The sequence below is a fragment of the Podarcis bocagei genome, assembly GCF_964188305.1.
Source record: "Podarcis bocagei genome assembly, chromosome: 5".
NCBI lineage: Eukaryota > Metazoa > Chordata > Lepidosauria > Squamata > Lacertidae > Podarcis > Podarcis bocagei.
The window spans coordinates 45641272-45881951 of record NC_138129.1 but is presented as its reverse complement, the minus strand read 5'-3'; the positions used below and the strand labels follow the sequence as shown (position 1 = coordinate 45881951).

The 240680-nt window shown below is 43.6% G+C and overlaps 8 protein-coding genes and 1 long non-coding RNA gene across 17 annotated transcripts; 2 read left to right on the top strand and 7 right to left on the bottom strand.

The window, feature by feature from the left end:
- Positions 1-14924: 14924 nt before the first annotated feature.
- Positions 14925-85031, bottom strand: TFEB (transcription factor EB). Of its 3 annotated transcripts, XM_081195849.1 has the most exons (12): positions 84743-85031; positions 44621-44739; positions 27859-28104; positions 26774-27022; positions 26191-26271; positions 25339-25459; positions 25072-25128; positions 23299-23374; positions 22763-22910; positions 20489-22424; positions 16766-20457; positions 14925-16610 (listed from the first exon to the last, which is right to left on the bottom strand). In XM_081195849.1, exons 3-10 carry the CDS (start codon positions 28054-28056, stop codon positions 21969-21971), a joined length of 1386 nt encoding a protein of 461 aa, XP_081051975.1. In that variant the 5' UTR covers positions 28057-28104; positions 44621-44739; positions 84743-85031; the 3' UTR covers positions 14925-16610; positions 16766-20457; positions 20489-21968. The 3 variants fall into 3 exon arrangements, with proteins under 3 accessions (XP_081051975.1, XP_081051974.1, XP_081051976.1); XM_081195848.1 differs by having other exon boundaries at positions 16766-22424; XM_081195850.1 differs by lacking the exon at positions 84743-85031 and adding an exon at positions 50887-51035 and having other exon boundaries at positions 16766-22424.
- A 5939-nt stretch (positions 85032-90970) lies between these two features.
- LOC308587208 (gastricsin-like) lies at positions 90971-97792 on the bottom strand. The gene is made up of 9 exons (XM_081194587.1): positions 97639-97792; positions 97016-97166; positions 96078-96195; positions 95342-95460; positions 94395-94594; positions 93519-93641; positions 91892-92039; positions 91584-91682; positions 90971-91376 (listed from the first exon to the last, which is right to left on the bottom strand). The coding sequence occupies exons 1-9, from the start codon at positions 97692-97694 to the stop codon at positions 91224-91226; spliced, it is 1167 nt and encodes a 388-aa protein (XP_081050713.1). The 5' UTR covers positions 97695-97792; the 3' UTR covers positions 90971-91223.
- Positions 97793-104472: 6680 nt separating this feature from the next.
- Positions 104473-111128, bottom strand: LOC308587891 (pepsin B-like). The gene is made up of 9 exons (XM_081195788.1): positions 111017-111128; positions 110545-110698; positions 109688-109805; positions 108406-108524; positions 107822-108018; positions 107258-107380; positions 105948-106092; positions 105631-105729; positions 104473-104814 (listed from the first exon to the last, which is right to left on the bottom strand). Exons 1-9 carry the CDS (start codon positions 111070-111072, stop codon positions 104662-104664), a joined length of 1164 nt encoding a protein of 387 aa, XP_081051914.1. The 5' UTR covers positions 111073-111128; the 3' UTR covers positions 104473-104661.
- A 4767-nt stretch (positions 111129-115895) lies between these two features.
- Positions 115896-124812, bottom strand: LOC308587914 (pepsin B-like). The gene is made up of 9 exons (XM_081195864.1): positions 124689-124812; positions 123900-124053; positions 122420-122537; positions 121873-121991; positions 120676-120875; positions 119763-119885; positions 117424-117568; positions 116797-116895; positions 115896-116133 (listed from the first exon to the last, which is right to left on the bottom strand). The coding sequence occupies exons 1-9, from the start codon at positions 124742-124744 to the stop codon at positions 115981-115983; spliced, it is 1167 nt and encodes a 388-aa protein (XP_081051990.1). The 5' UTR covers positions 124745-124812; the 3' UTR covers positions 115896-115980.
- A 5080-nt stretch (positions 124813-129892) lies between these two features.
- On the bottom strand, positions 129893-146722 carry LOC308587913 (gastricsin-like). Its single transcript, XM_081195863.1, has 9 exons — positions 146575-146722; positions 136991-137141; positions 136459-136576; positions 135817-135935; positions 134477-134676; positions 132887-133006; positions 132121-132268; positions 131280-131378; positions 129893-130279 (listed from the first exon to the last, which is right to left on the bottom strand). The coding sequence occupies exons 1-9, from the start codon at positions 146631-146633 to the stop codon at positions 130124-130126; spliced, it is 1170 nt and encodes a 389-aa protein (XP_081051989.1). The 5' UTR covers positions 146634-146722; the 3' UTR covers positions 129893-130123.
- Positions 146723-151226: 4504 nt separating this feature from the next.
- FRS3 (fibroblast growth factor receptor substrate 3) lies at positions 151227-174712 on the bottom strand. Of its 2 annotated transcripts, XM_081195846.1 has the most exons (8): positions 174530-174712; positions 170036-170129; positions 167268-167404; positions 166797-166885; positions 165441-165627; positions 161402-161563; positions 160020-160177; positions 151227-158228 (listed from the first exon to the last, which is right to left on the bottom strand). In XM_081195846.1, exons 4-8 carry the CDS (start codon positions 166860-166862, stop codon positions 157287-157289), a joined length of 1515 nt encoding a protein of 504 aa, XP_081051972.1. In that variant the 5' UTR covers positions 166863-166885; positions 167268-167404; positions 170036-170129; positions 174530-174712; the 3' UTR covers positions 151227-157286. The 2 variants fall into 2 exon arrangements, with proteins under 2 accessions (XP_081051972.1, XP_081051973.1); XM_081195847.1 differs by lacking the exon at positions 170036-170129.
- An 8684-nt stretch (positions 174713-183396) lies between these two features.
- On the top strand, positions 183397-208850 carry PRICKLE4 (prickle planar cell polarity protein 4; the record flags this gene model as incomplete). The annotated part of the gene is made up of 9 exons (XM_081195522.1): positions 183397-183458; positions 197951-198119; positions 199330-199437; positions 200830-200967; positions 201609-201812; positions 204187-204373; positions 205538-205861; positions 206982-207467; positions 208690-208850. Exons 1-9 carry the CDS (start codon positions 183442-183444, stop codon positions 208848-208850), a joined length of 1794 nt encoding a protein of 597 aa, XP_081051648.1. The 5' UTR covers positions 183397-183441.
- Positions 208177-237861, bottom strand: LOC308587900 (uncharacterized protein). 5 transcript variants are annotated; one of them, XM_081195824.1, is made up of 20 exons: positions 237185-237861; positions 232854-232926; positions 231592-231674; positions 230935-231068; positions 229242-229294; positions 228678-228791; positions 227635-227760; positions 226455-226580; positions 223940-224083; positions 222439-222561; positions 221885-221983; positions 219973-220113; positions 217732-217830; positions 216588-216943; positions 215618-215742; positions 213771-213826; positions 212500-212586; positions 211212-211310; positions 209837-209977; positions 208177-209048 (listed from the first exon to the last, which is right to left on the bottom strand). In XM_081195824.1, the coding sequence occupies exons 2-20, from the start codon at positions 232914-232916 to the stop codon at positions 208869-208871; spliced, it is 2349 nt and encodes a 782-aa protein (XP_081051950.1). In that variant the 5' UTR covers positions 232917-232926; positions 237185-237861; the 3' UTR covers positions 208177-208868. The 5 variants fall into 5 exon arrangements, with proteins under 5 accessions (XP_081051950.1, XP_081051951.1, XP_081051953.1 ...); XM_081195825.1 differs by lacking the exon at positions 237185-237861 and adding an exon at positions 236823-237027; XM_081195827.1 differs by lacking the exon at positions 237185-237861 and adding an exon at positions 236880-237027.
- On the top strand, positions 213364-217960 carry LOC308587942. 2 transcript variants are annotated; one of them, XR_014008567.1, is made up of 3 exons: positions 213364-213745; positions 216909-216972; positions 217790-217960. It is a non-coding gene; the product is annotated as an uncharacterized lncRNA (long non-coding RNA). The 2 variants fall into 2 exon arrangements; XR_014008568.1 differs by lacking the exons at positions 216909-216972; positions 217790-217960 and adding an exon at positions 213947-214087.
- Positions 237862-240680: the final 2819 nt, after the last annotated feature.

Genomic DNA, 240680 nt, shown 5'->3' with positions numbered 1-240680 from the left:
GAATTCCATGTCCAGGCCAGGATTTTGTACCTACTGTTTAGGAAGCTTTGTGAGGAGGAACTAAATGGGAGATTGAGATGACCCTTTCATCACCAATACAATGCAATTCAGCTGGGGTGAGTGGCCACACACTGTGGATTAGCCATTGGCAAAGGGGTGAAGGATATAAACTGGGAACACCGTCTATTGATTCAAATAATCCAGCCCATCGCAACAGCAAGGAGCACCACTGCCTTCACAGCCATGCTGCAGATACCAACCAAGACAGAAAGTGGCTACTGGTAAAAAATGCATCTACACTTTGACAGCTCCTTGGATTGGGCCTGCAGGGTTGGCTCAGGATCCAGATCTGTCGCCTCCTCCTTTATGATGGCTATCGCCAATAGTGATACATACTGCCAGTGGCCGCTTGTTGCTGACCATGCATTGGGCAGGTGCATCAAGGCTCTCCTCAGTCTTAGAGCACCCCCAGTGGTGGAGGCCAACAGAGCTAAGGAGGGTACCCTGGTTCATCCAAACCCCCTTCAACATAGCAGACTGGGGGGCTGGATTCCTCTGCCAAGTGTATGTTAGCACTGTGGATAGCAGTCATGTTGTCTTTGTGCTCCTGCAGTGACATGCATCCCAAACAAGCATTATATTGCAGCATTTCCTCAGCACTGCATCCCTTCTCCTTGGAATCTGAGATCTGAGCCAGCCAAGTCTTTCCCCAACCACACAATAGATATGTCTGATGAGTCACAACTTTTGATGTCTCCTGTTCTGATGCTCTTTAATGACTTGTGGCATTGGTCTCTGCTTGGAATCTCTCTCTTTCCAGTTGCAATTAAACTGTCTGAAAGGACCCCATCAGCAAATGCCTTTAAAAGCCAGTGATGGAAAATCAGCATGCCAAATGCAGACTTGGCCTTGCTCCCCCAAAGCCAAAGGTTTGTCACCTGAGAGAATCCAGCCCTTTTCCTCTTTGGACACAGCTCTGGTTTGGAGAGACATCAGATATTTATGGGTTCTTCACATTTCTCTCTCTTTTATTACTCAATGAGATTTACATGAAAATACCTTTTTTTTCCGTCTTAAAAGCTGATCTGGCCTTACTGCATATCCCCACCTCAAGCTGCAGTCTCCATTGTGTGATTTCAGCTGTTTCCACAACAGTTTTGCAGATGAAACTAACAGAGAATTAGGCATTTCAGGTAGGGCAGGAGGAGGTGGAATAAATAGCACAAGGACTTTTCCTTACCCAGAAAGAAAAGGAACAACCTAGTAATCTGGAAAAGCACTTTTCACAAGATGTTTGAGCATTTTATAGAGCTGAATCATAGGGACCAGAACAGGGAATGGGGGGGGGGAACATGGGGTACCACCTATCCTTTTTGCTCTGCCATCGCCCCCTCTCCCACTTCCATGCCAAAGGCACTGACAGAATCTGAAAAAACTAGAGGGGAAACAGAGAGCAAACTCCATCTCCCACCCCCCACCCCCACCCCAGCAATCCTCCACCCACAATCTGTTCTTCGACTGCACCATGACATGAAAGAAGAAACTCTCCACCAATTATTATGAAGCACAAGAAGAATTCTTTAAAATAAGATGAAATCCCCCTCCCCCAATCCTTTCACCCTTTCCAGCACCTCCCCATCCCACTCACTTTACAAGCCTTCTTTCTCACTTTTGAGTAAATGAGGATTGGCTTCAAATCCAAAACATTAGAATTAACACATAACTTTTATTTAGCCACATTTGCTCACCAAACTGCAAGATCAATGTTGCACTGGAAACTTTTTTGAAATATTCCTCATGCAATTTATCTATCTGTCCACTGAAGCAGAAGCCTTTTCTAGCCTTCTTTGCAGGAACCTTGTGCAACAGTTGCTGATTTGCAGTGGGAAATAAAGGGGTTTCATCTAACCTACTCTCTTAGAGGCATAAGTATCTAGAACACTCCTGCTGCCATTACCTTCCTTGAGTAAAACAGGGTTCTTTATCCTACCACACAATTACTGGACATATGTGCATTTCATCAGCATCCCCCAATTCTCTTTCCCTCAAAACAGCTTGTTTCAGGGATGATCCAATGCATTGTACTATGTGCAGTGGGGGTGGGGCATGCCAAAGGCCCACACTAACTTGGAACCCTGATCCATTTAATCCCAGTACAGTGGTACCTCTGGTTACAAACTTAATTCATTCTGGAGGTACTGTACATTCTTAACCTGAAAACCATTCTTAACCTGAGATACCACTTTAGCTAATGGGGCCTCCCGCTGCCACCGCACAATTTCTGTTCTAATCCTGGGACAAAGTTCTTAACCTGAGGTACTACTTCCGGGTTGGCGGAGTCTGTAACCCGAAGTGTTTGTAACCTGAGGTGTTTGTAACCCGAGGTACCACTGTACTATATTGTATATTCTGGCCAGTACTGTATATTTTTCTATAATAGTGCAAGCCAGTACTTCAGCTATCCTTTCCCCATTAGATGAACCATGGACTGAGCTTAGAACACAGGGGCTAGGAAACCAAAACAACAACAACAACCCAAAACAATATGAATCATCTTGCGGCACTATAGCATTAAAGTATTCCTAAAAGAAAAGCGGGTAAGGTGGAAAACTCCACAACAGTTGCATCAATCAGCTCTTTGGAACTGAAGCTGCTTTCTTTTATCTCCAGGGTCAAAACCCACCCAGAAATTCTCCTGTGGAAGCATTCATTCCAGAGGTGTGGGCTTCCAGTAGCCTTTGACCCACATCACTAAATAAGTGAAGGCAACATTCCCAATTGTTTCGTTCTGACCAGCTTTTGAAAATTATTAGCCGTTCACATTTTGCAATTGAAATTCATATAATTAGGAGTTTCGTGTCCAGATTGTCACTAATGCAAATCCACTAAATCTGTCAGATACAAATGTCTCAACAACCATTCAGTTCAGCTCTAATAGCAGTGGCATAGTTAAAAATCAATCAAGGCACTATGAGTCCTCAGTGAATTATTTCCAGTAACTATCTGGCTCTCTCTTGTGGTCATGTATGTTCCATACAAGCTTTCTCCTTAACACCTGCCTTCCTTGCAAGATGCAAGGAGGAGGATTATTCTCCCAAGAGGAAACAGTCTCGACATCTGTCCCTATCAATTTCCGTATCCTGTTGGAAGTGGTCCTGCCAAAAAGGAGCAATCCTGTTTGGGGCTGTGATGGCAGAGAGGCAACTGGAATTGTTTTCTGTGTTCGCTTATGAGAATAACCATTTCTTCCCTACTTGCAATTTCTGTGGGAAACAATCTGAGCTAAAGTGTCACTCCATACTCAACAAACTTTGCCTGAGCCAAGCTGATTAGATATTTTATCTTGTTACACTTTGGAACTTACATCACAGGGATTCTACAAATGTAAACAGGTAAATGTGCCACAAGGACCAAACTAGACATCAAATACAAATACGTATAAGAATAGTCCAACAGGGGTTTTTTTAATCAAAAAAGACATGTTAGGAGGATGTGTTAGAAGGTGGGGAAAGAGCAAGAGGAAAGGAAGCAGTTCATTATCTGCTGCTTCCTGTTCCATATACCCCACAGTCGCTCACCCCCTCCATGGCATTTCAGATGTTTTTGTGTGTTATTTTCTTTCTTTTTTGATTGAGCTGATATTTCTGTATTGGTATGCATGTGAGCAACTGAGGACAATTTTCTCATTCAGAAGTAGCATACAAAGTCAATACCAATCGAACCTAATTCTAATTTGGAACACCATAAGGAGAAAAGTTGCTGGACAGGGGAACTGGAGTTGAGAAATGATTGGAGAAAAGAGAGCTAAATGCCCTCCTGGCAGCCACCCACATTCGTCTATTCCTAACTGCCCCCTTTCAAGGCAGCATTTCTGCCATTTTAAAAGGGCCTTTGGGCTACTCTTATACATGGTTGCATGCAGTTAATTTGGCACTCCTGCTTCTTTAAAGTGATGGAATACATATCAAGCAAAACAAAAACTGTTAGTTCCATGAAAGAGGACATGGAACAGGTAAGGGTACCAAAGCATGGAATCTGTCAAAGCAAGGATCCTCCCCCAAAGCCTACATTTTGAAGCCACAAGTATATTAACAAATGAACTTTCAGTCCATGTTACAAGAAGACATTCAGCATTATAAAGATTTGGCTTTGTCCATATACAGACTTAGATACCAGATATTGTGTAAAATGGGAGATTCGGAGCAAGGTATGGATAGAGGAACCCAACATTGCTTGTGATTGCATATCTAATTCACTAAACTATTAAAATCCATCTGTGTAGACTTGAGAGCACAAGCATACAGTATGGTTAGCAGGTGGTATTTGACATCTTGTGAGTTCACCTTGTCTTAAGGCAAGGCTCAGATAAGTGCTGAGAAGAGTGAGAACAGAAGGACATTTATTCCCATCCATAGTGGATGCCATAAACTGCAGAAGTACTGGAGATCTATTTTGGCAAACATCAGGTCCCCAAAGTTTCTTCCTGAATAATTTTGATGATTCACATGTCTTAAGATGCTCCGGAGAGGATATCATCCGCTTATAGTTGGCAGTTATCTATGTGAGTAATGGTTCATTTAACTACTGCACCTCAAGTTCCAAAGACCAGCTAAAATATAGGACCGGATCTTTACAGAAAGACACATTGACAAAATAGGAAATAGGGCCTTAAAACTTAGAAAAGCCCATCAAGCATATGTGGCAAAGGCTGTTTTTTCAAGAGGAAGGAGGGAGGGAGGGGAAACACATGCAGTATGTTGGAGAGAGAGGTTTGGGAGAGAGATTCCTACTCTCCAGTTAAGCACAATGGCAATTGCTCCAAGCACATTAAAACTTAGTTAGATTTTACATCTGCCCTCAACCACCTTTAAACAAATGTTTCCACAAAAAATACTTAGGCAAGAATAAATCACAGACACTTAGCTTTGCAAATATGTGAATACTTTACTCATAGAGTTTCTAGAAGTTACAGCAAACAAATCTCCATCCACTGGCAGTGAAGTGAAGATGAAAACAGGTTCCAAACAACTTAAAAAGGGATCATGTAATCTTTGGATTGGCAAAGATGCAGGCTTAAAAATCTCCTTTTAGAAAGATTCAATTCACTTGCAGGGAGCCATGACCTCCTGGCTTCTTACTTGTTCAAGGAAGCACAAAGCAAAAGTAAAAGAGAATGAGAATGAGGAAACAAAAGGCTACAGTGGTACCCCGCAAGACAAATGCCTCGCAAGACGGAAAACCCGCAAGACGAAAGGGTTTTCTGTTTTGGAGGCGCTTCGCAAGACGAATTTCCCTATGGGCTTGCATCGCAAGACGAAAGCCCATAGGGAAATGCTGGCGGTCGGGAGCAAAGACTTTCGCCCACAGCCGGCCTTCAGAAGAGGACCTCTTCTGAAGGCCGGCGGGGGGCAAAAGTCTTTGCTCCCCCCCCGCCTGCCTCCCCCCCCCCCCGCCTGCCCCGGGCGATCTTAAAATGCTGGCGGGCGGGAGCAAAGCGTTCGCTGCCGACCCCCAGCATTTTAAAATCTCCAAGGGACAGCAGAGAAGTCTCTGTCCCGGGGAGATTTTAAAATGCTGGGGGTCAGGAGCGTTCGCTGCCGACCCCCAGCATTTTAAAACGCTGTTCCGAAGCGGGGGCGGGAACAGCTGCCCCATCCGCCCCGCTTCGGAACGATGTTCCGAAGGGGGGAGGTGGGGCGGGAACAGCTGCCCCATCCGCCCCGCTTCGGAACGATGTTCCGAAGGGGGGAGGTGGGGCGGGAACAGCTGCCCCATCCGCCCCGCTTCGGAACGATGTTCCGAAGGGGGGAGGTGGGGCGGGAACAGCTGCCCCATCCGCCCCGCTTCGGAAAGATGTTCCGAAGGGGGGAGGTGGGGCGGGAACAGCTGCCCCATCCGCCCCGCTTCGGAACGATGTTCCGAAGGGGGGAGGTGGGGCGGGAACAGCTGCCCCAGCCGCCCCGCTTCGGAACGATGTTACGAAGGGGGGAGGTGGGGCGGGAACAGCTGCCCCATCCGCCCCGCTTCGGAACGATGTTCCGAAGGGGGGAGGTGGGGCGGGAACAGCTGCCCCATCCGCCCCGCTTCGGAACGATGTTCCGAAGGGGGGAGGTGGGGCGGGAACAGCTGCCCCATCCGCCCCGCTTCGGAACGATGTTCCGAAGGGGGGAGGTGGGGCGGGAACAGCTGCCCCATCCGCCCCGCTTCGGAACGATGTTCCGAAGGGGGGAGGGGGGCGGGAACAGCTGCCCCAGCTGCCGGGCTTCGTAGCGCTGCTGCGAAGCCGGGCGGGGTGGTGGGAACACCTTCTGAAGGCGGGCAGGGGGCGAAAGTCTTTGCTCCCCCCTGCCTGCCTTCCCAGGGGCTTTTAAATCGCCCCGGACAGCGGAGAAGTCCTCCGCTGTCCGGGGCGATTTTAAAATGCCGCCCGCCAGCATTTTAAGATCGCCCGGACAGCGGAGAAGTCCTCCGCTGTCCCAGGGTTTTTTAAAATGCTGGGGGTGGGAAGAAAAGCCCTTGTCCCCCCCCCAGCCTTCAGAAGAGGTCCGGGGACAGACTGTCCCCGGACCTGGCCTGAAGGTGGTTTCCCTAGGAACGCATTAATTGATTTTCAATGCATTCCTATGGGAAACCGTGCATCGCAAGACGAAAAACCCGCAAGATGAAGAGAATTGCGGAACGAATTAATTTCGTCTTGCGAGGCACCACTGTATAGGGAACCTACTAGGTTCCACCTGCACTGCCAACCTGAGCTAAGGTTAACCCTTTCATGTGCATCAGTAACTGTATATTACAGCAAAGTGAACCCACTAAGCCTGCATATTACTATGCTACAGAAACACAAAAGTTGCGGCTTTGCATATGTAATATGCAAACACAAAAGTTGCGGCTTTGCATATGTAATATAGGGGAATTTCATGGAAGCCTATATAGAAAAAGATGCTTTTGCTTCATGAGTGTAGCACAGTGTATGCACAGTCATCTATTGCTTGCTCCATTTTGCTGCTTTGATGGGTCTTTGGATTGGGTCCAGTCGCCCTGGTACAGTGTAGGGTAGCATGTGCAGCAGTAGATTTTCACACTCTAGTTAGAGGAGGAAGCACAAGCTGGAATACTGCCATCGTCACCTATTAGTCTGGGCTATGCACCATTCCTATTACTGTACTGGGAACCATATGGCTGGAACCACCAACTTTGATAGCACTGGTCATCTTTTGAAGGGAATCATATTGGCAGTACCACAGTTGATATCACTGGCCACCTGACTCAAGGAGATACAGAGCAGTGCATGGGCGCTTCAAAGCTATGTACACATATCTCAGAGTCATCTCAGAGAAACTATTAGCAATAACAAATTATTTCATTATCTGTGTTATTTAACAGGGGGAAACATTATTGTTAATAAATAGCTCAGACACCACACACACGACAACATTTAATTGAATAATCAATCAATGATGGAACTACTGAGATAGTTAATAGGTTCCAAATATTCAATAGATTGAAAAATAGTTAATAAATGGTTAAAATGAACTGAGTTCCAGTTATAAAGGTCCACTGGAATAAGTTTAACATGATGGCTAGAATCCCTACCCCTTTGCATGTAGGAATTTCAGGGATGGCAGGTAAAGTGTTTGTCTAACATTCATGCTTCAGAAACCAATGTGGAAACTGAAAACACAACTATCCTTCAAAGATCCCCACTTGTCTGAGTTTTGTGGTTGTTTTTCAAACCCAAAATGTATACAAAAATGTAAGGGAAGGTTTACACAAAAACACTTCTATTAAGTGAAAATAATGTACAAAAATGCATTGTCTTAAAGGAAAGTGCTTACAAAAATGTGTATTATCAAGCTAAATTGCTTACAAAAATGTATTGATCTTTCTGTATAGTGCACTGTCAACAGTCATATATGGCAACATATAAACTGCTGCATATCAAATACTGAATCAAGTAAGATTGTTGGCAGAAATAGATATACTGTAAAATAGTAATTAAATATTTCAAAAATATTTGAGCACAGAGAATTAACTGGGAGACTGCCCCTACATTCTCATTTGCAAAGGAGATTCTGAGATTTTTCTATTTTTATTTTTTTTAAGGAATCACAGTTTTAGCTCTAACACAAAACCATCCTCAACAAAGGATGTGTCGTGGCTTTAAACAAAATAACTAATTCTTCTCAGCATGTGAGTTTTCACAAAACCTAAAAAAAAAAACCCATATATGGCTCAAAGGTAATTATTTTAATAGCACGAACAAGGCTTTTCACAAAGCAACAGTGTAAAGAGGAGGAAACTCGTGGAAGGAAATCTACGTCGCATCCAAGCTAAATTCTTTTTAAAATGGGGAAACAACCTTATTTTCAGTTTGGCCACTACCTAGCGTAACGTGGCAGAGAGTTTCAGAACATTCTATAAAAAGTAAGTAATAATGATCTAAATGTTAACTTCACTGTTCTCTCTCTGGGGGATAAGGACACTGTGTTGGGGATCTTAATGTGCCGTATATGTGTGACAGACTCTGCAGGGAAGTTATTAAGAATTTCAACCCCAAGCAACCCCTTTTTGGCTTTTTATATCCCACTTAGGGCCTTGACACAAATTTCCTCCCTTCGGGTGGCTTGTATTCTGTAATCAACAGCCCTTTCCAAGCCCTGCCTTTTGTGGCAGCTGTTTAACGGAAGGAAACCCCTTTCGTTCTCTTTTTCTCCCTTCTGATCGCAAAGGGAAGTCTGCGCTGTTAGATTGGTCTTTTGCATTTCTGAGTTGGTTCTATTAATTGGAAGGAGGGTTAAGAATTTGCAAGGTCGTTTCAATCTACATCTGACCTTCAGAGTAATCCTCTATACCAACACCAGAGCATGTCATTAAAATGAGGCCCTCTACCATCTCCCAGCATTCTTTTATTCTCTCCTTGTGCACATTAATTGCTCATAAGTTGATTTGATCTCCCTATTCTGCAAGAAGTAAATTGGCCTCTTATTTCACCATTTTCATCCTGTTTTCTTAATTAGGCCCTTAAAAATCTCTAGGGCCTCAGCCAGGCCGCAGGCCTCATCCTGGGAATAAATTTTGATCTCCGCCTGATAAAGAGTGAGCAAACCCTGAGATTGAACAATGTCATTCTTCCCCTCCTCCTCTCCTTGCTATTCTCCTGACATGAAAAGGCTATCAGTTTTTCCTCTGTGTTAATATAGGAAATAATTCACACTTCAGGCGTTGTTCTCTATTTAGTGTTCACACTCCCCAGATAAATCAGGATGAGGGGGTTTTTTTCCTTAAGTGTCTGAACTCTCTCTTTTCACTCTCCTTTTCTTTTTAATAAAGTTTCCAAGATTAGTCTTGGTAATTTTTTACCCACATCCTGATGAGTCTATTTTAGGGGCTTTGTTGCAGCTGAACAATCTGAGATGTAACTGCATCTTTTCATAGGAAACTGACACAGTTCCCTGGACATGGGTTCGCCTCAGCACATGTGTGAAAGGGGCATTTCTAGAAACGAATGCCATCACTTTAAGCTTTAGAACTGTGCTGAGTATGGCGGAGCATGCAGATCAGCACACTGCTGGCATTACAATAGTGTTTAAACAACCCAAACCACCTTTTGAATAAAACAAAAATGCACACGGAAATAAAGAAGTTTTAATATGTTCCACAAATCCCAACAGATCTTCAGTGTGTTGCCATGAAACCAGAAAGATGGAAAATGTTCTTCCATTTCTGATATTTAACCTGGTCCTCACTAATTTAGTATAGCACATATATGAAGTTTGTCAGGGAATCCTTTGCAGAGCAGAGAATCTAACTCAGCTGTTTCCAAATTCCATGGGAGGCCAACTAGCCAATAACAGAACAGAATTCCAGGGACAGTCCCGGAATTACAAAAGCTATCCCGGCTTCTGATTTGAGCCAAGAATGTCCCTATTTCCCTTGCCAGTGCCTCTGCTGCTGAGCTTGGGCAGGAGGAGCCAGTGCTTATTCTCAATGACGACAGTGGCGGCTGTGAAGGAGCATCCCGTTGCCTCTCCACAGCCACCCCTGCTTTACTCAAACTTTTGCCAAGGTTTAAAACAGCCACCTTTCCCCTTCCAGTGCCTTTCTCGTCTCACTGTCCTGAAATTTCTCCCTCTTTATTTATCTCATGTAAAAGAGATAAAGAATGAGGAGCTCTCAAATATCGCATAGCACCTTCACACAATTCCAGAGTGGCTTAACAACCAAGGCCTCTTCTCAGGGAATGCTGGGAACTGTAAGCTCTGTACTGGCAGGGACGCGGACTTATAAAAAATATTGGGGGGGGGGGGCCGGGAAAGCTCATGAATAATAAATAAGCTCATGAATATGCAAATAAAGTGGCGCCGCCTCCTCGTGAGCGAATAGGGGAGAGCGTGCTGCACCTATTAATCAGGAAATTGGGTGGAGCTTTTGCTCGGGAGGGAGGGCAGGAGGCATGCAGCCCGACCCTGTGCATTTTGGGCTGGGGGAGGGGCGGCGATGGCGCTCTGCTGGAGGGGCGCCGGAGATTATTGGGGGGGCGGAGCCCCCCCAAACGAATTTTTGAGGGGGCTCGGGCCCCCTCAAGCCCCATGGAGTCGGCGCCTATGTGTACTGGGAATAGATGTTTCCTAACAACTCTCGGCAACCTTAACAAACCACAGTTCCCAGGATTCTTTGTCAGAAACCATGGACGTTTGAAGTGGTACAATGCTACTTTAAACATCTACTGCAGATGGGGGCCCAAAGCAATGACTTACGTACTTTACTTTTAAACTTCCCATGTCCTCAGTTCACCGTCCCCATTTGTGCCCTTCCAACATGATGCTATGAGTCAGAGGACTTGTGAGTGAGCCTAGGTAGCCTGTAACCATGACGACACCTTTTCAGCTGCAGACCTCTGATTAGCTGCCTGGCTCAGTAATTAAACCCTCAGGGAAGGTGGTAGGTACATTTCTGACACAAACAATTCAGATAGGAAACTAGCTGAGGAGCCATGCATGTGTCACGTACCCTTCAGAGTGTGTGGGTCTTTGCTGAGGAGAGGGATGAAGAGAAGGAGAAGATCAGTTTTGTTCAACAGTATGATGGCTGTACTTTTCTAGCAAAAATAGCTGCTGGTACTCACCGTGAAGTTGTTAGAGTAAGTGCCACACTTTTTAACAACAACAGAAAAGAGGTGCAGGAACTGTGTACTCCCTATAAGAAGAAGAAGGAAAGCACTGGCTGTGCTCTTACACCCCTTGGAATAACAGCCATTCTATAAAGATATTAAAATAAACGGTTGAGCCCACTTTTTACATAATTTTGCAGCAGAACGGAGGTAGGTAACTTGTGGGCCTCCAGTTGTTGCTAGACTCCATCCCAGCATGGGAAGTTGTTGTGGGGGACAATACCCCATTGCAACCTCTCCACATTGCTTCTACCACAGACTACCCTCCACTGCAACTTCACCCCACCATTCCGCACACACACACATTGCAAACCTACACAAAGCGGCAGGAAGATTTCTCTAGCAATACAGTAAGGAATGAACTTTCATAAGGCAATAAAGGGCAACGTGGGGTGTCTGCTGTTCTCATCCTCCGCAAATTGAGACTGAAAGGGAAAGTGTACAGTGGTACCTCAGGTTAAGTTCTAGAGGTCCGTTCTTAACCTGAAACTGTTCTTAACCTGAAGCACCACTTTAGCTAATGGGGCCTCCTGCTGCCGCCGCGCCGCCAGAGCACGATTTCTGTTCTCATCCTGAAGCAAAGTTCTTAACCTGAAGCACTATTTCTGGGTTAGCGGAGTGTGTAATCTGAAGCGTATGTAACCTGAAGCGTATGTAACCTGAGGTACCACTGTAACCACATGGAGGGTCTTCTGTAAGCAAGCCTTTGTGACATTACACAACATCACTATTATTTGCAGGTCACAATTGTTGCAATTAAGACATTAGTGCCAGAATCAAGACTCTTGCTGTCATATTCCAGAACTAAATGAAAAGCCAATGCATATAGCATCCACTAGGTGGCTCCCTCTGCAAACACCGAAATCCTGGTAAAAGTTCGCTTCAAAATTTAAAATACATGCATATTTACATACAACATTTTTTTCCAATTATTCCAGCTTTCCACCTCAGGTGTGGGGCAGGTAAAGCTGTGACTGCAAAGGAGCAATCAGGAGTCTTAAAGTGCACTCTTACTTGTTCCTTGGCAAGTGGGGGCTTAAATTTGGCACCTTTTAATTCTGGTGCCAATCGCAAGACTTGTGTGGATTGGTTAGGAAAACAGGCAATAGTGGTTAAAACTTCTAAAGTAGCTGCTGCCAAGACCCCACCCTGCACAGCCAAATCAATTACAAAGAGGATAATGAAGGAGTCTTTAGCCAGATCAGCCCTGCACTGAGAAGGGTCCTCAGTCAACTCTTTACTCAACAGCCACTTGAGCTGCCATCTCTGAGGCACGTGGAGTGATGTGATTAGCTTATGTTCTGACAAGACTGGCGATGAGACAGAGCACATCACATTAAGGGCAGTAGTAGCAAATGCCATGTGAGCAGAAGGCACCTTATGAGGGGCCTCAGAAGAACTGCAGTGGAAGAGTCTGACGTTAAATCAACATGTCTTTGGGACCTCATATGTTAAACTCAAGCTGGAAACACTGAGGATGTAGTTCTATGCTCCACTTACTGAACCTTGTGACCATTTTCTTTTGCCAGGTTTGCACTTAGGGGGTGGGAGAGTAGTCATGAATTGCGCTTGTGAGTTTGCATCAACAGTTTGGCTGAGGGCTTTTTTAAACCAAGATTTTCCTGCCCTCCTATCTGAAGGAACCCCACCCCACTCCCTGCTTTGCTATGTTGGCTCCCTGCATATCAGCATAGAGGACCCCTACTTTACTAATAGGGGGAGTTACAGAGATATTCATTCCGTCGCAGCAGAAATCTGTTTGATTTAAATAGCTTTCTACCCTTTTATACTAAAGGGAATACCCAGAGATGCCATTTAGAGAGTGGAAGGCTTCTCTTGCACTTCAAGCTAAGTGAGATTATTCCCCAGGGGAGCTATAGCTCTGATCATTAGAAGGGGGCAATTAATGCTCTTAAAACACACTTGGGTTGTTTGTTTACTTGCAATTTAATTGTCGGTATATCCTTAAGTGCACACAGAATGTTTCATCTCTCTCACTCACGCTGAAACCTTCCCCCCCCCCAAGGAAAACCTGATGAAAATGATGCCCTCTAGAATATCCCTCACCCAAAACACATAGGAAATATAGTTGGCCAACTGCAATATTATGAGCTTGTGAGCTGGAAGGATGTACTAGGTTAGGGGAATGATGTCAAAAAAGAGACCTTCTGGTAAGTGAATGAGAAACGTCAACATTTATGTATTGTGGGCTTTGGTAGGAGTGGCACCTCAAACTCTACCCCCTCCATGCCCCACAGATGCAGGAGAAAATCATGTATTGATCTCCAGTGCCCAGTATTGCTGTTTCCTTACCCCACAGGGAAAGAGAGAAAATATATAGATTTCTTCTGTACCTCAATGATCAGGGTTTTTCCAAGCGTTACTAGTTCCATAACCACTGAATGAACTGCCATTTCAACCACATTAAACAGGTGGCTCCAGTCTTTTGTTCCACTGTTTGGGGATGTATGTTGGGCTTCCCATTAGCCCCAGCAGAGCATGGTCAATGGCAATGGGTGATCAGAATTGTAGTTCAGCAACTTCTGGAGGGCCAAAGGTTCCCTGCACCTGCACTTTATCATCACTGATGACAAGTGAATCCACTACTACTTCTGCAGGTCCCATGGGGTATGGTGTAATGGAAGCAGCCAATTGAGCCTTAGGACAGCCTGGATAAGTAGCTACCCATGCAGAGATATGGAGAAAAGCCACAAGGTCACCGGCAGAAGCAAGCAGAAGAATTTCATAGCAGAGGTCCGAGATGAGATTCAGACTGGGACTTCCTGATCATAGCTCAGTCTCTTCACTATACTAGTTTTATGTCACCCTCCCCGTCTCCCTTTAGACAGTAAAGCTGCAGATAGCATGATTTTATTAAAGTCCAGAACATTTAGGTGCCTTACATCACAATCTTACATCAAATTTAAGTGCCTTACATCACAATCTTTAGAAATGAAAGTCAGGAAGCCAACTGGTACTGCCAGATCTCAAACAGCGAGGTATTAACAAATATTGTCTGTTTCTTCCCCATTCTGACCCTTAAAACTACACATATTTAATGGGATTTGGGCTCAAATATTAAAATTGAATGGGGGGTGGGAAGCAATAGGAAATGTAGCACATAACCAGTTGGACTAACTGTACACAAAACAAATTTAAATCCCTCTTTCCACACTGCTTGCTATTCATGGGCGTGCATAGATAACTTGTCAGTTTCACAGGCCATAAAGAAAGTATGACAAAGTTATGTTCATTTGTGCATGAAAGGTAAGCCAGAGATTTGTGCCAGACGGGAGTTTTAAAGCTCTGGGACAGCCATGCCAACAGCACCACCTTGTGCTCTTAATCCTCAAGCACAATTTGTTTAAAGAGCATAAATCCATGTAAGTTTCCAGATTTGCAAGGGAAATGGTTTACCTGTAGCATCAAAGGTAGCACCACCATGGAAATTGCTGTACATTGCAATTTTGTCCCACTCTGCCCTGAAAAGGCTTGAAGTTTTCCTCTCTGAAAGCTACATCTGGTGAAGTGGATGGAAAGTAGATCCCCGCGTCCCCAGTTTTTGTAATTAGTTTGTCTTTCCCGTTGTTTCTTCTGCGCTATTTTGAAGACAGTCTTTCTCAAAAGTCTTCACCCTCCCTAAACTACTGTACATTGAATGTGTCACTTCTATAATCACTATAGCATGGCTGTTCCTTTTGAAGTGCTTTAGTGTTCTCCCTTGTATCCCAAAAGAATCAGATGTCTCAATCAATTGTAAATAAATAAATTTTAATGATTTTTTTCCTCTGTTCCAGTCCATTATTTTATACATTTATTTATAAAACAGTAGTAACATTTCAGAATCAGAGCGAGGTGCATTTTTCTTTTTCTTTGTTTTATTAAAAACAACATTCTTTTAAAAATTTGTGACTACTTCTCAAAAAAGGCCAGCCCCTCACTTCTCACACTGGAAGAGATTTTGGTAAAGTACCTTTTATCTGTTCCAGTGGGGAGCCATATATAATATATACTTCATAGTTTATAATTAATCCTTGCTGTGTATACAATATACACAACTTCACCATATAAGTCAACAAAGCATGCTGTGCTATGGCATATACTAGCATGTAGAAACAAAGGTAAAGAGAACATATAAAAATCTTTGCCCCCAAAGTTTAAAGAAATGTGACCACTGATTTCAAGTACCTAGCATGAGACATCTCAATAGTGTAATATTTGAAAGAAAGGAACTTATGAGTACAATACTTTGTGAAAATCAGGTCCCTTTCAGTTGCTTGAGACTGATCTTATTTGCAAGCTGAGGCATCAAAAAAACTGCTAGATTTTTTTTTTTGGGGGGGGAAGAAAACATTCTGACTTTTATCTCCAAATTCACATGTTTTTCAAAGCCTACTGGATCATGTTGAGTTGAAGATTACAAACAGATCAGACATTAAAGCTACAATCCTGTGCACACATACCTAGAAGCAAGCCTCAATGAGCACAGTGGGATTTATCAATAAACAGCCATAGGGTTGCACTGTTAGATTGTGCAAGCCTATGCATACTTACTTGGAAGTATGTCCCATTGGACTTAAGGGGACTTACATCTGAGTAAACGGGCTCAGGGTTGTGCTGTTAGACTGGGTTTGGGGGGTTTTTAAGCTCTAGTTTTGCAGATAACATGATTTTTCTGTCCCAGATAAGGAAGAAATACAAATATGCCATAGTTTAAAATCCTGAGAAGAAAAGAGGCTGAAAACCACAGGCTTTTTGAACAAATATTACATTCACATCCTATACCTATATCTTGTAAATCAAGCACACTGCATAATGCATGTAATAACCGCATTCTGTCTCTGCAGAAGCACTTCATGAACATGAGAGTTCTAACATGTAATATAATGAATTGAGAAAGAACCTTCCAATAAGTCATTTTCTCTATTCCTCCCCCACTCAGTCTTTTCCAGGTATCTGCACTATAACTGCTGCAGATCCTTCCAATATAGTCTTTGTACAAACGGAAGCTTTTTCTTAATACATATTATTACATGCTTAATACATTTACAATTGATTGTAAAGCACCAACCCAACCTTATGCTCTCCTTTTGCCTCCAGGGTTTCTAATATCACCTGCATTTTCAAAATTCCCCCTCAAACTCACAACATGCACTGAACGCTTGCATTCAAGTTGCCATACATTTTACTGCTGATAACACAGCTTGCATACCCATTGGCCTTTGGCAGGAGTTCACAATACTTCCTAGTCCAACAGTGTACAAACTGTGTCTCAAAGGGCCTATGTCTAATGCCCACTATCCTTCCACAGACAGTTGAAATAAACCAAGAGTTATGGAACCACTGTACATATGTTAGCAAAGAATGGAAAGGGGGGGGGGTTCTTCATGAAAGTCTTCCCTAACCTGGTGTTTTGGACTACAACTCCCAGCAGCCCCAACTAGCACAGCCGGTGGCGTAGCGTGGGGGGTGCAGGGGGGGCCGGCCGCACCGGGCGCAACATCTGGGGGTTAGGGTTAGGGGGCGCAAATCCATGTGTTAGGGGGCGCAAATTACTTGGCTTGCCCCGGGTGCTGACAACCCACGCTACGCCACTGAGCACAGCCATGCTGGCTGGCTGGGAACTGGGATCCAAAACATCTGGAGAGCACCAGGTTAATGAAGGCTGCCCTGGGTTGTCATCCAGACCATCCTTGGTTCTACCAAATTCCTCTTTAGGAAATCTGCCGAATATATATTTTATGATAAAAATATTCCAACTTTGCAAAATGCACTATGGTGCAAAATCAAGTCCGATTGGTTTTGGTCTCACATGGCTGCAATTCTAGGTATGTTCTTCTGGATGACTAAATCAGTACTTGCTACGTTAATTACCAAAGCAGCACAAGCCCTAGTCCAGCACCACTAGGCATTATCATCCATATCCCCCCTTTATGGGCAAAGCAGGAGAAGTTGCCTTACTGTGGGGAATGATGTTTTTTAAAAAAATAGTGGGGTGGGGGTAGGGAAATGTGCTTGTTCCACTGCTAGACCTTTGAAGAAAAATACATTTAAACGGAGGAAAATAAAATAGCATTGCATTTGTAGGAAGAAGACAGAATTGTGTTGGTTGCAATTATGTCACAAAGCATCTTCCAAGATGTGTACCATGATACTAATGTAACCTCGTAAGGCTGTGGTTGCTGTGGGCAGAGGAAAGTGCATCTCCTACATCAGTGGTTGCCAATTGGTGGTCCACAGACCCCAGGGAGTCCACATAACCCATGCAGGGGTCTGTAGCACCATCCACATAACAAAAACTACCACAGAGATATTAAAAATTTCAAAGTAGGGGATCCATAGTATTTGGGTAATTGGGAACCACTGTCCTACATGATCTGTTGATGAAAATCTGCTCAGTTCTGATTCACTTTTTTCTTGCCCAGATGTTCACATAGCCTTAAATCTTCTGTTCTTCTGACTGAGAAGCAACAGAAGTGAATTGGAAAACAATCAGATCAGTTTTAAATGGGTTACTGTGGCACAAAACTGTGACACTGCATGCGTTTACAGAAGGTGCTTTGTCACAAAAGGATTGCAACGTTTTCAGAATACAGATACCTCAGTGATACAAATGCTCATTGCTGTGGCACTGAAAACACTAAAACAAGCCCTGGGTGAACTTAGAGCTGAGTTGTCTAAGTGGTTTTACCAAATTCCTCATTTTGGAAATATTCCAGTCTGCTGGAGGCAGAGTCACATACTCCCCACCTGAATTTTGCTGCAGATAAAATTCAGCAGGTAGCTTGGAGAAAGAAGTACCACCTTCCCTCAACAGCGCATCTGCTGATTATGTGACTGCTGCATGGAATTTGCTTGCAAGCATGTCACATGCTTCTACTGAATAAGTAATGACTGACTAGTGATTTACTCTCCCTCCAAGCAGATACCAATTTGTGAATTTTTGGGTTGTTTATTATTTTCACTCTTTGAAGGCTGTACAATCCCTTGCTGTACAGCTCCAGCAATTGAGTAGTCATCTAGCCATTTTTTTAAAAAGTAGCAAATCCCAGAAAGGCTACACACCATTATTTTGTTTAGCTGAGTTTTTAAAAAAATAATCTTTGGATGTTGTGTCCTTTCCCTATCCTACATACGTCTACCTCCCTCATTTCTAGAGTGTGCAGATGGAACATTGTAAGAAGGTGAGTGGGGAGGACTTGCAAGAGCATCATAAATAGCTAATGATACAGCTAGGACTTTGTTTGACCGATTGTGCAGAAAGACCCTACAAAACTACAGAAGCACAGGAGACTGAAGGCACTGCTTTTCTGAAAGGAATCTGCTGATGGCTCTTTGGCAGATGGCTCATGGTTATGGAATTGAAATCTCTACCAAAAAAAAAATGTTTCAGAGAAAAAGGAAGCTGTTACCTGAAATACTAAAGTTAGTTCCCTTTCGTTCGGGTTTTTCCTCAGTTGTTTAATAGAGGAAGTTGTCATATAACCAGGTCAGATACTTGGGTCCATCTAGCTCAAGTCTTGTCTGCTCTGACTAGCAGGAGGCTCTTCAAATTCTCAAGCAGAGGTCTCTTGCATCACCTCCTACTTGACCCTTTTGGGATCTTTTGCATGTAGAGCACAAGCTCTTCCACTCAACCATGGGCTCTCTAAATATGTCAATAAGCATTCTGAGAAGTCAGAGCTTCCTTTCTCCATACATCCAAAATGAGAAGCAGATTCTAGATACCGTTAAGGCATGCACACTGCAAGTCCAAAAAGACTAGACCAGACTTAAGAAGCTAAATGTAATAATCCGAACAGTATCACTTGACACTTCTCCAGGCTCACAAACACAACATGTCCCTGTCCCCATGTGACTAGATTTTTCCACTTGCTTCTCCAAAATATCTCTATCACACACAGAGCAACTTAACCAAGGAACTGAAATTCAGTTGGAGCCAAAGTCTCCTAACTTCACAGGCTTGGTGACACTAGAGGCTCATCCATGACTCCTTTTGCCCTGCCACTTTCCCCCAGAGAAAACCCACGATTTAGCACAGAATCAGAACAAACAGCAACCAGGACTTCCACAGATTGCTATTTGTTCCAATTTAGTGTTAAAGAGTGGGTTTTCCGAGGGAAAGGGATGAAGGCAAAAGTGCTCAGACCCATGCTTACAAGCCCTGTGGCAGCAATCTACCCTAAGGCCACTGAACATTGATCCATCTGTGATTACTTACATTCAAGCACCAGCAAACATATTGCTCTTGCCAAAAACACCAGGCCAAGTCTCTGTGCAACGTACACGTGAAGCAGCTCGCAGTGCAATAGAGGATTTTCATGTGATGCAACATACAAGGTGCCAAGCAGTCAGAAAGGAGGTCCTTGCTTCTTTTGAACTTCCTGAGTTACCAGTGGGGCTGAAGAAATGTAGAGCAGACAATTCAGCCACAGCTACCAGGGTCAAGGACTGGTCAAGGACAGGTAATGTCAGGCACTAATGGGCTGGACCTGCAAAGCACCACAATTCCTAAGTGACTGGAAGGATTATTGAGCCCTGACCAAAATGCCCTGAGACATTGAAGCACTGATGGTAGGCATAAAATGTAGTTACTCTGAGACCTGCCCAAGACTGCCTGGAAGAGTGAGGTGCAGAGAACTTAGGCTGCAAAAAGAAACAGCTGGTGATCTTATCAGTTCTAGGAGATAGCAGTTGCCAAAAACTCAAATAAAGCTGTGAAGTAAACCAAGGCACACACCTTCAGAACTGATAGAATTTCTCATTCATACATTGTTTGACAATGGGGGGGGGGGAGAAGATTCCTTGCTGCAATGTCTCCATCTTAATTTGAATTGTATAAGAGGGTGTCCAGGATAGGAAATGCAAGGTCAGGAGAGTTGTGTATGCTTGGGGTGTTCCCCACCACAAATATAAGTCCATGTGCAAACTACCAACTTGTGTTAACCACTTAAAAGTAGCAGGCCACAAATAATAGAAGCTTTTCATGGCATTTTGATTTGCAGTTGTTACTGGAAATAGGCGCACCAAACATTTGCACATGTAGTGGGAGAGTGACACATTCCAAAATAAAGAGGCATAAGTGAATGTATGTATGTATTGTTATTATTATGATTAATTTGATTTCTTACTTGCCCTTTGCCATAAGGTCCCAGGGCAGGTTACAGCAATTTAAAAATACAATATTAAAATCAGTTTAAAACAAATGTGCTCAGAACCACACTAGAGTTTGCACTAGCTTAGCTGAAGAAGCTTAATCAAACTGGTGCAAAGGAAGATTCTTTGAGCTCCTTTCAGGGACAAGGAGGGCTTAGGGACCCTGGTTGGAATTTGAAAGGTTCTAAAAAAATGTATTCATTTGTAGCAAAGTTACTGATGTATGGCATCCAGCACGAAGGGGCCACAGATTGAGCTGCTGCCAGTTGATTGATGGGCTGTGGCCTCAGTCCTCAACTACCATACACATGGGTGGTGGTGGGAAAGCAAACATGCAGCTGGAGATACTTTGCAAGATTTTTTTGCTGCAGCTAGCAGTGGTTTTAAATGGAAAGACAGCTTACCCATTTTGCTAGGTGAATGATGGAAATAGTTTGAAATATATTGAGGTGCACACATGCACTCCATGTGGCTACCCAGGATGACAGTCAAAAGATTAAAATGGAGGATGGACACAAGCCAAAATTAGCCATCAACAGGCCGAGCTTTGGACAACTCAGACTAAAGGTCTAATCGAAATCTAATGGAGTGTGCATTTTGAAAGCCGTCAAAAAGTTAATTAAGGCTGCCATTATCCCACTTGGGCTTCTGACTTTAGCAAAAGCTCTGCAAGAGCAATCACATTATCCTTCCATCTCTCCAAAGAATTGATACAAAATCACCACCCATCACACCACACTGCTAAGTGGTAGCACCTCACTATCTTGCAGGGTCTACTGGATATCCCTGCCCTGTACAGTGGTACCTCTGGTTACGAACGGAATCCGTTCTGGAGGTCCGTTCACAACCGGAAACAGTTTTCAACCTGAGGCGTGCTTTCACTAATGGCGCCCCGACACGCTATTTCAGCTCGCATCCTGGGGCAAAGTTAGCAACCAGGAGCGGCTACTTCTGGGTTAGCGGACCTCATAACCAGAAGCGTTCGTGACCAGAGGTACCACTGTATAAGGAAAGGAGCCCCAATATGGGAGTCAGCATGACGACAGGAGTTTTATTTATTTAGCGAACTTATATCCCGCCTTTAAGAAAAAACAGTTTCTCATAAGGCGGTGGTTAAAAAGGAACGGGGGGCACAGTGAGGCTTAAGGGATGTGCTAGTCCTCAAGAAGAAAAAGAGATTAGCACCAAGCCTTGGTTAAAGCTGCTTCTCAAACAGGACAAGCTGCCACCCAGCCGTCAACACTAAAATCACATTGTTGCATAAATGCTCAAACTGGATCTGCAGGACATGTAGTATTAAAGGCACAGGGCCCTGAGATACACCTGCAGGGATCTGAAAGGCCATAAAGGGGTCATAAGAAAACCATGATCATCCTGTGGTCACGGCAGAGGAGGCAAGGCTGCTTGGGGGTGGGGGGGTGTTTGGCAAATCAAGGCAGAAGAGAAACTTGGGGGTAACATTCCAAGAGCTGGGGTGAGCTTTGTGCGGAGCATTTCCTACCCCATGCGCGCACACAAACAGAATCTCTGTTCAGTCTCATATGCCCTTTGAGTAAGCCTGCAGGGATAAGGCAGAGGGACGAATCTTCAGAAAACAAACAATATTTTGACTCCAAGTCTTTTCTGCCTTAGAAGCTTCTCATCACAGCATATCTGTGTCCTCCATGCTGAAGCTGCTTCTGCGACTGCTAGCCTTTGAAGCCTCCGGGGACACGGCAGAGAACAAGGGGTCAGACGCCATGGGCAGCATGGTATCCTCCATCAGCATCAAGTCCAGCTCCTTCTTGGACAGGGAAGGGAAGGAGACGTTTTGGCTGGGGTCCAGAGGGTCGTGGAAGCCTCTCGAGTTGTCGTCAAAGCTCAGGCCGTGAGTGAAGTCCAGCTGGTGATAAGGGGACTGAGGAGGAGCAAAGTGAGGCTGGTGCTGCTGAGTCTCCTGCTCAGGATGGAGTGGCGGCTGTGGTGGCGGCTGGATCTCTGTTGTGTCCTCTTCTCCAGGGGTTTCTTGCTTCACAACTTGCTGAGCGAGTTCAGCCATGTTCAAGCCAGAAGGTGAAGCAGTTGGAAGGCCATGGACTCGGGCCTGCATCTCCAGCTCCTTTAGGACAAGGCACACAAACATGACAACAGTCCAACAGGTGAGCAAGCAACATGATCTCCAGCCACCCACCCAAAGTTCTAATAGGCATTACTAATGGCAGTAATGCTTTCACGTGGGTGAAGGCCACAGTAAGAATCAGCTTTGCGGCCAAGGTTGAGAAGCTCTTTCATCTATTCCCTGAGCACAAGATTATGAGACCAGGCTACCAACTGGAACGGGGGTAGGGATGAGGAAAATGGTGGTTGCAGGAATGAATGGGTAAAAGGAAGGCAGTTGCTATATGCACGTAAGAGATTTAGGAGGTGTGAGCACAAGACAAAAAGATGGGGACTCACCTGTATGCGGAGCCAGAGCTGCTTGTTTGCCATTTCCAGGTGCCGAGAATGATTCTCAAGATCTCGTGACCTTTGCAAGTCTTTCTGCATCCTCCTGATGTAATCAACAGAGGCTTTCAGGATTGTCCCTTTGTTCCAGCGCACATCCCTGGAAAAAGACATAGGAGCAGAATGTTAAGAGAATAAAAGGATGACTTCAGATTCAGGAAAGTTCTGGAGGCAATTATGCTCAGAGCATAATTAGTGTTGAAACACAAATGAAGGGGGGAAAGCTCAAACATTTGTGCCATTATACTAAGTTTTATCTGCCTTTAACAAATCTTTTCTTTAAGGAGGCTTAAAGAAGTTTGGAATTTTAGCTGAGACAAAAGGTGTGTTGTGAATATTTGGGAGGCAGAAGTGAAAGTAGTGTTTTCAATGAATATGGAAAAATGATTTCCTAGAAGGCTTTATTCCCGTTGCCTGTTTCAGAGCATAAGGTCCTTCGTGGCTCTTCAGGAGGCATTAGGATAATTGAACATTTGAGCACAACTTACAGATCTCCAGCTTTGGGGATCAGCATTCCTAGTTCCTTAATGCGATCATTGATGTTGAACCTTCGTCTTCTTTCAACTAAGAGAAAAAGAAAAATAGTGGGAAAATGGAATATTTATTAAAGTATACAATAAAAAATGAACACAAAGGTGCCAAAATAAATGAATAAATATCATCTGATGAAAGAAATTATGAATCAATTAAGAACTGTATCTAATGTTGCCGTTCTACTCACTCAAGGGAGTTCAACTTATGCAGCAGAACTTCCCCTCCTCTCAATTGTAGCACCCCCACACCCTCAGAATCTTTTTAACAAGTTTGGGGGACCCTCTGGAGTAGTTTTGGGAGGTATGTGGGGGAGAGGAGAAGGAAGTCTCATTGTGCAAGTGTAACACTGCCTGTGCAGCCTTGGATACAATCCTAAAGCTGCATATATTTGCATCCAAAAACACACACACTGTGACTGTGTGCATACACATTTGCAAGTATATGCAGTGTGCATAACAAAAAAGCAGTTTTGGTGTAGCTGAAAGAAGGACATAATTAGAGACAGAGTTAGCCAATAGGATAGAAATAACTTGCAGTTTAGAATGCCTTTTTCTGGCTGGCTGTTTTAGCTAATGGATCCTCTGTCTGTTTGGAGTTAATATGCTAATTGTTTTCATTTATACTCTGCTTGCATATTTTTAAATAAACCAGTACAAATATTATACTACATATGTCCAGCAATTTCTCCTCCAAAAAAATCCAGGTAACACCGTGACTAAAATGGTTATTCCCCAGATTGACTACATGACTACATAGGTACAGCACCGAACTGATTATCTTCCATTCTTATAGCTAATTATATTAAAACAGGTGTCTGCTTTTGAAATGAAATGTAAGAAGAAATGCAAAGTTGCAGTTGCTGATTTCTTCTTCAAGGCAGCACAATTACATGAATCCATGCTTTAGCAGTGTTGGAAATAGCTGCCCACCTCCAAACCCCATGCCTTCTATGAACCACCCAGGTGATAAAAAAGGCTTGCTGGATACATGAACACGCTTTTGTTCCAAGTTGAATGGCTGACGGTGGAAGACTAAAACACAAAAAGTCCACATGAAGACAGACCCAGCTCTGTACATTTGCAACAGGTACAGAGTGTTCCTAACACCTCTACGTTCTGGAGTCCTTCTCTGCACCAAGACAGTCAGATACTTGCATTAACAAAGAAGTGAAATTTAAAGACTCCTGCAAGACAGTATTGCTTCTGAAAGAAGCAAGTACACACTGGGTTGCCACACTGCCCATGAAAGAGAGAGATTTATCATATCTTCTCTAGAAGGAATAAGGAGGAACAGAACAGGGATCACTGAAGACAATTTGGGAAGACGTTCAGACCACATGGTTTTGCTGGATACATGAACGCGCTTTTGTTCCAAGTTGAATGGCTGACGGTGGAAGACTAAAACACAAAAAGTCCACATGAAGACAGACCCAGCTCTGTACATTTGCAACAGGTACAGAGTGTTCCTAACACCTCTACGTTCTGGAGTCCTTCTCTGCACCAAGACAGTCAGATACTTGCATTAACAAAGAAGTGAAATTTAAAGACTCCTGCAAGACAGTATTGCTTCTGAAAGAAGCCAGTACACACTGGGTTGCCACACTGCCCATGAAAGAGAGAGATTTATCATATCTTCTCTAGAAGGAATAAGGAGGAACAGAACAGGGATCACTGAAGACAATTTGGGAAGACGTTCAGACCACATGGTTTTAACCAAGCACCACTCACTCAGATTGTGATTGTCCTTCTTCTGGCGTTCCTTAGCCAATGCACGGTTCTCTGCATCTAGAGACAAAAGACCAAGCTGTCAAGCAAAGCAGTGGGTCAAGAGAAACAAGAGTGCTGTTGCACATGTGCATGTGCATATATGCTCACGTGCGCACATGAAAAAAGACTTCCCAGTGACCTACACCCTGAGTCAAAGCTGGGGCTGGATATGGCCCCAACAAATCAATTCAGGCATGGATCCACAGATCATAAGCCCTGCCAAGTTACCCGTGAGCTCTCTCTTCTGCGTCAGATCTGCCGGGCAGGAGCTGCTGGTCATGCCCACCACAGAGGGTGTCATCTGAAGATCGCTGCTATACACATTCATGTGGCTGCTGGACAATGGCAGCTGGAAAACAAAGGAAAGGAACAAAACACTTTTTAAAAAATTGCATAGGAATAACATACAACAGAATGGAAGGAGCAAAGAAATAGGATTCCAGCCAGATGCAAAGTATCATAGTAAAGTCACAGTATTGTAGAGTTGGGAAAAACCATGAGGGTCATCTAGTCCAACCCCCTGCAGTGGAGGAATAATTTGCCCAACGTGGGGCTCAAACCCATGACCTTGAGATCAAGAGTTTCATGCTCTACTGACTGAGCTCCTGGTTACAAAGTGGGGGGTACCCTCCAGATGTTGTCAGACCACAGCTCCATGACCACTTTGGGATTTCTTGAAATATAAAGTGGTATACAGGTTAAATAAATAAATAAATTGGCCACGCTGGCTGGGACATGGGAGTCCAACAACTTCTAGAGGGCATTGTTCTGGCGCCTTCTGATTTAGAGACAGCCAGTTTCATCCCAGTGATGTGAATCCAAGAAAACTATATTGACTGCCAGGGTTTAAAAAATATTTGAGACTCCACAGCCGCTAATGTTGTAGCAGGGTATGTTGCTGTCCAAACTAGCATCCCAATAGGCCCACAGCATGGACATAGTGCAGCTTATTTCCCCCCATTAGGATAGTTTTCATAGTTTGACCACCATTCATCCAGGAGATGATGATCTTGTAGCTTTCCTTCCTCCATCATTCCCTCCCTTTCTGACAACAAGAAGCAAAAAACCAGAGATACTCACAGTATTTGGCATATGAATTTCTGGATTAATGCACCCCACAGTAGTTGTCAGCTGCATTATGTCTTCAATGACGTCATCTATCTGGAAGGAAAAGTAGCCTTTGAGATATAAGAACCATTTCCTCTATCCTGTCAATACTGACTTTTTCACTAAAAATCCATGTACACAGACATGAGAAACACAACTGCAGATTTAATTGAGTCTTATAAAGGTTTGCTTCTTTCATGTGTTCCTACAGCATCTCCTACCAAAAAAGAATGGAGATGAAAGTTCCCCCACAGTCAACATATTCCTTTATTACAGTTCCTACAGTGATATAAAAACCTGACTTCCGTTTTGTCCCTTTTCTAAAACTTGAAGCTAGGAGAATCATGTGGTGCAACTATATAGTGGAACCTTCTCAATTCAGTTTGCAGAAAGGGGAGGTGGTTGCAGGCTTGAATTCTCCCCCACAACAAATGCTTCTACTTCCTATAATACTTCCTACTGTACAGTCCCAGGAAAAGTGCAACTGGATTCAGAATTATCTCCCAACCCTCCCCAAAGATCCGCCGTTCCCCAGGAATAGAAGCCACTCACTCACCTCCCTTTCTGGGTTGGAGCTAATGTTGAGCATTGCCATTGGGCTGTTGGGGGTGCTGTTGCCGGCAGAGGAGGACATGACATGGCTTGGCCTCACGCCGGGCGAGACAGAAGGAGGAGGTTTAGGAGACGGAGCGCTGAGCAGTGGAGCAAACTTGTTCCCATAGGTTTCAGACAGGAATTCTTGGACCTTCTTGTCTCGTGACCGTTGCAGGTGGTATGTGGTAGGGTTCTCCAGGAAGGACTGAACCTGAAAGCGTCCAGGAAAAAGGAGAGGAAAGAGGCAGAAGCAGAGGGCTGTCATATAAAAAATAGCAGGAGATTTCAACTGAGCAGCTCTTCAGGAACAAAAATGCTTTATTTTCTTATATAGTATTGACTCCACATGACTATGGCTTGCCTGAACCCCTCCGCCCTCATTTTGAATCGTAACCATACTCAAAACTGTGTAAAATTGCAATTGTTCACATTTTCCTCTACCTCTGTCTATCCTTTTTGGAACCCCTCACAATCTCTTTCTCTTTTTTTAACCACACTGAACAATTTGGCATCGTCTGCAAACTTTACTTCACTGAAGAGCCCTAACTCTCTAGATCATCAGTGAACAAGTTCAACAGCACAGGTCCCAAAATACTGATTCTTCTGGGACTCGCTTTCTACAACCCTCCATTGGGAGATGTATTTCCACAGGCTGTGGCTCAACCAGGAGGAGCTCATCCTAAGATTTAAGCAGACAGGCTGGTCTGCACAGATTCAGGTCTTCTCGAGTTGTTCAGGGCTTTATACGCCAACAAAAGAATCTTAAAACTGGCCCAGTAGCAAATGGGCAGCCAGTGTCAATCTTTCAGCAGAGGTTTTGCAGGACTGCAATAGGCTGCTCCCATTAGCAGCCTAACAACCGCATTTTCTACAAGCTGCCCAACATAGAGCACACTACAAGAGCCCAGTTATCTGCACGTGGATCACTATGGCCGAGCTATCCCTGTCCATTACTTGTTGATTTGCAAACACAAGACATCCATCTATGCAATTTCCATAGCATAAATAGTGGCTTCCCCGCTAGGCATTTATTTACTTGAGCTGTACCTTTAAGACTTCTCCTGGCACAGACGGTGGTGACTGGAAATGAACTGGTGTGTTGATGGCAGGAGTTGGAGCCATTGGCATCTGCTGCTGTTGCTGCATGTAATGCATCATTGCCTGCTGCTGCATGCGCTCCCGCTGCTCCTCTTGCTGGACTTGCTCTCGCATGAGCTGCATCCGCAAGCCAATTCGCGACGCCATGGCGGGTATTTTGGATCTATCAGAGTTTCCCACAGAACACTTAAAATCCTGAGAAGGAAAGTGGAAGGATTTAGGCACAAGCATTCAGCATCAAAAGAAGGCTATAAAATGTGGCCTTTGCCCTTATAGCAGAAATATGGCCATGGAATGCGAAATATGCATCTGAATTTTACCAAGACTGAAAGTTGCTTAGCATAAGTGATTCTAATAGGTACAGCAGCAGCAAAATTCTTGGCTTGACTGTGTTAATGGACTTGAGCTTAGTGTGGGCACTCTATGACCCCACGGTTGCTTTATGTATCTTTTCTAACATCTTTTGTCATCTATGCGAAGCTGACCAGAGCCAAATACGTAATTCTTTTTTCACTGAACTTTCCCAAATATCAAGTATAATGGCAATTAAAAGCTAGGCAAGATAAGTGTTGCATGAGCTGAACTGCTATGTCAATTCAGAGTTTCTTGCAGGAGCTCAGATCATTCCATTCTTTGGAGGTCTTTAAGCAGAGGCTTGACAACCATATGTCAGGAGTGCTCTGATGGTGTTTCCTGCTTGGCAGGGGGTTGGACTCGATGGCCCTTGTGGTCTCTTCCAACTCTATGATTCTATGATTCTATAAGATGTTTTTCTAGATCCTAGTTGCACATGAACTACAATCAGAAACTACAAAACGAGAGCAGAACAATAACATATTTTAAGTATAACAACATGAAGCACATTACTGTGTTTTGGGGGGTTTTTTTGTTTTGCTTTTTACATGCACATTTGAATGAATGCTTGTATTCTATAAGTATTCTAATTTTATGGATTTTAGATGTTCGGGATGGGGGGTGGGGAATACAGCCCTTGGCTGACATTCATGTGACTCTTGGTCTAATTTCACAAGGGTAGGACAAGCACATATGGACAGAAAGACACATTTAGGCTCTATATCAGACATAATTGCAAACAGTGACTATAATGTTTTTGCTCCATTAGATGAAGTGAACTTGCAAAGAGGAGCAGGTGGTCATGTTTCTTTGGCTGTACTGGTCTCTCTCCTCCCCTCAATTTATATGATTCTTGGTGCCCCCCCAAAAAAAAAACACACCCCACAAATATTTCTTATTTTCACAATAGTTCCTTTTGTTACATTTTTATGGATCTTCTCAGTAGGCACCCACTGCATGTCTACTCAGAAGGCTTGTCCACACTTCCACTTGCCCTAACCCCTTCCTCCTGGGGAAATCCACTCTTTACTGCTGCATCAGAGCAAGCTGTGGGGCAAACAGAAAACTGCTTGGACCTGTGCTTTCCAGGCATGGGACAAGCGAAGTGTGTCGTGCCCAGAATTAAGTCCAGCTGATTTCAATGGGAACTTCGCCTACCAAAAAGAATACAGGTTTGCAGTGCCGGTTCAATAACAGCCACACAATTGCTCTTTCAAGATGTGTGTTAACAACCTAAACAAGAAATTACAGGCACTCCTGAAGTCAGGAACAAACTTTCCAGATCACCAGTGCTTTTCAAAGACTGGACTTGGTTCTTTGATGGCAAGTTAAATGGTTTAGTTTAATTTCTTTTCTTCTTCTCCTTAAATTTATATAGCCATCTATCAATAAATAGCTTACAAGCAAAACAATGCTAAAAACAAAACACCATATCATAATTAAAATCAACAACAAGAAAAACAGCAGCTTCCCCACCAAAAAACTTTCATTAAAGCAGAGACAACATAACACAGCCCTCATTTAAAATGTCTGAATGAGCTATAGCTAACTTTCATGAATTCTTGCTCTCCTTTCACAAAACACAACCACAAAAACTGCTAACAAAATGGTGTTCCCAGTGTTGGCCTCCTCATTCACTCACTTAAAAAATAATAAGTTTAACATCAAAGTGAGTTAATGATCCCCTTTCCTTCTACATTAATCTTTGCCCTGTAATGACCCGGAAAATGGAAACCCACTGCCCTCATTCAGATTTCTTATCATCTCCGGTCAGGTGACAAGAAGTGTATATTAAACTTTGCTGAATGAAGGCAGAGGTGGTTCCCCGAGTCCCTGGACTCCAAACATGAGAGACAGATGGAATTCAAGAGAGATAAGGGCCCTGTTTGCTTTGGCATGAGGATGAAATATGGTTCGGAGTATCACTACTTAGAGAACTGCAGTCCTGCCACTTCTTCCCATGTTAGGGATAATAGCGCCCAGCCTATGCCAGGATCACGAAAAGATGCTCAGGCTGCAAATAAAGAAAAACACCAAAGATAAAACTGTACTGATTAGATGCAACCAGTTTGCTGGAATATTTTGCTAGAGAAGTAAGGGATTAAGCACATTTTGATCAGCTAATAAGAATAATAATACAAGCACTTAGGAGAGGGCAAATACTTGTTTGCTACTACCCAGGAGTGAGGACTAGATCTAAGGGGCTTAAGTTTATTGAGGATAGAGTTCAGTTGAGCAGTAAGGAAATTTCAACAATGGAACCAATTACCTAGAGGGGTGGTGGCCTCTCTGTTGTCCACTGCCCCCCACCTGCCAAAAATTCCATCAATCTCCCATCCAGCAAACTTGTCTCTCATATTCCAGTGGTCTCCAATAGATGTAGTAATTTTGACTGTCAAACCAGGACCATTTCAGGGGCAAATCAATTCTATCGAACAAAGCCCAGTGCGATGAAGTCCATAGTACAGGTAGGAAGCAGAGGCGGGAAATCCGTGGCTTGGCCAAGGTCCACAGCAAATTGATGACTGGGTTGACATTTGAATATCCTTCTTAAATTGTGGCATCTAGAACTGGACACTATATTCCAGGTGTGGCCTGACCAATGCTACACTGAAAAAAATTGTATCTGAGATTATTTCCTGGAATAAGCAGCTGGTGTATCAGGCATGCAGGGCGCTTTTGATGGTTAAAAAATAAATAAATTCATTTAGGTTTAACCCATCCTATGCCTTACTTAGGCTTAGGGAAGCTAGCAACCATATGTAAGCTCTTATAGCGAATATGCTTTCAGAGCAATTTTGCATGGCCTCCTCAGCACTTCAGAGGAAGAATCCAGCTGCTTTTTCAGATTCCTAAATATGTAAGCAGGAGTTTACACCCTGCTGGTTAAGCTTTTGTCCTCAAAGCGCCTCAGCTCTTTTACTAGCTGCCTTCTTCAGTCAGGGAGTGTGAAGAGCTTACAGGCCCTATCTGGGCATAGGTAAAGTGATCATATTCCTTCTTGCTGTCATAACACAGGCAGTACATAACAACTGGCACACGATGGTTAGCTTATTCATAGACTACAGGCACTCTGGCTCAGAAATCAGCTTAACCTCAAACAAACTGAAACAAGAACATTCCTTACACCATAGGAATATATGTTCCAACTTGTGTGATAAGTCTCCCAAATTCATACCTGGGAAACTCTCCCAGGATCCTCCTTATGACCTCTCTAGCTTTTTCATTCTCTTCAGTATAGCACCCAGTATCTCTCGAAATATAGTGGGCGCTCGGGTTGCGAACATGATCCGTGTGGGGTGCATGTTCGCAACCCGCGTCTGCGCACGCACGGGTTGTGATTCTGTGCATGCCAAAAGCCGGAAGTAACCCGTTCTGGTACTTCCGGGTTTCGGCAGTCCGCAACCCAAAAAAACGCAACCTGAAGAAGCTGTAACCCGAGGTATGACTGTAATTGGGACAGACAAATGAGCCAAACACCATCTGAAAGAGAACATCTCAACACATCTCAGCCTTAAAATTAATACAGAATGCACTGATTCACTTAGGTTGAACCTATCCAATGTTCTAGGCTTGGGGAAGGTAACAACCATTTGCGTGTGTAAGATCTCAAGGTAAATATGCTTTCATTGCCAGCTTCAAGTCAATGCACAATGCATACAATTTTCTATGGTGCCACTTTTATGCATAAAACATGTAGATGACACATTATGCACATTCTGGAGCATAATCCCTGATCCCTCATACCCCTGCTTGACCACCAAGGCCATTGGGAGAGTCACTGTTTGTGGTCCTCCATGGCTTGGCTCATATCCACAAGCAGCTGTGTGTTCAGTATTGTGGGCACAATGTTGTGCAACTCCTTTCCAGTTGAAGTAAGAGAAGCACTTAAAGGTAAAGGGACCCCTGACCATTAGGTCCAGTCGTGACCGACTCTGGGGTTGCGGCGCTCATCTTGCTTTATTGGCCGAGGGAGCCGGTGTACATCTTCCGGGTCATGTGGCCAGCATGACTAAGCCGCTTCTGGTGAACCAGAGCAGCGCACGGAAATGCCGTTTACCTTCCTGCAGGAGCGGTACCTATTTATCTACTTGCACTTTGACGTGCTTTTGAACTGCTAGGTTGGCAGGAGCAGGGACCGAGCAACGGGAGCTCACCCCATCGTGGGGATTCGAACCCCCGACTTTCTGATCAGCAAGTCCTAGACTCTGTGGTTTAACCCACAGTGCCACTGAAGACTTAAAATAAAATTTAAAAACCCTGCAAACTTTTTAATGGAATCCTGACATTACTGCATGGGTGGACTAGATTATCCTTGGGGTCCCTTCCAACTCTTTCATTTACAGGTTTAACTCATTTTTAATCCTATACACTTTTAATCCTATACATTTTTAATCTCCTGTACACTGAATAGAGACAGCTATGATGAAGCAGTATACAATGGGTAAAATGAATTGCTTTCAATAAATTAATAAACGCAAAACAAAGTGTTGTTTCTCCTTGGAACTCCATCAGCGGATTCTAAGCACACAGGACCTGCGGTCAGAGAAAGGCAACCCCGTTCCACACTCCCTGTCAGAGTTATGTGAGGTTGGTGTGTTGTGATAGGATGCTGAGATTATGATATAGATTGCTGTACTTCATGCGCTCTCCTGGTGAAGTGGCCTGAGAGATTATTGCTACAGGGGGAGGTGCCAGGTACTGGCAGGTCTTCAAGGAGTGTGTGGCAAAGGCAGGGCAGTGATGATACAGGCAAAGGGGGCAGTGATTTATGGGGTTCTGTGCCACCCATGAGGCAGCAGCCAGGGCTGGAGGAAGGGAGAGAGTTTTAGTAGTTGGAGACGGGGGAGGAGGTGCAGGAAGTGTCAGAAGAAGAGGAAGAGACTGATCTTGAGAGGGGCAGGCTGGTAGAATCCCCTCTATCCCCTTCATTGCTGTCTCTAAGGTCCAGGAGAAAAACCCCTTTCTAACACTCAAGGCCTACCCAGAAAATAAAAGATAAGCATGGCTCTTGCTTCAAAATAATTGCTTTCATCCAAATGCAAATCAACCAAAAGTCATATGACTGGTTGACTAAGATTTCTTCAAGCAGGTGACACGGGGCATTCTTTTGTTTTGAATATGATGCATCAGAACCGGCACTATCTTATAAGTGAAATTCCCTTTTGTGTAGGAAGTGAATGAAGAATGAATTCCTGTTCTCAGTTGCTATTGCCTATGGTCATTTTAAGTGCTCATATAAAAAGTAAATATTCCTTTTTTAAAATCGTTGCCCGTTGAATTGGGGGAAGCTTTTTAAATGCATCAAAAGATTATTAAAACTGGTAAGTTTAATGGTTCATTAAATGTTAGAGCCCTAAGTGTTTCTTTCAGTTTCGAAATTCTTAACAATGTACAGCCTTCTAATGTGTGTGTGTGTGTGTGTGTGTGTGTGTGTGTGTGTGTGTGTGCGTTTTAAGGAGTGTATTTTTATTTGTTTCAAGAAGTTCTAACCTGATTTTCCTTATACTGTAAAGCACTTTCAAAGCAACTTGCAAAAAAGGACATGTGTGCATCACATTTTACGTACACTGCATGCAATTTCTATACAGGGCTAGTGCTCTATGCAGGTGCATCAATACAGATCTATTAGTGGTGGATTTATTCTGCTTTAGATCCTTCTGCAAAGATTCCTCCATGCCACCACATTACTGTATTCCTATCTGGATGGGCTGTACAGTGGTGCCCCGCAAGACAAATGCCTCGCAAGACGAAAAACTCGCTAGACGAAAGGGTTTTGCGGTTTTTGAGCTGCTTCGCAAGACAAATTTCCCTATGGGCTTGCTTCACAAGACGAAAACGTCTTGCGTTTTTTGCAAGTTTGTTTCCTTTTTCTTAACACCGTTAATACAGTTGTGACTTGACTTCGAGGAGCAACTCATAGAACGTGGTGTGGTAGCCTTTCTTGAGGTTTTTGGGGATTTTTGAAGCTTTTCCAAAACTTTTCTGACACCGTGCTTCGCAAGACGAAAAATTCGCTAGACGAAAAAACTCGCGGAACGAATTAATTTCGTCTTGCGAGGCACCACTGTAGTACAATGAAAATGGGACAAGAAAGGCCCAGAACACGGGATGTCAGCAGAAAGCTATGGGATATGAAGCATCTCGTCCTCTGTCGTCCCCTTCTCCTTGTCCCCCTCCTCCTTGTGCCTACTTTTTCAATAAATATTATTGAAAGCGGGATCACATGTGAAGGCTCCAGTAGCATCATGGCCACAAATCATCATGTGTGTAATAAGAAGGACTGATGGACTTTGATGGACTTATTAACATTTAGTTTGCCAATTAATCTAAAATTGCATACTTTGTAATCCTGCTTTTCTGACTTGTTTGTAAGAGAGAGATGGGGGGGAGCAGGCTTACCTGGCAATGGCAGCAGGAATGATAATTTGAGCACTGCTGAGCAGCTTAGTCTGCCCACCATTTTAATTTCTCACAGCGTCCTGGAGAAATGCCCAGCCTAGCACTGCTCAGAGTACCAGGTTTTTTTTTTACTGTTTTGTTAAACAGGTGTCAGCAACCTTTTTCAGCCGTGGGCCAGTCCACCGTCCCTCAGACCATGTGGTGGGCCGGACTATATTTTGAAGGGAAAAAATGAACGAATTCCTATGCCCCACAAATAACCCAGAGATGCATTTTAAATAGAAGCACACATTCTACTCATGTAAAAACATGCTGATTCCCGTACTGTCCGCAGCCTGGATTGAGAAGGCGACTGGGCCACAATGGACCCCTGGGCCTTAAGTTGCCTACCCCTGTGTTAAAGAGTGGCCCGCACCAAGTGTCAGTGGGTTCTGCTGGAGTACTGAGCCCCTAGCAGTTGCCCAAAGGTGCTGTAGGACACAGCCTGAAAGGCTTCCAGAATTTGAACCCATTCTTTACTCTGGTGTAGCTATACTGTGCATTCCAAACAAAACAACGACTGTATGGAGAAAGGGTTACAAAATAGTAGACAGACATAGTTACAAACCTCTATATGCAACTATGACATGTACTAGTAATATACCACTATGCAGATCCAATTCTTAAATCTGCCCTCAATAATAATCCCTTGACCAGCAAACACCTCAAAGACATGGAGTATGAATCAATCTGTTGCCTAGGTAAACTTTTCCCTTTACCCAGGATGCATACTAAGTCAGACCACTGCTCCATATACATCAATATAGTCTACGCTAACTACATTGCAGCTGTCCAGGTTTTTAAGTGTTTCCCAGCCCTACGCATCCAGCTGGGCTTGAGTGCAGATGGAAGGAAGCTTTAACCGTGTCCATCACTTTGCTTAGGGCATTGGTGGCCATACTTGGCCCTCCAGCTGTTTTGGGACTACAATTCCCATCACCCCTGGCCACTGGCCCTGTTAGCTAGGGATGATTGGAGTTGTAGTCCAAAAACAGCTGGAAGGCCAAGTTTGGCCACCACTGGCTTAGGGAAATACCTTAATTTGCTTTATTTTTGAGGTAGCACATAAGGTTTCATGTACTACAGCTCAATTCATTAGGCACAAGAAGTATTATTCTCACCTGGGGGATTATATATCTGGGAGGAGGAGAAATGCATGCGCACACAAAGTTTAGAGGGGGGGGAATGCAAACAGAGCAGCCAAAAGGCCATGGAATGCAGAGGTACAGTCTGAGATTTCTATGCAAAACAACAGTGTATACAAGATAAGGGCAGGATATCTTGTGTACATTTCAGTTTTGCATGGAGATGTGAGAAACTGTCTTTTGACATCTCAGTCTTTTGACCTCAACCTCTCTCTCAGTGTGTGTGTGTGTGTGTGTGTGTGTGTGTCAACTCAGTATAACATTTCATGTACTGGATGATAAAGTGGACTCTAGCTGGCCCATGGAAGTTTATGGCACAATCTTTCAAGCCACCACAAGCCCTTTTGTGCATACGACTTGTATGTTTATTCTTCTGGAATTAAATTATTGTTTTATTCTCATGGACCACCTGAAAGCATATCAGAAATTACACATGTAATAACCAGGTACAAGTAGAAAGGCAAGTCCCATGAGCATTGCCTCCCTCAAATCCCTAAATCCAGAGATCAGCTGAAGCCCTGTTACCTCCTCCAAATTTGGATGAATTAGCAATTTAGAAGATATTCTTGGCTTCTTCAACCTTTCACTGGTTCTCAGCAATTTCTCTGCTTCCACTACTATGGGTCTCTTCCCCACTCTTTTTATCATAAAAGAAGACTCACCAAGGTCACAAAGCAGAGAATTCTATGCAGGTTTTCCCCCAAGGAAATTCCAGCACTCATCACCTCAGAATGAGAACTTCATCTAGAGCAATAGGGCAAGGCAAGCCTAAGCCCTGCATAAAAGACAGGGAGAATTGGAAACCCATCGAGTTTTAAAATAGCCCTGCTGGCTCTGCTTGGCTTCACCCTATGTAACGTTCATCAGCTTCTGCTTTCACTCTGACTCATTCACAGGATGGGCGGGGAAAGAGAACAGGACGTCTGAAGGAAGGAGAATGTAAACCAGCAGTGAAGCCACATGGAACACTAACAGAAACACCTTATGCATGTCTGCTTGGAAGAAAGTCTCACTCAGACTTCAATGCTAGTAGGCATGTTTAGACTTTTAGCCTAAGTCTGCAGTCTTATGCTCTTAATGAATTGAGGAGGGTTTACTTTCTGTACTGCACAAGAATTGGGGATCACAGTGCACAACAGTTCACAGGGTTAGCCACTAGCCAAAGGGACATTTTGTAATGTATTCCACTTATAGAAGCAGGGCACAAGATTCTCAGAAATACCACTGGAGGAAATGTGCAGCCAGAATTATCCTACCCTTGAATTTAGATGGGCACAGAAGGGCAATCTTTCATTTAAGAAATTAAATAACAAAATGATTTTCCCCCCTCTGCCGTCTTTAGATTGGGGGGGGGGCAATTTCATACCATCAAAACAAATTTACACAGTCCACCTAGAGTTACCTGCAGATCATACAGAAACTTAGAGGGAAGGACAGTTACAGTGGTACCTCCGGTTACAAACTTAATTTGTTCTGAAGGTCCGTTCTTAAGCCGAAACCGTTCTTAACATGAGGTGCACTTTCGCTAATGGTGCCTCCTGCTGCTGCTGCGCTCCAGTGCATGACTTCTGCTTGCATCCCGGGGCAAAGTTTGCAACCAGGAGCATCTACTTCCGGGATAGCGGAGCTCGTTACCAGAAGCATTCGTAAGGAGGACAGTACGTAACACGAGGTTCCACTGTATTGTCAAAGCATTACTTCAATAATTGTATGTATTTGTGCAACATTTCTACAATGAAAATAGGGACATCCTACCATACCCTCCAACATTTCTCCATTGAAAGTAGGGACATCCTAAGCAAAACCAGGACATTCCAGGATCAAATCAGAAACCAGGACGGCTTCTCTAAATCAGGGACGTCCCTGGAAAATAGGGAAATTGGAGTGTCTGCAGTGGATTTTCCCAGAGAAAACAGTGGAACAAAAGAAAAACCTATCAGACCCATGCCTGAAAACCAAGAGACAAACAGAAGTGAGGATGAGCCCTCAGAGTTTGCTCTCCAAACCACATCTGGGCCTTGTGATTACTCACACAATTTACCAGGCCACAACAGTGTGCCATGAAAGAGCCTAAAGTGTGCCTTGAAAAATTAAGCTGCACAAAAAGAAAGGAATGGGTTAAAGTGACACCTGAACATACACCCACACACAAGGGAAGAAGGAGTGGGCATTCGCTAACAGAATGACAAACCTTCACATCCTGATGTGAATCACCACAGAAACAGTTAGTGAAATGCCAGAGTACCAAGTCATAAGTACAAGGCCAGGGCTATGAGGCCTGTGGCCCTGCGCCCGCAGTCTCGGGGGACCCACTAGCATTATAGACCAACTTCCAAAATGTCGTGTCCATGGCTGTTCTTACAGCATAGTATTTGTTTCTGCTGTACAGTGGTACCTCAGGTTAAGAACTTAATTCATTCTGGAGGCCCGTTCTTAACCTGAAACTGTTCTTAACTGGGGCCTCCCGCTGCCGCCGCACGATTTCTGTTCTCATCCTGAAGCAAAGTTCTTAACCTGAGGTACTATTTCTGGGGTTAGTGGAGTCTGTAACCTGAAGCGTCTGTAAGGTACCACTGTACCTTAACACATGCTCTCCTTTCTCATCACTGAGTGTCCAAATGCACAAAACGTTTGAGAGAGAGAAAATTTCAGCATTTTCCACTCAGAGCCCACTGAGTAGCTGAGCAGCATTCAAGACTCTTTTAAATAAATTATTTTATATTTAGTTTATAAAATATTTTGGGTTATGCACACACACACATGTAGGCCTCCCCTATGCAGATGTCCCAAGTATGGACACCTGAGGGACCAGTTAATTGTGTGACAATGGGTGGGCCAGCAGTGTGACTCCATAGCCTCTTGTACTATCCTGGTGAGACCCCTCCATGTAATAAACAGGTGAAGGGGGATTAAGAGTAATTTGCTTCAAGTGCAGAATATGATGATCCACTAATACTTGTAGTATTTCCCCACGTTTGTGTATAACATAATTTGCTTTACTGTGCATATGTGCACATATCATGTGTTTTTGAGTTCAGAATAGGCCCAGCTTTCACGTTACGGTAATCCATGGTAAGCAATAAACCATGGCTTACTGTGAACAAGCAGCATGTTAGTGCATAGTGCTCAATTGCTCTTTTTTGAACGACCCTGCCTGGGCCTGGAACTAGAAGAAACAAACCATGAGGTTTGGGCTTATTGTTACTTGCATGTGAACCAATGCTAGTGATCTGTTTGTTCCAAGCAAAATACGAGCAGTAAGGCAACAGCAAACCTTAGCTTCTCACTCATGGTTTGTTGGGGAAGCAGCAAACCACAAGCACTGATTTGCGTGTAATGCCAAGCTTCATAGTTTGTTTCTTCCAGCTCCAGGAACAGTGGAGCAAAGTGGGAGCGATTGGGCAGCATGCACTAGTAAGTACTGCAGCTCATCATGGTAAGATACAAACCATGGTTTCCTCTATAATGAAAACTAAGCCAAATGCTAAATGTATTTTTTCGCTCTATGAGACGCACTTTTTCCCTCCTAAAAAGTAAGGGGAAATGTGTGTGCATCTTATAAAGCGAATGCAGGCTGCGCCGGTATCGCTGAAGTCAGAACAGCAAGAGGGAGAGCTGCGCAGCAATCCCTCTTGCTGTTCTGGCTTCAGGGATAGCCGTGCAAAGGCTCTTCCACAACATTTGATTTAGAATATATTTTTTCTTGTTTTCCTCCTCTAAAAACTAGTTGCATCTTATGGTTGGGTGAGTCTTATAGAGCGAAAAATACGGTAACTAGTGTGTTGTTGAAATTGATCTTGTACTACTACTTACATCTCAGGAAGTGGAGCAGACTGACGATGCAAGTTCAAAACAAATAAATACTGTTTTTAGATTATCATTGATTTAAATTGCTTTTTGAATGTTTTAAATAGCAGTTTTGATTGCAAATTTTATCCGTGTATTCTTTTGTAAACTACTTTGTAGTTTGTTTGTTACAAATAAGTGGTACATAAATTTTATGAAATGAAATCAAAGGTTTGCATTCAAAAGAGGATGTGAAGTTTGCAAACTCCGATATTCTTCAGTAGACTCTAGCTTTTCCAGTTGGTGAGAGCCTCTTTAGTATCATGCAGAATTCAGTGCCTCAGCGCAATGCCTTGGAAAGTTTCAAAACAATTAGAAATGCCTGATGGGATGCCAGTCAACTATCCTGTTTAACATACCATTATTCATGAGCACACAAAAATCAATACAACACCACAGAAGGTACTTTGATGAAGCAGCATAATAATCCTTAAATCGCTCACTGGCTTCCTTAGAATACTTATACAGGCATAACAGAAGTATGTGACTTAACTAACTGTGACATTTAATTGACTATTTATTTAGTGATTTGCATTCGAATATGAAGCTTTAAGCAATTACGACATTTTACTAGCAACTGCTCCCTCTTTTCCCCCTCATATATATCAAAAAACTAAACTGCTGGTAGTGGACTTGCCAGGATATTAAAAGGGTTTTACAGCCTATATTCCCATGCTTTCCCTGCTGGTTGCTTTTGTGACTTTTAAATTCTGCTGGGGGGATCTCTCTTGCTGGAGAGTGTGTTTAGCCCTGAACTTTGGATCTAGGGATCCAGCCAATTATTTTGTTAATTTTGTTTATTTTTGCTAATTTCCTCCCACAAGTGATCTACAGTTGTACCTTGGAAGTCAAACGGAATCCATTCCGAAAGTCTGTTTGACTTCCAAAACATTCAGAAACCAAAGTGCGGCTTCTGATTGGTTGCAGGAAGCTCTTGCAGCCAATCGGAAGCCATGGAAGCTCTGTTGGACGTTCTGCTTCCAAAGAATGTTTGCAAACCAGAACACTCACGTCCAGGCTTGCGGCATTCGGGAGCCAAAACGTCGAAGTACCAAGGTGTTCAGGATCCAAGGTACGACCATATATCTTTATCTATATCATCTATATAGATATAGATATATAGATATTTTCTCCCTGCAACTGCATGGATGGATGCACCATTCTATGACTACTGGAGCTGGAAGAACCTATGCAGCACTAATCTCCGCCTCCATTACTGTGCCAATATCTGGTCACTGGCATCATATAGGGAGGCAGTAAGGATGTTCTGTCCTGGGTCCTGTGCAAGTCTGGGAAATACACATCATCTGAATGGCCTGAACTTCCCCACTGATAGCCACTTCAAAGTCCAGTTCCATCAACAACAACAGAATTGGCACTGACTGGGATAACCACACTAATCATGGGTAAAGCTCTACTCATTGCCTAGATCTAACTAAGTTTGTGAATAGGTTGCCTGAACCTCATTGCAATCTGTGTTGGGGTCACAGAGGACCAGACAACAGCATCTAATACTACTGTCCTTGCCCATTCAGTCTCAGAATGCTGAGCAGAAAACGACAGAAGGAGACTTTTACCCACACTGAACACACTAGAAGCCTCTGCAGAATCAGCAGTCCTGGCAGAAGCCACCTTCAGACCTCCCTTTGCTCAACACAAGAAGGTCTGGAACACAGAAAGCAGTGCTGAGGTAGATGGGGACATTTGGCATGCACAGCCCTGTGTCCCCAACAGAGGTGGATATTTCCTGTTCGGATGTTCGGACATAACACCTGAGCAGTGGTGCACAAAACATTCAGCTTGTGGCAAATGAAACAGAGCAGCCAAGTAGATATCAGTAAATGTAAAGATACCCAACCAATAGCTGGGCTATTCACCAGAGGTGAATTTGCCCCAGGGACTTCAAGGTGAGAGAAACATGCCTTGCTTGTTCTGAACCCTTTGGCTCCAAACTGCCTCATGGGATCCACATGCCTCATAGAATATTTACCATATTTAAAATACCAGTAGCAAAGGGGACAAAATGATTGCTGTCTGTTTTACTATAGGCACAAGTCACCTCACAAAAGGATGCTAACAATTTGCCAAAGGCAACATCAGAAAGACATAGAGAATACCATGGATGGTGGAGGAGGAACTGTCCTATTGACCAACCTTCCTTCTTCCAGAGCTGCTGCTCTTTTTGTATGCTTTTCATGTGCCTGATGCTTCCCCACTAAGATAGCATTGCACTGTAATGGGCTCAGCTGAGAAACTTAATGATTCAGGCTCCAGTCTTTTTCAGCAAAAACTACCGAGAAGGAAGAAAAAAAGGAGGAGGTATGATATACTTGGGATGCTGTCCTTGGAGTCTGACTCAGAAGTTGGAAATTCAAATGTTGAATGGAGGCCCAAATACTTTTCTGGGTGAAAATCCTCCTATCTATAAAGTGGTCAGTATGCAACCATGCAGCAGGAGCAGAATGCTACCCTCTTCCACTTTCTCATATTTCTTACTGAGCAGGAAGGAAACTTCTACTCACAATCACAGCTAGCAATTACCCACTCCCTACATGTCCACTGTTATAAGTTACTGCTTGACAAATGGTCACCAAATATTCACCCAGTATGTCTTGACTTCATAACCCCTTTCTTGCCATTCTGTAATACAGGCTAATATCTCCTCCCCCCACACACCTCCCATCCCAAATAGAAAGGTATGGTTTATTGAATGATGATCACAGAAAGACTTGTAGCAAAAGCAGAGGCTAAAGCACAGCTGCCCCAAATGCCAACCCACTACCCAAATCACTCTCTCATCTTTCCTTCCTTCCTGAGAACCTCATGCCCCAGAGCTATAGAAACTTTTCCAAACTCTTCTTGCTGTGGCTTAGACAGCACACCTGCTTTGGAGGAAACTGAGGCTGGGCCTCAACCCTCCTCCTAGCAAGAAAGGCTGTGTTTACAATCAGGGCTTTATGACACCATGACCTCCAATGTTTGCCAGGCAAAAACTGGGTACACTTTATTTTACGCTGGCTAAAAAAGTGGCTCATTTTAAAAAAAAATCTATCTACACCAGAACCCTCTTCTGTTGTAATTAAAGTCTTTAAAAGTAATAATAATAAAAACTTAGTTTTTATTTGTCCCCCATGCTGCCCAATCAAGTCAGAAAAGAAGATAGCAGGAAGTTGGTACCATTGGCACTCCTTGAGGACGGCACAGAATACAAAACACAGATCTGCCCTTGATGAGTTGCTGAGCATCCTAGCCTTAGTAACTGGAGCTTCTGGCTAACAAAGAACTAGTGTGTGCCACACTGAGCTGCATACAAAAGGCAGCTTTGCAGAACTAGGCAAGGGTTAAGGCCAGGAATTTTGACAGCAGGGAAACCATTGCCCCTCCTCAGCTTTTAGCCAGTGTCAGCTATGCCAGAATGGGGATAAGCCAATTTGCATTGCCTTGGCCACTCGGACTAGTGTTGCAGTACAAGCCTCTGGCTTATTAGGCTTGTTTCGTACCAAATGCCAAACTAGTCAAGAGTTACAATCCAGGCTCTCTTCTTTCCTAAATGCTGAGGATTTGGATCAGTTACATCAAATGCAGGAAAACCCACACACATTTCCATTCTCCTTTTGAGCACCTGTTACCAACCTTCAGACATTCATTTTCCACACACATCCTTCCACAGGAATCATTCCGAAAGTATTTCTGTGGAGGCAGACAGTATACGAAAACCAGCCCTAAAGTTATGGACACCTGATACTTTGCTTTTGATCCTCCATAGGCCGGAGAAATGATACTAAAAAGGGACTCGCCCACCCTGCTTTGTGTTTTCTGAAGGAACTATACCTCTGGCTGCCTAGTCTGGTTTTTTGAGGAGCTTTTGATTGCAAACACTTCTAGTGCTAGTGAATTGGTCTTTATGTAGTGCCAAATGGCTACTATGCAAATCCTGTCAGTTTCAGCTCTACGATGTAAAAAGTTTCATCTGCCAACTTTCTCTCCTTTACACAAGAGAGCCAGTGTAGCGTAGTAGTATCAAATCCCCACTCCACCCATGAAGCTCACTAGGTGACCTTTGGCCAGTCACTGGCTCTGAGTCTGACCTACCTCACAGGGTTGTTGTGTAGATAAAATAGGCAGGAACCATGTGTGCTGTTTTGAGATGCCTGGGGGAAAGGTGGGGTGGGAAACCCAGCCAGATGGGCGGGGTATGAGTAAAATAAAGTAAAGTAAAGTAAAATAAAATAATGTTGTTTATTATTTATTGTGTTTATGTGCCATCTTTCTTCTTAAAAGTACAAGCAGATAAATAGGCACCGCTCCGGCGGGAAGGTAAATGGTGTTTCCGTGCGCTGCTCTGGCTTGCCAGAAGTGGCTGAGTCATGCTGGCCACATGACCTGGAAGTTGTACGCCGGCTCCCTTGGCCAGTAAAGTGAGATGAGCGCCGCAACCCCAGAGTCGGTCACGACTGGACCTAATGGTCAGGGGTCCCTTTACCTTTACCTTCTTAAAGGAGCCCAAGACAGTACACAATGTATTGAAAATATTACAACAATAAGAAAACATATAAAAAGATTCAAAACAGAAACAATACAAACATAGCAGCACAAACCTAGCACTGCTATATTGGAATTATTGAATTTATAGGCTTTGGACAAAATATGATGCCACAGTTAATCAAAAACAGAAGCAAACCCTTCTCAATGCCTCATGGCTGTGTCGATGGAAGAGAGGGGAGCACATGAGCCTGGGGAGATGCTGGTTTCATTTTAAGCACACTAAACCATGACCTATCATGACATCTGAATATAAACAGCATTGGTCTAAAAAAAAAAAGGCTTTCGATAAAAGGACGTTCTTGTCCCTTGCCTCAAAGAACCTGGAAGACAAAACGCACTCATTGGGAATGCCACAAAATATAAAGCTGGTTGTTACTCACCCAACTGTTAGATGGACGGGGCACCCACAATAGGGCCTCTTCCAATGACCTCAAGGATTGGGAAGGCACATATGGGATGGGAGGAAGCGTTTGTTCAGATGTCCCTTTGGTATGACTTTCTAGAATTCAAAAAATGGAGAAAAGCATGGGAAAAACCAAGATCAGTAACTGGCAGGAAATTGTACCATGTCTTCTTCTTTTTTTAAAAAAAAGCATCTATCCCAGTCATGAAAGCCTAGGTAATGTAGAAGAGAAGCTATAGCATTGCAAATTCATCCCAGCACATTCATTCCTAATTCCACCTATTATCCAAACCATTGTAATTTTTCAGGATTCATATCACTGGTCTTAGATACAAGGTTTTAAAAAGTCGAGATCAATTGTTATAATATAATGCCAGGCAAAAAGCTGCTGGTCCCCATATGGCACTTAGCTTTGCAACCATCACTGAGAATGAATTTGTTGGATAGGTAGTAAACACAAGCATGGTACGCTAGAGGAGATTTTGTGGTTAGGGGAAATCCAGCAAGAGCAAGCCATGTATTAAAAACCCACAAATGCCGCCATAATAGTCTGCAATTCAAGAAGTCATGAGTTTGTGACACCTGACTTGAAAGTTCACTTCCCACACCGTCACCAGAGGGACTGGCTTCAGATGGCCAAATAAGGGAGCTGGCCTTTGATAAAACTGTCAAAAACATAGGAATTTGAGGTACATCAAGTCAGACCATTGGGTCCATCTGGCTCAGATCTGTCCATGCTAACTGGCAGCAAATCTCCAGGGTTCTAGGAACGAGTCTTTCCCAGCCCTAGCTAGAGACACCAGGGACATTCTGAACGTAAAGAAAATGCTCTGCCCCTGACCTATTGCCCCTTCCCCTATCAGCTGTTTACCCATCTGCAGTTTCTCCTGTCTCTAAATTTCAGATGAGGGCATTTTAAAGCTGAACAAAAAGCTGCAATCATAGCCCAAGGATTGTTTCACAGTGCCACTCACAAGGAGGCTGAAACACCCAAACAGTTTTGCACACTGAAGAGTCCTTCACAGCTGTTCAAAGAGGGCACAAAGCGCAGGCGGGTGAACATCACTGTAGGTGTAAGCAGAGAATTCATGCTGGGCAGCATGTTGCACCAGAGCAGATGACACCGCCAGTTGCAAAGTGAGGAAGATTCAACCTGGCAGTCCTGGCAGTGCCTTAGATATGAGGAGTCGTTTTCATTCACAGTTCATAAATCTAGCAGCAGACTGTACCTTCCATTACTTTAGCTCAGTTGTACGCTCAAGTTAACGGTTGTGCTTGCTCAGGGCAGTTAATGATTAATGCAGTCAAGAGCCATCCCTCAATATTTAGTAAAAAGAAAAGGTGGGGTCCTTTAGTCATTTATACAGGATAACAAGTACACATGTTCCTTTTTCCTATAGAGCATGGACTGCTAATTCCATCAGTTACTCCTATTTTGAACCTTTGGTGGGGGTGGGGGAAGGGGTGTCTGATGGCTGCAAAAAATATATTTACTAAGAGGGATAAAAACAAACTTCCAAGAGGCCAGCTACTATATATAGCACAGGCAAAACATCCAGGGGTAGGTTGGGTTACAGATCCCTCACCCTACTCAAGACGGAGGTGTTGCCAGTCTCCGTGTGTGTGTGTGTGTGTGTGTGTGTGTGTGTGTGTGTGTGTAACACAACATAACATCTACCTAAAATAAGAATTTGTACTTTAACTCTTCAAGAGGCCTCAAAGAAATCCCCTCACCTCACATTATATACATTATGCCTATAAACACGCATAGAGAGACATCTTCAGGCCCAGCACTTTTTTTGTTATGACACAGGGCACCATAATATCTCGGATTATGCCGCCCATGACACCCATTTTATGCTGGTGCCGGCAACACTTTTAACACAATGCGAGTGTCAGCACCTCCTCATGTTTTTTTAAAAAAACGAAAACCCACCACTGCTCAGGACTGGTGTGCAGACACTGTGGGGCCCTGCAAGGCGGAGAAGTTCTCTGTGCATATTATAGCCCTAACCCTGCAGAACGTAGTGCAGGCCAGGTAAGAACGTAGACCCTGCAGAATGACCTTCACCGCTCACAAAACTCTACAAGCCATGGCCCTGAGCACGTGGCAGGCCTGCACTTCCCACCAGCTGCTGGGGGTGTTAGTAGTATGGGGCAACAGGCAAAGTTAACTTAAGACTGTCAATCTCTTCCGCAACCGCAAGGTCCTACCAGCTGAGCCAAGTAAAGGGGAATGCAGCTGTGCATTCTGCCCTACCTTCAAGCTGGCAACACTGCTTGGCTCAGAGTCGGGGCTTAGCTCAGTGCTCAGCCAAGCTCCAAGTCAATCTGCAGAAGACAAACCCGCCTAGGATGCCATTGGGGGGCTGCCACAGCGCCCCAAACAAGTGCTGTCCATATAAGCTGCACTCCATTGGGACCAATGGATGCTACCTGGTCACCATTGACCCATGACAGGACCTTCCCAGTGGCCGTTCCCCCATTGCTTGAATGCCCTCCCTGGTGAGGTACACCTGTCTTCCTCATTAACAATATCCAGGAGGAAGTGAAAAACGTCATTCACCCAGGCATATGATGGCTGAAAAATACTTTTCCAGAAAACCATGAAATTAAATGTGGTGGTATGTGTATGTTTTTAATTTCCTGTAAGATCCTCTTAATTGCTTTCCATTTTTTTAATAGGTTTTTGTTTCTAACTGTATCGCTTTACTACTGTGTATTGCTTTACTGCTTTCTTTGGGAAGAAGGGCAGGACAGAAATTTAATAAATAAGAATAAGCAGCAGCAGCAGCAACTGCAGGAAAACAAATCTCTGGGAAGGATTGCCCCAGGATGAGATACTAACCTGCCCCGAGTTCTCTTGTTTGCTAGTTCCATGGGGGCACCAGGAAAAGGGAAATAGTACAGTGGGATATGCAGTGTGAGCAGAGATCCCATGTGTGTGGTTCCCTCTACCAGCCTCTTTCTGCCCTTACATTTCTAGGCAAAATAAATTGTCATCTACTGAGCTTCCAGACAGGGACAGGTCAATTCCCAGGAAGGAAGGAGCATTACTAGCCTTATTAATCCAGTTAAGCGTTTCACAATGGGCAAAATGAGGGCTTGTGGTTTTTTTCAGCAGTGCAATAGACATTTTGATTTAAAAAAATTGATAAAGTAATTTAAGGCCTTGAGCAAGAGTGATAAAAGAAGTTTAGCGCAAAACCTCTGTATTAACTTAAAACAACTCCATGATGTACATGCTGTGATTTCTGTCCTGGGATACACTCAGCATTTACTGTGTGGATATCTTGAGAGAATGGGTGCTCCCGTTGGTCAGAAAGAGCCAAGAGCCACCCCCTCAAAACTGAGGTGCTATTGTCCCCTTCCACCACCACCACGGGATCCATACCCATCTCCCAGACCACTGGGAAGCTGACCATCCCCAGCGCCTGCTCCCAGGTAGACTGCTTTGGTTTTCACCCTGTTGGAGGTCTAGGATCAAAGTTGGTCAAGGTCAGGAATTTGCTATATTGGGGGGAGGGGCAGCAGATTGCAAGGGGTTGGCTGGGGTGCAAGGAACACTGACTGGTCTGGGATCCCCAAGTCTAACAGTTAATTGGACACCCCAGTTTCCCCCTTTTCTGAGGCTGTAAGTGACCTAGAAAAAGAGGGTGGTGGCAGGAACTACCAGATAGGAAAGCAGTGCTGTGGGGCCAGCTGTATGGCCAGGAAAGGGACAAGAGAGACTTTCTTGAGCATTCCAGCTTTTCTGTACCCATCTCCTCCAAAGTCTGCAGCAATAAATGGAAATAGGTTTCTTTCCTTTGGGCAAGTTGTGCCCAGGTGAGGAGCAAATGGAAGTAGAGGTGTGGCAATAAGAAGCCATGCACTGAAATATAACAACATGCATGACAGACCACACACACACAATGTGGCTACAGATGCATAATAGGTTTTGTTTTTTTACTTATCAGATTTTAGGTGGTATGGAAAAATACAGATTAAATGTAAAAAATAAAAAAGGGAGTGAATTCTGAGGACATTGTGTGGAAAAACAGCAACTTGTGGCCATGAGCAGCATTAACTCTGCAATGAACTCCTGTCTGGAAGAACCCGTGGGTCAATAAGAAACAGTCAAACTTTTGCGCCTCCACCCAAGCCCAAAAACAAAAGAAACTCTGCAGAGCAATTGCTTCATCTCAGAGCCTAGTCCCTGCTCCCTCCAGTTCCTGTGCTTAACATTTGACAGTGATGTTTTATGAATGGAAAAATCAATTTCACCGCCGAGTCCATTTCAAAAAGAAAAAGAAAAAAATTGCCAGCGCAAATGTCCCAGGAGGGGCCCAGTAATCATTGAATGCTCCAGGAGAAGGGAGGTAGAGGGGAAAGTTTCACCTTTGCCCTTCGTTTTGTGAAACATCTTCAACACATACACAAGTCTTCAGAAAAGGAAATAGAGGACAAAGAAGTATAAACAACGGAGTGTAGCTCCCCCCGCAGCCCTCTCAACAAGTCTTTCTTCTTGGGTTTTCTTTTCTAAGTGCCACTAAGAAGCAAGTGAAGAGCACTGCATCCTGGAGGGCAGCGTTCCCAAACTTCTGCCAAGACCAACACACACACAGAGAGAGAGGCTAGCTGTGGTACTTTCAAAGGCAGCCTGCGCAAGCCCCACCAATCCTGCTGCACAGACTCAATCAAAAAGTGTAAATACTCCAGCTTTCCAAAGCAAGAAGGATGCCCAGGCAGAGGCTTGTGTGAAAAAAATACTAGGCATGCCAGCCAGGTTCACAAGTGCCTTTGGCAAAAGGATGGGCTTTTTTTCTTCTCAGGGCTTCCTCTGAGGTTGGCTTGGGATGCAGAAGTATATATAACTGGGAAAGTTTGCACTTTCTTGCAATAATGGCTTCCAGGCAATGAGGTATATGCACTCGGTTGTAGGATTACTTGTGCAGTACAAAAGTTTATATTTTGCGTAAAAAGAGGCAGGTGTTATTTTTTTTAAAAAATGGAACAGTTCTCTTTTCTTTTACATGTGAAACTGTGGGCAGTCAAATGTTCAACTGTGACCTTGACTAAACTCAGTTGGGCTGCCAAAGAACACCCTAATACTTGATATGCTGTGGACTTTATGGGTTACAGTTAAGAGTGAGGGAAACGCTGATGCAGTTGGGAGAACTGTGAGGCAAGGTCTTTTGACCAATCCCTCTCACTTTTATAACACCAGCCATTAACATCTGTTTAATAGTTTATGCTCAGCAGGTTCTTAGTCATTCTGAGGCATGTAGCTGGCAAACAGGAGTAAGTAGAGAGGATATTTTAGCAGTGGATTTTTAATATTTTTTGTTTTTATGACACAGTAAAAATAAACCCTGAAGCTTCGTAACAGTGCACAGCATAAAGTTTAAGTGACAACAATACTGCTTGATGAATGGTTATTCCATTCTCTAGCAGCAGTACTTCAGGGTAAAATGGAGCTATAAACACCATGGGAAACACAGCTATCATATAAGCCAAGTCTGTGCCTCTCACATCTGGCCTGGCCAGGATACAGTTCCAAATCAATGGCTTTCCCAACTGTTGACTATCACAATCCAAGGCTCTTCTTACAGTTGCAAGTTTGAAGTACTCTTTTTCTTATTTGCACAAACACTCATGGGCATTTGAATTCAGCACTGGGCAATTCATGTGTAGAAGCTCATTGGACAACTCTAATGTGGCAGTTTGTGGAAACAAAGAGCTTGCTTTGATCAGTTTGAAGAGCCAGACAAAACTACTCAAGCTTGCAAACTTGAATTTAAGAATTTATTGAATTAAAATTAACACTCAAAATTTGAAATATAGCTTAGGTAAGGCATGCCTATCGTATTGGCAAGCATGCCTGAAGTGGAGCAATCTTTGCACTTGATTGACTTGTTTTCTCACATCAACTGTGGCAGGATCTCAACTCTCATATTCTACTGTTCTCCTGATTACATCAGACTAAACTAATTTAGGGCATTTTTAATTGGCACACATTCTCAACTTTGAAAAACAAGAGATTTAGCATCTTCCACACAGTCCAGAAAACAGTACACACACTCCCATCTCTCCTGCAAAGAAGAAGAGAGCTTCATGGAAGCTCCTTGAGAGCCATCACACAACTAATTCATGCACCATCAAGCTTATCAACAGCAAATATGGAAGGGTGCCGCCTTCCAAGCTGATCTCTAATTCCAAATGCAGATGCACAACACATTTGTGAATCCCAAAAGTTTTTACCTTAGTGATCAGTGCGCCAGGAAGAAGAGGGAAAGAAGGAGAGAATGTCACAGTTCCCAAAGAAAGAAGGTGACCGGCTGCATCGCCTCGTAACCAAACAAGCTCTTTCTCTCCAGTTCTCACACAGCACCCGGCATTTCCTCATTTTTCAGGGTCTCGCTTTTAATTTAGTGCTCAGCAGCCGTAGGGAGAGGAAGTTGCGAAACTGCAAGGCTGCTTAGCTCATTCTTTTAAATGTGACCAAGACATCATTGGTGGGGCTAAACAAACAACCCAAACACCACGAGTTGGGAGCTGCCAGTGCCAGCAAGTCTACGCTGCAACTCCCACAGAGCCTCAACTCGGGGCACTCAATGAAAAGAGCCACATTTTCTCCTTCCCGTACTTGTGCCTACAACTTCAGCTGGGTTTGACATGCCTCCAGGAATAAGTAGAAGAACTTAAAAACTTTGCCATCACTCCCAAATGCTGCCAGTGCAGAGATGTGTGGGTGATTCTCCAGCAAACAGGAGGAAGAGCAGGAGGAGGTCTTCCTGTTCCACTTCAATCACTCAAAGCATCTGGGGCAGCGGAAACTAATTGCCTGGTTTCTTTGCCCCAGATCTGAGGCACCTCCCATACCTTCAAACCTTGCACTGATTTGTCCAGGTGTTAATATCAGCAGGGAAGGTTTTGCTGGCAGTGCCACCATTTTCTGTGGTTTAAGGGTTGGCAGCATGTGAAAAGGTATTTGTCGTGGCCCCCACATTATGGAATGACTTTCCCTCTGAGGTGTACTTTGTACCGTGTTTTTGATTATTGATCAAGACTAGGGATATAGTTTTCTGTTCCCTACCTGTTCATCTTTTGATCACATTATCATTACTCAAGCTTGGTCCACTGCAATTTGCGGTTTGTTAAATTTGTATAATCTCAACTCAGTATTGCGATTTGTGAAAATAATGTCATTGTTATAGAGGCATAACCACCTCTTATATAACGGATATCATGACGACAGGCCTGCCACCTTATTTACTTAAGGTGGGAAATAAAACAAAAGATTTTAAATTCAGGTAGGTAGAAGTGTGCATGCACACGAAAGCTTATACCAAGAACAAACTTAGTTTCTAAGTCTAAGTCTCTTAGTCTCTAAGTCTGGTCTCTAAGGTGCTACTGGACAATTTTTTAATTTATTTCAAAAGATTTGAAGTCATTATCCTTGTGTGAATGACACAGATCATAAGCAAGACATCCCCAATGGAGAAACAACCATTGTAATTCCACAACAAATCCAATCATCTCCCTCACTTTCCCTTCCTACTTGCAAAGCTGTGAACAGCCACATGCAGAAGAAAATGTGGTAATCTGCAAAATGCAGAGAGAGCAACAGTATTTTTTAAAAATTGACCAATATTTTGTATTATGGCAGAGAAACTGGAGGATACCACACACACACACACAGAGAGAGAGAGAGAGAGAGAGAGAGAGAGAGAGAGAGAGAGAGAGAGAGAGAGAGAGTTTGCAAAGCTTGCTTTATTTACTTTTCCCTGGGGGAAATAATTTACTTTGGCTATTACTGTATAAAAAGGTAAAGGACCCCTGACAGTTAAGTCCAGTTGTAAACGACTCTGGGGTTGTGGCGCTCATCTCACTTTGCTGGCCGAGGGAGCCGGCGTTCAGCTTCCGGGTCATGTGGCCAGCATGACTAAGCCACTTCTGGTGAACCAGAGTAGCACACAGAAACCATTTACCTTCCTGCCAGAGTGGTACCTATTTATCTACTTGCACTTGACGAGCTTTCGAACTGCTAGGTTGGCAGGAGCTGAGACCGAACAACGGGAGCTTACCCCATCGCAGGGATTCGAACCACAGACCTTCTGATCGGCAAGCCCTAGGCTCTGTGGTTTAACCCACAGCACCACCCACTAACAAGTTCAATTATTGCAAAGTTCTCCAACATCCCTAGTCAAGTCACACTCTTTATGCCCAGGCCTTTTGCTGAGTGGATGTCTTTCTTCCTCCTGCATTTCTGTACATTGCTGCTTTGTGCTGCTGCTTCCTTATTCTGATATCGGTTGTTTTTTGTGTGGTTTCATTTTATTATTTTACACGGTATTTCTTTTAATTGTGGCATTTTTTGTAACCCACCCTGGGTCCATTTGGTGAAGGGAGAGATGTTAGCACACACACAAAAAACCCAGCTGTGACTGAGAAACAGTCAGGATACATATGGAAATAACATTTTAAATCCACCACTACACATACAACTTTCCATTTTAGGATGTAAGCTGAGATTCTCACAGTTCAGTCAAAATTTCCCCTCACAACACTCCCCCAGAGATGGTAGATCCAGAGGTTTGAGCCAGGTATGCAGCTACACTCAAACTAACCCCCTCTTACACAAGAAACTCCAACTTTTCTGTGTTAACAATTACAGCACTAGATTCCCAGAGTTCCTAATGAGTTTGCATATAGCAAAGGCACAGCCATCTCTGAACACATCCCTTGGAATGGAAATAGAACTTGGATTTTTTTTATAAAAAAAACCCTCTGGTCTTGGGTACCTGCCAAGTTCATTTGTACAAATGAGGGCTACTTCATAGGATATTTTTGTGCGCGCGCTCCTAAGACAAACTACAAGATGCACGTGTTGTGTATCAGTTCAAAGTAGTGGGCACAAAAATTATTAAAATAGGAGTATCGTCACCCCTTAAAATACACAGGAACCAGAATCTGACAGTTTCCCTTTCACAGTTCATGTGCAGAATAAATGAAACAAGCAGTTTAATATGAATGAATGAATGAATGAATGAATGAATGAAGTGCTTTTTTCTGGGGGGGGATGCAGGGGTACGCATACCCCTAAACATTTTGTGAATCTAAGTTTGGCCTCGTTGAGGGGCAGTATTTCAATATGAGTAGGAAAATGAGAGTACCCCTAAACATTTTTGGGGGAGGAAGCATCAAACGAACGAATGAATGAATGAATGAATGAATGAATGAATGAATATCACAAAAAGAAATCCTGCATGGAGTGAAACCAAGACGCTTCCTTTGTGATAGCAGCAAGACTCGATGTGGAATCTTCAACTGGGGGGAAATGGTTAAGCACCCTTCTCTTGCCTGTTGCTTCTTTCCTACAAATCTCACATGCCTGCTGCACTTTGCCTTGAAGAAACAGCAACCAGGCTTCTCAGACACACAATGGCTGCCAAACAAGTATTTTTTTGTTTCCAAACAATTGAAATTCATGCACCTCTGGATGGAATTCTCATCCTCTAAGGTTTTCAAAAGAAAACTGGACTGGCACCTGTCAGTGAAACTTATTTATAGGACAAACTGAATTCCTTTTAACTCAGGGATGCTATGAACTACATAGGGCAGCTACTAACAATTGCTGATGGACATTTGCTCCCCTTTCCTTTGGAGCCAATCAAAATGTCACATTATTTTGCAACATTTTGCCCTAATAGGGAATTTGGGGGGTTCCTTGTGAGCCATCATAATGACTGATGAACAACACTAATAGAACAATCCTAAACATGTATACAGTATGCAGAAAAAAACTCAATTTCTCTTTCATTTTCCACTGTTACATATTGTTATAAAAGCCCAGTGCCCCTCCCTCCCTCTGCTAAGCAGCGGCAGGAGTGCATGGGGCCACAGCCACACAGACAGGATCTATGTCCCTTTGGAGAATGGAAGACATAGCGGAGACTGTCAAGCTTTAAAAAATATGGGTTTATTCACATAATTACACCTTCAGTCTGCATGGAGGGGGTCCAGATCTTACAGCATGGCCCAAAGCACTGCAGGCAGTCCTTCTTTCTCCCCCTTTCTTCTTCCCAGAAGCCCCTTGCCCTCCCCCAAAGCAGTTATCCTGGCAACCTTCCAAATCTCCAGTCTCTAGTCACACCTGGGGCTAGAAGTGCCATTGTCTTGTTCAGGACTCACAATGGCTCTCTTAAAGGCCCTAGTTTGGCTACCCAGGAATTCATTTGCATCTTACATTCTCCCTTCATATCACAACTAACCCCAAATCCTAGCATTTATTAATTTTAGTATTTAGGGGGATTCCCCCCACAAGTTCTATAACAATATTTTACTGCTAGTTGGGCTCCTAATGGTTTTGAGGCAAATATTGCCCCAGACACTCACATTTGCAAAATCACCACTGTCTGCTACAGTGCTCATAAACATACTGACTCACTTATACCCAGAAGTCTCACATTCGGGCATGGTGTGGGAGGGAGGCGACATTCTGGGGAGGCAAGAGACAGGGGGCTCCTGGCACTAACAGCTTATAAGTGCCAGGAGCCTTCATGCTCACAACCAGAAATTCTAGGAAGCCCTGCTGCAAGAAGATAAGGCTCTTGTGTGAGAAGGCTTGCCCAGCTGGCTTCCAATGCCAGGGAGAAGCTCAGCACACTCCCTCTCTTGTAAGCTATGAGCCACATCTTCCTCTTTGTGTTTGGGATTCAGAGAGAACCCCCAAGGCAGGCCTCCCACTGTGACATGTTCCTAGGGCCAGCTGAGGAGCCTATCTTTAGCTCCTCACTTATCAGAGGCTTTAAATAACCATGAAAAACATAGAAGGCTTCAGTTACTAAACACAGAACACAGTTCTGTGCAAGGAGGCTTCCCTGAAACCACTGAATTTGAACAGACTGGAGTAGGCCACAGCTCCCATTGGTTTTTACCAGTGCCAGACAGACCATAGGTATCTTGCACAGCCAATTATGTACCTGCTTATTTTAAAGAAAGGGTTTTTTATGTTGAAAGCGCAAGAGATACTGGCTATGAATCTACCAAGCCACACCTATACAGTGAGCCGCAGCTTTGCAGATAATCTGCTCAATCAAGTTCTGCAAGATCCTCCAGGATCTGCCAGCCTGTGGTCAGGGTGCTGGCATTTCTTCAACCTGCTTTGACCCTAATGCATCCAAGAAGTGAGAAGTCCTCAGGCTAATACTGTACTAACTCTAATGAAAGGCCAGGCAAGCACTCTCTTTCCATTCTAAAGTATGGCTATGACCCAAAGGCCTGGAACACCCAATTTTTGCATGGTGGTCCCTAAGGAAACAAACACAAAACAATACCCCCCCCCAGCCCTTGCTGAAAGGCAAAGCACCAAGTGGATTGCTAGTGACACTCAGGCTTTTCTCAGCCCTTGACAGGACTTGCTGAAAACTTCATCACAAGAAAGGAATTCCTCCATTTGGGATTTAGTCCCAGCAGGCTGGTACTCTCCTACGTGCTTAGCCAGACTAAATAGGCAGGGCAAGGAAAGAGGTGGGGACCAGTTCTGAGCAGCCTATTCCCTCTGTTCCAATCTATGGCTGTGACAGGTGCACACTTATGCAAAGAGCTAAATTAGGTAAGGACTCTATGAGGCCAGGAAAGCTCTTGCAGAGAACATCGGGAAGAAAAACTGTGCAAATTGTACAGCACAAGTGTGAGACGTTGTACGCCCACAAACTCGTTACCAAGGAACTGTCAAAAGTAAGGTCACCATGAAACCCCATTAATTTCATTTTTAAAATTGCTCTGTCAGGGCACACAAACACCCCACGAACAAATGGTACTTACCACAACACTATGCTACCTGACATGGTAAATGTCAACTCTCACCAAGCAGGATCACTTTCATAAGAAATATTATTTATTTACTTATTACAGTATTTCTTACCTGCCCACCATTCACCATTAAGTCCCAGGGCAAGTTGCATATAAAATGGTGCATATATATATGGCTTTGTTCATCTAAAAATATATGCGTGTGTGAGCGCAATGTCTTTTGCTTGGATGGTGGGACTTGTCCCCGCTCTCCTCACCCCTGCACACTCCGCACCACCCCCAAATCCAGGGGGGGCGGGACTCCAGAACAGATTTAGGGTGCACAGAGGGGGAGAAGAGGGAAAGTCACATTGCACAGCAGAAGTCACCCACTCCACTGACAGTCCATTATCACCTCAAAAAATAATGTGCTCTGTGAAAGATGCACCTGAGGAAAAATCAGGTCTCAGTTAAGTTATCTATGGAAGAAATACTCCCGAGTCTGCCTATGGAGTGTCCAACTATAGAATGCCCTCCCTTCAGAGACACAGCTTATGCCGACTCTTTTGTGTTTCCATTGACTGCTAAAGACCTGCTTGGGTGTGTGTGTAGCTTTTCAGTGCTTGTTTTCATTTGTTGCTGTACTGGCTTGTTTCTTTTCCCATATTTATGTTTTATCTGCCCTTGTTTCATGATTTCATATTGTGGCTTTAACTGGACCTAGAAGCACCTCACACTATGCAACCTCAACTGGAACAGGTTACACATCTAATTCCTGAGCACAATAACCACCTACCTAAAGGACCTCAATCGGGATTCAGCCTCAGCTGGTTGGCCCTCATCCATCCCACCATTGCATCCAGGCACTGGTCCAGAACCTGCACAGCTCGCTCAGCTTGGATAACATGGATCAATGGCTCTAAGTCCCCTGATCACTATGTGCAAGTGTGTACACACATATTTTTTAGTATATAAAAAGGAACTTGTGAATCAACCCTTGCAAATGGAAAAGATGCAGGCAGTCCTGCACAAACAAAAAGGGGATAATTAGGGGAAATTCACACTCCAAGGGGTGGTTGTGGTGAAATGCTTTATTGTCTCCACACTACTTTACCACTTAAGGCGGCAGGTGGGCGGGTGGAGAGGGAACTGCATGCCTGAATACTCATCCCACGTTAAAAATACCCTGCCTGTGAAAAGCTAGCACATCAGGAAGGAGACTAGTCTATTCTAGGCTACGGCCCTTCCCCTATGCGCTAGCATCCCCTAAGCAGAAAGTTCATTACCTAGGGCTGATGAGTATTCGGCTGTGACCTGACATTCACCAGCATTCAGATCAGTGGTGGTGCTAGGGGGGCAAAAAAAAGATTGAGACGACCTAGGACAGGGCAAAGGGCATCCATGGGGGTGGGGGCCTTTGCCCCACATTACATTTCTAAAATAGAAATAATGGAACATACACTTTAATTATCCCATCTTAAACATAATTCTATGGAGCAAGTCCTATATACAGTGGTACCTCGGGTTAAGTACTTAATTCGTTCCGGAAGTCCGTTCTTAACCTGAAACTGTTCTTAACTTGAAGAACCACTTTAGCTAATGGGGCCTCCTGCTGCTGACGCGCCGCCAGAGCATGATTTCTGTTCTCATCCTGGAGCAAAGTTCTTAACCCAAGGTACTATTTATGGGTTAGCGGAGTCTGTAACCTGAAGCATATGTAACCCGAAGCGTATGTAACCCGAGGTACCACTGTATTGTGTGACAAAGTTAACTTTCAAGTAAGCATGCTTAAGATTTCAGCCTTATTTTAATTCCTAAATGTATGTGGTTCTGCTAAAATTTCCTATAGGGGTCCAGATATGCAGGACTACTTGTCAGCAAGGGCACTGCCCCCTCCCCCCAGCACCACTTATCAGGTCTAGAGTTTGGTACCACTGGGTACCTGTTGAAGCCCACACCTGAACAAGGAACCTGTTGCCACCCACCGTCCTCGTTGTTGTTGCCTGTTCAATTTCCCCCTCTAAGTGAACAATCAGTGTCAGAAGCAAGGAGGAGGAGAAACATCCCCTGCTTGCTTAACCCCGTCCCTCTGGGTGGCTGGACAGTGTATGGATAGTGTAATAATGTAGTTCTGTCACCAGGTGGCACTGGACTTTGTTATATCTGGGTTTAGTTAGGCACCTTCTGTTGCTCTTCTGCCTTGGAGCCGAAAGAGAGACAATTAAATTATTGTCTCAGTTCCTGGCTGGGGTGTCTTCTTAAGCTTTCATTGATATGGTGTCAGAAGTCAACTTTTAAACTCACAAACTTCTAACAACACAAAGAAAATGGCACAGCTCCCTGCACCAGTGTGAACTTCAGATTAATAATCCTGAAGGGAAAGAAAGATCTGCTTGCTTTCGCCTAAACACAAAGCACCACATGGAGGAAGTTAAAGCTTACATTAATGCTTTGCACACTTCTCTACCAGGATCTGAAGAGACTTCTTCAAATGCAGCTGCTCATGGAAATCCAGAACATCAAAAAGTCTTAAATTAAATCAGATCAGGATGGCCTAAGCATCTCAGCAATGCTTCTAAGTCGACTAGAAAGTACTTTGCTGCCTGTGCACAACTGAGTGAATTGGAAGGCCTCATAACAAAACAGAACTGTAACACTGAACCGCAATCTAGGAGGAAATAAATCTTCTTTATCACCGGGGAAATCAATATCTAACCAAATGCGACAAGCAAATCAAGCACACAGTATTGTGGCTGGTATTGGAAATGATAGAAAAAACAAAACCTTATCCTGTTAGTACTCCAGAAGAAATAAATCAAAACAATGGGAGGAACTTTTATCACACCCTTATCCGAAAGGCCTTGGAAAACTAGCAGTCAACCTGTGTGAACGGGAAGGTTGACACTACAGTGGTACCTCGGGCTAAGTACTTAATTCGTTCCAGAGGTCCGTTCTTAACCTGAAACTGTTCTTAACCTGAAGCACCACTTTAGCTAATGGGGCCTCCTGCTACCACCGGAGCACAATTTCTGTTCTCATCCTGAAGCAAAGTTCTTAACCCGAGGTACTATTTCTGGGTTAGCAGAGTCTGTAACCTGAAGCGTATGTAACCTGAAGCGTATGTAACCTGAGGTACCACTGTATTTGGTTGTTGTAGACTACTATTCAAGGTGCATTGAGGTACGCTCTTTGCCTTGCAGTAACTGCCACAGCATTAGTGCACAACGGAAGAAAGACTTTTGTTCATTTTGGCATTCTAGATGAACTTGCATTTGAAACTCCAGTTTGTAGTAACAGAATTCCAGTCATTCCGGACGCCTTACAGCTTTTGCAGCATTGCCACTAGCCATCACTATCCTCAAGGAAACAGTGAGCAGAGACAGCAGTACAGATGGCAAAGAAAATCTTGAGACAGAATGACCTACATGTTGCTCTTTTAAGCTGCAGGTCAACACCACCACCAACAGCTTCTGGATGTAGCCCAGCAGAGCTGCTAATAGGAAAGCAGGACACTCATTCGAACCCTAGATAAGAATCTTATTCCCAAGTGACCTGACCTGGAAAAAGTTGCTTCTTCATATTACAAAGCTATGAGAGGTTATGAGCCTTTATATAACCAGAGCAACTCATTATGAGAGCTACTTCATTTGGAGCCTGGAGAGAAAGTTTATATACAAACTGATGAAGAAGAGACCAGCTCCTATACAAGGGAGGTGAGATGAAATGCCCAGATTATATTCTCCTGAGACTGAGCATGAATTACTTAATGGAAACAAGCACCTTCTTCCTAACTCTGAGAAGTACAGTCACCAAATGCAGGGGTAGTCTGTCCCATTTCGCCACCTGAGGTGAAATGGGAAGTTGATGGACCCCAGCCAAAGGTGACGCCCCCCACCCCACCGCTGAAGCCTCACTTCCTGGGTTCATGCGGCAGTGGCTTCCAGCAAGGTGTTGCCAGAACTCAAGAGAAGAAACTGCTGCCACTGCCATTGCTACACAACCCCAGCAGCTGCTTCAGACTGCCTCCTGTGTGGGCAAGTGCTGACCAAATGCCACAAGCAGCACCTCAAAACCCAAATTCACCTCCTGAGATTCTCCATCAACCACCTGGTACAACAGATAGCAATATTGTGTCTCGGATCATCACTCGCTCTACTTGTGTCATTCAGAATGCTTCTCAAGATTTAGAAATGAGCGGCTGAATATTTCAACTAACCCAAGTTTCACCTGTGGCTTTTTAATTGTTTCTTTAAACAAAAATCAGCATTGTTACATAGTTATATCACTAGGTAGCACTGAACTTAGTTGCATCTGGACAAAGTCAGGACTTTTGGGTGGTTGTTTTTCCCCCTGTTTTGCATCATTTAAGAGAGAGAATAAAGTTCTTGTCTAGCTTTCTGGTGGAGCGTCCTCCCAGCTTTCCATGACTAGCTGATTGGACTCAAAGGAAGACAGCATGCAGACAGATAGCAGCAACAGCACTGACGAAGGTAAGTTCACTGAAAGCATCTTGCCGAAAAGGAGGAGCCAATACTGCTTTAGGTCTGAGTAATGTAGTTTAAAATACAAAACAAAAACCACCTTTATGCAACTTCAGAAACTCTTCTCCACATTTACTTGCCTGCTGAGGATAAGGAAGAGTGTTAAATTCATGTAAGACACTGGCTAGGCCTGTTGAGTCTCATAGTTGTATCACATGAACTGTGATCTGTGTGAAAGTGTGCCCTAGACCACACTCAGTGTTCTCTTGTGACTACACATTGCACAAGAAGATTGGCAGCAACAGGCAAACTGTCTATCACGGACATTTGTCTGATGCTGCTGATCTTCTCATTGAAGTTTCCTCCCAGCGCAACAGGGTCAGGTAGCTCCTAATTTTTAAACATTTGTGAGCACAACAGCAAGCTGTGAAGTTCTGCCCTTTCTGTTTTGACCAAGCTAATGGAGAGAAGACAGAGGCGACATCGAGGCCCTTAGTCTCTGTGACAAGGACACACAGGCTCAAAAAGGAGAAGCGGCCCATTAATAGGTACTGCAGCAGCTCCACAGCCTCTGCAGATTGGAGAAGCGTTGCAAATAAGGGCAGGAGTTTGAATGGTAAGGCCAATGAGCAACTGAATCACCAGGACTCTTTTAGCTGCGGCATTTCAGCAACGTAGGCTGCTGTGTTGTTAACAAGCAGTTGGGTCAGAGGCCAAATGTTTTCCTTTCCATGCTTGAAATACCATAGTCAGAAGCAGCTCAGATATTCAGTACAGTGAAAACATTACCGCTCTGGGTGGGCGGCAGATCCTGAAAGATAAAGCCCCCAAAATGAAGTAGGAAGACCTATATGAGCCGCAGACCTCATTTTCCACCGTTGCATCTCCTAATGCTATGAAGTCAATAAAATCCCTGGCTACCTGAGACACAGACTCCTTGAAGCTTCTTCACCCCTTCCACACACAAACCTGTGATGTTTCAGGAGAATAAATGGTAAAAAAATAATAATACACCAAGTACATTGAGCATGGCTTTTGTCTAGAAAACTGCTGTGCAGGTACCATCTAAGCCAGGGGGTTTCAGTTCTTTATGGAATCCGTTCCACATCGCCTTGTGCACTGAAGAACCTTGGCACATTATAGAGAATTCTAGTGCCTATTTTTGGCTTAGGATTGCCAACAGACAGGATTGCCTACCTGGTCCAGCTGAGCCACTTGCCAGATTTGTGTGCAAAAAAAGTCAGCCCTGTTTCCACTTAGCAGTCATGCTAAAAACTAATGCACATTAACATCTGTTCCACGGTCCCCAATTTGCCCAGGGCATCCAAGATTGCCCAAGTCCTGTAACATATTAATCACTCACTGTCCCCTCCCCCGAAAGCCCAAATTTTTGATAATGCTTAAAAACCAACAACAACTATATGCATGCACAGCCAAGCCAAAATCTAAGTAAACAAACTATTTCTCCTCTGCCCTCCTGCTGCAATAAAATCCCTGTGACACAAGGATGCACACATGAAGGGGTGCATCACTTATAACCCAAGAAGGGGGAGTTACTCAGTGCTGCCACCAGCCAGGGAGAATTGGAGCAGTCGTCTGAGAGCAAGTGGTTTTCATTTCATTTTTTTGCTGCAAGCAGATGAGCATGGCTCAGCTAAACATCTTTCCCTGTTTTTCCTGCAGCCATGCCTCCTCCTCTGTGCAGGAAGAGACTGTTGACTGCCAGAAAAGGAAAACCAAGAAACGCAGACTGAGGCTGAAAGCCCCTGAATGGAGGTAACACAGCATGAGTGAGTGACAAGGCAGAGGTGGATTTGGGGAATCATAACCGGTTTGGTCGCACTGGGTGCAGAGCCTCGAGGGCGCTGCAGGAGAAGCCACAATGATGATGTAGAATGGAAGGTGAGAGGTGAGGGTGCCACCGACATTTGAGACCCCAAGCTTCACCGCTGGACAAGGTTGCTGCTTCTAGTTCCATTTGGTATAGGATGGCCATGGGCAGTCTCCAAGTACGTAATTCTTTCAGTCAGCACAAGGATTTCTGCTTGTACAGCGGAATTCCCCACTCCACCCACCTGCCCCACTAAATTTGGGGTTATTCTCAACCCTCCAGAGCAGATTTAGGGAGGACAGAGAGTAAAAAGAGGGGGTAAAAAGAAGTTCCATTGCACATGCAGAAATCCTTATGCTGATGGAACAAGTTAGTCGGATTCGTCCTGCTTTACAGAAGCAAAAGGCTGTCCAAGCCTAGTTTCAAGATAAAGAACCATGAGAAGAAAGTTCAGGGGCCATCAACAGTTAGTACCTGGACAGAAGACTGAGCAGGCACACTATAATGAGATGCACAGTATATCTATTTAAATTATACCAATTATTTCTAAATTTGCATCTATTCATCTAAAATTAGCATATGTAAATTCTGTGCAAATCTATGTCCTCTTGAGACAAAGCAAACTCAGCAAATTCTATCCTGTATCTGTATCCCACTCCCTTAGATTGGGAGATGCCAGCTATTGGAATACAAGGATGTGGTTGGCTGCTTGCCTTCTGCATTAGCAGTTTCATCTGAAATTGTCATTCCTTGCTCACTCACTGTTTATAAGCAACAACAAAAACACAAATGGCATAATTATCGAGCAGTGGCATTCCATTGTTTTCTGTGGTATTGTTGTCCTGTCCCCCTGGTGATTTCCCCCCTATTATTCACAGCACAATTGTAGTGCAAGCCTTTCAGTATGAGCAGGCAAAACACTATACAGGGCTTTCAGGGTTATTGTGCCTTTAAGTAGTAGCTTCCTCTTTGCAGCTTCTGACTCTTTCATGGCTTCCTGTTCATCATGGCAGCATGTACAGATCCAGTTGTATCCTCCATGACAGAAGGCTCTTTGAACCAGCAGAGACTTCTGTTGCCTGAAGCTAGGTTGGGGAGATGTTTATAAATTCTCCTATAGTGTCTCATACTACCTTCCACACTGTCCCCTCCACAGATATTCTGGAGCAGATGGCAGCAAGGGCATCAGTGAAAAATTACCTCACACACCCCTTTCTGCTAACAGAAGCTTCTCCTGGATTAAAGAGTCTTTTGTCAATGACAGAAATAATCGGACAACTCGATATATTTTTTTAAGAAATCACTGTTAGCTGTCTGAGGAAAGTCAAACATCAGTTTTTTCAAACTACCATGCAAGTACCATTGGAAGGCCCAACATCTCTTTGGTTTGCACTATCAACAGTTGAAAATACTGCTAGAACTATCAAACATCTAGGGTACTGTGGCATACCAGCACAAACTCTAATTCAGGCGATTCTGATTCAAACAGCAGCCATGGCAGGTGGGCAATGCACAACAGAATGGCACTTTGGAAATTGTTAACCATCTTTCTAGAGATAGGAGCACATGAATTTAATTATCCTATTTGTACAAATTAACACACTGTATAGAACTTTGGGTACAGAAGTATCTATGTTAACAGCCACCTCAGCAAATTGTTCAACAGCATCCTCAGCAAATACTTATCTGGTACTGAACAAAGCACACAATCGTGAAAACTGTATTACAAAGTTCCTCTCTGGCAGAGAGATGGGCATAGGTGGCAAAAAGCCTCCCATTCACACCATTGCAGCCAGATAAATAAACTGAAGATGTGAAATGAGCTCTAGGCACAGTTATTTATCATCATTTATCTGCTGAAGCAACTTGCAGGACACAAAAGCTTATGTCATCACAAATTTGTTAAGTCTTTAAGGTGCTGCAATACTCTCCTTTTTTCTTTACTTGAAAGTTCCATTGAATCGCACAATATGGACACATATTCCAAGCCCTGCTTCCTATAACAGTGCCACTATGCCCTTTCTGTCTTCGTGGAACACTAAGAACTAAAGACTTTCTATATGCAGTAGGCCAAAAAAAAACCCCAAGCCAGTCTCAGTTTGGTTTCTGGGTTTAACAGCAACCACCCATGTGGCTGCTAGCTACACCATAGTGTTCGCACCAGCAGCATGTGCCATTTAACATATGCTAGTTTGCCAATACACGTATTGTACCAGTACATTTTGGGCTTCCAAAATATTTTTTGCAGATGTCAGGATCTGTTCTGCTTTCATGATTGCTAACCGCAGGACAGCCACTTCAAAAAAAAGCTTATGATGTATGGCAGTTCTAATTGCCTACTTGCTAATTGCAATGATCATAGCCTCCATTTAGGTAGTTATTCAGCCTTACTATGCATCTGGTCCAGATTTTCTAGTGGCTGCTGGATTTTTGTCTTGCAGCTAGGGCTGGTAGAAGCCATCATTTTCAAATTCTCTGATTTTCTCTTTTTTCTTAACTTTGGCTCTCCAAATTTCCAGGTCAGTTTCCAACTATTATTTTTTAAAGTCTTCAAAAGGTGCACCAGAATTTTGGTGTAGACAATTTCCCCTAATATACACCTTTTTGCAAATATTTTTTTCCTAATATAACATATTTTTGCATGTTATTTTCACTAACGTGTGCATTTTAAGCACACGTAACCCTTGTGTATGCTTTTTGATATATGTATATATTTGATATAATTTGTTTATTTTAAAGTTATTGTGACTTTAATATTGGATCAGATTGTTACTATTAATGTTTCATGTTTTATTATGTTTTTGTGTTGGAAGCTGCCCAGAGTGGCTGGGACAACCCAGCCAGATGCGCGAGGTATAAATAAATAAAAATGTTGTTGTTGTTGTTGCTCCTGTTGTTGTTATACATTACTTGACTGGGGAACAGAATTTCCAAATTCAGAGAAGTGCAAATTTTGCAGGAGCGTTGTGTTTCAATTCATGTATTGTTTTGGAAAACTCAGCTTAGATAGATTTGCCTTTAAATGTGAACTGAATCAAATTTCTCTACTTGCAACTACAGACCACCAAGTTTCCAAGAAATTAGAACACTGGGCCTTTCCCTGAGCCCAGATTTCAAAACCCAATCAGCTTTTGGAAGGAAGAGCAGGGATAAACTCAGGGCAGAAAGTTAAATGATCAACCAGGCTTCAAAGTAGCTCATTATCAGGCACTGGAGAAGGTTGCAGCATGTAGTGGAGCAGAGAAATTGTTGATTTTATCCCATCTCCGATCTTGGCTTCCTTGACCTTGATGGCACTGGAAAAAACAGACACTGTTGGAGTGCTAATGCTGTGTGAGGCCCTCCATCTTATGCTCAGGTTGCATATATGTGTAAATAAAACCGTATATCATAGAGACATCACTGTCTCCGCTGACCTTCATTCCAAGGTAACAGAATCTGGGTAAATGTGTGGAACCCCTGGATATTCTCACCACTCTGAGATTGGGTTGGCATGTAACAATATTTTTAACTGTGGGAGGCGAAAGAAATTTTCCTTTCTTCCCACTACTGAATTCTCATCCCAGCTATCCTAAAATTAAACATCAGAATTATATCACCACTGAAATTGACAGGACGACAGTAAAAATAAGGATACAAAGGCAATTCAAAGTCAGAAAGATTGGAGGAACTGGATTTTGCACTTCTCCATTTTCCTTTTGCACTATCTTGGGACTGCTTCAAATGTAATCAATCCCTTCAAAGAGAGCATTTCTATAAAAGCCGAAGGATTTTATACAATTTGAAGGAAAACCAGAGTTTCAGATAAATTGAGTTTCACTGTTTATTGGAATGATAAAGGGCAAGACTTGATCAATCTTTATGTATCATTAGAGATATATGATACATACAGTAGCTGATTGCCTGGATATGAAGAAAATAAATTATATTGAAAGAAGGGAAATGAGGTAGGGAGGGACGAATGATGATATATTCATATATAAAATATTTTCAATAGTATTTTAAATTTCACATTTATTCTTTATCATCTATATGATATTTTGTATACAAGTACATAATATCTGTAATATTCTATATTAATAAAAACAGTTCTGTAAAAGGAAACAATATGCACAAGTCACACTTGTGCATTTTGTTGCATGTACAGTACACACACTAGGGTGCTGCAACAGAAAATAGCTACTTCACACATGTGCATACCATGAAAGGCTTGTGAATGCACATCTGATATGATAGAGTGAATGCTATTTTGTACAAAGAACATAAGGAGCCATGATCCCAACTGGACATGAAATTTAAGACTAAGGACCGCAAACTTCAAGTTCATCTCAAGCCAGAAAGACAAACAAAAGAAATCAGCTTCTGAAATAATCTAGGTTAACCAATATTCAGTGGTACCTCAGGTTAAGTACTTAATTTGTTCCGGAGGTCCGTACTTAACCTGAAACTGTTCTTAACCTGAAGTGCCGCCGGAGCCCGATTTCTGTTCTCATCCTGAAGCAAAGTTCTTAACCTGAAGCACTATTTCTGGGTTAGCGGAGTCTGTAACCTGAAGCGTATGTAACCTGAGGTACCACTATATTAAATTGGGCTAATACAATGGCAAAATGAAAGTGCAGCTTAACCTTCATTGGCAGACAAAAAACTGATGTATGCAGCCTCTTCAAAACACATCCATGGTGGCTTCCGGAGCAAAACTGTGATGGCTAGCTATATGAACACTGTGTGTGTGTGTGTGTGTGTGTGTGTGTGTGTGTGTGTGTGTACCTCACTTAGGTAAAACCAGTCCTGCTGAAATTATAGCCTGCCTCTTTGCTTTCCCTTGGTTATTTAGAAAGCAAACCACAGTCTTAGGCAGCAGAATATTTATAAATGCGCAGTTCCCAGCTGGGAGGGCTACCAACATGTAATTATATAATGGTTGTATTACCCTCTCTTGTGTACAGGGGCTGCAGCTGTCCTTCATTCCCAATAATAAACAAGTGAAAAGGACAGACTGTGACTTCTTGAAAGACCTCAACTGTTGCTCTAATCCAGGGGTCAGCAAACTTTTTCAGCAGGGGCCGGTCCACTGTCCCTCAGACCTTGTGGGGGGCCGGACTAGATTTTTTTTTGGGGGGGATGAACAAATTCCTATGCCCCACAAATAACCCAGAGAGGCATTTTAAATACGTAAAAGCACACATTCTACTCATGTAAAAACATCAGGCAGGCCCCACAAATAACCCAGAGATCCATTTTAAATAAAAGGACACATTCTACTCATGTAAAAACACGCTGATTCCCAGACCATCCGTGGGCCGGATTTAGAAGGCAATTGGGCCGGATCCGGCCCCTTGTTTGCCTACCCATGCTCTAATCAAATTCACCTTAAGCCTGACGCCCTCTTCTCACAGCTATACATTTACAAATGTCAGTTAGGCACGGGTTGCCGAAAAACAAGGTAGCAAGAACTCTGTAGAATATTTTGGTACCGTTAGCTCTTCTGGGACAACCTTTTACATTTTAGGAATACCCCACCATCATGCCGGACAGCATCCAAAGTCGTTCCCCCCCCCCCCATCGCCTCCTTCTCAGGTTTCATTTCAGATATATTTACACCCAAATTCTTGTTAGGGAACAGGGACAGGAAGTGGGTCAAACATTGCAATAGGGGCTTGTTCATCTTGCCAAATCAATTCAGGTCAATAACCCCATTACTTTACATAGCAGTTTGGGTGAAAGGCACAGGGAGCTTCCAGACAGGATGTTTGTTGATCATTCAGATGGATATGTTTACACAAAACTCTCACAGAGGTTATATGACATCACCTGCTAATTGAGCACTTGTCCCAACATGTTTGCATGAAGGTTGCATGACATCGCCTGCTATTATAGTAGTAGTATTAGCAGTGGTTTTTTTCTTTTAAACAAATGTTTAGGGGTACTCTAATTATCCTACTCATATTGAAATACTGTCCCTCAATGAGGTCAAACTTAAGATTCACAAAATGTTTAGGGGTATGCGTACCCCTGCGTACCCCTGGAAAAAAAGCACTGATTATTAGTATTATTAGTATTTGCATTAATTACACACCCTTCACCCTCAGGGCAGGTTACAACATTAAAACACCATGTTAAAAATAGTTTCAAACAACTTACGATCACAAAAATAAGGTTGGTCCTAAAAATATACAGCTCGTGTGAAAATCCATGATGAAGAGGTATGTCTTTAGCATTCACCAGAAGCTATATGATGAAGCTACCAGTCGTACTTCTATGGGCAGGGAGTCCCACAACTTAGGGGCTGCCACAGCAAATGCCCTGTTCTGGGCAACTGCCTCTAAAGACAGAAGAATAACCAAGAGGGCCCCCTTTGCCATGCCTAGCACCCAAGAAGGTCTGTAGGGAAGGAAGAAGCCTTTCAGGTACTGGGTACTTCATAAGTTATTTAAGGCTTAACTTTGACCTGATGTCCTCTTTTTGTGGCTAGTAGTTGTTACCCAGCACTTTCCAGTGCAATTTTCTATCACCTTTCCTATTTGACTTTCTGCAGTTAAAAAAAGAATTGGGATAATTGCACTAGAAAGTGTGGAATAGTTTTGTGCAAACAAGTATCCTTTCTGCAACACTAGCCTGGAGCTAGTTAGGCACAATTTGTGTCCATTATGGTGGCAGACCTGACCTCAGTTGTATCTTTTTAGCAGGGCCAAACAACATTTTACCATGGTAGTTTCATTTATGCTGCAACCCACAAAAATCTTCAGGCATTAAGAATCAAGCTGTCTGCTTTTGTTCCTGCATTTTCCTAAATAATACCCATACAGAAAAAGAAAGACCCACAAAAAGAAAGGGGAATCTCTTTCTTGTGACGTAAGAGCTCAGTGCCACAAAAAAGGTGTTTTGTACCAAGTTCACAAAAATGGGAAAGCTATCTTGTGGAATTCCCTTCCACAACATGTGGCAATGCCTTTGTAAACTGGAGCCCTTTTTAAAATGCTTAACAAAATGAACTTCTGCCTAAAGGCATCAGGTTGGAACTCAGAACAGGAAGCAGGACAAGAGGGAACTGGGTCTGACTCCACAAGGCAATTTTAAATGTGGACTCGTGTTAAAACACTGTCAGGTCATGAACAGAAAAACCAGGGCCTGCCAGAGGTCCTGTAATCAGCTTCAAAAAAAGAAGCAGGAAAGCTCTATTTTAAGCATTGGCAATTCATAGCAGTAACAGCAAAAAACACCTCAGAAAGAAGCTGTCCCAAAGGGAACTCATACTACCCCCCAAACAACACTTGACTTCTTCCTTCATGTACAAAAAAATCATTAGCTTTTTTTTCATAACCCCACTGATCATAGGAGACAGTATTTAAACAGCCATTCCTATTTGCATTGGAAAACTAGCATCAGCTATGGGGAACAACAGGGATGGGCTTCCGTTCAGCACCCACAATGCCAAAAAAACAGTTTCACCCATCCTGTGTCATATGGCTTCCTGAAGCAAACATTTAAGCCACTAAGGTTTTTGTCATGGGAGGAAAGCCTAACGCTGGTGAGATTTGTGTTGATTTAGGAAGCTGGACAATTTTCTCACCCAATAAAATGAACTTGATCACTAAATCTATTTTCCCCCAATGGCCGGGCTGTGCTAGTCCCAGAAAATCAAACAAACCACAGTAGATTGAGAGTGACCTTTGACTGCATGCTTATCACACTTTTGCTGATAAGAGTAACAAGCTTTTGATCATCACAAAACCCACCTTTAGGCAGGAAGACTATGGATATGCCTTGAAGACCCACCTGTGGGCCTCAAGCATCTAAATCTCACTACAACTCTGAGCCTAGATTTAGTTACAGAAGGGGTAAAGAACCACAGGCCCAGAGGGCCAAATGCAGCCCTATGTGCCTCTGTTTGGCCCTTGAGACTCTGTCCTGGCCACACCTCCTACTGGGCCCCTCCTCTACACCCTTGTGTGATTTTACCTGGCTGGAATGTGTCCTTGAACTCTGATAAATCTTCTTGCTTACCTGAATGGAAAGTTTTGAGGATGGAGAGGAGGGTCTGCATGCAATCTCTCACTTTTGTGTGGCTGAGATGTAACCTACTGTACAAAGGTAAGATCCATATCCCCCCTCCCACTTTTGCTTCTGACTCCGCCCACCACTGGAATGCGGTCCCCATAAAATTGTCCATGAGAAATGTGGCCCTTAGCCTTTAAAACTGTCCCCAGCCCTGAGTTACAGCACCTCCTTGCCCTTGGACCCTAAAAGCATCCATTGAGGCCACCAGGACCACCCAGTGGCACAAACCCATGACTGGGCCATTTCAGTGGTGGCTCCCCAGTTATGGAATGCCCTCCCTAGTGAGGTGTGCCTGTCTCCATCATTATTAACATTCAGGAGGAATTTGATTTGAAAACATTCCTGTTTACCGAGGCATCTGGTGACGGAAGACTACTCCCCCTTGCAACCCCGATTATCATTGGATGACTAACATTTTAACTCAAAAGTATTTTGATCTGCAATGTGTACTTAAGCAATTTCTCGTTGCACAATTATTAAAATGTGTATTTTCCCATATGCATTGCTTTTAGAATATTTTAGAAGTTTTAAATTGTAATTATTTTTAGAATGCTTTGACTGTTTTACAATGTTTTCCTTTATTTTTAAATTGTGTATCTGTTTGCTGCCCCAGTCTCCTTAGGTGGAATGGGGGGTATAAATTCAGCAGGTTTTGATGAATGCATGATGCACACAACTGTATTCTTATTTCTACCCTAGGCTGTATGGTTTCTGCATCAATAAATTAGCTTGTTGTCCCAAAGGTACACATTTTTACTTCTCTCTCAGGATATCATGAGAATATTGACTAATATTCAATAGTAAATATTCAATAAAATGAAAAATAAATAAAACATTATTAGAAAGAGGTTACTTGGGGCTGGCATTTATATCACAATATTAGCAATGGCAATTAGCTAGTTCAGATCCCCTGCATTCTGCAGAATAGTGAAGGAAACGCACACGAAATAATGATTCTGCAATTCTAACTACCATGAGATACTGCAATTGCAACTTAATGTTGAGTCTCAATTTTATTTTTAAAATAAGGAAATAAAACTAGTTTAATCACAGTTCTTTTAAAAACAACAGCCCTTTCCTTTTTGAGCTATTTGCAACCGTTCAAATATGGAAGTTCTACTCTTGTGAAATTCTACTCTTTGTAAACCAGAACCACTCCCATGCTCTTTCTACTGCAGGAGATAATGGAGGAATGAATTTTAAAGCAGCATTCAATGAAAACCTTTCAAACGTTTTGGATTTCTATGACCCACTACTGTGAAATCAGGGCCAGTGACCTCAAATTCCACAAGGAATGAGGGAATGGGCTTGCCTCAGTACTCTGCAGGTTATGTTTCTGGTTTCTGTCTCTGGTAGGGCTTAGCCTCATAGCAAAGAGGTACAGTTAAAACACCATTCAGTGCCAAGGGGAATATAGATGGTGTGATTAATAGGGATGGATGAATATGTCAGTTTCAGATGTCTCATTTATCCAATGCTAGATTCAGTTCAGCACATTTCCACATCAGTTTGCAATGAAAATAACAATAAAATGTTCTCTTGAAAATTCATCAGCATTTTAGTTCATATTTGTCTCAATATATGTATTTTTGCAAGCAATTCGCTCTAATATTTTTTGTATGTTGTTTCCACTAATATACACATTTATGCACAAATTATTTGCTCTGAGAATTGCACTGCAAAATTTCAAAAATTGCAGATTTCGAAGTATAGATGCATTTTAGTCCAAATATAGTTTCAGGGAGCGGTAGGTAGTTCACATTAAAAAGTGAAGTGAACTGAGTTTCTCCCTCATCCCTAGTGGTCAATTCTATATATTCCATCTTCAAAACTTTTTCTCTTTCTAAACGTTCTAAGGGAAGTTCCTGGTTCAGAGGTCAAAAGAGTGAAGCACCCAGAGCAGTCAGGAAGAGCTAGGAATGTCCTAGCAGTCAATATTATTCATTTCCCTTAAGTTGTGGAATCTTTTGATCAAGAACACTCAGTTCTTTGAAGTAACTTATTAATGACCTGTGCATTGTTCCCCAATTAAGAACAGAAGTCACTATGTCCTAGCAAGGAGGGTGTTTTGGTGCTATTACATACAGGGCCAGATTTAGGTTTGATGAAGCCCTAAGCTACTGAAGGTAATAGGATCCTTTATACATCCAGCTGTCCTTTGTCAACAACAAATTGCCCCCCCCCCTATTGAATATATGCTATATGGTAATTTGTGGACCTAATGGGTCCATACACAACACAAAACACTGTTGCTGTATGTAGGTGTTATTTTATTTGTTTTTATCTTATATTTTGGAAATATACATTGAGGTTTTTTTCTCTTTAAATTTTTTGGGGGCCCCCAAGAGATTGGGGCCCTAAGCTATAGCTTGTTTAGCTTATACATAAATCCGGCACTGATTACATACATTACACACAAGGGTGCAGTGGGGCAATTGTTCTGTGACCCCACAAAGCTGTACCCCCAACATATTGGTTCAGCCATTTTATACAAAGAAGTCATTGTGATCCCTTCCGAGTTATTCAGTGGAACATAGCCAACAGATGGACACCATGGAGCAATGTGTGAAGAGGTCTGGCTTTTCAATAAAAATATTTTTTTAAAAGCTCGGGATTGTGAGAAAGCCCTATTGAAAACTCTACACTGATTGCCTGGAAGCCTATTCTGTCAGGGAGGCTGCTGAGCAACAGAATGGACAGTATACCAGCAGCGGTCACAATCTACCTCTTGGGCTGGATATCAGATTCAGGCCCTCAGAGAACGGAGAGGTCTCCTGGCAATGGAATCTTTACAGGCCACAGAAAGCCCGCCCGTCCAGCCTATGTTGATACTCCATCAAGCACACAGGTTTAGGTCTACCCCAACCAGCACACCCACCCAGGTCTCGGTAACACATTCCAGGTTTTCCTCCTCTCATTCATTATCAAGTTGTAGGCAAGCACAATCTTATTGCAAACCAAACTGATTTTAAGTAACAACACAACCAATGGAGGTCTAGAAAAAGTGATGACCTCCAAATATCTATAGCCTCTTCTTCTCACATACATTTATTCTATTGCTATTCTATGTGCTTAAACACGCTGCGTATAGTCCCAAGACTATGCAATGGACACTGCAGTTCTGTTAACTTCAATATATTCCATGTGTGCAACAGAACTTCCTATTCTGTCCCCTCCAGTTCCACCCCCCCCCCAAAAAAAACCACTGTCAAAATCATTAAAGGGGGAGAGGAAACAGAAGTCCTGTTGCACAAGTGCAACTCTGCTCAGACCATGTTGGATGCAACCCTGTGTTTTGCCCTGGATTTCATGTCTCCTCTCTATGGCCTTGATTACATAGCAGCAAAACTAATTTTGCAGTCAAATATACACAATAAGGGAATACAGCCTATTCTCAGGAGTGCACCTCTGATAATAAATGTTTTCAAACACCTCTTTATCACATTCACACTTGAGGGAAAAATCTGTATGCCTAAAATATAAAGTGCACACCTTTAGAAGAAAACAAAGGGAAAGGGGGGGGCGGGGAACCCTGATATACTGTACGTGATCATGAAACTTCTATGAATGGAACAAACTAATACACTTAGCAGTGGATCTGTTGCATTCTTTTCCATGTTGCTGTGCAAATTTTATATTAATTGGATGGAAGCATTTCCGCAGAAGGCATATAAGCCTATATGGAGCATGACCTTTTCATTATGCATGCCGGTTGCCATAGTACAATTCTGGGGTCCTTTGCTCAGATACAGAGCCCACAAGCGTCCTCTCAAATAACTGAAGGGGAAACAGATGCACCAAAAGGGGAAATCCCTTGTATGCCGGGTCAGCAGGTAACAAGAGTCGGGAAGAAATGGCCCACCCTTTTGTGTCTACTTTGATGTCACATCCATGATTCTCTGGTGTCTTGTTTACAGAATGGTCACTTGGAAAAGTATTAAGTATGGGGGGAAATGAGGCCCAGGAAAGCTACAACATATGAGGGTACCTGAGTAAACCTGATTCTGAACAGCTGACAAAGGTGAAATGAAACAAGATCACAGAACTGGACACAGCAGAAAGAAAATCTTTAAAGGCTTTCAAAACACTGGGGGAAGGTACATTACACAATATGTTAAAACACAGATAAAATGTTTCCCATGTGTACATTGCATAGAGATTTTTCTGCTTAAGCAGTCTATCATTTTTCCTAGGTAAATTACTGGAAGCTAGGAAGGGTCTAACAGAAAAAGGGTCTAACACCAAAAAAATATTAGGAATAATGCTAACTGCTGTCCAAATGATGAAAGCAGACAAATGGCATCCTCTAACAACTCCAACAGAAAACGGTTTAATAAAATTTGGTCTTTTGCCACAATGATAAAAATTGACGGAAATGGTCTAGTCAAGGGAAGTTAGACAAAGAAATTAACACTTTGAGAATCTATTGTCTTCTACATACGTGAAACATCAACTAGAATTATTTAAAGCCTTTTCACTGCAGTTATACTCAACCACTTATAGAAATGTAACTTATAGAAATGTAAACAATTTTTAATATAAATCCTTAGAAATTAGTATATTTCCTATTTCTTAATACATTTAAAGTATATTTTAGAAAGTAATGTGGTAATAAAGGACACAAGCATGTGATCTCCCCAGAACATGTGGCATGGCTCACTTGCTAGCTACCTGAGTTTTGCCACCGCTTTCCTTGAATTCTAGTGGCACCTCAGGCATGTGGATTGATATAATGTGGATAACATGAGCCAATGTCTTGCAACAGCCAAGGATTAGCTGAGTGGCTAGGGCAACTCCACAGTCTTCCTCTTTAAAGAATCAAGCTGCCTGCTTAAACACTCTCCATCCCTTCCCCGTTGTACTATTAATTAATAATAATATTACTACTATTAGTAATAATTATTACTTATTATTACTATTAGTAATAATAGCAGTAGTTACCAGGGCAGCAGTTCTACAGCAGTTCAGCTTCTCCTGCTGCATTTCCTCACCCTTAAAACCCTATAGTGCTGTCTCATTGTGAATCCTGCAGCTTTTGCTGCTGTAAAGTTCCCCGCAAATTTCCCAGCGCAAAACAAAGTACATTTGGAACTTGTATATAAGCAGCCATCATAACCAAATATATGACTCATCCTCAGAAAAGCACCACTCACCCACTTCTGTTGCACTTTCTGTGTTTGGGATTCTTACAAAACCAGAAAAACCCATTCCTGGCCTCGCGCAATGCCAGTATGCGAGGCCAAGAAAATAGTGGGGTGTAGCAAGCCACAAGACATCACACTGGTGCACACACAGGAATCTTGTGTTTTCATCCAAGGTCTGTCACTGAGCTGCGGCAGAACTTCAGGCAATCCCCTTAATTTCCTTTATTCTAATTTTAGTTCAAATATTTTGGTGATGTTCCAATATAAAAAAAAACAACCTAATATTGCACTTACTGAAAACAACTCCCGCCAAATGATGTATTCTTTCCCCCCAGTGTTCATCAAATAAGCCTGAATTTTAATAACTTATCTATGGAAAGGATCAGTTTAAATCAAGGGCTTATCTATCATTAACTGACATGCCAGGTACTCCCCTTGGTGTTATACTGTCAGTATTCTGTTCTTACATAATAGAATGGGTGGCCTTCCCTGTCCCTCAGCATCTGCTACCTGAGGCAGTGCCTCACTTTGCTTAATGGTAGGGCTAGTGCAGGGCTCTGCTATTTGAGAAAAGAATGGCATTTCCCAAGTCACACTAGATTGTGGCTTTGAACGCCACAATCTAGAAAGATAATCACATTCTTGAGGGGAAGACATCAAAATATTGTGCAACAGCTATGCTTTTGTGGCTCACGAAACTCATTGCCTGGCAGGCACTAAACTGTATGAAGAGGACACAACTTGAACTTTACAATCTTACAGTAATAATAATATATTAAAAAATTTAAAAAATTGTCCAGTAACACCTAGAGACCAACTAAGTTTGTTCTTGGTAAGTTTGTTCTTGGGGAAACCCAGCCGGATGGGCGGGGTACAAATAAATTATTATTATTATTATTATTATTATTATTATTATTATTATTATTATTAGCTTCCGTGTGCATGCACACGAAGGCTTATACCAAGAACAAACTTAGTTGGTCTCTGGGTGCTCCTGGACAATTATTTTATTATTATTATTTATATATTTCAACTGTGTCAGACCAACATAGCTACTACCTGAATCTAGTAATAATAATAATTAAATGCCAGCCAATTCATTTTTTCCCCTCTCCACCATGTTGAAAATTCAAACAGATATATTCCTTATTGTCATATGTTCAAATACTTTAGTTCTTTGTAGAAGTCACAGTGGGTGCAGCTAACTGGCAGAGTGCATAATTTGCTTGGAAAATGTCCCAGGTTCAAGTTCCTACTTCTCCAACGAAAAGTAGGGCTGAACAAAAATGCTCCCTCACTTGCATGTGCAACCTGCTTTTGGTGACTGATTGAATGCTAGTGAAATTCACCTAAAGATTCAGGGCTCCTTACTCACTGCAGCAGCCTCTTTTAAACTTGTTTGTGTTGTTACCCCATGCAATGGCAGAACCGGGTGCCTCCGGTCTGTCACAGTTTTGCAGGAGAGATTCAAGCACAGTTAGATTGGTTTCTGCAGTTAGATTAAAAGGATGTTGCCCTAGCACAAAAAATAAATCTGTTTTAAGCAAAAATTAACTCACGTTTTGCAGTTTGGAAAGTGATGGAGAAAGACACTAAAAAGTGTGAGATGAACAAATGACTAATGAGAAGCCGTGTGAACACCCCACAAGTGGATCAGGGTGAAAGCTCATTGTTTTATAACAGTTATACAAATGTGTCATAACACATGCTCAATGAAGACCGGATACACTCTACCTCTATGAATGCTTTGTGCAAGCAAATCAGGATGAATACTCAATAAACAGGTCCTCTGGAAGTGCCCATCATTACCCCTTCAGCTGTCCCTTCAAATTACACTACAGTGGTACCTCAGGTTACATACGCTTCAGGTTACAGGCTCCGCTAACCCAGAAATAGTGCTTCAGGTTAAGAACTTTGCTTCAGGATGAGAACAGAAATCGCGCTCCGGCGGTGCGGCATCAGCAGGAGACCCCATTAGCTAAAGTGGTGCTTCGGGTTAAGAACAGTTTCAGGTTAAGAACGGACCTCTGGAACAAATTAAGTACTTAACCCAAGGTACCACTGTATTATAATGATGTACATAAACACATTTTCAACCCTCTACTATTTTTCAGGCAGACTTTTATTTTATTTTCTATCTGAAATATTTATCCAGTTAAATATTTATTCAATTTTGGTTTTTCAAGCTAATCATGTGTGTATTGGGTTTTTTTTTGGGGGGGGGGTGTTGGGAGAGTTGCTTTGACTGTCACAAAAGCTAACCAATCAGAATTCACACAACCAACTTCTACTGGAAGTAGGAAGCACCTGCTGCTCCCCAGAATGAACCTTTTAGCAAGGTTGTATATTTGATTGAAAAGAGATGAATGTGAATCATGTTGTATGCATCTGTATGTACCCTTTTTACACATGAGAGGGGTCAATCGGTTTTTAGTCTCACTCCTGCTATTTATGTTAGCAGCTTACCCTTATTTATATGGAGGAGAATCTGGGGACAATTTATTTCTAATGTGAATTAGTCTTTCAGGCAATGAAGGTCACACATTACAAAACTAATTGAAGCGTGAGCCATATTAAGCCTTGTGTGTCAAAACTGAATCCTGATTGTATGAGCAAGCTCTTCGGTAGTTTATCTGAGGTAAAGACTGGTGTATCAGATAGCGATTAACAAAGACCACTACAATAATCACACACGGCATTGATAACACGTTTCCTGTGGAACCTCCGCCATCATGTTCATGAACAATTAAATGTCTCTAAGGGAAAGCCTGCCCTGTGACAAATTCTTGAGTTTCTGGTGCCTCTGCTGCAGCTCCTTGCAGTGAGGCTTAGCATGACTTACTCCAAAATGCCATGTTCATGTCTAAGTCAGCAGTTCATAGGCTTCTTGCCAAAAACATACTCTATACAGCGGTAGCTGCTAAGCAACTCTGGAAAACTCAGCTAATGCCATTAAAGCAATGAACAAAAGCTGGGGGAGGCTGCACCAAAGCCCACACAGCACTAGTGATGTAAGTTCCATGCAATGCATACAACTGAAGGAGATCTTCATGCCACACTGCTCATATACTAGCGAAGGGTTCCATGTTGGAATCACTGCAACAGCGTTTGCTGCAACCTTAGCACTGCTCCAGCCAGTGGATGAAAACAGTTTTGTGTCTCTCAGTTGTGTGTCACACATTAAAGGGAATTAAGTTAAGCTTTTTTGGCAAAATTGCAAAAAGAAATTGACATTTTTGAGCTATTTTGTAAGGGAAATCAGCAAAAATGACACTGCCAACATGGGTTGCCATGCGTCCGGATTCTCCCGGACATTTGGGGGGGGGGTCGTTTTCCTCCTGGACACTGCTTATGACTGCAGTGTTCCAGGTTTGTCCAGGAAATTCTGGACATACGACAGCCTTACATAACAGCATTCCCAGGGCCTTTCTAGATTATTAGTGTGTGTGCACAACTGTCATTCATTTGCTGTCTCTACCTAGACTTCTTCTGTCAAGGTGAAATCCATAAAATATCCCAGAATTCCAAAGCACTTTATAAGCCAGGCCACAACCATACTAGGCCAGATGTCAGAAGAGACTTGCTGGTTATTCTAAACCTTAACAACTACCCCTCGTTTCAGAAGTGAGCCCTAAACTGCATAGGTTCCTGTAGTCCTGAAATTTTAATAAAGGATGGCCACCACCAGAGAGCAGCAGCAGTAATAACCAGGACAGAAGATAGACTTCCTGCAATATGGTTCTTCCCTAGTTTTAAAAAAAATACAATGGTGAGAAAAACTGGTGTGTGTGTGTGTGTGTGTGTGTGTGTGGGCGCGCTTAGCCAAGCTCTTTTTGTCCGTTGCATAAATCTTAGGTAAGGAAGGGAAAACCAAGTCCAAATTTCAAGCACGTCACCATGCGCAATGCTGCTATAGAATGAAAACAAAGGCACATGGAAGGGGGAAAAAGAAATTAGGATTCACACCCTCCTGCAGCTTCCTGCTGATAAGAAGAATCCCTGGACTTTAGCCACCCAATGTCACTTGGAAAGCATCACTAATACATACTATGGAAATTATATTTATGTGCTTACAAGGAATGAATATAAAATTCTCTTTAGTACCTCTTAAATAAGTTATATAGTGAAACCACAGCATCTGTTTCATAGATCACAAAGCAGGGATACCCTGATACTGTAACACAGAATAACCAAAGTAACAAAATGTTGCAGCATGGAATGATCCTCTTTAGTGTTCCAGCAAACCATGACCCTTTCCAGGATATGCATTCCATATGCTCCCCTGTTTTCTGGTCTCTCTCTCTCTCTCTCTCTCTCTCTCTCTCTCTCTCTCTCTCACACACACACACACACACACACACACACACCAGTCAGCCAGCATTCCATGTCCATCCAAGCATGCTCAGTACTCATTTGGCTGTTTTAAAACTTGAGGAGGGCAAGGAAGGTCTCCCTTGGTGATTTTTTTGTTTTGTTTTGTTCTTTTACAAATCTTGAGGCTCCTCCCAAACTGCTGCTACTGTATGTGGATGGTGCCATTTTGAATTTCTGACTGTATCCACACTCAGCTCCGAACTTTGGAAATAGAGGGAATGATTACTTTAATGTACCGTAAATGCATCCCTATGACCATTGCTGGAAAATGATGGCCTCATCCACAATCTGAGGCCACGGTGGAGAACAATCCAGGCACACTGCAATCCCATGAACCACAAAGTAATATGGGGAAGGTGGTAGTGAGAGTCTCCCTGGCATGACACACACTTTTAACTTATTGTAGCCAGAAAGAAAGGCATATTTTCAGACACTCACAAGCTGCACTTACGAACACTGAATAAATGACTAGTTCAGATATGGTTCAAACATAATGCTTATCCGTGATTTGGCTTTGTTTGAGGGAGCCAGACTGGACCCATCAACTCAATTGTTTCTTCATCCCCCATCGCTTCTTTGTGCTTGGCCTGCAAACCAGGATCCCATCCCAATTTATAATCCTTTGTGGCAAAACAAGGGCAAACCATGGCTTGCTAGTTCAGCAAAGTATGGTTTGCCTCAAACCAAGAAAGAAGGGAGGAAATCACCAGGCGCAAGGGGATAAGAGAATGCATGAGCCAATGCCAACCTTTGGACCCTCTGTGTGAAATGAGGGGTGGGGAACCTCTTGTTCTATAGATGTGGCTGGATTCAAACTCCCATCATCCCTGACCATTGGCCATACAGGCAGGGGATGATGGGAGCTGGAATCCAACAACATCAAGAGGACCACAGGTTCCCCAGCCTATTAGCATATGTGTCTACATGTGTAGAGGCAACATATTTATGTGTGTGTTTGTGTATGAGCATGTGCACACATACTTTTTGTTATTATTTCCTTATTTTAATGAAAGAAAGTAGCAGAACAGTGCAGAGGATAAGGATACAGAGAAGAATAGAGGAGTGGGCACCGTAAACTTTTCCCTGTAGTTTACAGGGCATCTGCTGAAAACTTTAATTTCTCTCTTGAGAGAAATTGCCTTGCATAGCTTTTACTACTGGGGTTGAAAATATACTACTAGGCTTCCTATGCACTTGAGCTGAAAAGCAACTGCAAGCTTTTATGTTATGATATCAAATCAGGCCCTGCCAACTACGTATCACTGAATGACTCAACATTTACAGTCACCGCTCCTTTTCCCTTGTAGTAGTTTGGAATTTCTCCTTTGATACAGGGAATAAATAGTTGCCTCAGTCACGTGTTTTCTGGCTAATTAATCACCTAGTGCACATGGTGTGCTTTTTCCTAGCTCCTGCCGACAAGAACGAGTGGTGCACCATCTCAGTAAGATGCATTGGCACAGCTGTTTAGAGAGCTTATTATGGGTTCAGGATCTAGCTATCTTTAAAGTGGCACTGGCAGTCTGAGACAAGGGCTCCTTTACCCATAGTTGCACATGTCACTAAATGGATCTTTGAGCCTCTCTTGCCTGATTTTGTGTGCATGTGAGAATGCTGTTCTTGCCAGAATTTTTAAAAAGTGGAAGAGAGGCACTTCTAAATGGCATAGACAGGCTTTTTTTTCTTATTATGTTTTTATTGTAATTTTACTGGTGTTAGCCACCCTGAGCCCGGCTCTGGCCAGGGCGGGTGGGGTATAAATAAAATTTATTATTATTATTATTACCAATGTAGGTTTTCTGTTCTCACTAAAGATGCCAAAAATTCAAAAAGCATGTGTGAAAGTGGACTGAGAGACCGTTCATACCAGCAGCATTTCATCACTATCTGCCTCAAGCCTTTATGCAAGGAATGTGACATTTTGGGGGCAATCTCAGTCTGTGGCTTTTTCTAGCCATTTTGATAGGATAGTTGGGTCATCTTTTATTTTGAAATCAAATGCAGTTTCTCCTACTGCTGTAGCAAGATGATAGCAAACACCTTTCCTCTTCTAGCCAATGCTTAAAAAGATAAAGGTGCCCCGGTAAGAGTTGCCAAATCCAGGCCCTGTCTATAAAAGACCCCAGGTATGAACATTCAGTCACCTAAAATCCCCCATCTCACTTTTAAGATGAGGCAGAGGCCGCAGAGCCTTCCACTTACTTAAAAACTAGTCTATGCTATGGATTCTAACTCAAGAGACGAAACTCAGCTTGAGTTTACATCCAAGGAATAAGAGCTCTGAAGGACGGACCACTCTCATTATTTGCCAGATCCGCTTGTCTGATACAGAGTCACCTGCATATCTAGCATCTGTAAACAGAAAGAAAAGCAAGGGGCCCCGAGAAAAAGCAGGCAAAGACCTGTCAACGCAGCCCCACTCAAACCCCCATGCTGGAGATGGAGGACAGCCATGCATGAAGGCAAACAAATATGATAGAGGAAATTAACAGCACAGAGGGGGAGGGAATATCCACACATTGGCCATCTGTTCAGTTTCCTACCATGTGCGTTAAGGAAAAAAAAGTCACCAGGTCTCAGAGCACTTGCCCTCAAAGTGTTCAGAAAGTCACTACAAAACTATTCAGGAAAAGAAGCAGTTTTCAGAATTCTGAAGTTTTCATGAGACAAAGAAATGTGCTGAGAGTACCATATCCCATTCTATATAATACCTATATACTAAACACACTTGTGCTGGTTATCAGATTTGCTGTATTTTATTTGGCTGAACTAAATTTTGAACTAAGCTTTCTTCCACTTTTTAAACTGGGCCTTCTCCACTGCCAGTGAAGAGCAGCCCTATGACTATAAATTAAGCAGGTGAAGCCTATCCTGCGCATAGCAGCCAACTCCTAGGGGCCTAGGTCGTTTCAGCCCCCCTAAAATATTTGAGGGGGCTGGACCCCCCAAAGCTGATGAGCATTGCCATTCAAGTGGTGGGTGTGAACCGCGTCTTGTGATCAGTTATGCGGGGCCAATATTTTATTCAATTTGGCACCCCTGCTCCTGAGATTTTATTTCTCTGGGTTGGGCTACAGCTGGAAGAAATGGAGCAGAGGGAGTAAAGGAAAGTTGGCAACCCTACTCCGGAGGAAGCCACAGGCCTTGATGTCCTCTTGCCTCGGACCAAGGCCTGCAGGGTGAGACACGTGAAGGCACCTCTTCCCAACACGGAAACAGCCTGGCTACACAACAGCGCCGCGGGCGGACTGGGTGGCTGCTCGCAGGATGCGCCCGGTATCCCTTTGCGCCACCGTCTCCTGACAGCGCACGTGGGAGCTTCCCGGGACATGGAAATTAACAACAATGAGCGCTCATTAAACTAATGAGAAGCCTTGCAGCGCTTGTCATCGGGAACTTCCGTCTCGCGCCAAGAACGAGGCAAGCCCGGCTCTCGCGCCCAAGCGCAGCGCGCGCCGACGGAGCGCAGCAACCAGCGCAGCCCGACTCCGCCCCCGCGCCGGACTTTGCAAACTCCGCCGCTGCCCCGCTCGGAGCAGCCGGCACTTTCCCGGCTTTCGGCAGCGGCAGTTACGTAAGAGGCCCCCCGGCGGCTCCCCTCTAAGCTGCTGGCGGCGCTGCTGCTGAGAAGGCAGAGAGAGGAGGGCAGAAGTGAGCAGCCCTTCGCCAGCCCCTCTCCGCCTTGGAGCGGGTGGAGTTGAGCGGTTCTCCTCCCTTCCCTCCCCCCCCCCCACCAATTGTTTTGCTGCTTGACTTCTCCGGTTCCGCCATCGGCTCTCCCCTCCCCCGCGCTCCTCCCCCCCCCCCACACACATTGACAGTTCCCGGCAATGGGTCATCGGCGTCGTCCCCCCTCCCGTCGGGGTGGTGGCGAGAGTCGACTCGGGACCCAAGCACACTGTGACGGCTCCAAAGCCGGCTTGATCTCTTGCAAAGGAGTAGGTGGGAGGAGAGACGGCGGAGAGAGCTGCTTGCCCTCCACGGTCCACCCGCACCTGCCTCCCCTTCTCCGCGACCCAAGTTACGCATACAAACTTCTGGATCCCACGACGCGTCTCTTTCCCCCTCTCCCTCCCCCGCACTTTCCTTCCGGCTAAACACAAACTCGCGACCCCCGCTTCGACACCTTCTCACTCTTCCACCTGCTCCGCTTTAAGGCGACCTCGCGCGCCTCGTCGGTGAAACGGAGCGCTGGGTCCTTTAGGGTTCTCCCGCCTCGCTCCCACCAACCACCTCAACCGGGGGATTTCTGATTATTTTTTATTTTATCCCCCACCCCCAACGCACACACACAGCGGGTGTTGCTGCCGCCACCTCGGCGGGCAGTTCACACGCCCGCCCGCCCGCCCCAGACGGCGCCTCTGGAGATTGTAGCTTTTTTTGCCTGTAAGTGGCACGCGCGTCCCGAGTCTGCCCGCTCTCGGCGTACTTACCCTCCCGTGAAGGTCAGAGTCGGCTGCGCAGCCACTGGAGGGGAGGGGGAGAAAAACACGCCACTTCCCCAGCCACTTGGCCAACTCGGCTCAACTTGGGTGCCCTCTGCTTGTCCCGCCGCTCTCCTCTGGCTTTTCTCTTGGCACCAGGTAGTTCCAGCTGTTGCAATCCTCTCCTGTGCGCTGCCAGGGGTGCTTTCACCCCCCCCCCAGGACCCCTTACGGACAGCTCTCCCTCCCCCTCATTTACTGTCACCTTCTCGCTCTTCAACTTCCTAGATGTACCCAAGAGAGGGCAGCACTCAACCATGGCTGGCCACGCCCCCTTTTGCGTAGCCTGCCGGGAAATGTAGTTCCCGAGAGGTCCTCTCCCAAGCGGAATCGCGCTCGTTCTCAAAACAATTCCTGGGAGCGCCCACGCAGGGTCGGCGGTAGGCAGGCGCCCGCGGTTTTGCGTGTTCTTTACGCGTTCGTTTTCTCTCAATTATCCACCCTGTCGTGAATGAGATGCTGTTAAATGAATGTTACACGACTTGAAAACGGCAGCTTAAGAAACACTGTAACTGAAATGAGATAACTTTATAAAAACTAATGCTTTAAAAGATAATATGTTGCCACTCCCAAGCAATTTGGAGATGATTGTCAACACAAAAGCTCCCCAAAGCACAGACTGCTGATCAGAACAGATGCTCCCTAATTTTAAATATGAGATCTAATTGAAGAGAGAAAGGACAAGGTGCCCTAGAGTTTTTATTTACTTGCTTATTTATTGCTTTTATATCCCACATCTTTCTCTTAGGAGCGCAATGTGACATACATGGTCCTCATTTGAAGCACACAACAACCCTATGAGGTAGGTTACACTGAGACTCAGTGAGTTTCATGGCTGAGTGAGGATTTGAACCCTGATTTTTCAGGTCCTAGTCCAACACTCTAATCATTATACACCAATAGGGTAGTGGAAAACTTTCCTTTCTCCAAGAAATATCTGCTTATAACCCTGAGGCTGAAATACATGAGTTCAGAATGAGTTGATATAAATTGCACAGGAAAAGGTGAGAATGCAAACTGTTCATATAATATATATTTATAATATTTTCTCTCGAGAAGTTCTTTCAAGAGTTGGGAAGAGATCAAATGTGCCAATCCTATCAGCATTTACAAGTACACTCTATCTAAAATCATGGCCACAGAATGGCAATTGTTTAGATCAAGGTTGGGGGGCTTGATGTGGTTACAGGCCAGATCCTTAACTTTTTTATAGCCCCCAATTTGACAACTGGGCATAGCTACTCACCTGTCATCAGCTGGCCAGCTGGGCCTCACAGCACAGCACAGCACAGGTCTCTTGGCATGGCATTTGTACCACTAGAGGAGGTACTGGGAGCAACTAAGAGGGGCAGATTGTTGTGATTTTGCCTTGTTCGTGGGAACCAAAAAAGACAGGAAGATAATTTCCTTAAGACGAGTATCATGAATGAGTAACCACAGCATTAACATTCCAAAATTGTTACTGAGCCGTTGATTATAAGAAGTGGTGCTTCTAATTACAATGATGCACAGTGAATGACAATGTATAACCATTAGGACTCAATTATATAATCTTTCAGTTAGAGTAATCTATTTAAAGCATTTTAACTGCTTTAAAAGTGTTATGTATTAATTGGATGGCAAGTTATTTTAAAACTAGATAGACAGACACACACACACACACACACACACACACACACACACTGTAGGTTAAAGACACCATAGAAGATGCATTCTGTCTTCTCCATCACACTATATGGAGCATATATTCACATCATCTAAAAACAAGTGAAGTATTCCCCCCTGGAAACACACACCTTCAGAACTACCGTTTTTATTTATATGTGCGATTTAGTCAACTCAAATTCATTCACAGATTGATTTAGCCCTCATAACAATGGTAGACAGCTGTATACAGTGGCACCTTGGGTTACATACGCTTCAGGTTACATACACTTCAGGTTACAGACTCCACTAACCCAGAAATAATACCTCGGGTTAAGATCTTTGCTTCAGGATGAGAACAGAAATTGCACGGCGGCAGCAGGAGGCCCCATTAGCTAAAGTGGTCTTCAGGTTAAGAACAGTTTCGGGTTAAGAACGGATCTTGGGAACAAATTAAGTACGCAACCAGAGGTACCACTGTATAGTCCAGCCACAACATCTCAGCAAAAAGACAGAATTATCATTGTGTCCCTATAAGCAAGGATCTCAGATCAGCTAGCAATTCAATGCTAGCAATTAGGTGGATGTATGAAAGCATATCTCATCCCTGTGGTAAATTCCTGTGTTATGGAGCATATCCTCTCCTCTCTAACAGCCCATTTCAACAAATTCTCCTATCATGAGTTACATATGTGTTGCAATAAAGTTGTGGACATCATTCACATGTATGGATGAAGGAAAGGACTAATGAACAGGTGTGGCAACCTCTATAGGCCTGTGATAAACTTCAAAAGCATCAAAGGTACATGAATGCCTACCCGTGCCAGTAACTGAGACACCTGGAGAAGCTTTGAAACCCTAAAGTGTGACTCAGTGTTGTTTAAATCCATGGCTCGCCTCTCAAGTGAGGGATGGAGACATTCCAGAGATTTGTGGGAGACCTCACAGTTATATTGCCAACCAGCTAATAGTAGGAAATAATAATACACCAAAAGTTGGAAGAAAAGAGGTGGTGTGTGCCTAATGGGGAATCAGTTGCTTAAATAATAGCAGTTGTTGTTATCTGTGCTTAATCTGAATCAGGGTTCAATCCTGGAGCCTATTTTGACCTCTAGGATTCAATGGTGGTCTGGCTCTCAGAGGTGGTCTGGCTCTCAAAATGTGAATGATACCTTCCTGCTCACCACCTAGTAGTAATACTAGCCAGTTGCTTCCCTCATCCCCATAATAACATAAGAAGTGTGCTATTTACTGAGCTGAATCCTAGAACAATAGGATCCAGAATGCAGCAGTCTGATTGGTCCGCAGGAGCCACCCAATCCAGCTCCAGGTGGAAGTGAATCAGTGACCTGATTGGCCTGCAGTGTGATGGCCTGGGGCTCAGACTCGGAACCAGAGGAGACTCAGTCTGCATTGGATCCTTTGCCTCAGGCATCATCTGAACCAAGTCTGGGGCCTGATCCTGAAGAGTCCCAGTCTGCACAGGTTCTCCTGCAACAAACACCAGCTGGGCCGAGTCAGGGGCCTGAGCTTGCACTAGAACTCAGGATTACCTTGTTGCCTTCAGCTGGGTCATCACTTACAGCTGCTCCACTACAGCTGCTCCAGGGGAGGCTGAGGCGGCCCCTGGGTCTAGTAACCCACTGGCGTCTTTCGAGCTGCAGAGACTAAGGTTTGAGAGAAGGAGAGACCTGAGTACTCGCAGGAGGAGTGCTCGCCTTCCAGCGAAACAGGGAGGTGAGTGGCCGGGGGATCAGGACCGGCAGCTACCCCGACAAAGATAAAAGGCTGCCGGACCCCGCCCCAGGTTGCGGGAGCAACATTGCTGCATGCTAGATCCTGCCTGAGATCCTGTACCTGTCCTTGCCTGGTTTCCTGCCTCGTGTTCTGCCTTGGCCCTATCGGACTGACTCCCAGCGGAACCTTCAGATTCTGGACCGGTCCTGGACCGCGTTTCATGGGTTACCCCTGGGCCCAGCACATGCAGGAGCAGCCAATCAGGCTCCTGGGTGAAGTGAATCAGCAACCTGATTGGCCTGCAGGAGCAGCCAATCAGGCTTCTGGAGGAAGTGAATCCACAACCTGATTGGCCTACAGGAGCAGCCCAGAATCAGCCAGTCACACGGGGCCCATTGTGTAAATAATGTATATATAGCTAGACGTTTTGGGGAAAGGTTCATTCATTGCTACTACGAGCTGAATAAAGAGCATGAAATTCACACTCAACTCCGAGTATATTTCAAAGTGTCTGCTGGATCAGGCCAATGGTCCGTTAAGTCTAGCGTCCTATTCTCACAGTAGCCTATCCACACACCACCACCACTGAGACAACTATCGCGAGAACCTACCGGTAAATTAGCTGGTTTTGTGGGGTACATTTTTTAAAATGAATGTGTATCAGGTTAGCCTATGGTTCCCAAAGAATGGTTGTTGCAGTATCTACTACACCATATTCAAGATATATGCCAAAAAAGGGGTGTGAGATGTAAGAGCTTATTGACACTTAACATTTGGCCCTGCGCTTTCTAGACACAGGTCCACACTTTAAAGTTCAGTGGCTATTTTTTGCCCTGCAGCTTTGCCCACAAAAACCCGCTCTTTAAAGCTACAGCATTTGGGGCTTTTTAGGTTAGGGAAAAGGCATGCAAGATGTGACATGATAAAAGTTTATAAAATTGTGTGTGGTATGAAGAAAGTGGTTAGAGAAAAGTTTAGCTCACTCTCTTGTAACACCAGTACTCAGGGACATAAAATGAAGCTGAATGTTAGAAGATTCAGGACAGAGAGAATAAAATACTTCTTCATGCAGTGTATTGTTAAACTCTGGAACTCCCTCCCACATGAGGCAGTGATGACCACCAACATGGATGGCTTTAAAAGAGGATTAGACAAATTCACAGAGGATGGGACTAACAATGACTACTAGGCAGGATGGCTCTGCTTTGCTTCTGAACATCCCTGAAAGGGAGAATTGTGTCATGCTCAGTTCCTGTTTGCATCTTCCCATGGGTATCTGGTTGGGCACTGTGAGAACAATACACTGGCTTAGGTGAGCCACTGCCCTTATGTTCTGGTCAACTAGATCAAGGCCCACTAGGTGGCAATATTGCAATGCACCATCACGTATCTTTCTGTGTGGGCTGAGTGAGTCTGCAAGTTGCCAATGCAATCCAACAAGGGGGATCTGCTAAGCTAAATACATTTCCGCACACATATTACTTGCGAGAGACCGAGAACACAAGCAATGGGTTGCTGTTCATGACTTTTTAAAGGGTGCAAATTCAGATGTGCATATGAATGGGCATCCCCATCTAATGTAGGAATGGGGAAGTGTGTGCATTGAAAGCAATGTGCTGCAGGGTATTGATTCTCACATGTGTATTTATACCTACAGCTCCCAATCCAGCAATTGCTGTGTGTGTTGAACTTTTTATCTGAAGAGGGGAAACTGAAATTCTTTACCTACTTGGGAAGGAGTCCTGTGGATGGAACTTATTTCAGAGTAAAACATGGGAAGAATCAGGCTATAATCATAAGCTTAGTAGGAAATAATCTCCATTGGGCTCATTAGGAAATATGTGTAGGTAGCATAATTACTACTTAGAAAAACCAGTTATTAAAACATGGCCAGCGCTGGGAGGAAATAGATATTGCTTGAAGCAGGGAACTCACATGTGAGCTATCTGTTAAATAGCTTACAACGATTCATGTTGCTGAAACATAGGGTTCAGCAATGCTGCTCTGGTGGGGAAATGCCCTAGGTAGTAATATCATTGTGAATTGATAAATTGTAATGTCTCACTAGCATGGTGGCATTACACCTGAGCCTGTTTATTTATGAGGCAGTGCCAGGGGGCTTTGGCAATGGGTCCCTGGCCTTCTGCCACTTCCCCTCCCACTCTTGGTTAGAAAACTGCATTATGTTCTCTTGCTTCAGAAACACGTGTGAACGGCACAGAAGTAAGGCAGGGTAGAGCATACAGGGATAGCACACTATTTCAAATCCCCAGAGAGGTTTTGTGCATGAATAAGGAACAGCTTGGCTCAAGGAAAGGAGTCAATATAACAGGACAGGTGTGTTTGTGTGCGTGTGTACGTTCATGCTTGGGTCCTGTGTATGGGTAATCTGAATGCATACTGGTCGGTAAGACTCTCCTGCTGTGTACCTGACTTCTTTTTGGGAAACACTGTGGTCTTGTCTCTTGAGAGCATCTATTTACCTATGGAGGTGGTGTGGATGGATGGCTCTGTCTTTGGTGGGGTGGACTGGATGGCCTTGAGCAGTCCCCTGTGTCATTTATCTGTGGATCCAAGAGCAATGCTGCCATAACAAGAGGCTTCCTGAGCAACATTTGCCATTGCTCCCTTCCAAAACATTAACAGTGAGCTGAGGCTGCCAGCATCATTTAAAGGAGCTACCGTTATTTAGCCTAAGATTTATTCCAGGTATACAGATTCCAGCTAAGAGTGCTCCTCTTTAATGCCCTCTGTAAATAGCAGAACAGTAGCTGAGCAGACTTGAGCACGAATATCTCAGGTTTGACCATTTATTATCCAATCTGCCACAAACATCATTATAACAGCAGCCAGTGATTCAAGAAAGAAAAAACCCAGGGCCCCAGAGTGCAGATAGTTCAAGGAGAATGGTCCAAGACAAGCTTAAAGGGAAAGAAAGAAATTGTAACAGAGATAAGGGCAAGCATTTAAACTACCCCTTTCATCTCAGTAAGAATCTTAAAAGAAAGGCATTGTAATAGATACAACTCAGGTATAATAGCAAAGAAGCTTAGGCAGCAGCTGCAAAGCCAATCCTGTTGTTGCCCATGTCATAGACGGAATAGTACTTCCTGAGGAAGACATCTCCCAGGATCCAGAGAGGCTGTCCATTTTGGGAAGGCAGATAGGTAGGCTCAATCCCAACTGTGCAGTAGCCATTGTTCTGTAAAGCAATAAATAGAAAGGGGGAAAGGGAAAGTGAGTAGGATCCATAAAGATGCTAGCCCAGTTATTATAAAGACAGATGGCACTCAAGAGAAAGCCCTATCTTTCTTCTCCTGTCCCGAACCTTAAGTTCTAATTCTTTCTATTGGTTCTTATGCTAAAAGAAAACAAATGAGTTAATGATGTCCAGATCTCTAAAACTTACATTGAGGATGTAGGCAGTGGGGGGCAGAGGGAAGGAAACCCCATTGATGTTGAAGGAGATGGTGGGCAAATTCTGAACATTGCTGCAAGCAACCGCATACTGTGAAGGAAGAATGCAATGACGGGTTAATCTCCTATAGGAGGACAGCTAGGACTGCATGGAACTGAGATGTAGTCATTCCGTAGGCATCAATTACAATTCTATAATGGCAGGATTCTTGGTGACTTTGAGGCCATCCACACAAACTGTGCATATGCCAGCTATATCCCACATCACCCTGCTTCCTGTGTTTATGTAATTTCACCTACCTCTCCGTACTGATTTTGCTGAGCACCCACAGCCTGCACAAAACTCGCTATGTACTGCTGAGGAACGGTGAGGAGGGATGTCCCAGTGTCCACAATAGCTTGGCAACCTTGGCTGCACCATCCAGTAGCTCTTCCCCCAATAGAAAACCTAAGAACAGGGAACACATTGAAAATCCCACCATACCTCTCACGTGCAGTCTTGCCTATATCCTCTGCAAAAAAATGTATTAAGTCCTTGCTGGGCACTAAATTTCTTTAAAAAGATTTATTACTGTGAAGCTCATGCCTCCCTTTCACTGCCTTCTGTTCTGATATTGGAGGACCAGGAGGTGCCATGTGCTTCTCTAAGCACCAAAAAGAGTGGATTGATTTGTTGCTGATACTGATGCAAACCTCATGCTGACTCTTAACAAGCCAGTCTTACCTGCAGTCTTCCTAGTTTGTCATTTGTGTATCATAGCTTTCCTATAGATTAGTACTCAGTCAATGCATAACTATACCATAACATGATATGGATTGTCCTGAAATCTAATATAATGTAAGTTGTATAACAATGTTTTACTAGGGGCTGTACTAGGGGCTCACTTCACTTACCAACCTCATCTACATTCACCCAACCTCCCCCAACCACCCTTGCCAAAGCCATCCACTGCTTCCCTTTCCATTTCATGGTGCCAACCAGCCACCTTTTCCCTTCTTGTGCTGCTCATTCTGCCACTCTTCATGAGGATCAGCCATGGCAGCAGCAGATTCCAAGGCCAACCATGAAGCAGGATGGTGGGCAGTAACAGTGTCAGCCAGTCTAAGGATCTGGATGCTGGCAGGCAGAGGAGACAGAACAGCTGAGGGGCTGCCCTGGACTGTTTGGGCTGTCCCTCCGTGGCTTGCCTGGGCTGCCCATCCACTGCCTCTCATGATTCTGCAGTTCACAGCACCACCTGCAGCTGAGGGAATTGCAGCGTGATGATAACACTTAGGTTTGTATAATATGGTAAGATATTTTAAATCCTTGCGAGCTGCCCTCTTGATATAGAAGGGGAGGATATAAGTTATAAATATAAATTCCCACACAGTGCTATATGCCGTTCACCTCCTTGGCACTATTAATCCTCCAATCAACACCTCCATGAGATAAAGAAACCATGGGGCATGGGCTCAGGCTCAGTTCCTAGCCTAAGAAGCTCGTGGCATGCAACACATCTAGGCTTGCAGTCCAATTTTACATATTCAAGAAATAATCTTCCCTAGGGACATCAGTGGACTTTAGATTGTAGCTATGTGTAGGTAGTTCATGCAGAACCCAGAGAGGAAATGCTGAATACACAGATGACATAATAATACATAGATGTAGACTCATGAGCAAAGCCACATCTGACTTCAATTTTAATCCACTGCAGTCTGAATATTATTGAACATAAAGTGACAGTGCAGTCCTTTACTTTGGTGAAATCTCTATGATGCTTTGAGAAACAATGTATAAGTTTCAGTTTATATCTGCATTCCTTCTAGAAGAGTCTGGCTCAAATCCAAGAAGGTGTCGCCATGAGTTCAAAAGCACAGCACTATACTGATATTTATGGGAAATCTCCAATGCTCTTGAATTATTTTTTTCACAATTTCAACTCACTCTTGAATTCCAATCTGCCAATAAAGTTCTTGGGTGACTGGAGCCCAATAGATCTCTCCGGAGTACAGTCGAGTGTCTACACCTCCAAAGACAACCTCACCACCATACTGAGAGCTTGGTTGGCTACAAACAAAAAGAAAGGATTAGGCATTCATAATTTGTTCTGGAATGTTTAAAGCAAAGAACATTGTGTAAAGCGGTGGCCCTCATTTGGATTGTATAAATGCAAAATTCCCTTCAAGGAAAATTAAGGATCTGAGATATATACGCAGTACAGTGAGAGTACAGTACTGTTAATATTAATTTCTTGTGCAATGTTGGGTTTTTAAAGTGGCTGACTGTATACAATATTTCATGCAAAATTATACCCCAAAATATGTATATGTGTGAGAGTCAAGTCCATGCAATATGTTGTTTCTGCGCTATAATTTTATAAGTATTAATATATATGTATTTTTCTACAGCCATGTACATTGTTGTACGTATGATTTTTTTGCTGATTACTTTAGGTAACCTGGAGTGGATATAATCTATGCATAATATTAACATTAACACATACAATAATGTGTATCAACATGCATATAACATTTGAGAAGTGTTTGTATTTATAGCAGAAGCACACAGGGAAATAACTTACTTCTCATCAAAATCATGGAGTGAGAAGGAAGTTAGAAAAATTATGTGTGGAGAAGCTTAATGCTGATTTTCAGAAAATTCCATCCCTTCATGACCATCTGAAATCTCATCTATTTCTGTGGCAGTAAAGCACGATTAATTTATTCTAGATCCAACCCATTTATATTTATGCTATGATGTATGAAAAGCAAAGGAGTGTGGGACATTAAAGCTAAAGGGAAAATGGCTTCTTTTTCTTACGAGCTCAGATAGAAGCTGAAGATTGGCTGTGAAAGCAAGTTTTGCTGCAACATCCCCTCTAAGGCCGTTGTAGCACCCCCGACTGCAAGAGAAGGATATGCCATCCCCAGGATGCCATCAAACTGGGCATAAACGAAGTTGGAGCCAGGTTCATTTTCACTCAGGCCGAATTCTTGCTTAGTGACAACAATGTTCTGGAGCTAAAGGAAACAAAGTGAAAGTGTCACCGTAAAATTCATAGATAGGATAGGAATGAAAAGAATTATAAATTGTCAGAAGAGGGCATCCACCATCTTAGTTCCCTGCTTTTGAGCTTCTAGAACAGAGGTAGCCAACATGGTGCCCTTCAGATACTGTTGGACCACAATTCCCATCATCCCTGAATCATCCCTTAGCTTATGATTGTCAGGAGTGCGTGCAGGAGCCAGGCCCTGTGACCAGTAGGGCTTCACAGGACTGGGGCCTTCCTAAGTTTGTTCTGGAGAGGCAAGGTGCGGCCGCACAGGTGAGGCCGCTTGGTAACTCGCTGCACCTGGTGGCAAGAGCCAGTAAGGGATATAAGGTCAGCATTTCCCTTTGGCTCTTTGCCACAACAACACATTTCCTGCCTTGCTGCGTTTGGCTTCTTGCTTCCTGATCCTCGGACCCTTGACTTTGTGACTCCTTGCTCCTCAACCCTTGGACCCTTGACTTTGTGACTCCCTGCTTCCTGACCCTCAGACCCCTGGCTTCTGGACTCTCGTTCCTGCTCCCACCCCGCCATCTTGCCCCCGGTCCCAACGTCCTCAGCCGGGACTTCAATCGCCCCTAGACCGGACCATGACAATGATGGCTAAGAGGAATGGTTCCCCACCCCTACATTAGCAGATTCACTCGACGGTGATTCATTGGTAGCATTAGACTAGTTCACACACACACACCCCAAAAAAAGACCAAGTGACACTTACTCTCATGGTGTCAAAGCCAAAAAATCCATCAAGGTTACCACTACCATACTGCAGGGAGAAGGTCTGTCCATTGGTGGAGTAGGTGGAGGACTGGCTGGGATTGAATCTAGAATGACCAGCTGTGGGGAGAAATATAATAAAAGGCTGAAAGCTTCCATAGGATATACCCTAAATGTTGCACAGGATCAGCAGAAGTAGTACAGTTAGAAAAGCCTTTGATTGGCATCATGGATAACAGAAATTCAGTTTGCAGCAAGGCTCTGTTGAAGCTCTGTCTGTATTCCATCACACCACAGCTGGCTTAGCTGTAGCTATGAATAAAGCTGGATGCAGGTGGTACTGTGGTCTAAAGCACAGAGCCTAGGGCTTGCCCATCAGAAGGCTGGCGGTTCAAATCCCCACAATGGGGGTGAGCTCCATTTGCTCAGTCCCTGCTCCTGCCAACCTAGCAGTTCGAAAGCACATCAAAGTGCAAGTAGATAAATAGGTACTGCTCCGGTGGGAAGGTAAATGGCGTTTCCATGCGCTGCTCTGGTTTGCCAGAAGAAGCTTAGTCATGCTGGCCACATGACCTGGAAGCTGTTTGCGGACAAACGCCAGCTCCTTGGCCTATAGAGTGAGATAAACACCGCAACCCTAGAGTCGTCCGCAACTGGACCTAATGGACAGGGGTACCTTTACCTTTACCTTTTATGAATAAAGCTAGCTTTTGAACAGTTGGGGATTGGTGACTTACTGCACGCCTGGCTGTTGCAGTAGACAGAAGGCACCCACAAGTTTGAAGAGCCAGTGTCAAACAGCACCAGGAAATTCTGAGGTGGTGTTCCAATGCTGATTTCTCCATAGTAAGAAGCCTGGGAAGAAAATATATCACAATGTGAATTCCATAAGAATTCTGGCATGAACTTAGCTCTGTGATTTGCATGGAATGAGTGATTCTGTGAATTTTCAAAGCTCCCAACCTGATCGATTTCCCAAGGCTTAGGATTTCTCAAAAGACACACATACATTGACATTTACACATTGGGATGTTGTGATCACTCAAATAGGGGGGTTTGAAAGCCCTCAGACAGGACTGAGGCAAGGACACTGCTCATAGCCTACTACATGCAGGGTGAATGGAGTCTCAGATAGCTTCACCACCACCTCAGCCATTTCCCCCTTCTCTAAAGGATTGAGCTTTTGACCATGGATGGAAGAAGATAATCAGCAACGGCAGCAACCAGTGGTTTCTCCATCATGCAGTGGGGATTCTTCCCAGCAGAAATTGTGCAAATAGCATCTTTTCTATGCTTAGGTAGTTCTCCAGCCTTATATCATTGTGGAATCTCATGCTGCTGGGTCTCCACAGGGCCCACTGTCAACTCTTCTCCTTCTGCCTTCTTCCTCTGGTCCAAAGGTAAGTTACACACACTGAGGTAGGGGGAGGCAATGGTGCACATTTTGAGTGCTTATAAGTCTTTTGTGAGCACTCAGGCCCAGCACTCACAAAAAGGCTTGAACTGTTATGAGGGTTGAGCCTAGAAATACTCATGCATCCTTAAAAGGAATGCTACATTCCATGTGGTTTCTCAGGCTAATAACATTCTGCTGTAGTGAGGAAAAATATAGGCTTGTTAAAGAGAACATCAAAGATACAAAGACAAGTCAACTCAGAAAGGATGGGAGACTCACATCCATGTACGCCATTGGTTCATAAGCAACATTGTACTCATTGAATATGTACTTTTTGGCTGGGTCAAGTTTGTGGTTCTTCAGGTAATCTTCCAGCACACCCTTCTCCTTCATCACCTCTCGGATAGACTTGCCCTTCTTCAGAAGGACGCTATATGGAATTAAAAAGCAGAGCATAGATATATAATTAATAGAGTGATACTTGCCATTCAAGGACCCCACACAACTTGGATGGCAAAGAACCACCACCATATTTGTTTCTGTTGCTGCACTGAGACTGCCCCTTGCCCACTTGTTGTTTTTCTATGGCAATTGATGGTAGGATGCACATTCAACAAACTGAAGAAATTAGGTTTACTGAATATGTGAGTATTATTGCATGAAACACCCTTTATACATGGCTCCTCCTTACCATGTGGAGAAAAATATTCTCACATCTTCACTCATCCCTGTACTCTCATCTAATTCTCTGTGCTATATAATTTTACCTTACTCCTGACTTATACCATGAAAGTTCAAAAATTCTAATGCTACCTGATTAGCAAGTGAACAATTTTTGCATCTTATTGGTCTCTATGCTGTTCTGTTTCATATATAGTATTAAACTGAGTAAGAACACTCACTTGACTAGTCCATCTGACAGCTGGAAGCAAGCCAGAACCAGGAGCACCCACTTCATGATGCTTGATTTCTCCCACGACAACACCTGATGAGCTTAGTAGACCTCAGAAGAAGTTGGTCTGAAGTCTCACTTTTCAGCCCTTGCTTTTATACCACGGATGCCCCCCCCCCCCAAAAAAAATGAAAACACCTTATTGGCTTGCATTGTCATTCCCTGTAGCCTAGTACTCAACCACAATCAACACAATCAGGTATGCTAAGAAATGTTTTTTTTATCCTTTCATTGACTTTCCATTAAAAGTAATAATTGTGTATATAAAGCAATTAAGATTAGATAAGAAACAATACATGTGCTGATACAGCAAGAGAAAAATTGGGGTTATCAAGAATGAGAAAAACACAATCACTGTTCTTCACCCCATTTCACTTCTTCTCAATCCCATTGTTTCTTCTAAAAATCAAGGGATTCAGTGTTTGTGCATGTGAGGGTATATATGTATATATAGACACTTGCATAAACTGATAGATATAGAAAGATAGATGATAGATAGATAGATAGATAGATGATAGATAGATAGATAGATAGATAGATAGATAGATAGATAGATGATAGATAGATGATATAGATAGATAGATAGATGATTAGATAGATAGATAGATAGATAGATAGATAGATAGATAGATAGATAGATAGATAGATAGATAGATGGAGATAGATGATAGATAGATAGATAGATAGATAGATAGATAGATAGATAGATAGATAGATAGATAGATAGATGATAGATGATAGATAGATAGATAGATATAGATAGATAGATAGATAGATAGATAGATAGATAGATAGATAGATAGATGATAGACAGATCCACTGCAATATTTAACCGTTCACCAAATGGGTTATGTCTGCCACAGATTTTTCATGATATTCCTGTTTCCTAGTAACAATTAAAATAATAAACATTTGAATGATTAATCAGTGTAGGGATTTATCCAGCCTGACTTTTGAGATCAAGGATTCTAGAAAAATATATATTCAAGATTCAGTTCCTCTTCTGGAATGGTAACCGGTTAAAGGCCAGGAAATGTTGCATTCAAATAAATACCGTGAACCGTCTCCACAAATGAAGGAAGTAAGAAGTAGGGTCCACCAAGGACTTACATTGAGGCTGATACTATTTAATGTCTTCATAAATGATCTAGAGTCAAGGGTGAATTGTGGAGTAGCTAAGCTTGTGGATAAACCCAAGTATTCAGAATGCTGACATTCTAAGCAAGCTATGGGGAGCTTCAGGAGGATATTCTAAAAATGACTCAATGCACAACAAATGAGATTCAGGGTAAAGTGGGACAACTCATCTATGTGAAAAAAATCACAGCATTTTGGATATATATATTTTTAATAAGATGAGTGAGAGGGGACATGATAGAGGTGTATAAGATTTTGCGTGGTGTAGAGGAAGTAGACAGAGTGATGTTTGTTTCTTCCATTTTCCTAATACTAGAACCCTAGGCCCCCCAATTAAGCCCAATGTTGGAAGATTCAGGACGGACCAAAGAAAGTACTTCACAAAGTGCTCCCGTAAGAATTAGTGATGGCCACCAACCAGGATGGATTTAAAAGAGAATTAGGCAAATTCATAAAGGATAAGGCTATCAAATGACTGTGCTCTACTTTTAATGTCAGAGGTGCTTTGCTGCTATCAGTTGCTGGCCATTGCAAGTAGGGACAGCCTTGTTGCACACAGGCCCTGCTTACAGGCTGCTCACTGGCATCTGGTTGGCTACTGTGAAAACAGGATGCTGTACTCGATGGGCCTTTGGTCTGACCCAGCATGGCTCTCTCCATGTTCTTTTAATTATGTTGTCCTTTCTTCCCACTGATGGAACCATACAGTGCAGGAATCACTGCTAAAGACCTTCATGGACATTAGATTAAGAGGCACCATTTATACCGCTCTATCGTATCAGCATGGAAAACTATCCTTATCAATCCCAAAGCCAACACAGGGTAAAGTGACATAAAATTTGTCCATCAGAGTGAGCAATGAAAGCTATCGGTCATCAGCTGAATAAACAGCTGAAAGGGCTCGTTGCGGTTTTTCAAAGAAGTAAAGCGGACTCTTAAGGGCAAATGAAGAGAAAAACCCTCCAATTCAGTGGAGTTTTTACCAAGTAGTCAGTCCAAAGCATTGAGACTACACGTCTTTGGGCACAGGAATGAGGCAATGTTTCACTTGTGTATTTTCTGTTCAGTTTCCTTCAAGGTCATCCACTGGCTCCACAGTTGGGGAGGGAGTGAAAAAAACAAAGATACTGAATGGGTATTCAGTATGATTGTTTATTTCACTCCCTCCCCAACTGTGAGGCCAGTGGTCTGTGCTAGTTTTAAATGTGGGAAGTCAAGGTTCGAACCCTTGTGTATAATAGCAATCACTTTGTGCTTTGGCCAAGTCACCCATGCAGTTAATATTAATTTGCCTCAATTTCCCAGACTTCTGCATCTTAGTTACTTAGTCCATGTCCTCCAATGATAAACATATGCCCTTTCTTCTAGGCATCTCCTCCAAGAAAGCCCATTTTTGAGCCATATAGCTGTACTTAATTGGTAAACACATTTAAAAAGAAAGAAAGAAAGGATCATTTGTTGTTGTTTAGTCATTTAGTTGTGTCCGATTCTTCGTGACTTCATGGACCAGAGTACGCCAGGCACTCCTGTCTTCCACGGCCTTCCACAGTTTGGTCAAACTCATGCTGGTAGCTTTGAGAACACTGTCCAACCATCTCGTCCTCTGTCGTCCCCTTCTCCTTTTGCCCTCAATCTTTCCCAACAGGGTCTTTTCCAGGGAGTCTTCTCTTCTCATGAGGTGGCCAAAGTATTGGAGCCTCAGCTTCAGGAACTGTCCTTCCAGTGAGCACTCAGGGCTGATTTCCTTAAGAATGGATACGTTTGATCTTCTTGCAGTCCATGGGACTCTCAAGAGTCTCCTCCAGCATGTAAAGGATCATTTACATTTACACAAAGTGATCTGGGCAGGAAAGTCCCATTCTGTTTCGCCACCTGAGGTGGAACAGAAATTGTTTCCACCTCACCACTTCTATCGCTGCTGCACCTTGGCTCTCAACAAACTTGGCAGGAGCTGGAGCTCTTTTCCAAGCATTCCCAGTCAGCTTCTCCCTTGTGGGCAGGGAGGATGACCAGCAATGCCACCCACCAAAATGCTTCCCTCTTGACAGTGGCAGAAGTGTTGGGGTAGGCAGAGTGCCACCTCTTGCACTTCCATCACCTAAGGCAGGCACTTCATCCCACCTCATGGATGTGCCAGCTCTGCTGTATCATCTTCAATCTCCTTCTGCAATTCCTTTTCATATAATTTTTTTCCATTTGTTTATATAAGTAGTTTACGAGATCATTCCTCTGTAGACTGAGTTCACCACATTCATATCAACTTAGTGGCCTAGTAACTTGTTACCTTTGTAAGTCCTTTTTCTGCACAAGACTTTGAATTGCAAGTATAACAATCAAGTTAATGGAATTTCTGTTGAAGATTGTTGTAGCCTTTCTGCTTTATGCTGATGTTTGTTATTTGAATGTTCAGAAAACCAGGGAATAAAAATATTTGTTGGTTCTTCTGTGTTTTTTTTAAAGACGGTTGTAATCTGTGCAAACATAGCAAGTTAGGATAATGGTTTAGGTTTATAAAGTTTTAAAAATCTTCCTTAGCCTAGGATGAGGATTGGTTGAAAAAAAATTCTGCTGAACATCTGAATGCAATAAGAAACAATTTAGTAGTGATGTCCCTGAAGAAAGATGCATACATCATGTGTCCCATAGCTTAAATATAATACTGGCTGTAACCAAGTTTTTTATTAAGAATCACTCTTCTACTTTGCTTTGTAGATCCTGCAGTAGCTTCCAGAGAATAAGAAATGGCTGCTTGTTGCTCAGCTTAAAGCCCAGCTTGACATCAAAAAAGGCCTTCCCCATTTTACCATTTGTGCCAATTGTAAAGCAATATAATAGTAGAAGAGATTTGGTACTGCTGCTCCCCCACTTTTTGGTTTTCCTTATAATGTTTGAATTTCTTACATAGTGCCTTTTCCCATGCCAGATAAAGCCTAAAAAATAATTCTGCCGTATTCTCAATTGTTCTTCCATGATGTAAGCTTGGAGTGTTTGAAACAAGCACAGAAAATGTGGTTTGGTGATCATTTGGGCTGGGTGCTCTACCTCTCCTTCAAATCTGAACCAGTGAAGGCAGTGAATGTCCTGTGTGAGTCTCTGGAGGTGATTGGAGGATGGATGGTGGCTAATGGATTGAGGTTGGATCCTGACAAGACAGAAGTACTGTTTTGGGGGGACAGGGGGCGAGCGGGTGTGGGGGACTCCTTGGTCCTGAATGTGGTAACTGTGCCCCTGAAGGACCAGGTGTGCAGCCTGGGAGTCATTTTGGACTCACAGCTGGGCAGCTGTCTACCAGCACCATCTGGTATACAGGTTGAGACCCTACCTGCCCGCAGACTGTCTCACCAGAGTGGTGCAGGCTCTGGTTATCTCCCACTTGGACTGCTATGTAGGGCTACCTTTGAAGGTGACTAATCCAGAATGCGGCAGCTAGACCGGTGACTGGGAGTGGCCGCCAAGACCACATGACAGTCTAGGGTTACCACATGTCCGGACATATTCAAGAATGTTGCAAAGATGGTTTGATACGACTATGAAAACTGAGTAGAAATATTTAATCCTAAGTATTTCAGTGAGGAGGTAGCCCATTTAAAGGGAAATAATTTCTGCAGGTATTCCACATTTTTGAAAATTTGATTAGACAAAATGACAATGTGGAAGGAATCACCGTTGGACAAGAGCCGTGTAAGATAGGATTAATTGCCGATGACCTCCTATTTGTGGCAGATCCACCTGTTTTAATACCATGATGCTGCAGGAGTTTGAACCCTCTGGTTTAGCTGCAGGATTTAAAATAAACTTTGCCAGACCAAACTATATTTAAAGGCTTCACAGAAAACTGCAGACTTGTAATTCCTCAGCACATTAATTGAATCTAGTACCTCTGAGCAGGTAATTTCCTTTTCAATGAATTGTGCATGTTCCCCCAATAAGACCTTGCATATATATACATACAAGTTCACAAGTGCACATACTGTATCAGGTGCTGGGCTTTCTGATGTCTATAATTCCAAATATAAACTGGCAGTCACAGGCATCCCAGTTTCTGTGATATATGTGTTTCCTGCGTTCTCATGTGCAGATACCAGTTTTCTGAGCAAATTTGCTGGCCAAGAGCTTACTTGCCTTCCACCCACCTTGTTCAGTTTCAAAAGCAGAAGATCCTTCTTTACCTTGTTTGTCTTAAAGGGCTCTAACTTACTCCAGTCTCTCAATTTCTTGAAAACTGTTTTGCCACTGTGAGCCTTATGACTGAGCTCTTGTGTATTAACTGATTGCAATAATTTATTTCTTCCCTCGTTTTTTCTGATGCTTGGCATATGATAGCTGTTACATATACCCCTCAGTACTAAAGCATATACAGCTTCGGGCGTTATCACCATCATCATGCTTGCATATTTCCACACCCACACATGAGCTGAGTAGTGCTTTCAAGTATTAGCTGATTACTTCCAATGCTCAGCATTGGAACTTGTGCAATTGGAAGCACAGATAGCAGTGGTTTAGTATATGCATGCCCTCTCAACTACTTCTACACAAAAGGGGACCGGATGGTAGCTGGGAGGTAAATAGAGCCCAAGAAAGCCTCATGATAATCCATTGGCAGAAGTATCAGTGCATCAAAAATATCCTAACAAATACACACCATGGACTTATGTCTTGGAGTCTGTCATCTTTATTAATGATTCTTTTCTGCATTGTGTCAGAAAATAATAGCCTAATATGAAATAGAATTTCCTTAACCTTCTTTTTTAATAGGCAAATAAATACATGTCTTCTTGGGTCAGACCAAAGGTACGTCTAGTCTAGCATACTATCATCTGTAATGGGGCCATGAGTGGGGGCATGATGAAGATATTCATCTCCTGTTTGTGCCCCAAATCTGGCAATCAGTGAAATAATGTTTCTGAAAAGAGAAGCTCCATTTAAGCTATCGTTGCTAATAACCATTGACAGATTATCCTTCATTAATATGTCTGCTCCTCTTTAAAATCCATCTAGGGCTAACGGCTATCAGCACTTTTGTGATACTGAATTCCAAAAGTCAATTGCACATTGTGTGCAGAAGTGCTTCTGTTTGGCTGTCCTCAACCTACTGCCAATCAATTTCATTGAATTATATCAATTTCTGGTATTTTGAGATAATTAGTAACTCTCTTGACACTGCTCATTATTTTATATCATGCCTTCTTTTAGGCTTTTATTTTTCTAGGCTACATTTATTAGATGATTACCATTATCAGCGCTGGCAGTCCTAAAAAGATGAAATATCATGACTCCCAAAGTAATGAAATTTTGGACTATCAGTGTGTTTATGTAGATTTATGACATATGTTGTGCTCATTTTTTATGTTTCTCTCAGTAACCTGCAAAATTTTAAAGCTGATATTTTATTACTGAAGTTGGTTTTACTCCTTGGGAGAAATTGATCCCATTCAGTTTTCCAAAACTGGAATCAATGCCATAGAGGGTACAAATCTGAGTTCCTCAAATTTCCTTATAGACTTAGTTCATGATTCAGAATTCATGATTTTAAGACCTGAGGAGTCACTGAAGAGGCAAGACATAGAAAAAAAGGAACAATCTAAATTGTTTCCTAAAATGAACCTCAGATACCCACACATACAGTATTGAAACAGACAGCTAGAAATTTGACATATTGGTATTTATTTCTCCGTAGCAATGGATCTCAAGAGAACTGATAGTACAAAAGCAGTAGCAGAAGAATTATGGAAAGGTAAGAATACTGCAATTTCCTTTACAAACAATGTAGAATGATTCTGTTGAATTCCCAAAGAGTAGCACTATTGATCCAGAAAATTGGGCTTTTTTTCTTTATCTAGGCTGAAGGTGCAAAGCCCACCCTGTTGTTGGCCATATCAAAGACAGAATAATACTCCTTAAGGAAGACATCACCCAAGATCCACAGTGGCTCCCCAGTTGGAGAAGGCAAGTATGTAGCCTCAATCTCAATTGTACAATATCCATTATTCTGTGGAACAAAAGAAAACAAGTTAAACCTGTGCTGGGGAAATAAATAAAACAGAATTTCAAGGAAGCCTGGAATAAGGACTTGTTCGCAAAGACACACTAGAGATCCACATTTGATATGCTCCAGTATGTCTCTGACCATCTACATGTCCTGATTCAGGGCTGGCCACAATGCAGACAGGGCCAATAGTGAGGCCAGCCCAGTGAGCATCATCTCCACTCTGGGAGAAGTGACAAAATGGAGGGATTCTTTTTCACTATTTTATAGGGGCTAGTACTATTCATACTCTTGCTTTTGGCAATTACAGTCCGAGCAAACATCTCTTTAGGAACAATCTGCAACTATAAATCTATAAAAGAATTCTAACATCAGTGATAGATCCATGATCTCAAAAAATAAAATTAAAATGACCCCACAAAAAGGGTTAGGAGAAAAAAATACAAGGCACCATTACAACAATTTTCCTGAGTAAATAAATGCCACCCCTTAGTATAAAAAACCAGACTCGTAATCTGTTTTTAAAACAGAAATCAGGTAATTATAAGGTTTAATGACAGAATACAATAATGATGGAATAACAACAACAACAAGAAGAAGAATTTTATTATTTATAATTGCCTCTTTCAGCAGGTCTGGGAAGGCTCCCTCACAGAGGGAAGCATTCACCACCCCACAGAGCCCATTGCCAGCCCTTCCTGGCTCACTTTTATAAGCCTTGATGGGCAAGGATCAAGGAGACAGGTATTATAAACATAGCATGGTTCAAAACACATACTGTTCTGGGGAATTATGTTTAGCAATATGGTATATACGTACATTGGTGACATAAGCAGATGGAGGCAGTGGAAACTGGGATCCGTTGATGATAAAGGTGATGGTGGGCATGTTCTGGACATAGTTGCAGTTCACCACAAACTGGAAAAGAACAAATAAAGAGGGAAGGTTAACTATTTGAGTAGGCTAGAACAGAGGTTGGTTGAGTCATGTCCCCTGTAGAAAACAGGCTAAAACAAGCAAAATGTTTTCCTTTCTTTTTGGTGCATATAGCAAAGTTATATGAGCACATTGTGTTTCCTGCAAGCAGCTCACTGTCTCCTGAGGTGTGGCTTTCTGAAATTACCTCATCCACTCACCTCACCATTGTATTCTTGACCACCTACAGCTTGCAAGAAATTCCCCATGTACTGCTGAGGGACAGCAAGTAGATATGTTCCAGTGTCCACAATTGCCTGGCAGCCTTGGCTGCACCAGCCAGTAGCCTGGCTGCCAATAGCAAACCTGCAGAGGAAAGAAGTGATATTAAGGTCCCAAATGGGTTCTCAGAGACTCACCTCTATAGCTGTGCATTGTACATTGAGACAAAACGCGCCACCTCCTTCCACATATATTATACAGAAAATTCACTGGTTGAGATTCAGTCTTCCCCACCTACACTTCCTCCCGTTCACAGAGTTTCCCCATAGGATTCATCTTGTCATATATTAATTGGAGTAGATTTTGCACTGATCCATCCAATCCATTTTCATGCTAAGATATTAACCCTATTGCTTCTCTTGAGGCTGGCACAAAAGAGTGATCTTTGGCTACAACAGCCTTTCTGGATTTTGCATGCATTCATGTATGTGCGCAGTGGCGTAGCATGAGGGGTGCCAGGGGTGCCGGCTGCACCGGGCGCAACATTTGGGGGGGCGCGTTTGGCCGGCCCTCCTCGAGGAAGCAGGAACCCCACTGTCCTCGGACCTCCTCCGAAGGCTGGCGGTGGGGCGGAGAGACCTCCTCCCGCCGCCAGGCTTTGGAAGGATGCTCCGAAGCCTGGCGGTGGGGCGGAAAGACCTTCTCCCCGCGCCAGCCTTCGGAAGGCTGCTCCGAAGCCTGGCGGTGGGGCGGAGAGACCTTCTCCCCGCTCCAGCCTTCGGATGGCTGTCCTGAAGACTTGTGGTGGGAGCAGTGGCGTAGTGTGGGGGTGCAGGGGGGCCTGCTGCACCTGGCGCAACATCTGGGGGGGCGCGGAAGAGACTCGAGTGCTAAAATCCACGGGTTAGGGGGCGCAAATTACTTGCCTTGCCCCGGGTGCTGAGAACCCACGCTACGCCACTGTATGTGCGCACAATAAAGATGCAGACATCCTCAAAGCAACATTTTAGTTCTAGAAAATCTATATTTTCACACTGCAATATATTGTTACTTGTTTGGATTTTTATTTTTAGTTAAATGCTATACCCAGCTGGAATATCCATTGATGCAATCGTTTCATTCCAGTCCCAAGCCCACAACACACATATTCTAAAGCAGTAAGCAGGAGGAATAAAAGTACCCCACTCTGCAGAAAGGCGGCCACTCCATAGAGCAGGCAAAGCCTTTTTTGTCATCCGGAAAAGGAACATTTTAAAGCAGGAAAGCACAGCTAGGTATAGATAAAATGGAAATTATGTGTGCCACTTACTCCTGAATACCAATCTGCCAGTAATATTCACGGGTGACAGGCGTCCAAGCGATTTGCCCAGAGTACAACCGATTGTCTACACCTCCCAAAACCATTTCCCCTCCATACTGAGCAGTTGGTTGGCTGAGAAAACAAAAATGGTTTAAAACAAACAAGGATTAGTTCTAGCTACCTATAAATTTGATGGTGCTCTATAAGTCCACAGGTAAATAAGCCTAGAGAAGATTAAAGAAAGCATAAATGGAGAGCAATAAACAGTTGGCAGGTCAGAGGGGGGAAGAACAAATCAGGAACAGTTTGCCCCACATTAACAAGGATCAGGATCTCACTCCACTGGTGAAAATCCATCCTTTCATCACTCCAGTGATGGTATTAAAAGGGAAGGTTGATTAAGAAGGGTCAAAGAGCTAACAGAAAGCTTAATTTGCATCAATTGCTCATACGCTCATTCTCAACTGTGTTTTGTTACTGTAAGGATGGAACCATGGAGGAGTATTTTATTTATCCTAGATTAATTCCTCTTGCACATGCCCCTGATAAAAAATATCAGGTTTTGGATCTTACCGGGAGAAATAGAAGCTGAAGATGGGTTCAGAAAGCTGCCCTTGTCTTAGCATCTGCTGCATAATGGTGGGACCTGCTACAGCTAATCCGGGATAACCCATGCCTAAAATCCCATCAAAACTGGCATAGTAGAAAGGACTGGAAGGCTCATTTTGACTCAAACCAAACTCCTGGTTTTGAACGACAATGTTCTGGACCTGGGGAGAAGGAATCAATGGGGTTCACTTGCAACGTGAATTGTGGTAACTGGCAGGCAATACTCATCAGTTTAGGAATAATGCTACACAGAGAGACAATGAGACCCAGTGGAGTGGATTCTTCAAAATGTGGTCTGGTGTCAATCTCAGCAAAACTGGATCTCAGTGAGTACCACCAGTCACTGCTGTGGCTTAGGAACTTAGTTTTTTGCACTTGTTAAATTCAGATTTTGATGCTGAGTTCAGAACAGGATGCTTTCTTATACCGCAAAGGATTCCTGCCATTGTTAACTGGATTCCCAAAATTATTAGCTTTACCTTAGTTGGAATATTCCCAGAATGTGGCACACTTAAAGATGAGTGGCTCACAGTGCAAAGTTCACTTACCTGCACTGTATCATAGCCTAGCATGACAGTTAAGCTACCACTCCCATAGGATAGGGTATAGGTCTGTCCATTGTTGGAGTAAGTGGAAGATGCACTGGGGTTGAACCTATGGTGGTTACCTAGAATAAAAAAGAACCCAGAGTTCAAATCTATCTCTATGAGGCAGTGAAAGCTGCCCATTAGCATGCAAGATTCGGTTTACAACAGATCTGACTTTGCTACAGACCCAGCCTATCACCCATGCACACATAGTGAAGAGGCTAAAAAGGAGGCAACAGGAAAGGGGCACTTCTCACAAAAATATACAAACATTGTTACTGCATTTACCTCAGAAGGTCCCCATTGCTGGTCAAAATTAGGGCCCTGCACCATTTTAACATGGTTTGAGGACAGCTTCATAATGTATCTTCATCGTAAGAACATTTGTACATAAAAATGTATGATATGAGTGAAAATAATATACTAAAATGCATTATATAAGTACATAAGAAGAGCTGCTGGATCATGGTAAGGGCCCATCTAAGTCAGAATTCTGTTGCCATGATAGTCAATCAGATGCCTATTGGAAACCAGTAAGCAGGATGTGAGTGCAAACAGTTTTCTCTTCTCACCTGTGATTCCCAGGAGCCAGTATTCTGAGTCATGCTGACTCTGACAGAGAAGGTAGAAAATAACTGTTGTGGCTAGTATATATTAGGGGAAATTGCTTGCAGAAAATGTGTATCTTAGACAAAATGGCACACAAAATTGTGTATATTGGGAGAAATGCACGCTAAAATATATGTGCATTTCTGTGAGGACTTTTTAAAAGGAGATTTGCAAACCGATGCAGTAATATGACAAACTGAACATAAGACTGGGAAAAATGAAAAGCTGAAACTGACAGATTTGTCCATCTTGATTAATGCAGCATGCTATTGCTTTCATAAGATCTGCTTGCATTGGCTAGTCCTACGGCTGAGTAGCACCATGGTATCTGGCCATCACAACAGCATTTGCTGTTTCTAACCCATACCGTGCGCACACAATGCTTCAAGTGAGCTCTAGTATTATATCTCATGATATGTTGGGGGGAAATAAAGAATTTGAACTCAGAGAAAGATGGGTTGATGCCCAGAAGCAGGGGAGGGAGGAGAATCTTAGGGTTGTCAGTCAATATATTATAATGATATTCCAAGTTTGGAAGCTGCAAATAAGGTTTGCAGTAAAATTATTTCTAAACAAAATGAAGTGCTTTCTTGAAGACAAACAGCCACTTTCAGCAACTGTGCAGAGTACTCACCACAGGCTGCAGTATTACAATACACAGAAGGTACCCAGAGATTGGAAGAACCTGTGTCCATGAGAACCAGGAAGTTCTGGGGTGGAGTTCCAATACTGATCTCTCCAAAGTAGAAAGACTGCCAAGGGAGAAAACTTGAATAAGGTGGAATAAAGGCAATTCACCACACCTTTTAATGCTTTTATCATTTCAAAGCTTTGCTAGTACTTTGCTACCAATAATCTCAAAGGGGCTATTTAGATCATGAAGACTTCAATTTAGCAATGCATCCCACAGAGAAGGTAAACTACACTACTCTCCAAAAGCATACAGCAAAGTCAACAGGAGAGTTATGCAAGATGCTAGAATCATAATCCCTAATCCTCTTCTCTAACTACCAACATCCAGAGAAGAGATATATGCATCTTTGCTTGCCATGTTCATCCCAACAAAGGCAGTTGCATTTTCGTGTTTTGTATCTTCAGTAGAGGAAACTGCTGTAGTGAAAATATCAACCTTCAAGTCCTTTCGGGATCAGTTACCCAGGCTCATAATCCTTAGTGTGTCTCATGGAATGCTCAGCAGACAAGTCAGCAAGCAAAGAAGATAGCATGAAGCCATAACCCCCAAAATTAAAAGTAGAAGCTGAAATCATTTACTGGACAAACATCTGTGTCTTGCTGTCATAAAACAGAGAGCCCCAATTCACACCTCTGAGCACATACGGTTGAGTGTACAGTTCATTCTTATTGTAGGGGGAATGGGTTGTTTGATGGCATTATCAACTGCTGAGCTCAATGTGCAAGTTCATGTATTTTCCCTACCACTTTGAGAGGGAGGAGGGGAAAGGTACAGATTCATATTGATGCAGTACTCACATTCAAGTTGTTGGTTATTGGTTCATAAGCAATGTTGTATTCATTCCAGTGGTATTTCAATGCAGGATCAGCATGATGTTTCTTCAGAAATTCCTCCAGCACTCCTTTCTCCTTCATGTTCTCCCGAATGGATTTCCCTTTCTTCAGAATGACTCTGCATAAGACACAAAGATCTCAAGAGACTAGAAGCAACATGGGTGGCCTTTCTGTACTTCTGCTATGCACTCTTTCTTCACCTGCTTTCCTATTCTTTGTTATTGGGAGCTACTAATAGCCCATTGTGCTACTTTATTATTCATCCATTCGTTCAATAAAAGCAAGCGAGTGTGAGAGAGACAAACTCTCAAAGCCTGATAAGAGAAGGTTTAATTTTGCTATGGAACATTATAAGAACATTGGCTGAAAATGTATGACTTGATTTAATTTCCAGTCATATATTCAGCTCATTTGTTGCTGTTGTTGAGACACTCACCTCTCCAGGCCCTCTGACAGGTGGAGAAAAGCCAATACCAGGATCAGCCACTTCATGGTGCTCAGTGTCTTGACCAATCCAATCTTCTAGAGAATCCACAAATCCTTTCCACAATTACAGCTGCTTTGTCCCTACTTTTATACTCAGAGCATCTGTCCTCTACTGGCTTATCTGTTTACTCTAGATTTCCAATATCATTATGTACACTCAATATCTACACTTTCTGTTTTCTTATGAATGATAGGGAATCAAATTCTTTTGTTTAAAAGGTTTTAAAAAGCAATTTGTGCTTTTGATTGTAAAAATATTTAGTTATAAGAACTGGATCTGGAGCAAAGCTGTGCTATTGGGACAAATAAAAAAAATGGTGATACGATATCTACAAGATATCTACTGAAATATAATCAGTTTCCTTGAAAAGTTGGTCGTATTCTTTTCAGAAATTATAAAGGCCAAGTTAATAATCACAGTTATTCTGACAAGTGCTTACATAATGCTGGATAGGCTCAATATTGATTTAATTGATGCCAACCAATATCAAGAGTAACTCCAGATTTCTCTTCACTAAGGTATTGGCCCATGCTTGACCATATAAAGTTATACTAACACTACTATCAATGAGGTTTATGAATCAAAACTCTGATCACACAGTATTTAGCTCCCACTGGCTAGAAGTTGCATGAATATCGTTTTTTTGTAAAGTTTTTTATTATTTCATTTTATAATGCATATAAAATGGAGGTAACAATTACAACATGATTTCCTCTATTATAGCTCTTATTCTAGAGGAAGTGGTACCAAGTGTCCAGTGTAAGATTTTGGACTGTTTCCCACTGAGTTGCAATTACAGTTTGTGCTGCTAAGTTCATATATAAGATCCATTCTTTTGACAATACTGTATATGTACATTGGTATCGTCACAAATATTGATGCACATTTTGCCAAATGATCATAATGATCTTGCTTCATCCCATTTGCAGTTCGGTGTATAATGTATGTAGCTTTCCTTTCCTTTTTTTAAAGGATATGCTTGGCAGGAGTCACACAAAACTGATCAGGAGGACTTTAAACTGAATCCTGCACAGCAGAGCAATTAAATGCTAAAAAATGGTATAAAATCATGTACAGGTAACAGGAGTGTGAGTTAAGCCAGAGTGGGTAACCACTAATACATAAGGGGGGGCCATAAGGGAGTGTTTGGGGAGTGTAATCCATGGTTTTTGATGGCTCTGTACCAGGACTGGGGAGCATATTCCCCCTCAGCAGGCAAGATCTGTTTCTGCCTTACCCCTTGTATGTCATATTTTGCAGGTGGGTGGCATCACTCATCTGTTGTCACAAAGATTTCAGGTAATGAGCCTCTTTGAAGATGTGTTCACAACGCACCTTCAGAGAGATTTGCTCCAGGATCAAGAAGGTGTTTGTCCTCAAACGTCTTTTAAGACAGGATTTGCGCTGAAACCATTTTAGCAGCAGTTGCAATGCAAGCCCCTTCATGAGATATTTAAGGCACAATTGCAATCCACTCAATGGTGAGCAAGGAAACTGGAGACCGCTAAACAAACCAGGGTGGCTGCATGGGGAGCTTTCTGGCAAACACATTTAAAAGAGACACGAATGGGAATTGGAAGGATCTAAGGATCTGTCCTGCCTTCTTCTGGCTTAACGTTCTAGAGGAGGCCAGGTTGATAGGACTAAGGGCACATCTCAAAGAGCAGGGTCCTGGCAAGGCAGGTCTGGTAGTCCAGTCAATTCTGGTAGGCACTGCCAGATCCCAATCAGGGTAGCAGGGGGTAAGGCAGGGTCAAAAGGCAGCTTGTCAGCACCCTGGAGAGCTCACAACAACCTTTGCTTGCTAGGACTCACTCAGGAAGAGCTGTCTTTAAAGGACCATTGCCCTGATCTGTAATCACTGACTCCTACAGAATGGCTGTGCAGCAGTATGAATTGGGCAGGTGTTCCCCAGGCTGGAGGACTCTGTTGAAGCCCCATCATCTGGCCTGAGTGGTCTGTAAGGAAGAGGTGATGGTCCTCCAGGTGATACCGCCACTCTCTTTAAGTCTGCCTCTCTGCTAAATGTGACAGCCAAAGAGCATGATAGAGTTTTAGGAGTTCACAAGCTAAATATGAGCCAGTAATACAATGCAGCAGCTAAAAAGTCTAATGTTGTTAGTCTAGGCTGCACCATCTAAATTGCAACCTAGAATTACATTTGCCTTTTTAGCTGCCACATCACACTGCTGACTGAAACATGTCCATAGGAGCACAACAAAAATGGTTAGGGTCCTGGAAATCTTGTCCTGTGATGAAAGGTTGATGGAACTGGTATGTTTAGCCCTAAAAAGAGATGATTAAGAGGTATTGTGGCAGTCATCTTCAAATACTTTCTGTGTTCTTCCATAGAGGATGGAGCAAATACATTTGCTTTCTGTTGCCCCCAAGGATAGAATCTGGACCAATGGGTTCATACTGCAAGAACAATTATTTACACAAAACATAAGGAAGAGCTTCCTAATAATGCAAACTGTTCAAAGGCTGCCTTGCAATATGGTGGACTCTTCTTCATTAGAGGTTTGTAAGCAGAAGCTGGATGGTCACCTGTCAGGAATGCTGGGTTGATAATGCTTTATCACTCATGTTTCTCAGTGACCTCAACTGGACTACATAGCTGGAAAAAATCAAAGGGCATAAATGCTGCTTGTCCTTTAAAAAATACAGTGGTCTGCAATTTGCTTAACAGGTTTCTTTTATTGTTATTATTAACAGATGCATATGAACAGTCTTCTTGGATCAGACCAAAGATCCATGTAGGTCACCATTTTGCCATCTATCAGGTGCCCCTGATTAGCTCATTACTAGGGTACAATGAAGAAAACCATCTATTGTTTGCCCCAAGTATCTGGTATTATGTCCCATAACCATTTTAGCTATTGATAGACTATCCATAATTGGTTCAGTCATTCTAATTATATTTTTATTGTTAACATTTTTCACATATACATGTACATACACATATACATTTGTACACACAGACAAAAGAAAGACACAAGGTGATGGATTTCAGTCAACACAGCTTGTGAACATATCACATGACAAAATCTTTCAGTTCTGGACTTCAGTGAAGCTTCCAGATGGACAGCAGAACTGACCATAGAAAGCATTTCTGTTGTTACTGACAGCTTTCCTTGGATGGAAATCTAGGATAGGAAAATGGGCTCCTCCAATGTTTCAGTTTGTACTCTTCACAGGACATCTTTTCACTGATGCACAATAATACAAGTGTTTTGAAGAGTGGGAGGAATCAGGACTGGCCCTACCAATAAGCAGAATGAAGCAGTTGTCCCAGGCAGTTAATTTTGGGGTGCCATGAAAGGGCTGCAAGTGATTAGTTATTTAATTTATTATTGCTGCATTTTTCCTCCCAAGAAGGGAGAAAGGTGCTTGTGGGCTTTTCTGCCTCAAGTACCTAAATTACTTGACCAGCTTTGGGGACTAGTCTGCACCTTAAGTCAGAGGGCACAATTTCCTGCTTCAGCTCAGGCAGCAAAATCCCTTGGACCAGCCCTGGACAGAATATGGTATGCACAGACTTAGAACATTTAGCCACATCTCTTGCAGTTCAACTGAAGGAAATAGCATGAGGAAATCAGGCAGATGTCTTATATCATTCAGAGAATGGGATGTCTGGAAAGAGGAAACACTGAAGATACTTTCATGGAAGGTGAGGAAACATTCGATCTAAATCTTTTATGGGTGGTATTCATCATCTTTAAAATGTCACCCACATATATAAACTAACTTTATTGGAGACATATTCAGTGTTCTGGGTCAGATTATCATATGTGATGAAACTGATATTTGAGATTGACTAATCGTTTTTAAAGCCATCTGAGGGCCAAACTAAATGTTAATCCCATCATTTGTCCTTAAGCCTAGTATTTTTCTTTCACAAATAGCTGACAATTCAGATCAGAGGCTTTTTTCTCTTCCCACTAATCTGGATTCCACTTCCCCTGAAGTTTTGAGTTTGCAGCTTGAGAGTGCTCCTGGACTTGCCACTGTCAGTAGAGGCATCTGTAGTGGCAGTTCTCTGCGGTGCATTCTATCATTTCGGTCTTGAACACCAGCTGCAGCCCAGTGTGGAGATACATGACCTGGCCTTGGTCACCATGTGTTAGTTCAGGTTGGGTTACTACTATGCCATCTACATGGGGCTGCTTCTGGAGACGGTTCGAAAATTTCAGCTGGTAAAAAAACCTCTCGGCCTCCAGCATGCTAGCAGGAACCTGAAGGTGTGAATATGTGACATTGATTATGTGCCAATTACACTGGCTGCCAATATGTTTCTTGGCCCAATTCAAAGTGCCTAAATAGTTTTGAGTCCGGTTAGTTAAAAGATTGCCTGTACTGGTATGTCCCAGCCAATAATATAAGACCTGCTGTTTGTGTGCTTGCCTGTGAAAACCAGATAGGTTGATGAGCACACAAGACAGGGCCTTTGGGGTGGAATAGTGGAACTCTCTTGCAGTTAACATTCCAGCTTGGCCCCTTCTTTCTGGCATTCAATCCAGTATTTAAAATGTATCTTTTTGCTTAAGATTGCTTAGGTGATCTAATTCAGTTTCTCACAAGCACTCAGTGCTTGCAATAGCAAGGAAAGTGCACAGGGAGGGTCGTCCCCATGTAAATCTGGCTCCTTTCAGCCTGCCAGAGGGCTACTACTGTATGCTTCTTCCAGGGCAGAGTGCAGTTGTGATGGGGAGGAGGAGGCTACAATCTGGCAAATTGGAACTTATCTCCCCATTTCAATGGCTCTCAAGAGAACTGATGACATACAAACCAGGACAGGCAGCCTATAGAAAATCCAGAAACTGCAATGTTCCTTCAAACATAATTTAATATGATTCTTTTGAGTCCAAGAGAACGGTAGCAGTAGACTAAAGAGGAAATGGCCTTTGTGTTGTCTAAGCCGATGGTGCAAAGCCCACCCTGTTATTAGCCATGTCAAAGACGGAATAATATTCCTTAAGGAAGACATCACCAAGGATCCATAGGGGCTGCCCATTTGAGGAAGCCAAGTATGTGGTCTCAATTCCAGCTATGCAGTATCCATTGCTCTGTGAAATAAAAGAAAATGTGTTATAAGTTCCATCTCTGCTGGAAGAAAATGTGATAATGCCTTTGAAAAAGATGTATGAAATCATGTCCAGATTAGATTGCAAGTTAGAAATGTGGCTGCTCATCCATTTGCTATAACTATATAGCTGTAAATATACTTCCTAGAGATTGTTTGCAAGTGCATAGCTCATATGGTAGCTATGAGAGTTAGATCCATAATACACGTGCTCTAATTCTGAGTCTCTGACCACCCACATGTGCAAGTTTAGAACAGACTGTAATACACACATGATCAATAGGGATGCCAAAGCAGCAAGCACCATCCGTACTCTGGCAGAAGTGACAAAATTAAAGGATTCCCCACCACTCATTTGTAGGTACTATTACAAGTCTTGCTTCTAGAGATAAAATCCAGAGCAGACTAGTCTTTGAAAAGATCTTTGCATTTACAAATGCAGGGAAACAAATAAGATGGTAAGGAGAGACCCATGCAAGGTCCCCAAAATAAGGATCAGAAAAAATGACGTGAAATGCCGCCAATGCTATCTTTTCATAAAGCAAAGGCTGTGTTATCAAGAGCACTGGTGCAATCTCTAGATACGCTCTAACGCTTAGGTGCCTTGGTGTAAAATATGTGCCATTAAGCAATGTTGTACACTTACTTCAGAGATATAGGCAGAGGGAGGCAATGGGAACTGGACTCCGTTAATGACAAAGGTGATGGTGGGCATGTTCTGGACATTGTTGCAGTTCACCACATACTGTGAAAGAAGACAAACAGAAGGTTTACTCAGTGAGCACACCAGGCCAGAGATTGGTCAGACTCAATCCGCACTAGAAAATAGACTGACAGACAACATAAGCTTGATTTATTCCAGTCACATACAGAGAACAGACACCTTTTAGAGTCCCCTTGTTTTTAAGCCTTTTTTGAAAAAAATTATCTGAACTTGACTATTTTTATGTAAGCTGCCGTGAGGGTTTTTTGGTTTTTGTTTTAAGCAAGAACAGTATGGCAACAAATTCTAACATAAATAAAATACAAATGGAAATACCAAATACATAATAAACAAGCAACGTCAGAATTATCCTGATGGATCAGGCTGAGACCCGTCTTCTAATCCAGCATTCTCTTTCCCATAGCAGTGAGGACAATGTCTCTGTGTTCATCTAGGAGCACACATCTCTTGTACTTAACCTGGCTGTAGCATCCTAGGTGCAAGATTTCAGATGGAGCCTGTTCCCCTGTGGTGAAGAGTGAGCTGCAGGAATTTTCCTGCTCCACCTACCTCTCCATTGTATTGTTCAGCTCCTATAGCCTGCAGGAATGTCCCAATGTACTGCTGAGGGATAGTTAGCTGGCAAGTGCCAGTGTCTACAATTCCTTGGCAGCCTTCACTGCACCAGCCGGTAGCCTCATCACCGATGGCAAACCTATAGAGATAAAAGCAAAGAATGTTGCAAGGACAACGTTAGCAATAAAGAACAAAGCAGGCAATTAGAGAAACACAAAGACCTTCTAATATTTAAGATGGAGGAGTCTTCATCTACAGCTACAAAGGGTTGTGGCCAATGCTAGTCCTACTCAGAGCAGACCCATTGAAAATAACATGACCAATGTAGGTCCATTAATTTAAATGGGTTTTCTCTGAGTAGAGTTTAGTTGGATACAACACAAAGGCAGCTATTATGGCCATGGAAACACATACATAGCCACATCAACTATAACCCAAAGAGGTTTACTTACTTCAGATCAATCTTTCCTGAAAAGTAAAATCCAGTTTTCAACTCCATGCTGTTTCCCACTTTCAAATGTGAAAACCAAATCTGAGACATCCCACAATTTGGGAATCTACTATGATTTGAGTAAAAGAAGAAGCTTCTGTTGGAAAAAACTTGTAATCTGGGGGGTGCAGACAAAATGGTAATACCCAGGGATTTGCCACACAGGTCCTGTTAAAAAGGTGCTGGGAAAGACCTTTGAGATGCTGGAGAGCTGCTACTAATGATATATAATGAAATAAAACGGTATTTAAATATACCTTCTTGAAGAAACCAGAGGCCTTTCTCCTGGGCATGGTCGGCCAATTGGTGCCAAAGAAGGACAGAACTTTCTTTATGTATGCCACAACAGCAGCAAGAATACTTATCGCAAAGTATTGGAAGACACAAGATCTACCCACTTTGGAAGAATGGCAGATGAAGCTGATTGACTGTATGGGACTGGCAGAAATGACTAGCAGAATCCATGACCAGGGAGAAGAGTCGGCAGAAGAAGACTGGAAAAAATTTAAGGACTATTTACAAAAATATTGTAAAATTAAGGAATGTTGAATGATGTTGGATTGAAATTAAGTGGTTTCAAGCTGTAATTATGATAAAATGGTTTTCTTTTTGTAAGCAAGAATTTAAAGTTATAATAATCTAAGATGTTGGAGAGAAAATAAGGTGTTTCTTTTTTTCTTTTTTCTTTTTTAAGCTGTAATGCTTTGAGATAAGGATTTGCTGTATAAACAATTTGAACTGGATATACAAGAAGGGGAGGTATGAGGAGGTCGGGGAAATAAGTTATGAGAAAATAAGTTGTGAAATTTATGTGTTTTTAATGTTTTTATGTTTGCTTTTTGCTTTTTGTTTGTAAAAAATCGGAAACTCTGATAAATATTTTTTTTTTTAAAAAAAAAGGTGATGGGAAAGACCTCTGAGATGCTGGAGAGCTGCTCCTAATCCATGCAGAACAGCCTTTGCCAGCCTGGTGCGCTTCGGATGTATTAGGCTATGAGTCTTCTTTGCCCCAGCCACTGTGGCTGATGGAAGTTGTAGACCAAAAGCCTCTGGGGAGCATCAGGCTGGCAAAGGCAGATTTAGGCAACACTAGACAAAATGGACCAGGGAAGCTGCCTTAGTGTAAAGCAGCATCTTAGGATTGCCAACCTCAGTTGCTGGAATCCTGTATTTTTGCAGCATTCAAGGTGCTGGGAAGAGCATGCTTTGCTTCCTTCTATTAGCTGGTCCATCCATTATGACTGAAAGTGCTGCACAAAATATTGTGGTGCGAATCTCACTATTCCCTGGTGACAGGTGATGAGTGACTCGTCTCATTTCCCATGCCGCCTTCATTTGGCAGTCTTTTAGAAACAGAGAGCTTCTCAAGCACACCTGTCAACAGCTTTCAGGCAGCATTTGTTTGCTAAAAAAACAAACTACTACACTTCAGCAAGGATATCCTCATCCTTGCAGCAGTGAACACCGTTTTGTTATCTATTGCTCCTTCTTAGAATTATTTTCTTTGTTTTGCATAACTCTCCCACTGAAACTAATAGAACTTTAAAGTGCCTAGCTTTGAATGGATCACTATCCTCCTGGTTTTTGAAGGTTCATTTCCAGTGCTGGAGCACACAGACACACTCACCTCTTGATGCACAAGCATGCAGACACACACACACACACACACACACACACACACACATTTTAAAGTAGCAAACAAGAATAAGACTATTCCCCTCTGTAGAAATGCTGCACATTCAAAGAGGCTGGAGAACTTTTGTTATCATCTGGATAGAGACATGGCAATGGGAGAAAACCATAATTAGCTATAGATGAAATGAGAATTATGAATATCACTTACTCCTCAATACCAATCTGCCAGTAAAGCTCACGAGTGACGGGTGCCCAAGCAATTTCTCCTGAGTACAGTTGAGTGTCAACACCTCCTAAGATCAATTCACCTCCATACTGAACAGTTGGTTGGCTGTTGAGTGGGGAAATGGACAAAACCAGTCAAGGCTAGCCTTATGAATGTCTTGAAGGTCTATATTTGCATACATAAAAGCAGGGAGCAGAGGAACAAACAATTGGGCACAGACTACTTCAGTTTGACAAATCCTGAATGACCACAAGGTTCCCCTCACCCCTCCCAAGATCAGATTCTCTCTTCATTGATAAGCATACATTCAAAGGAGGGAGAAAACCCATCCTTTCACCACTCCATTTTCTAAGCCAAAAGGATGGCTAATGTGTGTCAGGGCAAATAGGGGACTTGATTGTCATTTGGGGATCATATGCATAAACACTTACTGTAGGCAGAAAGGCTACATCTTATTGGTAGAGCATCTGTCTTTGTGGGGGTCTTTGAGGAAGGATCTGCTAATGGCGAAGGGCCATACCTCACTAGCAGAGCATCTGCTTTGTTGACAGAAGGTCACAAGTTCAATAGCCAGCATCTTCAGGTAGGGCTGTGAAAGACTCCCTGTCTGAAATCCCGGCTAGCTACCGTCAGATGGAGTAAAGGCCAGACTCAGTATAAGACAGCTTCCTATGTTCCTATGTGAGGAAATTAAACCTTAGCATGTGTTGCAACCCTCCCTGAATGAAATATTTTTAAATGGCTGGGGTATCCATCTCAACTCTGAATGATATTCATGGTTTTAAGGAGCAGTAAGAATACTACAGGGAGTTGTAGTTTAGTTATTCCAGATTAACATCTATGAGGTCGATCTTCTGAATGCCTCCTGACAAACTTACAGATTTTTGTATCTCACCGTGAGAAATAGAAGCTGAAGATGGGTTCAGAGAGCTGCCCCTGCCTCATCATCGACTGCATGGCTGTGTATGACCCCCCTACAGCTAAGGCAGGATAAGCCATGCCCAAAATCCCATCAAAATTGGCATAGTAGAAGGGAGTGGCAGGTTCATTCTCACTCAGGCCAAACTCCTGGTTTTGAATGACAATATTCTGGACCTGGGAGGAACAGAAGGGAAAATGGGTTTCATCCGCAATCGGAGGCACAGCAATGATTTTGAGCTTGAATAAATCAAATTATCGATAGTAAGAATAGGTAACACATGGCATTTTTAGGAATAATGCAAAACAAAGAGGCAATGAGACTGTGGGCTAAACAAACACAGTTTCCATTGCCTCACTGGGAAAGTTTATGAAGTTCTCCTTACACTAGACCTGGTTAATTTGTAAAGGAATGAATAAAAAGGATGGGATCATAAAATGACCTTTTGAGTTTTCTATCTCAGATGTTAAAACAGCTTTGGCGGTCATCAGGATCAAACTACTTGTCCACCACAGCAAAGCACCCATTATGTAGAAAGTGGTGTGCAAAACAACCAAACAAACCCTCATTTCTGCCTATTGCAGTAGTGGCACACAGCCAGCAATATCTGGGCCACAAACTTCCATCTTAAGCTTTGGTTGGTCCCCTTCTTTCTTAGCTTGTGAAGTAAATTCTGGTTGCAAGGCTGGGTTCAGAACAGACTGCTTTTTCTTTGATTGACCAATGTTTGATGATTCCTAAGGTAAAGGTAAAGGTACCCCTGCCCATACGGGCCAGTCGTGTCCGACTCTAGGGTTGTGCGCCCATCTCACTTAAGAGGCCGGGGGCCAGCGCTGTCCAGAGACACTTCCGGGTCACGTGGCCAGTGTGATGAAGCTGCTCTGGCGAGCCGGCACCAGCGCAGCACACGGAAATGCCGTTTACCATCCCGCTATAAAGCGGTACCTATTTATCTACTTGCACTTAAGAGTGCTTTTGAACTGCTAGGTGGGCAGGAGCTGGGACCGAACGACGGGAGCTCACCCCGCCGCAGGGATTCGAACCGCCGACCATGCGATCGGCAAGCCCTAGGCGCTGAGGTTTTACACACAGTCCCACCCGCCACCAACTTTGTGATTCCTAGAATGCCACAAAGTTTAAGGTGGGTGAATGCGAGATGCAATGGTCACTTACCTGCACAGTATCATAGCCTAGCATGACAGTCAAGTCACCACTCCCATAGTAGAGAGTATAGGTCTGTCCATTGTTGTAGTATGTAGAAGATGCACTGGGGTTAAATCTATTGTGGTTTTCTAGAGTAAAGGAAAACAAAACAAAAAGCACAATGTCATGAACACTTCCTAACTGAGTCGTGTTCTTTAGTACATTGGCACATTCTATTGTTTTGTTGTTTTTTGCATATAATTTTTTAACATATAATTTTCAACAATAATTAAACATACTTTTACATCTTATTCAAATTTTTGACTTCCATAAATCCTGGCACATTGTATCGTTATTTTATGTCAGAATGTCAGTGCTGAGAGTTATAAAGATTTTGAACTGAAGGAGGAAAAAGAAGGATCAGCCATCTCTAAAATATCACTATAATATACAGTTTTTCCATTCCCATTAAAAATAGTACAAGAGATAAGTGTGGCTTTTTAAAAAAGAAAGAAAGCCAAATTGGCTAATAAGTTCAAAGAAACAAGTTTCCCTGCAGCTGGATGTTAGTACTCACCACAGGCTGCTGTACTACAGTACACAGATGGTACCCAGAGATTGGAGGAGCCAGTATCCATCACAACAAGGAAGTCCTGTGGTGGAGTCCCAATGCTGATCTGTCCAAAGTAGAAGGACTGTCCAAGGAGAAAATTTTGGTAAGAAGAAAGATTTTGTCACATTTGTAAATACTGAGCTTCAACATTTCCCTTTCATTTCTACTATTGTTCCCACTCAGAAATGGCAGCTCAGGTCATTTTCAAAATGCATCCTAGCCCACAATGGGAGGTAAGCAATGTCCAAGATCATAGTGGGTTCGTGACAAGCTGTGTGCAAGAACACAGAATCAAAATGTCATCATTTAATCATTTTCTGTAATTACAAGCCCCATTGTTGGTTTGACTTCACCCTTATTGGCACACCCCATTGTGTCTCGAGACAGGCAAATGCCAACCACCACAACATTGTCAGATTCAGGTAAGGGATGCACACACACAGCCATTGCTGTTTTCACCCCAGTAATTGCCGCTTAGTGTATCTTGTAGACAGTAGAGGCTGGTGAAACCTAGACCTGGTGGGGTGCCTTGGATCTTTCAGTTCTATGCTTGCTCACTGCATAGGGCTGATTTTGGAACCGCACCTAAGTTAAATCTCATCAGTGGTGTATGCAGGCTTAGATTTTTGTTCAGTGGCTCTCTCTCAAGCTTGTAAAATAGTAAAAAGGAAAACCACCAGCTACCAAATGGTTGTTATAGAAAGATAACCACTCTGCAGCTTGTTTTCCTGTTCAGTTAAGAAGAAGAAGACTTTGGATTTGATATCCCACTTTATCACTACCCGAAGGAGTCTCAAAGCAGCTAACGTTCTCCTTTCCCTTCCTCCCCCACAACAAACACTCTGTGAGGTGAGAGAGGCTGAGAGACTTCAGAGAAGTGTGACTAGCCCAAGGTCACTCAGCAGCTGCATGTGGAGGAGCAGGGAATTGAACCCAGTTCACCAGATTACGAGTCCACCGCTCTGAACCACTACACCACACTGGTGGTTTTACTCTCAGGTAAGTGGACAGAGGGTTTCAGGCAGCATACATCATGCACCATAATAAAACTAAAGCAATTGTCCCAATGTCATACAGTAAGCTTCATGACTGAGTGGGGATTTGAACCCTGGTCTCCTGCGTCCTAGTCCAATTCTCTAACCATTATGCTACCCTAGCAAATGACATGATTACGCTGTTGTTGCATACTCCATTACCTCTAACCCTCCAGCTAGGTGACAAAGTGGGCAAGCTCACTTATTCCCTCATTCCAAAAGTGGAGAAGCACTTTCACTATTCAACCCCAAATTCATCATGGACAGAGACAGTGGTGTGAAAATGGTCTTGACAGGAGCAATTATGTTGCTTTCCTGAGGCCATATAACCTTTGACAGACTGAAAAGTGAAAAGGCAAGATGGGCAGAAGAAGAGAGAAAGATGCATATTTTATTATTTTAATACTCACATTCAAGTAGTTGGTTATTGGTTCATAAGCAATGTTGTATTCATTCAAGTGGTATTTTGCTGCAGGATCAACATAGTTTTTCTTCAGAAATTCCTCCAGCACTCCTTTCTCCTTCATGTTCTCCCGAATGGATTTCCCTTTCTTCAGAATGACTCTGCAGAAGACACAAAGATCTCAGGATGCCAAAAGCAACAGTGCTGGTCCTTCTGTATCTCTCCTATGCCCTTTTTCTTCATCAGCTTCCTCCTCTATTTTGGTACTGGGAACTGCTAATGGTCCATCATGCTACTTTATCCTTTATTTTATTCATCATATTAAATTTTATTAAATAAATAAAAGCAAGGAAGTGCACAAGGCAGAAAGAATAAGTCTTGAAGCCTGAAAAACTAGGGTTTAACTTTTCTATGGAAAGATAAGAACATAGTCATTGGCTGAAAATGTGTGACCTGATTTAGCTTCCAGTAATATTTCCATCTCACTCATTACTACAGGGCTCATCCAGACTGCCTATTGTGTCACGGGTCTGGGATTTAAAGCTCTGCCTCTAAGCTTTTGGGTCCCTGCACTTTCCCTGGGAAAACCCAAGTTTTGCAGCTGAATTGGAGCAAATGGCAATTAGGTCTTCTGTGGATATCCATTTGCTTCAATTCAATGATAAAACACAGGTTTTCTTGGGGGAAGCGCAGGGACAAAAAAACTGCTCAGGCCTGGAGCTTTAAAGTGCATACCTGTGCCTGGAAAACACAGTGCAACAGAAAGTCTGAATGAGACCCTAATTGAGACACTCACCTCTCCAGCCCCTCCGACAGGTGGAGACAGACCAGTACCAGGATCAACCACTTCATGATGCTCTGTGTCTTGGCCAGTGTGATAGTCTAGAGAATCTAGAAATCCCTTCCGCAGTTACAGCTGTTGTGTCCCTACTTTTATACCCAGGGCTACTCTCCTCTGCTGGCTTATCTGTTTACTCTTGATGTCCTCCAGTACCATGCATTCCCAATATCTACACTTTCCATTGCTTATGAGTGATAGAAAGTCCTTTGTTAGAGTGGTTTTAAATGCAACTTGTGCCCTTCATTTTTTGTAAAAAGAAATATTGAGTGATTATCTACAAACTTTTGCTAATACGGAAAACAAATCTGCGATAAGATATTAATAAGCCAAATTCCTTATAATCTGTTCCTACCCTTTTCAGAAACAATAAAGGACAATTTGATAATCACAGCTGCTGTGATGGGTATTTAAGTGTGGCTAGATACGTTCCATTTTTATACACTGAGTCGAACAAATATTGTAACTCCAGGTTATCTTCACTAAGGTATTGGGCCATGTTGAGTCATGCCCTTGGGAAGCTGTGCTTGCTAACATTATATTTAATTCCATGTTTGGGTCTAAGCTGTGATCAGTTCACATTTAATATCTAGGTTTTTCAGTTGATTAGTATGTCAAAGATAATAATTGTCAACAGCTCGAGTTCCCTAATAGAACTTAATGAGGTTTTGAAATAGCTGTTTTCTGTTGCATGAACACATTTTCACACCTTGCATATTTATGTGTTTCCATTCAGGTATTTTTAAATTATTCCATGGAAGATCTGTGCATGCCAGTCCCACCCTCTCCACCACACCGAGTGGGAAGGTCTGAAGGGGGATTGTCAGCACATTCAGGGAATTCAGGGAACTCTTCACCCACAGATAAAATTTAAAAATAGCTTGAATAGTATGAGAAACTATTCCAGATTAGCATCAATTACAGATGACCTGCTTATTGAGCATTCATGCTAATTTGTTTGCACAAAGTGGGCAATGTCGGCTGTTTATTGAACACACTTTCTGATTTTTTTTGTGGGGGGTGGTGGCTATAGGACGGTGTGCCAAGCTATCGATATCCCACACTTTCCACTTCAATTTCCCATCACTTTCCTAACTCCAAAAGATTCAACTTTTTGGGGAAGCAGGTAAGATTAGATGGGCCCATCAAAATCTGGTCCATCCAAGTTTCTTAGGGGGTGGGGCTAATTCTATCTCACTCCATTTCCAGGTGGATTTTAAATGGAAAATCCTTACAAATTCATGTGGAAACACTCTTTCTAAAACAACAACAACAACTTATGAAGTTCTCTGGGGGTTGCACACTGCCTTGATTCAGCTATTTATTTGTTTTATTTTTTTAAAAAAATATTATAAACTTTTAAAAATAGGGCATCTGGCCACCCACAGCGTGGAGCAGCTAATACAGTGGTACCTCGGGTTACATACACTTCAGGTTACAGACTCCGCTAACCCAGAAATAGTACCTTGGGTTAAGAACTTTGCTTCAGGATGAGAACAGAAATCGTGCTCCAGTGGTACGGCAGCAGCGGGAGGCCCCATTAGCTAAAGTGGTGCTTCAGGTTAAGAACGGACCTCCGGAATGAATTAAGTACTTAACCTGAGGTACCACTGTACAGGGGAGCTCCTTGATGCCTCATGTTTTGAATGCATCTGCAGCTTGTCCTTCAGACAGTAACAGGTCATTATGGTGGCTCCCATTTAAAGAAGCTAGGCAGTAGGCACTACACACCTGAAGCCCCAGGTCATCATCTCCACCAGTTAAAACATTTTCCTAAGGGTAACTTCATATGGGAAAGGCAGGAAGTAAACTCTACTTCCACATCATTTTCATTCAATCAATAGAAGACACCCAAGACCATCTAGTTCATGATATTCTGTAGGAGATACCCTCCAACTGTTCTGACCATAGACGGGTTCATATGAGTTTCACTGGCTGCACACATAGATACAACACATACACACCATGCAAACCACACACACTTTCTCCATGAGCCCAATATCCACTGTACTAAGTACAAAAATGCCTGCATTCATGCTACTAGGATTTATGGGATTGAGGGCACTTCCCTGCACGCAGTGTCAATTTGTAATAAAGATCCAAACCATTGGAGGTTTTTAAGCAGAGGTTGAATGGCCACCTGTCATTGGTGCTTTAGCTGAGATTCCTGATTGCAGGGGGTTGGACTAGATGACTAGAGTTGGGGTCCCTTCCAACTCTACAATTCTATGCTTCTATTAGGATGGGAGAGCGGTTCATTCAGTATGTGAATCTTTAGCTTGTGAATTTAACTTTTCTGCACTTATGGTGGCAATATGATTTCGTGCATGCCTTGGGGTATTGGAGTCTTTGCAGAAATAGAATTAATACAATTAATATACAGTGTCCCCTTTGCTAGCATTGTTAGGGGCAATAAATGATTCTAACCAACAGCTCTGTGTTATAAAGAGCTGTTGACCTCTTTGGAGACAGGAAGGTGCTGGCACTCAGATGATGGACTAATCCTTTACTCTTGATATACCTGAGTTGGACACTTGTCCTAGTGGGAAAACTGAGCTGTCAAATATGTGCTGCTTTATGCCTTTATCCTTTTATGCAGGTTGGTAACTATTTGTTTCATATATGAACAGAGAAGAATACAGGAGACAAGTACCTCATACACATGGAAGACTGTGGAGAGAACTATTGGAGTAAGAGCTTTGGAACCTGGTTTGGTTTGCACTTTTGGTGTTATTTTGGCTGCTTTGCTGTCTTCAACTATGAGACTGCTGTCATGGAAAAGTTAAGGAGTTCAGAAATATCACCGTGAGTTCTTTGGAAACTCAAGTGGATACCATCCAGACTTGGCAGTTATTAATTTATCTATTAGGCCTAGGATTTCATCTGTTGTCACCACTATTTACCTCAGTTCCTCAGAGTCCCATCCTAAGTTCAGGCATAGCTATCTGCTCTACATCTTCCCTGTGGAGACACATGCAAATAGTTCATTTGGCCTTTCTGCAATGTCATTTTCTTCCTTTAGCACACTTTTGTTTCCCTTCTCATCCAAAGATCTGCCACTTCCTTAATTGTACTTCTTGTTCCTAATGTGTTTAAAGAATGCTTGTTGTTGGTCTTTATGTTTTTAGCAATGTGCTCCTCTCTTTTTCCCCATCTCTTATAGGCTTCCTATTTCTTTTGCCAAGGTTTGTCTTCCATTTTGTTCCCCTCACAAGACTATCATTTTTCTCAAGAAGCCTTTCTGTCTCTAACAGCTTCATTGACACTGTCCATTAACCATGTTGGTATCCTCTTGGCCCTGGTGGTACTTTCCCAAATCTGCATAAGCTTTCTAGCTGAGCTTCTGTTACTGTGATTTTGAACCCAGAAGCATTCCAGAAAGGATGTAGGAATAGCTAGGAAGTCTTGGAAATGGGGCTGAGAGAGGCAAAAAGACTTAGTGTACCCCTATAAATGTGATGTGAAGCAGGATATGTTGGAGTGTTACTGCTGTAAACCTTCCCTATTAGGCTCAGCCTAATAGGTGAAAATCTTATATCATAGAAATCTCCGAAATCTCCAATGACTTTTATTTCAAGGAAACCAAATCCAAGGTTGGCATCCCTGACATGTTTTGCTGCTCACAGATTGGGTCATCAGCAAAACAGTATAATATGGAGAACCATACATTTGCCAGAAGAGCTCATTAACTCTCCCTGTGAAGCATACCCACCAACATTTCTTTGATGAAAGTAGGAACGTCCTATTCTATAATAATAATAATTTTATTATTTATACCTCACCCATCTGATTGGGTTGCCCCAGCCACTCTAGGCAGCTTCCAACATATATAAAAAACATAACAAAACAATAAACATTAAAAAGCTTCCCTCTACAGGGCTGCCTTGAAATGTCTTCTAAAGGAGATGTATAGTTACTTATCTCCTTGCTTGGGGGGTCACAGAACTCCATACCCCCCCCACATTCATCCAATGAAAATAGGGATATCCTGCCATACCCTCCAATATTTCTCCCATGAAAATAGGGACGTCCTAAGGAAAAGCAGGACATTCCAAGTTCAAATCAGAAACTGGGACGGCTTCTGTAAATCCGGGACTGTCCCTGGAAAATAGGGGCGCTTGGAGGGTTTGTGTGATGTGCTTCTGCTTAGCTCAGGAGTTTACCTGCAGGTTACAGATCTGCTCATTGCAAAAAAATCATACATGGGTAAGCTTTTATTCCCACTGACTTTAAGGGAAGTATCTGAAGTTCCATTCTGACTTTAGCAATTGACTTTTCAAAAGTGCTCCTCAGTTTGTTGTTACACTACCAGTTGTGCTGGTCTCTCTGTCCTGGGAGACCCTAGTGGAGGGATAATTCTGGGGTAATGTGATGGTGAGATTATTTAGTTATTTCATAAAATTTGATTTACCCCCCCCCCAAAAAAAACCCCAACCTTTCAAAGCAGTTTACATATGCAGATATAAAGGATTTTTGGTAACCCTCCCCAGGGCCTAGGGGAATGTAAAATTCTGCAGCTTTAGGGAAAACATTGAGATGTCACATTTTCCCCCATCATGCTTCGTCAGCAGTTTCAGAAACCTACTCTCAGGGGCGGACTTTGGTAATCATTCGTAATATGGTGCCCTTTGTGAGGCAATAATTTGGGGCCCCCCAAACGGACCTTCTCAACTTTGGATCTTCTCCATTTTGTGCCCCCTTGGCTTAGCACCCTATGTGGGGGAACTTCCCACACTGCCCTAAATCTGATGCTGCCACTCTCCAGCAACACAGAGCAGAGCTTTCAGTGTGGCTGCCCCTGTTCTCTGGAACAACATTCCCACTGAGATATGATAGGTACCCACTAGCTATACTTTCCAGAAATAATTAAAGACATTTTTGCTTTTCCAGACTTTTCCAGATGGATGAAAAGGTTTCTGCCTATGGTGTTCATTTTGTATTATGTTTAATACTGTACAATTTTTAAAACCTATTTTCAACTGTTTTACTCCTTTTTAAAATATCTTAGTTATGTTTACGATGTGTCTGTGAATCTCTCTCTCTCTCTCTCTCTCTCTCTCTCTCTCTCTCTCACACACACACACACACACACATTCAAATATTTAATAATAATAATAACATTTCCCCCCAAGCAAGTCAGGCAAGAACTCATACAACTCAAATTGTTATTTGTATGATTAGATTATATTTTTATTTGCTTGCAATTACTTTGGAGAGAAGCCCAGCAGTCATGTTGTGAATTTTCACAGCAGAGGTTTCAAATTTTTGCAGAGGAAACACCTCCAAGTCCTTAGAAAGGAAGGCTGGTGGATTACAGCATGTATCAGAATGAATAAGCAGGTGGAATGAAGCGGGACGAGGCCTGGAGCAGCACAAAAGACTTCTGGGAGAGTTTATGCTACTGGTGCAAATCCAACCTGGTTGTTGCCCAGATCGTACACGGAATAGTAGGACCTAAGGAAGACATCACCAAGGATCCACAGAGGCTGTCCATTCTGGGATGGCAGGTAAGTGGGCATGATGCCAATGCTGCAATAGCCGCTGTTGTTCTGTGAAAGAAAAATCACAGTTAAATCTATTTGGCTTGAGAGTTGTCATCAACTTCATGGCATGAATAAGAAACTGCAGAGTAATGAGAGAACACTACATTTCAGCACACAAAACTTTGCACCTGAATGTTGAATTTCAAGATTTTTGCCCTTTTCTTGGTCAGTGTTTGGCTTTTATTTAAAAAGTATCTGTAAGATTGGAGATATACTTCAGAGGTCCAGACTATGGGAAGCCCAGAACAAATTAATAATTAATAATTTGGACTGTGATTTTGTTGTTTTTTTATTTTAGTTTATTGTTTTTAATTGGATTATAATTGGTTTATGATTATGATTTGATGGATATGTTAATTGGCTGTTTTTATTGGAAAATTAATAAAAAAGTTTTTTTTAAAAAAAGGTATCTGTAAGAGTGCAAACTTGCATTAGCAGCTGTGTAAAGTACAGTTGCACACTGACCCTACACAGAGGTGTAAGAGCACTGCTCTGCAGTCAGAAGGGTACAAACAGCATCCCAGTAATGAATGGTCCAGGTATGTTCTCCATCTCTAGGGTACAAGCACTTTACACCTGCATCCTACTACATTGGCATAGACACTAATTACGTTTCCTAGTGGTTATTTTTAAAGCCTGCTTTACATCACATATTCCCCATGGTAGATGAAAAACCACATAGGCAGTTTAGCCAGAAGCAAGTCCTTGGATGAGACAACCAGCCCTAAGTACTGAAACACCCACCAGCAAAGGGAAGAAACCTTTTCCAGCGCCTGGTGCCATCAATCAGTATTAACTGATGGCTTTAATTTCCATTAATGCTTTTCACTGATTTTATTCTTACATGTTGTATACCACCTTGATATTTGTTTGTGAAGGTGTGGATTAGGACTATTAAATAAATAAACAAATAACACATTTTTGTGAAGGTGTGGATGATTAAATAAGCAAACAAAGAAATAACTAACTAACTAACGGGGAACAGCTTTTCAGTGGTCTCACATACCTGAAGGACGTAGGCTGAGGGGCTCAGAGGGAAACTGCTTCCACCGATGACAAAAGTAATGGTGGGCATGCTCTGGATGTTGCTGCAGCTGACCACATACTGTGGGAGGAGAAGTATGGTAAGAGCTAAGCAGCAGCATATTTCAATGACTATTACACTTCAAACATTACCACCACTAACTAAAAAAATGAGGATCCTTAGGCACCCTTTCCCTGGTGGTTAAAACTGAAATGCAGATCTTCAATGTTTGTTCAAAGTCAAGGTGGGAGTTTGTGGCAGGAAGATGATAGAGGAGTTTTCTGACAGCTGGTAACACTCCCCACTCATGGGCGGAGGAAGTAGGGTGTGGTGGGTGCGGTCCGCCCCGGGTGTTGCCACTGAGGGGGTGACAAAATGCCGGGCAGCACTCACTGGGGGGCCTGTTACATGCCCGAACCATGTGTCTCTCCTGGGAAAGATGTGGTGGCTTGGGCACGCACAGGCTCCGTGCTGCCCAAACGGTCCACCTGCTGCCTCCCCCCAGCTGTAGGGGAGCTGAGTAGGAGGAGACAGGCAGACTCCAAAGTCCCTGCGGTGTGCCCCATCCCTATGGGCAGCTTGCCTAGCCCTGCCCTCGCCCTGAGTGGCTTCCTCTGCTGCTGTCCCCACTCCCACCCCACCAGCCAAATAAGAGAAATATATTTCCCTGAGTCTACACTCCTTGCATGATCCTTTGAACTGTATCCACTGTGTGGGGTCAAACAAGAACATGCTAAGTTTCATGGGTGCTGATACTGAGCATCTTCAGATTATTGGTGCTAAGTGGTCGTGCCCCCAGTCCACAGCTGCGTTCCCCCCCTACCTCGCCATTGCTGTCCTGCTCAGCTCCAATGTATTGCATCAGCTCTCCAAAGACCTGCTGTGGAGCAGTGAGGAGGGACGTTCCAGTATCCACAATTGCCTGGCATCCCTGGCTGCACCAGTTGCTGATCTGGTTGCCAATATAGAAGCTAGAGGGAAAGAGTTGAAAAAGTTGTCAGCAGTTATATTCCTATTAAGATCAAGGAGTCGCAAGACCATAGGATGTCATGCTTCCTTGCTTGCTTTAGATGTTTTCATGGCATCATCAAAGCTGCCATGGTTTTGAGCTTTTCATAATAACCAAAAGCAGGATTGCAGTCTTACGTTTTTGGGCTATAATAATCACAGCTCTTCTTTCCGTGTCCTGGAAGATGCAGAGGGCCAGAGCCAGAAATAAATGGAATAAGATATGCTTGCAGATTGTTGAACTCTAATTTTCAGCATAAGCAAAGGATATTTGTATTTTAGTGTTCTGTTGGAAGCCGCCCAGAGTGGCTGGGGAAATCCAGCCAGATGGGCAGGGTATAAATAAATTATTATTATTATTATTATTATTATTATTATTATTATTATTATTACTCTTTGGATCATGTTTCATGGTATGCAAAATAAGATGGGGGGAAATTACTCAGCTGGCCCAAGGGAAAATTACTCAGCTGGTTCAAGGGAAAAACTCAAATCAAAGAACTGTCCAGGTTTTCAACCACAAGCCTCTACTGAAGCCTGATCAGGCTCCCAGTAGACATTATCTATGAGAATAGTCTCACCTTTCGATTGCAATTTGCCAGTAAGCTTCTTGGGTGACTGGAGTCCAGACAATCTGTCCAGAGTAGAGGCTGGAATCAACTCCTCCCAAAGCAAGTTCACCACCCTGGTTGCCCTCTTGCCTAGAAGGACAAATGCACAAGAAGGGGAAACACTTCATTATTTACATACATTCACTGAAAAAGACAGAAAGCTGGATCTGGAATCAGCCATAATTAAGAGTAGACCTGTCGCCATTTATGGGACAAGGCTAAAGTGGGTCTGCTCTAAGCATGATTAAAGCTGCAATCGTAACCCCACTTATAAGGGAGTAAACCCCACAGAATTAAATAGGACTTCTGAGTAGGCATGGCCAGGACTGCACTGTAAGCCTGGATCCAACCTGGAGAGACTCTAAAATGGAAGGTGCTTTACACAGAGCAGCAAACATCTCCTTTGTTTTATGTTTAAGTTACTTTGAATTGAATGCTATTATAGATATGTGGCTTTATAACCTTGCAACCAAGGTCCATCATCAGAGGCAATGGCATATATTAGTGAGAGTGTTGGACCTTGGGCTAGTAATTCTCCCTCAAGCTAGTTGCTCAGCCCTAGCATTTGTACAAAATAGCAAAGGACTATTTTGTATTTGACATGTCTCAAAAATCCCATTACTGTTGTAATTTTTTATTTATTTTTATTTATACTCTACCTTTTTCTCCAAGGAGCTCAAAGTGGCATTTATGGTTCCCCCCTTCATCATTTAACTCCCACAAGAACCCTACAAGGTAGGTCAGGCTGAGAGGCAGTGACGGGCCCAAGGTGATCTAGTAAGTGTCATGGCTGAGTGGGGATTTGAACCCTGGTTTCCCAGGTTCAAGTCTGACACTCAAGCCACTACACTATACTGGTTCTCAGTAAACAGTCTGTTGAATCTGAAAGCTGTAGTCAAAGAGAACCAACCATGGCCACTGAGGGGAGATTGTCATTGGATAGTGTTGAACAGGAATGAATGAACTTATGATAGAAGTGAGTCAATAATTCCCCATGAGTTTCTCTTCCTTTGTCTAGTTTGCCCATCACTGATGGGGGAAGGTACACTTCAAGGTTAAAGCAATGGTAACAAAATAGGCGAGTAGCTTCTGGTTTATATTGACTTTTCCTGAAATATAAGGATGCCTGAGGAATTTGCGTTGTGAATTCCAATATGACCTGACATGATCTGCCCTTCCCAGACTGCGCTGTGAATCAGAATGAAGATATCCTTCAGATTTCACCTTTCTCTGAAGTTTGCAAAGAAATGTTTTTGACACAAAAAAGCAAATCAGAATGCTTTTTAAAGTGCACAAAGTGTAAAAAAAGTGCATATTTTGTGAGAAAATATATACAGAAAAGCATGTTGGGAAAAATATATTCAAAAGTAAGTATTTAAATATGAATCTTCATGCATATTTTTAAAATTTGTACTTATGAATGAACAAAGCGGGAAAGTGATATGGACTGGAAAAAGATCAAACCATCCTTCTCTACTGAAAGGTGTCCTGAGAAACTTATAAGAGGGATAGACGGAGGCAAGGCAAATGCAAAAGAAAAAGAATTTTTTTCATCCATACCCGCTCAGGTAGAAGCCGAACACGGGAGCATCAAGAAGGTTCTGCTGGAGCATCCCCTGCATGACTGTGGTGGCACCACCAGAAGAAATGGCAGGGTAAGCCAAGCCCAGGATGCCGTCAAACTGGGCATAGACAAAGTTTGTGCCAGGCTCAGTCTCACTCAGGCCAAATTCCTGGTTGGTGATGGAAATGCCTTGAATCTAGAAGGGAATTATAGGAAGGAGTCATCATCACAACCAAGCAGAAAAAGCACATTGCAAAGGGGAGAAAAAGAAACCTGCCAGAAAAGCACAGCATATGCAATATGCAATGGGGATATTACAGGACAATTCACTAACCACTTTTTATCCTGAGAAACAAGTGATCTAAATGGACTCGGGTCACTCAAAATGTCTGGGAAAATGAAACCTCTCTGGGCTCATTATCAAGATGAGGAGATGAACTTTCAAGCATTCCTCTCTTGATTTTCTGTTCATTGGGACTTCATAACAATACCTAGAAATGCAGTTGGCTCTCTTCTTTTACCATCTTAAAAAATATAGTAGACTAATCTAATAAATCCCTTGAGCTAATGAGTATTATGCATGGAATATAATAGCAGTCACTGCGCTAGTGCAGTGTCACTACCAGCTGCCTTGTTCCAAAGTAGAAATATCAGTTCTCATACTACTGTGACAGAGAAAGTGGCACCACTGTAAAGTGGACAAGTGCCATCAAGAAATATAGCAGAATGGCATCACACAAAGCTGTTGTGTGCCATGCAACTGGGGGGAAAGGGGACATGGTGAGGACAAGTGACAACAGGTTTGAGAATGACTGCTCTCTGGTCACTGTGGCTATGCAGAAATCCTCTTGCCTGGTGCATAGTATTGAAATGGGTGCACATATTCCTGAACTGGCTTGCCTTGCATAGGTCAGATGCCACAGATGCTTTCTTGATAATGACGCTCTTTCATTAAGTTCACAGAGTGCTATTGAAGAACTGATTGTTGAGGTTGGCTGTAATAGATCTCCAAGTATATTTGTACAAGAGGGTTTCTCCCCACCCTCCACTGCATCTGCAGCTTTGGCTGTGCTCAAGGTCACTATACTTTGTTACCTGTGTGATCTAAGTGCATTGCATTAGGAATGTTAGAATGGATTCCTTCCTGGCAACTAAATTACTATCTATCTGCTTCTGTTGCAAGAAGCAGTTTTTAATATTCTGTTGGGAACTATCCAGAGTGGCTGGGGCAACACAATCAGATGGGTGGCATACAGTTGTTGTTGTTGTTGTTGTTGTTGTTGTTGTTGTTGTTGTTGTTACTATTGAAACCAATATAGGGTGCACTGCTGCTTACCGTTACGGTATCATAGCCAAAGAGCCCAGTGAGGCTCCCAGTTCCATACTGCAAAGAGAAGGTCTGGTCGTTGGTGGAATAAGTAGAAGACTGGCTGGGGTTGAACAATGGGTGGTTTGCTAGTGGTAGAAATTAAAGAAAAACAGACTTGTGTCACTTTTAGGCTCACAACAAAACTAGGTTTTAATACCATGTGTGTCACTCCCTCTTCTCATCCACCATTGAACCTGAATCCACAGCTGTGAGTGAGAAAAGTTCCAGCACCAAAATATAAACCCAAAAATCATTCTTCACCTTTGTTTTGCTTAGAGCAGTGGTGGCCAAACTTGGCTCTCCCTGACCACTGGTCCTGTTAGCTAGGGATTATGGGAGTTGTAGTCACTGTCTGAGGAAGAGGAGTGCAGGGGGAGTGCACCACCCCCGGCAGCACAATCCTGGTGGGGTGCCATCGCGGCTGCCCCCCCCCCCGTGCTGGGTGCCACACCCCTGCAGGCAGTGTGCCATGCCTCCAGGACACACGCCAGCCCCAGCCCCGCCTGCTCTCTGCCCCACGGTGCCAGAGCATGAAGCTCCGCCACTGGTTGTAGTCCCCAAATGGCTGGAGGACCACGCTTGGCCACCACTGGCTTAGAGGATACTCACTGCAAGCCTGACTCTGGCAGTAGACTGATGGCACCCAGAGGTTGGATGACCCAGTGTCAAAGAGAACCAAGAAGTTCTGGGGTGGAGTTCCAATGCTGATCTCTCCATAATAGGACATCTAGAGAAAGGAGTACATTGCCATCAACAATAGCCTCCCCACATTGATATCTGCATAAATTCCCAGCACATGCAATAGAACATTTTGCACAACCGCCCCAAAAGGAAGCAAAAACTACCCATTACTGTAACTACCCAAAAATATTCCTCATATATATTTTTCTTCTTTTGATTTTTCATGCTCTCCCATATATTTTAATTTAGAGTGATGCACAAAGAGAACCACAATTCCATTCTCAAAACTTAAAATTCCCATGATTTTTAATAGTCACATATTAGGACTCAAACATTGATATTCAGCTAAATCTGGACTTCTTATTCCATCCAGCACATGTTGAAATCCTAGCCTTTACTCTTTCCTAGTTTTGCTCTTTCTATGATTTTGGTAGCTTCTCTTAGCCAACCGTATACTCACGTCCATGTAGTTAGCAAGGGGTTCGTAACCACTGGCATAGTTGTTGAGGTACTTGCTGGCAGGGTCATAATGATTGTCCTTTAGGAACTTTTCAAGGACACCCTTCTCCTTCATCACCTCCCGCATGGACTTGAACTTTTTCAGGGGAACTCTGTATGGGATGAAGAGTTAGACGCAGAGTCAAAAAGACAGCTGTAAACTCTTTGCATGTTAAGTATGCTCAGTGGAATATCTTCAGACCATTGATGGAATTCTCTGGTCTGAACCATATAATACCTAAGGCAAGCACACTAACTTCCATCTAATTCCATCAGGGTTCAAGCTAACCTGACACCATCCTAACCTTAAAAGGCCACACTAACTCTCGCACTGTGTTGTTAACAAGGAATGGAAAGCCAAGAGGGACACTTGTACAGGTTCTTCCACTGGACTTCTCTTCTGCGATATTGCACATTTCTCCTTTCCTCCCTGCCCAAAAGTGCTCTGTCTATCTTTCATCTTACTTGTTATTTAACCAATACCTACAGCTGCTGATTCAATAAAAAGGTATTAGCTAAACTATTTTGGATCCTGTCTTTGCCCTTCTCAGTGATTCTCTACTGCAGGGATGGCAAAACGTTTTGGGCTCAAAGGCCACATTCATCCTTAGCCATCGTTCTAGGACTGCGTGGCAGCAGTGGGTGCTGCCAAAAGTGGGTGTGCCCATCTCACAGTCTCACATACATACACACAGAGGCACACAGCTCCCTCTTCAGCTGAGCAGCTGAGCTGTGTGTGTGTGTGTGTGTGTGTGTGTGTGTGTGTGTGTGTGTGTGTGTGTTATTGCCCACTAGCTGTTCATCAGTTAATGTTACACCCGACAAGCAAGGAAGGATCAATTAACATGCCAATTAAGGCTCTAGTTGGCTCTCTCTGCCCACCCCAATACCTACGGTACATACTGTACTTAAATAATTAAAAAACATTTCTCCTACCACTACCAGAATTAGAGTGATCTTGCGGGACCAAATAATTGCTTGTGGAGACACATACATCAGGCCTTCCTAGCTCTAAGGAAAATAAGTTTTTTACCCATATACTGTACATACTATGAGTAGTAAGATTCCATGGCTATTAACTAGCATCACTGAGATTGGAATCTCCATATTCACAATTTTCAGAGAGGTACCGTAGTTGTGTTAGCTTCTTGCAGCAAAAACAATGAAAAGTGTTTAAGATCCCACAAAACTCTTCTGTTGTTTTTCAGTGTTTACAGCATAACTCTGATTTGCTGAGGAGGACAGAAAAATGATGGCTGTCACCATCACGCCTCCCATGAGCTTACCAAGGACATCTGCCTGGCTACTTTTGAGAAAAAATGCTGAGCTAAATGAATAATTTGTCTCATACATTAAAGCAATTGATGTAGGGAGTGAATTGAATAGAGACTGAAAAAGGCCTGCATAGGAAACATACATTCCTCATACATGCAATTCTCCCCCCCCCTTTTTAATTTAATTTTTATTGCAAAGTAAATACTGTCATTTTAATCATTGATATTCTGCCCCATAATGACAGCTTCAATTTACTCCAATTTTCTAAATTTCCTTTAATTTCCTTCCATTTTTTGCATCATAAATGCAGTTCTAATAATGCAGTGAAATACAAATGAATGAAAGAAAGAACATTAACAGTATAATCATTCCTGTGCACATCTCCTGAGAAGTTCGGCCCACTGAGTTCAGCAGCATTTACGCTACTTTCAGGTAAATGTGTACAGGAGTATATATATATATATATATATGCAGGTTTTGGTGTCTTCGGGTGTCTTCCCGTGTAAGAGTTGGGGTGTCTAGGCGACGTTTCGACGAGGTCTCACTCGTCATCTTCAGGCTGGTGCTTTCGGCTTCTTGTTACTGGAACAGAGCAGGATCTCAGTGTTTGAGTTCCTATAAATACTGTTGAGGGGGTGTGGTGTATAGCCTCCAACGTTCTGGGCAGAGAGGAAGTTCCCAGGTTAGTGTGTCTTTTCTTCTTTTGTTCATTAATTACTTGAGGGATATCTTGAGTGATTTCTTGAGTGATATTCTGAGTACCACTTAGGAGGGTCATTAGGTGTGGATTAGTTGCTAAAGCTTTCGTGTCTTGACCTCTTGACCTTGTGAAGAGTTTTTTCTGAGAAGATGGCTGTACTGCACTTAGTTGTGCTCTGGCTTGGCTTCGTGTATAGGGGCGAGCTGTGGTTTTGTGCCCTGTGCCAGCCAGATCTGTGTAGGGATTGCAGGGGGGTGCAGCATCCGGAGGTGCCACTATGGTTTGGCTACTGGATGGTGTCTGTAATTTATCTGTGGAGAGGGTCTGGGTTTGGGTCTGGTGTGGTTGATTGGAGATGGCGTTCTGTGTGCCTCTGGTTCTGGTGTCGGTTTTTGTGGGGAGGGCTATTTTCCAGATGTCTGGCAGGCGGGACGTATCGTCACGCTTGTTCATGTTGTGAGGGTGTTTCTCTATCTCGATGGCTTCCATGATTATTCTCTTGTGGTGGTGTTCCATGTTAAAGAGCAATTTGGAATCTGAAAAATTAATTTCGTGTCCTGTTTCTTTCATGTGTTGGTAAAGAGAGGAAGTTTTTTCTTCTTTTTTGACGGCATTCTTGTGTTCTGCGATACGTGCATTTATTCGTCTGTTTGTTTGTCCAATGTACGTGGCTGGGCAGACTTTGCAGGGTATTTCATAGACCCCTTGGTTTTCTAACTGGATTTTATCTTTGGGGTTTCTGAGGATATTGGCTATTTTTTGGTTGGTGCAAAAGGCTGTTTTGATATTGTGTTTATGGAGGATTTTGCTAATTTTATCTGTAGTGCCCTTGATATAAGGAAGGAGGGCCATGCCATTGTTTTCTTCTGTGTCTTGCTTTTTGGGGGGTGTTTCTTTTTGGATTAGCTTCGTAACCCTGTTTTGCTGGTATCCGTTGGCGATTAACACATTTGAAAGATTCTGTAACTCAGTTGTCAAGTGGTCTTTGTCAGCCAGGCGTTTGGTTCTGGAGATGAGAGTCTTGGCTACGGAGTTTATTTGTGCAGGGTGGTGGTGTGATTGTGCATGTAAGTAGCGGTTGGTGTGTGTTTTTTTCGGTAGATAGTGTGTCCTAGGGAGCCATCAGGTTTTTTGTAGATAAGGACGTCAAGGAAGGGAAGTTGGTTGTTGGCTTCTATTTCCATAGTGAATTGTATTTTGGGGTGTAGGCTGTTGAGATGTGTGAGGAAGCTATCTAGTTTTTTCTTCCCGTGTGGCCAAATTACAAAGGTGTCGTCAACATACCTGAGCCAAAGTTTGGGTTTGTGTTCTGACTTGTCTAAAGCATTGGTTTCAAAGTGTTCCATGTACAGATTTGCGATGACCGGTGAGAGGGGTGATCCCATAGGTGCTCCTTCTATCTGTTTGTATCTTTGTCCATTGTGGATGAAGTACGTGTTGGTTAGGCAGTGGTTGGTCAGGTCCAGGATGTATTCGGGGGGATTGTATTTGTTTTGAATGGCTGTCAAGGCTTCATTAATGGGCACTTGTGTGAAGAGAGATACAACATCGAAGCTCACAAGTAGGTCGTCGGGATGTAGGTTTTGCTTCTTTATTGTTTCTATGAACTGGAAGGAGTTTGTAACGTGTGAAGCGATAGATTCTGCATAGGGCTGAAGTTGCTTAGCGAGAAATTTAGCGAGATTTTGTAGAGGTGAGCCTATGGAGCTGACTATTGGTCTGAGTGGTGTTCCTTCTTTGTGTATCTTGGGGAGACCGTAGAGTTTGGGGCATCTGGATGATTTTTCTCTGGGGATGATTCTTAGCTGGATTTCTTCACTGATAGGAGAGGCTTTTATTTTGGATTTGGTGGTTTTTTCCAGATAGGTGGTGGGATCTGTTTTTATAGGTTGGTAGGTAGGGTCTTGGAGTAGATTTGATAGTTTTGCTTGGTAGTCCGATGTGTTCATCACAACAGTGGCATTACCTTTGTCTGCTGGGAGAATGATTATGTTGTTGTCTTTCCTCAGGTTGGTGAGTGCTTTCTGTTCTTCTTTGTGTAAATTGCTTCTGGGTGGTTTGCTGGAGCAGAGGATGTTGGTGACTTCAAGTCTGATTTTATTGGCTTCATCTGGGTTGATTTTGGTTAGGCTAGCTTCGACTCCGCATATGATGTTTTCCGTGGGGATGCGTCTCGGGGCGTCTCTTTGGCTCAGGTATGTTGACGACACCTTTGTAATTTGGCCACACGGGAAGAAAAAACTAGATAGCTTCCTCACACATCTCAACAGCCTACACCCCAAAATACAATTCACTATGGAAATAGAAGCCAACAACCAACTTCCCTTCCTTGACGTCCTTATCTACAAAAAACCTGATGGCTCCCTAGGACACACTATCTACCGGAAAAAAACACACACCAACCGCTACTTACATGCACAATCACACCACCACCCTGCACAAATAAACTCCGTAGCCAAGACTCTCATCTCCAGAACCAAACGCCTGGCTGACAAAGACCACTTGACAACTGAGTTACAGAATCTTTCAAATGTGTTAATCGCCAACGGATACCAGCAAAACAGGGTTACGAAGCTAATCCAAAAAGAAACACCCCCCAAAAAGCAAGACACAGAAGAAAACAATGGCATGGCCCTCCTTCCTTATATCAAGGGCACTACAGATAAAATTAGCAAAATCCTCCATAAACACAATATCAAAACAGCCTTTTGCACCAACCAAAAAATAGCCAATATCCTCAGAAACCCCAAAGATAAAATCCAGTTAGAAAACCAAGGGGTCTATGAAATACCCTGCAAAGTCTGCCCAGCCACGTACATTGGACAAACAAACAGACGAATAAATGCACGTATCGCAGAACACAAGAATGCCGTCAAAAAAGAAGAAAAAACTTCCTCTCTTTACCAACACATGAAAGAAACAGGACACGAAATTAATTTTTCAGATTCCAAATTGCTCTTTAACATGGAACACCACCACAAGAGAATAATCATGGAAGCCATCGAGATAGAGAAACACCCTCACAACATGAACAAGCGTGACGATACGTCCCGCCTGCCAGACATCTGGAAAATAGCCCTCCCCACAAAAACCGACACCAGAACCAGAGGCACACAGAACGCCATCTCCAATCAACCACACCAGACCCAAACCCAGACCCTCTCCACAGATAAATTACAGACACCATCCAGTAGCCAAACCATAGTGGCACCTCCGGATGCTGCACCCCCCTGCAATCCCTACACAGATCTGGCTGGCACAGGGCACAAAACCACAGCTCGCCCCTATACACGAAGCCAAGCCAGAGCACAACTAAGTGCAGTACAGCCATCTTCTCAGAAAAAACTCTTCACAAGGTCAAGAGGTCAAGACACGAAAGCTTTAGCAACTAATCCACACCTAATGACCCTCCTAAGTGGTACTCAGAATATCACTCAAGAAATCACTCAAGATATCCCTCAAGTAATTAATGAACAAAAGAAGAAAAGACACACTAACCTGGGAACTTCCTCTCTGCCCAGAACGTTGGAGGCTATACACCACACCCCCTCAACAGTATTTATAGGAACTCAAACACTGAGATCCTGCTCTGTTCCAGTAACAAGAAGCCGAAAGCACCAGCCTGAAGATGACGAGTGAGACCTCGTCGAAACGTCGCCTAGACACCCCAACTCTTACACGGGAAGACACCCGAAGACACCAAAACCTGCATTCCTGTACCCGTGAAAATCTACGAAAGCAAATATCTCACCTCTACGGGGAGGAAACCTTCCAGCTGACAAGAACCTACGAGAAACTAGAAATCCGAAGAGCCACCATCTTATGTGATCTCTTGTTCCTACGCAACTGCCGAGACAACAACTTAATTCCCACATGCTTCCAACTTAAATTCCATTCTAAAACCCCAGCTACCGAAAGGATCCTGAAACGAACTGAACTATCCCTAATCAGAAACGAACTACATAAGAAAAGATACCTACTAAACCAAACCAACAAAGATCTGCTCACTCTTCACCTCAAACTTTGTAACAAAATCCACCCTGCACTCTGGGACAAATGCAAACAACTAGCCGTTTGGAGAGCTGAAACGGAGTCCGCACATAAGACAGACACACACACCAACAAACTCCACAAACTAGAGAAACGCCAGAAGCCCAGCCACCCTCCACAACAACCCATGAAACAAACAGTACATAACATATCAGACAGGATCCTCACCTCAACTGAAACCAAAGTACTCTCCAAAGGTTTCAACTTTGCAGTCGCCCCGAGACGCATCCCCACGGAAAACATCATATGCGGAGTCGAAGCTAGCCTAACCAAAATCAACCCAGATGAAGCCAATAAAATCAGACTTGAAGTCACCAACATCCTCTGCTCCAGCAAACCACCCAGAAGCAATTTACACAAAGAAGAACAGAAAGCACTCACCAACCTGAGGAAAGACAACAACATAATCATTCTCCCAGCAGACAAAGGTAATGCCACTGTTGTGATGAACACATCGGACTACCAAGCAAAACTATCAAATCTACTCCAAGACCCTACCTACCAACCTATAAAAACAGATCCCACCACCTATCTGGAAAAAACCACCAAATCCAAAATAAAAGCCTCTCCTATCAGTGAAGAAATCCAGCTAAGAATCATCCCCAGAGAAAAATCATCCAGATGCCCCAAACTCTACGGTCTCCCCAAGATACACAAAGAAGGAACACCACTCAGACCAATAGTCAGCTCCATAGGCTCACCTCTACAAAATCTCGCTAAATTTCTCGCTAAGCAACTTCAGCCCTATGCAGAATCTATCGCTTCACACGTTACAAACTCCTTCCAGTTCATAGAAACAATAAAGAAGCAAAACCTACATCCCGACGACCTACTTGTGAGCTTCGATGTTGTATCTCTCTTCACACAAGTGCCCATTAATGAAGCCTTGACAGCCATTCAAAACAAATACAATCCCCCCGAATACATCCTGGACCTGACCAACCACTGCCTAACCAACACGTACTTCATCCACAATGGACAAAGATACAAACAGATAGAAGGAGCACCTATGGGATCACCCCTCTCACCGGTCATCGCAAATCTGTACATGGAACACTTTGAAACCAATGCTTTAGACAAGTCAGAACACAAACCCAAACTTTGGCTCAGGTATGTTGACGACACCTTTGTAATTTGGCCACACGGGAAGAAAAAACTAGATAGCTTCCTCACACATCTCAACAGCCTACACCCCAAAATACAATTCACTATGGAAATAGAAGCCAACAACCAACTTCCCTTCCTTGACGTCCTTATCTACAAAAAACCTGATGGCTCCCTAGGACACACTATCTACCGGAAAAAAACACACACCAACCGCTACTTACATGCACAATCACACCACCACCCTGCACAAATAAACTCCGTAGCCAAGACTCTCATCTCCAGAACCAAACGCCTGGCTGACAAAGACCACTTGACAACTGAGTTACAGAATCTTTCAAATGTGTTAATCGCCAACGGATACCAGCAAAACAGGGTTACGAAGCTAATCCAAAAAGAAACACCCCCCAAAAAGCAAGACACAGAAGAAAACAATGGCATGGCCCTCCTTCCTTATATCAAGGGCACTACAGATAAAATTAGCAAAATCCTCCATAAACACAATATCAAAACAGCCTTTTGCACCAACCAAAAAATAGCCAATATCCTCAGAAACCCCAAAGATAAAATCCAGTTAGAAAACCAAGGGGTCTATGAAATACCCTGCAAAGTCTGCCCAGCCACGTACATTGGACAAACAAACAGACGAATAAATGCACGTATCGCAGAACACAAGAATGCCGTCAAAAAAGAAGAAAAAACTTCCTCTCTTTACCAACACATGAAAGAAACAGGACACGAAATTAATTTTTCAGATTCCAAATTGCTCTTTAACATGGAACACCACCACAAGAGAATAATCATGGAAGCCATCGAGATAGAGAAACACCCTCACAACATGAACAAGCGTGACGATACGTCCCGCCTGCCGGACATCTGGAAAATAGCCCTCCCCACAAAAACCGACACCAGAACCAGAGGCACACAGAACGCCATCTCCAATCAACCACACCAGACCCAAACCCAGACCCTCTCCACAGATAAATTACAGACACCATCCAGTAGCCAAACCATAGTGGCACCTCCGGATGCTGCACCCCCCTGCAATCCCTACACAGATCTGGCTGGCACAGGGCACAAAACCACAGCTCGCCCCTATACACGAAGCCAAGCCAGAGCACAACTAAGTGCAGTACAGCCATCTTCTCAGAAAAAACTCTTCACAAGGTCAAGAGGTCAAGACACGAAAGCTTTAGCAACTAATCCACACCTAATGACCCTCCTAAGTGGTACTCAGAATATCACTCAAGAAATCACTCAAGATATCCCTCAAGTAATTAATGAACAAAAGAAGAAAAGACACACTAACCTGGGAACTTCCTCTCTGCCCAGAACGTTGGAGGCTATACACCACACCCCCTCAACAGTATTTATAGGAACTCAAACACTGAGATCCTGCTCTGTTCCAGTAACAAGAAGCCGAAAGCACCAGCCTGAAGATGACGAGTGAGACCTCGTCGAAACGTCGCCTAGACACCCCAACTCTTACACGGGAAGACACCCGAAGACACCAAAACCTGCATTCCTGTACCCGTGAAAATCTACGAAAGCATATATATATATATATATATATATATATATATATATATATATATATATATATATATATTTAATGTACATTTTGTTCTCACAGAAGTTATTGGGAAATGCTATGCATCTTTGCAGGAAATGTCATGTCAATTTGATTCCAATGTCTTGAAAATTTCAAAACAAAAAGGGTTTCAGTTTTTTAAAAAAACGGTCTCAGTTGCTTACTGAGAATCTCTGCCTTTGGATAGAATATTGTGGTTTTAAAGGCTTTTATAAAAATAAAGTTTCAATGATAAAATGCTCTGTGTTGCACTTTACAGCTATATTTCTCACTTAACAACTTGATAAAAGAGCATCGTTGCTATTATCTAAATCAAGAATAGCCAACATTGTGCTTTCCATATTTTGTTGGACTACAAGTCCCATCATCTATGACCATTGGTCATGCTGGCTAGGACTGATGGGAGTTGAAGTCCAACAACATCTGGAGGGCACCCATTATCTAAATTTTATGAGCTAACTGTCACAATCATTACTATACTCAGAACGACTGAATTCAGTACATAGTTCTGTAGACATAGGCTTGCTACTGAAATCCAGTAGAAAACAATGGATCTCAGGCTAGTCATTATGACTAACTTGGTCCATAGGTTTTTAAAGATCCTAGGCAGCAGTCCTAGGCATGTTTATCTGGGATTAAGCCTCACCCCGAATGCTTATTGCTTACTCCCAGATAGGAGTAAGTGATGAACAGCACATTATTACTTTACAGGCACATTGTGCTAAACATTCATACTTCATTGCTGCTCTTTTTTTCCGGCTACCAAGCACAACTGAAGCCAAGAATCACCCGGAGAGGCTGCACCATGCCATTGTTCCATACTCACTTGACAACAGCACCCTCACAGAGGTGAAGGCACACCAGGGCAAGGATCAGCCACTTCATGATGCCTTCTTTCTTCTGAGCAGTTTCTAAAGTGTATTCTTTCACTGCTGCACCTTGGTCTTAAGACACTGGGTAAGTGTTGGCACAGCAGGGTCCCTTCTTATATACCCTGAACAGTGCTGCTTTCACCGCCAACATGCAGCCAAGTCACATATCAGAATCTTAACAATGGGTCAAACAATTTTTCAAAGGCATTGCAGAACTTTTATCTCAATCACTATTATTTAATCGGAAAAGCAAATGATGTTTTGTGCTAAGCTCATATTTTGGAAGTAGAGGTTGACATTGGTTCTTATCATCATATATTCAGTTCTCTTTAAAACACACACACAAGGTCCTTGCAAACTACATCTCCAGCAAGCACTTGTTTTATCTTTTACTTGTATGAGATATGATAGTTATAGTGTGTGTTTTCATAAGGGGGTGTTAGCATGCAGGGGGTGTTAACATGCAAAACTTTGATTAGAATGGAAAAATACGAAGCCCTAAACAATCATGTGATCTTCACTGTTTCCATCCAAGGTATTATCAGAAGCATTCCAGCATCACTAGAACCATACTATACGAATCAAGATTGAAAGTCAAATTATTTGACATGAACAGAAAAGGCCCAAAAGGATCCAGTCATATAGAATGAGCAGAACAGCTCAGAATAGAACAGGGGTGCCCAAACTTTTTTCAAAGAGGGCCAGATGTGATGAAGTGAACATGCATGAGGGCCGACCAAAGTTGTTGACCTTGCTGAGCTTTTTTAATAATTTTACCCCAAAGTTGTTGAGCCTGGGATAGAAAATTGTGTTGTGATATATACATCCTTCTTCTGTTCCATGCCTGCTCACTCTGCTCTTCAACCTATGTAAGCTCCCAATCTTGTGGATTTTTCCACCATGAGGTACATAGTCATTGTTCCCCGTTAGGTGATAGGGAACTGCCACTATGTACTGTGCTCTGGATTAGGGACGTGGGTGGTGCTGTGGGTTAAACCACAGAGCCTAGGGCTTGCTGATCAGAAGGTCAACAGTTCGAATATCCGGACAGGGTGAGTTCTGATTGCTTGGCCCCTGCTCCTGCTAACCTAGCAGTTCGAAAGCACAAAGTGCAAGTAGATAAATAGGTACCGCTCTGGCGGGAAGGTAAACGGCACTTCTATGTGCTGCTCTGGTTCGCCAGAAGTGGCTTGTCATGCTGGCCACATGACCCGGAAGCTGTATGCCAGCTCCCTTGGCCAATAAAGCGAGATGAGCGCCGCAACCCCAGAGTCATCTGCGACTGGACCTAATGGTCAGGGGTCCCTTTACCTTTACCTTTACTGAGCTCTGGGGGCACGGAAAGGGTCTTACGTAGAACAGGGAGAAAGATCAGTCCACATACCGTATTGATCAGGAGATGCCAACCTTTGGGGGCCCATGGACATGTGTGCAAACTGGAGAAACTGTTTTGGGCACCACACACACACACAGTCAAGCACATATCACAACCTTCTGCCTAGGGCGAAACACTTCTAAAAAGCCTAATTTCAGCAGGGAGAGGGGACACAGCAGGCATGAAGGAAGGCCTCTGTGCAGAGCCGGCCCACCCATAAGGCAAGGTAAAGTGTGTGCTTCAGGTAGCAGGATCCCCAGGGGCAGTAGATCTGGCCTCCAAGGAATGCATAGCCCACTGCTGCAGTGGTGGCAGCAGTTGCGCTATGCTCCTTAGAGGCTGAATCTACCATCTCCTCAGCAGCCTTCTTCGTCATGCCACCTCTGCAGCAGCCTCTTGTCAAGTAGTAGTTGCTGCTGATCTCCCCTGCTTGTTCCCGATATAGATCTTTATTGTGCTCTTATTCCTGATCTTTTCTCACCCCTTGTTCCCTAGACAGCCCCCTCCCCCATTTTGTGGTTTGCTTCAGGTGCCAAAATGTGCAGCCAATGGTGGGATGTTGGATGGAGACCCCTGATATAGACTAATGGCTACGTTAATATGTAGCCTCAAGAGCAGGGGTAGGCAACCGAAGGCCTGTGGACCGGATCCGGCCCAATCGCCTTCTAAATCCGGCCAGCAGACGGTCCGGGAATCAGCGTGTTTTTACATGCGTAGAATGTGTCCTTTTATTTAAAATGCATCTCTGGGTTATTTGTGGGGCAAAGGAATTCGTTCATATATTTTTTTCAGAATATAGTCCGGCCCACCACATGGTCTGAGGGACGATGGACCAGCCCATGGCTGAAAAAGGTTGCTGACCCCTGCTCAAGAGGATGAATGGAGGAAGTGCTGTGGCTCTGCAGAGACGTACCAGATCAAATGTTACATGAACATTTCTTCCTGAAGCAGCAATAGTTTGCTGCAACAAAACATCGAGTTTCATGACTTTTATTGAAGATGCATTTTTTAAAATATGGAAATGCTTTTTTTCTCCTTTATTGTGTGTGTTTATACACTTTTAAATAGATTGTACAGTCAGGTTTGTGGGTTTTTCCAGAGCGCTCCTTAGGAGGTAGCTTCGACCAACTTGGCTGAACTGAAGTACAGTAAGCCCCAAACTTACATGAATTTAACTTGTGCACATTCAGCGTTATGTGTGTGGCCAAAAAAAAAATATTTAAAAAATACTAAGGGGGTGGAAAAGAGGTGAAGTTCCAGGAAAAATGGCTTTGGCAAATGCATATCAGGTGTGATAAGGCTCACCTTAAGTGAATGGCTGCTTATCATTGCCCTCTTTATAATTAAACCTGCAGAGGGCACTAAATTTTCCACGTGGTGCGGATCCTGCCAGATCCTGGTTGAGGTGAATGGTACCGGGTGAGCAATTGTTGCTGCTTATCTGGTAACCAGCAAGGCTGCTTCTGGCTGTCCTTACTCAGGTGAAATAGGATTTGCTTTCCACCTTGGATAAGATTGTGATGGGAACAGGGCTCTTTTAATAGGCATTAGAATGATAAAATGAAGTGGCTCCTAACTGCAGTTTGCAATGTACAGGAGCTCTCTAGAAAAGGCATTTTAAAATGTGTGTGCACACTGTATGTAGTCTGATCTGATTCCAAGATTCCACTGTATGTAGTCTGATCTGATTTGCAAGATTTCCAGTACAACAGTAGGAAAGTTGACCACCCTGCATTGAACAGCATACCACCCTTTTCTACTAAAATGAGCAGAAATGCAGCTGCATGTAGCATCCAGCCAATCAATCCCACCCAACCTCCTACACAGGTATCCTAACTTTCATCTTTAGACACATCCTGAGATGGAGCAATTCATAATGATCTGACTCTACACAACGGCATTTCTTCCTGAGGCTGAGGAACATTGTGTTTGTGTTCAGGTGTTTGTGTTCAGGTTAAGTCTTCGTCATTCTGTGACATCCTATGGTTGTTCTAGACTCAACCAGCCAATAATTTAATCTACATTGCAGTTACTGCAGGCCATGTGAGTGAGTTTCATGGCTGAGCAGAGAAATTTGAATCAGGGTTCCACATGTCCAAACCAAATTTTTTAAATCATTCCAGCTTGTACTGAATTGGTCTCATTTGGGAGGAAGGGCAGGAATAAATTTAATAAACAACAAAATTGTTTCGGTTGGATTAAGTCATGTAGGATCATCTCCATATCCCCCCACCCCCATTTTCCAGATAATGCAGTGGGAGAGAATGCATTGTAGAGATCCAGGATAATTCTTAAAGCCAATGACTGGAACTTCACGTGGAGGATGTGGTTTTCCATAGCTCAGAAAAAGTGAAAAATTCAAATCAGGGCGCAGATTGCTTTAGGCTCTTAGAAACTGGTACATTTGTCAGTGAACCTCAACACTTGCAAGTAATTTGGGGACTTTATTGATGATGCCATGAGCCATGCTGATCCAAACATAGTGCAATTCAAGAATGAGACTCTGAATTTGAGAGTGCACCTATTTTCACCCTGATTTTCTTACTGGATGCCAAATTCTGTACCACTTCTGGCATGCTTTCTCTACCTTGGTGTTTAAGGACCAATTCCTTGATTGCCTGCCTGTGACTCAGGTTGAAACCCTCCATCCTTTAAGCATAGCTAAGTAAATACAGTACACCCAAAGGCACACCCTGAATTCTGACACACAGTATATAGTGCTGCTGTTCGCAGTTGCTGTTTTCTCGAATGCACAGTGGATTTCTGCAGTTGCATCACGGTGAAAAACCATCTGCAGCTTGAGTGAGCCACTATTTTTCCGAATAGGGCCAAGCTCTACACAAGAACAGGTTTAACATGAATGTCAACTATAAGATAAAAAAATTAAAAAATCCTTCCAGTATCACCTTAGAGACCAACTAAGTTAGTTATTGGTATGCGCTTTCGTGTGCATGCACGAAAGACTTAGTTAGTCTCTAAGGTGCTACTGGAAGGAATTTTTTAATTTTTTATTTTGTTTCGACTACGGCAGACCAACATGGCTACCTACCTGTAACTAGAACTATAAGTTCTGAGAGTTTTCACGTGATATCATACCCAGAGTAAGGATGGAGATTATGTAGAAGTTCTGTGGAAAGTCGGGGATTGCAGATAAAGAAGGGAGATTTTGTCACAGCCAAAATAATCTTGACTCATGATTTGTTCACAAATCAAAACAAGCCACGCCTTCCAAAAGATAGTAATCAGATTTCATTTATTTTGGATACATTCGTAGTGCACATTAAAATAAGACACGAGCGCTCCTCAATCACATGGCACTGCTAATGCTATTTGCTTTGAAGGATACGATCGGATGAGATACAAAGAGAAAATGAACGGAGGATACACAGCAGGAACCAGTGAAGAAAGAAACCACAGAGCAGCTTTTGTGGCCAGAGCAGCTGGGCATCCCCAAGTGCCTTTGCTTTCCTGCCACATCAGATAGTCAGCAAAGACATCAGTACTAGTTAACTATGAAGAAAACTGCACAGGGTAAAAGCTTGAGATCTGCCTAGCTAAAGCTGGGCTTTTCAAAGTGAATCACTTGCAGAGGAAAGGGTATTCCCTTTACATAACCAGATTCCTCCCCAATCTATCCCCTCACTCATCCTAGTCACTGGCTTGCATATGCCAATCTGGTAACTTCCTTAGCTAATGGTTTAGATTTTTTCTCCTAAAGTAGCTGTAGGAATTTAGCATATTTTCACAGAAGTTCAGAGGTTAAAGTTCCTGAGAGGACATCGTGACGAGGTGGCCACAATCCCTAGGAAACAGAACACGTGTGCCTTTACTGCCTGCACATCAGCAAAAATACTAGCAGAGGCAGGTTGTCTTGCCACTAGAATGAGAGAAAATGGCACCTTGTGTCATTGGCACAGCTGTTAAAAAGACAGTGCCAATCTGCTTTTATGCAATCCAGCAATTAAAGAAAGGGTCAATGTTATGTACTGAGTTGAACGACTCCAGGTATATTTCAGTCAACAAGCCACGCGAAAATATAAGCAAAATAGTTGGGGGCAAATGTTAAGAAAAGTTATAAATGCAAATAAAGAATAGTCACCCTTCCTTCCACAAGGGACAAGATGACTCCCTAAGCAAGAGTACAGATACACTCATTTTGGAGCAATGGCAAGTATATTGGGAATTAAGAGGTATGTGGACAGCCCTTTCACACTGGCTGCAAAACTAAAGTCACAACCAACCAGACATAACATTTGACATACAAACTAACTTCAGTCATAACAATTCTTGCATGGCACTTATGTCACTCAAACCCTTTGTAAACACCAGTTAATCTTCATAATACCTCTATGAAGTGAGTAGGTACCACCATTACTCAGCTTCACAACTTGTAGTTCCTGCTCCTGCCTCATGAGAAATGATGTGGACATTGTAATGGTAAACAAACATACCCACTAAGGCTCCTCTTTTAAATGCTGATTTTTACTACCCAAGGGATTTGGGGATAAACATATTAAGATGTTCCAGAAGCTTAAAGGCTAAGAAAAGTTTTAAAAACAGCAAGCTGGGAGATCCCCTTAGGATACAGATTATTGTTTCCCTACTATGAGACAAAGTTGATGCAGACTATACAGACTAACATGGGGATGAGATCACAGAAGTCATAAAACCATAGGTAGTCTAAGGTTGCCATTTTACTTTCCCTCCCCGCTCATCCCACCCAACACAGGGAGACTCAGTGCATTTACCAGTTGTGTGGGAGGCAATAAATCATGACAGCTTTCTACATTGGCCATGCAAAGAAAAGCTATACTATGGGGAGGGAGATTGCCTAACACACTGTTGCTAAAAGCATGGGGTTTCTGCAGGGTGAGGGGAACGTGGCGATCCAAGTTAGGCCAGAACAGGACATTGCCTTGGTAGTTGACCAAAGCACTGTGTTGAACTTAATTGTCTTTCTCATAGCACCAGATAGAGCTTTAAAAGCAGGTAGATATCCACTTGGGATGCTGAGCACCTTATATCGAGAGATGGGGCAGCACAGCAGCTGGTTTACAAAAGAAAAAAAGGCCTTTTTCTTCCATTTGCTTTATTAATTAAGGCTAGCATGGCACATGTAACAAATGAGAGAAAATAAGCTCCACTTGCACCCTTAAGCCACATTTTGTCAATGGTTGTTTAAAAGCAAGGCAAGTATGTGCAAATCAAAAGGTCAAAGACAACCCACTGCATGAAAACCAACACAAAATGATTAGGAAACAAAGAAAACATTTTCTTGTCATAAGCTGGACTTGATGAGGCCTACTACTAGAACCAAATGTATCTGGTTTCATGCTGTGGAAGTTGATCAAGGGCTGAACTGAAGCACCTTGGACTTTCATTTTCCTTATTTATATTAAATAGATTATCCATGAGTTTTCATTAAAAGCTCCGGGCTTATGAGGAAGAGTAGAAAGGTCCCACATGTGGCTGGGAAAATTACAATGATTTAAGATCCATTTTTATAATATCAATATTTATAAGATCAATTTTAGACTCTCTTTAGAATTATCATCCTTCCCCCACCCCAGCCTCTTTTTTCGTGATGGAGGAAAGTCTGTCCCAAATAGGTCTGCAGCAGGCAGCTACCCCAGATGTGTAGCTTTCTCCATCACTCATCTCTATAGTAGGGGAAGCTGCACCTGTTGAATTTGTGCCCATCATGGACCTTTTGTCAAGGGAGAAAGTGGCACCCCAGCACTTCTGGTCAAAAAGATTGGAAGAGCACCACGTTCCATTGGGTCAGTGTGGCTGTGCAAAGAGTCTTGTAGATCTACTAAAAAATTAACAGGCAGACTACAGGAAGAGTTGATGACAAAGGGACATACACTTCCAAAAGACAACACTAGGTGGCAGCCCTCTGCTTGTTTCACTGCAACTGATTCAGTCTGTCTCTATAGGGCAATCAATACTAAAAGTTACACCTGCTTTAATGATGCTGGAGGTAATCAGATTCCCCTACAACTTTATTTAAAAACAAAAAAAACCTGGTACAAAATAAGGTAAGAAGAAAGACTATTGAAAGGGCATGCAGAGCATGTACCTAGTCTTCCCCCAACAACAAAACTCACAGATCTCACTTTGGTTGTTTGTTCACTTTCTCATACTATATTCAATAGTGAAACGGTACAAAATGAGGTAAGAAGAAAGGCTACTGATGGCCCTTTGCCTGAAAAACAAACTTTGCACTGAAACATTTTAGGAAAAAAAGAAAACTTATTTGCAACTATTCTTCATGCTGTTTTACTCTTGTCACCAAAAAGAAATCTCGGTTCGGGCTCTAAAATTTAGCACATCCATCTCTACGTTCCATTGATATCTTTAAGATAAATCCAAACACCTTCTTGACTAGACTGTCCACCTTAACTGTGGGATCCCTTTCCCCCTACACCTGTGGCTCTTAAACTGTGGTCCGCGAGACTGCAATGGATGCAACAAGGGGGAAATCCTGAAGATTTGACATCGCCACTGTGGTCATCTGCCCTGCTGAAGCCATGTGGAGCAGCCGCCCCATGCAAGCCTTCCACAGTGACCTCTCACGTGGCAGCTGCGATATTACAATCAGTCTCGAATCCCAGTACACTGACTGACAAACATCTTCTGTATTCACACAGAAGTGGGAAAGACAAGATGTTCAAAAGGGAGTGAGCAGGGGAACAATAGCTTGTATGGCGCAAGAGGGTCCGTACGCAGGAGCAGCTTAAGACACGGCAAGGTGGCTTTCCCCTGCTGCATTTCAAGTTGCCTTTACACTTCCTGTACACATGAGAGCAGCGGCAGGAGTGCCATCACCCAATGCATGGTGCTTGATTTGTTTTTCCCCATATCTGCAACACCTCTGGACTCCTATTCCAGGAAACAGTCATCTGCACACGTCCTGTCTTCTGTGCATGCGCAACGGCTGTCTGAACTGTGCACATCTCAGCTTAAACCAAATTGGGTGGAAGCTAGTTTGAGGAGAAGCACATCAAAGAGAGGCATTTCTTGGGAAAACACAGGATGCATGTGCAATGTGGCTAATGCCACATGGAGTGCACTGGAGCCAGAGGAAACAGTAGTGTGTGCACAGGCCTAAATTTATAAGCTTTTCACACAGCCTCCCACATGGAAGCTGTAGGATATAAGAGCATGGGAAACAGCTGTGTACCATCAGACCACCGGTCTATCTGCCTCGGACTTGCCCGTATCGGCCCTCAAAACCTTTCTCAGCCCGACCTGAAGATGCCACAGACTGATGCTTTGCAAGGCATGAGCTCTACCACTGAGCTAAGGGCCCTTCCCTCTGAATATGATAAAAAAGAAACAACTCAGAATAGTGGTCTGCAATACAGTAGTTAAGCAAAAGTAGCCAAGAAGCAGCTTCCAGAAGCGCTAAAATACCTTCTTGTTTGGCTTACTGAACTTTCCCAGTGGCTTCAGACATACTGAGCTTTTCCAATGGCTTCAGGGGCACAAAGTCCATAAAGCTGCACAGCTTCTCAGGACTGTAAGGCGCTGCAGTTATCTCCGGAAAAGCCACCTCTGGGGGAAGAACTGCAGCAGCAAAGAGAAATGGCCACAATCACATTCCCTGCTGTAGGGTTATTTTTAGTCTAAACCAGCCCTGGCAGTCACAGTGAAACAAAGCCGTGCTTGTCAATAAAGTTATGCAAAAAGCTCTATTTAGACGCCGATTATCCACAAAAGGTGGGCTGGGATCCACCAAAGTATTCAAAGAAGCAGTGTGAGGGGGTCGGTAAGGCTGCTGAATTGAGAGATGGGCACAATCAGGTGAGGTGGAGGGAGAGAGGTTCCAAAGGACACTAGCAAAAGAGTGAGCTGCACCTAAATCCACATCCCTCCCTAGCACTACTATAAGAAGGTTGGCTTCTTGGGAAGTTTCTGCGGAGCTACTAGCAAGGCAGTGTTGAAAAGTTTGTTAGGGGCTTTGTTAGTAAAAGGTAAAGGGGACCCCTGACCATTAGGCCCAGTCGTGACTGACTCTGGGGTTGTGGCGCTCATCTCGCTTTATTGGCCAAGGAAGCCAGCGTACAACTTCTGGGTCATGTGGCCAGCATGACTAAGCCGCTTCCGGTGAACCAGAGCAGCACACGGAAACGCCGTTTACCTTCCCACCGGAGCGGTGCCTATTTATCTACTTGCACTTTGATGTGCTTTCAAACTGCTAGGTTGGCAGGAGCAGGGACCGAGCAACGGGAGCTCACCCCGTCGCGGGGATTCAAACAGCTGACCTTCTGATCGGCAAGTCCTAGGCTCAGTGGTTTAACCCACAATGCCACCCGCATCCCGGGGCTTTGTTAGGGGTTGGCAATTTACAGTCCCATGGCTCTTTTTTGCTGCAATGGTGGAGAGATGTGCATTACACCCAATAAGAAGAAAGGAACTTGAGCTACGAGAACAGATTTGTCGGCATGTGGAGCCAACTTTGTAAGTACGTGGTGCTAGGACCATCCTTGCCTTCATTTCCAAACTTCTGCAAAGGAGCCGTGCTAGTCCGCTAGACTAAATCCCTTCCTTCCTTACTTACTGCCACTATTTGGCCTTCAATTGGCACGGGGGGGTGCGCGACCTCCCCCATCCCCACTCTCACAAAAGAGGAATGAACTACAAAGTCATTATACTCTATATTTACTTGGCACTTCAACTCTTGACATACATAAATTAAATAAATAAATAAATAAATAAATAAATAAAGGGAGACCCCACCTCCCAGAAAAATAAATAAATGAATAAATAAAATTAACATGGATTTAAAAAATAAATATATTTCTGCATTCCTTCAAAAATAAAAAGGTATAAACTTTCTAGCCCTCATGCCCTACCTGTACTGTTTTTGGAGGTGTTTCTTCCTCCACAAATATTCCTTTGCTTTACATAAAAACCCCACATTCTGTCAGCAGGATCTTCAAGAGGATCCAATGAAAACGGGAAGGCTTTCCAAATATGATTCCTATATAAAGGGGCAGGGGAGGGGAGAACAAGTAGCATTGATCACTAATGCTCCCCCCTCCCTGCTATCAAACAAGTCAAGTTTTCAAACACTTGGCAAGACTTCAAGAACTACACGGCAGGAGAAATGGGGGGTCTGGGAAGAGGCACAAATAGGCTACATTTCTCAAGTTAGCTTGATGGAGCCATCCCAGTGAGTCGCACTGGGAAACAGGAGGAGCAATGGGAAGATGGCAATGATGCTATGATTAGTTGAAGAGCCGATGTGAAGCCACAATGCGGTGTTCAGGGCGGCTGTTCCTCCTAGAGAGGCAGGTCAGTGCTGTTATGCCGCGTTTTCCTGGAAGTCCCGTCGTCCCGAGGCAGCGCCCTCTGCAGGCTGGACATGGCTGCTGTCTTTTTGAGGTCAATGACCGCATAGGAATCCGTCCTGCGGGCTGGGTGGGCGGCAGAACGTGAGGCACAGGGGACCGGGGTGCTCCGGCACCCTTTGTGGGGGTCGTCCTCCAGTTCCACCTGGATGTAGTTGAGCTGCCTCGTCTGCTCTGAGCAGGGCCGGCGGAAGTCGAAATTGAAGACGTTGGGCGTGCAGCTGCGGCGCCGTTGCAAGCAGCCCCCCCTGCGCAGGCCCCCCTGCAGCACAGCGCTTTCCGAGTTCATGTAGTTTTGCAAAGGGTCGTCTTCCTCGAGTTCTGGGTAACCGTTAGGGGAAGGTGTCATTGCGTCGCCAGAGTCCTCCTCCTCCTCCTGGTCCTGCCTTAGTGGCTGGCACTCCCACACGGGCGGCAGCGAAGGCAGGTTCTCGTAGTGCAGCAGGGTGGCCCGGCGGTGAGAGCAGCCGGGGGGGTTCAGATCCTCACGGGCAATTTTCAAGCGCCTGGTGCCCCGGCGAAGCAAGGCACCTCGGGACGGCAGGAGACCGTTGATGTTCTCGTACACGTACTTGGGGGTGAGGCATTCGTCTTTGCACTCGTTGTTGTTGTTGTTGGGGCTGCACATATGCCCTGCGCACTCCCAGTGGGGCCGGCAGAAGCCGTCGCATTTCATCATGTGCCTGTACCCAGGGGCAGGACCCAACATGAACTTCACCTCCCCTGGCTGTAAGTAAACCTGGGGGTTCCGGTCCTCTAGCGAGCAGCTATGGCTGGGATGGGAAACAGGAGGGTGGACTTCAGGCAAGGAGTGCATGTAGTGGCGGCCCCTCATCTCCTCCTCACCGCTGGTTGTGTTCACATAGGTGTGGGACTGCAAGGAGAGAAGATGGATGAGGAGGTGGCAAAGAGGAGAACAACAGCTGCCAGCAAACCTATACATGGGGGTATACTGAAGGACCAAGGTGTCACCTGGAGGTGTTGACATGGCTGGAGGAGAGTCTGCTTTCAGAAGAGGAGGGGCTTGCAGTAATGGGTCTGAGAGGCAAAGTAAGCATAAAGCAGAGACGGGGAAATTGTAGCCTCTAGATCAGTGGTTCTCAACCTGTGGGACCCCAGATGTTGTTGGACTACAACTCCCATCATCCCTGAGCTGTGGCCTTGCTAGCTAGGGGTGATGGGGGTTGTAGTTCAACAACATCTGGGGACTCACAGGTTGAGAAAGGCTGCTCTAGATGATGTTGGCTCCAATTCCCATCAGTCCCAGCCCGCCTGGTCAATTGTTGTAGTCCAACCGCATCTGCAGGGGCACAGGTTCCCTATCTCTGCCATTAGGTGGCATGAGACCTCCCTGAAGCAACTTACCACGTACTAAGCTTAAAATAACTACCTTCAAAAGTGAAGGTAAACTTGATAATAAAGTTGCAATCCTAAATACACTTGTTAGGGAATTAGCCCTATTAAACACAGCGAGACTTACCATATTTTTCGCCCTATAAGACGCACTTTTTCCCCTCCAAAAATGGAGGGGAAATGTGTGTAAGTCCTATGGGGCGAATGCAGGCTTTTGCTGAAGCTTGGAGAGTGAGAGGGGTCGGTGCACACCGACCCCTCTCTCTCTCCAGGCTTCAGGAAGTTATCCATAAGCCTGGGGAGCCCGTGGGAGTTCCCGCAGGGCTCCCTAGGCTGCGGATAGCAGCCTCCTGCACAGAGTGCGGGGGGCGCTGAAGCAGAGCGCCCCGCGCTTCGGGCAGATCTCCTGCGGGAGTTCCCGTGGCTGGGGGGGGGGAATAATTTTTTTTTCTTTATTCCCCCCCCCCAAAAAAAAACTAGGAGCGTCCTATGGGCCGGTGTGTCCTATAGGGCGAAAAATACAGTACTTCTGAATAAATATGCCTAGGATCGTACTAGCTTATACATAAATGACTACAAGGTTTAGATTTAGTTCCCACAAAGCAGAAAGGCTTGTTCATTTTCGTTTTCATCACACAGCTCAACTCATCAAAATTCTCATTATTATTTTTAAAATCCTTGATTTAACTTATGTTTTTCTTTGTATTTTCATTCACCTTGCACTGTTCATTGTGAACACAGAATTCATGAATTCACAATTAACAAATGAATCCAGGTAGGACTCATGTATCTTATCATGAAATAGTCAGGCAGGGAGGCAGAAAAAATACAGCCGGTTACAGTATAAAGATAAATCACTCTGGTTAAAAGGAACCAAAGTTTGATGCCTGTGATACAAGTACAGTGTCTCCTTTTGCAACCTTCTATATCTTCATAACAGCCATGTGATATAGCTAAGGCTGAGAATAGATGACTGGCTCAAGGCAGGTAGTAAGCAAAAACAATGATATGTTTAGTGCACTTAAAATGTGAGACTGCACATGTTCAGAGTATTTTCTTTTTGTTTATCAAGCTTGGCAAAAAAAAATAACTGTTTGGGTGTTGCTGAGAGCTGAGAAACTCCACAAGTATTTTTATAGTCTGCGAAAGCTTTTGCCGTAATAAATGCATTAGTCTTTAAAATACCACATGACTTATTTTGAGCTACCTTATTCCTTGCATTCCTTTTGCGGGGGCAGGTGGGCCCTATTTTCGGAATTGCACCAGGGCCTCCAACCACCTTAATTTGGCCTTGACCATAAGGAGAACTTACGTGCTCATCTGGGACAATGAGGGCATGTGTGGAGTCCTCGCCAACTGAGGAATGCCTTAGGCTGCTCATGGAGGCATGTCTGGCGGCAGGGCAAGATGGGGCCTCCACAGGGAAGCTGTGGAATCCGTTGGGAAACCCTGGAACTGTATATCCAAGAGCTGGAGAAAGATGAGATCAGCCTTAGAGCATGAGCACATCTAGCAGAGCTTCCAAACTAGCCTTAGAAAATATCCTGTACACATTTGCAAAATAAAAACAAGCAAAAGGCTAGCAGAAGTAGATCGATCAGTGATGGTCTCCACTGTAAGGATATTGCTTATAAACCAAACCATATGGCTACCTGTGGCAAAACGTAGAGATGTAGAAATCCCTAAGCCAAATCCAAGCACAGAACAAAACTTTATTTCTCAACCCAATACAGACATCAAGAATCTAAAGATTCCAGGCATGCTTTCTACAGTAGCTTGGACGGATTCTGATGGAAATTACAGTGAAGTTCAAAACACGATCTGACAACTGCTGTTTTAAACAGTTGCCTTGGAAACAAGGGAGCACAAAACTTAAGACTTTACAGTAAGCATACCACACAGACGTATGGGCACAAGTGCTAGGGCTACACTGGAGAAGTAGACTGCAGAAACAGCTTGCCTGGTAGGGCAGAGTCGCAGAGCTAGCTTCCTGGCAGGTGTGTTATTGCTGCTTACCAAGAGGGAAAGGGGGAGGGGGAAGCATGTTGGCAAAATAATGAGAGCATTGGATTGGCTCCGCTAGTGCGCCTGCATGATGGCATACTCCTCACTGCCTCACCTTCCCAGTATATGGTAGCTAGCATTGCAGCAATGCCCACCAGAAGAGTAGTTTCTGGTATACAGTGGTACCTTGGGTTACATACGCTTCAGGTTACAGACTCTGCTAATCCAGAAATAGTGCTTCAGGTTAAGAACTTTGCTTCAGGATGAGAACAGAAATCGTGCTCCAGTGGCGTGGCGGCAGCAGGAGGCCCCATTAGCTAAAGTGGTGCTTCAGGTTAAGAACAGTTTCAGGTTAAGTATGGACCTCCGGAACGAATTGAGTACTTAACCCGAGGTACCACTGTACTGGCCTTCTGGCCTCAACTATAAGCTCTTTACAGTGGAAGGGCTGAGCTTCAACCCCAACACTGATCCTGCCAAATTCCCTGGGGGTTGTGCAAAAGGCAGGGACACTCTTGGGCCTTTCACAGGGCCTTACTTGAAGGCTTGAAAAGGCCAGTTCGGCCTCATACAAATATTCCACCTCCCTGCTCACTGGAACAAACTGTGGTTGATGCCATAAGGCTGGTATACAACTCTACACCCCCACTCCCCCCCCCCCCTGTCTGACAAATTGAGAGATGATCTTACTATTGGGTGTCTGGGGTGTCCGGGGCAGTTCCAGTTCAGCAGCATGACTGTTCCTTGTGATGACAACAGGCTCTTCCATCACATTGATGCTGTTACACTGCATCAGTTCCTGCAGCAAGTTGAAAATCTCCTCTGCTCTTGAGCACTTGAATGCAAAAATTCCTAGGCAAATATCAAGAGTGTTGGGGAAAAGAGGAAGATTTGTTTTAATGCCATGCAGTCTGGGTCTCTACACGGAAGATACTTACATAATGCAATGAAATTTACTGGCACGTATGCCAGTGCTAAGAGTTAGGCAGGGTTGGTGGGGGGGGGGGAACTGTTTTAATAGGAATGAATAAAAGAATCGTAGGAACCAAATGCATAGAGTCATCTGGATTGAACTGCAAATCAAAATCAAAACACCTGAGATTGAAAAGGCATCTTGTCTTAGAAGAGCCATTAGGGCATGCCATAGCATGGCTATTAAGTCAATATATTTACTTACTTAAATACATAACCCTATCCTTGGGCCTCAAGTTAGGCCCCCTACATATCTTACAGCATAAAAAAGCAATATAAAGAAGGAGAAGGAGAAGAAGAGTTTGGATTTGATATCCCGCTTTATCACTACTCTAAGGAGTCTCAAAGCGGCTAACAATCTCCTTTCCCTTCCTCCCCCATAACAAATACTCTGTGAGGTGAGTGAGGCTGAGAGACTTCAGAGAAGTGTGACTAACCCAAGGTCACCCAGCAGCTGCATGTGGAGGAGCAGAGACGTGAACCCGGTTCACCAGATTACGAGTCCACCGCTCTTAACCACTACACCATGCAGGCAGAACGTAGATCAGGATGTACTGGCAGATTTTGGGGTGATCTACAGTAGATCAAAAGAGGTTTCTAATTCCCAACCTAAATTAGGCAGCTGAAATGAAGAAAGAGAACCAGGATTTGACTTTTATGTTAAAAGGTGCTCAGTTTAGTTCTGGTGTGATAGCAGATCCTTACACTCAGAATGTGATCAGAGGCATGTTGTTCTAAATAATGTGTCTTTTGCTACCGGCTCTAGATGGGAGATCTTAGGGTTTTAGAAAAAAGCAAAGTAGATCTGACAAATTTGACATCAGCACACCCCTGATATAATGTACCTGTAAATCAATTAAAATCTTATTTATTTATGAATATATTTATATGTTGTCATCGCATAAATAATACAAAAGTTGTTTAGAATAGTGTCTCTATATAATAAAAACACATAAAAATTAATATCAAATACCATTGACTAATCCAAGAAAAGAAAACTAGCAACATTAAAATCAACCAAAGTCCTTTTAAAATAGTTATGATTCCACTGTACACTTGCCTAAAGAGTAAATTCAAGGCCAGGTAGGTAGTAGTGGAAAGCACAGTGGAGCTGCATCATCTACCTTACCTCCCTCCAGCCAAATTGCTGCTGCATATTGGGGGGGAGAGAAGGAGGCGCAAGGTGGCAATGAGGTTGGAGTGGTGCAAACAAGTCAGCAGGAGCACTGGATTTGCACCACACCCACCTTGCAGCCACTTTGCCCCTCCCCATTTTCATCCCAGCAGCGACTCAGCTGGAGGAAGGTTGGGTAAATGGCATGGCCCCTCTGTGTTGTCCATTACTGCAGACCAATGTCTTTGAGGAGAGAATTTCAGAGGCATTGAAAAAGCCCTGCTCCTTGTCACCAGTCTGATGTTTGCATGCTGAGGCCACCAGAGCACAGCCTTCTGAAAATATGCAAGCACACTATTTGCAAGAGGAAGAAAGAACACTTCATATGGGAGACAGGGCTGGCTTTTGTCGTTGAAGCTCCTTGAATGTTGTACATTTTTCTCTGCAGGCAGCTATTTACAGCCACAGAGACAGACAGAAAAAGGTGGGGAGGGGAGGTTATGGTCTGACCAGCTTGTTACACTATTCTGACCGTGAAGAATACATTGAACCTGTTTAAACACATTCCTCTGCCACAGAAAGCGAGAATTCTCTTCGCGATCAGAGCACAATCCAGAACTGTTGGTGGAAATGAGGCATTGTATTATAATGTTAGGGTGGTGGATGTCTTCAAAAAAAGTTTTAATGAAAAATTGAAATATATTTTTTCTCAACAATTCCATCCCTTCTCTTATCCACTCACCCTGCCCCTTTCTATATCCCAGTTAAAAAGAGGGAGACAAAAGGTGAGAAAGAGAGAACGAGTAAGGAAGTAGCAAAATAAGGCTTGTGCTGGGCACAGTAAGCTTGTAATAGCAGAGGTAAGGCATGAACAGCAAAACATGCCATTTTCCATCTCATTTGCCAGCTCAGTTTTGGAGTTATATCCTTTCCACCAGATCATTCAGTATGAGCTGAAATGGGTTCACGAATGGGAGGTACCCCCATTTTTATGGTATATCAAACTGCCAACACCTCCCCTTCCCCCATAAATATTTCTATCAATTGTCTGACTATACTGAGTTAACCAATCGGACATCGGCACGCACAAACACGCACAAAAAAACCATAGCAACCAGGACAAGAGCATGGCAACAACAGCTGCTATTCTGAAGGAAAATGTTCTCGGTTTTCCAAAAAACAAAACCCAAATAACTCCTACTCTGTTTCTGCCTTATTGTTCCCAGCATAAAGGCAAGGATCATTCAAAGAAAAGAAGAATTTATTGTTGTTGTTTTTGTTGTTTTAAAAAAACAAAACTTGAAGGGGAATAAAGAAAAGGGAAATGCAAATGAGTCCAAAAGCACACGCTTGTGTAGAGAAGTCCAAGGAAACAGCAGGGCCTACAGCCTGTGAAACCTGGCTTTCTAACTACAGTACTCTGAGCATTTTTTGTGATTTATCATTATGTATTGGGTAATTTGCTGGCACAAATTGCTGGCACAAAGCGAAGTTGGCACCTGAACAAACCATGGTTTGCAAGCTGGGAGAAAGCCAGAGTAACCACAGCATGATCCACCCCAGTCCACCATCATCCCTGCCCTTCCTCCACATAGCCCATAGTACCATATTGCACAGGGCCGTCTATACCCAGGGGTGCAAGGGGTGCAGGGCACCCCGGCGGCGAATTCTGGGGGGCGCCAGATGGCTGGCAGGTGCGCAGCTTCCCTCCCAAGCCTCTGTAGGAAACACTCTCCTTCCACAGCGGCATGGGAGAGGGTTGCGCGCCTGCCAACCAGATGGCAACCCCCGCACTATCCATGTATAGGACAACCTCATCTAACACACGGGAAAATATGGTAATTTGGGGGCGCTGGGCGGATCTTTGCACCCTGGCACCACATATACTAAAGATGGCCCTGATATAGCATGTGCATTAACACAAATCACAAATACAAGTCATGTTTCCTTAGTTAAAACAGAGGTTCAAACCATGGTTTCAATAGCACTTGCCAATCATGGCTACTCAGGGGAATTTGGTTTGGATTGGTCATGTATCTAAAGCATATCTTAAGAGACCCTTGCATGTGGTTCTCAAGGAATATCAAGGGATATTGCAGCAGGGGTTATGTACTCTGCTAGTGACCATTTTCCCTTCTAATTTCTATTACTACAAAAATATTGGCTGGGCGCCTATGGAGACTACAGATGGACCTTTGATATGACCCAGCAGGGCAGAATTGATCTTCTTATGATATGGTGTCAGCTTTCAATTATATTAAAACTTAACTGACTGTCTCACTATTATCCATTTAATAGTAAATTTAAAATTTAAAAATATCCAATTATCCGGCATATTTTTAAAGTGGTATAACTGCTATCAGAATGCCAGTAACTGAACAATCTTAGCGACCTCACAGTTTAGCAAAGCACAGATCCCAAAGTCCCGAGTCTCACTGCATCCACAAATGATCATAATAAACATCTAACCGAAGGTGGAACTGAAAATTAGCCCTGTATATTACAGGAGGAAAGAATGGTTTCTGCACAAGGATCAAATTTACAGCATGCCATGAGGAGAGAAATTCACTGTTATCCCAGCTGCCTAGCCTTCTGTAGCAAGAACATTTTGAAGCCACTGTCCCTGCTGAGAAATGCACATACCCTGTCCAGTCAGGCAGCGGCGCCCACTCTCAAAGGAGAAGAGGTTGGAGTCATAGCCATAGCGTCGCAAGCAGAGGTATGGCCACCGAACAGCATCACGTTTGTGTGTGTGCAAAACAAGCTCCCTCTGTGTCAACTCCATAATCCCCGAGCCCAGCTCGTTGCCCTCATCGTCAACATTTGTCACCTGCAGAAACACCAAAACCTGTTGTCAGGAGCTCCAGGCATTATGCCAAATAGCACCTTAGTGGGCAGAACAAATACCATATAAAACAACATTCAAGTGGGTTCTGTTTGCATAGCAAAACACAGTCCCAACAGTATCTCCTTGATACAATTACTTTGGCTCTTGTAGAATGGTGAATTTCTTTTGGGATGACTTTGCTGTCAGGGAAATATATCAGTCAGTTCAATATACCTGGAGGCTGCTAGCCCAGTCCACAACAAGATTTTAGGCACAAGAGTTGTCATTCTATACCCTAAGAGACTCCTGCCTCTGTTAATGGCTATACTTGTACTCAAGCTATATCCCTATTACAAGCTAACCCAAGACTTACTACCCAACACTGGCCTAATAACTAAAACTACTGAGTGGAATGAGCCATTAAAGTGACTGATCTCATAAGTAATTTCAAGAGCCAGAGTGAGGTTCAACTAAAATGTCACAAAACAGCGAGCAAGCTTTCAGATTCTTCATAACTCTTCATCAGGCTAGATATTAAGCCAAATGTGTGTTGGGGTGTATTTTTCTTACGGACCAAGATAGCTTTCCTTGCTTTTAGGACTTGCTTGTCAGAAGGTCGGCGGTTCAAATCCCCGTGATGGGGTGAGCTCCCCTTGCTCGGTCCCTGCTCCTGCCAACCTAGCAGTTCGAAAGCACATCAAAGTGCAAGTAGATAAATAGGTACCGCTCCGGCGGGAAGGTAAACAGCGTTTCCGTGAGCTGCTCTGGTTCACCAGAAGCGGCTTAGTCATGCTGGCCACATGACCCAGAAGCTGTATGCCAGCTCCCTTGGCCAATAAAGCGAGATGAGCGCCGCAACCCCAGAGTTGGCCACGACTGGACCTAATGGTCAGGGGTCCCTTTACCTTTTACCTTAAGAGGCAACTTAACTGGGAAGCTGAATGGTATGACCTCTGCACTACTATCAAATAAAACACACAAAGAACACGGAACCTTTCCAAACTCAAGGGGTAGCAATGCAAAACCACAGAAGGATTTCAACTGTCTCCTCTGTAGAAATGGCTGCTCTTAACTACTTTAATACCTTGACGGCATGAAGTTTTGTGTGCCTTAACTAACTTTGAATAATTCTAGTGGTAGAACACTTTGAATAGGATGAATAAGCATGTTACCTTAAACTTGGTGGGGTGGTGATCTGGCACACTGTCTCTGCATGGGCAGCTACAGCAACTCCCCATGATGTCAGCACACTGGGCAAATCCTAGAATGGAAGGAGAAAAAGATTTCCAGCCCTCCAAACACAGCTTGAAGAAAAGCAAAACACAAGCCACCTCCCCTCTGCCAAACCTTGGAAACATTTCAGAATTAATGTCACTCCATGTGAGCAGCATCACAGAGTGGCTGCAAGGGAATTTGTGTTTCGCAAGTGAGATTATTTTCAAATTGAGGAATGTTCATATTCCATCCACGCTAAGGAAAAGACCAAAACAATGGCACAACCATTTGGGGACAATTTAATTGCTTTCTATATTTAGAATCACTCCATGAGGATAGTACTGTCAAACCTTAGGGTAGGATTTCAGAGATGAAACATAAATGAGGAAATAAAGCTCTGGAATCTTAATGCCTTGCTTAATCCTTACCCAGCCATGGCCATTAGTAGCATTTAAGGGGAGGGGAGCAATTCCCACTTTCCCCCCACAGTCCTCTACTGGGTGTCATGGTAACCAGGATGTCAAGACGTTGCCTACAGCTTCAGAAGAACTGTGCCATCCTTCACCTGATACAGAGAACGGAATCAAGAGAAAGAGAAAGAATATTTAAAAGAATGCAGCATTCAGAATTTGCATTATTTGTTATCACAATTTTTTAAGGGTTGCCTATTATTTACTGTAAAGTAAAATTGTATCAGTAAGGTTTGTCATCAATTTTAAAAGTTTGTCTATCACAATACGATGGATAGCAATTCACCCTAAAATGAAAGCTTGGATTGGCAACAGTATCACTTTGACCTTTACTATGTTTTAGCCTTAATTCAGTTTCTCACTATGAACCTTTGCATAAAAGCAAGAAAAGAAATTGCCTTTGGAAAATGACCCAGGAATCCAGAGTGAAATGATGTTGTGCTCCATTTTGTTCTATCAGGCAGGGTTTGTTCATAGGTTCAGATGCCATTTAGGAGCAGACACCCTGTTCTCTGTACAAGTGCATTCAAGGCATCACTTGGCTTCTAATAGTTACAGACAAAGCAATTCAATGAGGGCAGGTGGGGGAGAGTCTGTGTAGTTTTACTGGTCTCACACCAGTCAGGGTAGAAGCTGGGTGGTGGGGAGAGGCTGGTTGGAGGAGAGAGAAATATATATGCCAATGCCAGGGCTGGCATTCTTCCCCACCTCTGCATCCTCAGGGGTAGAAGGGTTTTGGATCCGTCAGCATCCTTTGATCCCCCCCCCCAAAGAAAAAACCATTCATGCCTTCTCCACTGTCAGTAAAAGGCAATGGCAGTGGTCCTTTTTGTGAAGGCTGGAAGGGAATTTCCAAGGGCAGACCTCTCTCTGGCCACAGATAGGACTATCCACAAAAACCTACGGCTCTTGGGTTCCCTTCCAGTGACTAAACCTTTGTGCCCTAAGGGTCTATTTTAATTTTAACTGTCTGGGTTATGACTGGGGGTTTGGGCGAAAAGCTAATGGTATTTCTCACATGCATTTTTATTTGGATAGCATTCTCAACATAGTTGAGTACAACGATTTACAGCATAATGTCGTTGTTTCAGAACAGCTCGGTTTTTTTGCAATTAGTATTTCTCTTCCTCTTCTGACAAATCAGTGTTTTGAATAAAACTACTATTGGACCATATCTGACTGATTAAAGGAGATCTAACTTTAATTTAGAGACTATAAGTAATATAAAATACATTTTTCTTGTATCCATTTGGACACGGATATTTGATAAAAGTGAAATTTTCAATTGCTACTTTAAAATGCACTCAACCCTGAAAACATGAGTGCCTCATATTTAGGCAATTTAGAATGTAACCCTATACTCACTGACATGGGAGTAAGCCCCACTGAAATCAATGGACATATACAGAATTGTGCTAATAGATCTTAAGTTGTGGCTTCCTTCATTTACATGCCTCAGGCAGCCAAGCTGCAGCTGAACACCTTCCATAGAGGTTGGCCCACACCCATATATCAAGTACCGTATTTTTTGCTCTATAAGACTCACTTTTTCCCTCCTAAAAAGTAGGGGGGGTGTGTGCGTCTTATGGCGCGAATGCAGGCTACACAGCTATCCCAGAAGCCAGAACAGCAAGAGGGATTGCTGCTTTCACTGAGCAGCGATCCTTCTTGCTGTTCTGGCTTCTGAGATTCAGATTTCCCCCCCCCCCTTGTTTTCCTCCTCCAAAAACTAGGTGCGTCTTGTGGTCTGGTGCATCTTATAGAGCGAAAAATACAGTAGTTATTGCAGAAGTAATCCCCACGACAGGGTGATCTCCTGTTGTTCTGTCCCAGCTCCTGCCAACCTAGCAGTTTGAAAGCATATCAAAGTGCAAGTAGATAAATAGGTACCACACATAATTTTGGCCCAGTATTTGTATAAAATAAGTTAGTAGCTGGTCTAAAGCTCAGATAACACATACTTTTGAATAACCTTAGCACAAAGCAGTGGTTTTTCAAACATGTTTTGAGGGACAACAGAGGTTCCTAAGAAGTGTATCAGGAGTTCTTGCAATGGAAAAGACCAGTAGTGACAGAAAAACTTCCTTCCCATTACTACTGATTTCCCCTTATAATGTGCTGCCCCAAGGAAATGCTGGGTGTCTTTAAGGGCACACGCACAGTTCATGGGGCAACCTTGAGGTCTAATAGTCTTCTCCAGTATCCCTTATGAAATGAGTTTGTCCCTCTCACAAAGCTTCCCAAAATCCTGTGCAGGTGTTCCTTGGCAGAGAAGTTGATGTGGGAAGCATTTCAACCAGGCAGAAAGTTTGAAAGCCATAAGCCAATTAGAACTGAGAAGTAAGAAATACACACAGACTAGTGTGGAATATGGTGGGTAATTTTTAATAAACGAGCAATGGGATTTCAGCATGGCAAATTAGTAAAAGTGAGAAAATGTAGACAAGCCAACTTAGTCATTCAAGAAATTACAACACACCTGAGGTCTAAAGAGGATCGTAAGATCATTTTTATCAAACAGAGTTTTAGAATTTCCTAATGCTCTGGATTCCAGAAATTCCTTGAGTGATTTGCTCCACTTCCTGGCCATGAATGAAAACTCCTTCTGCTCTCAGTAAAATGATTGATTAAAAAAAATTAAGATGAGAAGCAAACTAAAAAGCCTCTAGTGTCTTAGTTTATCATCAGGAATAGTGCCTGCCTTTTCCCATCCTCTGGAAGCTCACCTGTCTTCCATGTTTTTGTTGGCTGTTTTTCCTGCTGCCTCCGGCTTGGCTGTAAATTATATTTCCTTTGCACAGGCATGAAGTGCCAAACATTCTGTAACCAATTAATATACAACAAACATCACTACTGTATCTTACAGAGAAGTTCTTCAGGTTATACCCTGAACATGACTCAGAATATTTTCACAGTGGCATCATGTACAAAGCGCACCAGTCTCAACCTAGCATGTAAGGAGGAAAAGTAGGGTTGCAACACGCTAATGAATTTCAAGTGAAACATTATCAACTCTTTTGAAAAAAATTAGCCGATTCATCGCTAAAAACATCAAGGGATGTGGCATCGCAACTGAAAGCTGATAAAAGGTATCAAAATGTTACTTTTTATTTAAACCTCTAAGTTGCTTCCACACAAAATATTTACAGGTGATTGCTACTTTAAAATTGTTCTGCTGGCAGCTATTTCCCACGGGATCAGCACAGGAAAGAGTTACCATTGCATCGTAACAGAGCTCAACCTATGCAACAGGAAGTGCCTTCAAAATGATACACCTCCCATTTCTCTGTCATCATGTTAATTATATATGGTAACTTGCCTCAGACATAAAGCCTGCTGTAAAATTATCTTAACGCAACAACATACCAAGCATATCAAGTAGGTTTTAAGTGGGAATTAAAATGAAATTTAAAGTATAACAGGCTTTCACAATGTGTGTGTGTGTGTATACAGCCAGGATCAAAATGAAAAGCTGGTCTTAACCTAAAGAACATTAATGATCTACCAGTCCTAGAGAATGTAAATCTGTAATGCATATTCCTATAAAAAGTAAATCAAGTTTCTAATATAGAGCAGGATACCTGAAGGCAAAGAACGTACAGGAAACAAAACAGACAGTGATCCGCACTAAGCACTCAGGTGTGTAAATGCTGGGAAATCTATATACAGTGGAACCTCGGTTTTCGAATGTAATCCATTCCAGAAGACCGACTTCTGAAATGTTCGAAAACCGAGGAATAAAGAGCTGTTGGCAAAGTGATTGGGGACAAAATGAGAAACGTGCCTCAGAAGCCATTCAACTGGCGTGCTTGAAAATGGAAGCATTCACTTCTGGGTTTTCGGCGTTCAGCTTCCGAAACATTCAGAAGCCAAGCTATTCGAAAACCGAGGTTCCACTGTATTTCAAAGTTCCCAATTTATATTTAGGATTAAAAAGCTGTCAACTGCCCAGTGGAGTGATGAGAGCGAACCTGGCAACAACACAAGCAGGTCTCATCAGTCAAAGTAGTAGTATATTCAAACATAAATTTGTATTACAGAACTTGTACGCATCAGTTATGTGTCTAGCACCCAACAAAGTTCCTTTCTCATTTTAAGACAGTTAAAAACTGTCTTCAAACACTTCAGTCTTGTAGATAATTAACATTTGTTTCCTGCAAACAATTTCCTTATTTCCTTCCCGGCGTTAACCATGGTTCCATGCTACAATGCACTAACAAAAACCAAGTTTCCTTAGCCATGGTTTGCAAGATGGGAGGAGCCATCCCACTCTCAAAATGCTCCCCAGGAACATCGGGGGGGGGGAAACACTTCCCATTCCCCTCAGTGGGAGAAGAATTTCTTTTTTGACAGACAATCTGTCCTGAATATATAAATGAGTCCTTTCCACAAAACAAATGATGTAAAATACATCTTAAAGTCAGTTGATCTATGGTAGTGAAATTAAGTGTTTTATTTGCTACCTATTTCAATTTCATGTTCCTGAATACATCTTTCAATATTCACCTGAAGATCAAACCTATCCATTCTGAAGGAAATCAGCCCTGAGTGCTCACTGGAAGGACAGATCGTGAAGCTGAGGCTCCAATACTTTGGCCACCTCATGAGAAGAGAAGACTCCCTGGAAAAGACCCTGATGTTGGGAAAGATCACAAGGAGCACAAGGAGAAGGGGACGACAGAGGACAAGATGGTTGGACAGTGTTCTCGAAGCTACCAGCATGAGTTTGACCAAACTGCGGGAGGCAGTGGAAGACAGGAGTGCCTGGCGTGCTCTGGTCCATGGGGTCACGAAGAGTCGGACACGACTAAACGACTAAACAACAACAACCCTGCGACAACTGCTCCCTCTATCAACTGAAGATCCCAGCAGCCTGTACACAAACAAATACTGATGTCAAGACATCACATTTGCTTTTGACACCTGAATAGCTAACTGAACCACCTTTTCTTGTTTCACTGGTTGTATTTGCAAAAAGTGAAAGCAGATAGAGTTCACTAGCACTGAACTAATGTTAATTTCAAATAATTATATGGCTCTCAAGCAGACCACAAGCGAAGGATATACTCAGGGTTCTTGCATATTCTCTGGGTTTGTAAGATTACAGAATTGGTTATCTAACATCTAAATACCGGTATCTAAAGGGCTGTCACATGGAATATGAAGCAAGCTTGTTTTCTCCTGTTCTGGAGGGTAGGATCCAAACCAATGGATTCAAGTTACAAGAAAGGAGATTCTGACTAAACATCAGGAAGAACTTTCTGATGGTAAGAGCTGTCTGACAGTGGAACTGAGTCTCTCGGAAGGTGGTGGGCTCTCCTTCTTTGGACATTTTTAAAAAGCTGGATGGTCATCTGTTGCGGATGCTTTAGTTGAGATTCCTGCATTGCAGGAGGTTGGACAAGATAACCCTCAGGGTCCCTCCCAACATTACAATTTGATGATTTAATGGTTAGCTACTGCAAAAATTGGAGTTGAGAATCACAGCAGTCAGTGGCTTTGTGTAAAACCCTCATGGCTCCAAGGGAAATTTGGAAACTATGTTGGTTGTATCTATTGGACACTAAGGGCAGCTTTACATGTACAGTTTCAATGTTTCAATTTGCACATGTTATAAATCAGAACTGCATTCCCATTAAAGCCATGGCTGAAAGATACACAACTCTAATTTTTAAAACCACTTCACAGAGAACTCCAATTGGTTCCAAGTCAATGGTTTTCAGCAATGTACAAGTGGCTTATTTTTTATACCATTCAAATCTAGTTTTGCCCATTAAAATAATAATATGTGAAGTTTCTACTGATCAGAATAACAGAGTTTCTGGGCCCTGGACAACTCTCTGGATACTTCACCTGCACCCCAATTCTACTGCCGCCCAGTCTTGGTTCCCCTCCCTTCCTGCTTTATGCCACCAGAACCCTTGACAAAAAAATAGAAATCATTTGAAAGACTGACCCCTGAGATCTGACTAATTTGCATAAATTATTCTGAGCCTAGGATATGACTGCCAGTCATATTTATTGCTTTTAGCCAATGGCCTTTGCACTACTTAGCATCTGTAATGCACTCATCACAGTTATCAAGGCAAGTTTCCCAAAAGTGCTGATATATTTAGAAATATAGATATAAATGGAAAATGGTACCACTTGTATCATTCCAATCCAAAACATGTCTGAAACTGCAATCCGATATAAACATACCTAGGAGTAAGTCCCATTGAATTCACTAAGAGTATGTAGCTATGCATAGGGTTGCACGGTGAGCCATACCTTGCTTGGAAACCCTTTTATTCTGTTCTGCTTCTTCAGAGCTCCTGAACCACCACAGGTTAGCTTTCCTTCCCACTATACATGGAGCAGCTGTATGCAAACTTTGTGATTTCTTAAAAGGACTTGCTTCTTGATAAACATTGAAAAATTAGCATGCTTAAATAGTTCCAAATCCTAGAGAGCAACTGCCAGTCAAGGAAAGCACTGCTAACCCAGCATCCAATGTCGGTCCTGACATCCACGATAAAGCATTTGTGAAAAAGGCAGCAATACACAAGAAATGAGTGAAAGGAAATATAAAAAGCCAAAGCAAGCCAAGGTGATTGACAAGGAAGAAAGATGCAGAACATCCAGCAGGGCTGGGAAAATGTACTCCTATGCAAAAAAGGGGGGGGGGCTCCAGCAACTGCCTTCACTGTTTAGTCCGGGAAAGCAGGAAAAACCCTCCAGACGCGTTCACACAACCAGGGACGCAGGGTGAGAGCAGCGTCACAGAGTTATAGGGTAGCACACCAACTACAGTGATTCATCACTTGCATGCGAGGGAACGAGGTGTTTGCTTGACTGTTATTTGCTTGGCAATAATAGTGCAATGGCTGAGAGGTGAAGAGCAACCATGAAAAAGGATGCAAACCCTGGGAGATAGATGGTGAAGGGAGGAGGGAGATTATTGGGGGGAGGCGACCCCTGAGAGGCAGGCTGCAGGTGAGCACACGAAAGGCGTGCGAGGTGCCCATGCATGGGGGGGGGAGGGGGCATGACTTGAAAAGGAGGGTAATAATAGTAATGGATCATGGGAATGAATACTGGGCTGTGGAGGAGATATGGCAGGTGCGGGGGGAGGCTTGCTGTCCTGGGGAGGGGAGGGGTGACCCGGGACCTGCGCGAGAGCCTGGCCTAGGGATTCCGCGCCGGCTGGCCGGGGGCAGAGAGGGGAGATTATTCCGTACCTGCGGCGTTGTCCAGGCGCGGAGGGAGCCGTCAGCAGCGGGGGGAGCAGAGTGGCCGCCGCCGCCGCCCCTTCTCCCCAAGTCCAGCTCCGGCCGGGGACGCTGGGAGCAGCGAGCGGGCGGACGCAGCCTAGAGCGTCACTCGCCGGCAGGAGGACCCGGGCCCAAGGCAAGCCGGGCAGGCGAGGGAAAGCGCCCACCAGCGTAGACTTTGTAAAAAGGGGGGGAAAGTAGAGTGATGATTTCATGGTCTAATGACGGGACTTCCTGGATGCTTTTGACGCCATTTCCCTCCCTTTCTTCCCCCCCTCCTGCGGGGCAAAGCGACAGCTGCCATTAAGAAAGCAAGGGGGGGAGGCCGGGGGGGTGGCGGATCCGCCTGTGACCCCCCCAAAAAAAAGGTTTCTAAAATCTATGTGGTTTTCTTTGTTAAAGCAACGCGTTTTTAAGCGTTAAAAATGGCCAACCCAAATGCAATATATAAGAGCTCCGTTAGCTGCAGATTTAGGGAACAGTGTCTGAGAACTAATGGCTAGCGACCACCCTGCCGGGTAGCCCACTGCTGGGATTGTAAACTGGAGGCGCAGATGAGGCTGAAAGGGGATTGTCAACAAAAGCTGCAATGTCGCCCAACGTCCAACCCTACGATTCTCCATATTCTGTGTTATGATTCCCACATGGAAAGGAGGCGGAGGAGGAGGAGCAATCTTGTGTGCTTGGAACACCTAGCCCACCTTGGCCGCTCGGTCCGTAGTCCTGGCAGGGGCTGGGAAGCTGATCTCGGCCACAGTGCCAGGGAGGAGCGGGGCGGATTAACTCTTTCCCGATCGGCCTGTTTTGGGGACTCTAGCAGTTGCTTTCCTGCCGGCGAAAAGCCCTTCTCATCCTCCTCCTCCTCCGCGGGTGACAAAGCATCCGAGGAGGCTGATCTCAGAAACGGCCTCCACGCTGCTCTACTCAGTTGGTAGAGGTTACAGATGGGTAGCCGTGTTGGTCTGCCATAGTCAAAATAAAAAAATTCCTTCCTGTAGCACCTTAAAGACCAACTAAGTTAGTTCTTGGTATAAGCTTTCGTGTGCATGCACACTTCTTCAGTGTATCTGCAGAAGTGTGCATGCACACGAAAGCTTATACCAAGAACTAACTTAGTTGGTCTTTAAGGTGCTACAGGAAGGAATTTTTTTATTTTGTCAGTTGGTAGAGCAAGAGACACTTAAATCTTAAGGTCGTAGGTTCGAGATCCAAGTTGAACAAAAGGCTCCTGCGCGGCAGTGGGTTGGGCTAGATGACCCTCGGAACCCCTTTCCAACTATACAGTTGTATGATTCTCCGATTCCCTGAAGCAGCGGCGGCGCGGCGCGGCTGGAGGTGCGGACCTAATGTGGACGGACTCCGACTCCCATCGTGCCTGACCACCGGCCGCGTTGGCTGGGGCCGGCGGGAGCGGGTGTACCGGAATCCCCACGGTTGTCCTTCAAAACGCTGCGACGGGACTTTTGTGTTGCGTAGCACCTGGGGTTGCAATTCAGTCGTTCAGCCCCCAAACCGGCGCTTGGCTGCTGGCAATTTAATGCGCCACCGGCTCGCGTGCAGAAGCGCTGAGCTCTCGCAGCTCTGCTCGCCCGGCGCAAAATGAAAGTTCCAACTCAAACCGGAAGCCGGTTCCCGAGGTTCGGGATCCCGAGGGTTCTCTCAATGGCCGCCAGGGGGAGCTGCGCGCGCAAGGCTCGGGTCGCAGGGTTTAAGCTTGTCGGTAGCGGACGCAAACCCAGGCGGTCAAGAATAGCCATCCTCTCCTGAATGTGGCTTTGCTGCTAGAGCGCTGGACTAGAACCTGGGGAGAGTGCGGGGAAAACCAGGGTTCACAGCCCCACTCAGCCATGAAACCCACTGGGCCAGTTACTGGGTTGTTGTGAGGATAAAAATGGAGAAAAAGTAGGGTATAAATGTAATACAGTAATAGCAATCATATTACATGCGCAGGGCTTCATTTGAGCCACGGCTCACTTGTGGAACCTGTCTCTAAATGACAGAAGCTGGCACTGACATTATGTCTGGCTGTGTGGATATAATAATAAAACTGTCTTTGAACATGTGAAGAGCAGTTTCTAGGCAGGCATAATGCTCCTCCAGGCTTTCAGCTACTATATATTACGATTTTCTATACTATACTGCCTAATTTATTCCTTGCTTCCACAACGATGGTCTTTGCCACTCCTTTACTCTCCCAAACCAGTTTTTCTGGAGTTTCCCTGCTGTCTTCTCACTACTGCAAAAGGTGTGACACAAGGGTTCTAAATTAGGGCTTGAGAACGAGGCCATTGCATGCATACTACTGTGCTGGGAGCCTTCAGCTGTAAGCATCCCATTCACAGGAGCAAACTGCTTTCGGATGTGTGTTGAGTGGCTCTGTGCATCATTATTTGTTTAGTTAATAGATTATTATTTTTATCCCACCCTTCCTCCTAGCGTAGCCTAAGGGCAGCAAACAATGATACCAATTCAAACATTTCAACACAATCAAATATACTCACTACTAAATAATTTCAAGGCTGGCAGGGAGATTTTTCTTACAACCATTAAATGCCTGCATGAATATTAATATATACTCAAATAATGAAGGGGACAGAGGGCATTCCATAAGTGAGGGGCTGCTACTGAGAAGATTCTGTTGGGCAGTACTAAGTGGCAGCAGCACCTTTCTTTATGTTTTAAGAATAAGATATTAATGACTTTTTGAAATGTGGATAAACAAAATAGGATTATGAAATGAGAAAATATGTGAGCAGTTTACTGCTCGCAACTTAGTTTTCATACTCATTTTTCTGCAAACAAAATACTTGGTTTGCAAGCAAGATTGTAACAAGCACCTCTGGGGGGAAACAAACAAACAGCTGAACAGCAAGATGCTAAAACGGGTAGGCAACCTAAGGCAAATCGCCTTCTCAATCCGGCCCACAGACGGTCTGGGAATCAGCATGTTTTTACATGAGTAGAATGTGTCCTCTTATTTAAAATGCATCTCTGGGTTATTTGTGGGACCTGCCTGGTGTTTTTACATGAGTAGAATGTGTGCTTTTATTAAAATGCATCTCTGGGTTATTTGTGGGGCATAAGAATTTGTTCTTTTTTTTTCTTTCCAAAATATAGTCCGGCCCACCACATGGTCTGAGGGATGGTGGACAGCCCACGGCTGAAAAAGGTTGCTGACCCCTGTGCTAAAACCTATAGACCATGGGTAGGCAAACTAAGGCCCGGGGGCCTGATGCGGCCCAATCGCCTTCTCAATCTGGCCCATGGACGGTCCTGGAATCAGCATTTTTACATGAGTAGAATGTGTCCTTTTATTTTAAATGCATCTCTGGGTTATTTGTGGGGCATAGGAATTCGTTCATTTTGTTTTATTTTTTCAAAATATAGTGCAGCCCCCTACAAGGTCTGAGGGACAGTGCTGAAAAAGTTTGCTGACCTCTGCTATAGAAGATGACACCCCTCAGTGATATTTTCTACTCATTGGCATACACTGGTACCTTGGTTTTTAAACGTCTCCACTGACGAACATTTCGGTTTTCGAAAGCCATAAACCCAGAAGTAAATGGTTTTCGAACACGCCTCAAGAGTCGAACATGCCACACTGCTTCCGTATTGAGTTTTCTGTATTCGGTTTTTGAACGTTTCAGAACTCAAACGCTCTTCCAGAACGGATTATGTTCAAAAACCGAGGTACCACTGTAGTTTAGCAGGGGGTGATAGAAGGGAGATATGAATCTACTACTGGTATGTCTGGCAGGAGCAGCTGACATGGAAGGGTGGTGTAGCCAAGCCACTCTCTTGACAGGGATGTTGCTGCTGCTTGTTTGAATGGGGCATGGTGGTAGTAAGGTCGGGACTGCACAGGCACAAAAGCAACAATGCTGGATTGGCTCAGCTGGTGTGCCTTGGTAGCTCTGACCTCGCTGCTGCCCTGCCTGCCCCATCCAGGTAAGTACCACTGACACTGCTACTGATTGGATGGCTCCTGCGCACCAGGCCTCCACACCAGCTGCTCCTGATCTCTGTGTAATTTGAAGTAAATTGACAAGGATGTCTGACTCACAATGGTTTGACAATGTCAGCAACAAAATGACCCCACAACACACACACAATACTATGCTGCTTAGATTAAGAAACTGGGGTGAGTAGGTAACCAGGAATGAATTTTTGTTTTGAAGGACTGAAAGTGTGTTCGATTCTAGTGCTCAGAGGAAAATTAATGGGCTCGAGATTCCTTGTACGCCTCTTGTACTTTGTTCCAATTGATGGATCTTGGGATTCTAGTAGAAAAAAACAAAGAAGATCCATCCGCCCACCCCTGAGACAGGCAATGTTGTGAGGAAACCTTGGAAACACCCTCTGGGTGAAAGACCTTCCTTCTATCCCCACCCAAAGGTTGTGAACAATAGCTTACGTTTAGACCTTTTGCATGTGAAGACAAGAAAAGACATTTGGAGGCACAGCTAGGGTGCACACCGCAACACTCTGCGCCGAGCTCATGCCACAACAGTTGTCAAACAACTCGCATGCATTCTTCCAACACAGATGGAACACCACAAAAAAAAACCACAACATGGATAATTCTCTTTCTACTCTCTCTTGCCAACTGCTACATGGGGCCTTCACTCAAAACAGTTTGTGCTGGCAAAATATTTAGTTTTCCCTGAAAAAAAATAAAAAATCCCCATGGCATGGAATGCTGTTTTTTAAAAAAGGTGTGCCCCTGTTTTTCCTGCTCCATATGTCTGTTTATAACTGTCAAGTACATCCACTGATGCATGCCAGAAAGCACTAGTAGTGCCTCAGTAGCGTTAATTAACATTATAAAATAGTAATGTACAATATGTTACACCCACGTACCACAGTAAGCGCCTAGACAGATTACACAGAATAATGTCTGTTTAGATCACAGTTCCACAGAGACATCCTCCAATGCTTTACATGCACCAGGTTTTGAAGATCAATGCAGTCGTCTCTTTTTTTTAACTTTTATGAGTCAGACTTTGCAACAGCCCAAGAATTACATTTTCCTCTGAAGTGAAAGTGTTGCTGCATTTTTAGCCCTAACCCACTACAGAAGATATGCTTATTATGCTGTGTCCTTAAATATAAGTTTGGAACAAAGTTCTTAAGACAAAATACTATGGGCAAAGAAAAACAGAGGCTAGCAGGAACTATCTGTAGAATGAAAGGAAAGACACTCAACGGTTCCACAAATCTGGATACACTTATGACATGTATTGTATGGGGTCTTATTTTTGTCTCTCAGTCACGTTTTGCCCAACTCTTAGTTATTGGGGGGGGGGCAAAGGGAACTCCTTCCTGGGAAGCATCAGGGATTACCAGAGCTCCTGATAAAATGCTGAGTGTTGACTGGCTTCTACCCCAATGAAAAAATAATGTTGGAGAGACCCCTCTACCCTCAGGTTTAAGCAGATCAAAATACATGGAGGAATTCTCACCCGGATCAAAGCAGGTAGTAATCCTTTCTTTGACCAGCAATCAATAGTCCAGCTGCTAGAAGCATGTAGAGCTCTGCATTGTGCACAAAAACTAACTTTGGGGTAGCGTACCTTGTTCATTCTTGCTCTTTGCTTACAGCGCACTGTGGTCTGGATTATGTGGGTTAATTTAGCTCTTAGGAAGCTTAAGCAGTAGCCTTCCCAGACAGACACCCTCCTCTCATTTTGAAGCATCTGGGCTTAGAAAGCCTCTCCACCTGCCAGGGCTGAGCCATAGGGAGTGGTAGGAGATGAGCCAGAAATCTGGAGCCATGGGTTGAAGAGCAAAGCCAGTACTCAGAACCATAGGGCAAGCCAGGAGCATGAAGCACTCAACAAGCCAGGACTGGAGGACAGTCTCTCATTACATCCACACCACATGTGTAAAAAGCACACGGCTCCCCCCACAGAATCCTGGGAGCTGTAGTTTGTGAAGGGTGCTGGAAATTGTGGTGGGACCATTACAGTTCCCAGGATTCTTTGGGGGAAAGTAATGTTCTTTAAATGTCTGGTGTGGAGGTGACCAAAGGATCCAGGAACATACTAAAGCTTGGGAATACTGTTGTCCATCCCATCGGACTGAGCTAGGAAGCTCTCCTTATACCTCTTCCCATTTGGGAGGATCCAGTGGTAAACTGGGTGCATGGAGTCAGTCCAAGGCCTGCATAGACAGGTACTGCAACCTGAAGTTCAGGTGCACTGAGTCCCAGCAGCTCCTCACGCAACCTACCATGTTGTCCCACCAAGGTATGGGGCCATCTTCCCCAGGAAGAGCAGCTCTTTGAGCTCATCCACTTCCCAATGCTTGCCAGATGTTGTGCAGGTCACATTAGGTGAACAACAGAGAGCTTTGTGGCACTTGAAAGAGAAGCAAATTTCATTAGCATAAGCTTTTTGTGGACTAGTTGCAAGGAAGATTTGTTTTTGCTGCAAAAGACTGCTAACCCTCATTCTTAGGTGTAAACCTCATTGAATTCAATGGGACTTCTGAGTGCATATGTATAGGATTGCCCTGTTGAATGCTTACTCTCAGCTTTGTCTCTCTCACACAATGCCATTTAACTTATTGAACAAAGAAATGCTGGAGGGAAATACTAATCATACCAAGAATACACAAAGGGGAAAGAGGCCCACCAGGGTAATGGAACAAAGTCCAGAAGAGAGGGCAAATGAGATAACGAGGCTGAGTTTCCAACCTCACAATGAACCCAAATAGCAGATTACTCTTTAGCAAGCAAGGGCTTCGTGGGAACTGTATCTTTATAATGCCTGCCTCAACATTCTTGAGAAAATATGCAGGACTTTTGGATTCTATAGAGCCCCTGTACATGTTCCTTTAATTACTGGCAAACAGGGGATAGATGGTATATTGCACAATGAAAAAGGGATGCCACCAGGATTACTTGGGCCCACCATATTGTATATGGGTGTCCCCTCCTGCAACAATCTATGGGCAAGAACTGCTGCTTATGTATACAATAAATATTTACTTAGCGTGGCCTATCGCACAGGACTATTATTATTTATGTGATTTCTCACATGCCCTTCTAACATTACAGTTATAGGAATAAGATGCATCCTGAATCCTCAAATTATAGTCACACTGCAGCTACCACAGCCATAGAGACGGGGCCTTCCCATTGGTGGCTTCTATCCTATGGAACTCCCTTCCAAGAAATATATAGCTGACTATAAAACTTCCAAGTTCTAGATCCGTGGTTCCTACACTGAATTTTTTTATTGATAAGGAATACGTTGGAAAGCACAACTAGGATCGTCCTCAGTATCACTTGATGCTCTTGCTCTCATTTTGAAAAGATATCTATCCATATTCTGGAAATAAAAATAATATTTTGATACTCTATTATAGTACACTGAAATATTTAAATGTTCCTTTGATTGCCCTTGAACCTTCCTGCCACACTTGCCAGCCTCTCCTGCCACACCCTTTGAGAGCCACTGTTCTGGTTAAAAGTTTTTAAAAAACAAAGCCAAGACCTCTGCTTCCCCTGGCTTTTAACTGAAGTGTTTATTATTGTACATGCTTCTGCAAGAAGTGTTTGCCGGGTGTCAGTTTCTGCTACTTGGGACTTCAGGGCTTGCTTAAACCCGCTGCTTTGTTGCAATCCGAAGGGCGTCTTGTAGCTTTCATGTTTATTTATTTCTTGGTGGGACTGTCTTTTCGCTGTCAAGCGGAAGCCATCTCGAGAAGGCGTCCAAGCCTCGAAAGGCGACTGGGGGAAGCAGCTAACATAAATAAAAGCAAAGGAAAACTAGAGGGAGAGGGAGGAGAGGGAGGGCCAGGCGCTCTGCCTTCTGCTCGGCTTTCTCTGCCATTGGCTCCCTCCGCCGGTTGTTGAGGCTGCACAGAAAGCTCTGTAATTAAGACCCCGCTGGCGGACACAGAAGAGGAGCCCGTCTCCTGGGCGAGGAAAAGACGCAGCAAAGGAAAAGGAGCGGGAGGGGGGGAGTCCGGACACCCCTCGTTTCCCTGGTTTCGTTTCTCTCCCCGGCATTCAAAGTTCCCACCGCTGAGGGCTGAGCCGGGAGGACTCCTGTTGCCAAGGCAGGTGGAGCGCGCGGGGAAAGAGCTCCTCGCCGCCTCCGCCCCAGAAAAAAAAGCAGCGTCGAGGGCGCGACTGGCTCCTGCCGCTGCGTCCGCCTCTTGCGTTCCCTCAGGAAGGAGCCGAGCCCGGGGGGGAATCCAGGGCGGCGGCAGCAGCAGGTAATGAAGGTGTCCGGGGTGGCTTTCCGCTGAGAGGGCCGGCGGTTTCCTGAGGGGCCACTCTCGGCGCCCCCCCCCCGGGAAGCTTGGAGGCTGTGGGGAGGGGGAAGCAGCGGGCTGGGCTGCTGGTTTCCTGGTGAAGGAAAGGGACGGGAGACGCCGCCTGTGACCTGAAAGCTTGTTAGTCTTCCTTAGCTGGAGGAGCACCTGCTCTGCTGGCAGAAGGGGCCTGGGTGTTGGGTCAATCCCCGGCGTCATCAGGTAGGCCTGGGGGAGACACCCCCGTTGATATCCTGGAGAACAGCTGCCGGTCCGTGTAGGCAGTACTGAGCTAGAGGGAGCCGTGGTTTGAAGCTGGGCATGAAGTAGTTCAGTCCTGTGCAGGTTTACCAAAGTGCTGAAACAAGGGGGTAATGAGGCTCTGTTAAAACCAGTGCAATTGTTGGACAGACTTTGGATTGCACCACCAGCATCCTGGAGGTCTTGTGTCTGGAGAGAGAGAGAGAGACGGATAGTCTGGGATAAGGGATAATCCTTTTAAAATAAGGGACATCTGCTGATGTTTATTTTTCCCAGATTGTTGTTGCACGCTTCAAACTATTTACAGTAAAGCTGCAACCCTTACATGGGAGTAAGAGCTCCCTTGGAGCTCAATGGAACTTCGACCCTGGTAACTAAGAATAACGTTTAGATCCTAATTGGTCACAAATATCACATTTTGTTTACTTGGGATTACAGGTTGCATCTTTAGTCCTCTTCTAAATCTTTTGTTGCAAGTGTACCTTGGAGGCAGCCTGTAAAAATGTTTCCTGCCTTGATAGTTACTGAAAACAGAACCAGATGATGATAATTTGGATGAGGAAGAAATATTTCTTCGTTATCTCTCACCTGTGGACAGAAATAACAGTACATGCAAAATCTTTTCCCTCTTTGTGGCTCCATAGGGTACAAGTTACATTATTAACGTGTGGCTGCACCCATGTCTGTTTCATTGCATATACAGGAACATGTTGCCAGCTGGAACCTCCTCTAGCATGTGCATGGAGCAAAACTTGTGTATGCATAAGATCAGTAGAAGGCAAGTTAGTTAGTGTGACAGCAGCACACAATCTGAAAGGTATGACCCAGGGTGCATTGCAGCAAAGTCAAAGATGCTGGGGTACTTTTTTTTTTAATAGATTGCATATTGTCTGGTTGGTAACTTCAGAATATTGCAGCCTTGGAACACACATAAGGTACATGTGAGTTTCAGTACAGAGGATATACCCATGTAGAATTTGTGCATTTGTGAAATATGCCCCTTTCAAAAGGTGAGCCTATTTATTCCTAAAGCAGCCTTTGCCAACCTTGTGCCCTCCAGATGTTTTGGACTACAACTCTCATCAGTCCTAGGCTGGGGATGATGGGAGTTGCAGTCCAAAATATATAGAGGGCACTAGATTGGCAAAGGTTGACCTAAAAACTACTTTCTCTCTGTTACAGAGTTTAAAATGAAATATGGAAAAGATAATGAATAGACTGATAGGTGTATGTAAATGTTAGGTAGTTGTTTTGAGTATGAGGTCTGCTGAGATTTGTGACCACAGTGCTGAGTCTAATTGTATTCAGGTGCATGGTGATCTGTCCTGGGCAATTTACATTATTGACAGGTGCATCTGCTGGGGCAGCACTGATAGGGGACCTGAAATAATGTCAAGATTGGTGTGTCTGCCAGGTTTTTCTGTATTGCACCAAAAAGAATTCTGATAATTTAAGAAGTACAGTTAATACTTCCTTTAGGGAAACAGGAGCTGTCAGGGCTTTAGTTTAAGCTTGCCTAAAGTTTTAAAACCTGAAAATCTTTCCCTTCAATTCAGATAAGGGAAGGAAGGCTGGCTCTGCTTACTCCGACTTCCCTTTTAACTGCATTCTGCACATGTTCAGGGGTTGTTCTTTCTCAGATTCGTCAAATATTCCCAGAATGGGCCCTGTCAATGAAACAAGTTTAGAGTCTAAACTAGGGTGTGGAACATCAGACCTGGGGGTGAAATGTGCCCCCCAAACCTCTCTCTCTTGCCCTTGGGACTCTGCAGCTCATCACCCTGCCCTTCCCTTTTATGAGCCAAGATGGGCAAGGATCAAGGAGACAGGTGGTCGGTTTCACTTGTCCAAGAAGCCTGTCCACATCCATGGAGGTAACAGATTGGAATTGATCCCACACAACTTGACCAGACAGGACTCTAGCACTCTCCTGCCCTGGCCCCACTACCACGGTGGAATCTACGGTACCTCTTTCCGAATCTGAGCAACTTTATCTGCAAAACACTTTGCAAAATCATTGCAGGAGATCTTGGGGTCCTCACTAGACCCCAATGGTGAAGTTGGTTCCATTAGATTGCAGACCACCTGAAAGAGTCTCCTGCTGCTGTCCTCTGCAGATGCAGTAGAGGTGGCAAAGGAGGTCTTCTTCGCTGTCACTGTCGTCACTTGGTAGGCTTGACATTGAGCTCTAACCTGTGTTTGGTCTGATTCAGAATGAGTTTTCTTTCACCAGCGCTTTAGCCATCTCAGCAATTGGTTCCTCTCCCTCAGCTCTGGGTAAAGCCACGGGGCCGTCCAGGCTCCATGCAATCGGAGAGGGAGCTTTGGAGCCAAACAGTCAGTAGCCCTGGTTAACTCCACATTCCAGCAGGCCACCAGGGAATCACCAGAAAGGCCATCAACATGCAATAAACATCCATTACCACTCTTTGGAAACCGTTTGGATCCATTAAGTGGCGGGGGTGGACCATCCAAATCGGTCCCACCTCTCTGCAGAGGGTAAGGGTCACAGAGAAGTGCAGTTGCACCAGGAAGTGATCCGACAATGGCACTTATTTTGTTTCACTTTTACTTAGTGTCAGATCACCCATGTCCATAGAGGTGAACGCCAGGTGCAAGGCATGTCCATGGCTATGAGTTGGGCCACACTTATTCAGGGACAGCCCCATGGAGGCCATGCTTTCCATGAAGTCCTGAGTGGCCCCTTGTAAGGCTCTGTTGGTATGGATGTTAAAATCCCCTAGGACAACCAAACTAGATGTCTCTAAGCAGGCTATATAGTGTTGCCCCAGCAGCTGGACCATGCCCAGCTGGGGCAGCAACTGTTCCCACTTTGCTTGCCTTCCCAGGGACCTGGTCTCTGCAGTCCTTTCTGCAGTCCTCTTCTCTTGTGTAGCAGCAGCAGCAGTCCTCCAAGTGGGGGAGACAGCAGTCTCCCCAACAGCTGCCGCCACTACAACAACAGCAGAAGTCTCTGAGTGGGGAAGATGGCAGTCCCCCCCCCACAGCTGCAGCAGCAGTTATCCCAGGATAACTGGTTGTATAGATAAGAAAGTGCTTTTGAGGTTATTACGGTTGTGTTGCAACTTCAAGGTCTCATGGTACAGTGGTACCTCGCAAAACGAATGCCTCGCAAGACAAAAAACTCGCTAGACGAAAGGTTTTTCCGTTTTCGAGTTGCCTCACAAGACGAATTTCCCTATGGGCTTGCTTCGCAAGACGAAAACGTCTTGCAAGTTTGTTTCCTTTTTCTTAACACCGTTAATACAGTTGCGACTTGACTTCGAGGAGCAACTCATAGAACGCAATGTACATAGTAGCCTTTTTTGAGGTTTTTAAAGACTTTGGTGATTTTTGAAGCTTTTCCAGAACTTCTTTTGCAGCCATTTGGTAAGTTAAGTTTTTAAAACTTTTTTTGGGGGGGTTGGATTTTGGGTTGGGGTGTTTGGAATTCAAGGACTTGGTGTTGGGGAGGGGTTTGCAAGAATCTGGAAGCTTGTGTGTTTTTTTCTGCATTTTTATGATTTTTTGTGACCATTGGGGCACTCTGCTGTTTTTTCAAAAAAAAATTCTGGATTTGAATTTCTGTGTGCTGGGTGGCTGGGGGAACAGTTGGGGAGGGGTTTGCAAGAATCTGGAAGCTTGTGTGTTTTTTTCTGGCATGGAGAGGCTGCCAGTTCTGATGTTTCTGCGGCTGAAGACTTAGCAGCGGAGTTCCTGGAGGTTGTGAAGACGGAGGGCTACGTTCCACAGCAGGTCTTCAACTGCGACGAGACCGGGCTGTTTTGGAAGAGGATGCCCAAAAGGACTTTCATCACACAGGAGGAGGCCAAGTTGCCTGGCCACAAGCCCATGAAGGACCGTCTGACCCTGCTCTTCTGTGCCAACGCAAGCGGCGACCTGAAGATCAAGCCCTTGCTGGTGTACCACTCGGAGAACCCACGGGCCTTCAAGAGACACAAGATCAACAAGGAGCAGCTGAGTGTCATGTGGCGATCCAACAGCAAGGCTTGGGTCACACGTGTGCTGTTTGTGGACTGGGTCAATCTTGCTTTTGGCCCTGCTGTCAAGCAGTACCTGCTGGACAGCGACCTGCCGCTGAAGGCTTTGCTTCTGATGGACAATGCTCCTGCCCATCCTAAAGGCCTTGAGGTGGGCTTGTTGGAGGAGTTCAGCTTCATCAACATCATGTTCCTGCCGCCTAACACCATGCCACTGCTCCAGCCGATGGATCAGCAGGTCATCGCCAATTTCAAAAAACTCTACACCAAGGAGCTTTTCAGGCAATGCTTCGAGGTGACTGACTGCACCACCATCACCCTGCGGGAATTCTGGAAGGACCACTTCGACATCGTCACCTGCTTGAAGATGATCACCACGGCCTGGAACGGGATCAGCCAGAGAAATTTGAATTGCGCTTGGCGCAGCCTGTGGCCGGACTGTGTGGCACCAAGTGACTCTGATGCACCAGAGTCAACAGTGGTGCAGGACATTGTTGCCTTGGGGAGGACCATGGGCCTGGAGGTCACGGAGGAGGACGTCTGCGAGCTGGTGGAGGAGCACGACGACGAGCTGACCACCGTGGAGCTGGTCGAACTGCAGGCAGAGGCTGCGCAGGAGCAGGCCTCACTGGAAGAGGAGGAAGCAACTGAGGAACGGCTGTCCTCCGAAAAACTGAGGGATATATGCCTGAAGTGGAAGGAGGTGCAGACTTTTGCAGAGCAGCACCACCCTGAGAAGCACGTGGCACATGACGTTGGGAACATTTTTGATACGAGGGTCATGTCGCCTTTCAGGGAGGTGCTGAAAAGGCGGATGAAGCAGCAGACTATGGACAGGTTCTTGAGCAAGAAGCAAAGAGTGGAAGAGGAGCCTTCTTCGAGTGGTCCCCCAGAGTCTTAGAAAATGTACTGTACACTTTGTTGATTTTTAAATGTTTTTCTGTCATGTTTATAAAGTTAATTTATTTTCCCTTCAATTTTTGAACTGCTCTTTACAGTATGTGTGACTTTAAAGAGCAGTTAATAAACTGTTGTTGTACCAAATTTGGCTTTGTTTGGACTTTTTTTGACCATAGGAACGCATTAATTGATTTTCAATGCATTCCTATGGGATTTCGTGATTCGCAAGACGAAAAATTCGCTAGACGACAAAACTTGCGGAACGAATTAATTTCGTCTTGCGGGGCACCACTGTAATTTTGAATGTCATGTTGTTTTTCCCCTTATGCTGTTTCGTACCCACAGTTTCCTTATGCTATCACAGCACAGAGGTGCGTTAGGGTTTGTCTACCCTGCAGCCTCAGCCTCTTCCTGCTAGGTGTGGTGTCAGTTGTGGTTCATCATGAAAAGATTTGCAGCCATTCCCCAGTTGGCATTTGCTCTGCTTCCCCATCTCAGCTACAATTCTCTTTTTTATTTTTTTATTGCAGAACATTATTGTTTCTGATTTATACAAATCTGTTCTATTTGCTTTGGGGAAAATTTGTTCCTCTTTGAAGAGATACAGTTTGGCATGAGATAAGACCATGCTGATACCACACCCAGGCTGATTACAGCTGTAAACTGAAAACATTGTTTTCAGGATGATGTTTCGGCCGTGGGGGGTGCCGCATGCCACATTGCAGCTCCAAAAGTCAAATGCAGGTCAGGATGGAAATTAACCTTTCCTTTCCACACAGTGGGGGCCAGAAGCACAGCCTTCGATTCATAGCGCTGGGTGGGAGTCATGGGAAAACACAGCAGATTGTGAGCATGAGCACAATTTCCTCTGGTGATGCATTCTGGATGTTTGTGCTGCTAGGGATTGTAGATATGAAATAACACCTGCCGTGTGTTTTATCCAGGGATACTTCTCACAGTTTCGACTCTTCTTTCCCATCCCTTCTTCCTTCTGATTCAGTGAATCCAGGTCTTCCCCAGGTACCAAGTATTCATGTGATGACAATTGTTGTTTTTTGCTGCATATGGCTTTGCTGCTTGTCAAGAGAAGACCAATGTTTTTCATCACATTGTGGTCTGGGAGGCAGGTATACCTGTGTATTCTAGTGGGCAAGAATAGTATGATGTACATCAGAGGAGTGTTCCGGTTTGCAAACGTTCTTTGGAACCCGAACGTCCGACGGGGCTTCCACGGCTTCTGATTGGCTACAGGAGCTTGGTTTCCGAATGTTTTGGAAGTCAAACAGACTTCCGGAATGGATTCCGTTCAACTTCCGAGGTGCCACTGGTGATAGGGGTGGAAATAATTTGAAGGTGGAGCAGTGGCGTAGCGTGGGTTGTCAGCACCCGGGGCAAGGCAAGTAATTTGCGCCCCCTAACCCGTGGATTTGCGCCCCCTAACCCTAACCCCCATATGTTGCGCCCAGTGCAGCCGGCCCCCCCTGCACCCCCCACACTACGCCACTGAGGTGGAGTAGGAGAACATGGTGAAGGAAGACGTGAATAATTGGCATTGATAATTGTATTAATCGGATAAAATTGGTGTTGTTGTAATGAGGCTGCTATTGGAATGATATTGTAAAATCAATAAAAATATATTTTTAAGAATATTCTCACCATTTTGCATGGATAATCTACAGAATGGATTTTCATGTTATACTTCTATTATAAGGGCAGTGCAGCTCAACAGAGAAATGCAGATGTGATGGGTTATTTTCCTCACCATTGTTGAAACCTCCCTTGCCTAGCCCAGGGCTACACTTAGAGGGGAATATCATTGCAGAAGATCTTTTAGATAGATCACTTGAAGAACAGAGGGTGCAGTTTTCCTTCCCATTGCAGAAATGAGCCAGGCAGGAAAGGTTTAAACCTCTCCTCTCAACCTGGTGCTGCCATGTTATTCACACTGTTGCTTTGGCTTGGAGTGCCTTTGGGACTGGACCTGGCCTATGAGTTAAGAGGTTCACCACTCATGAAGTCGTAAAAAGAGCTTGCTGGGTCAGGCCAATGGACTATCCAGCCCAGCAATTCTCTTCTCACAGTGGCCAACCTGATGTCTATGGGAAGCCCACAAGTGTGACCTGAGTACAAGAGCACTCTTCCCTCCTGCAGTTTCCAACACTTGGCACTCACAGTCAGAAGGATACTGCCTTCAACAGTGAAGATATCCATTGTGGTTGGTAGCCCTTGAGAGCCTTTATCTCTTTCAAAGCTGTCCCAAGTTGGTGGTCATCGCTGCCTCCTGTGGGAGTGAAGAAGTACATTCTTTTCTGACCTGAATCTTCCAATGTTCAGTTTCATTGGATGTCCACAAGTTCCAGTGTAAGGGAGGAGAAGAAAAAAATTTCTCTGTCCACTTTCTCTGTGCTGTGCCTAATGTTCTACACTTGTTTCATATCACCTCATACTGGCCTTAACTAAAAATCTCCATATGGGGGCAAGCTTTCCTGATAGAGTTTCTTCATCTCCTTGATCAGTTTGGTTGCTATTTTCTGAACCTTTTCAACTCTATAAAGATGCTTTCTGGGTGAGGTAACCAGAAATGTATACAGTATTTCAAATGCAGTCGCACCATAGATTTGTGTAATAGCTTTTTAAGACAGTGGTTTACAACCAGTGTGCTGTGGCACTTTGGGGTGCCTTGAATGGTGGCCAGGATTGTTCTTAATTGTGTCTTGTGTCTTGGAGCAGCACTGCCTCTTCCTGCTGCTCCAATCCTGTTATTCTAGTGTTTGGCCTACAGGTTTCTAATCCAACTTATTTTTACTAAGTTCATTGTCTTCAGCATTGTTTCCTCTGAGCATAGGCTGTCCTGGAAAATCCTATAGATGGATATTAAATTTGGTGATGGGGGTGGAAGTAATTTGGAAGTGGAGTAGGAGGACATGGTGAAAGAAGACATGTGCTAATTACTTCCATAAAATAACAATTTCTCTTTATACTCTTCATATGGTTTGTTTGGTTTTTTAATGTACTTTTGGTGGTGGTGGCTCCTTTGGGTTTTCATTTTGCAAGGAAGATGGGATGTAAAGTGGGAAAGGGAGTAAGTTTAGTAAAGGAAGCCATTCCCTTTGAGCTGGTAGGCAGGATGGAATTTACTAATTACCAGGACTGATTACAAAGAATTGTCAACAGCCAACAGCCGGCCTGATTGATTAGTCACATAAAACCATTGAGTTAGAAGCACATGAAAGGATTAATTCTCACGGAAGGATAGTTGCCAGATTAAGCCAGATGGTAACACAGTTTTGTTTATTTTTTCAGCTTTGTGTTGTGGGTTCACAACATTTTTGATGAGTTACACTTTCTCCCCAGCCACCCCTGAATTAAAATTGAAGGCACATTTCACCCTTACATTGCAGAATATTTATTTTGGATTATACAGGCGACAACCATTCCGTGCAGGGGTTCCGTTCCTGTACCCTGTGTGCATCGGCATAGCTTGTATAAGTGCCCTCCCCATCCCATTTTGCCTCCTTTCTTCCTTCCTCCAGGTCCAACCCGTGTGTCTGTGATTACTCGTCAATTGGATGCATCTAAAATGGTCGTGCCTGTATAAAAATAAAGTTTATCCACCCTCAGCAATGTTTCTGTATGAGTTCCTGTTGTAGGCATTACTTTTGACTCGAAGAACAATGATATAGGGCCATCTTCTCTGAGACTCGATTAATCTGCTATGTGCCTGCATCATGAGTGAGTGAATGAGCAGGTACACCTGATGGTAGAGTCATGGCTGAATCACCATGCCCCAGCACAAGCTGCTTGGAAAAAGACCAGGCCACAGCAATAAACAATACAGACAGGAAACTGATAACCTCTTGGGTGGGTACTTGGGTCTCTCAAAACCCCTTGTTTTGACTGATTTATTTCTCACAGCATCTCGTTCTCTCATCACCATAGCACACAGTTTTCAGAATCCCTGTTTTTAACGAGTGCTACTAAAGCTTTCTTGGGACGTAGGTGGCACTGTGGGTTAAACCACAGAGCCTAGGACTTGCCGATCAGAAGGTCAGCGGTTCGAATCCCCGTGACAGGGTGAGCTCCCGTTGCTTGGTCCCTGCTCCTGCCAACCTAGCAGTTCGAAAGCACGTCAAAGTGCAAGTAGATAAATAGGTACTGCTCTGGCAGGAAGGTAAATGGCGTTTCCATGCGCTGCTCTGGTTTGCCAGAAGCAGCTTAGTCATGCTGGCCACATGACCCGGAAGCTGTACTCTGGCTCCCTCGGCCAATAAAGCGAGATGAGCAACCCCAGTGTCGGTCACGACTGGACCTAATGGTCAGGGGTCCCTTTACCTTTACCTTACTAAAGCTTTCTAGTTTTATGGCGCTGCTGGAGATCCCAGCCATAAGCAAAGCAGGTAGTGCAGATGTCATTGCCACTTCTGACCAGGTGGAAGGTGTTAAAGCTTGGGTTTTTCCATTGCTCAGTCAACCTACTTTGTCATGAGAGAATGGATGGGATGTGCTTAAAACAGGTGTAATAATTCATCATATATGTGACCCGTTGAATCCCAGTCCAGTGCTGGCTGAGCTCCAGTCCAGTAAAGCATCCTTTGTTAGGTATCCTGTCATGGGGTGTTACAATAGGGATGGTCCTCCCAGCTGGGAATTATCCACTAATGGTGTTCTAGGACTATTAGAGATTAATTATTTCCCCTTCCAGCTATTCAAATATCATAAACTATAGTGGGGGAAAGCACAAGCTGTTTAAAATTGTTCTTTTAATTTGTATTAAAATGATGATGGTATTTATAGGTGAGGACCCAGGGTAGCAAGGCTGGTCTTGCCCGTATGTTATGATTACAATATGCAAGCTGTTTCAAGTGTGGATCCCCCTTGCTCACGACATGGACTCTCTTCACACAATGGCAGTGATCCACCTGGCAACTTGTACGCGTTACAGATGCTGCGTAAAAAAAGCTGCCAACTGAAAGCTGTCTCAAGTTGCTGTCATGTGACAATTGTACTAAGTCAACAGTTGCCTTCATATTCTGTGGGTGGTCAAGGTGTATGGAGCTTTTAGTTTTGATCCAAGACCCCATCCTGCAGTAATCTACTTGCAGAGAGAATGGGCGTTATGTGCTGTAGTGTCCTGAATTCATAACTGAAAAAGCTTTGAAGCAAAACAGATGTAGGGAGATAAGTGAGGTTTTTATTCTATTCAAATCTCTCAACAATTTGCTGAACAAGATTGCATCTCTTGAATGCCTGTTGAATATGCATTTTGTGGTGCAAGGTTCTTCTCACCTGCATGATTACACCACCTTCTTTGCATGATAATGTCCTCCTGGTGAAATCAAGCCGGGCTTCGTTTTTACATGTTAAAATGTACTGGACTTGAAGAGAGATGTGATATACAGCTAGACAAACCTTAACATGGTTATTTCTTGGAATCCAGAGAAAGAGCAGTCTCCCATGCTTTTTATTCCTTAGCTTGCACTTTATAGATTAACAACTGTATTATGACGTAATTTGTGTTTTTTTCATCAGATGAATGAAGTGTAATCCTAAATTAGCAAGTGGAGGGGGGATGTAGAGGAGTGAGATCAGAGAGAAATTAAACACAAAAAGAACAAACACTGGAAATTACCTGAAAGCAAAATTCTTAGGGTCATCTGTCAACAAAGCACTATTGGTGATGCTGGCATTGGTTAGCTAGTTAATAAAAACAGCGTGGTGATAAACCCCCAGTCTTGATTACAGCCACAGCTGATAGAATTTAATTGTCCGATAAAATGTATTTCAGTGGTTTCCTGCTGAAGTTTCCCTTCCCTTCAAAGTTCCTTTATTCAATATGGCCATCTTAGAAAGTGCCCTGGTGGGATTACATTTTAGGGTTTTGCTTCATGCAGTCTGGTGGAGCAGACTGTGGTTCAGAAAACAAATCTACTGTAATAGATATGTTGGTCTTTATGGTGCCACAAGACTGCTGTTTTTTCTACAACAGACTTTGGCTGTGAAAATGCCATACATCTAAAACATATTCCCTGTCCCCAAGAATCCTGGGAAGTGTAGCTTAAGGATGCTGCAGTTGTAGCTATAGTGGGGCAAACAGTTCCCAGGATTGTTTAGGGGATGTGTGTATACGCAGCCTAACATGACTACCCTTCTGGAAACTTCTAAGTTATCTGTGCTACTACTGGATTCTGGGAAGTAAGGTGATGGGAACCAGCAGAATCTGAACTTTTTGTTTTCCCTCCTGTTTGCTAGCTAATTTGCTGAGTTAATTATTGACCCAGGTTCACAGCAGCATAACCCGAGCTCTCTGCGCTAATTACATTGGAAGAGGCAGCTCTGAGCCAACAGCAGGCATGTGTGGCTAAACCCGAGAAAAATAACAGCCTGTTTATTAGGCCCAGGGATTTCAGTTTGAGGCTGAAGTTGAAAGTTTCCAGTTTGGATCTTCCGTTCTCTAAGCTGCAGTTTGCTCCTTCAGGTGCCTAGTTGCTTTTGCATAGTGTGCTACCAATATGCCCAGTGTGCTTCTGTGAATGGTGTTGGAAAGGGTGAGAGTAATGGTATTAACAGGACTGTAAAGGTGAATTTGTGCAAAGTTGTTTTCAGTCTTATGTGAGCTAACAAAAGAGGTCAGGGAATATTTTTATTAAAGTACAAAGCACTTGGGTGGGTGTGGGTGGTTAAACTATAAAATAGACTTTCTAGAACCCCTTTGTGTGTGGCTCCTCCATATGTTAATCCTGTGTGACCCAACCTAAACATTAGGAAGAACTTCCTGACAGTAAGAGCTGTTTAGGTGGAAGAAGATTCCACCTAAACATTAGGAAGAACTTCCTGACAGTAAGAGCTGTTCGACAGTGGAATTTGCTGCCAAGGAGTGTAGTGGAGTCTCCTCCTTTGGAGGTCTTTAAGCAGAGGCTTGACAACCATATGTCAGGAGTGCTCTGATGGTGTTTCCTGCTTGGCAGGGGGTTGGACTGGTGGTCTCTTCCAACTCTATGATTCTATGATTCTATGAAATGTCCCTTAAACAACCTTCAGCATGAAACAAGCCCTCCAGAAGTTTGTTGCCTACAGTTTCCATCCTTCTTGACCACTGGCCATGCTGGCTGGGGCTCATGAGAATTGGAGTCCAACATTCATCTGGAGGGCTGCAGGCTGTGGAAGGCTGTCTTTATATCAGACAGAACTCCTGTGTGTCTGCCTCTCTGACTGGACAAGGAATTTTGTGCTCGTTAGACAGAAGGAGCTTTCACATCCCTGCATGCTGAAACAGTATCTTTGTTGTTGTATATATGATCTTGTCACCTCCTTCCACTCTTTTTCTAAAAGCATGGCTGCTGATCATTCATCATGACTCTGTTGCATCTAACTAACCCTTCCCCAGCCCCCATCCAGAATCATCTCTTTTCTCTCTCTCTCTCCTTCATTTGGAGCTGGGACAGGAAATCTAGCTGGAGAGTGTCAGACTCTGGGAAGACATCCAAGCAATCACAGCAGTTGAACTGAGCCATCAAACTGCAATCTCTCTTTTGTTTTGGAAACAGATACACGGGAGGAAGGAAATGAGCCAGTTCTGGAAAAGAGAACTGGGAGATGAGTCCACTTCTTTCCATGGTGTAACCATTAACCAGGAAAGCTACCCAGTGTAAGCCCCCAGTGCCCCAAGCTCCAGGGAATGATTAACACTGCAGGTTTGTAAGGCTGTGGAGGGGGGAAATATTCCCCCCCCCCACAGAGGGGAAGAATAGATTACAGCTCATCCTAATGCCCGAAGTCAAAGTGTGCCTGTCTCCCGAAAATGAATTTATGGGCAGCAGCAACATACTTGGCTTGCAATTATGACAGCACTAGAGAAAATACAGCAGTTAGCTCTGACTCACACAACCTTTTTGAGAAGATTCTATGGCAGCCTCATCTGAATTAGCACAGTCACAGTGTTGATAGGTTTGCTACACACCCAGATGCCAGCATACATATCAGCAACTGTATAACATTTTGCACACAATGGTAATGGATTATGCTGGTGATCTGGGCATGTGCCAAGCATATGAAGGCAACCAGTCACAACACGAACATTAAAAGTGTGTTGATTGAAAATTCTATCCCGCCTCTCAAATCCCTGAGGAGGCTTAAAGACCAAATAAAAATAATTGCAGCAAATTGGCGGTATTGAAACCCTAAAGTAGCAAAATTAAAACCGCAGCTAGATTTCCAAAGGCTTGCCTAAAATGGCAGGCTTTGCAAAGCATTAGGCCTAGTTAACAAAAGCAACAAATGTTCCTGGACTTTACCATTTCAGACTGCAGGCAGGGGATGCCGGAGAGACAAATTCCAGCTTAGCCTTCTTTCACATCCCAACCCCCAAAACAGAAAAGCATTCAACCATCCAGTTTCCCTTCCACAATCTGAAGTGGTACAGGTCTGCTACAGTTTTGCACTTCATTGGTTGCTTGTGTAAACTATTTGGCTTTAGATCAAGGGGGTAGGGGAGAGAAGGTTTTAACACTTATCATAAAGAAAAGTTATCAAGGTTTGAGCCAAACTTTCAGCAGTTTTTAACACCCTTTTTTCTTTTTAAATAATTCTTTAAAAAAAAATAATTATTGGATTACAAAAGTTGATACAGCATCTCTGTTTTCCACTCTGTTTTCCTTTTTCAGAAAAACAGAACCCTTATATTTTGGTGTAACAGTGCCATCTAGAGTGTCTGGGGTTTCAAACTAAGGTAGCAGATGGAAAAGAGGACAGGGGCTTCTGCACCTTGTAACAGCTGGGGAAAACTGACAAGCCACCTCTGCTGGAATTCTGTCTTCTACACAACTGTTAAAGTTCACCTGGTCACCCTCTTTAGAACCCCTGCAAGGAATTCCTAAATGGACTTTATTTCATGGATTTTATTTCCAATACAGTACATCTTTCTAGTGAAATGCTTTTCATACAACATCTCAGCTGGTCTACACTGGCTAGTTGTTCTGTAATGGAAGTTCAGAACTATTAAGAAAATGGAACCCGCATCTTTCTGATTGGCTACTTATACCAATGACATCAGAGACAGATAGCTTCTTTCTCCATTGGTTCACACAAGTGGTTGCTTGTGAGGAAGGGAGGCATAGGCAGTTGGGTCTTTGCTGGTGGCCACCACCACTCCAGAGTCCGCCCCACCCCCCTGTGTCACAACCGCCTCATTCTGCTCCATCGCCATATCAACAAATGTAACAGAATTACTGCAAGAAAGATCCTACTGCCTCTGCCCAGTCCTGTCACAAATCACTGCTGCCTCATACTGCATTCTTTCTAAGAAAATAGGTCTCAACTTCCTATAAATGTGTGAAGTATTTTCTTAGTTGCCTTTTCTCCTTGGAGCTACCCAAAGACCAAAGATGCTCAATAGGGATTTGCACTCTTTCTCTGAACATGTTTTCTACATCTTTTTTTAGCATTCATCTCAGGGTCCCAACACTACTCAAGTAGATAAAACCCAAGACACTGCTTAAGAAGGCAAAATGTAGCTAGGCCATATTGGTCTTTTTATTTTGAAAATCTGTGTGTGATTTGTTGCCTTCATTTCCCCCCAGTGAGCATTCTGCACACATGACTAAGTCCATCAGGTGATACAAAAATGACAGCAGCACCTGAACTCTAACCCCTTGCTAGTTATAGAAGCAAATCTCCAAAATTTTGTGCAGCACTTGGGAGGATCCTGGTTCCAGGAGCCCATGCAGCACAGTGTTCTTCTGGATATAGCAATATTTTGGCTATGCTCTTATTTGTACTGCATTAACTCCCTGCCTCTTACTGTACACCAAATGATCCTGCTATAGTTTTAATGCTCCTAAAGTTCTCAGTGATGCTTCCCATTGAAGGACCGAGATGCTCACAATTATTGGTGACTTTGCTGTGTGCATTTGGGGAGTCTAACCAAGAGGGGCCCAGTCACTTCACACAGGCACTTCTTTTCCAGCGCTTCCATTCTGCTGATGTCTCAACCAAGCCCTACTTGGTCCCAGAGAGAGAAGGCTCCATGCGGTGGAACACTGGCATACCTACTACCTGCTTCATCTTCAGACAGTGATTCTGGCTGCGCCCTGGAAGATTACTCGGGGCCTGTCACAGAAATTCCCCCAGCAGAGGTAAGGCAGAACTTGATGATATATTTATGTGGAAGACTGTCCTAAATGTTGCAATAGTTTTTCCTGGAAATTTCATGACAGGTTTGCTTTTTCTCCATTTTCATCACTTCTAATTGCTGACAATGGCAAGGCTGCTGTTGATTATTTTGCTTCCCTCTGGGGTTAGAAACCAAAAGCACCCAGGGCAATTCCAGACAACCTTTTTTATTGAGCATTCATCTTGATTTGTTTGCAGGTAGATTAGACCAGGGGAACAACCCTTTTCAGCTGTGGGCCAGTCCATCATCCCTCAGACTATGTGGTGGGCTGGACTATATTTTGAGGGGGGGGGATGAACGAATTCCTATGCCCCACAAATAACCCAGAGATGCATTTTAAATAAAAGGACACATTCTACTCATGTAAAAACACACTGATTCCCAGACCGTCCGCGGGCCGGATTTAGAAGGCGATTGGGCCGGATCTAGCCCCCGGGCCTTAGGTTGCCTCCCCCTGGATTAGACAATGTTGTCTATTTAATGAGCAAATTCCTTCTTCTATGTCTGTGGTGAGGTTAGATGACATTGCGTCAAAACAAGTTGTTGTTCCACACTTTCCACTGCCTTTCCTCATCACCTTTCCTCATCACTTCCCTTGTTGCTAAAAGTCCTTTCTTTTGGTTAGAGTTGACTGGGAGTTTTGTGCAACCTAATTGTGAAATCTGAATTTGATGGTATGTGATTCAGCCCACCCCCAAACAGCAAGTGCCCCCAGATCTGTTCCATCGGTTCTGTGGCATGCCCTACCTTTTCTGGGTTCTGATTCCATGGAAAGAAGAAGAGTTGTGGGTAGGGCAGTCAAAAACAGCAGAGCAAATTTGGCTGTGTGTTGCTGCTTGCCCAAGTACAAATGCAGCAGAGAAAGGTTAGCTTTTGAGAAACACAGCCTTTTGGGGGATAGGTTTCTGTGCTGTAAATGCATGCTAATGCAGACGAATGCTAAGCCAGCTCTCCTTTCCTTATTCTGCCAGTTCCTTTTCATTAGTCCTCCAGCAGGAGACCCAGTTCCTTTGGGCTTTACCCTTTCCCACGGGAAACATCTCAGATCTCCAGCCAACTCTGCCAGGGGGAGGGTTGTGAGGGAAGACAGCGGTGCAAGCAGGCATTGTTCCCCAAACTCATGGGGAAAACACAACTCCATCTCTGCCTCTCAATCTTGTTTGCTTTTGCAGGTGTCACCAAACTTTGACTCTCACTCATCAGATGCAGTCCCTGTTGCCACCCAGAACCAGCTCCGCATCAAAACTCTCCTTCAGCAGCTGCCCCCGCAGGACTGCGATGTAAGATTCTTGGACCTCACATCCTGTCTTCATTAGGCAATCTTGCCTTGGTTGGAAAAACTGATTAAAACTCTACTCTTTTCCAGACCACAAATAGTTGGGTACTCGTTTTATGCACTAATAAATGTTAACACAGCCAGTGCCTCTAAAGTGATTGGGGACAGATTTGTGCTCTTATTTATAGTCTTGGAACCACACTGTAATTCTAATTAAAGTCTAACCACACAGCTTCATAGTTATTCTATGGAAGTACTGCAAAAGAAGCCCCTTTATAAGTGAAGGTAAGAGTGTAACATTGATTCAGTTCAATTCTTCTGCCTTCATATCCTTCCTCTAATGGACTAAGACAGGTAAAGGGTGCTATTGGGGAGGAAGAAGAGGAAACGAAGATTGACTTATTTAGCCCTTGCTGTTTGTTCCCAAAATTTATCACTCAGAAATTTAGAGACTGTGTATTTGTTTCTGCACTTGCTGATCACCTTGGGTAACATACATACTTCCATCACAAATTCTTTGTTGCCTCAAAAGTTTTGTAGCTCTAATGACTTACTAGGACCAGTAAGCCAGAGTTTGCTATAAATACTGTTCTAATGGAAGGCTTTATAAGACACACCAATTAGGAAGCTAGACAGAACAGCTACAGGAAACTCCTGACTCCATCTGTCAGAGTCTGCTGTCACCTAGTGACTGGACCATTCAGTGACACTGTCCACACAAATAAGTTCTCCTTGCACTCTGTTTGAAAGACTGGCTCAATTAAGCCCAATAGTGCAATGCCTTTGTTCTTTTAAAATCATAATGTAGAGATGTATGTGATGGACAAAAACATTCCAAGGCACTAAGGAAAGTCAATTAGCCTGCAATCATATTCAACATACTTGTTAGAAGTCAGTCCCATTGAGCACAGTGGGGCTTGCTGAATAGACATGTGCAGCATTGCATTTGTTAAGAGTTGGGTGACAGTTGTTTACAGTATCAAGATTTACTATTAGAAATAAAGTAGAATTTATTTTGTTATGTACTGAAGTTCTCACCCTGGGCCAGCAGGCGGATACTGTAGATAGTTTTCACTCAGGTCCACATATGCAAATAAGGGATTGAAAGTGACGTTCAGTGATTGGATAGTTACAGAAAATGGTTACTGTTGCGTTCTAGTGGAGCTCTATATAAGCAGGCTGGCTGAACCCTTCACTTCAGTTCTGTTCTGGCCTGTGAATAAACAAGAGCTGTTTGAAGAATCGCTGTGTCGTCTGATATGTTCACCCACAACTTAACATATTTGATGTCCAGTTCTTCTGAAATCAATTGTGGATTGTTTGATAGCAGCTGTCTGCCTGAAGAAAATCTGAATGCTCTTTTAGGTCTTGACACAATCTTGTGCTTTTATTTAAGGCAAGGTATTGCCCATCCATTGGTGAGGAGGAAAGGGAGCGGCTACGGATATTTGCTTCACAGCGACGGCAGGAATCCCTGGGACAGGGAGTCACATGCCTGGTGCCCCCCACAACTCACGGGTGCTTTTGTAAAAAGGTGAGCCATCCTTTCCTTAAAACTGGATACTAGTGTTCTCGTGATTGAGATACCCAAGTCTAAGATCTGGGTTTGCTTTCCCCTGGCTAAGCATAAGAACTGGAGAATATTGCCACTACACACGCTTTCTATGGATTGTCATTTGCTCCAGTTGAGCTGAGTGGGTTTTAGTGGGGAAAGGTCCAAAGCTGTAAGCTGCCCAGAAATGCTGTATACCACCCAGAGTGGCCGAGGAAACCCAACCAGATGAGTGGGGTATGAATATTATTATTATTATTATTATTATTATTATTATTATTATTATGCAAAGGGGGGCTCTCGGATGCAGAGCTTTAAAGTGCGGACTGTGCCAGGAAAGGTAACTGTGGATAAGCCTTTTATTATGTATTATTTTTCACTGATGTCAGGAACCTTGGAAGCTTGTGGTGAGGCAGAAAGACACAATATTTAACAAAAAACTTTTTCACAAAAAATTGTTGAAATGAAAAAGTTGATTTTCCTCCCCCCCCCCCCAAGGCTAATAAGAGGATATCACATGTCCATGAAGATCACAATCTGGGTTGTGGGTAGCCAGCAATATTGTATTGCAGGAAGAGCAGATAACTATGCACCATAGATAAAAAGGTCCTTTCTGCTTACAGTGTGGTAAGAGGTTGATCAGAGGTGAAAAGGGTGTGTATGCACCTAAGCTGGGAGACCAGAGCTACTGGCATCCTGCCTGTTTTGTCTGTCACACCTGCCACCAGCCCCTAGTAGATCTCATCTACTTCCAGCGAGATGGGAAGATCTATTGTGGCCGGCACCATGCAGAATTCTTCCGCCCACGCTGTGCTTCATGTGATCAAGTAGGTATACGCATATAAAAACACTTGGGGTCTTGTGTCAATTCCTAATCTCTGCTTGAAACTATTGATGATCCTAATCTACCACCTTCAATCTGGTTAGGACTTTCAATGAAAGATTGAAAATTTCATAGGGATTGCAAGATTTCTTTCCAGAGATCAGCAGTCACCTTACAGTGGTGCCCCGCAAGACGAATGCCTCGCAAGACGGAAAACTCGCTAGACGAAAGAGTTTTCCGTTTTGGAGGTGCTTCGCAAAACGAATTTCCTATGGGCTTGCTTCGCAAGACGACAATGTCTTGCGAGTTCCTGCTGTTTTTTCCCCTTCCCCCCCTTTTTCTAAGCCGCTAAACCGCTTATCAGCTGATCCGATCAGCAGATAAGCCGCTAAAAGCCGCTAATAGCACTAATCCTTCAATGGGCTTGCTTCGCAAGACGAAAAAAACGCTAGACGAAGAGAATCACAGAACAGATTCTTTTCGTCTTGCGAGGCACCACTGTATTTATAATCTCCACCTATCCACAATGAGGCGGTTATTTGCTGTCTCAAAAAGACCAAACTTTTCTCTCTGTAGTAAGGTAAAGGACCTCTGGACAGTTAAGTCCAGTCAAAGGCGACTATGTGGTTGTGGCGCTCATCTCACTTCAGGCCGAGGGAGCTGGCGCTTGTCCAGACAGTTTTCCGGGTCATGTGGCCAGCATGGCTAAACTGCTTCTGGCACAACGGGACATCGTGACAAGTGCCAGAGCACGGAAACACAATTTAGCTTCCCGCCACAGCCGTACCTATTTATCTACTTGCACTGGTGTGCTTTCAAACTGCTGGGTTGGCAGAAGCTGGGACAGAGCAATGGCATCTTGCCCCGCTGTGCAGATTCAAACTGCCAACCTTCTGATCAGCAAGCCCAAGAGGCTCAGTGGTTTAGACCACAGCGCCACCTGCATCCTTTATCTTTCTCTGTAGTGAGAAGTATCAATTAAAACGATGTTATATTGTAAGCAGGAAGATGAGGTTTGTCATTATACAGGGGAATGAAGTTTCATCCACCTTGTATGTTCTTTGACTGTCCCATGAAGGCATCCAGATACCGTGGAGGAGCCCTTCTAAATTTAATCTGAAAAGTGCTAGTGGTATCTTAGAGCAGGCCCACTGTGGTATGACCTGCTAAAGGTACAAAACTTATTTCTATGCTAAGTAAATATAGGCATACCTTGGAGATATTGTAGGTTCAGTTCCAGACCCCCATAATAAAGCAAATAGTGCAATAAAGTGAGACACACTATTTTTGGGGGGTTTCCCAGTGCATATAAAAGTTATATTTACACTATACTGCAGTCTATTAAGCCTGCCTTCCTGGCTGCGGATGTAGGAGGGGGGGAAACCCAGCTCCAGCCCTAGCCAACTCCATTGCTGTAGTGGTGCGGGGCTTCCTTCCACAGGAAGTGGCCGGGTTGCCTGCAGCTGCACCTGTGTCTTTGTAAGAAGCAATATCTGCAAAGTGCAACAAAGCTAGGTCTGTGTTCATATACTAGGCTTGAAGCTAGTGCTGTGCATTCTGCATTTCCACACACACAAAAAATACCCAAGTTTGAAAATCTGTTCTGTTTTTATGAGAGTTGGTGTTTAAATTTCTGTAAGTTGCGAAGATAAGTTAGAAATTACGTAGGTGAAGGTGAAACCTTCAAGCCTTAAATTCCAGTAGCCAGGAAATAAGTGTTACGGCACAGTTCCCATTAAGGGGAAAATCAAAATAAAACAATGAGTGAACATGATGTTTCCACAATGTGTTCAGTTCAGAGAATTTTATTTTGGGACAGAGTAGGGACGCGGATGGCGCTGTGGGTTAAACCACAGAGCCTAGGACTTGCCGATCAGAAGGTCGGTGGTTCGAATCCCCACAACGGGGTGAGCTCCCATTGCTCGGTCCCTGCTCCTGCCAACCTAGCAGTTCGAAAGCACATCAAAGTGCAAGTAGATAAATAGGTACCACTCTGGTGGGAAGGTAAACGGCGTTTCCGTGGGCTGCTCTGGTTGGCCAGAAGCAGCTTAGTCATGCTGGCCACATGACCCAGAAGCTTTACATCGGCTTCCTTGGCCAATGAAGCGAGATGAGCACCGCAACCAGAGTCGGCCACGACTGGACCTAATGGTCAGGGGTCCCTTTACCTTTATCTTTACCTTTACGTACAATAACTTTTAGGTGCTTTTAGGTACAATAACTATGCTACCAATTTTGCTGAATGTAGTAAAGCTTTGGTGCAGAAAGCTTTAATTTCTTGGTCTACAATGACAAAAGTACCTCAAAGAATTAGGAGCCAAAAAGCACCCCTCTGTACACTGCATGCTTGATATCTGGCATTCTCTTTGCCTCTTTAGCTGATCTTCACCTCGGAGTGCATGGAGGCAGAAGGCATGCGCTGGCATGAAGAGCACTTTTGCTGCCTCGAGTGTGACTTGCCCCTGGGGGCACGGCGCTATGTCATGAAGGGTGGCCAGCCCTGCTGCTGTGCTTGCTTTGAGAGTCTGTACGCAGATGTCTGCCAAGCCTGTGGAGAGATCATTGGTAGGTGCTGAGCATTTCTGTGGTCTTGCGTAGAATGCAGTCGTGTCTGGCTGCTCAGTGACAGATGGACCTTTCCTGTTGTAACTGCAGTCCTATACTGAGTAATAGCCAGTGAACTCGATAATCTGTTGCTCATGTAATACAAAGCTAAACCATGCCTTTGCATGAAGCTGCCAGCCAGGATATCACAGCTGCTTTGCTCTTCCTCTAGTACTGCTGCGTACTGAGCCGTGGTTTGACTTACCATGCTTTTCACACATAACCTGGTGGTTTGTCTCACTCCAGCCAAACCGCAAACCGTAACAAACCTTGGTTATGGCTCGTGGTTTGTCTGAAATGTAACAAACCATGAACCCAGGTTCAGATCCAAATAATGGATTGGCTCACAGCGGTAGGACTGGAGAAGGAGAAAAGTGGCTGTGATCTCCTCTTTAGGGGCCCAGAAGCCTGCACACTGACTAAGCTATGGCTTATGTTATTGTAGCATGCAAGATGAGCCGATGGATCTTCTGAGTAAGGTATTGCACTGCACTATTATTCTCCATGCATTTCACTAATCCCAAGCCTTCTAAAATAGCAGCCACATTTGCAGTAATTGGTTTAATCATACATAGTATGATTTTAGAAAGCTTTCCCCTTGGTATAAGCATTTAAAGCAATCGTATAATAATCAGACAGATTCTAAACCTTTCAGTTAACATTATTCACAAAACTGGTAAATGTAAAAGCCTTACAAAAATCCAGTCACACCCCCACTTCAAACTAGAGGCAAACTGGTAAATGATGAAGAAACATCGGTATGACTCTGTAGCACCATTGGCACTACAACTTAACTCTCTTTGTGATCAAGCAGATGGATGGTAAAAGTTTAGCTTGTATCATGCAGGGGCTCCTGGTGGAGAATGTGATAAACCACAGGCTGGCTGGGCGAAGTGGCAAAATTAATTTTCAGCCTGTATTATCTCATCATCATACTGTCTTAGCAGTATGAAAGCCAGTTTTCCTTTTACTTCCTCATTTGGGGTCTGAAATGTACCTGGACATATCCCCTATTTAACCGGGGGGGGGGGGTGCAAGGAGGCCACATCAGCAATAAATGCAAACGAAGTTTTGCATTGAAATTGCCTATAGTTAAACCTAGTGTGCTTTGTCCTGTTCTCGCAGGTGTCGACAGTGAGCAAGCCACCCTCCAAGGCCAGCACTGGCACGCCAAATCCTGCTGCTTCTGCTGCAGCATTTGCAAAAAAGCACTGCAAGGCCAGCTGGTCACTACTCAAAATGGGCTTCTCTTCTGCTCTGAGGCCTGCAGCTTAGAGAAGGAATCGGCCTTGTCTTCCACTGGCTCAGATTCCTCTGACTCCGCTTTCATCTCTGTTCCATCCCCTGACTCAACACCCATCTCTAGAATTAGATACAGCAGCCCAGGCTGCTCCTCTGCAGCTGCAAGAACCAACCCTAATGCCTGTGAGGAAACAGCAGATTCAGATGGTAAGATGTCTGGGGTGATCAGCCTTCAGCAGCAGGGATAATGATATAGGCACCTTTGAGCCAAAACAATAGAAGGCTCCCCAGTCCTACCTTATTCTACTCCTAATGTCATGTTGATTCCAGATTTTTTTTAATGGCGGTGGTGGTGAGGTCTCTTGAGTGACTTAGTTAGTTGCCCTCACTGAGTGAGCTTGCTGCCGTAACCACAGCACGTTTGCTTGCCATGAGGCCCAATCCACACCATTGCACAGAAGGGGCAAGAGAGGCTTGCTTGCTCCTCCCTTGTCAAGGCTCAAAAAGAGGCCACAGGGCTCAGCCCTGATGAGGTTTGGGCTTCACTAGATGCCAGATTCTGATTCCAGGTGGCATTTCTGCCTGATGACAGAAAACGTTGATGTTTATGCTTCTACATGTCTGTCCTGATGTTAAGATTATCTACAATGGAGAAGGGGAGCCTGTTGCTCTCTAGATCAGGGTGGTCCTCAGGCCTTTTTTGGGCTGCCCTCAGCAATACTGACAAACACACACCCTGCCAGCCCTCACACTAGCTTCCCAAAGCTGGGTAAGCAAGATGCTGGGCTTTGGGAAGGAGGCGTGAGGGTTCTGACAGGGTCCTTGCATCCCTTTCCCAAAGAGCCCGGCACCTTGCTTAGCCAGCAGTTGTGTGTAAAATTTTGGCCTTGCTCCCACTCCCCCTTTGGTGACAAGGCAGTGTGCAGCCTGCAGGTCCCATGTTAAAGTAATCTTGCTATATAAAGTTGGACTGCCCTTCTCTAGATGTTGCTGGACTGCACCTTCCTTCATCCCCAACTAGTTTGTCATGCTGGGTAGAACCAACAGCTGGAAGAGAAGCCACACAGCCTCCCCCGCCCTTGCCTTAATAGACTTTATTCAGCAGTCCGACTTGGGAGTTTAGGGTCGTCATACAGGTGACTTCTGTCTTTTCAGACCCAAGACCCACTATTAAAGCAAACCTGTATTTGGGGATCCATTTCTTAATACTTTACCATATATTTGCATGGCGGTGCGGCTGCACCTGTTGCAACCCACCTTGGATTAAGGCATGACCCACCAGTTGAAGACCAGTGCTCTAATATATGCTTGTTCTTCTTATTACCAGCAATGGAAACACTTCGCACATCTGGGGATTCATCACTGTGTCCTGAGTTCAGGAGCCAAGAAGAAGCAAGCACTATTTTCCGAAAGAGAACAGCTTCCCAGCAGTTTGATAAAACTGAACTTCTGACTGGTTCTCCTCAAGCAGAGCGGGGGACGTCTAGCCCCTCTAGGCTAGAGGTAGTTCACAGCACTGTCAGATTAACGGAGAACCAACTGCTAGGGTCCACTTTCCCACTAACACCTCAGCAGCAAGTTGGAGACGAAGCCCCACATGCACCAGTGTGGAACAGGGACTTCTCACAAATGCCGCCCGAGGACAGCACAGGCAAGCAGGAAGCTGTGGTGGAACAAGACGATGCTTGGTGCCCTACTTGCTCATCCTCTTCAGATTCTGACTCTGAGCCAGATGGCTTCTTTTTTGGAAAGCCCATCCCAAAGCCTGGGGCCAGACGGATTGTTCTACCCGATATGGAGCAAGAGACACTTGGCAAAGGGATAGGGTGGGCAGCCAGAGCACGTTCGAGCAACAAACACTGCAGTATATGTTAGTTTGGGCTGGTGGGGAAGAGGGAGAAGAGAAAGAGAACGTAGTTCTTGGATACCCGAAAAGTGTTGGGGGGGGGAGGTGGAGATAGTGTCACAAGCAGACATCTTATGTAGCAATGCGGTTGATGGATGTGCGTGCTGAAAAGTGAAAAGCTGAGGAAGAACTGTGAATAAGCAGACTTGAGTGAGAAACAAGACTCTCACATATACAGAGGTTTGCATTGCCGCTTTGGTCACATTGTGCATTTTCAGAGGCTTTAGAACTGGCATTTTCCTCCTCAAAGGCCTGCAGCTGCCCCTTCCCCTGTTTTCCTAGTTACACAGGGAAGAAACATGTAAAGATTAGTATAATTCAGCAGAGCCTTGTGGGCAGGACACTCTCAGCTTCTAAACTCTCTACTACAGCATGAATTCTTACAAGAAGCTCACTGGCCAGCGCATGCTGTAGTGTAGAGCGTGTGAAACAAGGCTGTACCCCTTTGTTCACCACCTGCACACATTTTGCACAAGTTCCAAGATCCTTCTGGCTCCCTACCAGCTCATCCTTCCAATTTCTGTGTTTTCAAAAGGTGCAGTGTGAAGAATAAATAGGTTAACCCTGCCTTAATCACTGAATGCTTGACTTGGCAACTGTAAGCAGGATGCTAAAAAAAAGTTATACAGTTTTATCTATAGTTGTCTGAACAGTGATAGTTCAGGGAAGCCACACTCAGCAAATAAAGGCAGCTCCAAGAGATGTGTTGTCTACATCAGTCATTTTTATTTAAAAAGATGTTTTTAAGTTCTCAGGAAACAAATCTAAAAAGCATTTCACAAGAGTTTTGTGGGTGGTGGGCTACTAAAGCTGCTGCATTGGCAGGAATCCTCCATTTTTCTCTCTGCCTGTAATAGCAGGAGAGCCGTGGTTAAAGAGATCTAAAAAATGCAAAATTAGCCATCCTACTTGGAAATCTTGATGCAAGATTAAAAGGCAAACCTTTCCAATAGCTAACCCTAACAGGGTGGTATGCCAAAACCAACTTACCACTCCCATTCGACTTACTCCTGCAATGAATTTCTGACACCTTCAGAAGCCCCTGGGGTAAGTCAACACTTCTCAAAACAATCTACTTCTGAAAAAATGCCCTTATGAGGTGGTGTCCTTTTTCTCCCATACTCTTAAGCATCTGCACAATACTTTCAAGCCTTACCCTTGCTGCTGCAGTCAAACCCATTGGGGTTCCTCATCTTCCACCAAGAGGAAGCTAACCTCAGTGCCTCAGCTACCAAATCCAAAAACATGCAGCTTCCCATCCCACTCACTCTGTTGCGCAACATGCCTTAGACTAGTCAGATCATCCTATTAGATGGCATTGGCCAAGTCATAGCTGTCAATGAAGTCCTTCAGCATGCATTCATAGTAGTTCCCGATTCTTCTCAAGTTGGCCCGCAAGGCTGCTTCCATCGCCTCCTCCATGCATGGCTTTGTTTCCAACAGCATGGCAGTCACCACTGCGAAGTTGAGGAGGACTCGTTGATAGGCCTGCAGGAAAGGGCAAAGTGTCTGTCAGGCAAAAGCGCTAGCGATCTGAAGACTGCCACTCTACACCAGTTCTACCTCACTTATCTACTGGGCTGGTCACATTCAGCCCAGAGTCCTAGCACACCAAAACCCCAGATTGTAAGAAGACAATTTTTCTAAGAAATTATTTGTTTAATGCTGTAGTGGGGAGATAGGCTGTAGCTCAGTGGTACAGCATCTGCTTTGCCTGCAGAATATCCTGGGTTCAATCCCAGCGTCTCCTGGTAGGGCTGGGAATGCCCTGCCTGAAACTCTGGAAAGCTGCTGACGGTGTAGATAACACTAAGATAAATGGGCTAATGATCTGACCAAGTATAAAGCAGCTTCCTATGGTGTTGCCCTGTGTATGAGGACCAAGACATGTGCTTGCAAAGTATTTGCTGCTTTGTTTAATTTTAAATGTCAGTCAAGACAATTTGAGGTGTCACAAAGCAATAAGTATACACTTCGCAAACTTGCTGTCAGAGGTGTGAACATTTTTTGAGTCTGGGGACCATGTTTGTTTATAGGCGCCCCACTGGGACCTACGTGACTTAAGCAAATAAGGCTGGAGGATAGGACTACTCCCCTAAAACAGCCTTTGCCAACCTGGTTCCCTCCAGATGTTTTGTACTACAACTCCTTAGTCTGCGACAGGCCCCTTTATGCTTGGCCTTGCACAAGCCTTTTGTGTCAGATACAGGAGCGAAAATAGCACGTGACCTTCAGATCTCCCAGTTCATACTGACATGCCGAAGAGGCTCAGTTACCTGCTCTATCTCTTCCTTTCTTGCTAGTACAGCTGCAGAACGGTCCTCAGAAGTCCTTGAGGATGATGAAAAGCCATCTTTCTCTCCAGCACACGGGAGCTGAGTGGGGTCTGCATCCTCACTGCAGGTTGCTGCCTGGATCTATAGAGATTTTCCCAATGGGATAAGGTGTTAACATGGCCTAAAACGAAACTAGGGGTGTGTCAAAGATAGTTTTTGCTCTTGCACAAGGAAGACAAGATCACTGGCTCACAACAGAATAAAATTAAGTATTTTTCTGGTGAGGCTGCTGACAGTAGTCTTAGAGTGAAACCCAGGTTGGGGGGGGGCTGCTTTCAGGTGTCACAACTAAGATCTAGGTATCACACAATGATGTTTCATTAAGCCAGATGCTTCTATGGGCTGTGGAAATGATTCCATAACCTTTTGCACCTTGGCCTTTGCAGTGGGAGGGACAGGGACCTCAGGCCTGGGGGCTGAATGCAGTCCTCTAGGCCTGTCTATCTGGTGGTCAGAACCCTTTCCAGGCCACACTTCCTCACTGCTCTGCACCCCCATAGTTAAGGGAGGCCACTCCCCAGTTTGTCCCCAGGTGGGAATCAGTTTAAATAATAGACATGGTGCAGGATATCAAGCAAGGCACTCAATAGGTATCCGCTTTATTTATTGCTGCAGCAGGACAGCACCCCCAGAGCAAGTCTGAAGGGAACGTGACTGAGCAAAGGGTTTTTACAGCTTTTATACATTTCCATAACTAGCAAAAAAAAAGCAAGGCACATGCACACATCAGTTCTGTTTGTACTTGTTACATAACATCCCTCTCCTGGTGTCTGGCCTTCAATTGTGTATGTGCCACAAAGTACTTGACTGTGTACAATACAAGCTAGCAACCTCTACTCAGTGACATTAAACAGAAAGTTAAAAATTAACCAAAAACTACACAGGAAACTTTCCAACATTCTTTCCACAAAACCAAGCGCTTTTGCCTGTGGAGTGTGTCCTACTCCTTTTCGAACATGTCCTTGAGTTCTGATTACTCCCCTCTTGCTTGTCTGGATGGAGGATAGAGAGGGGCATTTGAGTGTGTATAGAAACTAAGAGGGAGGAAACACACCCACTCTGGCCTCTGCCCCTCCAACCTTGGCATGTGACCCTCCAAAGGTTATGCAGAAGGGAATGTGGCGCCCAGGCTGAAAACTGTTCCCAGTCCCTGTTCTGCAGCAAATGACTTGTACAGCCAGCAGAACTCAGAAATAAATGCATCAGTTACAAATGCCAACATGTGGAAATCAGTGAAGAGAGGGCTAAGGGGAAAGACACTCTTGCTAGTCCAGGCTGAAGACCAGCCATTGCAAGACTGAATCCTTCTTCCTACCGGGTCAGGCAATTCTGTTTCCACCGGCTGTAACTTTTGTGCAGTCTCTGATGAGATTGGTGCCCCACCAGCTTGATCCCCTTTGGTTTTCTTCTTAGTCTGTAGAAACGGAAAAGAAAAGGACCTAATTGGATCTGCTCACTAACAAAGCAAGGCTTTGTTCATGCCAGAAAATTAACACTGTTACCCAAGCAGGAAACTCTGTAGTACATACTGGTTGCTACAACTGGATTAGTTTGCCAACAACCCAAGGAGGATGTAAAGGATTGCACCAACCTTGGCAGGATATCAAAAAACAAACCTTTGCCATATACCCCATCTTGAATTCTTTGAGGAAAGGGTGTGACACAGACCTAGCTTTCCAGCAGAGCTGGTACCAATGAAAACAAAAGATGAGCAAATGGATGGAGAGCCAGAATGACTGGGAGATCAGTTAAAATCTCCGCTCACATAATGAAACTTAACTAAGAGCAATCACTCTCCAGCCTATGTGAAAGGGTTATTTCAAAGGTAGTGGTATAATCCATATCCATGTATGTCATCCTGAGCTCTGTAGAGGAAGGGTAGATACTAATCTGAGCATCAGAGTGAAATAACTCCAAGACACCTAAGGACACCAATGCTTTTGTTCTTACCGTTTACCCTGTGGACTAAAAATCCCACCGTGAACTCCCAAGGATGTTGACTATCCTGTCAACAGAGTATACCCACTAGTCTCATGACTAGTTTCCAAAACTGAGGGGTAGATCTCTTCATGCTGCTAAACCAGTTGGAGCATTCTGAAGTGCCTTATGTTAGAAAAGGTATGATCTAGTGAACTGATACCACTTGGAAAACTCCACTTATTAATAGGCAATCACTGCCACCTCAGCTTGCCTGCATTTACATGGTACCACAAGGGTAAGAGGTGTAAGGGAAGCACATTTGTTCAGCTAAAGAAAATGCTGGAAAGATACATGCCAAGGTATGATGATGATGATGATGATGATGACGACGACGACAACCACCACTACCACCACCACCTTTCACTAAGAAGACAACTCTGTACTGGAGAACCTCTATTACTGAGAGTTAATGCTATCATTGGGACCATGCAGGTTTTATACTCATTTCACTGGCTTGATTTGGGTTATGTACACAAAACCCCTGCTGGATCAGATAGAAACCTCATCTAGTCCAGTATACCGTTTCCTGTGCTGGTCGACCAACTGCCTAAGGGAAGGCTAGAAGCAGGACATGAGATCACATACATCATCATATTAAGACACCCATGCATTTCTTCACCTACCTTGGTAGATTTTCTTGCTATCTCTGAAATTGCTGTTGCCTTCTTCTTTTTTTCCGTTTTCCGAGAGGATATTTTTTTCTTTAACTTCTGTGAATTGGATTTCATTTCACAGGCCAGGAGGAATGAATGAATGAATGAATGAATGAATGAATGAATGAATAAATGGGAGTCTGAAATAAGCCACCACCAGAGGATAAATGCCCACCTTTGTAAAACTAGTGCACCATGTCAGACCAAAAGCAGTGTTTGCTTAGATAAGGAACAGGAAACCTGTGGCCTTCTATTTGTTGCTGGATGCCAACTCGCATCAGTCCTAGCCAGCATAGCCAATGGAGAGGAATGATGAGAGCTGTAGTCTAACAAGATCTGCATGACCAAAGGGTCCCTATCCCAGGCAGAGGTTATCTTGGCATTTAAGTGGAGGAATCATTATACAGTGGTACCTCGGTTTTCAAATGTAATCTGTTCTGGAAGACCGTTCGACTTCCGAAAGGTTCGAAAATTGAGGCGCAAAGGGCGGTCTGCCAATTCAATAGAGACAATTGTGGAAAACAACAGATACATGCAGCAGAAGTCATTCCAACTTCCAAGGTGCGTTCGAAAACAGAAGCATTTACTTCTGGGCTTTCAGCGTTCGAAAACTGAAACGTTCGGCAACAGAGACGTCTGATAACCAAGGTACCACTGTAGTGGCACATGAACTGTACATGCTCAAGGGCTCATTTTGAGAGACAGGGAGAACAGGAATCTTATTTCAGCTCTCTTTCAAACACCTCCACTGATATTGTCAGAGATCTATTCACAGCTTAATGAAGCAAAACATGCTGCCTTGTGGAGAAGAAAAGGCTAAGAATTAAACTCTACACAAATCCAGAGTGGAGTCCCTAAGATGGCTGGGTGGTGCCTTCTACACTTCCTTCTGGCAACTCTTGCAGCCAAACTGGTGCCATATGTAGTGCTCTGCTTTCTTTTGGCAAGGCCAAGGGGGTGGGGTGGAGGTCTTGTTGCCTGGGCAGCCCAGGATCTCCATACACATTGCCCAATCTTGCATCCTAAAGAGGTCACTTCAGTGCTGCTAGCACAGCAAGAACAATGAGGAAGGCAGCTGTTATGAGTTACCAGTCTCTGCAGCCACTGCAGGTGCTGTGATTCTCCAATGGTTTGACCTCACCTCCAGAGGTGCACTCCATTGTCTTTTGAGACAGATGGATGCCAACAATTATCAAGCATATGCCAATTTAAGCCGGTAAGATATAGGCATCTTCTCTTACCTCTCTGGGGCTCTCACGACTGTATGAATGTGGTGCTTCGTACAATTCACTTCTTTCTGCAAAACAGAGATGTTAGACAGCATTTTGCTTTGTGGGTGGGGAGACATGGCTTCCTAACTCTGGGGATAAAAGAACGCTAATGGTGATTAAAGACCAAGTTCTTTTTTTGGCTCTAGTGACCTAAGAAGTGCAACTGGAAATGGACCCAAGTGCCAGATTATGTATAAAATGGACTTGAGAGCTTTACTGGTATTGCAGCATACAAATGTTGAAACTCTAAGATCAACAATAAAATGTGTAGGAATATTTAAAAGAGAGTTATATCCATGGAATAATTATATAGAAAGGGCATAAAATGACAAGAGAATAAGGTTATATAGAGTTCTATTAACATTGCTTCAAAATATCCTCTGTTAAGCTGCTATATTATTGATATTATCCTATTATTGATTAAAATTAATTCAATAAGAAGTCTAAAAAGAACTAGGCTAAAGAATATTTTAAAATTCATTTTTAAACTTAAGGGAAATCCTGCTGTAAACATTGAATAATTTGAAAGAAATAGTTTATGAAAAAGATATAAATTGTAGAAGATCAACAACAAATATATATAATGCCAAATGGGGGAAATAAGAATTTACTCAGAAAAAAACCAATTATAAAATGTAATATAAAAAGAACTGAACAGTAAGAAAGCATGTTAATAGAAAAAGGGAAAATGAGGAAATGTATGTAAGCATAACCGTAAAAACAACATGTGAAGACAATCTATGAAATACTCAGTTCAGGGAAAGAGCAAAAAACAAAGGGCCTCAAGAAAGAAGGAAACCCTTTTCCCTTCCTCACATATATCATTTTCTTCCCCTGTCAGCACTGCAACTCTTTCAGTATCTCACCCCTATGCACCCCAATTAAAAAACCCCATTTGCCCTTACCAACAGCCAAGCCAGGATACTTTGTAACATCAATCCCTCACTGCCAAAAGGCAACCTTTTGCTTTGTTGTATCATCTTAATTGAGGAAACTGACAAGACCCAGACCATAAAGTTTACAGAGGCACCATTTGCTGGGAGGAAGATCTTATCTAGATCCTTCCTTGGCACCAAAATCTCTCTCGCTCACATTCCAGTACCAGGAATGAGAGTCTCTGATCTTTTATCTAAGCTGAAAGAGAACTGTGGCTGCTTACGAACCAAGTTGTGTTTCAAGGTTTCTCCCTTTTTTCAGTACACCTGGGTCCAAACAGGTTCAGACAAAGTGATTTTACCAAATGCTTTGGGTAACAAAGCCCCTCAGTTATGTGACAGTCAGATAGACTTGCTATGTTGGAAAACCTGCTCTTTCACACACTGACATTTATCTGACAAGGGGCCTTCTACACATTCCTGAATTCTCTGAGAGAATACCCAGTCATCTCTGCAACAGCATTTGAAATATTGCTTTCTTTCACTGTGATTCCTATTTCCATGAAGCCCTGTTTCCATGAAGACATGTCTTTTGCTGCTGCTCTGCTTGGTGAACCAGGTGTTTTGCGGGGTAGAGCAGCGGCAAAAGACATGCACCTTTTGCTCCCGCTGTGTCTGGCAGACCAGCCGACTGGAGCCAGGCAGGGTGCAGATCCTAGGTGCACCCATAGCTCCCAGACATCTCCATACAGTCACAAAAGGTTGCTTGCCAGTGGCAAAATGCGACTGGCACAATGGGAGCATCAAACGTTGATCCAAAAGGCTACACAGCTTGGAGAGGACCCTTTCATGCCAAGGAGACAATATTGTAAACACTAATATCTTAGTCCCTTCAGCTGGAACATGAAGATTCCCATTCGAAACTGCCCAATAAAAACAAACCTTCTGGGGAATAGCGATGACTTCTTTTCTGAACCAAGTAAGAGGGAGGGGAATTTCTCTCGTATAAATTCTTTCGGTGTGGATTGTAGCAATATCCACAGTGACAGAAGCTGGAGTGCTCTCTCCTGTGAAAAGAAGCACATGACTCACTTGAAAAGTTGCGCCTGCCTGCATTTTGAACACCACATCAAGAGCCTGACTGTTGCTGCTTCCCTGCATCCCAAAACTCTAGGAACAGGCCAACTGGTAAGGTGGGTGGCTAAGACTAATTTGCACAAAACTACAGTCCCCATTGATTCACCAGGGGAAGCCAAATAGCTAAGCCAGTTTCATTTCAGTTTGCAGTCCAAATGTAGCCATGAGTTCAGCCTGAAACCCATTCAATTTGGAATCCTTTCACTCTATCCTATTTTGCAAGAGAACCCCCCATTTCCCATGGCTCATTTCTTTCAATGCATAAGCACCACCAAGAAGTCTCCAAATTATCCTAGTTATCTCAGACTCCTTTCTTCTCTATGCCTGACATCAATATCATTTCATATGATTCAAAACTACCCAGTTTCTAAAACAGAAGCCAGCTACCCTGGTGTTCCCCCACTGAGTTCCAAGAACTGTAGTCTTCTTGCAGGACCGGCTTGTCCCATTTTGCGGCTTGAGGCGAAACGGGAAGTGCCACTCTGCCAAGCCCGGCCACCCTGCCGTCACTTGTGCTGTCTGCCCTGCTACTTCCACTGCTGGTGGAGAAGCAGCACTGTCACCAGCACCGATTTTGAGTGAGATTTCACCTGAAATTGCATGAGATCTTGGCCAAAATCAGCACTGATGCTGCTTCCGCTTCTCTGCTGCCGCTGGCAGAGGGGTACCCACAAGCACTGATGCTTCTGCCGCCTGAGGTAGCAGCCTCATTCCACCTTACGGATGAGCTAGCCCTGCCCTCTAGCTTTGAGGGAATCTCGGGTTATGTTCTTGCCTGCAAGGGGACAAGTTGCTGCTTCCATGGGATCGTTCTCGTCTGTGAGGAGATCTTGAACGGTGAATATGCAGTTCCCTTGAGGCATGGCTTGCTCTAGAATGCTGTGAATCACTGCTGTGCTGGCCCTTTTGTGAACGAGGGGACCAGTCGCTGCTTCCACGGGATCGCTCTCGTCTGTGAGGGGATCTTGAACGCTGACTACGCAACTCTCTTGAAGTCCTATTTGTGCTAGAATGCCTCAAATCACTGCTGTGTTGGTTCTTTGGTGAACTAGAACAGTATTCCAGCCATCTTTCAGTATCGCTTTTTTGATCACAGGAAATGAGGCTGTGAGGTGGGGACTGTGAGAGCACCTGGCAAAAGAGCAGGGTGATCAAATAAGGTACAATAGCAATTTTGTTCATTTGACAATATTTATTTAATTGCTAAAAATCTCTAAGAAGTTTATATAAGTTAATATAAAACAAATCTCCCCTTTTCCTAAATATCTTACTGCTTTCAGTGAGAACTCAGGAGAACCCAAATGCTAAGCAGACACAGCTAAACTTTTCCTGATCTGGGCTAGGACTGTGGACTCACGCACTCACTGCTGCCTGGTGCTATAAGCTGTCTCCTTTTTCTCTATCCCTCCCTAGCTCTCTTCCGAGGACCCTTTCCTTGTCTCAGTTTTGAGTCTCCCATCCTTTCCTTGTAGAGCCCAATCATTAGTGCTCTTAGTTTGATTATCCCAGAATCCTTACAAACAATGATTAAAACCACAGTCATGCATTTAGGATGCCCTGAAAGCCACATTTTTATTTGTGACCGGAAGACTAGTGAGAGTGTCCCTGTTTTCCCATTATCTTTTTAATACTCCCCTTCATGTCCTTTAGAGCAATAGTAGGGAACACTGGGCTCTCCAGAGGTTGCTGGACTACAGTTCCTATCAGCCCCAGCCAGTGTGGCTAATGATAAAGGATGATGGGAGTTTTAGTCCAACAACGTCTAGAAAGCCAGAGGTTAGATAGAGAGTTGCTTTTCTCTTTCTTGCTCCTCTCTTTCCAGCTATTTTCCTTCCACCCCTTGCCTGCCTTCTTGATTCTATTCTTTCTCCACCTACAGCCCCCTCCATAAAAATAATGTTCATCATTTTTCAACTTACCAAGTCACTGTCATGTTCAGAGACTCTGTGACACTTTACAGCTTCATTCACATTGCAGGGTGGCGCCTGACGATCTTCAGGTGCCCATACATTTTCAGCCTGGAAAGAAGCAGTTTCCCAGGAATAAGGGTAGGAAGATTAATGATGCCAGATTGGAGAACGAGGACAGCAATGAAATATAAGGATAAGCAATATTCTTCTAGGTAATAAAAGAACATCCCACTGGTAAGATCCTGCCCCTTATTGTTACCACCATTTCTACCCCACAGGAAGCAGTGTACTGAGGCCACACAAAGGAGCTTCTGAATTGTTGCCATGCTTGGGGAAGGCAGGGCCTAGTGAAAGAAGAGACATCTTCCTCAAGCCCAGGGGGGGGGGGGAGAATAAAAACCACCACAGCTGAGAGAAGGGTTACGTGGTAATAGGAAGGAAATGACTCTGAAGGTTCTGAGATGGCAGCAGGCAGAAAAGGACAAGCTAAAAAATGAAAGTATGAAAGGGGAACATTTTGTTCATTATATTTGCTGTGGTATTTTTCCCCAGTAAAATGCATAGTGTGGAAAAAGCCCTTGTTAATTAAGCACTAGAAGCCGAATTAAAAGTTCCATTTGAGTTGCCCCTTTGGGATTTTCTATCCCACCTTGCGGAACTGGTTACAAATGGATTGGCTAGGGAAACCCAGCCAGATAGGTGGGGTATAAGTATTATTATTATTATTATTATTATTATTATTATTATTATTATTCAAAATTTACTAAGTAGGCCCAGCTATGTTTTCAGGGATCAAAGACACAAAGAAGTTCCCGCAGTCTTACCTTTTCTTTTTCTTTTCTATAAATGATATTTATTAAATTTTCCATTTTAACAATCCAATCAAACCACATTAAAAATTCCAAATTATACAAATTATCCAATAATCAAACAATCCAAATGTTATACCAAATTATAATTTTTTTGGCGGACTTCCCATGTTCTGAGGTCAGGGGGGGTCGAATCATCTCATATTTCTGTTGGTTATTATGCAGATTAGTTGTGCTGCAGAAGGTATGAGTATGACCCATTCAACAGGGTACTGAGAGAGCTACATGCTGCTCTTTATATACTATACCCAATTTCTGACACTGCTTGATTACCACAACTTAACAGCACCTGCTATACTGCTTCACAGCTGTAAAAATAGGTCATGTTATTTGCTCTGGCCTTTAAAGAGATACACATCTTGTGAAACAATAATGAACCTTAATATTTAAAGAAACCATTCAACAATTTCTGTTGCTTTTCATAGTCATTTCCGATAGTTCCCATAAGTCATTCTGATGTTAATCCTTCATTGTTTTCAACAACCTCTGAGTTCATCCGGCAAGCGAGATAAATCAAAACAGTGTGTTTCTGTGTGGGTTCTTATGTCTTTCTTTCTTTTTCTTTCTTTCTTTCCTTCTTTCTCTTTCTCTTTCTTTCTTTCTTTCTCTTTCTTTCTTTGTGCTTCCAATCCAGCTATGGCATTCCACTTTCACTTTCTGATTTTTATAGTTGCTTGCAACATTCCAATATGGAGGAGATCTGACTTTCTGCCAGTTGTACCAGGCATATGTCCAAAGTTTCTCCACCTTATCTCGTCCAAGCAATTAATGCCAACAGCCTTGATTTTTCGCTTGCAAAGCCATTTCCACACAGTTAATAATCGTTAGAACCATATTACATCAGTAAATGCAATATTCTCCAGTCTCGCTTGCTTGCATAAATAATCCGGTAGTCAGTCCTTCCAGAGGAGATTTTGCCAAGTAACATAGCAAAACGAAGTATCGAAGTGAAACAAAGAATGCTCACCCCCCCTTCCGTTCCGACACACCAGCTCCATGCAGATGATAATCCTTCTTCTACTTTAGCACCTCAATGGCTGAATTAATTAGCAGAGTAATTTCTCCCCCCTCACTCAGAGCATGTCCATGACTTAAATCCGATTTTTCATCTTAAGAAATTGTAGTTTGTTGCTCACAGAGGCAACTTTGGAGAGTTGCCAAGAAATGCACGGTGCTTTCCATCCAGCGGCCCCTGCCCCCTCATTCCTTCCGGATTTGGGGCCAGGTGTTGGGCAAATGAGGATGAGACTGCCACCCCTGACCCTGGGGGAGTTGGGAGGCTGATTACTCCAATCTCAGCCTCTAATTACCCGTGCAAACGGCTGCGATGGAATTCCAGCCTCCTCCATGACACCAAATCAGAAGTCACTCTCCGTCTTACCTTTTCATATTTTTTCTCTCTCACCAGCACAGGCACAACACGAACATCACTCAGGGTACTTGGGAGGTTGGAGGAGCTAGTAGCTAGCACAGCAGAGGACTGATAGAGGTCTTCATCCTTAAGACTGCTGGTGATTTGGGTCTGCATCAGTTTCAAGTGAAAACAGGGTTAGAATAGTCTGAGACGAGTAAATGACTGGCTAGTGATACACAAATGAAGTTTTGTTTCCTCATTTCTAGGACACACCCTCCCCCATCTCTCTTGCCAATTCCTCCCACATTATCTCAATTACTTGTAACATAGCAAGCTGATGCAGACCATTTTTTAGCCTATAAATATTGGACTGGAAACTTAGTCAAAGCAGTGAGGTGTGCTGGACTTTCACCCCTCCTTGATTCCTATGTGATTTAAAATTAAAACAAGACAGTTTGGCTCTGTAGCAATACAACAGGAGTTGATAAACACTGGGGTGAGAAGAGGATTCGCCTGGTCAATATTTTACAACAGGTAATCCTCTCAGCTCAGCAAGTGGCTTTCCTCCTGCCAGATACAGGATTCTCCATCATGTAAATTAAAGATACACCTGAGTAAGCAATATGTGTTTCCCAGTAAGCCACAGAGCAGTAGAAACCGGCCATAACCCAAAGTTAACTTTAAGATGGAAATTTTAACTCTTTTAGAAGGTTGCAGAAGAACCCTCCTCATTTACCCTCCTCCCTATTCCTCCTACCGTACTTGATATTTTGAAAAAGGCTAACCAACTCTGACTTTAGAATCCTTACAAAAGCAGTTTATTTCCAGGGAAAGAAGGAGAGTGTAATTTAATGTTGGGTTGAAATAAACGACAGACGAATGGCAAGTGTCATCTGGGAGGCATCTCTCGGGGAGTCCCTTTTATTGAATATTACAGCATTGCCACGTATGTGCTTGTTGCTGATTGGTTAACACAAATAAGGGTTGCATATAAGACATTAATCATCAATAGGTTAAAGGTTGGGAAAAGGAACACAGAGTTAGACAGGCATGAAAACCTCCTTATCAAACAATTACTAATGATTGATATGCTGTGAACTCAATGTGAACTGAACATTCCAGGGTGGTGAGAAAAGAATGTACAGAAAGATAACTTCCCATCAATTTAATATCAGTTCAATGTCTTCCTTTCCCTCTGAACGATTAGCATTTGTGGTCTCAGGTAGGAATAGTATTTCTACAGCAGGAGGTGAGCCAACTGTCAGGAGTTTCATTCTCTCTTGTGCTGCAGTGTGTGACTACTAGATCACATGCTCTGTGTGTTGACATTCCATTCTTTGGAAGCGTGTGAACAGAAGGAACTGTACGCCACTTCTGTCTTCTTTGTTCTTTGTTCTGTTGTTGTCGTCCTCTCTCAGAGAAGAGACATGCCATAATGGCTCTGTTCTTTATTTTGATCCTGTAAATAAATCACTAAACCCAGATGCTACATATCCTTGGTCTCAGCTTCTTCTAAGCTCTGCTGCTTGCTTGAACATCCGGAGGAGTGAATGCTGTGATATGTGTTTTGGACCAGTGCCAGAAGAAGGCCGTCTCCCACCCAGAAGCACCAACACCAACATGGCTGAAATGTTCTTTGGGTGGGATGGCTTCCAGCTTCAGGAGAGAAATAAATATTAAGGACTGTGGGTTTGCAGGGATAAGATCCTAATTGCAATCAATATGACCAAATAGAATGCCTGAAAAGTTCCATTTGAGTTGCCTCTTTGGGATTTTCTACCATACCTTGCAGAAATGGATACAAATGGATTGGTTGGGGAAACCCAGCCAGATGAGCGGGGTATAAGTAATAAAATTATTATTATTATTCAGAATATATTAAGTAGGCCCAGCCATGTTCTCAGGGATCAAAGACACGAAGAAGCTCCCGCAGTCTTACCTTTTCATATTTTTTCTCTCTCACCAGCACAGGCACAACATGAACATCACTCAGGGTACTTGGGAGGTCTTCATTCTTAAGACTGCTGGTGATTTGGTTCTGTATCAGTTTCAAGTGAAAACAGGGTTAGAATAGTCTGAGACGAGTAAATGACTGGATAGTGAAACACAAATTATCAGTATTGTTTCCTCATTTCTAGGACACACATTCCCCCATCCCTCTTTGCCAATTCCTCCCACATTATCTCAGTTACTTGTAACATAACAAGCTGATGCAGAACATTTTAAGGCTATAAATATTGGACTGGAAACTTGGCCAAAGCAGTGAGGCATGCTGGAATTTCACCCCTCCTTGATTCTCACTCTGAATCCTATGTGATTTAAAATTAAAAGAAGACAGTTTGGCTCTGTAGCAATGCAACAGAAGTTGATTTACCCTCCTCCCTATTCCTCCTACCGTACTTGATATTTTGCAAAAGACTAACCAACTCTGACTTTAGAATCCTTACAAAAGCAGTTTACTTCCAGGGAAAGAAGGAGAGTGTAATTTAATACCAGTTCAATGTCTTCCTTTCCTTCTGAACGATTATCATTTGTGGTCTCACAAAGGAATGGTATTTCTACAGCGGGAGGTGAGCCAACGTGGCTGAAATCGTCTTTGGGTGGTATGGCTTCCAGCTTCAGGAGAGAAAAAAATATTAGGATGTTAGGAAAGAAACTGGGTTTGCAGGGATCAGATCCTAATTGCAATCAATATGACAAAATATAATGCCTGAATGTTTCATGCAAGGGCAATTCAAGTACTTCATAAACATGCTTCTATTGCCATCAACAGAAAACGGAACAAAAAGCATGAAAAGCAATTGTAGCCACTGCAGTGGCTTTGCAAAGTTCAAACATTCCTTTTGCTATTCCTCCCACAGCTTTAGCTCACAAAAGTCACGGCAAACTTAAACAAAACTCATGTCCCTTTTGTTTTAAAAACTGTTCCCCCCCATTTGTTTTGCTATGTGATTTGAGTTAAAAAAATATTTTTTAAAAGATCTTACACCTGAGATGTGGGAAAGCCCCACTGCACAAGCAAAAGCCATTCCACTCATGCAATGAAATCATTGGATCCTACCCAAAGTGATTTTACTTGATGGCTTCAGTTAATGCAAACCCTAAATCACATGACAAGATTAGATAGGCTTGTGGTCTGTTAACAGCCTGTGGATTATTATTTATTAAAGTTACCTGTCATTTTTTTAGCAAGGTAACTCAAAGCAACTTACAATCAATCACATACACTAAAACTGGCATATAACAAAACAAAGAAAAATGAAAATGAAAATCCTGTTTTAAAAGGTAAGATGAAAATATCCTACACACTTAAGGAGCCCACAAATAATGAAAAATCAAATACTTGGTTTGCTGTTATGCAGAAATAAGAGCAAATCACAGTTAATACAAACTCCAGTTTGCTGATCAGCTCCAACTCATTGTTTGAGATCACGGTTTATCAGGAACAAAACAAACATGGTTTGTGGCAGGGTCAGAATTTAAAACAAACCATTTGTTTTCATGCTTTCTCTGAACCCAGAATATTCTCCAAACCATTAACAGTGTTTGTGCATAACTTCCCAACAACTGTCATCTTATTCACAAGTTTGCCTCCACACTTGAAAGGGCTAGAAATATCCATTTTTTAAAGCAACAACAACAAATTTATCAAGATTTGATAAATCCTTGTGGAGTACAAACAGCCTCATTGCTTATCCCTTTTTAGGACCACTCCAAAACATGACAAGGTTTACACATTTGCAGTCTTTTGTAAAATACCAGCTCCAAATAAACTAAGAACTTAGCGCCAAATAATGTCCTAGGCCTAGGCAGATATTCACAGAACTTTCAGCAGAAGATGGGCAGCAGTTTTCTAGCAATCAACTCAATGGTGACAGCTAACTAATTGAGAATAAAGCCCTCATCTCCAAAACAATAGGCAGGATACCAATTTCATCCTTGCTTACTTCACCCAAATGGTTGACTTGCAAAGGGGGGAAAAAGCTGTTCATACCAATACAGGCAGTTCCTTTTTTGTAGTATGAATGCCTTCTGTGGTCACAAGTGGTGACTGGTCTTCTATAGATGCTTCAGCAGATGGAAAAGGTAAGGCCTGGCTGGGAGGTTGTTCAGCTGCCTGCCTATCTTTCAACTCCACCTGCAAAGTTGTATAGGGAAGGAGAAATTCTGTTGTTCCAGTGGGGAGTGGAACTCAGCCCAAGCTTCAGAGAGAAGACTTCAACAAGACAAGAGTATCCCTATATCCCAAGCAATCTTTACAATCTTATTACTAAGAGTGAGAATCCCCTCTTCTCTTTGAACCCAACTAGATACACACAAACAGTACCACAGCCACGAAGAAAAAGAAGCAAGAAGAATAAGAATAGGAGAAATAAATAAAAAGGGCTTTCAATATTCTGTCTGTCAGTTTATATATAAAAAGATTATTCAAAGGATGATTATCCAGGATGATATCCAACTGTTCCTCCTTCCGTTAGATGATAATTTCCCAACCTTCAGACCCAGAACATCTCAAGTTCATTCATTTTCACACCCCAGCCTCCCTGCTCATTAAAAGGCACATCTCATATAATATGGCTGTAGAAATCACTACTAAGGGATTATACAACAGCAATACAGAATGAAAAAACAAAGCACTTATACCTCACCTTTCTCATCCTAGCTACCCATCTGGTTTGCAAAGTAAAACTTGTATTCTGTTTGCAAATCTGGGCTGAAGATGTGACCTCTAAGAGAGTTTATTTGACGTAAGGGCATGGGAAGAGAAAGATGAAGCAGCAGTGGGCATGAAGAAAGGAAAGAAATCCTGTAGAGCATTCAGGAGAAGTAAAAACAAAAACAGGAGGAACCTCTAGAGAATACACTTGAGTACACCACTGCAGCAAGGCTATAGGAAGGAAGAGTTTAATTGGTATGCCCATGGGCTTTAACACAACTGGAGATTATACACAAACATTACATGAAGGAGAGTGTGGCAGGAGGAGTCCAAATTACCAGCAGTTCTTGTTTGACAATGGCAGCACCAGAAGACATACTGGAGGAAAGTATAAAAGGCCGCAAAGGGGGTGGGTGGGGACATTTCAATCTTTCCACTGGCTCCCCACAGTAGTGATCCAGCCAGCAAAAGCCTCCTTAACCAGGAGAGCTGGGCATAGGGAGGTCTCTGCCTAATCCAACACTACCCCAGTCTGGAGAAGGTGTGTGTGCAAATAGCAAAAAATAAGCTTCCATGAAAATTCAGAGGACGACTCTGTGAGGCCTGTGAGGGTCTCAGAGTATGAATGGATATGAGTGAGTAAAGTCAGATGGCATGTGACTCTGAAGATAAAGATAAAGAGATTGTTTGATTCTGAACATAGAAATAGATTCTGAAGAAGAAAAAGGGACTGCTGAACCAGTTAATGTAACATAATGAACAGGATGGTAAAGAAGGATGTACCAGACGTTTGGATGTGTCAGAGGGCATGCTGAGACAAGTAACTGTCCTCAAAGGACATGCTGAGACAAATAGCTATTCATGAAGATAATAGGGGGAATCAGCATGGCAGAAGCTATCACCTAGTCCAACCCCCTGCAATACAAGAAGGTGTAGTTGTCCCATACAGGGATCGAACCTGAAACTATATAAAAGCTGGAAAGTCCCCGGCACAAGGCGTTGCTATCCTGCTGCTGAGGTGGCCGCCCAAAGACTCTTAAAAGAAACTGATAAATTCTTTTAGTGGGTCCACCCATCTGGTAAGTATGAATGAGAGGGGAGAATGAGTTCTTATTAGTTATTAAATGTTAATCAATAAAGGGTTATTTCTAGGAAGATTTGGGTCATTTTGTTTTTCTTGAAAACGCTCTGATCTAAAAGAATCTCCTGTCACTAATTGTATGACAACTCCAACTTGGTAAGAATAAATAGCATTTGTATAGAGTTCTCTGTTACACAGGTGTCTACTCAGCCAATCATATAGTTACATCAAGGCATCCTGTCGCAATCACAACCCACTGTGGCAAATCTTAACTACTTAACATTAACTAATTATTAAGTAGTTGTCTTCATTCATTAACCTTTAATTAAACATAACCAGTCTCAATGGCTGATTCCATTGTTCCAAACTGACTAATGATTCAAATGACACAAGATTCAAATGACACAAGAAAATTTGAGCTTTCTCCTTCATGTGTATGTACATAACCACACACAAAGAGAGAATGAAAAAGGTAGCTAACGGAACAATACCAGCTCCCTTTTCACACTTCCTGAGCAAGAGTTGGGCTCTCCAGTCTCATGAGGAGCACATGGTTCAACTGCTGAGGAGGAACAAGTTATGCCTGGAAGAGTCCCAGCCCAGAGAAAAACAAGTCACAAATCCCCACTACTCACTCCTGCTCAGGACTACTCCAACACATGGGCATACTTGTACATTGGTAGGCTGAACAAACAAAATACTAACAGCAGTGAAATTGAAGCCAAAGAATCCACACCCCTATGCAAATGAAAAAGAGAAGGTTTTTCATACCACCACAGGTTCTTCCTTTACTGTGGCTGGAAGACCTTCTGCTGCCTTGGATGGAGCATGCACAGGTGACAAAGGAGCAGTCTCACTGGGAGGGTCTTCAGAGGTCTGACTGTCTTCCAACTTGACCTTCAGAGATTCGTTAGAGGATGATGATCACAGAACTATAGAGTTGGAAGGGACCCCCCAGGATAATTGAGTCCAACCCCCTACAATGTAGGAATGATGAGGATGACTGCTTTCTCAGTGGAGAGTTGAATTTAACCTAACCAGTGTTAAGAGACGATACTTGAACAAAAATGGCCTTGTATCCCAATAAAATATTACTGCTAAGGTGTGGGTTTATTATTATTATTTAGAATACTTACATCCAGCTTTATACCTGATGTAAACTTCTCCCAGTCACAACAGCCAATACCAATTTTAATGGGATTTTGTTGTGATATTTTTGAGCTCTTGGGAGCCTCTCAGGTTGCTACATTTAGTTCAAGATACGTCTGGCCTTCCCTTATCTTGAGCTCATGTTGGGCATAACCAGCCTTGCGGACGAGACTGTGGGAACATGATTATGCAGGCTCAGCAACTCAGCAGACCGGACAGCTATGTACGTGATATGCTCGCTTCAGGGTTATGGTGCCCAGCTATCAATAGGTGAAAACATATAGGGCTGGGGGGGGGTTAGTTTTGTCCATTTAGAAGAGTTTCTGGAAGCAGTGGTCAGCAGTTGAAGTTACACTGAGATGAAACCCTCACAGATGACTGACCAACAAATGCTGTCTGCAAACTGCTGCATCACGACTACTGATAGACTGTGTCTGCCTACGTCATTGCTAAAGAGATAGGATTGGAACCTAAGTATGCTGTTACAGCTATTGCTATTATGATTGTAAATAGTGCTACCATGATGCATTTATGACCAGTCAAGGAATAAATCACTTGAGTAAATTGTACACGGCCTGTGAGTGTTTTTCTCAAAGTGTAGCTTCAATTGCTGACCACTGCTTCCAGAAACACTGCTAAATGGACGAAAGCTTCCAACGAGGTGCCAACACACAAGTATTCTCATGCAGCGAAAATGTGATGCACTGTGACCTTTAATAGAGACATGGAGGTCACTAGGGATGCCATCTTCCACCCATATCCCATATCATCTGCTCTTAGTAATGTGTAGGGAGCTGTTTACCTCAATTTCTTCTTTTTCCTTTGATGGCACTTCCTGTTTGCTCTGTGGGCATGTTGAGGAAACAGAGGGCAAATGAAAACTGAAATCCTTTGCAGACATGATGGTTTTGCTGGACTTCTGATCCACCTAAAGAAATGCCAAGCAGGAAGGGGGAAATGTGCAAATAAGGGACACTTATATTACTGCTGCCAGTGCTGTGTTTGCTTTAGGATCCAACACGGCTCTGGAAACACTCACTGAAAACCTGTTTTCGATCCCAAGGAATCTTGGGAATTATAGAACTATGAGAAGGATTGCAAGGTTATTTCATTGGAGAGCCACTGCCAGTCAGAATAAGAAACAGTATTAGGACAGATCAGGGTCCAGAGAACTGGAGCCAGCTGGTGGGTCAGATGCTGTGTTTCCCCCACCCTCGGTGGGTCATTTTGAAAGATGGGCAGGCTGGCTCATCCATCAATCGCCTGATAACACTACAACATCAAGTGATCCATTTTCCCTTTGTAGCACCGGGGGAGAGGGGGATTTTGGCCCAGTTAAGTGAGGACTGAAGTTACAAGCAATAAACACTGACTTCAAGAAACACTTTCTGCTGGGGTCTGTTGTGCTAGAGACGCCCCACAGCAGAGGCAGGGAGGGGTGAAAGAGAGAGACAGGAGGTAGATCTAGATGGAATCATGGGAGGAAGGGAAGGAGGAAGAAAAATAACTCTCATTGATTGTGGGGAGGGGAGATGAGAGAGAAATGAGCTCCCAAAGTGCTGCAACACTACTTAGAGGTTTCCTTTCAATCAAGCAGTATGCAGATTTTGTTAAATAAGCCACATCAGAACACAGTTCCAGGATTTGTATCTACATTTCTATTCAGTTAATACATAAACCTTTATTCCCTCAGCAACCAGGTAAAGCCATGTTACTCTTCAAAATGTTACAAGTTCTTACTGCTCTGAGAAACCACAGGGAAAACATCCCTTCACAGATCGAGAACTCACCACCATCCTCAGGAACTACCTGTTGCAAGGTGGCCCAGACTTCTCCTACAATTACCTTGGATGTGTCAGTTTCTTTCATCAAACTTGTTGAATTCTTCTGCCCTTGTTTAGATTCTGGTGTTGCTGATGGTCCTCCAGTTTTTTGAGAATTATTTCCCTTTTTATCTGGCTGTAGCACAGGAATAGAAAGATGAGTCTAGTGCTGTGAACTCCAGCTTGTTTTGACAGAGCTTCAGCACCTTTACCAACAAAAATGTAGCAGGTGAAGCCTCCCCCTGCCCCTGCCTTTGGTGCTGCCATGAAGTGATGGGGAAAGCTTCTCTAGCTATTCCCATGTTAGACAGCTGTTCAAGGCACAAGAGCTCTGTTGAAAAATAATGTTGACAAAACCCTGAACAGTGGGATGTCAAAAAGAGGCAAAATGGCAATTTTTGCTTGTGTATCTCAGAGGCAGTCTGAATTAGTTAGCGACTTCTACAACCATACAGACCAGCCACACAGTCATGAGAAATCTTCTTCCCAAACTTTGCCCCACATCACACCATCCCTTGATCTCTTCCACACGTGTAAGAGACACCCTCCCTGTAGGAACTAGCCACAGCATAGGTTCATCGCTTACCGTCATATTGATTAAGCACGAGGAACGGGATGAGTTTTTAGAACGACCTTTTCCTGCAGACAGAGAAACAAACTCAGCATGCAATGCCTCTGCCACAACCTGAGAGTTTGGATGTGTGGGACAACTTTGCTTTGTTAAGTCTTTTCAGGGCAAATGGATGAGTACTGGAGTTTCAGTTAGATAGATGACATGCTGTTCCAAAGATCAGGTAAAAGAGAGGAGAGACTCTCTCAGTGGATAGAGCAAATGCTTTGCACTCATGAGGCTGCTACTTTCAAATCCTAGCATCTTCAGGTAGAGCTAGAAAAAGTTTCTATTGGAAGCTTTGGAGAGCCATTGCCAGCTATAGTGTGACTGGGTAGAATGCAGTTTCTTACGACATATTCCTGAAAACTCCTGCTGTTATTTATTGTACAGTGGTACCTTGGGCTACATATGCTTCAGGTTACAAACGCTTCAGGTTACAGACTCTGCTAACCCAGAAATAGTACCTCGGGTTAAGAACTTTGCTTCAGGATGAAAACAGAAATCGTGCTCTGGCGGCACGGCAGCAGTGGGAGGCCCCATTAGCTAAAGTGGTGCTTCAGGTTAAGAACAGTTTCAGGTTAAGAACGGACCTCCGGAACGAATTAAGTACTTAACCCGAGGTACCACTGCATTTATCTACAGAGCAGGAAATCTATGACAAGCTTTTAATTTGAGCCAGTCTTCACTCGGGGCTCACCAACCTTAGCTTTACTCTACAATTCTAAGGGCAGCTCCAGGCTTTCCAGGTTTGTGTCCAAACATTATTTTTTGCCCCACTGCTTTCCCCATGAAAACCTACGCTTTACCGCTGAATTGAAGCAAATGGCAATTTGCTCAATTCAGTGGTAAAGATCAGGTTCTCCTGAGGAAAGTGTGACAAAAAAGCCCTCAGACAAGGACTGGGAAAGTGCAGACCTGTGCCTAGAGAGCACAGGGCAAAAGTCAAGTGTGGACAAGCTCTAGATCTCCACTCTGGGATATTTGAAGCAATATTAACGAAGACTACTTTTGTGTACATGCTAAATGCCCGGGTCTTTTCTCTAAGCACAAAGCTGTCCCTGCCACACATCTGGAACAGGCACTCCTAGCAGAATTGAGCCCCAGAACCTCTCCTTTTTTATTTAGCTGCTTCGGGCTTCAACTGCAGATCCTAGATCTTGGAAGCTCGATGAGCCAAACAGGTCAGCCTAGCTGGGCCATTCTCTCAACCAGGGAGGCTGGTTCTAGTGAAAAGCAAGCTTTTGATATTAGGAGAAGTGAACTAGTACAACTGAAACACAGAAATACAACCCCAAAGCAGATAACGTGGACATTTTGCCACATTATTATTTTGTTCATGTTTGTACCACTTAATAAAAATCTAAAAATAATTTAAAAGTGGCATTCAGTAACATTTCCTAAAAGATAAAAACAAGATAAAAACAAAACTATCACAAATAAAACTGTGCTCATTCAACCACAAACATAGCATGGATGAGTGAGATTTTATGGGGACACAGACCACCACATAACTGTGAAATGGGTAGGGGATCAGAGAAGGAGATGGTCCAATATTCAATCCCACATATATATTTTCAGCCTTGCCTCTGTTTTTGGTTGTTGTTCCCAAGTATTTAGCACTACTCCCTTTTTCTTATGTACCATTCTCCTCCCTACAAAACCAAACCTTTTGAAGATCTGCTTTTAGCTCCTCTATGATGGCCTCGGCTGGAATGTGCCCCACTGAAATACCCTTGAGAGTGATTCCAACCACGGCCTCGGTAAGCAACGCTGTAGTTGCGAGGTTTGCCACGATGTACCCTGAAGAAACACAAACACAGTATTCTGCATAAGTTGCCTCTACTGCCATCAATCATGAGCTGTTGGTCAAGTCACCGTAGTAGATTCAGCTCAGCATAGCCCAGGGATGGGGATCTGTAGCCACCCATATGTGGTACAACTTCAGCTCCCATCACTCCTAGCCAGCATGACCAATGGATGTTTTGTAGTTTTTACTTGCTAGATGGACCAACAGCCTACTGAGCTTACTGTGCTGCTTTTTTAGAAATGTTAATTTTAACGTCTTATTAGTTTTTATGTTGCTTCATAACTTAATTTTAATTCATAAGCTACTATGAAAATACATTTTGTTAAAAGTGTGGGACAAACATATTCATGTTCTGCTTCTTAGAAAGTTTAAAGTTTAGCATCTTTTTATTAGTTTTTAGTTTGTTTATTAACTTAATTTTTGTCATTAATTTATATTATACTTTGAAAAAGTGGGGACAAATATGTGTATATGCATATATAATATGAATAAAAATAAAATGCAGAAGTCACTTACCAAGCAGGTGGTGTATCTGGGCAATAGTTGTTGTCCTGTTGCCAATCCCAAGAGTTTCTCCAATAGTTTTCATTTTGTGAATTCTGGACAGGGGAAAACATTTCACTCTGTTACTAACCCACAACTAGACTAACTGGTCAAAACAGGAAAAGGGAAAGAACAGTTTTGCAAATGCAAGAACTGAAACTTACTAACAGTGGATAGCTCACCTCCAAATCTCAGGTACCAGAAGCAATGCAGCAACCCCCGTTTCCCTCCTTTGTAACTTTTATAACTTACTTGATGATTCTTGTTTAGATTATTAATTGGTCAATGCTGCCAGCCCTGCTTCTTTCCTTCCTCCTTTGTCCCCATGCCATGTCAGATGTTATTTTGACCCATTTCTACTCAAAGTATATTGGAAGTTATATTCCAACACTGCCTGGAAGGCCACAGGCCCCCTTTCCCCATCATAAAGAATGGTGTTCAAGGTAGAGTATTGTGAGTGCTGACTCCTAAGATTCTGCTAGCTGATGCTTACTGGAAGCATTGGAACAGGGAGTTAGAATATGCTGTACAGTCTAAACAATGCAATTTGCTTTAGAATCCATATTTTTCTTTAGATTTAAAACTCAGACTGATTCAGCAAAAACTGATACTTTGGGTATACTGAACTCCACAACGTCTTTATAGGAAGGCACTGTTAATTAAAACTTTAAAACTACAATTTGACTGGTATTATATACAGTGGTGCCTCAGGTTACAGACGCTTCAGGTTACAGACTCTGCTAACCCAGAAATAGTACCTCGCGTTAAGAACTTTGTTTCAGGATGAGAACAGAAATCACACGGCAGTGATGCAGCGGCAGTGGGAGGCTCCATTGGCTAAAGTGGTACCTCAGGTTAAGAACAGTTTCAGGTTAAGAATGAACCTCCAGAACGAATTAAGTTCTTAACCCAAGGTACCACTGTACATTTATTGTGTTCCCAATTAATTTTATGAAACAACTCATTTTTAGAATTGGTAAATATTATTGAGCAAAAAACAACAGTAGAAAAGTTTTTGTTAAAGCTCTTTTTCTACAGAAAATGATCAAGCTTCCTGCATGTTATCTTCATTCCTTAGGGACAAAAGCCATTCTAGATTGCTCCAGCTTTTAGTAATAGATATTCTGTTTCTTTTACAGCATAAATATATGTTAAAACTACTTGAGTCAACCAAAGATCAAGACAGTGTTGGGGAGGGTAAAGAAGACTTAACCAAAACAGCAACAACAACTTACGGCTGCATAAAACCCAGGTCCATACTGCTGCCTACCCCAGAACATGGGGTAACCCCTCTCCATATTTCAAGCCCTGTGGAAGGAGATAAAAAAAGACATTTCAGGATACTTTAGCTTTTCAGCCACTACTGTGCAAATTAACTAGGCAATTCAGGGTACAGGCCAAGCCTCCACCTTCCTCAGATGAACAGCTGCCTGTCATCTTAGGTCACATTCAGCCAGTCGACCTAGGCTCTGCACTAGGGAATCAGACTGAGATAAAAGCATCAATTCCAGGTTCTAGGGCAAGGCTGGGAAACATTTGGCCCTCCAGCTGTTGCTAAACTACAACTTCAATCAGTCTTAACAAACACAGGTAATGACTAGAACTATGGGACTCAACAACATCTGAAAGAGTAAAGTGTCCACACACCTGATCTGGGGCATGCCCAGAAAGTGGAGGGAGTATCTGCTTTAAAACAGAAAGTTACAGTGATACCTTGGGTTACAAACGCTTTGGGTTACAAGCTCCGCTAACCCGGAAGTAGTACCTCGGGTTGAGAACTTTGCCCCAGGATGAGAACAGAAATCGCGCACCGGCGGCACAGCAGCAGCAGGAGGCCCCATTAGCAAAAACACGCTTCAGGTTAAGAACAGTTTCAGGTTAAGAACAGACCTCCGGAACAAAGTAAGTTCGTAACCCGAGGTACCACTGTACTCTGCTTATGCACAAAGGTACTCAAGCGAAGATGGCAGAATTGTTTTTAAAACAAAGCATGGTATTTCTAGTTTATAATTGAACTCAAGAGTTGCCCATAGCTTCTCACTTTGTTGCTATCTAGATCAGAAGTGGGCAGACTTTAGCTGTGAGAAAGGTTGCATCCACATCATACATTTAAAGCACTCTTATACAACATTAACAATCATGGCTTCCTCCAAAGAATCCTGGGAACTGTAGTTTGTTGCTAGGGGAATTGTAGCTCTACTAGGAGTAAACAACAGTTGCCAGGATTCTTAAGGGGAAGCCATGATTCTAAAAGTGGTATAAATGTGCTTTAGCTATATATGGTGGAAATCAGTCTTGTGCTGTGATGAATGTTTGTTCCATCTGCATAGGCATTTCAGCTGGCGAGGTGATGATGCCCTCAAACCCCCCCTAAGCACACTGTTTTGGGGTTCTCCCAACTCTCCCATGTGGGGGGAAGGGAGGGATCTGCATTGTGCAAGCGGACGTCATTGCACAAGACTTCCACTGAAAGGGCTCAGTAGCTGAATCCTGCCCAGAGCAAAGCAACAAGATGCCATTTAGAGTAATCATGAAATGATAAATGGTGCCTGCAAAGTCCTTACGTGGTGCTCACCAAGATCCACACACACATATATATATTTTGCCGTCACGAAGAATTCAGCTGGTATCATTGTCAAACTTAGCCTGTGGAGCTAACAGTCTGCCACACTGGTTAAACCCAGTTCTTCTCCTCTGTCTTCTATCCATCATCCTAATGCCAAACTTTGTCATGCTGTCTGCATATGGAATGATTTGAGCTACAAAATGATCCAAGGGTAGGAGCAACTCCTCTATGAGGAAAGATTTCAATATTTTCAGTTTATTAAAAATATGAATAGCGAGGACATGACAGAAGTTTATAGGCTTTTGCATGGTGTGGAGAAAGTAGATAGAGAGGGTTTATTTCTCCCTTATTCATTGTACTAGAAGGCAGGGGTCATCCAAGAAAGCTGAATGTTGAATTATTTAGGACAGACAAAAGAAAGTACATCTTCACACTGTAGCCAAATAGCCACATAGGTAGCCCCTTTGCCCAATTTAGAATGTGCCTTTCTGTATTGTACCGTATTTTTTGCACCATAACACTCACTTTTTTCCTCCTAAAAAGTAAGGGGAAATGTCTGTGCGTGTTATGGAGGGAATGCCTACGGGTGGCATGCCTACGGATTTTCCTCCTCTAAAAACTACGTGCGTGTTATGGTCGGGTGCGTGTTATAGAGCGAAAAATACGGTATGCGTCTCTCTGTATTTTTGTTATTCTTTTCAGTTTACCAAAGCTGTGCCATTATTTGCAAGTGAGGAGAGCATGTTGCACTTGTAGGACCCCCCACCCAGTTAACAGAGTTTAGGTATGCATACTGGTGTAAAGGAAAGGCTGGTACAGAGTCAATTACACTGACCAGAGCCAGCTGGAAGATCATAGAACTGCAGAGTTGGAAGCAGGGTGGATTTGATTTAAATCATGACATAAATCACTAGTCAGTGAAGACTTGATTTAAATCATTTTTTTACAGAAAGACTAATTCTTGCTGCTATAATCTTAATACAGTATTTACAACCAGATGAAGGTTTCATTTTTGGAATAATAAATTTTCAGTGTCGTTTTTACATTTATATCAAAAATTACCAATTTGGTTATACTATTAGAAATACATAGACCGATAATTATGAAATTATTGTGAGGTTTAAAAAGTTAACTGCTTATATTTGGACAAATTTTCTGCTGTACTTTGCAAGAAGGAGAAAAATAATCATTTCCTTAATAACAATTTAAACAATTTATTTAACTAAAACAATAACATTATAGCATATGTATCCATGTTTGTAAACTGATGTGGTTAAACAATTTAAAACAAAAACTTAGGCTACGTTTAGCACACATGAAAAACAAATCCTTATTTCCTGATGAATAGCCTTTGGACTATAATGTAACTTAAATAGAAAACTCTCTTTAGAAAGATTTTTCCTCCAAAAGCATTTTTTTAAAAAAAACAACGATTTAAATTTTAAAAATCTGATTTATTTATTTTTTAAATCATTGATTTTTATCCACCCTGGTTGGAAGAGGATCATATAGCCCAATCCCCGATTGAGGAAGAGACCTTGATAAGATACAGGGAGTTTTAGATAGAAAACAACTCGAAATATGGGGTGCCTAATTGGAAGGCCAGGTAAAGAACCATGAGCTGTTCACATGTTGCTGTAACCAATAATATTGCAGAGATGATACAGGCATGAGGGCTTCGTGTATTCAGAATGCCTTATAGATGCCTTGATTTCTTGTATTGCGGCCCCAGCTTTTGGAATTCTCCACTGGGTCACCTTCCTTTCTTGCTGCAGTAAACAATAAAGCTGCTCTTTCCACAACACCTTTTGTCTTGAACTGGGAAGAAAGACGAGGCGTATTTTCAGACCTTCCTTTCGAAGGGTAACAACGCAGCACATAGTTAAATTAAATTTGCTTCTACATGAGGCCACCAACTTGGATGGTTTTAAAGATTAGACAAATTCACGGTGCGTAAGGCTACCAACCACAATGGCTGCATACTACATATTTGGGTATCGGCGGGAGTAAGCAATCTGAACACCAGTTGCTGCAAATCACAGTGAATAAAGGGCGAGATGGAGAACATAAGAAATGTAAGAACTCTGGGCAATCCTCCGCAAAAAAAGCACAACTCTCTGCCATCTCCCCCCATTTTTTAAAATTTGAGTCCCCAAAAATACATGGAGGTGTCTTATACACAGAAAAAGACGGTACTCTGGTTGGCCTGTTTTTTTCACCCACCCATAGGGAGCCCACTTAAGGACTCTATACGGGCTCCGGAATATCCCATAAGAGAAAGGGAGCAGTTTTTCTTATAACACCACATACAAAATCAGAGGGCCTGAGGCATGGGCGTAGCCAGAGGGTGCAGCTGCGCCCCCTAAATCAAGTAAATAAATAAAAATACTTAAACTAACCAATTTTGTCAAAGATAACTCTGTTCTGCCCACCCCCAAAATAACTCCTGGCTACGGCCCAAAACAGCTACAACTCCCTTGAAACCACTAAAGTTAAAATTCTGTAGTAGTATAACTTAAACGGTTAGCACTGAAGGAGAGGGGAACAATACCTCTGAAACGACCAGCCCTAGACTAAAAACTTGTGCAGCTACATGGGCATAGCCCCAGATCAAGTAAAATAGAAATATTTAACTGACCAATCACGTCGGTTCTGCCCCCCAACAAAAGTCCTGGCTGTGCCCATGTGCAGCTACCTTACAAAATACGGCAATCACAATATTTAGGAAACTAGTTTTGCCATTCTGCGCGGGTATTTTTAAAAAGGGAAACCCTTCTCCTTCCCAACAAGAAGGCCTCTTACTTAAGGAAAGCATCTTCCTCAACGCAACACAAACCCAACTGGTCGCTCTCCGCCCCGCCCTTCATACAATCGCTGTTTCAAAGAACAGGGATGCATTTCCATAGTATCAGCTTTTGTTTTAAGGGGGGGGTGGAGTTACATGAATGAACTTCATTTCCCAGAGGTCTATTATAGCCTCTACCTTGCAAAAGTCTTTACCTTTTAGCTCCAACGCTGTTTCTCTTTTGCTGGAAGAAACGTGGTTGGAAGGAGAGCTACGCGCTGCGCGTCCCGCACCAGATCAAACCTGGCTGAAGCCTCTCGGGGTTGCGAAAAGACGAGTGCAGCCCATTGAAAGAGAAAGAGAGGAGAAAACTCGCTCGATTTGTTGCTTATTGCCTCCCTAACTTCTTCTCAGCGCCTCGGCTGCCGAAAAGAGGAAGAGGCGCCCAAAGGCGCTCCAAATAAACGCCGCTTCTTCTCCTGCCTGTGTACGATTGTCACCCACAGTAACCCTGGCGCGGGCTCTGCTCTCCCCTGCAGGCAGATAGGAGAAGTGAGCCGGCGAAAACGCGCGCGCTGAAACCGAAAGTCAGAGAAGGAGAAGGCCCGCTTCTGAGAATCCCGCTCAGCTGCGAAAGGCTGTCGGGAAAGTGATTATGTCTCCCTGAGGCTGCCAAACGGGCATAAAATCTATATGGGTGTGATTTCTTTAGCCTTCTGCATGGGAGGCGGGAAAAGAGAATTGCATAAGGCGATTGATAAGGCTTAGCTGCTCAAATAGCGCATTGCGCGGGTACTTCTCCATTCCATTAGCTAGTTAAGGCTGTGTCGTTATCTCCGCATTTCAGCTACTTAGGGAGGAAGATGGAAGGCTTGCAGGCTGTTCGCCGAGTTCCCACCCTGACGTGGGTTGTGAATCTAAACTTGTAACTGCACCGCTCCATTTCCTCGCCTAGTGCCCGTTTTAGGTATAAGCTAAACAAGCTATAGCTTAGGGCCCCATTCTGTTGGGGGCCCCAAATATTTTTTTTAAAAAAACCCTGAATGTACATTTTCAAAATTTTAAGATAAAAAACCAAATAAAACCTACAGCTGGGCATATAAAGGGCCCCATTACCTTCAGTAGCATAGGGCCTCATCAAACCTAACTGGCCCTGTCCTTGCCCCTGTTGGAGGGAGCACTGAATAAGACACGGTAAGAATCTTCTGCATACAACACATTCAAAGTACTTAGCCTGTTGTTGTTTTTAAATGAAGGCTAAGTGCGTTAAATTGCAGTGTAAATAAAAAAATTCCTTCCAGTAGCACCTTAAAGACCAACTAAGTTAGTTCTTGGTATGAGCTTTCGTGTGCATGCACACTTCTTCAGATACACTGAAACAGAAGTTGCCAGACCCTTCTATATAGTGAGAAGGTGGGGAGGGGTATTACTCAGAAGGGTGGTGGGAATGGGAGATTGTCAGATAGCTGAGATGAGCCTGTTGACGACTCTTGCAGTGTAGTAATTCGTGCGTTGAACTAGGACCTCAGAGACCATGGTTCCAATCTTAATTTTACATATTGCCCTCGCAGGGTCAGAAAAACGGTGACAAGACCTTGGTGTCGTGGTGGATGTCAAACCCATGTGTGCAGGCCGTGAAAAAGGCAAAATCCATGTTAGGGACTATTAGGAGAAGAACTGAAAACTGCCAATGCAGTATCATAATGCCGTTAGTGCAAATCTACGGTGTCAGTGCAATTCTGGCCACCTCAGCTCAAAAAGAATAAAGGAAAAAAGGTTCAGAAAAGGGACGCAACCAAAATGATCAAGAGGGTGGAGCAATTTCCCTATGAAGAAAAGTTGCAGCGTTTGAGACTTTTCAGTACAGTGGTACCTCAGGTTAAGAACTTAATTTGTTCTGGATGTCCGTTCTTAACCTGAAACCGTTCTTAACCTGAGGTACCACTTTAGCTAATGGGGCCTCCTGCTGCCACTGCATGATTTCTGTTCTCATCCTGAAGCAAAGTTCTTAACCCGAGGTACTATTTCTGGGTTAGCGGCGTCTGTAACCTGAAGCGTCTGTAACCCGAGATAGCACTGTATATGGAAAAGGTGAGCGAGAATTAATGGGATAGAAGTGTATAAATTTATGCATGGCATGGAGTAAAACGGGTAGAGAAATTCTCCCCAACTCAACACTAGGTCTCCTGGATATCCAGTGAAGCCGAAAGTTGGAAGATTAAAAGAAAGCACTGCTTCAACCAGCACATACCGTATTTTGCGCCCCATAAGACGCTCCGGCCCATAAGACGCATCTAGTTTTTTGGGGGGGAAATAAAGGAAAAAAATTATTTCCCCCCCAGGCGCGGGGCTGGGGCAGCCCGAGCTTCCCCCGACCCCAGCCCGCAAACAGGCAGCTCTCTGCAAGCCGTGGGAGCCCAGCGGTGGTTCCCGCTGCTTGCGGAGAGATCCGCGAAGCCTGCACGCGCTGGGATCAGCGCGGGCAGGCTTCGGGATGCCTGCAACTCTCCCCAAGCAGCGGGACCGTTCCCGCTGCTTGCGGAGAGATCCGCGAAGCCTGCCGGTGCTGGGATCAGCGCGGGCAGGCTTCGGGATGCCTGCAACTCTCCCCAAGCAGCGGGAACGTTCCCGCTGCTTGCGGAGAGATCCGCGAAGCCTGCCGGCGCTGGGATCAGCGCGGGCAGGCTTCGGGATGCCTGCAACTCTCCCCAAGCAGCGGGAACGTTCCCGCTGCTTGCGGAGAGATCCGCGAAGCCTGCCGGCGCTGGGATCAGCGCGGGCAGGCTTCGGGATGCCTGCAACTCTCCCCAAGCAGCGGGAACGTTCCCGCTGCTTGCGGAGAGATCCGCGAAGCCTGCCGGCGCTGGGATCAGCGCGGGCAGGCTTCGGGATGCCTGCAACTCTCCCCAAGCAGCGGGAACGTTCCCGCTGCTTGCGGAGAGATCCGCGAAGCCTGCCGGCGCTGGGATCAGCGCGGGCAGGCTTCGGGATGCCTGCAACTCTCCCCAAGCAGCGGGAACGTTCCCGCTGCTTGCGGAGAGATCCGCGAAGCCTGCCGGCGCTGGGATCAGCGCGGGCAGGCTTCGGGATGCCTGCAACTCTCCCCAAGCAGCGGGAACGTTCCCGCTGCTTGCGGAGAGATCCGCGAAGCCTGCCGGCGCTGGGATCAGCGCGCGCAGGCTTCGGGATGCCGGCAACTCTCCCCAAGCAGCGGGAGCATTCCCGCTGCTTGGGGAGAGGTCCGCGAAGCCTGGAGAGCGAGAGGGGTCGGTGCGCACCTACCGCTCTCGCTCTCCAAGCTTCAGCGAAAGCCTGCATTCGCCCCATAAGACGCACCCACATTTCCCCTTCATTTTTGGAGGGGGAAAAGTGCGTCTTATAGGGCGAAAAATACGGTAGTTAAGCTGTGGAATTTGCTCCCGCAGGAAGCAATAATGGCCACCAACCTAGAAGGCTTTAAAATAGGTTTATACAAATTCATGATGACTGTGCTCTGGTTCCAGTGTTTGGGGCAGCAATGCTTCTGAATGCCAGTTGCTGGAAACTGCAGGAGTGGAAAGTGGTCTTGTGCCCATATCTTGCTTGTGAGTTTCCTGAAAGCATCTGGTCGGCAACTAGATAGAGCCATTGGCCTGATCCAGCTGGCTCTTCTTAGTTTCTTATGTTCATAAATCACCACTAAGACTGGCGGGTCCTGGTTTCACTCAGTCG

Bases quoted from the DNA above. Each gene is read 5' to 3' on its own strand.
- LOC308587208 (XM_081194587.1), bottom strand. From the start codon at position 97,694: ATGAAGTGGGTGCTCCTGGTTCTGGCTTGCTTCCAGCTGTCAGATGGA. The intron at 91,683-91,891 runs GTAGGTGAAATT...CTTCCTTCACAG, and splicing joins AGCAAAATCAGTACGGAGAG to TATGCGGTTGCTTGCAGCAA. The intron at 91,377-91,583 runs GTAAGTTTTAGA...ATTGCTTTACAG, and splicing joins CCACTGCCTACATCCTCAAT to AACAATGGCTACTGCACAGT.
- LOC308587913 (XM_081195863.1), bottom strand. From the start codon at position 146,633: ATGAAGTGGCTGATCCTTGCCCTGGTGTGCCTTCACCTCTGTGAGGGT. The intron at 137,142-146,574 runs GTGAGTATGGAA...CATCCCATACAG, and splicing joins TGTGAGGGTGCTGTTGTCAA to AGTTCCCCTGAAAAAGTTCA. The intron at 135,936-136,458 runs GTGAGTATCCTC...TTCTACCACTAG, and splicing joins CTGCCAGAGTCAGGCTTGCA to CAAACCACCCATTGTTCAAC.
- TFEB (XM_081195848.1), bottom strand. From the start codon at position 28,056: ATGGCGTCGCGAATTGGCTTGCGGATGCAGCTCATGCGAGAGCAAGTC. The intron at 25,129-25,338 runs GTAACTTGGCAG...TTTTGTCTCTAG, and splicing joins GCAGAAGAGAGAGCTCACGG to ATGCAGAGAACCGTGCATTG. The intron at 22,425-22,762 runs GTGAGTCCCCAT...CTTGTCCTAAAG, and splicing joins AGCTCTGGCTCCGCATACAG to GAGCTGGAGATGCAGGCCCG.
- FRS3 (XM_081195846.1), bottom strand. From the start codon at position 166,862: ATGGGGAGTTGCTGTAGCTGCCCATGCAGAGACAGTGTGCCAGATCAC. The intron at 165,628-166,796 runs GTAACATGCTTA...GTGTTTCTGCAG, and splicing joins ACCACCCCACCAAGTTTAAG to GTGACAAATGTTGACGATGA. The intron at 158,229-160,019 runs GTAAGTTCTCCT...CTCTCCTTGCAG, and splicing joins TCATTGTCCCAGATGAGCAC to TCCCACACCTATGTGAACAC.
- LOC308587914 (XM_081195864.1), bottom strand. From the start codon at position 124,744: ATGAAGTGGTTGATCCTGGTACTGGTCTGTCTCCACCTGTCGGAGGGG. The intron at 117,569-119,762 runs GTAAGTGATATT...TTATCTCTATAG, and splicing joins TGGCAGATTGGTATTGAGGA to GTTTGCCATCGGTGATGAGG. The intron at 116,896-117,423 runs GTAGGTGGAGCA...CTTCTTTCACAG, and splicing joins CTGAACAATACAATGGAGAG to TATGTGGTGAACTGCAACAA.
- LOC308587900 (XM_081195824.1), bottom strand. From the start codon at position 232,916: ATGGAGAGGGGTTACCCCATGTTCTGGGGTAGGCAGCAGTATGGACCT. The intron at 231,069-231,591 runs GTAAGTGACTTC...GTGTTTCTTCAG, and splicing joins CCAGATACACCACCTGCTTG to GGTACATCGTGGCAAACCTC. The intron at 213,827-215,617 runs GTTTGTTTTTAT...TCTGTTTTGCAG, and splicing joins TCATCGCTATTCCCCAGAAG to AAAGAAGTGAATTGTACGAA.
- LOC308587891 (XM_081195788.1), bottom strand. From the start codon at position 111,072: ATGAAGTGGCTGATCCTGGTATTGGCTTTTCTCCACCTGTCAGAGGGC. The intron at 109,806-110,544 runs GTGAGTACTGCA...CTCCCTTGGCAG, and splicing joins CAATAACCAACAACTTGAAT to TCTTTCTACTTTGGAGAGAT. The intron at 104,815-105,630 runs GTACGTATATAC...TTTGTTCCACAG, and splicing joins CATCTGCTTATGTCACCAAT to AATAATGGATATTGTACAAT.